Source organism: Diceros bicornis, chromosome 1 (genome assembly GCF_020826845.1).
Source record: "Diceros bicornis minor isolate mBicDic1 chromosome 1, mDicBic1.mat.cur, whole genome shotgun sequence".
Lineage (NCBI taxonomy): Eukaryota > Metazoa > Chordata > Mammalia > Perissodactyla > Rhinocerotidae > Diceros > Diceros bicornis.
In genome coordinates, this window is record NC_080740.1 from 8,123,128 (window position 1) to 8,384,261 (window position 261,134).

At 37.1% G+C, this 261,134-nt stretch overlaps 2 protein-coding genes across 5 annotated transcripts; one reads left to right on the plus strand and one right to left on the minus strand.

The window, feature by feature from the left end:
• Positions 1-19,897: 19,897 nt before the first annotated feature.
• On the minus strand, positions 19,898-132,130 carry HOMER1 (homer scaffold protein 1). Its single transcript, XM_058568387.1, has 9 exons — positions 131,333-132,130; positions 87,501-87,657; positions 82,449-82,580; positions 78,810-78,902; positions 69,192-69,331; positions 35,883-36,039; positions 31,977-32,087; positions 31,266-31,346; positions 19,898-22,978 (listed from the first exon to the last, which is right to left on the minus strand). Exons 1-9 carry the CDS (start codon positions 131,335-131,337, stop codon positions 22,790-22,792), a joined length of 1,065 nt encoding a protein of 354 aa, XP_058424370.1. The 5' UTR covers positions 131,338-132,130; the 3' UTR covers positions 19,898-22,789.
• Positions 132,131-193,380: 61,250 nt separating this feature from the next.
• On the plus strand, positions 193,381-258,498 carry TENT2 (terminal nucleotidyltransferase 2). Of its 4 annotated transcripts, none has more exons than XM_058568584.1 (16): positions 193,383-193,666; positions 193,891-193,959; positions 199,627-199,800; positions 200,011-200,100; positions 202,300-202,537; positions 222,657-222,771; positions 222,863-222,954; positions 224,390-224,468; positions 226,981-227,050; positions 230,602-230,678; positions 231,067-231,195; positions 236,647-236,690; positions 243,281-243,417; positions 252,734-252,825; positions 255,386-255,465; positions 257,033-258,498. In XM_058568584.1, the coding sequence occupies exons 3-16, from the start codon at positions 199,664-199,666 to the stop codon at positions 257,105-257,107; spliced, it is 1,455 nt and encodes a 484-aa protein (XP_058424567.1). In that variant the 5' UTR covers positions 193,383-193,666; positions 193,891-193,959; positions 199,627-199,663; the 3' UTR covers positions 257,108-258,498. The 4 variants fall into 4 exon arrangements, 3 of the variants coding, with proteins under 3 accessions (XP_058424567.1, XP_058424733.1, XP_058424652.1); XM_058568750.1 differs by having other exon boundaries at positions 224,402-224,468; XR_009223978.1 differs by lacking the exons at positions 255,386-255,465; positions 257,033-258,498 and adding an exon at positions 246,397-246,529 and having other exon boundaries at positions 193,381-193,666; positions 252,734-252,817.
• The last annotated feature ends 2,636 nt before the right edge of the window (positions 258,499-261,134 follow it).

Here is a 261,134-nt window from a genome sequence, read left to right on the forward strand (position 1 = left end):
GTCCATCAACTGATGAACAGACAGATGTGTGGTATGTTCCTAAAATGTGGGCTAGTGCTATAGAACAATAAAAATGAACACAGCTACACACGGCAATTGGGATGAATCTCACTGACATGAAGTTGAGTGAAAGAAGCCAAAAAGAATAGCTACTGTATGAGTCCAGTCATATAAAATTAAACAGACAAAACGAAACTACAGTCATACGTCACTTAACGATGGGGCTACGTGCTGAGAAATGTGTTGTTAGGCGATCTCGTCAATGTGCGAACATCGTAGTCTGTACTTCCACAAACCTAGATGGTACAGCCTACTACACACCTATGCTGTATGGTACTAGTTTTATGGGACTACTGTCGTATATGCGGTCTGTCGTTGACCAAAATGTCATTATTCGGCACATGACCCTATAGTGTTTAGGATATTATTTAGGTAGTAAAACTGGAAAAAAAAAAAAAAAAAAGCAAAGAGACGATTCCCGTAAAAATCATGATCATGGTCACGTTTCGGGGAGAGGAGAGCTTTATGACTAGAAAGGACCATGCGGAGAGCTTCTGTGGGGCTGTCAAGTTTCTGTTTCTTGACCAGGGTGGTGGTTAGGTGGGGGTTCACTTTACAATAATTCAGTAAGCTCTACATTTACGTTATTGTATTTTTCTGAATAAGTATTACATTTCACAATAAAAGTTTTTAAAAAACTCTAATGTAGAGTTCTTTCATTAGAATTCTAGAAATTGCTTCTAGAGTTCAGTTGCCAAAAACTTTTTTCTCTGCAAAATAAGTTGCATGCTTGCTCTACAAAACAATGAGAACCATATAATCTAACATGTTTCACTTTCTTGCATTAGTTGGCAGGAAATCAGAGCCAAATTTAGTGCTCTAATGGAAAAACCAACTCATCTGAGACTTCTGCACTTCACAGTTCTCTGCTCCTTTTAATTGGCTCTGTGTGTATGTATGTGTGTGTGTATGTGTTTTAAACTCTCCTCTAGGTGTTTTAATAATGTAAGTTTCCTTTGGAGAAGTAGGTGGGAAAATCTTTAAAAATTTCATCAAATAAAAAGAATTAGCATGGCAAAGTAATTAAAATCGAGGACTCTTGAGACTACTAACTGTGAATTTGGACAAATGACTTCTGTGCGCTTCAGTTTGTTCATCTGTGAAATGGACACGATGATAAACTACTTCGTATGACTGTGTTATGGATTGAGTGCGTGCATGGAAGAGAGCCCGGCACATATATAAATGTTAGCTATTATTCTCCAGAAGATGTGATACCACAATTCTTCACAAAGAACCACAAAGATTTGAGTAATTTAGAAGAACATCTGAGACTAGAATAGATGCTCCTGGACAATCTGAAAATACATTTCCTTCTTTAATAGGACATAATTTTATTCACATGTCACAAAATGAGTATTAGCAATAGGCAACATTTTAAATTAACCAAAAAAAACTTTACGTTCATGTTACTCTTTGTAGAAAGAATTGGGTGCAGTTGAAAAGTGCAGAATTTCTATTTTCTGATTGACTTTCTGTGGAAATGCAATCCTAAAGAATCAAAATATAATCCAAAAATGTACAGAATGCCAACGAACTTTCAACTAAATATGATGGCTTGAAACATGTTTTTATTGCTACTCCCTCCTAAAGCCCTAACGTGGCAGTGACGGAATAAAGAACAAAAGAGAAAATGACGGAAGAGAGATGTTAAGTGTTTGGCAGATGTGTGGGAGCCCGGTGACTTCACTGAGTGGAGGAGCTGGGTGGAGAGCACAGTGAGATGCCGAGAAGCTTGCCAAATCCTGACGGGCCCGGCACTTGGAGGCACCGTTTTCTTTGGAAGGTGGGCATGAGGTATAAGGGTGAAAAGGAGAGTGGTGCAGAGTGTCGAACAGCAGCAAGAGACCCCAACTCCCAGGCCCTCCTTTCCCCCTGCCGGACACTAGAGGTTCATTCTCTGGATGAAATGAGCCAGAGAAGATCTGGACTCAAAGAGCAGGTACAAGAAGGGGACAAACATAATGCTGAGCAGTGGAGCATTAAGTTACAGTCCCCTCAGAACCACGAGGCCCTCAGCTAGGCCTCCACACCCCTCACAGGAGTCTGGAAGATGCCTCTCTGGAGAAACCAAATGGCCCCAGAGAAAAGACCATCACGTGTTAATATTTGTGTGTGGGCATGGAGATTTACCAAATGACAAAGCTGGCCTCCCACCCAATTAACCTACCCCCAATGCCATGAGTCAGCCAGCTCCACACTCCCTGCCCCCAGAGCTCTCAGGGTCTCACTGTAGAATATGAACAGACTGCTTAGAATCACAGAGACATTTTCAGAAAGTCTCCACACAATGGACAGAGGCCAAAACAAACTAAAGAAAGAAGTTCTGAGAAAACAAGACTAGGAGAAAAAAAAAAAAATTATTTTTGTCAGAAAAATAAGGCAAAATACTGCATCCATGAAACAAGAACGTGTTGCAATAAAAAGGAATATTCTGAGAACAAGAAACAACACTTAGAAATGAAAACTCTGATAGCTGACATTACAAATTAAATACAAGGTTTGAAAGATAGAGGCGAGGAACTCTTAGAGCCGAATAAACAGCTAAGGAGATGAAGGATACACCAGATTGTTAGAGAATTAATTCAGCTAATCCAATGTCTGATGCCAGGAAGAAGAGAGAAGTGGAGGGGAGGAAATCAGTAAAGAAATACTGCAAGAAACTTACTGTTTTCTTTGCCACAATTTAAGTTGGGTTTTCTCTCGTGTGCAATTGAAGGATTCTCACATGGTCCTTGGAGGAGCGTTCCAGTAAGATGAGGACTCAGAAATGCTCCCTGGAGTGGGGACGTGAGATCACCAGTTACCTTGGGGAGGGTACATTTGGTGGAGCGGTGGGGACAGACACCAGAGGGAAGAAGTCTGAAGGGAAAATGGAAAGTCAGGAAGTGGAGATAATTGGTGAGGACATAATTCTTTCACAGGTTTTTCAGTGAAAAAGGGGAGAGAAATCAACTGATAGCTCTAAGGATTAAGGGCAGATTTTTTTTAAAGGTAAGAGACGCCAGAGCATGTTTGTGTGCTGATAAAAAATAGTAAATAAAAAGTAAAAGTGATTTGAAATAGCAATTGTATTCCTGTTTCTTAGGTAAAGACTATAATTAATAAATAAAAAGAAAATGGAGAAGAAAATGAATTATCCAGTTCAGGTGCCCCAAACACCTTTGACCTCAATGATGGGAGTGATTTAAATTCAAAGGATTAGAGGAGATGGGTAGGATGTGATTTTTTCTGGTACTCAGCTTAATTCTCCATAGTTACATAATACAAACGAAAATGGCCATAGATTAATTCTGGTCGTTAATGAATTTTCTAGAAAAAGTTTCAGTTCTTCTCCCATAGTATTTTCAGTAATTTCTTGTATCATCAGTACTCTGATTTGCTTAGTCCACATTAAGGTCAGTACTTGTATTATGCACTTGCTCAACGAGTAATTTAGTCATTTAACAGGATTTACTACACATCGACAATACGCCCTTGTGGACACACAGGTGTCTGCAACTCGAGGAGGTGGCACTAGGTTGTGAAGAAGACCAAGGCCCTGCCCTCACAGTGCTCAGTCCCGGGAAGTGCTGGAGACCATGCTGGACCCATCCACGGTGCCCGCCGGGCTGACAACAAAAGGCGTTTGCTGCAGCTGCAACACAGCGTGACCGCCAGGACAGACAGAGCGGCACAGAAAACGATACCACTGGGAAGGGTTGGGCCTCACCACTGCCGACACCTCGGGGCAGTGCTGTCGCCTGGTCACCCAGGAGCCCCTCGTGGAAGCAGGGAGTGCTGAGGCTGCTGCTTCAGCTGGGCACGATTCTCTCTGACACGCTCGAGTCCTCTTCCCAAAGCGACCGTCCTAGTCATCCTGCCAAAGGCTGCAGCTGACATGCTGAGGAATCTGTGTGAAGAGCCAAACGTTACCAGCCCAGCAGGCCATCCAGAGGGCCAAGACCCCCTCTCAGTTACACAGCTGCCATCTTTGTCGCCCCCAAACCAGCACCAGCGCCGGCGTGGCGGGCGCTGTATCGCGGGCCGCTGTCCTGACACCACCGGGAATGGACATCACGGCCCCCGAGGGGACATCGGCCCCGTGTGACCCTGCTCCTGCCCAGGCACTGAAGGGCCAGATGTGGGAGGAGGAGATGGGGACGCTGCTGAGACCTGGGCCTGCCAAACTGTAGTTTGAAAATGAGAGCCGTGTTGGACCGAGTGTTAGCGGAGCTTCCACAAAGGCCTAATTTACTCCCTGGCAGCGGCTGCTTTATTGGAAGAATCTGATTCAACTTCAGTCAAGAATGTGCTGGGATGAATGTTCTCTCTGTGTAAAATATCTGCTATTTCAATAGCCATCAAGGGGAAATATATGAGGAGTGAAAGGAACAGTAATGACCAAGAAGCTTTTCGCAGTCACAGGGAACGTTCCTACCCAAGAAGTAATTTTATCCTATTTTCTCAAATGCAAATAAGAATGGAAATTTAACATGGGCGTTTGCACCATGGAACAGGCTTTTGTAATTGCTGCCAAGTTCTGCAATAATCATAAATGCCTCTCATTCATTCCCATGCTGAGGTTTGATACTTACATTTCCTCACAGTAGGTCAGAACGGAGAATTTCCTGCCTTTCTGTCAGCTGGAATCCAACCCTTTTACAGCTTTCATTTTAAAAAAGTGCCGCAGGCTAAGAGCTTGGATTTAGGAGCTGGCTTTAGACAGCTGGAGAACCTGGGTTGCCCTTTTTTAGTGAGTCATGAGCGAGTGTAATGAAGTGGAGAGACCCCAGGAGGGCACTGATTTTTAGTCCTGCTCTGGCTGTGTGAGCTTAGGCCAGCCGCTTACCTTCTCTGGGCCCCCGTTTCCTCCTCTGGGGAGTTGGACAGGAGAATCTCTGAGGTTCCTTCCAAAGCTCACATCCTGTGATTCTATAAGTGGTGCCAACTAAAATAGGTTGCTCCAGATGGCCTAAAAAGGAAGAATGTGCCCTACAGTTTTCTAGTTTCTGAATAGAACATTCAAAAAGCAGAATGGAATCTACCCTTGGGGAGACACACACCACCTGAGGCAGAGTGAAGGAAGAAATTGGTACTGTGGGAGATCAAAATTTGGCCACCCTGAAATATATCTCTTTACCTTGATTGTTTTCTCTGAAGGACATTTGACCTCCCCCACTAACTGCCTAAAGAATTTGACATGGTGGCTCCTTCCTGGAACAGATCTTCCATCTGATGGCTGTAATATAATGTAAAATAGATGTTAGAATAGAAAAAGCACCAACAAGCCCTTCTTATCAGAAGTTCTGTCTCTGGCCACATTCTCTGGATGGCCCTGCAAGGAGTTGCCAGACAGACATTTACATTTATAAGGGAAATCTCCATTTGTAAAGGTATCTCCCTCTCTGTCTTGGGAAGAGGGGGGATGACCTCATTTCTAGAAACTTATCAATGTGGAAGGTGAGGTCTTAAATCTGCATAATAACCTTACCCTTGTTTACAGTGCTTTAGTGGTAATCTCCTGTAACTGACTCCCCCACCCCCAAAATCCTCCTTTGTCATTGGCTGAACATGGTATTTAAGACGAGAATTTCTGCTATTGTGTTGAGAAACGCAGTGTCCCTGCTTTCTCCCATGTATACATGTTATTAAACTTGGTATTATTTTCTCCTGCTAACCTGTCTTGTTGATTATTTGGCCAGCCAGAAGAACCTTAAGGGAAAGGGCAGAGGGAGATTCTCCCTCTCCCCCGACAGTACTAAGGAGCCTGACGTGCTGAAAAGACAGGATGCTGCGTGCCGCGTGCCCTTGCCGAGCCAGCTGGCTCTCGGGATCCAGAGGACTGGACAGAGTGAATGAGGCCCAACCAGCCTCAGAGCCTACCTAGTCCCCAAGGGAGTTCTCTGTTCTGGGTTTACCCAAAACCAGAAGATAAGTTCTTTTTCTGTAAATTCACATGTGCTGCCCAGAAACTAAAGGGCTTTCCAGAATGTTTAAGATTACTCTCTTTGGTTCATCAACCCTTTTTTGATATCATGCCCTCACAAAACTGCTGCCTGTTATGTATTTTCTTCAAGCCTCGGATTTAACAGTCAAGAGTTTACAAAAAAATTTTCCTTAGTAACTTTGAGAAACAAGTTACATATAAGTTGTATCCATTTAAAGGGTGTTGACACGAGGCATACACCTGTGAAACTACCATCACAATCAAGACACAGAACATTTCCATCACCACCAAAAGATCCCTGTACTCGTCTGCAGTCCGCAGGCAAACACGGACCCGCTTTTTGTCCCTCTGCTAAATGAGTTTGCATTCTCTAGAATTTTACATAAGCGGAATCATACAGCATGTACTCTTGGGTCGGGCATCTTCCATTGGGCATAATGAGATTCATTCATGTTGCTGCATGAATCAGTAGTGTGTTCCTTTGTATTGCTCAATAGTCATCCATTGTATTGATGTACTATATTTTGTCTATTCATTCACCTGTTAATGGGCATTTGGGTTACTTTCAGTTTGGGGCTATTGGGAATAAAGATTCATGTGCAAGTCTTTGTGTGGACATGTTTTTATTTCTCTTGTGTAAACAGCTAGGAGTAGACCGGCTGGATCATATGCTAGGCGTATGTTTAGAGAAAGTTCACAAAATTTTGAGACAACAATAAATGATTGCCAGGCACACCTTTGCCCTCAGAGGAGAGAAACCTTTGAGTTTCTTTAGAGGCATTGATTCTTAACCCTCTCCTCTCAATGTATTGAATATTCTAGAGTTGGAAGAAGAGGTTGGAGCAAGTTTAGACCATTTCCCTCATTTGTAGAGGAGGAAATTGGGGCCTGGGGAGATGAAGGGACCTGCCAAAAACAGAGTGGCAGGGCCTGTTAAAGATGTTGGCAGGTCACACGCGTGTGAAGAACACTGCATGGCAAAGAAGTATGTGGAGTTCTTCATGGAGGGAAACGTCAGGAAGAGCTGCCCAGCTCTGGGTCTGGCTCACAATGCCACACTTGCGGACTGCCACAGTTAGAGGTGACCTAGTCATCATTTATCCTGGATGACATCTCTACCCTAGAATCTGATGGGAATTAACAGTTTTTAGCATGAGCTTCTGACAAAACCCCAGAAGCCCCCGAGCCTTAACAGACACGTGCAGCGACCTCCCTTTCCCCAAGCCCAGCACTGCCGACTCAGGGGCCGGGGGCCTTATGAGGTGGGGCAAGTCAACACCTCCATGGGCAACGTCACACCGTTGCCGATGAAAACCACTGGTAATGAACTCTGCTTGAATTCATTCACCATGAGTCCGGTGTGAAAATATTTGTTCCGTTTTTCATTCTTGTTCGCAATAAAAATGGAATAAAATCATCAACTGACCACGTCCAAAACATATGCCTAACAAAATTCTAATTAAAAAAATCAATTCATGTTTGCTCTCTACTGTCAACAATATGTGTGATTCTTGGAGGGATATCTGTGAAGTCATCTTTAGCAATAACAGCAAATCTTATCTTAGATGGGACGCCACTGGAGGCATGACATTGTAAGTGTTGCTATCAGGTAGATCAGAAAATGCATATTTAAAGGAAAAAACAGGTCACTTGAAAGCACTTGACCATCACCCAACAACAAATAAAAGTACTTTCATTCCTCTCAGAAAAAACAACTTTGAGAAGAGAATTTGTGATATGAAAAGAATATATTGGTCAAGTCTTTCTTGGTATGACTCTGTTTTTCTTGATACAAAGTGAAAGGTTTGAATGAAATTCAAAAATTCTTTGAACCAAATTAATAAAGAGGAAGAAATACCAGCTTACTGAAAAGTGTTATCTTTATCACATTTACAAATTTGTCAGTTTTCTCAAAGGAAGCCCCGGCCCTGCAGAGAAAACAAAGCCCACCTATCACTGCAGTTGGTTTTATAGCCTGAAGGTTAAGTTGAATCTCAAAAGCGTTTCTGTGGTTTTCATGCTGCTCTGTGCTGCATGTTTTTAAGGAACCCTTACGTATTCTGGCTGAAGATACATTGCCAGCTCCCAGTCTGCAGCAAAAACCGTCTCAGCATTCAGACAAGGTGGAACCAAAATCTTCAATTTGAAATCGGGGATCCCAATGAGGCTGGAGTGGAAGGGGGTTCTTTACTAGAAAACATGTAGGGGAAAGGCTAAGAAGGCTCTCTAGGTGCAGGAATGGGGATGTCGTCATCTTTATCACTACCGATCCCCCTCTTTACGTGATCCCGACTCCAGAGACCCTGGGACTCTTTCCAGAGGGACGGGGAGACAGGAATGGGAGTACTCCGTGGTAGGAGTACTAAGAGCTATCAGCATTATTGCCAGCATTTTTAGCTTCCAGTGTCCCGGGGTCTGGTTTTCCAAAAACCTGTCCCTGAGGTTCCTCTGAGTCCACATGAATTAGCCCACCCTGGCACAGCGGGAAATCATATTTAGAGTGTAGTTCAATCATTGCATGCAGCTTTCTTGCATGTATTTCGCTCGTTATGTATGAAGTAGGCATCTCGGGAATCAAGGCATTAGGCGGGAGGTATGAGTACTCCATAGACTCTTCCCTCTGTTCTTTCACCCCAAAAGTTATAGCACAGTCTTGGGATCAGATAACAAACCAGGCAACAGGAAGGTTTGGATGAATCATGGTCAGCAACTCAGGCATCTTCCCAAGGACCCTGCCCTAGAGACTCCAGCCACAGCCACCTAGCTCCAACCTTGTTAGAGCCTCTTCAGTGAGCAGTCAGCTCCATTTTGTTCATTATCTGTCTCTCTTTCTCTCATTGCTGAGGTTGGCAAAGAAAAATATGCCTCTTACAGAAAAATAAGAATTAAGCCCATCTGAGTTCAAACTGGATTCCATCCTTTGCTAGTTGTGTGGCATTGGGTGACCGCTAGTTTCCTGGAGTCTCTGGGTGTTTATCCATGAAGTAGAGCCACTGCTTCCTGGGGCTGTTGTAAGGACCAAAGGACAAACATGCAGAGTGCCTGACACAGGCTCTGTGGTAATAAAAGTTCTTATTCTCCTCTTTTGTAGCTATTGCTCTTTCAAATAGAATGCAATCGATGGAGAAATCAATTAAAACTAGAATTATAGGTTTGAGACATCTTGGTTTGATGAGCAAATCATTAGCCAAAAGGAGAGTTCAGACCTCTTCTCTTTGTTGGGACCCAAGCTAATACTTAGCAGGTGGTGGCTGAGGACCTAGGCTACGGTAAGCTCTGCGATGAGCGTTATTCAAAGGAGAATTTCATCCAACTTTCAGTTCAGGTGGCTCAGGGCCATCTAAGTTGGGAGAATTAAAGCAATGGTAATCGGTAACTGCATTCTAACCTGGCACAGGCGGCTTAATGCTTCAGTTAGTAGCCACTGGAGAGGATCATATGGTGTGTTCTTCACCTTCTGAAGGAGGCTGCACCCTGCCCAGGGGGCTTTGGCAGGGCTCTTGGGCAAATACTGGGTCTCCACCTTAGAGGGAAGCCTTGTATCTTCCTGGCTGGTGACGGTAAAAGCAGATCCTGTTACCTAAAAAAGATCTGATAGTCCAAAATGATGAAAGAAAGCATGTCTAAAGTTATGAACCAAGCACAGCCCAGGGGAATGTACGTTATTTATTTTTGATGAGTTCTTGCTCATAATAATTCAACAAAACAAGAAGCTTGTTATTAGCTCTGACATGGGATTTGGGGAAGGAAAAATTTATACTAATGACTTACAAGATTAGTGGCCACACTTTTAACCCACTTGGCCGTGATCGACAAGCAGAGCTAACAGACCAAAGAGGAAAGCTTTCTGATATCACTGCACTGCGGTTACCTTGTGTCCTTAAATGCTCTATTTCACCAAGCAAGCAAATGTGTAATTTTTATCGTCATTGATATACAGATTGACTACTGGGAAAAAACTTCTCTAAATCATTTATCAGAATGAACTTTGTAACTAATAAACGAAGACAACAGTTACTACCATAGACCAATGGTCAACCTTAGAGATACAGTTAAAAAAACTGCAAAATTATGACAACATATCCTTTATTTTTTAATTAGCTATTCTGTTTCCTGCCAAACTCAAAACATATTTGAAGTAGTTTATTATAAAAATCTACTATCAGACCAGTATAACAAGACCAAACTATTGATCAAAAAATAGGAGCAGAAATAAATAAATAAGGGCCAAGAGGAAAGCAAAAACTAGAATTATAAGAACTCCTATCCGAGGAACAAGCTATTAAGCCCCAAACCTGGTATTAGCTTCCTAGCAGCCAGGGTGAGGAGGGAATGATGGATTTATGTAGTTTTCATTGCCTACAAATAAGAAGCATAGACCCAAAAGAACAAATTTGTTTAGTCTTAATCTCTGAAAATAATTTGTGATGGAGATCTTTTCTTAAAAGGGGAATTGGGTAACATAGTGGGAAAAAATCCTGATAGCACCTTCACGTAAACACACAGAAGCGTTCCCCGTGTACGTGAACTAGGATGTCCTTTGTGGGAACACTATGGAGGGAAGTAGGGCTGCACCACATTAGCATCAATTAGGCTCTGGCACTCAGAATCCCGCATCCACAGGCAACCAGGATGCGGCCTCAAGTTTGGACGTGGGGCAGATATTTTCCTGGTCAATAAGGAAAATTATTAGGATATAAGGACAAGGAATTTTAGTTTGTAACCCTGAACTATCCTTGAAGCTGGATCCTACTGATTTAGTATAAAATTAAATGATAGTTACCAATTTGATTATCTGGTGTCACCTGCTAGTTCTTCTCTAGGTCATTTTGGACCTTTCTTCACAGGCTATTTTTTATCTCCATGTTCTCTGCTCACCCGTGTAAAAGTCAGGACCTTCCAGGGCTCCGTCCTGTCCTCTTCACCCTCTATTTGATTTCATCCACTCATGGCCTCACCAACTTCTGTAACTTCTGGTAACTTCCAAATTCATTTCTCCAGCCTACACTTCTCTCCCAACCTTCAGATCCATAAGACTTCTGGAGAAGTACCTCAAACGCAACACGTCCAAGACAGAACTTATCTTTCTTCAGACCAAATCTGGAAACCTAGAAGTCCTCCAGACAGTTACCAAGTCCCACAAAGTCTATCGGTGGTGGGTACATTTTTGCAGGTCACAACTAGGATGTGCAAAGAATGTAATTTTGTTCTTCTCAATTTTGTTCTAAAATGTATTCTGCCTGGCAGTAGAAACTCTGTTTTGGTCAATTCAAGGTAAACTCAGCCTATTAGGGTTTCCTCCCGCCACCTCCTCCCTGGGTTACAGCTAAGTTCCATGTAGTGTCAGTACCGGGGGGGCGGGCGGAGTGGCAGTTTCTGGTTCTTGATCCACCTCTATCAGTGCTGGCATTTGCCTGGACAGCTGGCTTCCCTCTGGCCCTGGTCACTGGCGCCTTTCTGCACCAACACCCACTGAAATGTCCATCTGGTCTTTGGTCTCAGATCCGTGCAGGTGACCCTCTGTCCCCATTCACTGGCTCCTCTGTCAATTACTTCTGCACCTGCTGGAGAGGGTATGGCCAGGAAACTTTTCAGATGCTTCCCTATGCCACTCTGGGGACCCAAGAAACTTGCTGGCGACCCAAGAAACTTGTTGGGGACTATCTTAGCTTAGACACGCCATGTCACCATTTCTTTTCGGTGGCTGCTACATCATCCCGGCCCAGAGGAATTCTTCTGTAGGTAAACCTGGAAGCCGAGGCATGGGTGTCTTCTGCCATTCCATGCTCCATCTTGTTTGGGGGTTCATTTATTTGGCCCCCAAATCTGACCTAAGGCTGGTGTGTTGGAGGGAAGGGGCAGTGCTCAGGGCTCCTTAGTGATACTTGCCACCCTCCCATATCTGGTTTCCCTTCAATTCCTCTTTCTAGGGGAGTCATTTGTTTGTTTTTGTTTTTAGCTCATTTGAGGGGAGAAATTCAAAAGTAGAGAATTGACTCCCTCATTACTGCAGTAACAACCCAATCCTGAGGGCCAGGGAATAGAACACTTTTGCTGTTGTTTGAATTGGGGGAGGGGGAAGGGAAAGGAGCAATAAATGCTGGGAAAGAAGCAGAAATTAAAAATTTCAAAATATCATCCCATCACATACCTCCTGAACATCTCTCATATTTAGTTCAGCTGTTTTTGCATCATTTCCAGTTTGGGGTTTTTTTTTATTTTGGTCTCTTACCTAGACTGCTACAATTAAAAAAAAAAAAAAAAAGGTCATCCTGAATCTGGTCTTGCAGAACTTTTCTTTAATCCATTTTTCCCCCTAGCTTTATCGAGACATAATTGACATATAACATCGTGTAAGTTTAAGGTGTACAATGTGTTGATTTGATACACGTATATATTGCAAATTGATTACCACAATAAGGTTAGTTAACCCCTCTATCAGCTCACATAGTCCTGAATTCATTCTTGATATTGTGGCCAGAATGATTTCTTTCTCTAAAATCTAAATCCAATCACGTTACTTCCCTCCTTAACGTTTCAGTGGCTTTCCACCACCTTTAGGAAGTCAGAGCTGCTGAGGACAAGAGACAAGGTTCCAGTCTGGAATCTGTCTGCCCTGTCTGCTCTGGCGCCCCAAGCTGTCACTGATGGGTCCGCCAGGGTGTTAGACTGAATTTGAGTGGACGGCTTTGTTCTTGTGATGAGCCCTTTCTCATAGGCTCTCCGCCCATCACCTGAATCTTCAAAGTGGACATCTACTCATCTTTTACGTCTCGCTCAAATGCCACCTCCTCACTGCCACTGACTAAATCCCTCCTCTGTACATTCAGTGGAAGCTCTGACTCCTTTTACAATAACATTAATGTCTTATTGCACCTCTTGATTAACACCTAGGCTTTCTTCACTAGACTATAAGCTTCTTGAGGGTGGCGACTGTGTCTCAGCATCTTTGCATTCCCAGTCAATGAAATGTTTGATCGAATGAACAGCAATCTGGCAGGGGATGACACCAGAAGCAAAGCCACCAATCAGGTGCCAAAGCCTCCTGGCGTGAGAGGAAGACGCAGCCTGGACACACCGCAGTCCAAGCATCTCTCCGCTTCTCCTTTCCTTTTCAATCCTGTCCCCTTCTCCCCGACTTTGAAGGCTATAAGGCACAGTACTTCTGTTTTTAAACTGTTCTTCACACGCCTGGTGGTCCCCCAGTCATCCCCACAGGGTGGCACTGTGCAACAGTCGGTGGATCAAGTCACTAAACAAAGGTTCAAGGTTACATTGGGCGTCTTCTCTTCTCTAAAGCAGTAAAGCATGTTCAGTCATTCATCACGTTTATCGAGCAACTACCCCATCCAAAGCTGTGGCTAGGTGTTGCTTGTGGTATAATTTAGAAAGGTTTTCAAGAAGATCACTTAAACCTTTTTTTTTTTTGAGTTTCAGTTTTCAGGAAAATTTATTCATCCATCGTTCATTCTGACTGGGGATATAAGAGGCACTGTGGGGCATTTGGTAACTGGGTATTCATCAATCCTGAATGCCCCTGACCCTTAACAAAGGAGCCTAAGGTCAGGAAGAAGCGGGTAGAGCAAAAAAGGAAAGAAAAAACATGGAAATGCTTAAATAAACTGCAATATAGCCATAAAATGGAATACTCCTGAAGGATTAAAAAGGATGAGGTAGGTCTATATGTACAAACTTGAACAGAACTTCCAAAAAGAGTAAGTAAAAAAACAGCAGGGACCAGCTTGGTGGCGTAGCGGTTAAGTGTGCGTGCTCCGCTTCGGCGGCCCAGGGTTCGCAGGTTCAGATCCTGGGTGTGGACCTACGAACCACTTGTCGAGCCATGCTGAGGCGGCGTCCCACATATGAAGTAGAGGAAGATGGGCACAGATGTTAGCCCAGGGCCAGTCTTCCTCAGCAAAAAGAGGAGGATTGGCAACAAATGTTAGCTCAGGGCTAAATCTTCCTCACAAAAAACAAACAGCAAATTGTAGAATAAGACATAGCATATGATAAAATTTGTGTACTCCCTCCCCCCAAACAGCTAGACATTTCTATCAGCACATATATGTTGTATGTAAATGCATATAAAATTCCTGAAAGGACATACATTAAATAGATTATAGCAGCAATTTATAGAGATGGAACTGAGAAGTCAAGGGTGACTGTACTATTAAAAACGTTTGGAAAAAGAAAGCACATATGAACCACAGCATAATTTAAAAAAAGTTTTTTTCTAAAAAAGGAGAGAAGGGAGATACGTATTCAAAGACATAATACCATTGTGAAATAGAAACAATTTTCCTCCTTGAGAGGTGGTTAAATATGGTGAAGTGATCCACTGTTGTACCTGCCTTCTCAGCAAAGGTCTGCAGCTCCTAGCTCGGGCCCGGAGGAGTGGGAAGGGCACAGGGCCGCAGGCAGAGCACCTGTGTCCTACTCCTCGCTCTGCCTCTCACCTGGCCAGTCACTTAACCTTGCTGAATCTCAGACTCTATAAAATCTACAAAATGGGGATAACAATAACACTTAGGTCACGACATTGTTGTGAAAATTTGTTGTGAACTGTGGTATGCACCATAGACTGTGAAGTTCTGTTTTATACTATTATGTGTAACACAGGATTTTAATGCATAGACTGTACCCTAATCAAGGCTCTGGTAAAGGTGACCAGGATTAATCACTAGATACAAAAATATGAACAAAAGCGGTTTAAAAGGTATAGTTTATTTGACAATTCACAAGTGATTTGCAAATTTTATGGATTATTTGGAGCCAACTTTGAGAACCAGTAGCTCCTGTCTTTCTGGAATGTCTAACATGCTCTAATTTGTTGCCCAAGTAGCGCAAGTCATGTCTACTCAAGGAATTCAAGCTAATTTTAACTTAAACTAGAAAAAAAAAATCAAATACCATACAGCAGTCTAAAACCAAATACAGAGTATTTTGTTGTTGTTGTTGTCATCCTTTGAGATAATTTCTACCAGAGATATTTTGCATACAGTTATCTGTTTATGAATCAATATGAAAAAAAAGAGTAAGGATCATTTAAGACAACAGAAATGTTAACTCTAAACTTTCCATAGCAAGGAGAACACAAAATCACTTGGTGCTAGTGGTGAATTCAGTATCAAAATAACACATTTAAAAAGACACATGTAACACACTTAAGCCTCTGGAACCTGACTTTGAGAGTCAGGTGAGCTGCAGAAAGATTAATAAGCCAAGTTCTACCAGGAAAGTGTTAGTCAACTTCTTTTTGGCTGTAGCTTCCCACCCTCGCAACCTTTCAGAAATGACAGCTACACGGAAGTCCAATATATTAACAGAAAGAATTGTAGCTAACATGTAATTTAAGCAACAGATCAATAAGAAAGGTGAAGTTATTCTCATAAACAAATATTTGAGACTGGGTTTACAGAAGACAGAGGTTATCTTCTGCAGACCCCACCTCTGCATTTTGTTCCGGCTGCACAGTATTGAGGAAGCTGAGATTCACACTAAGCAATGGCGGCAGTTCTGTCACAGCTCACCTTGAACCACCAAGATGCTCCTCCATTCACCAGAGATGGCCTTATTCTGGCATCTGCACGAAAACAGCTAACCTAGTACTCACGTGTGCTGGATCTCAATGTTTTAATATATCAAAAACAGCATATTTGAGTTTGTTGGTTTTTAATTTTTTAAGTTAAAATATTTCTAAAATCAAATATTAAGGGTCTAACAGAAAGCAGTTTGAATATCGTTGCCTCAAGACATGAGTTGATTTATTTTCGTGTAAAATTTGGCTTTCTGAACCTCCACTCTAGGCTTCCCTGAGTCCCCACCTTTGGCTGTCCACTCATCCCTCAGGCCATCGCTTCGGTCTCTTTCATAAGCTCTTGTCCTGCACCTGGCCCAGACTGACATTTTCCTCTTATATTCTCTCCATTTCTCATGCCCTCAGCTACCATTACATATGCTGACACCTTCCAAATATCTATCTCCAGCTCATATTTCTCTCCTAAGCTCCATCTAGACTCACATCTGCACTTGGATATTCTATAGGCATCTTAAACTCAAAATGAAACTAACTCATCATTCTTCTTGCTTTGTCTCACCCCCTTGCTGCCACCCAAACTAAGCCCCTCTCCCTCTTGAATTCATTATCTCAATAAATGGGATTGTTCACCTGGTTGTCCAACTCAAGAGACCTAGGAGTCATCCGGCATTCTTCTCTTTTCCTTGCCATCCACATTAGCCAAGAAGTCCTAATGGTTTTACCTCCTAAATACTCCCTGAATCCATTCCGTCTTCCCCGTTCCCACTGCCACTGCCAAAAAGCAGACTCTCAACAGGGATTGTGATTTGCATAACTACCTAGACTTGCAAAACAGTCTTTTTATTACATCACTTCTTTACAAAAAATCCTTCAATATCTTTGCGTTACCTTCTGAATAAAACCCAAATCTTTCATATGACTTAGAGTCCTTCCTTATCTACCCTTTGCATACTTCTGCATCCCCATCTTTTGCCATATCCTTCCCTAACATCCTGTGTTTCAGTGTACTAAATTCTCAATTTCTAAACATCTCAATGCTTTCACCCCTCTGAGCCTTTGCACATGACATACTGTCTACAATTCTCTTTCACTCCTTCTTCAACTAGCCAGCTCCTACTTCTCCATCAAGAATCAGGTGAGTATCATCTCTTCTGAAAAAGACTTCTTGACTCTTCTTCCCTTCGGGCTCCCTCATGCTAGTACTCTCCTTTATCATTGCACTACAAAGTAACTGTCTTGTCCTGCACTCAATTGTGAGCTTCTCTCTCTAGTCTCTATTTCAAAATGGGGCCTGGGAGATAGCAGGTGCTCAATAAATGTTTTAGGTAAGAGAGTAAAGGGCATGACTTAGAGGCCAATGGATCACTTATAGGTCTATTAACAAAACACTAACCCCATGACTGTGATTTCCCAGTGAGAAGGCACCCTGCTCTATGAACCTTTTAAATTAACTCAATTCAAACCCAATCCTTTGGCAGTTCTTCAAAAAAGTAAACACAGAATTACCATAAGATCTAGCAATTCCACTTCTAGGAATATACCCAAAGAAATGAAAGCAGGGACTCAAACGAATACTTATACAGGAATGTTCATTGCAGAATTATTCACAATAGCCAAAAGGTGGAAATGACCCAAATGTCCATCAACAGATGAAAGGATAAGCAAAATGTGGTATACAATGGAATATTATTCAGCATCGGAAAGCAATGAAATTCTGATATATGTATACCACAACATGGATAAACTCTGAAAACATGCTAAATGAAATAAGCCAGACACAAAAAGACAAATATTGTATGCTTCCACTTATATGAGGGGTATTACCCACCTAAAGATCCTAGGGCCATGAGTTACTTCTGGGGCTGATCTAATGGCTTGATCAACCTGGAGAGGCCTTAACTTCTGTGGAACCAGCATTGACCACAAAGTCACCCAGTACTGAACTACTGTATAGCGTTGGAGGATGAGTTTTACAGCTTTACAACTTGTTTCACTAGGAAACTTAAGAGATGAATTACCTTCCCAAGGGCTTTATAAATATTTTGCTACTTAAGTTTTATAGACTGAAATTCTGCATATAAAACATAATTTCCTTGGATTATCTGAAGCCTGTAAGTTAAAAAAAAATTTAAGACTAAAACATATTGCATAAATATGACACCTGCAAACAAAGTGTGATTTACAACTGAACAATAACAAGCCTTGTGAATACCAAATGAGGCTGAAGGAAGAAATTCAAGAAGAGCGAATATAACATATACAGTTAAGAAGTGCCCTAACAGAGATATTCTAGAGGCAAAGCAGACAAGCTAGAGGGAAAAACCAGAAACACAAGCAAGGTCTCCCCCTTTTGACTGGGGTACTGGATGACCAGACTGATCACTGGGAACACAGCAGGTGCAATCATCTGAGCCTCTTCCCTTCCTGCCTCCCAACCCCCTTGCAAAGGACACCCCTGGAAGGGCCCCTACACGTGGAAATGAAATGTCAGTTAGTACAGTGCCTGTCATACAGCAGATCTTCAACAAACACTCCTTTCTGTTCCATTTCATACTGAAATTGTCAGGAAAGCATTCACTTCAAGTCTATCTGCTTTCTAGCCATGTTTTCTGAAATAGTCATTCTACCTATGGTATCACAATCAAATAACTCATATATGCAAGTCACATAGATATGACTTGCCATATATATGCATATATAGTAACATAGTTGAAAAACACAGATAAGATAAAATCATGAATGTTGATAGAAAAAATATCCACAAAAGACACTTCTACACTACAGCAATGGGCTTAATTTTCCATTTATTAGGCACCCATTATCACCTTAATTTGGTGTTATCAGGAGAAAGCAGAGTAATATTTCTGTCCCTGGGTAGATCTGATGTTAAAATAATTGACAAAAGTAGGTCAGAATCCCACAGAATGGTGAGTTCTGAATGTTAGGTGTCTCATATTAGGTTATAAATCCCGACAAGACAAATGACAGGCTCTTCTGAAAGCCTTTGAAATTCATTAGGGCAATTCCAATTCGTTTAGTTAAAAGCAGCAGCAAGGTAAGAAAGTAGCACTTATGTGTCTCTGGCTGTCCTGATGTACTTTAGATAAAAACTGAAGTCTCTGTGCTCCTGCGTTTTGCTGGCTCTTTTCACAAAAAATATCCTTTCCCCACCCAGATGTGCTCCTGGAATCCTCTGGAATGTGTCCTTTAATCTAAAGGATAGAAGGGTCCTTAAAGAGATCAGAGAATTGACTGGATGTAATTTCTCTCCCTGGGTCACCTGGTTTTGGTAAAAATGACTCACAATGTTTCTTTTCTATTCAGTGCACCAGCAGAAATCACTAGGCAGTGTAGTGCTGATTGAGTTTTTGAGTTTTTTCTTGGATAAAATTGTGAACTATTTTACTAGGTAATATATAAACAAAAAATGAAAAACATTCATTTCTTTAATTCAATAACTATGCTTCTATTTGTGTGACATCTATAGATCAGTTTCCCATAGAGAAAAACTATCATAAAAATTTAAGGTCCAATTTAACATGAATATTAGGAAAAAATACACTTTCACAATTTTGAGTAAGGTGAATGAGACATCTTTTTCCATTCTAAAATGATCCTTTTCTAGTAATTTTAAAAATATTCTCTCACATAAAAATTATCTTTTCAACAAATACTTATTATAGCATAACATCCTACGTGAGAAATTTTTAAAAATGTCATTCTCAACTACTTCTTACCTGAAAGTTTTCTTCAAGATTTTATATAAATTAATTTACTTCATGAATGATAAAGGAACAATGCTAAATATCCAGAAGACAAAAATGTAAAGACTATTTCATGACTTCAAGCACAGAATTTCAGGATGTTAAAATTATTTGATATCAAATAAACAGAAGGATTTCTTACAAAAAAAACCACTGCCCCAAAGAAATTTTCCCTCTGACCTGCCTCCCATTCCAGAACTGACAGTAAATCAGGTCTGCAAGGAGAGAGCAGATGAGCTGCATACTCCAGAGTTAAATAAAAACATGGAAGACTGTAGCACACACGTTAAAAATAAATTTAACAGGGCAAAGAAATGAGTTTTAAAAGGTGACAGTGGTTTAATTTTGAGTGTCTCTTTTAGTTCCACTTGAAAAAAAGGTGTCATTTTTTCCTCTAACTGCTTCCCAACAATTCAATGACAGCAAAACATTAAATCTATGATGGTGCTGGCGTTCTTTTATAGGGACAAGAAGGGATGCAATGCAACTTCATGAACTTTTTTTAATCTGCAGAAAGAAAGGAGGAGAAAAAAAGGGAGAGAAAAAGAGGGGGAGAGAGAGAGAAGAAGAGAAGAGAAACAAAAACTAATTTTCCAGGCAGGGAAATATTTATAAAACCTTTTATGTCAAAGTTAGGATTTCACAACATAACACACTAATGCAAAATCCAGTAGCACCTGTAAGATTTAAGTAAATGCTGCCATCACTTAAACGCTTTTAAATATCTGTAAAAGACTGAAGGAAAAAAAGATAAAGTACATTCTCCAGAGAACAACAAATGTATTTCAAATTAAAAACTGTATTTTTGTTTTTCTTTTGTTTTCAGTTGCTTTTTGTACAAGAATTCATAGTTATCATATAATCACTTATATACCACGGGACCAATCTCTGCTCTCCTTATCTGCGTCACTTCAAGTCCACATGTTCAGGCTATAGACCCCCATGTTATCTTCTGATAAATATATTACCACAGTCTGATCTAAATATAGATACATTATACAATACCTGTCTCTGGGAAAAAACCAATTTTAATATGCAAACTTTTTATTTATATGATACAGAAATGGAGAAAACTACAGTAGGTACGCAACCTAATTATGACTTGTAGATGACGATTCTAGATACTCTCCTACTGTAAATGAATGTTTAAAATAGTCTTAGTAAGAAGATTTTATTTATATGTGCAGTTGTGTCCACCTTATCCCATATACTGTCCACGTCTAATGACAATCTGGGAATTTAAAGGTGCAGCCCTCAAGAAATTGTTAAGTCATTAAAAAAAGAAAAAATTAGGCTCTATTGCACAGGGAAAAAACTCACAAAATTTCCAATTTTAAATTTCATATCAGTAGCAAAATATTAAAAATAATTTTCTGTATATACATATGGGTATATGTATATATTGAATTACACACGTCTCACATATCAACACAATTCAGGTGGAGACATTTTGGCGAGTTATTTTCCCATTAAATGACAACTATGTCAAAATTTAAAAATATCTTATTACATCATTAAAATAATTCACTTACCATTTCAACAGCTTATACTATTTTTTTATTTTTAACTCTTCATAACTAAATTCCCTGATCCCTAGTGTTAAACCCCCTACTTAAATTAAAATCTGGTGCTGTTACTCAGAAACTGATGGATAAAATCACATCTACTTCAAAATTCCATCAATCCAAAAAATTGTATTACCTGATTTATCAGAGAATCTCTCAGCTCTGAGCTTGTGTACCTAAATTATCCTCCCTATAATAAACAGGGGAGGAAAATATCCTAAACTAGATGGAGGTAACTCACATGATGTTATAGCACAAATAATACACGATAATCAAGTATCTGACGTAAACTTTTCAGAGAGACCTGAAAACTCACTTTAGAAACTAACTTTAGAAGCAAAACCATTTATTTTTCACTCTAATATAAACTAATATGTATGTATTTACATACATACACATACATATATAAAACAAAACTACTTAGTGTTGAGTAGCTGTTTGTGAGTGAAAAAATGGTTACAAATTGATTAATTACCTTAATTTTGTATTTAACAATTCAATCTTTTTGGGGTACAAACAAAAAGTCAGGGCATTTGCAGACTTCATCGAGTCAGACACTCAAGCAAATACTTTGAAAAAGAACCCTTCTCAATGTCACAGGCACTGTACAGCAAGAATATAGGGACTCTGATGCAGTTCCTACCCCGTAAGCAGGATAGACAGCACTTGGCTTACTTTTAAAATAGCTTCTTAAAAGAAATGTATTATATAAAGAAATGCATGTTTGCTAAAAGTCTTTTAAAATTACATCAAAACAACATTAAAACCTGTTTACTGAGAAGAGCCTATTGAATTGAATTCCTGTTTTGAAATGCCTACTTGACAGTTCAGAATATTGCCTTGTGAGGTTTGGCTAGAGATGTGGCTGATGTGAAGACCCAGACAGAGTACACAGCTCCAATCCCAATAGTCCTCTGATCGGCTGTTTGATGGAAATGGATCCCCTTTAAAATAGCTATACACCTTAAAATGATCTATAATAAACAATTCCCCAATAGCCATTATTATTTGTAAATTGAAATGCATTGATCATTCAGAAAAGATTTCTTGCAAAATATATAAATAAATGTAACTGCATATTCTGTAAATAGCCTTAACATTGCTAGGCCAGACCGTCAGTGACGGCCGCTGTATTTCAGTACTGTGTGTCAAATGTATTAGAAATTTAAAAAGAAAAATTTCTGAGGGACTCAGCTGCCTTCGTTAGTTGGCTTTAAAATGTGTAATAAAATGGGAGACAATATCTTCTCATAAATACATGGAATTGATATGGAAAAGTAAACCATACAGCAGACAAGGTTAGGGAATATCAGAGTGTACCAGAGTGAACTCTCTTCCAGTATAAAAAAGGGAAGAACTCTATACACCCAGTTATAGTAAGTATGTTTCAATTAAAGATGCAGCTCTCTCTCACTCCTGGCAAGAATTAATTGGTAACGGCACTGCTTCTCAGCAGTGCAAAAATATCCTGAGAAATTATTCAGATTACAACAAAAGACAGGGCTTTCAGCACTAAGTTTTTGCACAAAACACAGCTTTAGATATCATAAATAAATTAATTTAAAAAGCAGATAACCTTCACTGTGTTGAACACAAAAAGGGGATGTGACCCAGACATTGTTAATTCTCCCGTTGGTGAATATCAGAAAAAAAGATTGCATTAAGTGTCTATTTATAACTTTCTAGTTAACTATGGCCAATAATATACATGGAGGTAATTTGTAGTTCAAGTTTTTCATCTCTTTTTTCCCCAACTAGCTACAAGCTGAATTCTAAAATTTACACTGAAATATACAATTCCAATTTTCAAAAGATCCTCCTCCTGGAGGAGTGATATTCAAATTTTTTGTGCAATCGTGATGCAGAGCCCAAACAGTCCTATGAAGAGAGACAGTGTACTTTTTAATCAATTGGCACTGAAATTTCACTTTCCTTAGCTGCATTCTAGTAGCTTGGCCAAGTTATCTCGTAATTCTGTTAGTTCAAATATTTTTCCATCAAGAATTTCTAAGAGTGTCTTCAGGTTATTGCGAAAAGCTTCTTGTTCATTCTGACTTTTCTCCAGACGTTGCTCTAAGTCAGACAGCTGTCCCTCCAGGTCTTTGTTCCGAATTTCTACTTCCTTTAGAAACAAAAGTGTGATATATATATACGTCAGTTCATGACTTAGAAAATAATATAACTTTTGTTATTACTAATATTGTGGCAGTTAATGCATGTCTGACAATGAGGAAGAGCTTCTGAATCTCAAGTTGACACAACTGAAGGAGATTTCAGATTTCACCATCTGAGAAATCCATGTGGTTTTACTGACTGGCTTGTTCACGAATCCATCTATCCATCCAACAAAAATTTCCTGACTGCTTACTCCACGTCAGGCAACACTCTAGGCACTTCAAATCAAACACTGGGATACAAGTGAAGACTCATTTTGCAGATTATCTACATCTTATTTCTATTTCTGCCCATGTAATTTTCCTAATGCACAACTGTTTGCAATCTTAGGTGAAAGCAGGCAGAGAAAAAGAGAGAAATTAATTTTTTTCTCCTTATTGGCAATTCTGGAGAAAGATTTAGAGAAGAAGATGACTCTCCAAAATGAGGTTTTAGGATCCTCTGGGTATGTTAACTATACTTTGTTTTGCCTCGATATCAAATGAACGCATGTGGTAGAGACTATGGCTCAACTGCTAAAAACTGCAGTGAAGACAGATAATAACTGCACATATAAGAGAACTATAGAGCTAACGATTCCAATACACTGCAAATCAAGGAAAGAAAAAAGTGACAAAAGGGAAATAAAAGTTCACCACAACATTTAAAAAAATTTTTTTTAACACAGAATAAATTCTGGCATACTTAAAAGTTATTTCGAAGTTTTTATTGCTCTAAAAATGTTCCTAAGCATGAAAAATAAATGATTCTAAAAAATAAAATACATAACATGAGCTAAAGATTTAATTTTGGTTAAAAAGTCAAACTGAGAAAATTAGCAGAAAACAATCTACTACACTTTAAATAAACTATTCAGAAAAGCAACTAATTGAAAGTTATATATCCCTTCTGGAAAGCTCACTTTTACATCTGAGAGGAATTAAATGACTGACACGAATTCCATTCACATCTGTAAATTATATGGGACAATGAAAACATTTTGGTGTTAGGACCACAATATGAATCAGTCTCAGAAAACATGTTTCAAATGTCAGTATACCATTTAATATAAATCTCTAAAAAATTCTATCCAGTCTAAAGAATAGTGGAAACAAATATTTTAAAAATTTTTGAAAGACAATCTGATAAATGTTAAATGAAAATAACAGAAAACGAAGTGGCACCCTGCAACTGGGCAAAAATGTGTATGCATGAGGACAAACAGTGGGAATTAATGCACAAATAGGAAACAGGAAATAGTGCTCGTCGTTGGGATTATGGGCATTTTTCCCCAAAATTTATTTGTCTTACAATACCTGTAAAACTTCAACTTTCGAGAAAAATAATTAGAGAATTAGCTTGAATACATATAAGAAAGTAACAATTGACTTAGGATTCTGAACATCAAGAAATGCTCACATGCTTTAACAGAAATAACTACCGGCAAGGCTCAAGCACGATGTCACAGATGAGTCCCAAGAGCCGGGAAAATAAAAGAAAAGAATAAGGCAGCTACAATGATTTATAAATGAAGAACTTAAGGAATCCCGATCTAATCTTAAAGTGTTTTCTGTTAGATGTTTACCAGGTATGTTTCTAATCTTTTTACTTTGAATAATCTACCAGGTGAAGATAAGTAAAGTGAGAGAGAATCTGAAACCAATAAATATTTATAAATCCAGAAGCCAAGTTCATGGCGGCTCTCAACTCTGAGGGAGAAAACAGACCCTGGGGTCAAATGTAAAAATTCCACTCATGATTGCACGGCATGCTCTCTTGCCAGCCGAAACAATAAGCTTAAGAGTACAATGTCTCCAACTATAAAAATAGACCAAATGTCATTCACTAGAAAACACCCACTTCACCAGGCACCACCTAGTTTGCCCTCTAAGCCTTCCTTAAAAATGAAAGGCTTCCTTGTTCTCCTTGCCAATCAGTGGAACATCCTAACACATCAATGGAAGCCAGCAAGACGCCAAATTCTCTCAGCTACTAAAATTTTTGCGTTGTTCTCTCTAGAAGGAGTCTTGAACTCTAAGCCGTTCCTCTGACAGGAGGAATTTTACTAGGCAGAACAAGAGATCCAATACAATGCCGACGGTGCTGGTCTATTTTGAGGCAGAGAATATGATCCTAGTGCAAGAATAGACAACCCAGTACATGGCAGCCAACACCAGGCACCCGGAGCCCTGGCTGGTGCCTCTTCCCAGTTTACCACCTTCTGTCTGTATTTTCCAATCTCTCCTTCTTGACTTTTATTCTCCATCCTAACTCATTCTTCTGCTTAATATCATTTTTGTCCTACTACCTTCCCCTTCTCCTTTACTGAGATGGAAGCATGTGCCAAGGGCATCCAGGGGCCTGGTGCAGCCCCGATAAAGCACTGAAGGCCAGAATTTGCTAACTCCCTTCCGAGCGCTCTAAAGGGCAATAGCTGAAAGTATAAAATCCTAGTGGGCAGAAGGCCATGCTCCATATTTGTTAGCTATGGAGCCTACAACAGTAGAGTGATTAAAAAAATTAAACAATTATTATCAACATCAGTGGGACAAGATCAGGTTCATTTTCTGTAAATTTAAATCTGCATTATTTAATCTAAATAAAAGCTACAGAAAGACTGCCTTTGTTAACATCTGATATGCATCTTAAGCTCTTACAAGTAAGATATATTATTGCCCTATTAGATTATTAACCTTCACATATAACAGGAGATACAAATCATCAAAACAAGTTTTAATAATTCAACAGAAAAATGGGTAAAAAACACAAATTTTGAAGAAGAGTTATTCAACAATTATTTACTGAGCATCCTTTACATACTAGGCTTTGAGGATGCGGCAGTAAATAAAGATGGTCCCTGTTTTAATGGAACATGCGTCCTAGAAGGAAGATACTGGCAATGAAGAAGTAAACAGAACAGATACCCGGGTGGCTGAGGTAATGGTGATGGTGCACAATGGAATCTCCCAGCCATCCTCCCGAACTATATAAACCAATAATAAGAAAGAAAAAACCATGCAAATTCCACGACTTCAACGTAATTAGAAGAAAGAGAGCAATCCAAACTTCAAATTAACTATAATTAGGTAATATAAGCACCAATTTCCGACAGAGAGAGTTCTCAAGCTCTCACTCTAACTCTTTGCAGAGGGCGGGCGGGCTGTGGGGGCAATGCACAGAAGAGGGAGGGGGAGAACCAAGTCCTAAGACTGAACTCTAATAACCCTAAGAAAGAGGAAGACCCCTGAAAGCGCCAAAATTCCAGAGGAAAAAAAACATCTTGGTAGACCGGAGCAGACTGCAAGAAGGGACTTGGTGTCCACTAGACATGAGGAGGCAGCCTTGGAAAGGCAACCCTTTGGAGGAGAAGAGTAAAAAGAAGAGAAAGGAACCTGATGGAAGGGTGTGGTAAAGGGAAAAAGAAGCAACGCAGGGAAATTTAGAATCTTCCAAGACAAAACAAAACTAAAATATTGAAGGACATACCACCTCTCGCCCAATGTCTCCTCAAAAGAGGATGTTTTTGAACTAAGAATTTGTAAACCACTCAAAACTGCCACTCTAACCACTAAATTCAAAGGTGCAAGCAATCTTCACCGAATTGTTATAAGATGAAAAGAGAAGATGATATTCCAAACACTTCAGTGGATGAAAATAAAAATCCCCCGAAAAAACCAACTACGAAGCATAAGAGGACTCTGAACCCTCCGCTCTGAATTAAATATTCTCAAACAAGCATTTGAAAAAGAGCTTGAATCAGATAGTCAAACACTAAAAACTTTCTATTTTCCCTACTTTCTTTATCTCACTTTCATTCCCTTGGATTTTTTTAAGAATTGATTACAAAATAATTTTTACTCAAATCTGTTTTTCCTTGGGCATCTTATAATGCAGCCTTCATTTCTGATATGAGTTTGCCTTTTTCTTCTGTTTCTATCATGCGTTTAATCAACTTTCCTGTTTTTCAGTTTTTTTGCCCATTTCTTGTTATTATTGAATATGTGTTGTTCAAAGTCAAAGGATATCTTAAAAGCCAACAAACCAGATAATGAAAATTTAAATATGAACACAGGTGACTAGGAGCATTTCAAAAAGGTCTAAGTTCAAAGGTAACCACTATAACAAAGTTAAGACCATCTTAAATATCAAAAGATGTTAAAAAAAAAAAAAAAAAGAGCAAAGAACACATCATATAGAGAAAGAAAAACAATCAAATTAATATAACATACAGAAATTATAACACAAAATAATGGTAAGATGAGACCAAACATAAAAATCATATCAATAAACATTAATGAATTATCTAGTAAAAAAGAAAATTTTCAGTTTGGCTCACAAAACATTATCCAACTATATGTACATGACACACAAAGAGCATTCACAAAATCTGATCTTATAGTAGGTCAGAAAAAAAAGCAGCAGTAAGTTAAATTAAGTAAAAATACTACAAAAAATACTCTGTTATCACAATGCAATAAGACTAGGAATTGAAAACAGAATCATAAAATAAAAAGGTCCTTCCACCTAGGAATTCATTTAGAAAGACCAAAAATAATGAGATGGGCTCAAAATAATGAGAGGTTGTGATACTGGTAGAAAAAGGGGCAAAAGAAGACAATCTTTAATGCTAAAAGTCACAACTCACAAGGAAGATATAACAATGATGTTTGTGTACCAAGAAACACAGCAGCCACCTTTATAGTAGAAACTACAGGAGATGTAAGGAGACAGAGATAAAAATACACTGATGAGAGACTTTAATATGCCACTCTTGTATAGGACAGATGAAGTAGAACCAAAAAAAGGTAATGATACAAAAGATCTAAATCACAAAATCAATAAAGAGCATTCACAAAAATAGATCACATATTAAATCACACACAAAAAAAACCAGCAGTAAATTATGTAAAGTAGAAATTACACAAACCCTTTTGTTTACAATGCAATTAAATTAGAAATTAATAACTAAATAAAAAAAAAATTTAAAGGCCCGTCCACCAGAAAATTAAAACACCTTCTTTTAAACATCTCTTGCATGAAAAGAAAGTAAAACCAAAATCACAGAATTTCAAGAAATAATGATAATTAAAACATTATCAGAATCTATGGGTACACTTAAGGCAATGATCAGAGGAAAATCTATGGCTTTAAACACATATATATAAAAGTGAAAGAATAAAAATAAAGGAATTAAATTCCCCTCTCAAAATGCCAGAAAAAGAATAAAAAAGTAAACCAAAACAAAGCACAAGGCAGGAATCATAAAGATAAAAGTAGAAATTCATAAGGTAGAGGATTAAAAAACAGTGATACTGATTAATAAAATCTTGTTTTTTTAAAAACAACAACAAAATATACATACCATTGCTTAACTTGACTTAAGAAAGAAAAGGATAAAGAACAAGTATATAAAATAAGAAATTATAAGAGTTCCCAATGAATATTTGAAAACCTAGATGGAAAGCTTAAATAGACCAGTATCTGCAGAAGAAACCGAGAGTGATCAAAGAATTACTCCACAGCAAAGCACCAGGCCCAGATGGTTTCCAGGGGGAATTCTACTAAACCTTCAAAGACCAGATAGTTCCAATATGACATAAATTATTCCACAGCACAGAAAATGAAGATCAGTCCTACCAGTAATCAAAAAATGAAAATAATAATAAAAATAGTGAGCAACCTTTTGTTCCCCATAGACAGCAAAGATGAAGGGAGACCAATATCCAGTGGCTATCCTGCCTATCCAGATATCAATTTCTCAGCATAAGAAATCTTAAAACATGGACACCAAGTAATTCTCTTTTAAAAGCTCATCTTAAATAATCAGAAAGGCAAAGATTTATGTCAAAAGATTCATTCTGACATTATTTATTATAGCTAACATTGGAAACAACATAAATCACTATCCCTGGAGGAATGTTGGAAGAAGACTTTGGTACATCTATATAGGAGAATACTATGCAGCCAAATGACATACGCAGCTTATGACATAATGTTAAGTTAGGAAAGCCAGATGAAGAAATGGTATCTATGTGTCTCCTGTAAAGAAAAAGTTATCCAAATAAACACGGGGGGAAGGAAATGACAATTGCTTTGCCTTAGGATGATGGGATTATAGTTCCTTTTTTTAACTTGCTAAATTATATTTTTCCAAATTTTTTATAATGAGCATGGTATATTGATATTTGGGGAAAAAACAACTTGGAAATTAGAAAAATTATATCATACTATTCTTAATTTACCCATAACTATAAATCTTCTATCCATATTCATACCTACAGTCCAATTCCATGCACTGCAATATCAGAAGTTCCTCTACCAGTCAAGGAATTTAATGATCCCAATTTTCTAGAGTGAACTTATGGAGGTTCAGGGTGTTGGGATTTCTGATAAACAGATGTTTAGGTGGGAGGGACCAGGCTCCAGAGGAAAACTGGAAAAAAATACAAGTTATTTCTCTGGGTTGGCCTTTTAGAATTCATCCTTAGGTTTTCTGAAAGGTTCCCTGTCCTGTTCCAGGTAGGCTGTTTTGATAAGTATTTTTGATATTCAGTTAAAGAATAGGTAAGAATTGATATTCACAATTCCAAGTGCGAGCTGTAAAATTCAACTACTGCTCAATCAATGATGAAATACATTTAGAAGTTTAATATGAATAAATTATCTCTTGGTTTCTCTGGGACACTGTAAACATATGTACAACAAAATTTTTAAAAGCATTGTTAGGGATGGCATGGATGTAGTGTGGTAACGCAGAAAGAACAGAGACTTTGGAATCAAAATAAATCTAGGCTTCACTACTTTCTAGCTAAATGCCTTGATGAAACTTGTTAACACCTCTGAACTGCTGCTTTCTCTTTGAAAATAGGGATAATACACCTGTTACTGTGAGAATTAGAGCTAATCTATGTAAGCGCTTAGCATATGCCTGAATCATAGCAAGTACTCAAAAAATGTAACCAAAACCAAATAAACAAGACAAAACTAGACTGAGTTTCCCCCATTTCCTCCAGTCCTGATTTTCCACACCTGATTTTCTCAACCTTGGCACTAGTGACCTTTTGGGCTGGATAATTCAATATTTAGCAGCATGCTTGGCTTCGACCTACTAGATATCAGCAGCACCGTCCTAGTTACAAAAATCAAAAATGTCTCCACACGTTGTTAAATGTCCCCTGGGGCACAAAACTGCCTCCAGTTGAGAACCACTATTTTACACAGATGATTAAAATGTAGAAACAACATCTAAGAGGGCAAATCAAAACAAGCAACCTCATTTTTCCCAGGCTGCTGAAAGTCAGTGACGGGCAAGGGAAATATTTCATTTCATATAAAGAAACTTTTCTTTATGAAGGGCCTCTGTTGTCATAGAATTTGATTGTCTCCATTTAAATATAGGTCAGACAAGCCAACCTGTCCAAGCCTCAGTTTCCTCATTTGACTGTTACACAGATTAAATGCATAATATAAGTAAAGTGTTCAGCACAGGGCCTGGTACGTGGTAGTCACTCAATAAATAATCTGGATACTCCTTCCAATCCTGGGCTTTCAGGTCCTACTTATCACCCCTTATCCCAAATTCCTCACTCTATACATGCACTTGTTTCTACTCCAACTATTACTACTACTACTTTAGTAGTCCTCACCGTCCCTGAGGCAGCTAGTCACGGAGGTGTAAGAAAAGTGCCTGGCTGGTGGGAGGAGACTTGGGTAATAAATTTTGAAAAATCTTCCCTAACTCTGGTGACTACCACTGACACAGGATATACGTATGTAGATTAGAATCAGGAAGCACACTACGCATAAAAAAAGTGAGTACAATTAACTAAATTGTAGAAATAAAAAGAGCACTAACTTGATTTCATTAGGGCACAACCACTGCTGTAATTCATACTTTAGTTCAGTGTAAAAAAAAAAAAATGAGCAGAATTCCTAAACTGAATAAAATCCATTTGAGAAATTCTCTTTAAAGTCAGGGTATTCTTTAAAGTCAGGTATGTTAAAGAGTAGAAATTTCTAAAATAATTTACTAAGGACAATTTATAAATGACCACCTATGATGATCATAAGCTACCTAGAAGAAGTTACCAAGTAATTTTTGAAAAATCAAAGATTAGGCATGAATCGGAAGTTCTGGAAAAGAAAAATGACCAGGAACCTACATAATGGAGTTCCAGAATAAAAGTGATCACCATGTGAAAGAATGATTGATGCCTCTCTATGCAGAAATGAATAAAAGTTGTATTATAGCTCACCTGTAGTTTCTGAGTCAGAGAGTCCCTCTGTTCTTGTAGTTCTCTGGCATTATCAATTTCTTGTTTTAATCTTTCTATTTCCTAGAAAAAGTAGATTGTCTTTAATAATAACATTTAAACTATATCAAGGAAAGAGAAGGTCTCATTTTTCCCTGAAATTATTGTCCTAGTCCTTTGAAAAAGAAAAAAAAAAGATTTAAAAAATATTCCTTTATACTGACTTTTAGAGAGGTGAATTCATCTTTACAGATATGCTGTCTAGTACAGACTAATCTTAAGAAATGACAAGTCTAACTTGGTGGCTTTGGTACAGCACTGCTTAGATACAACAATGTGAACATTTCAAGGTTGCTTCAAGCTTTGTGGATATAATTCTTTCCTGGTATATTAAATCTTTTGACTGGAAACCAGAGAAAGCAACAGCTTGTAAAATTCATTTAACCTCTAATGGTTTTCTGTTGATCATATTAATGCAACTCTCATACAGAAGGCAACAGGCAGTATACCAGTCTGATGGCGTCACCACAACTCACAACAATGGAAACAAGGAGGGGAAATATGAACCAGCTTAATATTATGCAAGAAAAATTTCACCCTAAAAAAAAATGCCACCACCTTACTTTATTCCATAAAGGACCTTTAAATCTGACACTGACTCTAATATTCTATGCATGTTAGCTAGATCACAGATGAGTGAAAAGCAGGAAATACCTCTTCCTTCACTTTCAGCGTCTCTTCCAGTTCTTGTATCGTCTGATTTAATTCTGTCTTATGGGTATGCACTGCATTTGCTTGGCTACTAACACATTCAAGCTCGGTGACCTAAAATTAAATGAGAACACAAATTATATGACAATTTCAAAGGATCTCTTGCTGAAGATATAATAAGCCCGTGATAGGTGAATAATGAACTTTGAATCAGTATATGAAAATTAATTTTGAGAAATATTAAGACACTCAGGGTAGAATGAATAGATTCTTTAAAGATATGAATTTGGGACAAAGAAAAAAGAAAAAGGAAATAATTATTTACAAGGCTTGGTCATGAAAAGTTTATGAAAACTTAAATTAAGTGGTTAATGACAATAGAGAACCCCTATAATGAAAGTCTTCTTTAAAAATTTCTTCTGAAAACATATTCAAAATCAGATATAGCCATCTGCCCTCCATCTGTAGCCTTCAAATTAAATATGAGTTCTGAAAACTGGCCTTGCAGAAGTGAGAAATTTTTCAAATACATTTCCAAAATATAAGAATCTGGAAGAAAAGATATGCTTAAAATACAACTTAAATCATTACCTACTAGAATGACTTCACACCAATCGTGTCTCTTATGGCACAAGATAACAGTCCTTGAGTCAGGAAGAATTTATTGAGGGCCCAAAGAGCAACATAACTTTTTTTAATAAGCACTTCATGTTTTTTGAGAGAAGAGAGAAGGGTATTGTCCCTAAAAGTTTATACCTTCCCCAAACAGTCAAATAGACAGAAGTCAACATAAACGCACACAAATACCCTATCACAGCTCTTTACACACATCACGATCTCATAGATTTTAGGTGACTAAAATAGAGTAAATTCTAGACTATTAAAGAAACAGAGCAAATCCTTCTCCCTCACATTTTCCAAATACCTAATTACCTTCCACCCTCTGCCACTCTACCTCTCATATCACTTCCTTCCTTTCTATTCACGTACTATTAGCCTTGTGCAGACCCTTATCATCCTGGCCTAAACAACGAGCAATGGCCTGCCAATTGACTTAATTATAATCTTTGCTTATTTTTATCTCTTCTGCAAACTGCTAACATTCATCTCTCATTTTGTGACTCCCCCATTCAAAGCCTCTCAACGGCTCATCTTTTCTACAACGTCAAATCGAAATTCTCAGCTCCTCCATACACTAGTCCCAAACTACTTAACCATCCTCCCTGCCCAAGATACCCAGTGTGTACTTCCAATTAAAAGCACGCAAGTCTCCTTGTCCTAAGAACAAACCATGTTCATACCCATCTTGTTGACTTAACCAGAATGTCCTCTTTTACCTCTGAAAACCATTCAGACTTTACCAAACCCTCAACTCTCAGCTCAGCACGTACTTTCTCCAGAAAGCCATTCCTATTCACCAAAGCCCTCAAGGCTCCCCGGTCCTCTGGTCCACAAAACTGAACAGCTGTTCAAAAATCTCGGGAATTATTTCCTTATTATTTAATATATATTAGTTTTCTTTGTCCAATTAAATAATAAATTACTTATAGGAGTTCCACTTCTGATAAGGATGGAGCAGTTTTTACTGGATTAATTTTCCACATAGATAATTCAAATCATGGGCAAAATGTATAAATCAACTGTTTGAAGGCCCTGGCGAGTGACCAAATTGGGCAAAAGACAAAGAATGCAATCACACTGGCTGAGACACATTTACACATCTCTTTACCTGAAGGCACTCTGAGTCTGTCTGCATCGCTTGACTACAATTCAAGCAAAAATCTGTGGTCTGGGCCGGCCCCGTGGCTTAGCAGTTAAATGCGCACGCTCTGCTGCTGGCGGCCCAGGTTCGGATCCCGGGCGCGCACCAACGCACTGCTTCTCCGGCCTTGCTGAGGCCACGTCCCAAATACAGCAACTAGAAGGAAGTGCAGCTATGACATACAACTATCGACTGGGGCTTTGGGGAAAAAAAATAAATAAAATTAAAAAAAAAAAAAAAAAACCTGTGGTCTTATTTCCCTGAGAAGCCTGAGGATTTGAGGACTCCTCAGAACAGCTGGAACAGCTAGAAATTGAGGGAACTGCATGAAAGAAAGCCTTCAAATTAGCATACAGACTTCCCTCAAATCTTTGGCTGAACCCTGAACTGAACAAGCACAGGTAAGAATCCAAGGAGTCCAAGCAGGTGGGAAAAAAGCTGGAAGGCTGCAAGAGCTAAGCTGCGGTAGTGCTCGCCACAGAAAAGACAGTTTGAAGTTCAAGCCCCACCAAAATAGAATGCCTTGTTAAACACTTTAAGCTTTCCACTGAAACCCCAGAAGGGTTATGCCTTAGAAATAAAGATTTCCCAGGACTAAGGGATTAATCCTAAAATTCAGGGCAAAATTAAAATAAACTGACTAATAAAGCATAAGTCCATGCCTCCACAAACTCTAAGTAATCTACAAGTAATTTAACTGCTTGCTGAAACAAAAATCAACACTATTCAGAGGAAGATAACAGAATCTAGGGGCTCTACATCATCTCATCTACAATGCCCAATAGACAGCTGAAAATGACTAGACTTGTGAAGAAATAGGAAAATGCGACCTACAGAGAAGACAAAAATCTATATATACACACATATAAAAGCTGAGAGAATTTGTTGCCAGTATGCAACTAAATACTAAAGAAAGTTATTCAGGCTGAAAGGAAAGGATATATGATGAAAATTCAGATCTACAGGAAGGAAAGAAGACCACTGGAAATTATAAATACTTGAGTAAATAAAAAGATTCATTTCTTAAATTCTTTAAAATTCAACTGACTATTCAAAGAAAAAATTCCTTGAGGGCAGGGATTACACAAAAAGGAGATACGACTGCTCTTCCATGAATATTTATTGACTTATGAGTTAATTATCAAATTAAGTTTATTTTTTGTGGTAAAAAACACATAATATAAAATTTATCATCTTTATCATCTTAACCATTTTTAAGTGCACAGTTAAGCAGTGTTAAGTATATTCACACTGTTGTGAAACAGATCTCCAGAACTTTTTCATCTTACAAAATGGAAACTCTGTACTCATTAAACAACAACTTTCCTCTTTCCCCTCATAAGTTAACTTTTATACTTAGGATAGAATAATATTTACTCAGGTTTCTTACTTTCCCCCCTGTCTCTATTCCATCTCTGTCTTACTTCCCCTGTCATTCTGGCCCTATTGCACTCCTCAAATTGTGCTCTCGTACTAAGCCCACTTCCTGTTGTCTATGGAGTTCACTTCTTTGGCATTCGTTTTTAAAAGGGAAACTAGTGGCATCTGCTTCTTGTTGGGTGAATGCATATGCTTTGAATAAAAAAAATTCTTTATAAGTAATTGTTTGGGCTTCTGCTATTAATGATACTGAGATTTCTGATTTCTCTTTTTGTGCCCCATATTTCTCATAATAGCACCTTTTATAAAGAATTTTCTACCTGTATTTTTCAAACTGTTCTTTATTTAAAAAACAATAAAATAAAATAATAAAAGTATTATCATGAACTCAGTGCAATTACATGTCAATTCAGTGTCTCAATTTTTAATAGGAATTGTGCAGAGTTTATATTAGTATTCCTATGTAGATAAGAACAGTGAGCAGAAAGAGGGGAATAACTTACCAAAGGTCATACAGCTAATAAGTGGCAGAAAAGGAATCTGAAATCAGGTCTTTTGACTCCAAAAGCTGTATATTCTTCATTCTCATTAAACTGTGGAAAACATTCTTCTTAACCAACAAACCCGCATATAATACAACCCGTATGTATGTTCTGACAACCAACAAGAATCCCCAGCAGACGTCCCTGTGCTGAATCTACATGTCAATTTCCTGTGATCAAGGAAATGGGTTAGCCATAACCTCACAGGCAGCAGCCTGAGCTTACCCGCTTGTGCAGACGCTCCGCTTCCTCTTGATATGCAGCAAGCTGCTGTTTCCATTGTTTCACATTGGCAGTAGACTCCAACAGGGCTGCAGTGAGTTTGGCATTGTTTCCTTTGAGGGTAGCCAGTTCAGCCTCCCAGTGTTTGCTGATTGCTGAACTAAAAGAAAAGAAAATTCTATCCATTACACTGAATACTGTTACTTTAAAAGGACAGCAGTACTCAGTTCTATTATTTGTTTTATAGTCCATGAATGTTTCAAAGACAACCTAAAAAGAACAAAAACACAAATATTTCAATGAAATGTACCTAGTGAAGAAAACCTAGCAAGTGAAGAAATATAAAAAGTACCAAAGTAGTAGGCTTAATGTGAAGAAAAAATTGCCTCCTTTGAAAGTCTCATTATTGAACAGTTTATTCCTATTAGTGAAATTCTACTAACTTCATCCCATTAACTAACTAGTGACGATAATAGCTTTCTTTACTCAGCATTTTAATTTTTAATAAGTCATTTGCATCACAGAGCAAATGTTTTGATGGATGGATATTTTATAGTAATTTTAATATACATTATATAAAAGAATTATAGTTTCTATCACCAAGATTTCTAAAGCTGATAACCAGTAACCAGTAGTAAGACACATAAGCATCACAAGATCATTTCTGTGGTATTCTTGCCAAAAATGCATGACTCTCATTCCACTTGTGAGAAAACATTATATAAACCCAACTTAGGGACCTTCTACAAAATAACTGATTGGTACTCTTCACAAGTGTCAAGAAAATGTAAGACTGAGAAACAGAATGGAGGAGACTAGAAATAATTAAATGAAATATGGGATCCTGGGTAGGTTCCTAGAACAGAAAATGCACACTGGTGAAAACTAAGATCTGTAGTTTAGTTAGTAGTATTGCATCAACGTTAATTTCCTGTTTCTGATCATTATACTATGGTTATGTAAGATGTTAACATTAAGGGAAGTTAGGTGAGGGGTATACAGGGATTCTCTGTACAGTTTTTGTAACTTTTCTATAAGTTTAAAGTTAGTTTAAAATGAAAAGTTAAAAAATTTTCTAAAGTTTACTGAGAATAATTCATCAAAACGTGAAAGGACAGAATCAAACAATAAGTTAAGGTATTAACTTAACAACCCATTTCTATCCTTAAAAAGAAAGGTCTTTCTATTTCTTCTGTTGTGGAATGATTTTCCAGATTCAGATTTTCTGAGAAAGCATGCACCAATTCACCTGCTCTAATAGAATTAGATTTTGTTTTTAAACCACCTACAAATTTTTCTGATACAGAGATGAGTTTTATTTAAATGGACCCTTTGATCTGACAGCAAAAATCTTACTGAGCAAATTTAAACACTTGATATATGCAAATATCAAACCCCTTAAAAATTAAAAAGAAAAAATGATTTTGAATATTTCTAAAATCAATTTGTTGAAAGTTTTACAATTATAAAGTAAGATTACCACATGCCTTTATAGCAGGAAAAAGAACAAAAATGAGGGTGTTTTATATTTTATTTATCTAGGTTTTATTTTATAGGCTATAGGTAGCAAAGTCCATTAAAAATTTGAGAACTCAGCCTATATCACAATTATTTCAATAATTATTAGTGTGATCTTGGACTAGCTTCTCAAACACTTTGATCCTCGGTTCTTCATATGTCAAATAAAGAGATTAGCACTGTCCAAATGTTAGCCACTAGCTGCATATGGTCATTTAAATTTAAATTGCTCAAAATTAAATAAAGTTAAAAATTCAGCTTCTCAGTTCCGTTAGGCACATTTCAGGTACTCAACAGCCTCACGTGGCTAGTGGCTACCATACTGGACATTTCTGACTGGTTTTTCAATTCTGTATTATGGGCTGAATTGTGTCCCCCCTCACCCCTGCCCCTGCCCATTAATATGTTGAGGTCCTAACCCCTAGTACGTCAGAATACGACTATATTTCGAGATAGGGTCTTAAAAGAGGTAATTCAGGTTAAATGGGGTCATTAGGGTGGGCCCTAATCCAATATAAATGGTGTCCTTATAAGAAGAGATTAGGACACAGATATGTACAAAGGAGGATCATGTGAAGATGTGAAAATATCTGGAAATGATTAAAATGAAGATAATTATAAAAGGTCCAAGGCAATTCAAAGGAGAAAGAATAGTCTTTTAAACAAATGTGCTGAAACAACTGGATAACCACACACACACCCACAAAAGAATCTTGACTTACATCTCACATCCTATATAAAAATTAACTCAAAAAATAAAACTTTGGAAGAAACCATAGGAGGAAATTTTGTGACCTTTGGTTAGGCAAATATTTCTTAGATACAACACCAAACGCATGACACATTAAAACAAACTGATAAAAGGGATTTCATAAAAATTAAAAACTTCTCTTTGAAAGACACTATTAAAAAAATGAAAACAGATTCTGGAATGCAAGGATGGATCGACATACAAAAATCAATCAACGTAATACACACCACATTAACAGAATGAAAGAAAAAACACACGATCATCTCAAATGATATACAAAAAGCAACTGACAAAATTCAACAGTCTTTCATGACAAAAAAACACTCAAACTAGAAACAGAAGGAAACTATCTCAACATAATAAAGGCCATATATGAAAAGCACACAGCTAACATTAGACTCAATGGTGAAAGACTGAAGCCTTTTCCTCTAAGATCAGAAACAAGACAAAGATGCCTGCTTTTGCCACTCTGAATTCAATTTAGTACTGGAAATCTTAGCCAGAGTAATCAGGCAAGAAAAAGAAATAAAAGGGGTCCAAATCTGAAAGGAAAAAGTAAAATTATTTCTCTGGAGATGACACGATCTTATATGTAGAAAACTCTCAAGATTCCACCAAAAAAGCTGCCAGAACTAACAAATGAGTTCAGCAAAGTTGTAGGATACAAAAATCAGCACATAAAAATCAGTTGCGATTCTATACACATTAAACAATCCAAAAAGGAAATTAAGAAAACAATTCCATTTAAAACAGCATCGAATAGAATAAAACACTTAGGAAATAAAGTTAACTAAGCAGGTGAAAGACTTGTACACTGAAAACTATAAAATGTTGCTGAATGAAATTAAGGACGACACAAATGAACAGAAAGACATACCACGTACATGGACTGACTTAATATTGTGAAGATCTGAATACAACCCAAAGTGATTGACAGATTCAATGTAATCCCTATCAAAATTCCAACAGTGTTTTTTTTTTGAGAAATGGAAAAATACATCCTAAAATTCATATGGCATCTCAAGGGACTCCAAACAGACAAAACAATCTTGAAAAAGAACAAAGTTAGAGGTCTCACATTTCTTGATTTCAAAACTTATCACAAAGCTATAGTAATCAAAGCAGTGTAGTACTGGCATAAAGACAGATTTATAGGCCAATGGAATAGAGAGTCCAGAAATAAACCCTCACATATATGGTTAAATGATTTTCATATATATGATCACCATGACCATTCAATGAGAAAAAGACAGTCTTTTCAACCAATGGTGCTGGTAAAATTGGATATCTGCAGGCAAAAGAATGAAGTTGGGCCTGTGTCTCACACCATATACAAAAATTAACTAAAAATGAATTAAAGACTAAACATAAGAGCTAAAACTACAAAACTCCTAAGAAGAAAACATAGGGGAAAAGCTTCATGACACTGGACTTGCAGTGATTTCTTAAATACAACACAAAAAGCATAGGCAATAAAAGAAAAAATAGATAAATTTGGACTACAGCAAAGTAAAAAACTTCTGTGCATCAAAGGATACAATCAAAAGAGTGAAAAGGCAACCCACATAATGGAAGAATATATTTACAAATCATATATCTGATAAGGGGTTAATATGCAGAATATATAAAGAACTCCTGCAACTCAACAACAACAAAAAACAATCTGATTAAAACATAGGCAAAAGACTTGAATAGACATTTCCCCAAAGACCTACAAATGGCCAGTAAGCACTTGAAAAGATGCTCAACCTCACTGATCATTAAGGAAATGCAAATCAAACCCACAGTGAGATACCACCTCACACCCATTAGGATAGCTACCATCAGAAAACCAAAAAATAAATGTTGGTGTGGATGTGGAGAAATTAGAACCCTTGCGCATTGTTGGTGGGAATGTAACATGGTGCAGCTGCTGTGGAAAGCAGTATGGCAGTTCCTAAAAAAATTAAGAATAGAATTACCATATGATCTAGTAATTCTACTTCTCAGTATATATCTAAAAGATATTTGTACAACAATGTTCACAGCAGTATTATTTACAATAGTCAAAAGGTAGAAGCAACTCAAGTGTCCACTGATGAATGGATAAACAAAATGTGGTACATACATACAATGGAATATTATTGAGCCTTAAAATGGAAAGAAATTCTGGCACATGCACAAAATACGGATGAACCTTGAGGAAGAAATAAACTAGTCACAAAAAGACAAATATTATACAATTCTACTTATATAAGTTACCTAGAGTAGTCAAATTTATAAAGATAGAAAGTAGAAGGGTGGTTGCCACGTGCTGGGGTAAGAGAAGAATGGAGAGTTGCTGTTTAATGGGTATAGAATTTCAGTTCTGCAAGATGCAAAGAATTCTATAGATTGGTTCCATAACAGTGTGAATATACTTAACACTATTGAACTATGTACCTAAAAATAGTTAAGATGATAAATTTTATGTTATATATATTTTACCACAATTTTTTTAAAAAGGAAAAAAAATAGGCTACATACTGATGATTCTATTTATATGACATTAGGGAAAAGGCAAAACTATAGGGGCAGAAAACAGATCACTGGTTACCAGGGGCTGGGGTCAAGGAGAGAGGCTGACTACAAAAGAGCAGGAGAGAATTCTGGGGGTGATAGAACCCTTCTTTACCTTGATTGTGTTGGTGACTACACAATCGTACAAATTTGTCAAAACTCATAAAACTGTACAGTAGAAAGGGTGAATTTTACTATACATGAATTACATTTCAATCAAAAAAATATCACACTACCAAAAAAAAAAAAGGCTTTCTAAGCACCTTTAGATACTCTTTCTGTGACTGCAAGATTACAAATAATAAGAGCTGCAAAGTCAGGCCTTCTTAGACTGGGTAGAATGATCTCTAAGCTGCTCCATTCATGTCTGCATTTGTTGGCATGGGAAGAGACTGGGTGGGTAGGAAACAGAATAGCTGTGACACATAATAAGAGAGTCAAAAATCAAAAGGAAGGAGGTGAGGGCATCTGGAGATAGTGATAAGAAGCAGATAGGAGAGGTAGGGTTACAGAGGCAGGGATACAAAAAAGAAAGGAATGGGACGTAGACAAGGCGTAACTAAAACTGGTTTTGAACAGGAAAAAATTGAAATGACACCTCTGGAATAGGATAGAAAAAGATGAATGCACGAAGTTTTGATATACTATAACTTGTTTACTTCATATCCATGAACATCTCCTGAGCCTCTAATACATTAAATAGTGAGATCTGGCCACAGATAAGCTGTTCAATGGATTCCCATTAACCTTTTTCTTCTTTACTCTGCAGAGCCCCAAAGTACTGCTGATTGCACTTAAAGAAGAAAATAAATGTTGAAGAAAATTGTCATATCAAATACTTTTATGCATATTACAAAGAGTACGATAAACCATAACGATTGGAAACTGAGTCCTGAAATGAGCACTACAGGACAGCAGTTCAATGCTAAGTTTTTGTGTTTCTGCACTTTCTTATCCCTGATTCCAAGGTAAATAAATATGTATTTTTAAGGCCATTTTGCAATATCAACCAAAATTTTATCTTTGTTGGTAAATTTGACTCTTGCTTCCTCTACTTTATGAGCTGCTTCTTTAATAATCCTTCGTTCTAGAGCACAGTGTGAAATACAACTTAGGAAATAAAATGTTTTTGTTTTTGTAAATCTGCCATTTTCTCTTTACAGCTTCTTATATTCCTTTCACCACCTAGTATATTAGAACACCCTAGACAATTCCAACTTACAATGAATTTCAAAGAGTATCCTGAAGGATGGTCCACACGTGAGCTACCTCAGTTATCTCAGACGTGTTCAGCCCTTGTAAATAAATTTTAAATACTTCGCACACTTTTGCAATTTTGAAAAAACAATGTTCCTTTCTTTAATCTACAACTCTAAGATATCACATTCCTCCCCCATTAGACTGATTTTTAGCCGTAATTAATACCTTGGGATTAATTCTGATACTAAAATTTTAAGTTAGCATCCTACATTCCAGAAATACTTTTAAAAAAATGGCTGGGGTTCTCTGGCTGCTAATTTGGTCCTTTTTTACAGGTACAGTTTTGATAGCTTCACATTAAATAAACTGTTCACAAAGAAACCACTAAATTGTTTAGGTGGAGACACCAGTGAGTCAGAAGAGATATTGAAATACCACTATGATCTCATGTCTAAATGCTGGAATGAGGGCAAAATAATTCTTTATTCTTGTGACTGTTTGGTCAAGTTTCCCTTCAAAAAAGGACCAGCTGGTTTCCTGTTGGCTTCAGATCTAGAAGTCAGATGAAGGAGTTCAAAACGCTCCAAAAACATCATTTGAAAGTTTCCTTAAACTGGAATTTTACAGTTTTCCTTTATCTAAAGTCAAAGTTCTGGGAGAAAGTAGTAAACTTCGCTACACTAGTTATGTAAAATCTAGAAGAAAAAGTACTAACAAATAGTTAGACTATACAACAAAATAGGAGTCTAATGTACGAGCAATGCACTTATTTAACCCATGGAGTGACACTACCTGCGAATGGTCAGTTACAGAATGTAAGAAAGCTGCCTCTCTCTCTTGCATATACTTCCGAAGCACGTTAATTATGCAAGACTGTGAAAAATATCCAGATAAGCTTTTAAAAGAGGATTTAAAAACAGGTTGCAATAAGGCTTACTTCTCAACATTATTCTCAATATTGGTGGTGAGGTCACTCCCTAACTATGAAAATAAGAGAGCTGACTTGCGTACCCCACAATACTGCTTTGTCTCAGGATCTGCTTGTCGGTTTCTCTCCTCACTCCCCCTCCATACCTGTGACCGTAGAAGCAACCAACATGGACTTCAACCTACTTGTGTGCCAGTTTCTGGGCTAGGTGCTCTCATGCCGGCCTGTTGGCCCCGAGCTAACTCCACTTAGAAACTAACGCTTTCTTGAACAGTTTAGGATCCAAATTCGTGTTTGTTAATGCAATTTAAAGTCAACCTTTTATAATTTTTATTTATTTATTTATTTATTTTTTTCCCCCAAAGCCCCAGTAGATAGTTGTATGTCACAGTCGCACATCCCTCGAGTTGCTGTATGTGGGACGCGGTCTCAGCATGGCCGGAGAGGCGGTGCGTTGGTGCGCGCCCGGGATCCGAACCTGGGCCGCCAGCAGCAGAGCGCGCGCACTTAACCGCTAAGCCGTGGGGCCGGCCCTAAAGTTAACCTTTTAAAGGAAAGAACTATTTCTTAAATGAAAATAAATTAACTTTGCATTGTTTATAAACAGTATTTATTGTCAAAAGGACTTCAAAGAGTAGGAATTTCAGGTCCTGCCAAGCAAATAGCCTCGTATAAAGGATTTTTCTATGGGAGACAGCTGAAACCTCAATTTGACTAAATGCATAACAAGGTGTCTCTCAAAGTTTACTGTAATTTTGGCAACTTGTTAACTTCCTCATCCTCTGTCCTCTTACCAGATGTTCCATTGTTCTGTTCCTTATCCTCCTGTTGGCACCTGCTTCTGAACACTGCTGCCTTTGACCCCTGCTTTCAATGTCTGTCTTGATAATCCCCCAAGCTTTACTTGCTAGCTCAGATTCCTTCCCTGCCTCACAATCCATTGTCATTGCACATGGCCTGGGGTGTCTGGGTTAACATACAGGACAGAGACTGATGGCTACTGGTAAACAGACTGAATATATATTTGCTGATAAAGTTTTAAAGACAGTCCCTGCAGTGAACTGGAAATCACTTGGTCATTCTCTGGGAAACATGGTGTTTAGAACTGAAATGAAATTTATGTATTAAAGCTTTTAATAAACACTGGTTTGGAAGGAAATCTGAGACAAGAGTGAAATAGTTTTTAAAGAAACACTGTATCACCAAGGTTATTGATAGCCTCCAAAGATGATATTGGGTTGAAAAATGTGGATATATGTACACCTGAAATTTATACAATGTTATAAACCAATGTTACTGCAATAAACAAAAAATTAAAAAAAAATGTGGATATAAATGATAGAGTCAAAAAGTGACTCAGAAGAGTTGGACTCTGAATATGATGAAATTATAGGAACATTTTAAACCATTTATTTTACATATATTACATATGTATAAAAGTGATGTACACAAACATTAATATCTATGTCTAAATAAGTCTGAAAGAGCTGTTACAGTCAGTTGAATTGACAATGTTTTCTCTTGGTAATACATAAAACAATGGTATGTCATCATCAAAGGCATCTGAAATCAGATAGAATACAGAGTTTTACTTAGCTCTGGTAAAGAAAATAAAACACCACTGACTTTTCTGAGGACGTTATAAAATTAATCTGAAACAAATTACTTCAAAATGTATAATACATGCCTTTACCAGACTATAAGTATAAATTTCTGAGTTGTGAAGAATTTTGTTAAATGTATACATTAAGCAAGAATCATTGTGAAACAGTGGTTACAAGTCTAGGTTCAGGTACACGTAAAACGAATACAATGTTAGACTGTCAATTACATCTCAATAAAAAACACAGGCTTAGGACTCTGTTGACTTAGTCCAAATTGTGGCTCCAGCCATTTGCTAGTTATAGGACCTTGCACATGTTACCTAACCTTAGTAGGTCTCAGTTTCCTCATCTGTAAAATTAGGATTAATACTAACTATACTCATTGGGTGACTGTGAGGAATAATAGTCCATACAAAAGTACCCTTGAAGAAAGCACATAATAGACACTCAAATGTTAGTACCTTCCGTATATGCACAAGCAATAAAGAATCTTGAAAGAATCTTCAGGGAGCTATGAAAAAGCTAAAAAGATTCAACATTAAATATTTTAAGGGAGATATTTTTGGTTAACGAGGTAAATAACTTAAATAGATGTGATTTAAATCAAACCACATCAGGTGTGCACTCAATGATTTCTGTCGTCATCCTTAGGTATTACAGATATATTATTTATAGTTAAGTTTAAACCTTTGGTGTAGATCTCAGAATAAATTTAGCAAGTTAATGAAGCAGTGAGAAAATAAGTAAACAGAAATGATTCTCATAAAGATGTAAATTGATTTCTCATCGTGAGAGGAAAGAAGGGAAGGTGAAATCTGAATCTGATGTATGTTATGTCTACCTCATAAAAACATCCTGCACTTCAGGGCAGAGTTTCCATTTGATTCTAGAGGGCACAAAAAGTCTGGCTCTACCTCCATTTTTATTCACTAAAAGGGTGGGACCCATAAACCCACTAAAAAGAGGCCCTTAGAAATCCCCTGGCTCCCACGTCTGCGATGCTGGCAGTAACAGAAGCGTGTATGCACGTGCTAGAGTAGCTCTCACTGGAGACAGCTCTGTACTGTAACATCTGCTAACACTGCACACTGCCTGCCTGGCAGGGCGCTTTCTGTGGTCTTGGCCATGTGCCTCAAGGTAGCCGTGGCCAAGGAATGGAGATACAAGGTGAAGGGGCCACAGGAGGTCCCAATTCCACTTCTGCTTTTTACTCTCGCTGCAAGTCCCTACCCATGATGATCTAAAACCTCTAAAGAGACTACCTTTGAAAATTTAAAGCAGCCTATGCTCTTTAAGGTAGGAGATGTGGATACCAGCTTCTTGCTCAAAGATATTTGTGAAAGGCTCAAACTACTTTACAGGCATTCTAAATACTTTAATGTAAATCAGTTTCCCTACATCATTGAATTTGGAGGGTTGGGTGCTGGATGTAAGGGGAGGGAGTAAAACCGGTTCAGTGGGCCTACTGCTAGTTGATAAGTGAGAAAAGAATTCACTCATGGTGATACTGTGAAGTATGCACCTACTACCTTCATACAAGTCAATGTTTGTGTTGGTTTCCATAAAACTCATCAGTGACTAAAAACTTTCTTTGGAAATTTATTCAGAGCTCAATGCTAGATTATCCTATTGGGGAGATGTCTTCAGGGGAAAAGCCTTACATACTAAGTGAAGAATTGTTTCTCTCCTCTCTTATGAATACACATCTATCTTTTGCCAAGAGTGAGATCAATTAATGTTAAGCCTGCCTTTTTATTTATAGGGTAATAGCATTATAATCATCATACTTTATTCATGACAGAAATGAATATTTTTATCTGTCCATTCATAATTTCATTTAGTTCTAGAAGCTAAGATGTCTCTTTCCTTGCAAAGTAGGTCATTTAGGAAAATCCATCTTAAAAATTGTTTAGCACATTATTTAGTATTGTTGGAGAAAAACATTATAAATAAAATAACAGAAACCACTCTCAGTACTGGCAGAATGAAAAAGATGCTTATTAATAGAGATTTTGCCAAAGCAAAAATTGGGTACAAATATATGGATAATTCTACAGTAAAATCTGTTTCCAATTTCTTGTCATGAAAACTTTTCATTCTTTTAGAAATCAGTTGTAATCAATAACTTAACTGACCACTATTTGATATTCAGAGAATTTTTGGATTTCAGTTTAAATTTGTTTTTAAAGAAAGCCTGAGTCAAAAGACATAACTTCAAATTACTTAAATGTTCGACTAATAGCATGAACAAATTTTACTTGTAACTATTATTGCCTGTTAGTTGAGGCAGATCATCATTACCAACTTCATTTATTTAATGCATATATAAGCTATGTAAATAATATGCGAAAGTAAGCACCCTGATCAAAGTATTATGCAAATGAACCTTAAGGAGGAGGAGATGGTAATAAGTGAAAATAGCTCAGAATTAATAATAGCTTAGTCTACTACTGATTGATTGGCTATTATCAAGAGAGGCTTTTTGGTTTTCCCTCTAAAGCCTGCCTAATCAGCCTGGATGGGAAGCAAAAGTCTGTTATAACTCCGAGAACCAACTTTACTGGCCAGGGTGATGAAGGCTGGCTGTAATCCAGCTCCAGATTAGTTCAGCAAGAGTCACACTTTAGCTGTAGGAAGATGATACAACTGAAATCTGCCAGCAGGATATTTGCTAATTATACTAATCAGTATGCTAATTATACTAATCAAATTATACTAATCAGACATGGAAATGTGGAAGTTGGGATCAAATCCTTGGATAGTCTGGTAAAGTATCGATTAAACAGATTTAAGTTATTGTTCCAAAGGCCTTTCACATCACAGCAAAATTTGCAAAACATATTTCAAAATGGAGAATGGTTACAAATATGGATAGACAAATAAAGTAGGATCTCTGTATTTCTTTTTGAGGATATGAAAATAACAGACATCCATGTCACTAAATACTCAAAATCAAAAGACTATATTATGGAGATGAATGACTTCATGTTTTGCTTATGCTGACATGAAAAGTAAATAATTCTATAACATATAAATGTGAGTATCTGTGCAACTACTTCATGCCCTTCTATTAATATTTGCTAGGCTGTTTTCTACGAATGAATGCAGATTCTACTAAAACTAGGCTCTTAGTACTAAATATGCTTCTAGAAGTTTACATGGTTTATTAACAGCTTTCAGAAAACCACCCCAAATAACCACATATCCCAAGCTTGCGAGGAGCTGTTACCATACACAGTGTTCACCCATATTAGTGAACTCCTTATGAAAATGTCGTATTTTATGAGCTTGTGATGACTGATGATTTTTTTTTCTCACCTTTCGACCAGTTGAATTGTATATCTACGATTATTACTGATTTATAGAAACCAAATTAAAGACTTAGGATGCCATGTTCATTGCAGCATTATTCACAATAGCTACATGGAAACAACCTAAGTCTCTGTCAAGGGATGAACAGATAAAGATGTGGCATATATACATGATGGAGTATTATTCAGCCACAAAAAAGAAGGACAGCTTCCCATTTGTGACAAACTAGATGGACCCTGAGGGCATTATGCTAAGTGAAGTAAGTCAGACAGAGAAAGACAAATACTATATGATATCACTTATATGTGAAATCTAAAAAAGCTGAACGCATAGAAATAGAGACTAGAATGGTGGTTACCAGGGGCTGAGGGTGGGGGAAAGGAGATCAAGATGTTGGTCAAAGAGTACAAAGTTCCAGCTATTAGATGAATAAGTTCTGGAGATATAACCTATAGCATAATGATTATAATTAATAATACTGTATTATATACTTGAAAGTTGCTAAGAGAGACCTTAAATGTTCTCACCACAAAAAAGAAATGGTAATTATGTGACCTGAAACAGTTGTTAGTTAATGCTATGGTGGTAATCATTCTGCAATATATGTGTATCCAATCAACACACTGTACACCTTAAACTTACATTATGCTATATGTCAATTATATCTCAATAAAGCTAGGGAAAAAAATAAAGACCTTGGAGAAACTCTATGTAAATATAGAAATGGAAAGCTAGCTTCCGCGCTGAGTTTTTTCAAGAATTATACTAAAAATGACATGACGTGTAGCAACTAACTTCATATACAACTTAAAAATGTTAATCTTTTGAGAGTACAGTTAAATTACTCTTTCAGATGCATTTTGTAAAAGTGAATAAAGAAATTCAAGAAGGAAGAAACACATTTTAGATTCCATTTACTGATACCACTTAACAATACATTCACAGAAGATCTTAACAGGCAGTGCTAAATGATATTCTAGATTTATTACACAGTCAGAAGTACCTCTTCATTAAAACTTTTAGCAATTGAGAACCATATGAAAAATTCTATAAATTTAGGCATTTATATACTTTGGCTCTTGTGTTCTATGTGGAGAAGAAAGATAAAATAATCAAAGAAGTCTTAGTTCATTTTTTAATAGTGCATTAAGATTTGCATTACTAATTTACTTAGTCATGTGATGCTAGCATTTTAGTGGTTACTGGATAACTAAGCAGGCTATCAGTGTGTGTAATTTCTGAATTTAATTCAAGCAATCAGTGATAAATCAACAGTATTTATTGCCTTTTATGTGTCTAATATTTTGGGGGACATAGATGTATATGACATTTTACCCATCCTCAAAGACAATTCTATCCTAATATTGGAAAAAATCCAATATATAAGGAACAATTAACCAGTCACCTGATTCAACAAATGTTTATTGCACACCTACTATGTGTCAAGCACTCTACCAGATGATGTGAGTTCAAGGATGAATAAGCATGGCTATTGCTCTCAAAAGGCTTACAAGCTAGTGGACTAGAAATATCTTTATGTCTTCCTATTCCTTTGCTCTCTAAGCTACATAGTGAATAATCATCTCATTTCTTCCATCCCAGTCTTTCTCTATAGATTCCTTCCATTGTCACTACCATGACCTCACACAAGGACACTAAATCCCTAAGTGCTTCAAGGTCAAAGCAGATGCCCCTCCCTCTGCTCCTTCTCCTCTCTCCGAGGCCCACTCCTATTCTCTGGAAGGATGAGCGATGTGTGCTCCTCAAGGAGGCCTCCTCTTCTGATCCAGCTACACCACCACCTCCCTACTCCCTCTCACTGTGATCTCTTCTTTCGTGATACTTTTTTTAACAGTAATTATACAGTTATTTATGAAACTATTTTTGTTATTCGCCCACTTAAGTTTAAACACCATGAGAACAGAGATTTTTTCCTGTTTACTGATGTATTCACAGTGCCTGGCACTCAAATATGTCGAAAAAGTGTAAAGGGAAGATCAGAGAGTGCTGAAGTAGCCATGGAGATAGCTGGGGCTCCCAAAGAACCCCATGGATCACTACCATACTGCTTATATATTCTACTGCCTCACAGAGCTCCTTGAGGGCAATCTTACTCACTTTGTCCTGGCACACAGACATGCACAATAAAAGATTTTGAACAAATGAGCATTAAAGTGGACCTATACATGGATACCTGCCAGAAACAGCTGGTCATGCTTAGTTTGACCACTGACTGCTTTTGTGTGTGACTCACAGTGATTTTATATAAATAACTTGTTAGTTAAATGATTTCTAATCCATGTGATTATATAATGTATATACACACATGTAAAAACACTCCACAAAGATAATTGTGCCTTCCAGGTGCTCCTAGCCTCTGACATGTTTTTAGAATCACTGGTTTACAGCAGAGCTACTTCTAATCTCTTTACCTTCAGATAAAATTTAGAACCTACTTTTGAACTATTCAGGGCCTAGAACATATTTTGCAGAAAATACCTTTGAAGCTATTCGAAAGTTTCAACTTGCTGCTCCCAAGAAATGACTTTTGTTATGAGGCCCCCTCTAGATACTAAGTTGCTGTACCCTTACATGCAAATCTGAGAACTCTTAGACAAGTGTTCCAAATGTTTGCTCATGCCATGATGGTTTTGGAAATATAAAGGTTAGCTCTAAGCAGAATTAAAATCATTAGCCAGCTACTTGGTAAACACACGGATTGTATTCTTAACTATATTACTAGATCAATAGACTAAAGAGCAAAGAAAGTATATAATGTATAAGTTCATTGTGTCCTATACTCATACAAATTACCCAAATCTAAGATTCTCTAATAATTTTCCTTTGCTCGCAGCTATGTAATCAAGAAAACTATGACTACACACATACACACAGAAGTATACACACTAAACGCTGTTAAGATATTTGTCAATGTTAATAGTCATAAAATCAACATGACCGTGTTGACCTAACCTAAATACATAACACATTCTCAAATGAATTAAATGCCTACAGACCTACTATTATTGGTGAATTTCAACCACACATTTAAAGATTCATAACCTACTTTTGTGCCAAATAATGAATGAATTTTGTCAATTATCATCTTTTTCAAGTTTGGTCTCCATATGGAGACTTAAAATTTCTTCAAGATAGATTAGAGAAAGACTGGGGCAGAGAAGCAAAGGATTAGAGTCAAATTCTAATTCTAGTATCCATAGATTTTAGAAAAATTCCCTAACCTCCTTACACCTCAGATTTTTTTTTTCCTGAAAAATGGGGAAATTGTATCTGTTCTGCTTCTCATGAGACAATTCTAAAACAAAATGAGTCGAGATAAAACTATAAAAAAATTAAAAATTATAAAGACAGAGGTTTAAATATAAACCCATCTGGGCCCTTTAATGAATAGACTTCCATATACCCCATACCACCAAATCTTTAGAAGTACTAAGGATGGTGCACATAGCCTAGCATTCAGAGCTCTGAACTGAAATATACTATTACAAGATGATTTCTTGAGGAAGAAAAACAAAGGAAGAACAAAGATGATCTTCTCAACTGGTATCACTGAACTTTAGTGAATTAAAAGTAAGGAGTATTCTTCCCTGGCCTTTTAGGGCATAAAGCTTTCTTTCTATAAATTAGTCTAGAACTTTGTATTAGACTGTGAGGTGTGACTCACAGGTGAGACACCAAACAACACTATTTGAGGTGCTAAATGCCTATAGTATTTATAATTTCTAGGTATAGCAATCTATCATTTACTAAATTCTGACATCTTACTTTCCCAAAGGACAGCATACCAGACACTTCACCAGTTTCCACTGGTTGATACCATGTTTCAAAGTGAGCCACTACATACAACAAGTTTCTTTCAGTTTGCCGTTTATGATTTAATACTGCTAAAATCCATTCCCAAGTACAGAAGATTTAATTTTCATTATGGGTTTCAATCTATGAGTCTAGTTATTAGATAGGATTATAGTTCAGAAATTTATCCCATTGTAATAATCCATTCCAGGACACACGGTGTTCTGCTCTGGCCTGTGCTGGTGCTCTCATTTTAAATGAACCTATTGTTGAAAAGTAATAGCTTATGAATCACGTATTTTGAATCCATAGTGCCATCAGGAAGGAATTTGAATAATTTTAATTATGTGTGCACATAATACAAAGCATAGGACACTATACTTCTTCCTCATGTTCTATTTAAAGACAGAGATGGATAATTTGACTTACGTAATAGGTTCTTTTATGCAGCACAGTAACATTATCAATGTTTTTAATGATTATAAACTCAGTACTAAATCTCATGCCCAGCCACAGAAGACCACACAGGACATCTTACTCATTTCCTGGACTAAAGGTAGGCTCACTTGAAGATAATTAAGAGACAGGGCCTTAGAAATTATTACTCACTCCTCTCTTTTAGTCAATAGATGAGGAAGCCAGTTCAGAGAGATGAAGTAACTTGCCTAAGTGACTACCACAGGTGGCACAGCCAGAAGAACCCAAGTTAATCCCTTTATTTTTGAGAGGGATACGATGGTAAGAATGTTTTTTATTTTTAGAGACCAACAAAATGATCACAAAACCATTATATTATTCACATTTCCTCCCAGGAAATTATTCTCTCTAGAATTAAATCAGGCTCAGGGTGTATTCTATAAACTGTTCCCATAATAAAATCGGCACTGATACAAGAGAGTCCTTCTAAGTTTCCAAGATCAGAAAAGTAATACTGTCAAGGTAATGACTAATACTGTTATATTTCATTATTTCTGAAGCACACGTTCACAAACTGTAATATTTACTTTCTGTGATAGATTGGCTAGAAGGGCACACATATTATATTAGATGCTATCATATTTTGGGGAAAAAGAACACACTCTTTCTCTAAATTTTTTTTTTTTTGTGAGGAGATCAGCCCTGTGCTAACATCCGCCAATCCTCCTCTTTTTTTTTTTGCTGAGGAAGACGGCCCTGGGCTAACATCTGTGCCCATCTTCCTCCACTTTATATGGGACGCCGCCACAGCATGGCTTGCCAAGCAGTGCGTCGGTGCGTGCCCGGGATCCGAACCAGCGAACCCCGGGCCGCCGCAGCGGAGCGCGCGCACTTAACCACTTGTGCCACCGGGCCGGCCCCCTCCCTAAATTTTTTAATAAAAAAATAACAGTATTAGCGGCCGGCCCCAAGGCTTAGCAGTTAAGTGTGCGCGCTCCGCTATTGGAAGCCCGGGTTCGGATCCCGGGCACGCACCGACCCACCACTTGTCAGGCCATGCTGTGGCGGCATCCCACATACAGCAACTAGCAGGATGTGCTACTATAACATACAACTATCTACTGGGGCTTTAGGGAGAAAAAGGGAAAAAAAATAAAATAAAATTAAAAAACAGTATTAGATTCCATTTTCGGTGTAAAAAAAAATCAGTAGGGCCAATAGAAACCAGGTTCAGAATTATTTTTAAAGGAGCTTTATTTTTATTAATGCTTATATTTAAAATTTTATCAATAATTTCATAATTATCCTCAAACTAGCTCACTGTTTACATAGTGTTTTTCTCATTATTAAGAGGTTAGAATTGCCAAAATATTATTCTTGTTGTAGTAACCAAACATATGAGCATTAAACTGGATAAAGAATAATACACTATGGACCAATCTATATCATTCCTATCAATAGTACATATAAATATGTGCATAAAATGCTTAAATGAGGGCAGACTATGAAAGTTATAAGGGGGAGCAATAACAGGGACAAACTGAGTTGGCCAAAGAAAGCCTTCTTCTATAGTTCCCACCCCTACACCAGTTAAATGCGTTAACAAGTTAGCATAAGCGAGTGAATTGTGTGGTGTATATGGTAGGAGGGAGCAACAGGACCTCTGCAGAATGAAAGTGCGCAAGGCTCATTAAATTAAAGCTATTAAATTTTTATGGGGCCGGCCCCGTGGCTTAGCGGTTGGGTGTGCGTGCTCCGCTGCTGGCGGCCCGGGTTCGGATCCCGGGACCGCACCGACGCGCTGCTTCTCCGGCCACGCTGAGGCCGCGTCCCACATACAGCAACTAGAAGGATGTGCAGCTATGACAGACAACTATCTACTGGGGCGTTGGGGGAAAAATAAATAAATAAAATCTTAAAAAAAAAAAAATAAATAAAGCTATTAAATTTTTTAAAAAGTGAAGCATACACAAATATTTAATCAAAATGATTAAGTGCCTTCTTAATCCCAATGCACTTAACCTAGGACTATGTCCATTCCCTTATTTAGAGCATATAGAATAAGTTATAAAACAAACAATTAAATAATATAGTAATTCAGAAAAGATTTTCTAAATTATTTGTTTACGAATACCAGATCATAAGCTTGAATCCCTAAATTCACTTTGAATTGATTTGTCTTTTGATACTATGATGTAGTGAGAACAAAGCAGGATAAAGCAGACATTTGATAGCAATTCTAAAGCCTCACTCTGGGAGCAATTATCTGATAAGTCACGTGCTATATCTAATCCTTGACTTGCAAAAATCAGGTTGGTTGATTTATGTGAAACAGAAAATTCTATAGAATTACTTCCCAAAATATGTTATGAAAATGAAATCATACAAATGAAATCAAATTCTTCAGGCTATCAAGAATTGTCTATGCATGAATTTTAACTCATACTTAAACATTTTCCTTTATGCAGATTTTCTTTTCTTTTTTTTTAAATATTTATTTATTTATCCCCCCAAAGCCCCAGTAGACAGTTGTATGTCATAGCTGCACATCCTTCTAGTTGCTGTATGTGGGACGCGGCCTCAGCATGGCCGGAGAGGCGGTGCATCGGTGTGTGCCCGGGATCCGAACCCGGGCCGCCAGCAGTGGAGTGCCCGCACTTAACCGCTAAGCCACGGGGCCAGCCCAGTAGTCCTATTTTTAATGAAACTATTACTAAGATTTCACCTCTATCTAATAACAGAGTTTTACTCAGTTTTTATCAAAGTCTAAACTCTGGGCCTCTCTATATGCTTGAACTTTGTTTCAAGATTTTCATTTTTTTTTCTTTAAATTGTATCTATTTCATTGTATTTTTCATTTTCTATTCATTAGAATTTGATGAGATGGGTTACCTTTTATCTCTCTAAGAAGTATGAATAATTAGATCTCAACTAAACAAAAGGGGAAACCAGACACTTGTACTTTAGCTTTTCTTTAATTATTATTGTATAAAAGCTCTCGGTTGAAAAAAAAAATCAATGCAACATTTCATGCATTTAAATTATTTATACAAGGATACTCAGTGATAAATCAAATACAACTTCATTATCTTCCATTTTAATACACCTAATATCCATTCATAACTACAGGAAAGCACTTGTAAATTTTAAAATAAACAAAATCTTATGATTATAGAAACTATCAACAAAGAGAGAGTCAAGAGTTGTTAATTCTACACTTCTCTCAGGAACATTTAAAATTTCCCTCACAACATCTCTGTGAGGTGGGGAGTTAAGTGTTCTCATATGACAACAAAAGAAATGGACCAAGATATGAGTATCAGATTACATGGAGGAAAACGGCTACACTAAGTCCTAAAAGAAACAGCATCTATGACCCAGTTCTACTTTGAAGTCCAGGAAAATTAGGTTGCTTATTTTTCACTGTTTTTTTCAGGAATAAGAGCTATTTTGATTCTCAAGAAACAGAAATTTTTCTTCATCAAGGACTTTTAAGTCTTCTGAAAATTAAGTGGAGGAAGTATAATAGCATTTTGCCAAAGGAACAAAACACCAGATGCTAGAGCAAGTCATTTTTTTCTTCCTCTCACGGAAATACCTGAAATGCTGTCTAGGCTTACACAGGAATTAAACGGCTAAGGATCTTCTTTAAAGGTACTACTTCTTTTGACTCTTCAAACTTAAAACTGTGATGATTGGGTCTTTTAAAATTGTCATGTTGCTTCCATGTTAGTTACTCTCTCTCAGTCAGGGACTATTTGCATCTTTTCAATTAAGATAAACTGCAGATCCTCTTCTTTCATGGGAAATGGTGACTCTGATAAGTTCCAAAACTAAAGGTGGTCACAGAAGTCATCTACCAAGGAAAACTGGCTGTCTCCACAGAAGGAAAAAAATCCAATTTGGAGAACTGATCTTGTCTGACTTTCCAAAAAAACTATCCAGTAGGTATCAGGATGTAGGGAAGTATGGAATCCAGCTTTTCCACAAAAAGAAAAAAAAGTCCAAGCAGAAACTTTTTAACAAGTGGGACATGGAAGAAAGGGAAGGGAGTCTACTTAGGTACGTCATTTTTCTTCTTTAATATTTCTGCCTAAGATACCTCTCTTTCTCCAAAAAACCCAAAATGTGAGAATATGTCTAGTACCAGTTCAGGGCTTGACACTGGTAGGTCCTGTGGGCTGCGAAACCTCTAAGATAAGGTGCATCTCCCATCCTTGCTATGGAAACTAAGACTTTCTGACCATATGTAATTACGACAGAATGGCTCAGCTACACTTTTTAAAAGAAGCTGAAAAGGTATGACTACTATACAACAGCAGTGTCCTTGGACTCTGCACCCAATGATATGGTTCTTCACATAATTTAACAAATTTCTATATCCATTCTCTATATATCTAGAGAAAAAAAATCTATTATTTCGTAGAGCCACAGATGCCTTAGGTGTTCTCTTTAATAGTAACCTAGCTTGTAAGTAAAGCATACCCTAGAATAACCCAATTACACAAAACCATTAAGTCATAGGATTGAATATACTTTCTAAAGACACTTTTATTAACATGCTTTTCCATTAACCTCATGTTATAGACTCCAAAGTAGCTATGAAGGAAATCTCTCTCTCTATGTCTAAGGTTTCATATTAAGTATCAGGGAGAACTTTTATTGTTGAAAATTAAAATTAAAAAAAAAAAAACCTTTGGTGCCCCAGGTAAATGAGACTAAAAAAATTGGGCTTAATTTAGTGAGTGATGTAGTTTTCTACTTTGTATGCAGAGGCAGCCTTTAAAATGTCCTACAACATGATTGTTAACAGCCCTATACTGCTCAAAGGTTGATGTACAAGTATGCTGAAAACTCTTTTAGACTACACAGATCCCAAACACAACCCCTCTATGTTACACCGGGTAGAACCCTGTTGACATAAAACAAGTATTGACCACATAATTGATCATTTAAGATAACCATCAGCTAACATTTCTATAATCTTTTAAGAAAAAATACAAGTCTTTTTCTAGAGCAATAATTACACTAGAAATCAGTTATATGAAATGAATAACTTTTCATGTGTATACTTTATTCATATTTAATAAGAACATGCTTTACAGTCAATGAAATAATGCCATAATTTATCTAGTATCATTTTTTAAAGAATATTTACATTCTTTCTCTTTTTAAAAAGCACATATTTTCTTTTAATGAAAAAAAACCACTGATAAAAGTTAACTATATCACTTACAAAATCAGATAAAGAAGTAAATGTACCCCTACTCCCACAGTCTATAAAAGCTGCTTCACATATTTCGGAGAGACAAAAAGCTAGAAAAAAGGAACGTTTCATACTTTTAGAAAGGAAAACTGAGGCCTACTGGTGAGCTTTTAAAAAACAGTGATAGTTCTATAAGAATTCTTCCTCTCAGTTGAGTTCTTTTTTCCTTTAAAATAAACTATCAATTACCTTTTAAGAAGTAAACATAAGGAAAGCATATTGCCACATTTGTCAGAGCACAGATTCCTAAAGCTACCAATTGAGGGGAGGCAATCACTAATCAATCAGAATAAACATTAATAGGAAAAACACTAAAAAACTAGCAATATAGGGGAAATTTCTCAACCTGATAAAGAGCATCTACAAAAAACCCACAGCTAATATCATACTTAATGGTGAAAGACTGAAAGCTTTCCCCACTACGATCAGGAACAAGATAATGATGTCCACTCTTGTCACTTCTATCCAGCATTGTACTGGACATTCTAGACAGGGCAATTAGTCAAGAAGATGAAACAAAAGGCATCCAGATTGGAAAGGAAGAAGTAAAATTATCTCTATTTGCAAATGACATGATTTTGTATACAGAAAATCCTAAGGAAGCTACTAAAAAATTATTAAAACTAATAAATGAGTTTAGTAAGTTTACAGGTTATAAGATCACTATACAAAAATCTATTGTATTTCTATATACTAGCAAAAAACAATTAGAAAATGAAATTAAGAAAAGAATTCCACTAACAACAGCATCAAAAAGAATAAAATACTTAGGAATAAATTTAATCAAAGAAGTACAAAACGTACTCTGAAAACTAAACAACACTGTTGAAAGAAATTAAAGAAGGGCTAAATAAGTGGGAAAACATCCCATTTTCATGGATTGATAGATTTAACATTGTTAAATCGCTATCCAAATTGTTCTACAGATTCAATGCAACTCCTATCAGAATTCCCCCTGGCTTCTTTGCAGAAATTCACAAGGTGAGCCTAAAATTCATGTGGAAATTCTAGGGAGTCAGAATAGTCGAAACAATCTTGAAAAGGAAGAATCAAGTTGGAGGACTCACATTCCCAATTTCAAAACTTACTACAAAGCCGTAATAATAAAGACAGTGTGCTACCGGCACAAGAATAGATAGATCAGTGGGATAGAATTAAGAGTTCAGAAATAAACCCTCCCCTTTATGGTCAACTGATTTTTGACAAGCATGCCAAGACAATGTACAGGGAAAGAACAGTCTTTTCAACAAATGGTGCTGGGGGGCTGGCCTGGTGGCGCAAGCGGTTAAGTGCGCACGCTCTGCTGCGGCGGCCTGGGGTTCGCCGGTTTGGATCCCAAGCACACACCAAGGCACTGCTTGGCAAGCCATGCTGTGACGGAATCCCATATAGAGTGGAGGAAGATGGGCACGCATGTTAGCCCAGGGCCAGTCTTCCTCAGCAAAAAAAGAGGAGGACTGGTGGATGTTAGCACCGGGCTGATCTCCTCAAAAAAAACAAAAACAAAAACAAATGGTGCTGGGACAACCAGATATCCACATGCAAAAGAATGAATTTGGGTCCCCATCTCAGGTCATATACAAAAATTAACTCAAAATGGATCAGACCTAAATGTAAGACTTAAAACTATAAAACTCTCAGAAGAAAACATAGGTGTACACCTTCGTGATCTTCAACCAGGCAACGGTTTCTTAGATATGACACTAAAAGCACAAGAAATAAAGGGAAAAAAATAGATAAATTGGACTTAATTAAAATTAAAAACTTTTGTGTTGCAAAGGACACCATCAAGAAGGTGAAAAGACAACTCACAGAATTGGAGAAAATATCTACAAATCATTTATCTGATAAGGGGTTTATATCCAGAATATACACTCATACATTCTTAACGACGGGGATATATTTTGAGAAATGTGTTGTCAGGAGATTTTGTCGATGTGTGAACGTCACAAAGAGCACTTACACAAACCTAGACAGTATAGCCTACTACACACCTAGGCTATCTGGTACTAATCTTCTGGGACTACTGTTGTATACGCGGTTTGTTGTTGACTGAAACATTATTATGCGGCACATGACTGTATAAAGAATTACAGCTCAACAACGAAGAGATAAACAATCCATTTAAAAATGGGCAAAGGATCTGAGTAGCCATTTCTCCAAAGAAGATATACAGGTGGCCAATAAGCATATGAAAAGATGCCCAAGAACATTAGCCATCAGAGAAATACAAATCAAAACCACAATGAGATACCACTTCACACTGAATAGGATGGCTATAATCAAAAAGACAGATAGCTATAAGTGTTGATGATGATGTGGACAAACTGGAACACTTATACACTGCCGGTGGGAATGTAAAACGCTACAACTGCTTTGCAAAAATAGCCTGGCAGTTCCTCCAAAAGTTAAATATAACGTTACTATAAGACCCTGCAATTCCACTCCTAGGTATATCTCCAGAGAATTGGAAATGTATGTCCACACAAAAATTTGTACACAAATGTTCATAGTAGCATTATTCATAACAACAGTGGAACTTTCAAAAAATGGGAACAACCCAAATGTCTATCAACTGATGAGTGCATTAATAAATGCTGTGTATCCAAACAATGGAATATTATTTGGCAATAAAAGGAAATGAAGTATTGATACATTCTACAACATGGGTGAACCTTGAAAACACATGCTGAGCGCAAGATTCACAAAAGACCATATATTGTTATGATTCCATTGATATAGAATGTCCAGAACAGGCAAATCTACAGAGATAGAAAGACTGCCTAGGATTGGGGGAGGTGGAGAGTGTGTGAAGGGGAAAAGGCGATTGACTGCTAAAGAGTACAGGGTTTTGGGGGAGGCGATGAAAATGTTCTAAAACTGATTGTGGTGATGGTTGCACAACTCTGTGAACACACTAAAAACCACTGAATTGTACACTTTAAATAGGTGAATTGTTTAGCAGGTGAATTATTTCTCAATAAAGTTGTTATTAAAAATATTAATGGGGGGCCAGCCCCGTGGCTTAGGGTTAAGTGCTCGCATTCCGATGCTGGCGGCCCGGGGTTCAGATCCCGGGCGTGCACTGACGTACTGCTTCTCTGGCCATGCTGAGGCCGCGTCCCACATACAGCAACTAGAAGGATGTGCAGCTGTGACATACAACTATCTACTGGGGCTTTGGGGGGAAAAAAATAAATAAATAAAATTATTAAAAAAAAATATTAATGGGAATATTAATAGCTAAGTGGATCCCGTTAAAATTAAAAAGGTAAACTAATTATTCTCCATATTGGTATCTTTGTTAGCCCTGTCTCGTATATGGTATATTTTTGATGTTAATGATCAAGTTGCACCAACTTATTTACCCCTTTCTGTCATCTCAGTAACAGTAAAAGCATATGTACTTACTGGTTCAAAAAATTTATTCATTCTCTATTATATATCTAAATGGCTAGAAACTATACAGGATACCAAGAAATTCAAGTCAACGAGGCTTAGTCCAGAAGCTAAGCATTTAGGAGGAGAGTTTAGCAAGTAATGGTAAATATGTGTTGAACAATGATAAAAATCGAGATGATAAGTATCTGAAATATACAGAAAACAAACCCCCTGGAATTTAGAAGGAGAGCTGCCTTAACCAGGATGGACCCTAATGATCAATGCCTCTGGAGACCTCTCTGATCTAAGCTAGCCATTAGCAAGTGGTAATGCTGAATACCTCTTCCCTGGACTTGCTTCCACTTCTGTAAGATGAAGTGGCAGGACTACGTAATAGTGAAAGTTCCTTCTATGTTCAAAATTATAAGATCAATGTCTAGACTTCAGTTTAGGCCAGAGTCATCAAAATGAACTGTTTTGTCTACACTGGATATATGGCCAAGCTAAACTGTCACAATGGAAAATGACAAACTGATAGAAAACAAATAAAAGTAAAATGTATATTCATTTCAACTATTTAGTCATATCTTCATTTTACACACCCTACAAGGAAGGTAGGCTCTCAAGCATGACTATTTTCAATACTTTTCAGTGAATTAATTGTCAGCTTATTTCCAAGTGCAGTGTGAGGCTAATGTGTTATCCCATGAAGCAAGAGTTGGCCCCAATCTTTACTTCAGCCAATTGTACACAGTACAATTCTCAATTTTAAAAAATCTCTAGTCCTTAAATTCACTTCTTTGAGTCAAACTTGGGCTGACCTTTATAAGAAATGAAATTTTCAAAAATATATTTTGGTTATAATTGGTTTTTAAAACAAAAAGTATAAATATCATCTAATTTTACAGAAAATACATTATCGAATCACTCTGCACTGCTGTTTAAGTAAGGAAAAAATTTTCCTCAAGAAAAGGATGAAAAATTATTCTATTACAATGAAAATGCACTTTGTAGCATCTTTCACATTATTTAGGTAGTTGAGAACATTGTTTAATAACATACTATCTTTAAAATTTCTTCACACAAACTAAAAAATTCTGAAGAAAATCAGAATAAATCAGTTAAACTCAAGACTTAAGTTTGATAAGAGTGACTGATTTTCAAAGACTATAACTAGTTTTATATTTTAGCTTGAAGGTCTTATGAACTTGTAGGTGTAACTTTAGCTGACTGAAGCACCTTACCCGAAGGCATTCAGAGCATGAACTCTATTTCTGTGAGGGAAACTGGGTCATTCATATGCTTACTGAATGTCTATCGTGGTAAGCACCAGGGATACAAATGAATAAAACACAATCCCTGCTCCAGGAGACAGTGAGACGTTCATGTTAGCCTCCATATATCACTATGGAGGCAATAGGGATTTAACAGAGGAGGACACCTAATTCAGTCTGAGGGCATGAGAGAGCTTACTGGAGGAGGTGATGCTGGAGATTACAGGATATAGAGGGGATGACCCAACAAGGGGTTGAAAAGTTAGAGGTAGAGGTGGGGTGGGAGGAAGTATGGAGTGAGTGAGTGAGTGTATGTATGCAGCCATTGCAAACAGAAGGAAAAACACTCCAAAAACAAGGGACCAAAGACTTGCAGATGAGCAATAGCACAATTGCTTGGTTATATGTGGAGGACTACAAGCAATTTGGAGTAACCTTAGAGAAGCACAAGGTGATGAGGCTGGGGAGGCCTCATCTGACAACCATGGACTGGTCTACATACACCACGCCACTGAAATATTTTAAGGAGGAAAGTGACATGGTCAGATTTTGTGTTTGAGAGAACTAGTAACACTTATCAGAGTAATACGTCACCAAAGAGGAAATATCCAGGATTCCAAATCTGCAAATCATATTTGCAAAAAAATTGCAAAAAAAAAAAAAAAAAATTCCCAAATACCTCCACCAAGAGGTATTGGGTATTATATATGGGTATTACAACAACAGATATCACTAGCTGGGAATTTGCTTAAAATCCTTACCTTGGGCTAAACCATATGTTAATCACAAAGATTCCTTTTGAACGTCTAGACTAGAAACCAGATGGGTCATCTAGTCTCCATCTCTCTCTTTGACCTTATTTTTTAAAAACTTTAATATCGTCAGATGAACCTTGCACATCCACTTTACCACAGACCTCACAATTCCTTACTGTCATATACACGACAGATTTCACACATTTATGTGGTTTGCTTGGCCTCTGCCTTGTGTTCACACCTTGATCTTGTCCCTTACTACTCTAACAAGAAGATAAAAAGCCAAATCCAAAGGAAAAACACTTCTCCCTTAGACCAACAACAGAACTGTCCATATCACACACCTCTCTTCCAAAGCAATCCCCACTTTGGTCTTCTAAGAACAGAAATGGAGGGAAAAAAGTAATTTTTTAAAAGCCCTCTACAGGAAAGAGATCATAATTAATCTAGGGTCAATGTGGTCCATTGTGAATGACCACACCTCTAACTCCAGCTTAAAAATAGACTAACAATCACTAGGGATGGACTGTGAACATTCTTTTCCGGTAATCACAATGGTAAGGCAGAGGGGGAGAAGGGGAAGCGACTAATCCCTGCTGGAGGTAGGTTAGTAGTGTCTTTATCTCATACAAACAGTATGTTTCTTCTGCAAATAACCTATATTAAGTGATAATGCCTGAAAAAACGCTTCAGCAAATTTTTACATTTTCTTGAACATCTTTTAGAAGACATTAGAAGGGAATAAAGTTTAGCTCTAAAAAAATTCAAGATAGGAAATTTAAGTATAGTTATTTAGAAAGCTAATAGACACCGTTGGTCACGAAACTGTATTTTTTATTGCATCTTATTTAAAAATATATAAATTGCTTCTCACTTCCCAGAGAATGCAGAATTGTATATATTATCAAATTACTGTAGCACTTCTCATAAAATGCTATCTGTTCACAATTACGGTACCAGAAATTCTGACATCTCTAAATTGTTGTCTTACGATTTCTCACAAACTGTCTTGGCCTTCGAATTAATTTTTAAGAAGCTAATCTAATTTTTGAGGTTCAATGGTGGAAGAATAATATTATTCAAGTCAATTTTAACTGTAACAATAAAGTGAATCTTACAACTTAAATTTTTCCTCTGCAAATACATCAATGATAAAGCACTTCCCGTGAAATCAAGTCCCAGCTTTACAACACACGGTTTTATCCAAACAAAAGTTATCTGCAGAAGTTATTTCTATTTTGGTTCATAACTATAATCTTACAAGTTTTGCTTACTATCCATAAAAAAGGGAGACAGATGGCACAGATGTGGAGAGTGTAGCACCCAGAGCTCTTAACAGTCATTCACTTTTTTCCTCTGTATCATCTTTGAAGTACAAACTGTATTCGATTGAAGAAAAAGCATTTTTTTTGTATTTTAACATGTAACTAAAATGGTGTGTAAAATTGCCAAGGAAATTTAGCTTTTGAGATTGCACAGAAATCATTACTCAGTTTTTTTTTTTTTTTTAATTTTTATTTATTTTCCCCCAAAGCACCAGTAGATAGTTGTATGTCCTAGTTGCACAGCCCTCTAGTTGCTGTATGTGGGACGCGGCCTCAGCATGGCCGGAGAAGCGGTGCGTCAGTGCGTGCCCGGGATCCGAACCCGGGCCGCCAGCAGCGGAGCGCGTGCACTTAACCGCTAAGCCATGGGGCCGGCCCTATTACTCAGTTTTAAAGTAGTCGCTTTCTGAAACTCTGCTAATGAATGAAGTTAGCCTACTAAACACAAATGGAATGAGCCCACCCAGATTTCATAAATTTTGGTAAAATTATAGTTATAGTGATTAAAGCAAAATCAATATACTAAAGGATAACATTTCTGCATACATCCTTTAATGAATATCTGTTGGAAACACACGAAGTGGCAGAAAAATCTCTTTAACAGAACATATATGCAGCACCCCCAAAAGGCATAAATTCTAGCAGCACCATGAGAATACATCATCTAATGTTAGAAGAATTTAAATATAACCAGTGCTAGGGCCAGCCCCGTGGCTTAGTGGTTAAGTGCGTGCGCTCCACTGCTGGCGGCCCGGGTTCAGATCCTGGGCGCGCACCGACGCACCGCTTCTCCGGCCATGCTGAGGCCATGTCCCACATACAGCAACTAAAAGGCTGTGCAACTATGACATACAACTATCTACTGGAGCTTTGGGGAAAAGAAAAGGAGGAGGATTGGCAATAGATGTTAGCTCAGAGCCGGTCTTCCTCAGCAAAAAGAGGAGGATTAGCATGGATGTTAGCTCAGGGCTGACCTTCCTCACAAAAAAATAAAAAATAAATAAATAAAGAAAGAAATAAATAAATATAACCAGTGCTTAAAAGAGCCTATATTCCATTAAGATAATCAAATTGTTATTAAAACTTATCAGTATAAAAATAGCTTCACGAACCACTAATGTATATATATGTTCTGAACTCTCAAAAATATAACAGCAGCTATTTATCAATATATTACTGTTATCCGAGGATCATAAATTTACAATGAACACAAAAAGTTTTAGTTTTCAGTATTATATTTCAGTATTACATTCTAACAGCACTGGGATACTATAAAATTAACTATTTCCGACAGAATTTTAGATAGCTTTAAATCTTAAAAAAAAAAAAAAAAACCTAGGATTTATTATTATTAAGAAATAACAAGTAAATCCCAGAATTCCACACAGCTGATGCTATGAAGCAAACAACAACTCCTTGGAAGGAGAGAACAAAACCTTCCCCCATATGTATATACTAGCGCGTTAGTATGTAGCTACTTTATTTTGTATGTAGCTAATCTAAGACTCTGGTCTCAAAGGATAACTTGAACACTTCAGTGGGTCAGAGTGTACACCTGCTCAGTCCCAAAAGGATATTATTATTTAGGTTAAAAAATAATTTTTTAAGAAAAAATAGCAATTTCGATAAAATTTAATACCATTTCCCCAAAGAAATTAGTAAATATTTTCTCCCTATTTTACACATCCCTAAACTTGTAAAGGCATTTAAATAAATACACTAAAAAAGTATTAATTTATTGAAACCCATTCAATGAGAATGTTTTTGCATAGTTTATGACAAGGACATAAAACAGTACTATAGCACTTGATTAAGGAGTATTGAACAGTCGATATATTTTATAGCACTTGATTAAGGAGTATTGAGCAGTCCATATATTTTAAAACTTAGTTCAGCACTATAATTAAAAATCAAAGAGTAAATAATTCAAGGTAACCCTATAATGCCACCAAATTAAATAGAATATAAAAAGTTGTACTAGCTTAGTAAACAAGGTTTTAAAAAGTTCAAAAGTAACTTAAAAAAACTATCTGTGAATGAAATTATGATGTCTGGGATTTGCTTTAAAAATTATACAAAAGTGAAAGAGTGAGTAAAAATGAAACAAGACTGGCCATTGTTTTGTACTGTTGAAGCTGGGTGATGTGTTCACGGGAGTTCATAATAGTATTCTCTCATATATATTTGAAAATTTGCATAAGTTTAAAGAGCAACAAAAAATCTTGCTTATCTCTTTAAGTAATATTTTTTAGAAATAAACAAAGCTTACAGAGAGTAAAGAACAAACATATAACCACATTACGAAAATTTTCAGGACCAAAGGACAATCAGGGCCTTCTTTTGGTATGTTAATTAATGAATTCATGAGATTCAGGCATAAAGTTTGAATTTTAAGAAGAGCACAAATTGGCTAAGTAGCTATTACTACAATCAACTCTGAATTAACTTGACTGATTGGTCACTGTTCCCTGTATCCTTCCATCTTTTTTTTTTTTTTTAAACATATAGACATTCTAGTGATTTTGCTCCTATTTAGCAGTAAAATGGTATCAACCAGAACAGAGAAACATTGGCAAAATATTTTTTTTTGCTATTTATTCTTTTCTTTGAAATAAGTACTAAGGAAGAAAGGCAAAATAGTCTAAATAAGCCTTTAAAAATACAGATTTTAATTCTCCTCCTTTGCCTTGAAAAAAAAAAGAATAGTGTATCAAGTTTAAATACTTGTGAGGTCCAGATTTATTTATCTATCTATCTATCTATCTATCTATCTATCTATCTATCTATCTTGTGAGGAGATCAGCCCCGTGCTAACATCTGCTAATCCTCCTCATTTTTTGCTGAGGAAGACTGGCCCTGGGCTAACATCCGTGCCCATCTTCCTCCACTTGATATGGGATGCTGCCACAACATGGCTTGCCAAGTAGTGCGTCAGTGCACACCCGGGATCCGAACCGGCTAACCCCGGGCTGCCGCAGCAGAGCGCACACACTTAACTGCTTGTGCCACAGGGCCAGCCCCGAGGTCCAGATTTAAATAAAAATTATTTTAATATTCTTTGTTTATATGTATGAAACACTGATCTTATTCCTACGTAGGTCTCCTAGGATAGGAACAGGATAGGATATTAACTTCCTAACACAACAATGTACTTGTATCGGGGATCTGACTAAAATGCACAGTTACCTAAATGGCAGAACATAGTAGAGTCAAAGAGCTGAGCTCTAGTCCTAAAGTTGTTAGTAATGAACTACATATATGAGCCAAGACAACTCACCTAATCTCTGGGATTTAGTCTTCTCAAGTGCCAAAGGGACATGCTTTCAAACTTTGCCATTTTACACTATAATATGGATACACACACAAAATATGGATATTACTGAAACAAAGTTTCTACTCTTAATGTGAGTTTTACTTTCATGTTTCCTATTTGGTTTTATTATATTTCATTTTTCAGAATGCCGTGAATAACCTAAGTTGATTTCAAACTACCACAGTTTGGGAAACTCTGGATTACACCATCTTTGAGTTCTCTTATAACTCGGATACTTTGGGATTCTAACATTAGCTGTAAAATACTTAATCTTCTATCTCAGGTAGGAATCTTGATTTCAGTCAAGTAACCAGGTGAATATTAATTAATAGTGATTAATGTAAAATCAAAACAAGATCAGAGAATAAGTCTTCTAAAATCCCATAGCTAAGGTATTTTTAAAATAAGAAAGCTATACAATTATGTAATGTCTTTAACATAATTAAAAGCTTGAACAGATCTATTCAGTTTTATTTTCAGAATTCAAATATCTCTATGGCTAACCTATAGATTTAGATTATCTTTATATTTAGGTTTTGACCAGTAGTCAAAGAAGCTATATCTTCAAGCCAAACTAAGTATCTCCTATTAGACTCCCAAGAACAGAGAAAATCAATAGCGATGACCAATCCCAGTTAGTAACTCCAGATACTAAGGTTTAGCAAAACAATAAACATTTAGAAAATTTTAGGTGCATAAACTAGAAATAGCTTCTAAAAATGTTAAATACAAAAGTTCTTATTTCTAAATGCTACAGGACTCAACAACACGGCTTGTTTAAGTGTTAGCCAAAGAAATCAAGTTTATAATTATGTTAGGTGCAGTTAAGACTATTTATTAAATGAATATGTTAAATATAATTTAATAGAAAGGAAATTTTTTCTTTCCTTAACATAAATAACATATTTTTAAAAACTGCACACTAACTACACTGCTCTTTTTTAACTGTATACCTGAAAAACTTGTATGTTTTACCAATCAATGTGAACATACAGTCTTTCAGATCAGAGGAACTAAAAATTTTCATGTGCCAGTCATTTTTATAGCTGTAGAAAAGAGAATATGTTTCTACTGCAATAGTTAAAGCATGATCTCCATGATAATTCCAAATATGTCTACTACTTTATGAAAATTTATTAGCATTTTTAGGAACAAATTAGAATAGCCTCACAGTCAAATAGTTTTCCCTCATGCATTCCCAATAAAAGCTCGACTAACTTCTTTTTCCTCAGCCTGACCATGAAGTCCCTCAATGTTAGTCTCTAATACGTTTAATCCTAGGCCCCAAACATTCAAGCAACATAAACAAAATTAAAATTCTCTTGAAAAAGAACGTTTAGAATCTCACTTCACAATTCTTCTGAATATGCTAAAGAATTTGATTTTTAAAAAATTGGTCCCAAAAAAGAGAAGCAAAACAAAGGGAAACTGTTTTCTTGATTTTAACTAAAGCTACCTAGTCAAAAGTTTCCAAAGAAAGATAAAAATTAAGATACAGACTGACAGGTACTTGCTTACATTTTCAATACTGCAGTTTCACGGACCTCCTTACATCCTAAAAATATCACAGCCGATAATTAATGCAACTGGTTGGAACACATTTAAGGATAAATTATATCTTTTTAAAGTATAAAATTCTTAGAGTTTCACTGAAAAATGATTTGTCCTTGAATTAGCTCAGTAGCCCTTTTTTTACACAGATAAAGGAAATGTTCACTCCTGTCCATCTAGCCAACTATCAACTATAGATTACTAAAACCTTTCTGAGGATAACAGAAACAGTTAAAAAAAAGAAAAAAAGTGTGAGCTAGAATTTTCAATCAGGTTGTAACTTGACAAGATTTATCTGAAACCAAATAAATAAGTTTCCACATTTAGATATTTTACTTGGTCATGATGGTTGAAGTGAAGCTGTACCTATGTGAAAATGGCAATGCATTCTGAGCTGGCTCAGCCCTTGGCTCTGAGTTCTGCGTCACGTCGGGTGTTCTTTCCTCGTCTGTCCCATTGATACTTTCTGGTGTTAAAGGAGACTGAAGATCCCCACCTGCTGATTCCTAAAAAAAAAGAATGATGTGCAGATAAAAAAGAGTTATACTCCTGTTAAAATACACAAGATTGTCTTAAAGTTAAAATTGACTCTGATATATGTTGACTTGTGAAATACGGTTATATTTCAATTGAAATTTGAGTCAAAGACTTAAAAAATGAAATTTGAAGGAGAAAAATTTTTAAAGCAAAGCAACTCATAAGAAAACTAATTGAAACAATACAATTTACACATGTAAACAACACAATTTAGAAACGTCGTTTCAAATAACTGAAAAACTTTTGGGTTTATATAAGCAACTAATTGGTTAGAATAGAAGATATTCAAAGAATTACTGAAGAAGAAAAAGATGGCAGAAAAATGCAGGAAGATGTGATTTCGTTTGGGAGGGTGGGAAGGCAAAGGTAAGAATGAAATCTTCAACAAGTCTTAGCTTTTTTAATCTGCTCTACTTTTCAATTCCTGGAGTTATTTAGAAAAGCAGCCAGAAATACCTCTATAACATGTTATACATAATGATATTAGTATATTTCAGCTTTTCTTGCCTGTTACTCATAATCAAATTATTTTTCTTCACAAAATTTCTGGTCTTATTTCTATCAAGGTAAATTTAATTTATCCTCCTGGAAAATAAATGAAATTTAAAATGAAGCTCAAGCTGACACTTATTCTTGCTACTGTCATCATCAGATTATCTAAATTTGATATTAGAAACCAAAATGAGGAGTCATTTGATAAACTTGTTAGCCAGGGGAGGTCCTAGCACCAGACAGTTAAAGAGCAGCTCGGTGGGCCCCTTGTAATCTCTGGGCAATAAAACTTCACAACCGAAATATTAGGCTATGTTAGGGAAGAAAACGAAAACATCAGCATGCAACAGGGGAGTGGTTAGGTATGGTCATAATTTGTCAACTTAAAAGAATACAAGATTTCCCCAAATAAAAACAAGAAGAATACGTGTAACACAGAAAAATGCTTACAGTTAGAAAAAAAAATGAGAATATAAGGAGATACCTACATTATCTAATTTATATACTTTACATAAAAAATACTGCACATGAAGAAGTACTATGAAGAAATGTGGAAAATAATGTGGTGAGACTAACTTTCTTTTTTGGGGCTTCTGGTTTTATATTGCTGCATGTGTTTTATTTCACATTTAAATATTTTAACTAATAGACCATAATGCCATAAATTATACAAGCTATCAAAGATCAAAAGGCTACTTTCTTGATTGCTCATTATCACTTAACTATTTTTCAACTATTAATGGAACCTCTATTTGACCTTTAATTTCATTCTTTTTTTTTTTTTTTTTTTGTGAGGACGATCAGCCCTGAGCTAACATCCGATGCCAATCCTCCTCTTTTTGCTGAGTAAGATGGGTCCTAGGCTGTTTGGGTCCTAGGCTAACATCCGTGGCCATCTTCCTCTACTTTATATGGGACGCTGCCACAGCATGGCTTGACAAGAGGTGCGTCAGTGCGCACCTGGGATCTGAACCTGCGAACCCTGGGCTGCGGAGGCAGAGGGTGGACACTTAACCGCTGTGCCACCGGGCCGGCCCCTATTTTCATTCTTTTTAAATCTTTCTCCTAAATCCTCATTGGTTCTGTTAACTGATAGTCAATGCATGAATAAAGTTTATAGTATAATGTGACAACATAAAATTGTTTTATAACAAAGTCAAACTCTAAGTGAATAATGGGAACAGTATTCAAAGTGACTACTTCTAGGTCAATTAACGGACCATATCAATCAGCCAGAAAAAGTTTAAGCAGCCAGTAAGAAACCATGAAGTTATCACTTATGGTTTTAATAAACCAGCATTATTTTTCTCCTAGAAAGACCAAAACAAACTAAGATTTGATAAAATTGTGAGGGACAATAGTAGATTAGGATTAAAAGAGAGAGGAAGAGGAGCGGTACTTTGATTTCTGGTTCTTGGGGGGGGGGAAATGAGGAGGGTTTTGAAGAGGCTAGGAACGCTGATGCTACTGAAGCAGAAAGACTGTTCTCAGAGGCGAGCTGAGGGGGAGAGAAGGAAGGGGAGGGAGAAAGGGATGGAGCTTGTCCAACAGGGGAGTCATATTCCAGTATTTCAATGCAGCAAGCTTTTCTTCAGAAAACTTGGATATTTGCTATATTTAACGAAAGGCATATTTAGTTACACTAGACTTTATAACTAAAATGAAAACGAAGAGCCTAGAGCATGGTTTTTTAAAGTAGGTTTAAAAAAAAATTAGTATTTGTCATGAGAACAAGGAAGAGTTCCAAAAGTACACAACAGCATAAAAGGAAAATGGAACTCCTCTGCTCTCCAACTACCCCACAGGTAGCCAAAAGAAAGCTGTGAAACTTTCCAGAAGTTTTGTATATTCTAAAAATAGCACTGTGAAACTTGTTTTATTTAACATATTCCAAGCATCTAGTTGTTTTTTAATCTAAATTTTGTGTTATTTCCTAAACATTCAACTTTAGTTATTCTTAAAAGAAAAAAAAACTACCTCATATAAAACTAACAATTTATATCTTTAAATCAAACAGTAAAATAAAAAACATACGGGTATATTTATTATACTATAAACTTTTGAAAAAGAAGGATAATTTCTCTTTAGAAAGAGATTCCTAAGCTAATATGGCTAGCCATTTCTACAGTAAATGTTTAAAGGAAAAAAAACAAATAATATCTTCTTTGATATATATATGTGTGTGTATATGTATATATGTATAACAGTGTTGATAAGAAAAGTAAAAAACATAAAATATAAGTAAAAACTGGGATTTAATGAACTTCTATCACCTTTACATCATTATTTTGAGAAAATAAAACCATTCACATCTCATTTTGTTTCCGGAAAACTTGCCCCACACCCCACACCAAAAAATAATTTGAAAAAGAAAAATGATAGTCAAATTGAAAATAAAAACTTTTGCATATTAAAATCTGAGAACGTATAAAGGAAACCAAAATTAACAGGTGTGACATATTATAAAAAAGGAGACTGAGCACAGATGTAAGATTCATGAAGTGCTTCTTAAGAATTCTCTTTCTCTCCTCATTTAGGAAGTGGCAAGAAAGCAAAAAATAACAAAACCCCAGAAATATTCTGAAATCACATGAAAAAGAAATGACCTTGGCCCTCACTCCAGGCCAGGCCTTCAGGGTGGGATCACCAGCTCACTCTCAGGTGTTATGTGCTACAGAAGGAGGGTGAGATGCCAAAAGTTAGCTCTACTTAAAGAAAAAACCCCAGCACATTGCAGACAATTAATTATTGGCATGATTCATGTAAGAAAGATAACATGGAATTCCAATCAACAGATTCAATTCAAAGAAAAGGCGTCAGCTTTAAACCAAAATATTGGTGAATAAATGAAACACAATATCATTGACTTTTAATGTATCAATTGAAAAGAATCTTTTAAAAAAAATTCTTCACATTAACTGACTTTTTGGATTTACTCAACTATTGGTTTTGATTCCAACAGATAAGAGGGCTTGTACTGTACAACTTCCTATCCTCCCAACCTACTCCTACCACTTTCCACCTGCTCTTCAACCTCATCAAGACTTATAGTCTCTTGGCCCTCTGCTATTACGCTACTTTGTCAGGCTCAGCCTGGCTTTATTTCTCTCCAGGCTCAGCCTATACCAGAAGGCCAAACACCTTAATTATATTCTTACTAGCAAATTTGGGGGCTTCCTGACCTTCCACAACACCTATCTTACCAACTTCCAATTTCATATCAACTAAACCATCATTCTCTATTCTCATGTGCTCAAGCTACCAAGCACTACGGGAGAAAATACCATTAAACATGCTGATTAGTGTCATGAAAATAATTTTGGGCTCTGACTTCAATTATGCTCTTGAGGTGCCCAGTAATCTTTAATTTTACTTACTCCCACTTGACTTTTTTTCTTTACCTCACAGCTGTTCCAAATCTTTCTTCAAGGCTTCTCTCTTTTCAGTTGTCCCTCCTCCCAGTGAATGATCTAACTCTTCCTTTACAGAGAAAATAGAGATAAACTGGCATAGACTTCCTCAAGCTCCCTCCTATCTGTATCTGAATCCACTTTTTTCCTTCCCTCCTGTCTCAGATTAAGAAGTAGCTAATTTGTCTTCATCTTTCCCCCTCACAACATTATCTTCCGCACAATGCTCCATCAACGATCCCTTCCTTCTAGTCTTCTCTTTCTCCTTCACTGACTCCTTCTTTACATTTAGAAACATACTCAAGTCACCCCCACACATACATTCTAGAAAAAAAATGTCTTAGCTCCACATCATCCTGAGATTATCATGCTAACTCTTTTTCTCTTCATACAGGAGAAAAAAAATATTACCTTATTCTCACTACCAAACATTTTGGTCTCAAGGTAGCCCAAAGTCACCAACTCTACCTCCTTTTATTCTAGAAACTCTTCACATTGCCCTTCCTTCACCAAGAATCCACCTATAATTACCAGTGAACTCCACTTTGTTAGGCTGAAAGTCCTCCTAAGTCCCATCCCTTTGGAACTCTGCCTCTGACACTGCCAAATCATTGCCTCCAGCTTAAAATGCTCTTCTCTTGACTTCTGTGCTAACATTCTCTGCTCATTCATTTCCTACCTCTTCTCAGTGTCTTTCCCTATATCTCTTCTCAAATTTCTTAAGTGACAATCTTTAACTGCAAATTTTTGACCCTTGTCTCTCCTCTCTTTCCATTCTATTTTCTTTCTGGATGATATAATTCTCACCTACAGCCTTAACTACTACTCATTTGTTGATGGCTCTTGAGACTTAGCTCCAATTCCAAACTCCTAACCACCCACAGGACATGTCAACCTGGATGTACCATTAGGATACAAATTCAACATCTAAAGTAGAAATCCTCTTCTGGAGTTCACGCTACAAACCAAGAACAGAAGTTTCAAAAACATCTAACTCCTCCTTTACTACCCTCCCTCACCCTCACCATTCCCTCAATTTCTGATTTCCTCCAAGTTCAGTCAATTTCACCACTGTTACGTCTATTCCCTTCTCTCTATTCTCAGTGCCAATACCTAGTAGGTAAACCCAATACACAAATGGATAAATACTCCATTGAGACAAGTAACAGGGTAAGAAACACTTATGTCCACTGTCCTTACTTTGGACAGCAAACAATAATATCCAGAGAATTCTAGCAAACCTTTCCAGAGGTCATAAAAGTTGTTCTTGTGGTATCTGGTTCAGTAAAACCATATTTGCTATATGACACTAAGAAAGTGTCATATTAATTTACAGACATTCACTAATTCTAATGGTATGTTTGTATGCTAGATATATAAATAATATAGTTCAGGATAGCAAAACCTGGCTAATGCAGGTGACCTTTCAAAGAAATCTATTTATAGCAAGTGATACCCTTGTTAAAGAAAATCTAAAACATCTGAGATTTATTGCACTTGAAAGGTCCTAAGGGATCATATAGTTCAAACCTCTGACCTTATGGATACAAGAACTATCACCCAGACAGGTCAATTGACTTTCACAGGATCAAACAGCTAGTCACAGAGATCCTATAATAATCAGTTATAATAAGCTAGTGCCTCATTTGATTAAATACAATTTAGCATTAAAATAAACATTAAAAAAGCTCAGAAAGCTAAAGAAACTTTGTTCTTTCTTTGCATACGCACACTCACACACATACATATTTTACTTTTTCTATAATGTGAATTCTAAAAAATCTTTAGGAAAAAGCTAGACATAATAAATATAAATCAAGAGAGCTACTGCAATATATTCAATGCTATACAACTGGACAATTTAAATGGAAAAATTACCCCACAACTTTTGTTTGGCTACTAACAATTGATAGAGTAAATATTTTACTCAATTTAAAAGTCTTAGTTAACTAACAGCTAAAAATCATTTTTTCCTTAATGAAGAAAAATTTGGTACTATTTGATTATATAAGCCCCTTTTTCTTCAGTGCATATACCGAGGAAAGTGCCTAACAAGTTAACTGAAATACAGTATTTTTTATTGTGAACTATATAAGAAATTTCAGGTTTAAGGCCAATCATCACTCTTGATTTTTATATCAAACTGACTGTTTAAAAGATTCCCAAGGAAACACAAGGACCTAAGATCTCCAACAGAGAAAAAGTTCTAAATTAACATCTATTATTTAAAGAGGGACACGAAAGAAACTAATAACTAATATGTGATTCGACTTATTCCTAAAGATGTTACCTTGATCAAGACAACACTAGGATGATCTGACATGACCACACATTTGTATCAAGTGTACGACCTAAGCTCAAGAGTCTAAGAATGGGGAAGTGGCTCACTTTGCTCTAAATCTTTTCATCACAAGCCTTAAGGGAGGTGGAGTAGTTGGTCTACAGCATTGCTTCTCAAAGTGTGGTCCTCAAATCAACAGCATCAGCACCTCCTGGAAACTTGTTAGAAATGCAAATTCTTGGGCCCCATCTCAGCCCTACTAAGTCAGAAATGCTGGGAGAGGGACTTGTTAAATTTGTTTTAACAAGTTTTCCAAGGGATTCTGATGCAGGCTTTATTCAATTAAGGCATCTGTGTTTTTCTAAATAACTGTTATGTGCTAGATATCATGTCAAGGCTTTCCACCATCATCTTCACCATTACAACCTTAACACCAACACCAGCTGTTAACATTTATTAAGCATTTACTATATGCTAAACACTTTGTAATCCTCATTTAATTCTCACAATATCACTATAAGGAGATAATGTTCTTATTCTCATTTTGTAGATTAAAAAAAAAAATAGTACCTGGCGTAAGTTCAGAAAACTAGTAAGTGTTAGAGCCAAGATTCAAAGCCAGGCTCTGGAACCTACATTTTAGGCATTATTGTATGACACTGTCATAATGTCATGGTAATAATGATATTGCCATTATCGTACTTATTCCTCCCAACAATCCTATATTATAAGTAATGTAATACTCATGTTACAAATGTATAAACACACTTGGGTTAAGTAATTTTCCTAGATCACATAGTGACAGAAAAAGGATTTATGTCTAAGTTTGTCTGACTTGAAAACCATACTCTTAACAATCTGTTATACTTCCTCAGATAAAAACAACAGCTATGACCAACTGAATTTCTACTGTTATCGATTATCCCATTTAACCTCTTGATCCTCTTTGCTGAATTCCTGAACAATATTCTGTTCTTCAGGCAGAGCGTTAATTTAGCAGATTGAGTTAAACCAGTGAGAATCCAGCTCTGCTCTCTAGCTGCATAGGATCGGAATGTCCAGAAGTCATATATTTCAAACTAAAACAAAAGTATTATGACACCTGTAAGGGACTCTCACAAAAATAGGAAGGGGAGGAAAGAAAAATGAAAAGAAATACTTTTTTTGGTACTATTTCTCTGGTTTCTGTACATTAACAGTCAAATGTTTTGAAAAGATAAATTAAGGTCAGTATATTTTGGCTCTCAAATACTGATGAAGTTAAGACATTTCTTTAGTATAATCTTACATTTCACAGCATTTTCCAAATAGAAACGTCTTAGATATATTCCTTTGATGAAAGTAAAGGTTAAAGACATTCCTTCCACCAAAGAGGAGCATGTATTTCAGCAGCATTGTAATAGTTTATGGCCAATTAAACAGAAAACAAGCCATGATTAGAGAAACAGCAACTAAGTACAATGGCAAAGTGTAACCCATTATAATTTTATTGGAGTCCTTTGAGTATTTGCTTACTGAATGTGCTGTAGCATCCTCTGGTAACACTACAATCATTCACCTGAGGAACTGGAGCTCCCAACATGTATTGGTACTAAATTTTAAATCGGGTTTTATGTTTAAGAGTATCAGCACACTATCATAGCACTTATGGAAGACAGATTCAAGGGAAATTTCAAAATGGTTATTCATGTTATTCCAGGTCACTACAAGTTACAGAGGAGGTATAATGGAGCTTTGGCTTCAATCCAGAGTACACCTCTAGTCTATGAGGACATAGGTACCTTAAGCATACTCAACAGAACTCTCCTTTCCTGTAAAAAAGAAAACAAAACAAAACAAAACTCTTTATACCAGTAGAGTTTACCAAATAGAGTCAGGTGTCGGGGTGGGGAGTAAGGTAAAAAGCAAAAAATTTTCTAAAATGATCCAATCATTTGGCTAGTCACTAAATTCAAGGCAATTCCTATTTATTTCCTCAAGAAAAGTTTTATGCAAACCTGCTACTACTGACATTATTCCAAAGAAACATTTGTAATATCTGATCCTTCGTTTTCATAAAAGCTCCTGAGTAAACTTCAAAAACAATTACTATAGAGAAGAACCCAGCACAAAGTTGAACCCTATTCTTAAGATGACAATAGAAATAAAAGTTAATTTCAGAAGAGCTTGTTATTAAAAAGCTGAAAATAATTGGCACTCTATATGAATCACACTATGTACATTAAAACCTTCGCAAAAGTACTGAAATGTAACTATACAGTGAACTTTACTTTAAGATATAATTCATTTCCAACAGAAGAAAGATTATGATGGACAAGTAACAGGTATTAACTCATTTGTTAAAGGAAAAAGTGACACTTGTATAAAACCTATAACCTTTGGGTCTCAGTGCTGAGCATAAAGTAAGATATCCCACCTGTCAGATTTAAGTACACTTTAAAATCAAGTAGAACAAACAGTATTGTTAAATTTTTTATTTTTTGTATATTACGATGTTCTGACATCTTCAATAACCTTTCTGGCTAGCCAATTCTTAGAGATGGCAAGGGTTGAGATGGGAGCATCCCTTCAATATGACACTAACCAATCCAGAGCCAGATCTCCTCTATTTGGCCCGAGCATGGAGGCAATAATCCTATGCCTTCATCATCCCAGGGCCAGGTACCAGGCAACTAGGAACCACTCCTATAGTTTAAAGCCCACCAAAATTATTTAAACTAGCCAGTCCTAAACTGTTCATCCTGCCCTGCCATTCCAGAGGAAACCCCCTTCCAGGCTCTAGCCTCAGTTTTCCCTGCACTCCTGCCTTCTGCTCCCTGAGTGCCCCAAGGCTTTCCTGTGTGCCCCCCAGAGGTGTGCCGTGCCTCCTGTTTTTAGGTCCTATGAATATAATAAACTTTTGTTTTCCTGAGCCTCTCCTGTGTCTCTTCTTGTGGCTGTACCCGACTGACCATCACAGAACACAGAACACAAACAGTAGGCGAATCTATGCTCTTTGTGTATGTTTGTTTTCAAGTTGCATGTACATTAAAGAATCTGAGTTTTCATTACTAAACTGATATTTCCTCCCCTGAGATTCTTGTAGACATTGATATATAGGAAAAAAAACCTTCTTCCACTAGTACAGATTACCTGAAGGGTTCATTTCTATGTCCAATTTGGAAATCATCTTAATTTTGCCACTATTTTCCCCAATTTAACTCTGGCATAAAGGACACCATTTGAAATGAACAAGGCTCATAAGAATAGAAATTAAATACCCACCTGTGAAGGGGTACTGGTAAGTTCCATCTTTTCTTGTGATTTCTCTTTTGCTAGTCGAGCAGCTTCTTTAAATTCCTGAAACTTTTCTGCAAACTGAATGTATAAAGACTATATACATTAGCCAAATAAAAATAGGTCTCAATGACCACTTTTACCTTAGTTTTCTTCTATCTTCTGGATAACTGACTCTTACACAAGCATCCTAGCCCTCAAATCAATTACAGTTGTAATATGAAAATGATGTAAAAAGAAATCTAATACCACACATTTTTTTGTACACAACAAAGTACTCTGACAAATCTCATTAAAAAACGTCATGATATAACTAAGTTAGAATTTCGTGTCAGCTAGCTTACCTATGTCCTTCCTTGGTTGTTCAGATATACTTTACTAAGACCAAGGTGGGGTGTACAGGTTGGCAGAGGTATCAGTAAAAGATAGGCACACTATGTTTGTTTACCACGGAGAAAACCGAATCTCTTAAGTATCCACTCCTAAACATCTCAGTATTTGGAGCATGTTTTTAACTTTTACTAGTATATAAACTCTTGTATTATGTAAGGCATTTTATTTTCAACAATACAAATAGTAACATTTACTATTATCACTAACTTACATTACTAAAACTTCATTTCCAAAGATTCCTAAACAGCTAATGTACAGCAGCAGAAAGAAATAACACGACTCCACAAAGGTCTTTAAGATTGGTAACAATTTAAAAAAATTATTGTACATGAAATGCTAATTCTTAGGACCCCATAGGAATCTATAAACGTCATGGCCACAGACAGTATCTATTTATGTTTTGAAAGTGGAAGCTAGTTTACCAGTATTCTCAGAGAGAGTAAGTTAGGGCTACAAAATAACCAAATTAAAAAATCTAAAATCTCTAAGCAACTTATAAACACCTGTTAGAGTTGGCAATAAAAATGTGAAATTAAAGTTCCCTCTTCGAACCCCATAAGCCAACCCAGATTTCATTTCCATCTAGGGAAGGAAAGATTTGGAATGAAAGGCTTGTGATACTCTGACATGCCTTGGAGAGATGGAGGAGGGTCAAAACCAAAGCTGTCGTTATTACAACTTTCCTTCTTACCTTTAACCTTGTCATCCCCACCTACAACTTGTAGATCAAGGAATTTGTATTACTATACTTCTCTAATTGAACAGAATCTCTCCTTACGGTAAAAAAAATCTGAATACAAAGCTAAAAAGGTCTCATTCACATCGGTGGAAATGAAATAAAACCAAAACCATAATTAATTTCTCTTTATGTAATTTGAAGCAGTGCACAAAGTTTTTCTAACACTAATTGAACATTCCAAAGTAGTTAATGTTTAAAACCCTTCTCAACTTCATCAAGACCTACGTTACTGCTAATTTTTATAGGCTTAGGTTTCCATGATAACAAAATACAACTTAGTAAGCCCTCTAACAATCCAAGCATAGCTGGAATTTTCCTCATACATCAACCTTAGGAGACCACACATTTCTTTCAAGGCTGCTACTCTCCCTTATTTTGAGAGGCCCTTGTCTAGAATTTTCTTTAAAGCCTTCTCCAAACCGTTATAATGCTTTGGTTCACTTACAGTTTTTAATGATAAAACAAGCCAGAATATTTATATGCTTGCTTCATTTATGTAAAAGATGGTAAACTCCTCTAGGTCTCCTACAGTCCACAAAACACCAACATTAGTCTTCAAGGAAGCTTGGAAAATAAATCATGATTTTGTCATCTTTGGACCAAAACATTCTGAAGAGACTGGTCGTAAGCTCTTGGAGCCAAGTCTAGTGAATAAATAAACTACACTTGGCTCCAAGAGCTAACAGGTTGTTTCCTAATGGTCAATCCACCCTCAAAATACTAGATTTCACTACCAGGAAGGTTGGTCAAAAGCATATGCTAACTTTAAAGAGTAAAAATTAAATTCTTGAAATATAAAAGCCATTTCCAGAAAAAAGATCAAATGAGAGGAGACAGTATGATTGGCAGAATTTAACAGACTATTCCTTTACCATGTTAGCTAGCTTCTCAGTAACATGAAAGATGTAACAAAAAACTTATAGTCAAAATTACTTAAGCTCAAAAGTCATTTCATGCAAGTTTCTTTGAGAAATTAATCCACAATTTAGTTCCTGTGTTGTCAAGAAATTTAGCAAGTATAATATAATTATAGTTTTAATTTTTTTTCCTATAGGCTTTAATAGACAATTCCAAAAGAAAAGTTCCTAAAAGGTTCCGAGTAATGGCAAAAGTATTAGAATAAACGTATAATTTCTTCAGGGGATTGTTTATGGAGGGACAACGCTCAATTGGAGGCGTGTGTCTCTGTTATGCTGAAATACTTTGAATCTAAAACTCATACCTTTACCACAGTTCAAGAAATGTATTTAGAGACTAAGATGGGTTTAAGAGAAACCAAACCAAACAATACTTTCTTAATCTTCCTACAGAGAATGACTTATAATCAAAGCAAAAGTTAAAATAGTCTTAAAATTGAGCTTTGAACTATAATTTATATCAAAAACATAACAAAAATACTTGAAAACAACAATATTAAGGAACGATTACAACTAAAACAAAAGGAAACAAAGATTATTTCAATTACTGAACTATCTACTTAACTGTCAATAAATATTCACAAAAGTGCAAGGTTTTTTAAAAGAACTCATCCTTAAGAATCTGAATAATTTCTGTAATAGCTGATGGTTTAACGTGAATATGAACAGTATGCATCTACAAAAGCCTGTAAACCCTGCACTGAAACAATTTCAACTCTCAAGCCGTCAGATCCTATGTATACCAAATCACACGCATAGTGTTTCAAATGTAGCATTATCCTCTTAAACGAATGCTTCAGAGAAGCTTTAAGAATAAATCTTTGGGTCTGGTGAGCATAAAATTTAAAGAGCAAAAGTGAGCAATCCTCATCTCCTTGATCATCTTATTTTCCTGAGACTATTTCCTTTTCCTTAGATACTCGTTCTGCGTGACATCCACAGAATTCAAGGTGCTGGCATGAACACTGCAGTGCTTTTGCTTAGGGACAGGAATACTGTTTTATTTCCAATATTTAGCCTAGTAATTCTCTGTAATTCACTAGGTCAGTATCTTCCAAGAATTCCTCATGGTGTCTATCAGATCTCACTCTACTGCATCAGCGAGCTCAGAGTAACTCTCACCAAGATAAAGCACCACTTTCCCTAAACACAGTAATTTATATGTGCCTGCTATCATGTCAAAAAGCTGAAATCTTTATCACTATTCACTTGAGTTTTCACAATTCAGAAGAGCTTGGTGTCTACCTATCTTGCTGACCATCTCCAACTAAAGGTGCTAATCCCTGAGCAAAGTCCATTCTGGAGTGATAATCTCCACCTTTTATCTCCTATCAGATAGACAGTTAACCACACAAATCCTTCTCAATTGATGGTGACTGTTTTTAATGTGCACAATAAATTTTCCAATTGACAGTGGAATCCAAAGATCTCTCACTTCTTGCTCTAAAGTCACTACAGTTCCTCTAAGAATATTAAACAAACATCTCCTATATTTCATACTCTCCATTTGCTATTATATATTTAAGACATCTGACTTGAAGATGAAGATTTCCACTTAGATGTCACGATTTAACTCACTTTCGAAAGATGATGCTCAGAGGAGAATCCCAGTCCATAAACAGTGTTTGCACGGCTATCAGCCCACTGGCCAAACTTCTGAGATGTTTTAGTAAATGTCATGTTTGGGGTGATGGTGCTATTAATTATTGCCTGAAAAATAAAACAAGTACAAGTAACAAGCCAAAAATTAGCAAACAAGCATTTAAACACAGGACTATGTAGTTACATAAAAACTTTAGGATTCCTAATGAGTCACAATGTTAAACAAACAAAGATAGCTACAGAAATAGTTTTTAACATTATAAGTGATGGTGTGGAAATATGGTAACTAATAGAACTATAAATATATTTATATATATAAACTCTATCAAAACTTTCAACACCTTACAATCAAAGTAAGTTTCTCTATGATGCAAAAAAATTTCAAGAGTTTTTAGTGTGGTCAGTTTCTTTCCTTTGCACATTTAGGATCAATATCTATTAATTTTTGATGATATTCACTGGAAGCAAGTAGGTTTTAATAGTTGTTTATTTAAAAGTAAGGTCCCACCCTCCAAAGAATCTTTCAAAAATGAATGTATCAGTAGAATAGATTTTCTATTTGTACACTAATTTTCCAAAACCCATAATCAAGAATTTTCTTAAAGCTGACTTACCTAAAATATATTATGATACAGAAAAGAGTTTCAATCATTTAGTACTTTTCCTTTACTCAAGAAAAAATCAAACTCCTAAATATATACTTTACTTCTTTTTTCATAAAGTGAATAAATTCATGATACTGAGAATCACTATCATTTCTGTTTAACACAGTTTCTTAGAAAACTAGCACTTTAGTACGTTATTAAATATTACCTTTGGTGATCACTATGATAAGTTTCAACTATTATAATATAACATGTTAACTTGAGTTCATTCTCTCTGCCAGTACTGCAAAAGTGTAGAATCAGTTTTAGTTAAGTAGTCTAATGTCCTCCAAAATTGAGATTACAAAGTGATTCCAATAATAATAAAAATAAACATGGTATCAAATCTATAAGCAATTATTTGGTGAACTATTAAATGCAGAATGAAAATTAAGCATTTTGAGAACAAAGCTAAATCTGATTACCACGTGAACAGTCTAAATGTAAATATTTATGAGCTATGCAGGTGTTGATGAAGTTATAACAACGAATGTATGACACTGGTCCTACTAAAGAAGACAATAAAAGAGAGTGGTCCCTTGCTTACTCTCAAAGACAGTAGATGTATCTGTTGTAATACAAGAGCCCTTATCCTCTACTAAGCATTTTTACCTCTGACAAAATTTATATACTCATATATCTCCTTACCCTTCAGTTCAAAAGCTGCTTTTCCCAGTATGTCATTTTAGATCCTGTAAAATGTGGCTAACAATTGCTCTAACTTGCAGGGTTGTCATTAAATGAAAGACTAAATGGAAAATAATATATTACCAAGTAGTAAAGAATCATTTGGTTATTCAACTTTTTTTACTGAATACCTATTAAATACCAAGCACAATTCTAGAAACTTGAAATCCAACAATGAGAGGCAATGTAATTGTGGATTACATTCTAGAGCAAGAAGAGTTGGTCAATGACAAATAAATAAATAGCTGACCAATGGAATTTCAGAGCACAGTTAAGTGCTGTGAAGACCATGAGACCAGCATGAGAGAGAGACTGAAAGGCTAGAAGGCAAGGACCAGCAGGCACTACTTTAGATTGGGTGGTCCTTGAGTGTCCCTGAGGAGGGTACATTTGAGCTGGGACCTGAATGTTTTCAAGGAGAGAAGGGCATTTTACATGTGATCCTAAGTACTCTCAAAAAGTGAGGCAGCACCAGGTTTTACGCGGCATCTAAGAAAATTGACCCACGTGCTGTTGGTCACTGACCTTCCATTTTAGCTATTTCAAATTAACTTCTTTCTGCTTTTAAGTATAGGAGTTCCATTTTAATCCCCATTATGAACTTCCTTTGCCTCTGTTATTACTTGCTTTGGGATTCTTTAATTACTGAAGAAAAACTGTAAAATGATAGATGATCCTACACTTAAAAAATTATTTATTAGAATTCTTTGAATAGATTGCTACTATGAATCCATTTAAAAGAAAAATTTTAGTTCTTTAAAATAAATATGTCTCTCAATCCTGGAGTCCTTGTCCTTTCAAGGAAAAGAGGTAGAAATGCTGTGTCATTACAGATCATATAGTGCCCTGATCCTGGCACCCGGCCACGCTGATGTCTCTGCAGCAGGACTAGAAAACCTTCAAGCAAACTTTATGCACACAGTAAAGGCATTAAGTGAGAACAAACGGACATTTTCTAGTCAGGGGCACCTAAGGGTTTTGCAGCTCATCATGTACTCCAGAAACAGAAGTGGGGATGGGGAGGAGAAAAACACTCATTTAGCCACACCAAATAAACTTCTACTGCTTACCAAAACCCAACTACTCCTGCAGGGAACTGCAGTAGTTAACAGCATCAGTTTAGAAAAGTAACTAGAAAAAGGAAAATTTGATAGAAAATATAACTGTTACAGAAGGTAGATTTTGTTAAAAGAAACAAAACAAAAATTTTTTCACAAGCGTTATTTAAGAAAGCCTAATAATTACAAGCTGCACAGTATGTTCAAAAATGGAAATGCCAGATTATTAATCATCAGAGAAACACAAATCAAAACTACACTAAGATATAACCTTACACCCGTGAGAATGGCTATAATCACCAAGAGAAAAAAATAACAAATGTTGGAGAGGATCTAGAGAAAAGGGAACCGTAACTCACAGCTGGTGGGAATGCAAACTAGTGCAGTCTCTATGGAAAACAGTATGGAGATTCCTCAAAAAATTAAAAATAGAAATACCTTATGATCCAGCTATCCCACTTCTGGGTATTTATCCAAAGAACTTGAAATCAATAACCCAAAGAGGCTTATGTACCCCTACGTTCATTGCAGCATTATTCACTATAGCTAAGATGTGGAAGCAACTCAAGTGTCCATTGACAGATGATTGGATAAAGAAGATGTGGTGTATATATACAATGGAATACAATTTGGCCATAAAAAAAAGGCAAAATCATCCCATTTGCAACAACATGGATGGACCTGGAGGGTATTATGTTAAGTGAAATAAGCCAGACCGAGAAAGACAAACACTGTATGACTTCACTCATATGTGGAAGATAAGCTAACACATGGACAGAGAGAACAGTTTGGTGGTTACCAGGGGGTGGGCACAAGGGGTGAAGGGGAGCATTTATACAGTGACTGACAAATAATAATGTACAACTGGAACCTCACAATGTTATAAACTATTATGACATCAATAAAAAAAAAAAAAAGAAAAAAAAAAGGAAATGCCAGAAGCAATAGTTCATATTGCTTCAGAAGGAAGAACACATGAGGATTATTTAATCACATGGGACATGGGACTTCTTCATCTGAACTTCACTTTTATACACCACTTAACTCTCCTGTCTAACAAAATTACATCTTATCTGTGGTTTGGGCCAAGAGAGAAGTACAGATTACAGAGAATTAAAGGTTCAAGTCAGGGAAAAGAAATAAATTAACACTCTAGAGTCTGCGATTATAATAATATCTGCTAATTTCGCTAAACAGTTACAAAATATGACAAAAATTATTCTTCATTAAATAAATTCACAGAAATTAACTATTACTATTTCCTAAGTCTTTTAAATCCTCCAAGTGAAAATGAAGAGGATCAATTATTCAAATGAATACATGTTAGTCACTTATGCACAACACAAAGTGCAAATAGCCCCTGGCGTCCTATCATCTAGTTAAGGAGGTAAGGAATGAGCACACAGAAAAAACAGACTGAAGGTTGAGCATTAAATTAAATTATCTTTTATTCTCCCAAACCACTAGCCAACACATAATTAATAGCCTAATTATATTAATAATAACAATAGCATAAGTGTTTGTATGGTGATTACTATACACACTTCAAGTGCTTTTGTCTAAATTAATTTATTTAATCTTCACAACAATCCCATGGTGTAATGATGTAGGTATTTTTATTAGTTCCTTTTTTACAGATGAGAAAACTGAGGCACGAGGACTTTAAATATCTTGCTCTAGGTCACATGGCTGGTAAGTAGCAGAGCAAAAATCAAACCTGACCGTCCAGCTCTAGAGTCTGTGCTTTAACCCCTACGTGGAACTGCTAAACTTCTGGGAGTGGAAAGGCCTCGTGGCATCAAGAAAGCTTGAAGGAGGAGAATGGAGCCCTCATCTTTCTACACGCTTTATGTCCACAATCTGATGTTTGGTATTTCTTTACCTACATGTGTTATTCAAAACGCATTGATTAAAAAAAAGGAATTTCCCCTGTTTGAAGGAGATACTATCCAACAAGTACTGATCTAAGTGCTTTGCAGATACTAACTACTTCAATTCTTATAGCTACCAGTACTGAAGGGAGAACAAGGAGGCTCAGAAAACTTAGTCAAAAACAAAGTCAAAAACTTAGTAGATGGTAGAGCTGAGATGTGAACCCAGGCACTCCACGCTCTTAAACATGATACTACCTGCCTCTCCTAAAAAATAAAACCTTAGGTCTTATCCATATGCTTCTCTCTTCAGAACAAGGGATGTCAGCTTTAATACTGAGTTGGCAGACTTCAAATGATTTAGGGATTTTGAACTGCCTACTGGTCTACAGAAGTGTATCTGAAAAGAATTCTAGTCCCTCACTAGGTTGTATGCTCCAAAAGAGAAGAAACGGTGTCCATTCTGTTGACCACTACATTCCTAGCACCTAGCATAGTGCCTGACATATAACACATACACAATGAATATTTATCACATAAACTGACCTTAAATTTGTAGAATATTTTGGTATGTAACTCAATATAAATACGGTGGTTAATCCAAGTAATTTAGTGGACAAAAAGTGTTGCTACCCTAAGAAGGATCAATTTTGTTTTTTAAAAGTTAAGCTTTAAAAACCCAAAAGAAAATATTTTAATGAAGATAATCTGCTGAATAAAACTGAAATGCTATACTGTTTAAAGATTATTTGAAGAAATATAACTTACCTTTGAGCCATCTAAACTGATTATCCTGTACACATTTCTTGTGCTGTCATAAAAATAAGACACAGTAACTGCATGCTTGCTGGTGGGTACCCAGTTCTTCTTTGTATTTGGGTCAATCTGGAAGACATGAGCTCGAGTGCTGAAGATGGGCTGTTCCCTGTAGGGGAGAAAATAAAATGACCGACTGAAAGCAGCCAATTTTATTCCACTGGACAACAGAACATGAAAACTGTGAGATGACTCCACTTAACCAGCAACTCCCACATCCCTGAAAATAAGAGAAACTTTCTTTTAAATTTGAATATTCTAAGTATCCAATCATAAGCTTCTTTAAAACAAGTGCAGTCAATCCTCATTATTCAAAGATTCTGTATTTGTGAATTCGCCTACTTAATAAAATGTATTTGTAACCCCAAAATCAATACTTGAGGTACTTTTTCTGTCTTTTGCAGTGGAAAAATGTGAGTCACCTACATGAATGTTTCCATCTGATGTTGATCAAGGCAACAATCTGTCTTCTTGTTTCAGTGCTCATACTATAAACAAGTGTCCTTTATGCAATCTATTTAGCGCCGTATATTTCACATTTTTGTGTTTTTTGTTGGTGCTTTCACTGTTTAAAATGGCCCTCAAGCACAGTGTTGAAGTGCTGTCTGTTCCTAAGCACAAGAAGGCTGTGATGCGCCTTACGGAGGAAATGTATGTCATATAAGCTTTGTTCAGGCATGATGTATAGTGCTGCTGGCCTGAGTTCAACGGTAATGAATCAACTATATATATATTAAATGTCTTTAAAAAGAAACACACATAAAACAAGGTTATGTATCGATCGGTTGATGAAAAAGTTGTGACCAGAGGCTCACAGGAACCTAACCCCATATGCCCCCCTGGGAGCAATGGTTCAATATTCGCTAATTTAGTGTTCATGGAGCCTTCAAAGAACATAACCACTGTGAATAATGAGAATCGACTACACTCTGTTAAAATACAAATATCTTATATTTGACCCTAAGTTGAAAGTTTTTACCCACTTAAAACTATATTATTTTGATAACAGGTAAATAATTTACTGGGAAACTTTACGTTCAATATAATCTTTACTATATTGAAAGTATACGGAAAACAAAGTAGCTCAACACCACAGTATCTTTTTTTTAATTTATTTTTTATTTTAATTAATTAATTTATTTTTTTTTGTGAGGAAGACCAGCCCTGAGCTAACATCTGCCAACCCCTCTTTCTGCTGAGGAAGAGTGGCCCTGGGCTAACATCCGTGCCCATCTTCCTCCACTTTATATGGGATGCCGCCACAGCATGGCTCGACCAGCGGTGCGTTGGTGCGCGCCCGGGATCCAAACCGGCGAACCCTGGGCCGCCACGCTCACACTTAACCGCTTGCGCCACTGGGCCGGCCCAACACCACAGTATCTTTTACTTAGATCAAGTAGGGCCTTAAAGATATACAACAGAGACTTTAAAATGATAATTTCAAGAACCAAAACTGTTTGAAAATATATATTCAAAATAAGATCATTATAGACTTTTTACAGTCTGAAAAAAACAAGCATGAGATGATCCGTATATAATAGAAGCATTATAACACAAAATTTTCTAAGTTCTCAGTGAAAATTCTTTTGGAAACAGCATTTACCAGGCTTTTTTTTTTTTGAGCTCAAATAAAGCTCATCTCTTTCATTTACACAACATCTTTCTTTCCTAAAGCAGTTTAAGGTCCTAATGAGAATTTTGACTGTTATTTAATGTTAAAATGAAATAAATTTAAATTTTTTCATTTTCAAGAATTTATATTTTTTAAAAATTTTAAATTTAAAGAAAGGAAAGAAGAGTATGGAAAAGAGAGAAAATAGAAAACAGACAAGGCAAATCTCGGTCTTCGGCAAAATGGCTCTCTGGGTTAATAATAATGGACTGGGTGTCACACATGTCTCCTATGATCTACTTCAGCCCTTAGAGAGCTGGTGTGAAAGGGAATTACCTTCTCTGTAGGTAATCTGGCTCTTTGCAATTTTATTTCTGGAAACCTCCATAACAGCTTTTCTTATAAAGAATCTCTTTTGAAAAGAAATGATACATTTTGTGCCACTCCCTAAAAAGTGAGGCAGAAAGTCATCACTTCTGGCTTAACTGCCATTATATATGGATTCATTCAATAAATAATTATTAACAATCTGGCAAGGCATTGCGCCAGGAAGGAGAATTCTTCTGAATTGGGAGTAGGTCTTATTCATTCCCTCTTTCCCCATCCTCAATCCTTGACTTTCAGTGAGGCTGGTGTTACATCTGAGTTATCTTCCAAAAGCCCTGTAATCTCTACTTTCCTTTTTTTCACCTTTTAATTAAAGTTCTAGCTATAAGTGTGGTTGGTCAGACTGACTGTGACTAGTTCCAGTTCACAGGGAAATCCATTCACACAATATTCTATTCATTAAGGTACGTAAGGAAGGGAAGTGAGATGCTCTAGTCTTCACTGACTTTTTTTTTTCATGTGATGGGGGGTAAATTTCTAAATAGTGTAGGCTGGTAATTATAGGAATGTGCTCTAATAAATGCATTCTCCAAAAAACTAATATAGTTAAGACAATGATATTCATTTTGCAAGCCTTATATGACCAATCATCAAATCTTTATTCAATGGAAATGCAACGTTTTGCATCCAGTACTTTCTGCATCATATTAACTCATACAATTTAATTAATCTGCACAATTAATCCATACAATTCTCTTTTGAATAAAAATCTTTAGGGTAAGCTAGCTATTTTACAAGCGAATGACATCTGATATCAACTAAATATACAGCTTTCTTCAATTCTCTTCTGAATAGCTGATTTCTTAAAGCAAGTTACAGTTCAAGATTTCTGTGGTCAAAAGCCTACTTGTTTAAGTCTGGATGATAAAGAACAGGAAATGATTCCACTGCTTATACAGGGAACAGAATTCCTAGAAGCAATGAGGATGTTACTATATCTATCAGGGCATGCAAATAAATGATTCAAACTTTTATCGAATACCTACTACTTGCCAAAAACTGAGAGAGAGATGGTTCCTGGCCTTGAAAAGTTCAATTTGGTGAGGGAAGACACATGTGATAAAATAAAATGCTCTTCACCATGATAGATTCTCTGAAAGTAAGTGGCTAAAGGCTACCATGGAGAAATTGATGCCTAAGCCGAGTTTGAAATAAAGTATGCATAGCGGGAAGAGGGCACAGTACATAGGCCTGTGTAGCAAAAACCTTAGTGAGTATGAGCGCCTTTGAAAATGAGGCTAGAGATAAAGAGAGAAGCCAGTTCATGAGGGTACCTGCTGGAAGCTACTGAGAGATGTTAATAGGGAAGGCTTTGCATTTTACAAAGATAAATTTGGCAGCAGTGAAGGGGGTGAATTGGAGGGAAAACAACATTGGACATAAGGAGGCTAGTCAGAACCTTACGAAAGAATCCCAAGTATTAAAAAATAAAGAGGATAGGAGGTTAGGGAGTGGGATGAAGACATAAGGAAGGATTAAAGGCAAATTCAGAAAGAGAATCAATAACATTAAGTAACAGATTGGATATAAGGCAGTGGTTCTCAAACAGGGGAGATTTGTCTCCCAGGGGACATTTCACAATGTCTGGAGACATTTTTGGTTGTCACAACTGAGGGAGACTGCTATTGGCATCCAGTGGGTAGAAGCCAGGGATGTTGCTCCATATCTACAACGCACGGGACAGTCTCCCACAACAAAGAATTATCCAGCCAAAAATGTCAAGGATGCCAAGGCTGAGAAACCCTGATGTAGGAGATGCAGGAGGAATCTAGCTCTCCTAGGTTTCTGGTTTGTGTGACTGAAAAGAAGGCAGTGCCATTAGCCAGGGTGGTAAACAAATGTAAAGTCTGGGATTGGGGGGCGGACGGGGAGAGGATGAGTTCAGTTTTGATCAAGTTCAGATGCCTACAACGGTTTGCATGTAAAACTGTCAGAAGAGGAACTTAAAAATATTAGTTTGATGCTCAGGAGAGAAAACCATACTGGAGTGAAAAGTTTTGGGGATCATCAAGAGATCTTATCAATAGTCTGTTTAAGATACATTTCAACACTAAGCATGTGGATAAACTTCATTTTAGAGAAAAGCTGTAGAAGAAGCAGTAGAGAAGCTATACCTGCAATCTTAAAGCTCTTATCTCTTAAAAGGATCTGTAAAGCATCTGAAACTGATTGCTCCAAGTGCTAAAGTTAACACTTTTTCAAATAAACTGGATGGTACTCATAAATAAAGGTTAGATACACTGCTTCCTTTACAACAACTCACATAAATACTAACTGCATCAAATACCAGCATTTCCCAAAGTATGTTCTATGGAACAACAGTCCTAGAAATGAGTGTTCCATGTTTAAATAAGTTCTGCAAACACTATGTAACGTCCCATTCTGAAATATTTATAATGCACATTAGTATATTAAAGGTTCTGAGAAGTCCTGCAGTTAAATGGGTTTACCTGACATTACTTTAATTGACATCACTAATTGCCACTAGACAGTAGATATAAAAAGACATAAAACTGAGTAATGACTACAGTATTATTTCTTATATAGATATTTGTTAATAACACACAAAGTAACTCTTCTAAAAAATTAAACATTAATCTAAAAATCAACTTTAAAAGCAAATAGATATTGACATGAAATACTTTAAACTAGCTTTGAGAAATAAAACTAAACACACAGATACACACACATACACACATTTTAATCCCAGAAAATCTACTTCGTAATTTCTTACATCGATATCAGGACAATGAGTAGTTTAAATGAACTTACTGTTATAAGAACAGCTTACTGGAGTATTTTCCAGTTGGTTCATAAAATAATTCTAGGAAGCTGGTATAAGAATAATTCTGACGTTCTTCATCTTGGGCTAAAACTCTGTAAAAGTGCTACATACAGTGATGGACTCTAAAGCTTAATATGAATGTGGAAAATTGGAAGAATGTAAGTATAAGATGATCCCGAGAAAAATGTAGTAAGATCAAAATTTTGTTTTAAAAATCAGGTTTATTCAAACTCATTAGAGTTGACAAAGAATTACTATATTTAACTCTCAGGTATCTGTGTAATAAGAAAGAAATGAGGATCATGAAAAACTGAAGCAAAACAAAAAGACTATTTGCCAAGAGATATGTAAGTTCTAGATACAGAAAAAAAGCAAAAAGTTAACATTTGTCATTTGGATAGCTTTGATTAAAAAAAAAAATCAATGATAATGCTTTTTAAAAATTACTACTGAAGTCTATATTTTTGCAAATATTATGTGATTACTCAATAAATTTTTGTTCCAAAGAAGTGCAAAAGTATGGATCCAAAAAATATAACCAAGCTCAAGGGAAGAAAGAGAAATTATATATTTCCTAGTGTCCTTTCAATGCCTTGTTTACAAACATCCTTTTCAGATATATAAGTAGAATTAGATACTGCAGCAAAGCGGATATAAAGAAGGCTATGGTTTCAAATAATTCCCTGACTTTCTACCTAATTTCTCAAATGAAAGTAGCCTGGCAGAACTGTAGGAAACAAGGTAGATGACACTTTCCCCTGAGAGTCTGGCACTGTTACAGACATCACTGGCTGACTATCCACCAACTATGCCTCCTCGCTCCTTCCTAACACACCTCAGATATTGTTCTGGCACTCTACCCTCCTCCACACGACTAGGAGCTTCACTAAGATAATCATGGCAATTTCATTCTCCTTGCCAGAAGTCAGTTTTGGAACAGACCTCTGAAGCAATTCTGGTCCATGAGATAACCAGGGAAAATTTGCTGGAAGCTTCTGGGTATACTCATAAAGAGATACACACATAAGAGGAGATGTTCTCTTAAGTACTGTGTTTGCAGTGACACCCAGACCTGAAGAAGTCATCTTAGGACTGTGTGGGCAGCTAACCTGAGAACAAAGCCAACATTGTTTGCTAAGAATAGCAGATGGAAAGACAAAGAACCTGGTTCCTTGATTACATCATTGAATCAATGAATCAGCCTCCAGGCTTCTTATGTGATAAAACAAGTTTCCTAATTGTTCCAGGCAGTTGTCATTTTAAAAATTACATATTAGAGTTTACATATTAAAAAACTCTGCAGTAACATGCCCCCCAATAAAATGTGATTGGTGGTCTTCCAGAACTCCTGACTGGCTAGCTATACACCGGTTATTCATTAACTTCATAATGCAACCCCACAGTATTGTGGGAGATCAGAATTGGCCACCTCAAAATATGTCTCTTTCCCTTGATTATTTTCTGAAAGACATTTTTACCTCTCCCCCCACTAACTGATCGATAGACTGGGAGGGTCCTTGCTAAGCCCATTCTTATCAAAGTTCTGTTTACTAAACATTTACATTTATAAGAGAAATCTCCATTTGTAAAGGTATCTCCCTCTCTGCACTGGGGAGAGGGGTGGATGACCTCATCTCTAGAAACTTATCAATGTGGAAGGTGAGGCTGCATAATAACTTTACTGTGCTTCTCTGGAAATCGCCCATAACTGACTCTCCCACCCCCTAAAACCCTCCTTTGTCTTTATCTAAACCTATTTAAGGACAGAACCTCTGCCATTTTGTCCAGATACTCAGTTTCCCTGGTCTCTCCCATGTATACACGTCATAAAGCTTTGTTTGATTTTCTCCTGGTATTCAGTCTCATGTCAATTTAATTTGTAGCCCAGCCAGAAAGGACCCAGAGTGGATAGAGGATAGTATTCCTCCCCTTCAGTATACACAATTAGATTTTGGGGGCCCCATTTAAAATTGTAGAAGTAATCAATAGAAAAATTTATAAGACTAACTGCACTGAGACGGGTGGGAGGAAGAAATGTGGAAATGGAGAAAGTTCACTATCAATTGACTTTCTGCTATAAAGATTTAATATCAAAAGCTTTTAATCGAGAAATAGCAGTATAATAGCATATTAGATATGGAGGCAACCACCAAGAAAAATAAAAATTGGAATTTTAAAATCAGTTGCCTCTGGGGGTGGGGCTAGATGAAGGAAGAGATGAGATAGGGAACTAGTAGTTGTCTTAATAAAACTTTAAATACTATTTAATTTTTTAACCTTGTACAGGTACTAAAAGATTTTTCTAAATGGCATGGTGGAGGAAACTACATTTACATCACAATTAACGTAGAGAAAAGAATGCTTTAGGGGCCACTTTTGACGACTGCCAAAGAACTACAGAATAAGTGACAATTTTTAATAGCTTGGAACTCAACTGACTTAACAGTCCGTGTTATGAAAGTGTTCCTATTCTTCATACAGAGGAATAAAGGGGAAGTAGGAGAGGAGCAGAAATTGGAACATGCCTAACTGCAGGACAGGAAGGGCCGAAGTTCTGTCCACTTCCAGTGAAAATACCCTCTGGCATTAGAAGTAAATACACAGGAAGTAAGACAAAAACATGCCACCTCCAGCTTAGTTTTTGGAGTTCGAAGTGGCAAGGGAAGCTGGACAATACTTGTTAAGGCCAAAGGCCATGGGCAAGGATAAGACAAGTAGTGGATAGACATGACCATTTAACTTCAGATGTAATGCCTAAGAATTCAGTTTCAATGCCATCGAGGTGGCACAGCGTGTCTTCAGACAAGCTGGAGCTCAAGCATTGGAATTTCCTCAAAAGAACTGTCCTGTACAAGTTAATAAAACAAATTGAAATTCCACTGGATTCTCAGGGCCCCAGTTTAACACCCGCCCCGCTCCCCTGCCAGGCACGTGCATGTAATAAAAATCTTATTGACTGTAAGAGCTGTTTTGATGCTGCTCCAAGAGTATGACTGCATATTACCAACTACGTATTCCTATTACCATGTTATGTGTTTAGCAGCTGATGGCCGATACATTTAGAATGTTCTTTTTTTAAAACACATGCTTACTTGGAGGAAAGCAGATGATTCTACTAATGGCTCCCCAACACAGAGTCATACTGTGAGACCTCCCTCTAGTGATGAACCAAAAACATAGCAGGCGTATGTTTTTTAAAACTTCCAAGTTACTATACAGCAAATACAAAATTGTAAAGTGGCATTGCTATAACAGAGGTATACAGACTTAAAATATGACACCAACAGCTACGAGATGTCTTTTCTGTAAGATTTTTAAAAAACTGTATGATCTGAATTCCTTGGTCTTTCAATTGGTTAATCATACATTCAAATTAAAGGTTTTTTTTTTTAGAAAATTCTTGTTTCCCTCACAGCAATAGAGCATCAGAAATACTTTGATGACATCAAGTATTCAATTTAATTGGCCTATCTGAAGAAAACATAATCAAATAAATTAAAATTTTCCATTTGGAATTTAAGATTATTAAATTATAAAACTATCCTTACACAGTAACAAAACTGTTTATATTCCATACCATCACTCATTTTAAGAGTAGTTTTTATCCATCTCAGTCCTTTCATTAGGCCACAGCATTAGTTATTAAACGAGATTATAGCACTTATTTCCCTTGGGCACTTTAATCAGTAGCTATTTTTAAAGATCAAGGGATATGCCAAAATTCATAGTAAAGAGCAAGCAGATGCACTAAATGTATATATTTAAGCAACATCTTCAATGCTCAAAGAACCTGGCTTTTTATTTATTAAATAACTGCCAAGGGACATCATCTCTGCCCCTCCTCCCCATTTAAAACCCTATGCATTTTGGATAAAATACTGGGTGTTTTAAAATATATCAAGAGGTATGTCTGACAGCGTGATTACAAAATTAGTATTGTATTTTCAATTATATTAGATATTAAACATTCTTCTCTTCCCAGATGATTTCCACTAAATAAAGTTAAATTCTGAGAACTGAAAATATACACTAGGGAAATCTAAGGAAAATAGCCTCTTGTTAATGAGAACTTAATTCTTGTTAATATAAGTGGTGCTATCTTAAAAATCTAAAATAAGTAATTTTATAGTAGACGTCCAATTCCTAAAAACTTTTAAAATAAATTAAATGTTAAAAGATTATTTAAGGGGCCGGCCCGGTGGCGCAAGCGGTTAAGTGTGCGCACTCCACTGCGGCAGCCCAGGGTTCGCCGGTTTGGATCCTGGCACACACCAACACACCACTTGTCACGCCATGCTGTGGCGGCGTCCCATATAAAGTGGAGGAAGATGGGCACTGATGTTAGCCCAGGGCCAGTCTTCCTCAGCAAAAAAGAGGAGGATTGGCAGATGTTAGCACAGGGCTGATCTCCTCACACACACACAAAAATAATAATAAATTAAATAAATAAATAAATAAAAGATTATTTAAGTTCTAATATCAATAATACTTCAAGGAACAATAATACTCTTAGGTAGTCTTTTCCTTTTCACCTAGTACAAACTAACCAAGTGGATACTCAATCCATGTCATATCTGAACAAGTAAATATTTTAAAAAATAAACCAAGAATTGAAGAGAAATATCTGAAGGTAGTTTGGCAAAATCTTAACAGTAGTGGTTGCATGGATGTTGTATTATTCCTTACGTTATTCTGAATATTGTAAGCTGCTCAAAACAGACAATAAAAACCCAACATCATTTGTCTAGAATTCTTATAGACACTGTGAAATTTGAATAATCAGCCACATTTTATTTTATACATATTTAATCATTTATTTTAACTGCTGTGCAAAAATGCATGCTATGATTAGAACTGCACTATCCAATATGGTAGTTACTAGCCACATGACTACTGATCATTTGAAATATGGGTAGTGCAACTGAGAAAGTGAACTAGTTTAAATTTTATTTGACACTCAAGTCAGTTACTGAAATACTTTTAAGCATGTATGGAACAACTTGGGTACGTGAGTCTACGGTTTCAACTGTAAATTTTATGGAGTTTAAATTCAGATCAAGTATTTCCAATAAAAATTTTAGCATCCAAACTGAGATGTGCTCAAAGTGCAAAATATGTAACGAATTTCAAAGACTTAGTATGAAAAAAGAATATAAAATATCTCAATGATTTTTATATTGATCACAGGTTAAAAAGACAATATTTTAGATATGTTATGTCAAAATATATTAAAACTGATTTCACCTTTTTAAAACTTTAAAAGTAAATTTAAAATTACATATGTTGTTCACATTGTATTTCAAATGGAAAATACTGGACTATTTTATGTAGCCATTTCCTTACTGATGGACACATAGGTTCCAATTTTTGCACTATGACAAACAATGCCCCTGTATGTTTACTTGTGCACACATGCAAGAGATGTACTAGAAGCAGAATTCTTGGTCATAGGGTATGCACCATAGCATATTTCCAAATGGCTCTTCACAGCACACGCACCAATTTCTACTCTTAATAGTCTTATATTATTTCCTCCCAATACCTGGTGATGTCCAACTAACATCTTTAATTTGTGCCAACTTGATGGGCATGGAATAGTATTTCATTGTTGCTTTAACTTGCATATCCCTGATTACTAGGGAAGCTGAGAAGCTCTTCACGTATTTCTGGGCCATTTGAGCCCAACCGATTTCTACACTTATTCCTGAGCTTGCTTAACACCTTATTTTAGCTCCAGAGAGTGAAAAGACCAGAATCTAAAACTCAGCACTCAAACCATATGTATGGGAACATCTCATATATACAATTCTAACCACACATTTAAACTTAACTAAGGTCAACACACACTTAAGCAGTGAAAAGCAGAGTTGCTTATTTTTCTAAATCTGATGACATTTAATTTTTAAAATCAATATAGTAAAGATACAGCATACAAATTCTGCTCTTTTTCAAAGGTAAATTATGGTTCTTTGGTATAAAATTTAGTTTTTATTTTTATATACCAAATTGTTTCTGACATTCCTCAAAATTTTTCCTCTGTGGAGGAGTGAGTGAAGAAGTGGTAAATGCTTATTAGTCCAACTTTTAACTTAGAGTCATTTAAAATTTTCCTGGTTTAGCTCAAAAAATAACTCAAATAAAACATCTGATGTTAAACTAGAGATCAAAAGTAATACAGTTCTATTGTCAAATAGGTTAACCTCCTGGGTGTTTTTCAAATAGTAAACACCACCACTCCATCCCCACTCTGTTTTTCTATGCAGTTTTCATTCCAGCATCCCTCAGACTTGGAAGTGATTCTCAGTTTCATCTGATTAAATTTTCTCTAGTCACAGCTAATAATTACATATGGCTAACTCCTTTCTGCGTGGTCCTCAAGTAGTTTAGCTATAAATCTACCAATGAACAGCATCTGGTATTTTATGCATGGTAGCCACAGATTCTCAGTTTCTCCGGATTATCCAGCTCTCATATTATCTTATTTTTTCTATGGAAAAGGGCCGTATTAAATGTAACTAAATGTGATTTATGTCTTCCATTTTTGCCAACTTTTCAGGTAACAAAAACTATAGACAAAACTCTTTGTCAGATGCTGTGTCCCAGTTTGGAGTTTTGCAAATATAATCCCTGTAATGATGTGGTGTTTTTGTTCAAATGCGTTAGATCTACTTCACAACACTATTTCACAATAGTGGTGTTAATAATTCAGTCATTATTGTATCATAGAATCCCAAACAAAAACATTTTATGACTGTGAAGGTATTTTTCACTGACCAAAAAATTTGATACAGGAATACAATAAGCTAAGTTTGGGGGCTTTCTCTTATTTAGCTTTTCTAAAAGTTGAATTTTAGTAGAGGTAAAGGGAGGCTGACTTCTGAGGTGCCTGAAAGAGGGAATCACTATAGATAAAAGAGCACCTAACAAGATACAGTACTCCACAGCTCAGCAGTGTTTTTCAGACACTGGATCACAACCCAGAGGGTCATGATCAATTTAACGGCTAACGACAGACATTTAAAAAAATGAATGAGAACGTAAAATATCAGAGTATAACACACTTGGTAAAGGTATATGCACTGTTCCATGAAACTTTTGGTTACATATTTATAAATGCTTGCACGACGTAAGATGCATTTTTTACTGTGGATCATGGTCAAAAAATTTAAAAAGCTGGGTATACAAAATGCTTTTATTTAATGTTCATGGAAACCCTATGAAGCAGGTATACAACACCCACTTCATAGTACAAAAACATAGGTTTTTTTGGATAAGTCTAAGTGACTTATCCAAAGTCACAAAGCTAGCAAATGATATGAATAAACATATTTTCTATGTTTATTATTTAAATGCAAATGGAAACGGAATTTAGCCTCACTAGAAATCAAAGAACTGCAAATTAAAACTATGAGTTATCATTTTTTCACCTGTCAAAATAGGAAATTTTTTTTTTAATGAAAAAATTCAGTGTTAGTGAGAGTTTAATAAAATCTTACACTTTCAGAAGCAGCTGGTGGGAGTATAAATTTGTCAAGTCTTTCTGGAAAACACTTTAACAATGCATATCAAAAGCCTTTACATCTTTGTGCATACCTTTGGACACAGCAACTCCATTCTAGGAACTTACCTTAAGGAAATAATCATGGATATATGCAGAGATTTAGCTATAGGGATTTATCACTACATTGTTTATGATAACGAAAGGTTCTAAATTAAAATGTCCAATAATGCAACAGCAGATAAATTATGGTACATCCATACAGTGGAATCCTGTGCAGCCATTAAAACACAAAGATGTAGAATATTCAGTGACATATGATGTCCAATAAACGAAAACAGTTTATAAAACAGTGAATACAGTATAATTTTTTGTTTAAAAAACTTTACCTATACGCATAGAAAAAAATACATGGAGGATATACTTATATTCAGCCCTTGTTCTGCCTCCCCTTCTCTCAACACAGAAACCAGAGTGATCCTTCTAAAAACCCAACCTAGCATTAAAATATTCCAGGACAAAAAGGGGGGAGGGGTCAAGACAAAGCAAGTAAAGCCAACGTAGATGGCACTGAGGTAGGTGGGCTGGTGGTGGTACAGAAAAGTATATTTTCTACTTTTGTGTATGTCTGAAAAATTCCACTATATACAGTTTTCAAGTAATAAAAACTAAATCAGGTGGGTCATTCCTTGAGACCCTCCGACGACTTCCCATCTCATTCACAGTAAAAGCTCAAGTCCTTAAAATAGTCTAAAGGCTTTCTACGAGTGTTCTCAGCCCTGGCTGCATTAGAAACACCCAACCTCCAATCCTAGAATCAGTGGCCTGCGTGGGCAGCCCAGCTTCCAATGTGATTGTCACGTGCAGCCAGGAGGAAGAACCACTACAGGACACGGGCCCTGCTCCCTCTCCAACCCCAAGTGCCATTTACCCTCTTTTGCTCCAGCCCTCTGGGGTTTCTCAAATATGCCAGGCACCCCCACCTCAGGGCCTCTGCCTGACATATTTCCCCCTCAGAGCTGTCTAGCATCTTCCTTTGCCTCCTCCAGGTGTTTGCTCAAATGTTCCCTTCTCAGTGAGGCTGCTCCTGGTTGCTCTCTGTAAACTGCAGCCCCTTCCTCTCCTCTCCCAGGACTCCTTAATCCCCTCTTTCACATCTCCCCATGGCGCTTATCATCATCTGACATACAATGTATTTTCTTATTTACTGTCCCTCTCCCTCAGCTAAAGTGTTATCTCCTTAAGGGGAAGGATTTTGCCTTTTTTAATCATTGCTGTGTCCCCAGCAACTCAAATACCTGGCACATATTAGGTACTCAGAAAATACTTAATAAATAAATGAATGAATGACTGATTATATACCAAGACATTCAGAGTTCTTGGTGGTGGGATTATAAGTGACTTATTTTTTCTTATCTCCATTTTTCAATCTGTGAACATGTATTGTATTTATAATAAGGAAAAATTTTTTAAGTAAACAATGCAATGTATTTGCTTGCTTTAAAAAACACAGCTAGGGGCTGGCCGGGTGGCACAAGTGGTTAAGTGTGTGCGCTCCGCTGCGGTAGCTCGGGGTTCGCCGGTTCAGATCCCAGGCACCCACCGAAGCACTGCTTGGCAAGCCATGCTGTGGCAGCGCCCCATTTAAAGTGGAGGAAGATGGGCACGGATGTTAGCCCAGGGCCAGTCTTCCTCAGCAAAAAAAAAAAAAAAAAAAAGGAGGATTGGCAGATGTTAGCACAGGGCTGATCTCCTCACACACACACAAAAAAAACAAACCCACAGCTAGTGGGATGTTACCTTGGTGGTTACACAAATAAATCCACATGTAAACATTCACTGAGCTGTAGATTTGTGCACTTTATTAAACATATGCCTTAAATTAAAAAAAAAGCGAATGACAGTTTAAAATATTACAGCCCTAGTGATAATGGATTCATCCAGCAAATATAGATTTGGGGACACACTTGCCCATAGAATACTTCCTACAAACCAGCCACAAATCTCCACTGATGCAAGTTTTTCCATCAACTAGGTCTGCTCAGAATTCTCTTTATGGTGTGTAACAATACCTAGAGTTGTCCTACACAAGTAACCTATAACTACCTGTGTGGCTTTAATTATTAACCAGCCAGCTTGTCCTAAGGGATCCCATAAATTATCAACTCTAAGAAAGCCAATCATCTAAAGCTGGAGAAAGTTCCCTAACTGGTTCTCCAGCTCACACTGCATAGAAGATGACGATGGTTTAATTAACTAAACTAGTACAAATATTAGCTGAACCAACTGATAAATAGAAAAAGTTATCAATTCTACTAAAGCCTTTGTGTTTGGCAGACATTCCACAATATTTAACTAGATAATATCAGAACTCCAGTTATGGCTGCCTCATCCAACTATTTGGCGACCATGTAGGAAGCACTTCTCTTCAGTTCTTCTATAAAAGCCCTACCCTGGAGTCCAAAGTGGGAATACCTACTCTTAAATCTTTCCTAGTCAAAAACAACCTCTCATTATGTGAAAAAGAGCTCTAGAGTCTCAATCAAATGCTCTTTTGAGACATATGAGAAAAACAAGTTAGCCTTATGTCTCATGTCTCAAGAGAGCGGGTGGTATTAACAACAAGGGTACTACAAACAGGAGCATGAGCACAGCATGTCATGCTACAACAATTTCATATCATGGTAATAAGAAAATCATGTCAAAATAAATACAGCTAAACTATGGAGAAGAATGCAAAGTTTATATGAATTTATAAGCTAAGCCATAACACTTTAAAAAAAATTGACACCTTCCTATTCCCAGTATCCTAAATGCATTCACTCTTTTCTATCATTAAGGTACTTCGGCAGGGCCGGCCCCGTGGCTTAGCGGTTAAGTGCGCGCGCTCCGCTGCTGGCAGCCCGGGTTCGGATCCCGGGCACGCACTGACGCACTGCTTCTCTGGCCATGCTGGGGCCGCGTCCCACATACAGCAACTAGAAGGAAGTGCAGCTATGACATACAACTATCTACTGGGGCTTTGGGGGGAAAAATAAATAAAATTATAAAAAAAAAAAAAGGTACTTCGGCAAAATACCAAAAGTATTTAAGGAAACTGTTAACTATTCTAAATTCTCTAAGACTAAATCTTCCCCTGTTTATTAGTAATATAGTCAGAAGACAAATTTCTGCTTATTTCAGTTCCCTAGACGAAAGCCTTCACTGAATTAAGATTTAAAGTTCTCCCTTGAATCTTTTAACAGATTGATAAAAGACACTCCCATTGGATCCCCATATCACTCAGTATCTCACATGACAGAGCTGGGAAAACACTTGTCTGCCTGCTGTTCCCCCCAAACAAGACTACAGCTCCACACACTTCTTGCTCCTCTGCCAGAAACTCAGGCGTGTTCTGTTCTCCACTCAGGTAACGATCTCATCTCAGGTGTCTGGTGTATCTATTCATCTGCTTTTTTTCAACACTATAGTTTTAACTGTTCTGTTTAATCTTTTTCCTGATTTCACAAATTACTGGAAATTCTCTGTAAAAACTGAAAAATTACAGATCCAATGTAATAAAAACTGAAGAGTTTAAACACTAGCTATTGAATTTAAAAAAGTAATAAGGACAGAAAAAAGTCGACAATTGGAATGATGTGATATCTCAACAGTTTCCCTTTTATAAACTAATGAGCACACAAATTAACAACAACTTCCATCATTTGTGCCAAGGGAAGAAAGCCATACATTAGATCATTCAAACTGAGAAATTCAAATATGCCACTTTTAAGGGTGAAAACAAAGCCTAAACTTATAAAATGAATGTGTGATAAATTCTTTGGTTATAATTAATTAACTATAATTAATTATAATAGTTTTTGAGAGCTTACCGTATGGTCAGATGCTGTCCTAAGTGAGCACTATGCCCATGTTATTTAATCCTCTCAATCTCTGTGAGGTAGTTACTATTATCCCTCTTTGGAAGAGGAGTAACCTGAGGCATAGACAAGGCACATAATTTGCTCAAGAGGGCACACAGCAGAACCAGCATACAAGCAGTCTGGCTCTAGAGCCCACAGCTTTATCCTATACTGACTCCTTGGACGGGAAACGAATTCTTCTGTTATGTAAACCTGAGTTCACTGTTGTAACCAAACTTGCCTGGGCCCTGCCTGGAATGTTGTTGACAGAAGTGGGACAGCACAGCTATACAACTATGGTTACTATGCATGATAAGCACTGTTAAGGGTACTTCAGTGTTTTCATGGGATGTATATATGTGCACTGGTACCACTTACCTTACTGTATTTTGAAAACAATTTGTACTATACCACTTCATTCGAATAATAGTGTGGTTTGGACAAATCCAAAAACTTATTTTTAGTCATTTTTAGCCAATTATCACAGCTGTAGACCTTTCCTTCTGCAAGAAAAGATAACTCTCTGATCTGTATTTTGATAGAATGAATCCACTTCTGTAACAGAATACAATAATAATAATAATAGTGTGAGTCTGTGTAAGATGAAAGCATTGGTCTGTGAGACTAGAAATTCATTATTAATTCCAAAGTATCTCAAATCTGCTTCAGACATTGGCTAGATTTTATCACATACGGCATTTCTGAGAAGGATTACACGATAGGAATATGCATATTTTTATAAAAGTAGGAGCTTTACATGTACAAAAATACTTTCTACTTGCTCTCTGCTGTTTCTCCTATCTTAAATTGGTTTCTTTTTGGCAGAAACACCTAAGAATTTACTTCTTTCAGCATTTTATTTAAAACTTCACCTCTGATAAAGGAATTTTTCCAGGAAATTGTTTCCCTTCAGTTTTAAAAATGTAATTCCCTAACTAGTTCTACTTGTGGGGAAGTTGTGCATACTTTCTGTAAAAGCTTTCTGAACCATTACAGGACTCCTACACACATACATGCGCACAGTCAGAAGGGCTAGATTCCATAAAAACAAGTTTTATAAAATGGGCTATATGAACTATTTTAGAAAGTACTTATTAATTCTTTGAAAATGATGTAGCTTTTAAGACAGTCTTTTTATTGTGAATCATCAGAACTCAATATTTATGTGGACACAGTGACATGGACAGAGGAGGAAAACCTACTTTACCAGGTGAAACTGTAAATAGTCGATGGAAAAGGGGAGATCAACAGAACACTTCAGTAAATTGACAGACTTTTTAATGTAGGACTGCATAAAAAACATTCTAACATTTGTTATTCCCTTTAAATGATTGTAGAAGGCTGAATAATGTCCCCCCAAAATATCTAGGTCCTAATACCTAGAACCGGTGAATGTTATCTTTTTTGGCAAAACGGATTTTGCGGATGTGATTAAGTTAAGGCTCTTGAGATGGAGAGATTCTTCTGGATTATCTGGGTGGCCCCTAAATGTAATCGCAAGTGTTCTACCAAGAGGGCAGCAGAAATTTAACTGCAGAAGAAGGTGATGTGATGAAGGAAGAAGAGGGATGGAGAGAGACTGGAAGATGCCGTGCTGCTGGCTTTGGAGATGGAGGAAAAGGCCATGAACCCTGAATGCAAGAAATGCAGCTCCCGAAGCTGGAAAAGGCGAGGGAACTGTTCTAGAGCCTCCTGAGGCACTGCCTTACTGACACCTTGATTTCGCCCCAGTGAAACTGATTTTGGACTTATGACCTCTAGAACCGTAAGAGAGTAAATGTGTGTTGTTTTAAGTCACCAGTTCTGTGGTAATTTGTTACAGCAGACATAGGACATTAATACAATAATGGATGATACAAATCTTCATCCAGTTAAAATCTATTAACCCTCCAGCATTTATAGAATTAGTTTATTCTAATCTCCATTAAAAAGAAATTTCTAATCATGTATCTCAAATAATATGTTTACTTAATAGGAACAGCATTACTGAAAAACAGCATAAAAATTAATAGAAGCTTTGAATATTTTAAAGCAATTTTAGGCAATGTTTGCCAATTGAGTATCTTCAACTGCAGTGTAATTTGATAAAAATTAAAGTTTAAGAATAACAAATTATTGCCATGGGAAGAGTTACAGTAACTGTTCAAGAGTAGTTGAGTCATGATTCTGTTTTTCTCCCCATTTCACTAAGTTTCAAACCAACATGTGATCCAGAAGTAGCACTGTTGCAAAAATGAAACAGCTAAAGGGTAGGGGAAAGGACAGAGGAAGAAACTAACATTTTGTTGAATTCCTAGTGCATGTAAATATCTTATACATATTCTCATTTCTATTCTCAAAACAACTGTTAAGACACAAACGGAGGTAGATTTAAAAAAAAAAAAAACAAAAAACACGACTTGTTGGAGGAGGAGGGAGTTTAAATAATTGGCCAGAGATCACAGCTAGTACTGGTATTTCTGGGATTCAAATCCAAGACTAACTCCAAAGCCCATGACTTTTGACTATTCCCGAAGAAGAGAATGGTGTCTGGTAACGAAAACTAGACTCAAATTTCTTTTTTCTTCTGAGTAACTCAGTGACCAATTCAAAATTTCCTAAGCTATAACTCTTTGTTACTGTCATGCTAACAAAATACATTCTATTTCCTCACTCTCTCTGAGATGAGCATCATAACTATACTAGTTAGTATTACCTCCATATAAATATTAGAAAATATCCTACTTCTTTAATTAGGTCCTGTATAAGAATATTTAAAAGAATACAAATATATTCAGAACTCAATAAACTAAAATTCTAAATAACATTCAGAGAAGTAAAATACAACCCAAAATGAGCAGGAAAATCAATCAACAGAAACAGATCCAGAAATGACATAGATGACAGAACTAATAGAAAAGGATGTTAAGATAGTTATTATAACTACAGTCCACAGGTTCAAGAAGGCAGAGGAAAACATAAGCATGTTAAGAAGAAACTTGAAGAAATATAAAAGCCCCAAATCAATGCCGTAGAGATGAAAAAATATACTGGATGAAAGTAACAGCAAATTAGACACTGCAGATGGAAAGAAAACTAAAGATACAGAAATAGAAACTACCCAAAATGAAGCACAGAGAAAAAACACTGAAAAAAAATAGAGTATCAACATGATTATTAGGGAACAACTTGAAGTAGCCTAATATACATGAAATTGAAGTCCTCAAAGATGAGAGGGATGAAAAAAATATTTGAAGAAATTATGGTTGAAACATTTCCAAATCTGATAATATCGTAAAACCACAGACCTAAGAAGCTCAACAAATCCAAAGCACAGAGAAACAAAGAAAACTATATCAAGGGACAGCATAATTAAATTCCAATGACAAAGAGAAAATCCTAAACACAGACTCAGGGTGACAGAGCACATTACATACAGAGGAACAGAGATAACAAAGACAGCCGACTTATTAAAAACAATGCAAGCCAGAAGACAGTGGAACAACACCTTAAAAGAACAGAAAGGAGAGAAACGCATCAAAAAGTCTCTACTCACCAAAAACATCTTTCAAAAACGAAAGTGAATTTAGGGTGATGAAAATGTCTTGGAACTAGATAGTTGTCATGTTTACATAACATTGTGAATGTACTAAAAGCTATACACTTTACAATGATTAATGTGAATAATGGTTACTTTCACATTATATGAATTTTACTTGAAAAAAAACCTTTAAAAAAAAGAGAGTAAAATGATTTTCTCAGATACACAAAAGCTGAAAGAATTCATCATCAGTGCACCTGTGAGACAGTGTTAAAGGGAAGTTTTAGGTAGAAGAAAATGATACCATATGGATATGGTACGGATATGATACCATATGGATCTACTCAAAGGAATGAAGAGCAACAAGAATGGCAAAAATATGGGTAAATATACTATTGTTTTCTCATTTTTAAAATCTCTTTCAAAAACAATTGACTGTTTAAGTAAAAAAATTATAACAACGTATTGTGGGGTTTATAATATCAGTAGAAGTAAAATGTATAACAATAGCACAAAGGTGGGGGATAACATTAAATTACTGTAAGGTTCTTAATATTTGTGAAGTGATATAATATCACCTGAAGGTAGACTGATAAGTTAAAGATACATACTATAACACTAAAGAATGATTAAAAAAAAAAAAAGATTTAGAGGTATATGTAGTAAGCCAATAAAGCAAATAAAATTAATTATAAAAAATACTCAAATAAGTATGCCAACATAAGGCAAAAAAGAGAGGGAAGGGACCAAAGAATAGATGGGACAAACAGAAAACAAGTAAGATAGTAGACTTAAACTCAAGGACCAAAGAATAGATGGGACAAACAGAAAACAAGTAAGATAGTAGACTTAAACTCAATCATATCAATAATCATATTAAACATATATGGTCTAAACACTCCAATTAAAAGGCAGAGGTTGTCAGACTGGATATAAAGCAACACCCAACTATATTATGCTTACTAGAAAATAATTTTAAAAATCATTTAAAATATAAAGACACATGTAGGTTAAAAGTAAGAGGATGGAAAAGATATTCCTTGCAAACACTAATCATAAGGTCTGCTCCCATTCCCAGGTTGCAAGCTCCATGAGGGCAGGGGCTATGTGCATTGTGTTCACCCTTGTGTCTCCAATACCCAGCAAGGTGGCATGTAGTATTTATTAAGTAATGAAAGGCCTTTAGAATTTGTAGAAACTTCTACCCCCCATTACTATTCCCAGGCTACAATATATGAAGTATCAATAGCTGTTCTGGCTGTTATCTGTACCCTACTTCCAAAAGCCTATTCTCTTTTCCCTATCCAGTCCCCTGGGGGCTGAGAAACCTGATAACCAGTGTTGTTAGATCTGTGCCAGGGCCAGCCCCAGTGGCCTAGTGGTTAAGTTCGGCATGCTCCACTTTGGTGGCCGGGGTTGGGTTCCCGGGTACAGACCTACACCACTCGTCTGTCAGTGGCCATGCTGTGGCAGTGGCTCACATACAAAAAGTGGAAGATTGGCAGTGGAAGTTAGCTCAGGGCTAACATCTGGTTCCTCAGCAAAAAAAAAAAAAAAAAAAAAAGGATCTGTGCCGAAAGTAAAAGAACATTGGTTCTGAGTGAGGGTCTGGTTAGCTTTCCTTGAGTAAAGTATACCTACTTGGCTACTCCCTGAGAGTTCTGAATATTTCTTAGGCTATTATGCTTCTTTGTCAGACCAGCTAGAAGCCCCCTGCCATGAACTGGATACTAGAGGAATAGGGGAACAGAAAAATGGATTTGTGGGTTTGGGGTTTTAAAAGTATATGGAGAATAAGCAAGCATTCAGCTATTCGAATTGCCTACCTCTCCTCCTCCTCTCCCCCACAAAATTTACACATACATGTTTCTCCTTTCTACTGCATCTTCACCCTAAGCTAAGCAGTAGGACATGACGTATGAGTAGTTAAAGGACTGACTCCTGGTGTTTCTATATCTCTTTACAAAGTTGGAATAGGCTTTCCCTAGTGAAACTGTGATACGTGGTGTTTAGATTTGTAAGTTAGAAATAATACATTTCAACAGGTTCTATGCAAGGTCCTGGGTATATCACCCTAGTCCTCATGGACTTTAAGGGATAACAAACTGTGATCAGTGTTGCCAAGGAAAATAAAGAACTATAAGAAAGAGAGCATACAATGGGAATGGAGGAAGACGGACCTAATTTAGATTGGATAGTCGGCTAAACACTGGGAACTGGAGCGATAATAGTGTTTCACACTCAGACAACAGTGTGTGGCAAAATGTGTTTTCCAAACATGGCTGCCAACAATATCTCCTGTCCCTCTTCTACAACTTTGCCATCCCCCTATGAGGAGATGGAATCTACATTCATTCCCCTTAAACTTGAAGGACCTTTGTGATTGCCTAGAACAAGATAATGAGCAAAAGTGACACTGTGTGACTTTTCAGTCTAGGTTCTAATAGACCATTCAGCTTCAGCCTGGTTCCTTAGGGCACTTACTCTTTGAACCTGGCCACCACGCTGTGAGGAAAGACAAGCAGCCTGTGGAGAGGAACCAAGACCCCCAGCCCTGGCTGAGTTCTCAGTCAAGAGCCAGCACTATCTTGCCAATCATATGAATGAGTCATTTAAAAGTAGATCCAATGCCATGCAGAGCAGAGATGAGCCAGCCCCGCCAAGCACTGTCCAAGCAGCAAACTCATGAGCTAAATAAGTGATTACTGTTGTTTTAAGACACTAAATTTTGGGTGGTTTGCTATATAGCAAGAGATAATCAGAACAATGTGCAAAGATCTTGAGGCTGCAAGAGCTTGGCAGTTCCACAAACTGAAAAGTACAGGGCGGCTGGAGCACAGAGACAGACAACGACAACACCAACACTAGCAGCAACCGACAGCTAACATCTAGTATTTATAGGTTATGCAGGCATTGTTCTAAGTGATTTACATGTATTATTTAATCACTATAATCCTGTTCCCCATGATTTTATACACGGGGAAACTGAGGCACAGATCAGTTAAATGACTTGCCTAAGAGCACACACTCAGGCAGTCTAGTACAAGAGCCTATGCTATGAATAACGCCGTACTGCTCCTCAAAGGACAGAATGGCACAAAATGAGGTTTAGAAAGGCAGATCAAGCCCAGGTTACGCAGATCCTTTTAGATCATGGTAGGAAGTTCAGGTGTCAGTTTATACGTAACGCAACACTACTGAAGTTTCAAGCAGGGTAGTATGTGATCCAATTTATATTTAAAAGATCATTCTGGCTGCATGTGAAGAACAGATTAGAAGAAAGGCAATAACGTTTGACAGCAAGGTACTCGAGAATAAAATTAGGAAGAACTAAAATATAATGGTTTCATTGAAAGAATATACTTTATAATGGATGGATCAAGCGGATAACACTGAGCCCCATGGAACTTTAACATACAAAAAGAGAAATGCCAAGGAATTGTTACGTCCCTTCTGGTGTAATGCAACACACAGGAAGTATACCACAACACCTATGACATATTCTTGGGGGGGAAAAAGTTTCAAATCTGAATCTGATCAAGGCTAGATCTAGGTACAAGTTCACCAGAGACAGGAGAACACAGGGACATATTAAATGACACCACGAGGACGCAGCCTGCCAAATCCAGAATGTGGAAAATTCTAAAGGACAAATTTGATAAACAGCAAGAAAGGGGTGGGGGAGGCTGTTATAGATTAAGAGAGACTCCAGAAACGTTTCGACCAAATGCAACGTGTGGACCACGTTTAGAAGCTGATTTGAACAATCCAATTATAAAAAAGACATTGATGAGGCAACTGGGGAGCTCTGATCATTGATTAGATGTTAACCAACTATTAGGGGTTTTTTCGTCTTTAGTATAATAACGGTATTGTAGGTTTTTTTTTTAAAAGAGAGTCCTTATTTCTTAATGATACACATTTGGTATTTACAGGTAAATTATATGATGTCTAGAATTTGCTTTAAAATAATCTGGAGGGGCCGGCCTGGTGGCGCAGCGGTTAAGTGCGTGCGCTCCGCTGTGGCGGCCCAGGGTTTGCAGGTTTGGATCCCAGGCGCGCACCTACGCACCGCTTGTCAAGCCATGCTGTGGTGGCATCCCATATAAAGTAGAGGAAGATGGGCACAGACGTTAGCCCAGGGCCAATCTTCCTCAGCAAAAAGAGGAGGATTGGCAACAGATGTTAGCTCAGGGCCAATCTTCCTCACACACACACAAAAAATAATAATAATCTGGAGAGGAACAGGCAGTACAGATGAAACAATATGTGCCATATATTAATAATTGCTGAAGCCAGGTGATGGATGCATAGGGATGAATTATACAATTCTCTTTAGGTTTTTGTACACTTAAAACTTTTCATAATACAAAGTTTAAATTTAAAAAATTTAGGAGCTTGCCTAAGATCCCCAAATCCAATCAAGATGAGGCTGTAAACAGGCAAGAATGATAGTATAATGACTAAGTATAAAACCTCCCCAAGTGTTTTGCTTTCTCCTTCAAGAACATGCAGCACCAAAGCAGATAACTATGTAATCTGATGACCACACCAAAATACTGTCAACTTTTCACCATGGACCTTTCTCTGTTATTGTACATCCTTCACATAGTAATAGAGCTGTCTAATGTTACTAAAATATGCACATTTATAATAAATAGAGAATAAATTTCAAATGTAACAATAGTTACCATTCACTGAGTGGCTATTAGTACATCAGGCACTAGACCCTTTGCATACACTTCACCTAAATCTTAAAACTGGATGGGGCACATATCATTTCCATTTTACAGATGAGGAAAAGGATGTGAAGTGACCTATTCAAGATCACACAGTCAAGTTGAGGATGGAGCCAGAATTCAAACCTAGATCTGAGGCTAAGCCAAAGACCCTCATAGACTGCTGTAGACCAAACAGATTCTTGTGGGTTTGCATGGCTACCATGTCCAAAATACAATATCTGTGAGTACATATTTAATAATTTCAGTCCCTAATGAATGCCAGGTATTCTGTTAAGAGCTGTGGGGAATATACAAAGAGGAATGATACACACATCCTATTCTCAAAAAGGTTTCCGCTAGAAAAATATTTCTTGAATAGAAGATACATACATAAGAATGGAAAGTGATAAGTTCCATAAGAGAGATAATATGAAGTGCCATAAGGATTCAGAAAACAGAGAGATTTCAAAATACAAGAAAAATATAAACTCATCAAAACGCCCATTTTTAGGTTGGCTTGTACAACGGACTGGCGTACTAAGTGGTGGTCATTTCTCTTTCTAGAGGAAAGAACACAAGGCCCAGCAGTGGAAGGCTAGGCTCCACTACAACTGGCACGGGGACTTGGGGCAAAGCCCTCAGCTGCCTCATTTAACAATAACACAGGCACTGATTTACAAGAGGTCATTTCTGTACCTGAAAGCAGAGGGAAATAAAACATTAACTAAAAAAAGACCAAGCAGAATAAATTATCTCTAAGGTTCTTTCTTCCATCTACGTGAAAAATCTACTTGTAAAAGTCAATATAGTACTATAATTCTTAACTTACATTCAAGTTAGACCAAACATTCAAAATTAGTCAAGAGAAAAACAGCCCCTCTGGGGTCAAACTAGTATTTCTGCCGCATAAATGCAACATTTTCAGGTGGATTGAAATTTTACTCTGCTGCTTAAAATCCTCCAGCAACGCCCATGACCTATACAATCTGGCCCATAGAGGGGACCTGTGAAGCCCCCTTGCAGTAACTGGCTAGGCAGGTAGTCTAGTCACATCTCTATACTCAGCCTCTGAGGCACCTAAAGTGTGTGTAGGAAAATATTCTTGAACACCTGTCACGTGTCAAGCAGTGCAGACATGATTTACATGAAAATGAAATCTCATGAGGACAAGGATTTTTGTCCATTATGTCACTGCCGTATTCCTAGCACCTGGAAGAGAGCTGGACACACAGTGGGTGCTCAATTAACATCCGTGAAATGAATTAATAGACAAGGTGGTCCCTGCCCTCATAACACTTAGCCTAAACTAATGCTGTCATAAGAATTTAGAAACAGATTTTTAGGTAATGAATACGAGTGTGTTTTACTTTTGTTGGTTTTTTATTTAACTTTTCATATATTAAACCCCGACCTGAGTAATTTAACAATATCTGACCTTAAAGATTCCCATAATTGGTGAACATGCTTAATAAATAAGACCAAATCAGATATTGAAATACTTTTCTGTAGACTTCATAAGATGATCAATAAGACAGCTTAACTATACAAAAGTTTTCATAAAAACAGTATTATTTAAGTGTATCATAAAATTTATTACAGTATAGTTAGTGATTATTCTTATCATACATAATATTTAAACCTCAACTTTCTTACTGAGAAGTAATATTTTCATGGATCCATCAAGGCCCCCCAAATCAGCATATTTCAAGAGAATCAATGAAATTAGAACATTAAACAGATAAGTTCTTTGGACATAAAATGTGGGTGGGAGGAGTTTAATAGGTATTTGATTAGAAGGGAACAGATAAAATCCACAAATTTATTTTTGGCCTTCAGTAGTATCAAAGCTTAAATTTTTTTTTTCATATTCTTTACTTAGAAGTTAAAAAAATAAAATTCAATTGAGTACCAGAAATATAACTGTATAAAAACCATAATAATAATAGCTGTGATTTATTGAGCAGTTACTATGTGCCACAAACACTATTTTAACAACCTTTTCTGTATTTTATCCTTTAATCTTTACAACTCTATTCCCATTTTACAGATGAGGAAACTGAGACATACAAAACTTAAATAACCTTCCCAAGATCACAGAGCTAACAGGACCAATAATTTAAATGCAGCCACTAACCGGCTCAAAAGACCTCACTTGATTGCTAATTCACTCTGCTTGTACTGTACTATCCACGCTATGCTATACCACAGCTATAGTTTCTGTGGCCTAAATCCAACTCTCAAGGTTAAAAAAAACACCTTTAAAAAAACGGTACAAGTCCCATCAATTTAGAACTTGATGATGAAATTACATTGTATAGAACAAAGGATTAAAATTTATTGCATTTTGAAGCCTTTTTCTCTTAACTGATTTTTGCTACTATAAAAAAGAAAAATACTGCTCAATTAACTAGTTAATTATTCCTTTGTATCCCTTCAGCATGAAAGTCCACATAAAAATAAAATTCTATCCAACCTGCCACAATAAGATCAGAATTAGCAAAGAGGTACAGGTACTTTGAGTGACCAGAAAAAAAACAAAAGCCCATCCTTTTAGAAAGACTAAAAATATTTATATTTATCAAGAGTAAGAAAGACAGGATAAGTTAAAGTTGCAAAACTGCTCCCAAAATAGTAATATACTGAATTCTCAGTAAGAATCAGAGCAACGTTCAAGTGCTTACACCAATCAATTAACTTCTGTGACTTTCCTGGGTATGAATGAAGAAAACGCTTACTGAAGAATGCCTGTACACGCTGGTTCCCCATGAGTGTACGTATGTTTAGTGTGGTAGGCACACAGGGCACCATCGGGAGATGAAAAGTTAAAACGGAGTCCCAGACCTCAGAAGGACTCCACGACTTTCCACAGGACTAGGTTTCAGGATGTTTCCCACAGAAAAAACATCAAATGTTAAGAAATTGGTGGTATTCTGGAAAACTTAATACTTACTAGGTTGGTTTCCCAAGATAACAGAATGTTCTCTATAGAAGAAACAGGGCAATTAAGGGGGGAAAAGTAGCATATTAAAATAACACTGAATAGAACACTACAAAAATTGGCCATATCTCTTTCGTGCTTCATGTTTAGCAGAATGGAGACCATGAAAACCCTTCTAGCACGCAGCCCTCTGCTCCTCAGGTGCAGCAGCAACCTAGACTTAGACCATCTCAATACTAAGGTACTACAACTTGTGGCTCAACCTCGGCTGGGCTCCTCTAATTGTTCATGGTCGGTATCTCTCTCCTTCTTCACCTCTCTCCCAAGGCTCCCACCAACCTTCTTCTCCACACTCGCAGCAGATGGCCTTGCCTGTGATCATTTTCTAGAATATACGCCCATGAAGGCAGGGCTCTTTGTTCATAGATGTGTCTCATACACTCAGAACAGTGCCTGACACACAGCACGTACTTGATAAATATCTGTTTGTTAAATGAAATAATGAATGAATTGAGGAAATGGAGTCTCCCAGCTAAGGAACTCCCTCCCAGTCTCCTGCCCTTTAACGCACAAACTTAATCTAACCATTTCCTTCCTTATATTCTTACCTCCAGTCTGTGTGGAGGACAAGCCCGCTGCTTAAGGTTAACTACTCTACCTGTCCTCCAGATCACATTCTTTCCCATCTCTTTCCTCAGTAATTATCCCTCTCCACTGTAATTTTTTAAATACCCCTAACTATGGACTCCTTTCCCAAGGCCTAAAACGAATGCTTAATCCCATTTTGAAATAAAACCAAAAGAACTTCCTGAACTCGAGAGCTTGCTGAAGCTACATTCTATTTCAAAGAAGATTGGTCTTAAAGGAGATGTCTACACTTCTGGTCTCTGCTTCCTCAGCCTTCATTAGCACCATCACCCCATGGCAATTTGGCTTCCATCCCAGGCTGCTCAAACTTCTCAAGGTAAGGTCGTTAAAGGACCACTACCGACCAAATTTCATAGATACTTTTTGCCTCATTTGATGTTTCTGCTACATTTGATCCAGGCTATTTAATTCTTGAAACTCCCTTTCTTGGCTTTTTGACACGGTTCTCTCACTGTTTTAGCCTGACAGCTCTCTCAGCAACTTTGCCTGCCCCTTAAATGACTATTCCCCCCAGAGGCCTGATCTGCTCTTTTCTATAAATACCTTGAATGAGCTCATCCACATTCACAGTTTCAGCCAATACTTATATATTCTAATGATTCCCAAAACTCTATCCTCAACTCAGTTCTCTTTTCCTGAATACCAGACCTGGATATCCAACTATAAGACATTCCCCCATACATGGCCATAAATACATCAACTTTTACTCAATTTGTCATCTCACCTCACTGTAAACTTGCTTCTCTTCTCTGGTTCCCTACCTCAATTAATGGTGACCAAGTCAATCCCTCTACCCTCTCCATCTATATAGTTCACTGTCAATGGCCCCAGATACTACTACTTAAATCTCTTTGAATCCAGCCCCTGTTCTATTTTATCTTAATCCAAGCCATTATTCTCGACGAAACTGCGGCAATTAACCTATTACACAATTAAATTTGAGGGCCTCCAAGATCCCCACCCATTTCTCACACACACACATCCCTCCCCCAAGTCCAAAACTTCCTCCATATTGAGGCCTGAGTAGTTGATTGAAAACACAAGCATGGTAATAACTCCATCAGATTAAAATTGTTCCTTTGCTCACCTTTACTTAAAGCAATGGCCTCTAAACTAGGGTATAGGAAGAAGTTAGCGTTCTCCTCTTTCATTTCTATTTTTACATAGGTTTTATATTATATACGTATACACACACACACACAAATAGGACATGTCATTTACAAATATAAACATATGAAGGAATATGCTCAAAATCTTTCACTGATATGAGTACCACATCAAAAATATGTGGAGACCACTAATCTAGAGGAAAAGTACAGTCCTCTAATTTGACACACAGTCATCATCTGGTCCTGGACTAACTTTCTAGCCAAATATACTTTTGAACTATACCCAAGTTATGCCAAACTACCTTAACTTTCTAACTAGCATATGTCACCTCTGAAGCTTACCTATGCTACCCCTCTCCAACAACCCCCTCACCCATTTTCCCTCTCCCCACTCCACTCCACCACCCATCAATTCTTGTTTGTTCTTTAAGGCTCAAAACAAACATAACTGCCTCTGTGAAGCTCTCTCTGACCTTCCCAGGTGGGGGTGGGCACTTCCTTCTCTGTGCTTTCCAACACAACGTGCATCTCTACTACAGCACTCAAATCACAGTAATGTAATTTCTTGTTTACATGGCTGTCTACTCATTTTTGTATTGCCAGTGCCTAGCATGACTCATGACACAAATTAAGTGCTTAACGTTTGTTACAAGTGCTCAAGAGGCACAGTGTTGGGGGATAAACTAGCAATACCATGGCTACCCAACACAGTTGAGAGACTCAGTGCTCTGCTTTGCTGAGGTTTGTTTTGGCCTGATGATCAATTTTAACTTTTTAATTTTAAGATGTGCTTACATCATGCATTGAGTTCTCAGGTGTTGGTAACAGGGAGAGATTTTTAGAAAGCCAACACTTTATCATCCACCAAATTCTTATCAGTTAACCATCAACAGTGTCAACACATTCTAAAAGATGCCTTACATAAATTCAGAAGCTACAGCTCAGTGATTCTGGTCAAACATGGCAAATTAATTGCACACATTGATCTTCCTTTTCTGAATTTCCACTAAAATGAAAGTGAAGAGAAAAAGAAGGTATAAACCCATAATACCAAAGAATAGAAGTGACATCAGTGTGTAAGTAATTTTAATAGTTTCGAAAGATCTAGTTTTGAAAGAAGGAATAGCACCTGACTTGACAAAGCCAAGGAAACTATAATGTGTCTGCAAAGAGGGAACAAATAAGTGAACAACTTGCTGGCGAGAATTTAGAGGAAGGGACTGCAGAAGAGGGTGTGAGGTCTGGGGCTGAAATTGGGGAGTTGACTGAAAGTTTAAAGGACAGAGCAACAAGAGCCTCCTTCCCTGGCCCCACCCTACACAGTCAAGCAACTACATTTCCCACGAGTAGAAGATAAGAGGGGGCCTAAAACAGGAGCATTAAAAGAAAGGCTGCAAACTGAACCATGTCCCCTCAAAAACCCTCCCCTTCATGGGTTCAGATTACAGCAGGTAATATGCACCCAGGTATATAATGGAAGAATATACTTACCTTGCTCTCAGAATGCCAAGAGGTATATACACTGGAAGATCATTCTCTAGGGAAACTGAACAGTCTCAGAGAAAAGACCTACAATCTTAGAGAATAGATTTCTACTTAGTGACACCTGGGGACCGCCCAGGAAAAAGGCCAGTTCACCACCTAAATGCCTACCATGAAGCCCACGGGGGACAGGCCTCACCGAGTCACAGCGAGCTCCTAGTCAGCTTATCAGTATCTCACTCTTACACATGGCTGAGGATCACCAGATATTCCAGGAAAGTTTCCAACATGAAAGAAGAAACTAAACAAACAAAAAAGGAACACAAAAGAAAGAACAAAACTTCAAAACACTATAAATGTCCTCAAATAAGATATTATGAAAGAGGACCTGGAAATTTAAAAATATGTGGACATTAAAAATCCAATAGAAGTGTTAGAAGATAAAGTCAAGGAAATTTCCTTAGAAGGCAAAATAAAAAGAGAAAAATAGTGCATAACACAAAAAGGAGGTTATTAGTTGACAAAAAATCCTAATAGTTCATAAAGAGGAGAGAAAATGTTTAAGATATTTTTTAAAAATAGAAGAAAATCTCCCAAACTTAAGAGAATTGACAGATTGAACGGGCCCAGCAGTTACCAAAAGAACAAATGTTAAAAACATAAAAAACAAAACATATAACAAAAAAATCTCACACCATGTCATCGTGAAATTTTTGAATAGCAGAGAAGGAAAAAAAAAAAGAAAATCCTAAAACTTTCCCCAGTGGGGGAAAAGTCACACATGAAGGAACAAGAATCAGAAACAAGCAAGCTTCAACAGGAAGACTAGAAAGGAGAAGACAACAGATCAGTGCCTTCACAATAATGAGAGGGAATTATTTCCTGTCTAGAGATCTAGACTCGATTACAGAGGAGCAGGGAGACACATATACTATGTCTCAAAAAAGTTATCTCCTACCTAGCCATTTTCAGTAACTACAGGTAAATGAGCTTCAGTAAAACAAAGGGGTAAGCCAAGAAAGAAAGCTTAGTGTCCGGGAAACAGGAGATACAATGCCAAATATATATTTATTTAAGAGAAGGTCTAGTATGAGAACTACATCCGTGCCTAAAGACTAACCAGTCCATACTGGAGTAGGAGTGTAGAGGGCTACATAATTTTAAAAGTTAAAAAAAGATGGAATGGATACATTGATATTTGAGCATTTGGAAAATATCTATAGGTATGTGATGTGGTATAGTAGGCAGAATTCTAAGATGGTCCCAAGATTACTGCCCCCTGGTGGACACCTTTTGCGTAAAACTCTCCTTTGAGTGTTGGTAGAAGGGTTGAATAGGATGGGGTATGACACAGGTGATTAGGTCACTAATCAGTTGATTTCAGTTAATCAAAAGAGAGCTTATCCTGGGTGGCCCTGATTTATTAGATGAGTCCTTTGAAAGCAGATGAAGCACCAGGGAGGGGCTCCTCCTGCTGGTCTTGAAGACACAGCCTCTTTGAGTTCTATAGCTGCAAGGAAATGAATTCAGCCAACAACCACACGAGCTTCGAAGAAGACAGTGATCCACAGATGAGACTCTAGTCCCAGCTGCCACCTTGACTGCTTCTGAGACTCTGAGCAGAAGACCCAGTTAAGGTGCCCAGACTTCTGACTCAGAAACTGTGAGATTAATGGGTGTTGTTTTAAGCCACTAGAATTGTAGTAATTTGTCACACAACAATAGAAAACTAATACTATGGTATAGGGACAAACTTAAGGATATTTAGGCAGAATAAACAACTTAGAAGGAAATCATACTTCCTCCAAAAGCATAAAACTTCAGGAGTCAAAGCAATGTCAGGTAGTTTTAAAAATAATACATTTAGAAATGCCAGAAAGCAGAAGTAACTCTCAATAAGAAATGGGCATAACTGGTAGGTACTGCTGAAAGTAATCAGGTTTAAAGAGATAGAGATCAGTTTCAAGTTGTCCTGGACCTTTTAGCTCATAAAAAAAACAGATAAGAGACTCAATCAGGGTTTTCCTCTCAGTTCAAAACTATAATTTTTATAAATTACAAGCAGGGCAAAAAAAAAAAAAGCTTCAAGAATCAATGAAGCTTTTGAATGGACAGAAGTTGCTCGCATGTGTAAGCCTCATTTCTCAAATGCAATGACTCAAAGTAAGGTCCTTGCACCAGCCGCATCAGCATCACCTGGGGACCGGTTAGAACAGCAAATTCATGGGCCCCACTCCCAGACCCACTGAATCAAAAACTTGCGGTGAAGCCCAGCAATCTGTGTTTTTAACAAGCCTTCTAGGGGAACTGATGCAGGTTCAAAATTGAGAACCATTAATCTAATGTTAATTTCCGCCACTACTCTGCTATGCTTTGGTCTACCTTCTTTAGTCAAGAGTTTAAGCACTTCCAAATTTCCTGTGTCTAACCCATTAGTACCATAGTCACTAGCACATGGTAGGAGCTCAAAAAATGTTTGCTAAATAAGGGATTAGACCTCAGATGTATTTCTTTCACCAGATGGTCTTTAGGACACATTAGATATGAATGCCTTTAGGCAGGACACGTTCTTTTCACTTTCCCACAGGCCCCACCAATCCCTACTGCCTTCTTCCTCTATACATTCATACATTTTTCTGCCTAGCTAAAGACAGCATTAGAATTTGGGACTTCTGGGAAAAATAATTTAGAAAGAATAACAATTTTAAATCTGGATATGATATGGTCCAACCTTCTCTTACAAATTCTAGGGAATCAAGTAACTTACAGCTATCTCATGATGATTCAGAAATTGTGCAATATGCTACAAGTCATCCTTCCACTTGTGGGTCTCTTGGTCCAGCACTAAGCCCTACAAAAAGTGTTTCAAGATAACATCTCAAGCTTTCTTTTTCTGGTCTGAAATCTTCAGAGAAGTAGACCCTGCCTACTTAAGTATTCCAGAGGATCATGTGCCAATAACTACAAGGGCAGTTAACAAGGCTTTGACTGATGGAATTTAGAATTTAATATCAACTTTGGAAACTCTATACCAAATACGTGCAGTAACATCAAATCACTTAGGAGAAAGACTTCAGTACATTCAGAATATAACGTACTGAGCAGAGGTTTAATTACACTAAAATTAGAATGCAGTTTCTTTCAGTACCATCTAAAAGGAAAACAAGACACATTTAACGAACTCACCACTAAGATACTAAACTTGCCCTAAATTAGAATTTTTTTTAACTATTAGGGGTTAGAAACCCCTCTCTAAGTGAGTCTCTCTATATGTGAGCATCCACTTAGGATCCCCTAAACTAATCCCCTAAGGAGCTCAAGCATCTAGACCTAGCACACGTCTGCCACATCACAGATGCATAACCTCCCATAAGTCACATTTTCCCTTTGAGTCTGTCTCCTCATCCATAAAAAGTGGGGATTAGTATGAACACTCTGATAACTGACAGCAGAACCACTCCTCACACTTAAACAAGAAACCATTTTTGCTATCATTAGAGTAACTACTTCTCTAGCCAATTTTGAAAAGAAAAATGAAATAAAATTTAAGATAAGCAAACTGATACAAACACATCAGCATCTATAACAGTGACTGAGCCTGATAACTTTGTACTGCAGATATTAGCATTTTCTAAATCCCCTCACCCTTAAAACCCAAGAGAAGGTCTAAAACTTAATATATTCATCACAGAGAAACTAAAAGATTCAGAAAGATTCAAAAAACAAAATTTCACAATTATACCTACCAGAAATATACATGGTAGCACTTCAAAGAATTTCCTTCATACCTCTTTATGCATATACAGAATGTATTTTATATAGTTGAGGTCACAGAGAATATACAATTTTGCATCCTGGTTTCTAACTGACCCCTGCACCATCTTTGAAAACATTCTTCAGGCTAGCTTCCTACCATATAATAGCCTATAGTTTAACTACCCATAGATCACATATTAATTACTCAGAATACACTAATATGCCACCAAATAAAACTAAGTAGAAATATTGTTATTAATGTCTTATTACTTTCCCCATACTAATATAGGCAGAATAATAAATATCAACTTAGCAATAAAATACTAACTGAAAATAGACAACTAAAATTCTATACATTATCAGCTGAGGAAGGAAAAAGGCAGCCCACAAGATCTAGAACTTTTTTTTTTACATACCTATTTTATTTATTTACTTACTTACTTATTTATTTATTTATTTATGAGGAAGATCAGCCCTGAGCTAATATCCACGCCAATCCTCCTCTTTTTTCTGAGAAAGACTGGCCCTGGGCTAACATCCGCCCCCATCTTCCTCTACTTTATATTGGACCCGCCACAGCATGGCTTGATGAGCCATGTGTCGGTGCGCCCGGGCCTCCGGCAGCGAGTGCAGGTGCTTAACCGCTAAGCCACGGGAGCCGGCCCAGAACAACTACTTTTTTTTTAATCAACAGAACCTCAAGAAAGATGAGTTCAAGGGTGACTTGGGAGTCTTCCCATTCAGCTGAACGTCTACAGATCCCTGGCAATATGAGTGAACAAGAGTAGGTGGAATCCTCATTCGGTAAACATCTTGGGAGCTGGCAGGGTGCTTAAGCAAAGCATATGAATTTTCAAGTTAAAAGCCATGTGACAGAGATTCGTAACAACACAGGACAGAAAACTGCAGTTTTACAAAAGAATAAGCAAAAATGAAGCGCCGAAAGCTAAAGGGCTAGGCCTAGGTCAGTTACTGGAGTAGGTTCACAACAATGGTCCTGTGTAAGTGTAATGGACAGACTTCCCTGCCAGGAAGGAGGACTGACTGCCAGAAGTGTTCTGATATGAATCCTCTGAGCTCCTTGATAGTCAAATCCACTGGAGATAATTTCCTAGAGACCATTATTAAGAGCCTAATGGGATGAACAAAAAGTAAGTAGGGCAGCAAATCCCAGCTCACAAAAAAAAGCCTTCTTCAGAATAACACTCTTAAATTTCTTACTTAAAAATACCTAAATGAAACAGAAAGAAGACAATAACTACTTAAGAAAGATTGAGGCATGCTTAAACGTAAAGTGAAAGGATCCAACAATTTACCTGGAAAAATGATCAGACAAGAACTTGGTACATCCAACTGTGTACCCAATTGCTAGGAATCAGGATTTTCTGTATACCAAAAACAGGGTCTAACTCCCCATATCCTTTCAACTTACAGTGCACACATGTGCTATACTATGAACCAGGGGTTTAGGAAACCCATAGAGAGACGCAGCAGAGCTGTGGCTCTCAGCACATTTCTATTACAGCTCTCCTACTAAAGACAGGGACAAATTAGAAGCACGTCCTCCTATGGGGGTGAAGTCAAGGACACTCTCTTGTACAGCCCTCTGGACTTCGAGGCACGTGAACATGTGGATTCAGATGTATCAACAGACATGACATAATAAACATGACTTAAGATGACCTTATAAAGTAATGAAAGCTGCTTTGGCATCGGTGGTCCCTCAGCATAGTTTTCTGTTTATGTTTAATTTCTGTCTCTTCTTTGGTAATTTTACAAAAGCCCTCAATTCTTACAACTGCTCTGCCTTGAGGAAATGGTGTCAACCCTTTTCAAAGATTACATGGAAACGCTTCATGTTTTATGGAAGAATATTAAAAGGAAATGTCCATAAAGTAAAGCTATTTTTTTAAAGCTAATATTAGGTATTAAGGAATTAAGGTGATTTTTCAAAAGCTTGAGAAAGTGCAAAGATAACTGTGCTATGCAGAGAAAATATTGACTAGATTGCTTATTTTATAAATTTATAAATAATTTTATTTTCTGATACAAGAAAGAAAACAATGACTTTTTGCCTACCTTAGAAGAGAAAAGATAGTTACGTGCAAATGAAATTCAGTTCTTAACTAAGTCAAATGTTAGTTCTATATATTTAAAATTCTTTTAGCTACACAAGAGCCATATTGGGTTCACAATCCATTATTGGGAAAAAACCTCATGAAAAAGAATAGTTTGGTTTTTTTTTTTTTCCTTTGCAAGGTCACTAAAAAGATGCCCCTGTAAAAGTAGTTCTACCTGCCCCTGTAAAATTAATTCTAAATTATACTTACTAGAGAAGTGAGCAGATTTTTAAAAACTTTTAAAACGAGAAATAAATAAAATGTGGAGGGAAAAGGCAAAACGTAAAAATTTTAATATAATCATGTCAATAATTTCAACCTCTTCCCTCAAAAATGTTGCTTAAAGCAAGAAGCATTGATTCTTATCACTTTCATCTTTTTTCTCAGATATTTTATTAGGGAGCACAGAAATGACCAATGTGTTAGACTTAACGATGGATGGGGGAGAGAGAATCAAGCTACAATTAAGAGCAGAAGTTCACTGATAAATCTCTCTCTTAACAGAAAGTGATAATGGATCCTAATTTTACAGTATATGGAGAGGTATGCTGTAAAAATTAAGATTTTTTTTGCCTAAAATTAAGATTCTAAGATTTTATTCACATGTTGGAGATCACTGAATGATTGGCTTTTAAAAAACTGTACCTACTCTTGTAATGCCCATTCAGTAAGATTTGAAATTTTATCTCAATTCTTGTAGATGGGCTAAAATCTATATAAATACTGCTTATCACATGGAGATTCTTTTGAAATGAAGATACTTAACGAGACTGAAACCTTACAATGCCTCATAAGCACTTAGTGTTTCAAAATTTAAGAGAAGTCTTTCTGATCTCTAGGAAAATGTCACCTATTCCAGGAACATAATGAATCTCACAAACTACAGGGTCACTTTTCTGTACTATAAGCATTACAAATGGGGAGCACAAACAAGAAACTGCACCTTTCATTCAACTAAACAGATCCTAACTGAGAAATAAAGCTATTTAAAATGTCTTATATTCAGTCATTTAAAAATTACATCAGTAAATATTAACTATTTGTAACTCATTTTCCCTACTCTTTTGTCCAGTGAGTTGGATTAATCCCAAATAACAAAACAAAACAATCCAGTAACTAAAAACAAATATTTCAACTAAATACCAGAGGTCTGAAAAAAAAAAAAAATCACAAGGCAGGAAGGAGGCTGGACCTTGTGAGATTAAATGACCTTTTCATCTGGGACATTCAATCACTTAAAACTGAACTGAGTTTACAAACTGTATGTAAAGGCAGTTTCTTCTGTTCAATCCCTTAACTGCCATGAACATTTCAGGTAATTAGCCTAAACCAACTTTTATGATTCTCTAATCCCCAAAAAGAAAAGTCACAATAGTCAGATTTATATTGTGACTTCATTTCAAAATTATTATTAATAAATTACTGTACTGAACCAAAATTAAGAGATTACTCTAAACACATCCTTTCTATATTTATATTTTCAAAAGGATTTTTTTGTGTGCTTGTTTGTTCATGGTAGTCTGCAAGTTTGTTGTGGAAGTTTAGTAATTCTATTCTAGAGCCAGGAAATCAAAATAAAGAAAATAAAATTACAAGTAAAAGAAATAAAAATAGTATCAATAAGGATGTTTTTAAAAAGGATTAATGTCTATATAATGTGACCAGTCAAAACGACATAATATATCTTGGTTTTAAGAATTACATAATCACCTTCTAACTTGCTACTCACAATCACTATTTCATTCTTATAAAAACCTCAGGCCAGAGCGAAAAACATCATATACCACGTCCATTCTGTCTCCCAAATGATCCTAGCTCTAATATTTGCCCCTCTCCAAAGTTAATTTACATAGATACTTAAAGTAACCAACCTTGACCAGTTTATACAGTCTTACTCAGAACTTTGCACAAATACTCAACTACCATAACCTTGATTTTCCCCCATCACTCAACTTGTGCCCTGCTGAAAGTGTAACTATTCAAAAAGTTTTTATTTTCACTTTTAAAACTCTAGAATAGGATCTAGTTTTTTAAAAAGACATTATAAAATATCTTATTTATAAATTTTAATAATATTCTTACATCTTGGCATGATAACACAACTTGCTAGCCCATATAGAGGTTGTGTTCCCTCTAAGTTGAGAGTGGATGGCCCACCCATCCATCACCACCAGATCTGGAAAAGAAAAATTCTCCTCCTCTGTCAATTTTTTTTGTGTGTGTGTGTGGGGGTGGCGGGTCTCAGGTGAGCACTGCCAACCCCAACATGCAAGCGAAAAGAAGCTGGGAGGTAGGAGGAAACTGCAGAAGCAAAGTTAGGAAGATGGCAGGTTTGGGGCTGGGAGTGGGCTTGAATTTTTTCTACCAGCTTTACGTGGGTAAACGCACTGTAGCCAGGAGAAAAGCCCTGAGAGTCCACTGCTCTTATCCCTGCCTATGCTACTAGGACAAGGGAAAAGGGGATGATGAGTCACAAGGATAAAAGGAGAGAAGAGCAAAAAGGAACCGGTTAAAAGTCCTCGCTATACGGAACGATAGGTTGTAGACTGGCGGGAAAGGACATTTGGAAAGAGCAAGGGTGATCTTGCCCGTGTATAATGTTACCTCAAAAAAGCACTAAAAACAAAAAATTAGTTACTTCAAATTTCAATAAGAGCGGGGTGGGCTCATTTATTCCATTAATATATTCAAAAATATACCTATTCTCATGAAAGCTCTCGCCACAAGAAAAAAAATTTGGAACCATGTGAGGTGATGGATGTTAACTAGACTTATTATGATCGTTTGATGATCGTTTCGAGACATAAACATGTGTCAAATCAACAGGTTGTACACCTTAAACTAACACAATGTTGTATGTCAATTACATTTCAATAAACTTCAGCTTACCATTGATATCCTCCTAATATGTTGACAGATAACAGAATTACAATTCTATGTTAGTCACAGATGAAATAACTTTTCAGCTTACACAGTAAGTCTTACTGGCAACTCCAAGTACCTTTATTTACCTGCTTGGGGGAATTTCAAAAGTGTTCTCACTCTTACTTTTCATGCAGTTTGTAGGCCAGCCAGAAAGTCCTTTTTAAACTTCCAAATTCACTATTTCATGGCCCACCTGAGTGAGTGACTGCTAGGAACATACCATGCCATGTCCTACACTGTCACCTCTGCACATGAAATGCCCTAATCCTGAAAAAGTCCCACTCAGACAACCACACACAACTCGTCGCCATCCCTCCCCTCCCCACATCTGGAATATTCCAGGGCCTGCCCAGCCATCCATTTCCTCTACCTAGCCAGGCTTCACTGCTCCGGCTTGGTGTTGGCTTGGTGTTTCCACAGGATACAACATACAAAACCAAATTTTAAACGATTTTTAAAACTGCTTTCTCACCCTGCTTCCCTTATCCTTCATGTAACTACTCTGTTTAAAACCCTTCAGTGGTTCCCACAACCAAGAACAGTGTTTCTCAAATTGCCAGTTGCTACTACTAGGTTGTTAAATCAATTTATTGGGTCCCAAACATCATTCTTTCTTAAAAATAGAACAAAACAGAATAGAAAATACCAGAGTGGATCACACAAAGGGTATTATTTTGTGACATTTTATCATTTACATGTGTGTGCACTAGGTTGTGAGGTAAAAATGTGTATCTTACTACAATGGGCCATTGCCAAAAAAAAGCTTGAAATACACCAGCTTTTCCTTGGTCCACAAGGCCCTCTAATCCGGCCCCTGTATAAGGCTCTACAGCTCTCTCTTGCTACACCCCTTAGAGACAAGTCCGTCATGCCAAACTTTTTTGCAGTTCCTTGTCTTAGTGCTGTCAATCACACCGTTCCCTGGGTCTTGAATCCCTGCTCACTTGTCTACAAGGCCCACCTGTACTCATCTTCCATTATTTAATACCTATCACCTCCTCCACAAAAGCGTTTTTATCCTTCCCTCAGCAGCTAATGCTACACACACACATACACACTTTGTACCTCTAGGCTGCGCTACATTACAGCCCTTAGACATTTCACTGTACTTTTTAATTTCAGGCTTGACTGTCTTCCCAACTTCTAAACTATCAACTCCCTGAGGGAAGGAGCACATCTTACTAGTCCCTGTATCAGCAGCATTAAGCTGCTGTACTTGCCACATGATAGGGGTTCAAAATTGGTAAAATGAACAAAGAATTAAGGACTTGCATCTAACTTCTCTAATGTTGGAAATGATTAGGTGGTTGCCTTCACAACAAAGCCTGTTCATATTGTAGTGCTGGATCAAGATTTCCACATTTCTGCTACAGCCCCAGGTAGCCTGATGCAGAAAGAGGTGTCAATTTTCTCTTTCAGCAACAAAGGGACTCAATACAGGGTGCAATGCAGCAGCACCCACTTCCACGCTTCAGGAAGTTATCTGGGGAAAGGCAAAGTGGGTTTCCAGAGGTCCCCACAGGCAGGTGAGATAAATCAGAAACAGCATTATCAAACCTCATTTGCAGGGAGAATCACATTTTAGAACTAACTTTTAATGAGGGGGGGAAGATTATCTATTCCCCTGTTGATGGCACTAAGTTGCCAATATGAGCTAAGCAAAACAAAAGGTAGCATGAGATAACAGTGGAAGTTACTTGCTTTCTGTTGCCTGCTCTCATAGTTCTGAAATAGCTACTGACTCACTGCTCTCATTACGAGATACTACGTGGAGGACTGGGCGTCATACCTAACGGGCTCCTTGCTGTGGCTTTGAAGCTTCTTTATCTTACTTTACCTTACAAACATGAATGCTCTGATTTGTACGGGGTCTGATACACCTATTTCACAAACCAATACTTCAACTGCCTTCACTGATTTAAACAGTTCAGGCAGCATCCAAGATCCTAACAGACTCTGCCAACTGTCAGTTTCAGCTGTTCTTTTCCGTTTCCACAATACTTCATAAACTAGTATTACAGGAGCCATAAATTTGTCTTCTGCCTAATCACTCATTTTCTTTAGAAATAATTCCTTTTGCTTAAATGTTCTCCCTAGACTTGCAATTACATCCATAATTAAGGCAAAGATAAGTTCTTATTATAACCTAACAGTCAAAAATATATTAATGACATGTGAAACACTTCACCCACAATATTAAATTTTAGATACTCGTCAGAATAAGGTAATTTAGGACTGCCTGGGTAAAACTGGGTGCAGGAGGCTATGCTTATTCTGCAAACATTTATTAGGCATAAACACCCACCCAGTGTGGAAACTTCCACAAATGCCTTCTCTGCATGCCCTTCTCTTCTAGTTCCACCTACCCATCCTCTCTTGACAACTCAGATGAAACAAGTCACTATCAATGAGAAAGTCATAGCCCCAAATATAGACTTTCAGAAAAATAATGTTTTTAACACTCCGTTTCCTCTCCAGTCCACCTTTATGGCTTTATTAAGGGCAAATATACTAGTTTATAAACAAATTTAATTACCCTAAAGTATCTAAAATGTGCTGCTACGTGTGGCAGCTTATTTTCATATTTTAAACACCAGTCTCCCTGTTATTAAGTTCATCCCAAGCTTCCCTTGGTAAAATGATGGGCATTCATGCAGCTTAAAGGTTGTGGAAAACCAATCTTCTTCCACGATGCTACTATTCCACAGTCTAGAGAGAATGCAGCCTTCGACAGGAAAAACTGCCACCTCATTTTTTTTTTTGCTCTGACATGTTTTAAACAGAAGAGCTGCAGATTCTTAAAGGAAGCCATATTTCAAAGATTCTGAATAGTAGTATTTTTCAGTATCCTGTCTCATTAAAATTGGTGCAACTCATCCAAAACATTTTTCAAATGCCATTATTTTCCAGCTTACGTGCTTAAAAACTGCTTAGAGAAAACAATCTCTCCATCTGAAAGATTTACCTCAAACCAACTAGTAATCATTAAAATAGAAAGGAGGAGAAAAAGAAAAGAATTCACTTTTACAGATTACAAAATTTTGTTAAACTCACCTAACTCCTTCATTTTACAGATAAGAAAACAGAGTCCACAGAGGTTAAGTAATTGCCTCAGATCACCAAGCTACTAATAGCAGCACTAGAAATAGAATGAGGTATTTTAACTGCTCTCAGCAGCATCCCAAATTATGCAAGTTATATATATTCTCATCACTTGTCATTTAAGTTTAAAAAACAATTATCGCTCTTTCTCCTTAATTCCTGACCAAGGGCTCCTACAATATCTACATTTTCAAATTTGTTCAAGTTAATAAACTTCAAATTTTAACTCCAACACAAAAGGTAATACTATCTAAGAACTTTCCTCTGAAAGTTTCCAGAAAGAAAGTTTAGGTGTGCACACCCCTTATACTGTCACAGTGAATTTCAGAGTCTATCCTTTCAATTCCTGTCCCTTTAGATGTGTTTGTTCAACTACAAAAAAAAAAAGAGAGAAAAGAAAATTCTGGAAGTTCCTCTTCGACAAAAAGCATTGACAATCGGTCAATGAAATGACCAGATCATTACTCCATTAATATATTATGGGTTTCTGGTTTAAACTAGGAAGACTAAGTTATTGTGTGAAGAGTTAATAAAAGGTTGGAAAATGCACTCTTGGCTGACTTTGGATTTGAAAGAAGGTGTAGATCTGACATTGTTAACACAAATTGAAGACTTGAGCTTAAAAGCAAAAAACAGAAAAAGTGACCAAGTTCCTTCAACAAAAAGCTGTTTCCTATTCAAGCTCTGATCTCCTATCAAGTGCATCGGCCATGTGCAGACCACATCAGTAAGACTTTCAGATTTTCGTTTTAATGCTCCAATAAATCACTTCTACACATTTTAGCTTTGGGTATTCAAGGGCAAAATAGAGGGCACCGTAAGGGCAACAATTTACATTGGATCATTTTCAAGGGCTGTAGTCTAACCACCCATTACTGTACAATTGTTCCTCTGTGCAACTGATTCTTCTCAAAGTACTGAGAGAACGCAGTACTTCTCTTTGAAAGATATCAGCAACAAAACCTAAAACACGATTTCGAGTACAAACTAATGCGGCAGTGTAACCAGTAAAGTGCAGACTGTGTTGTCTTCTTACACATTACTAATAAAACTATATTCTGGTTACAAACGATATACGTATGTTCCTTCATTATGACTTCCGGCGTCACTCTACAAAAATAACTTGTTAAAATGCTAACACACCTATATTTTTCAAGTACGACCAGCTTAGCAAGGTGGAATTTGCTTGAAAACACAAAACCCAGACAATCGCCACCACCGCTCAATAACACACATACATAAGCAGATTCGAAGCTGTGTTAAACACAAAAATCCTTACCCCATTTTGCCCAGTGAAAACTTGCTCTGAAGTTTCTGCTCTTATGCTCGGAATAACTTCCAAAGGAATTTCTCCGTCTGCTATTTCGCAGTCGCTTTTCCACCCCCCGAGATCCTTTTCTGGAGGTATTTCAGTGATGCTGACAATTCAATTAGTTCCCTTAGGTAAAATGATTTCTCCCTCGTAAATACCAAAACGTTCAAACAGAGGGGGCATTTGCTTATTGGAGTTAAAATGCTGCGCGGAGGAGACAGCGGTCAACTCTATTCCACAAAATGAGTCTGTGTCGTAAAGCGCAGAATCCAGCTTCACCGAGTCCTATAAAAAATGAGTTCGGTGGTCATTTCGCTCATGTCCTCCTCGACACTCAGAGAGAAGCAGGTAACTCGGCCTTTTCGGTGCTACTAAGGCTGCGGGTTCAGATTTCTCTCCCACCCCAGGTCCCTGGGGGTGGAGCGTGCAACCCAATGCGACGTGCACTTTAGAGAGCCCTAGGAGAAAATAAAAATCCTAAAAGCAGTAATGCCACTGCTTCCCTGCGCTCACATTAGAAAAAGCGATGTAGAAAAATCTCCTCGAAGTGCAAACCCTGCAGCTCGCGACGTGCACGGCACTCCACATTGGAGTCTGTCTGTGAAACGTCTCCCCTTCTAAGACTCGGAGCAGAGAGGCGGTGGGGAGGAGGAAGAGCAGGCTGGGCAGGATCGCTTCATTCTCCCGAGGAGAATAGACGGAGCCATTTCCAGGCTGGCAGCAGGCTGGGGGCGCCGCGCACGCCGGGGAGCGGGGGGCGGGGGCGCGATCCCCCTCCCTCAGCCCCTGCCCGCCCCCCGCCGCCCAGCACAATGGAGCCTGGCTCGCGCCCGGCCCTTCATTCGCCGCGGCCCCTCTCCCCTCCTCTCTTCGGAGCACCGCAGGTCCGAGGCTCCCGTCGGCGGGGAATGAATGAGTCACAGAGCCGAGCCGCGCGCCGCCGCCGGCCCCCAGCTCCGGGGCGGGCCGAGCCGCGGCGGAGGACGGGGCGGGAAGGTCGACGGGCGCCCGCCCGAGCTGAGGCGGGCGGCTACTCTCGCGTCGAAGGCAGGGGCGCGGGGCTCGAAGCCGCGGGAGAGCCGCTACTCCAGCGCCCCCACCCTGCTCCTCGCCTCTCCCGCTCCGCGCCGCCGCCACAGTCCCCGGGCCCCGCCGCCGCCTCACACTTCCCTCACCGCCCGCCTCCCCCGGCCTCCGGCTCCCGCTCGGCAGAGCAGCGCCGGCCCAGGCGGCCTGGAGCCGCCGCTGCCTCCGCCTCCACCGGCCGCTCGCGGAGCGGAGCGCGCCACTTCCCAGTCAGCGCCGCCCGCGGGAGGCGAGCGCGGCCGCCGGGCGGGCAGGGGGCGGGGAGAGCGGGGGGCGGGCCCTCCCCCTGCTCGCGGGAGGGGGCGGGAGACGGCCGGCCCCGCGGAGCCGCGGCCGGGCGCCGGGGGCTGGCGCGCCGACCCGTCCCGAATGCCCGGCGGGGCTCTGCGGGCAGCGGGAGGGAGCGGCAGCCGCGCGGGCGGCGGGAAGGCTGGTGGTCAGCGGCCCAGCCGGCCCTCGAGGGGAGCAAGTCCGGCCGGCAGGTCCGTCAGTCCGTCCGTCCTTCTTTCCTTCCTTCCCCCCTCCCCTAGCGGCCGGCGGCGGGCGGCCCGCGCGCTCTGCTCTTCCGCTGGCTTCTGGCCCCGCTCCCGGCCGCCACTGCCTCCTCCACACCCCACACCAGGTGCTCGCGCTGTGTCTCCATCCTCCCCGCAGGAGGACCTTTAAATAGCAACGTCAGCGCGCTTCTCTCCGCACACACGTCACCCGCCGCTCACGTCACCGGGGTGCGGGGGATGATGTCACGCGGCCGGAAGTACTGCTAAATTAGGGAAGGAGCAGGGGGAGGAGGAGTCCGCGAGCTGCTCTGTGCCCACCTGCTCTCGCTTCAGCTTAAAGGCCAAAGCACAGGAGACAGCCCGAGAGGAGCTCGGCGAAGGAAGCGGCGGGAGGAGGAGATTTCCTTGCAACAAATGTGCCAAACACAAGTGAATCATTCATAGCAACACTGCTGAAGTGTCAAGCGGGTGACATCGAATCTTCCACTCCCACCTCTGTTGCAGCAGCATCCGCGGGCTTCTCAAGTCCCAACTCGCACGGAAATGTGGGAGGAGAGCCTGCTCACTAGTGGTAGATAGGTTTCCAACAAGACTTGGGGAAAATCACCTTAATTTTCGAAAGACATTAAATGCCATTCCGGACGCAGTCGATTTTAAAACTTTTTTTTTTTTTCTGCTTAGTGGTTACCTAAATCACGGAAGGATAAAGAGCGGAGCCATGAACAAATGTTGTAATGTTATAAAGAATAGTAATTAAGGGGGGCATCAAATCATCTAAATGTTTTCATTTGCAAAACAGCAATGTTTTGGCATAGGATAAGTCAATCTTAGAAAGTTCACTCGTGGTTATTGTTACACGCATAGCAAATGCCAGTATATATCCTCTCAGTTCAGGTTTATAGAGAATATGAGTTCCAGTCTATGGAAATTAAAAATAAGAAAGACCACCAAATCCTTTTTATAATATTAACACAAGCACATTTAGATTGTTTTTGTCTTCCTTGGCTTTGACCATGTAATATGTAATTACTGTATCTCTGAAGTATGTTGTTTTTCATTTCCTATATGGCAAGGGTGAGTAGCCTTTTATAGGTTTATTAGCCGTGTGTGTGTGTTTGTGTCTATAATAAATCATATTATGAATGCTTTTCAAATTGCAAATTTCTACAAAGTTTTAAAATGTCATTATTTTGATAGTTTATTATTAGGTAGACTCAAATAATGAGCTTTGATTTGATTTAATTTGATAATCATGACCCAGAAATACGATTATTACATAATGCCAAAGGCCATCGCTGTTTCACAGTTAGTCTATAAATTCAGGGACCACGTTTTCCAAACCAAAATCCGGACACATCATTTGACAAGAAACCAAATACATGAAATCTGAAGTGACCTGGAAAATCCAGGACATAGGATTACCAATCTATAAAATGATTGTTAGGAGAGCTATAAATGGATATCAGAACAGTTTAAATAAAAGAAGCTAGAACTCCACCGAATTTATACCATTTGTGGTTAAAAAAAAATTTGGTTTTTCAACTTTCTGCATCTACATTTTCTTGATTGAGTTAGGAGTCCAAGATTAAAGGACACTAGCCAAAAGAGTTAGGACCGATTTGCAACTAAATCAGGCTTTTTGGTTATCTTCACATTATAAAATCATGATCTTGCTTGTAATTTGAAATATTGAAAGTAGTTTTTTTAAAGGTTATAACAAAAGTTAATCAAAAGCAAACCCCTGCTTGCTAATTTGTTTAACATATACTATCGTATTAATAGTACTGATTTATATTTCAGATGAATGGAGCTTCTTACTTATGTATAAAATATTAAAACAATAAAACTGTCATTTTTCAAATAATGTCATCCCTTTGGCCCTTGCAAATTAAAATACAAATTATTACTCTATTAAAATTTCTCTACAAACTATTTCCTATCTGAACTAAATCACTTTTCTCTCTTTCCTGCTCTTTCCATCCACGTTAATTAAAGCTTTCACTTTACCATTTTCAAACACTTCATTCTACCCTTTCATCAAGACTTCCTCTGGTTTACAGTCTTATTCCCCCTCATCTTTACCCAACTGTCAAAACAGCACATCAGCTGCTTTTAGAATGGTGACCCTTCATTAGAGTTTCTACTTTTCAAAGCTACATGATTTCTTCTCAACTGCTCTTTTGTTGACTGAAAATTGAGAGCAACTTTTTTTCTATATAAATTGAATTGTGCATTGTGATATAATTACTCAAGGTTTATGTGATTATTTAACTTCAGCCTCCACTCTTAATCTAGAAAATTCTACCAATAATTGGTCAATTTTTCTTTCTAGCTTGTGTGGGATTAGTATATCAGGGAATACATATGTCTATGTACCCAAAGGAATAAATAAAACATGTATCATGGAATATCTGCTCAGAAAAAAAATAATAAAGTAAGTGCCTTTTCTCTTCTCTTGAAACAATTCCAATACAATTTTGAGAGGAGTCAGAGAACCATTCTATGACTTTCCATCTAAAAGTAAATATCTTTTCTTCTAAAATTGAGCTCATGTAACCCAAATGCAAGCCATGAATTTCCAACCCTGATTGCTTTGTATGTTTTTTCAAGTAGTGAGCTTCCTAGAAAGTAATATATTTTCTTTTACCGGAAGAGGCAGAAAGTACTTTAGTAGAGTTTCAAATTTTTAACAGTTCCTATTTCCCACTACACTGTGAAAATTTGTGGAGAGGTTTATGAATATCCTCTGATTTTAGAACCTGTGGGCGAAGGCATCTGTTTTAGTTACAGAGTTTACTTCCGTGCCCTTAATAGGAGATGGCAATGGGGTGTTCATAGACTGGTCATGAGATATCTCTTTTTCAATGAAAAGACATCCAGGAGATAGAAAAACTTTGCGGGAAAGAGGGTTAAAGCCAGATTTTGTTTTTAATTGCTTAACATTAGATAATAGCAACTCCCTTTCAAATTCCCTCTTTTTAATTACCAAAATACCACTATTGCTTCAAATAAAGTCATAGGTAGAAATAATAAGTTAAAAGATATCTCTGCATACATAGAAATATCAAGATTCCTAGTTTATGCCACACAGTTAGGAAGAAACTAAATAAGCAGTCAAGACTAAAAGTAGTGATAAGAAAAGAATGAAGGATTTGTAGGGAAACAGAATTTATCCGGTTGATTCTCCAAAGGCATCCCACTTGCTCCAGAACACAGCAGATACTGAATGTCAGTAAAATGTGTTTGGCTTGTTTACAACCGTCTTTTGTTATCACCAATAATGTTCTGAACAGAAACAGGCTAGTTAATGGTCTCAAGGATGAGAGTAGAAGTGTTTGGCACCTCCAACACGATGGCTTGAGGACAGTTTTACTCTTCTGAGTGTCTGCACTATTTTATCAGAGGGTTTGGGAGTGGTGGAGGGAAGAAAGTTAGGTAATTATCCTCAGAAAAGGTATGATATAGAGCGCCTGGGAAACAATCTCATAGAACTCTCTCTTGCTCTGATTTTTACGGTAAATTCATTACATATATTCTAAATATCTCTAAAGAGATAGAGATCCCAGACTTGTGAAAGAACATATCCCAGACTTGTGAAAGAACATATCGGAAAGTTTTCAGTTGGTGCTACGAGAAAATCATTGTACAACTATGCATGTAATTTTTTTAAATATTCCAAAGAGATGGGGATATAAAGCCTTTGAAAAAATTATCTAGCATAACTTCAGATTGTTTGTTCTTTTATTTGGTTGTTTCATTGGTTGGCTGATTGTTCCACACAGGAGTTACAGAGAACAGGCTGCAAAAATATGCAGATCTGCAGAGAGCTACAGTAAAGAACGTGGAGTAAAGCTTGTGCTATACCTGTGCAGTTACCTAGAATGGAATGCTGCGGAAGCCGATTCCCATGGTAACCAGTAATCTTTTTCCTGAATGGGGGAACAGGACAACCATGAGGAAAATGTTTTAAATGAATTACCTTATTTTGTGGTTCTTTTGGTGCCAGCTCGGAGAAAAATAACACCCAAAGTATTTAGGACAGCCCTGCTTGTGAAAGGAAGTTGCCTTCTTTTGAAAGAGACGAAGCTGAGGCAAAAATTTGGGGCTATTTCAAAGAGAGATAGGGCTTTAAGATGGCAATTGGAAACTCTTTGAAGCAGAACGTAATTGGTAAAGACTCCAGCGTTGCTCAAGTGGGCAGAATCAATACCTAGCAATTGTGTTAAATGTTCCCCCAATCATAAGAGGTCAGACAATAAATAAAGACTCTTACCATATGGGAGTTTCAGCCAAGATATTTCTCGAATTATTTGTGAGGCTTTTTATTTCTTTTAATCTGGTTCTAAATAGTAATTTCTCTAAAAATTAAAATGAAAATGGTAACTATATCTTTAGTCAATGTCTATTCTATTATTTTAATAATGAATTATATTTGATCATATACATGATAAATATGTATATAGATATAAATAGATAGATCACTATAAAATGCCTGGATTCACTGGGTCATCTGCTAGAATGAAATCCACACTGCATGTTTTGGCATAAGAGGCATTCACTCATGATCGGTCCCCCGCCCACCTTTCTTACCTTGGTTACCACCCTCCCCTTCCCCCATTGCTAATGTGTGAGTTTATATCAACTGCAAGGAACAGAAACCCCACCTAATGGTGCATTAAGCTATAAGATTGTTTTTTTGTTGCTTATTTCCGTAATAAGAAGTCTGAAGGCAGGTGGTCCTACAGTTGACTGGGAAGATCCGAGGTGTCCTTAGATTGCAGGCTCTTTCCAGCCTTTCACCTTGCCATCTTCATGTGTTGTCTTTTAAGCCTGGCTTGTTGTCTCATGATTGTTGGAAGACTATTGCATTTCCAGGCATCAGATTCTCACAAAGAACATCCAAAGCAGAAAGGGAGGGAAAGAGACTGAGGAATTTTCTCCTTTAAGCCTGTTTCTTAGCAGGGAGAAAAATCCTCAAGAGGCCCCCAGAAAATTCCCTCTCACGTCTCATTGGCCAGAACTAGGTACATGCCCATCCCTAAATCAATCACTGACAGTTTGGCATAAGATTTTCATGAGTCACTTAGAAAAAGGGTAGTTTATCCCTTGAGTCTGCATATTGTGTCTGAACAAAATTAGAGCTCTCTCAGCAAGGAAGAAGAGGTGATGGCTATTGGGCAAGCAAACCACGCATTTGCCACACGGCCCAAAGCCACGCTGGTATTCCTGCTGCTCTTCAAATGTGACAGGATTGTTCCAAATGCAGGGCCTTTGCCACCTGGTCACATATGCCTGAGATCTTCACACTACTCCTCATTCAAATCTATGCTCAATTGCATCTGTTGAGAGAGACCTCTGGAACATTCTTTATAAAATATCTAGATATTCATAGCCACCTACCCTCCACTTAATTTGCTTAATTTTCTTCATAGTATATTCAACACTGTCTAAAATAATATATATTTATTAATTTGCTTATAGAATATAAGCCCCATGAAGAGAAATTTTGACTATCTTGTTCACTTTCCCATCTACAATAGCAAGACAATGTCTAACATATAGCAGGTACTCAATAAATATTTATTGAATGAATGAATTGCTGGACATTTGGTTATCCTTAAGTAGAAATTACCTGATTAGTCAGGGTTCTTGACCAGTTAGCTGGCATGAACCACAGAATCTTCTGTAACTAGAACAAAGGGAGTTAGTTGAGTGGAATACATAACTCACAGACTCACTGGGAGGGCTGAGGAGTCTCTCCAGGCTGAGCTCCCAGGAATAAGAACTGGCAGGAAGCAGGCAAAACATTCAAATTAGATGCTTCTTGGAGTGCTTAATAACGATACTCCTCTTTACAAAGGTGAGGCAGGGTATAGGAAAACCACAAGAGAGAGGGCAATATCTGGCTTAGCAGGGAAGACTACCCCTCTATGCCTGAAAGGAGGGAGCAGTGGCTGGAACCTGGAGACAGAGAAGATTGTGTGGAGAGGAGCTGTGTCCTTTGCTTAATGGTCACAGCCAGCCCACAGAGACCCCACAAAGAGGGAGCTCAGGAAATAAATACCTCAACTTCACTCTCCTCCCTACCCCTCCCTCCATATCCTCTTGGTGTTCTCCTAAACCTGACATACAGGAAGCTAGATGGCACAGGAGCCCAGTGATGTAATCCATACAGATTGTCTTCCTGGGGCAAAGAGCAGAGAAAAGAAGGGTGCAGGGGGAATCTGGAGGGGCAAACAGAAGATCAAATCATATCCCAAATCATATTCCATTTATCAGCTATTAGATTAGCAATTATTTTAAAGTTTGGCATATGGAAAAACAAAGAAACACATACACAGATTTTTTTTGTACTCTTATAAAATGAAAAAAGGAGAGGAAACAACCTTCATGTCCATCAATAGGGGACTGGTAAATAAATGATGGTATAACCATATAATAAAATACTATGCAGCTATTAAAAAGAATGAGGTAGATCCATAGTGCTGATACGGAAGGATGCCTAATATAGAAAAAATTCTGGATGACTACAGTAAATTAAATTGTGGTTACCTTTAAGGAGTGGGATTGTAAATTTGAGAGTTAGAGAGGGAGATTTTTTTTAACTTTTCCCTTGTACCATTTGTATTGTTTGATTTTTTTTTTTTTTACCATAAACATGTATTATTTTCATAATACAAAACAAAACCAAATTATTTTAAAATATTATTTAAGACACACAAATATGTTTAAAATTCAATTTCGGGAGGACAGAATCAGACATTAATATGAATTTCATTTTCCTATCTCTCTCACATCATTTTTTAAAGACTACGTAAGTTTAAAAATACATTTATAAAAAGAGAAGAAATTGAAGTAAAGTATTTTATTGAAAATAGTAATTCCATTGTACTCTCCACTGATGCAACCATATCTGGATATTCTATTTTAAGAAAGATTCTGATGAGATAAAATAACCCAAATGATGAGAACCAAGACGAGGCCATGTGAGGTGTGGGTGAAGGTAGGTGTTTAATTTGCTGAAGACAAAACCAAGGGGAGCCCTGATGGCTGACTTCATAGCATGCCTATCACAAAAAATCGGTAATAGCTATGTGAATATGTGCTCTACGAGGTGTTACAGGATCAATGGTAAAAATTATTAAAAGATAAGTTTTAGCTCAATGTGGGAAAGAATGCAAAAACAGTCAGATCTATATCAATAGAATTGGTTGTCCTGACAACCATTGGCCCAGCTCTTCCTCACTATATCTACTGAAGCAGAACCTAGCTGCATGACCAATTGTTGGGATGATGCAGAAAAGATGCTATGTCAGGTAAGAGTTTGGATATAAGACCCCTACAGTAATTTTTAATTCAAAGATTCTATGACTGTTCACCTCTGAGCTCGCATCAAATAGTCCTTCAGCATTAGCTTCTCTACATTGTCTTCCTCAGGGAACACATCCTCTTCTCTGATATCAGTTATTGCCACCGCACAACTTACTTTCTCCTCTTTCCTCCATGCTGCAGTCTCACATCTAGCCTACTGAATAGCTCCATTTGAGTGTTCGTATAAATCAAAATGGCTAAAACAAATTATATACCTTAATCCTCCATAATTGTCCCATAAAGGTCAAGCAAGGCTAACAGATTTGGCTGGTAAAAATTCAACAGGCTTTTAAAAAATTCAGACAGCTTATTACTTACATAGATAGGAAAAGCAAGAACAGCAAAGATGCCAGCTCCTATGTCCCTTGTCCCACAAGACAACACAGAAACAAAAGGGCCTGGATGACAATGCAACATGAGTGGTGGGATACCCTGTTGCTGACAAGCAGATTCCATGCTGCAGCTAAGTAGTTTTATAGCCTCCAGTTGTATGCTAAGTTGTATAGTCAAGAGTGTGGCTGGCTTTTGTTCCTGGTTCCTGGGAGTTAACCTCTAAATTTGAAATTGAAATTTCCCAAGAGAAAAGAGTGTCTTAGTTATTCGTGATGGGCACCTTGGATCATACCTGAGTTTATGCTGATAAGACAACCCAGGATGGGGGCTGGCCATGCCAGAAAGGCCAGCCACGTGATGATAGGGTTGGGGTTTTGAGCCAGGTGATATCAGCTCAACCTCTGCAGGGGAGAGGGGGCCTAGAGATTGAGTTCAGTAGTTTGGCCAATGATTCAATCAGTCATGCCTACAGAAGAAAACCCCGATAAAAACTCTGGACACAGAGGCTCAGGTGAGCTTACCTGGTTGGTAATCACACATTGATGTGTGGGAGGGTTACGCATCCTGAGGACATGGAAGCTTCACATTTGGGACTTTGCTAGAACTTGCTCTATGTGTCTCTTCAGTTGGCTGGTCCTGATTTATATCCTTTATGATAAAACTCTAATCATAAGTATAGTGCTCTCCTGAGTTCTGTGTGTTTTTCCAGTGAATTATTAAACTTGAGAGGATAGTGGGAACTCCTGAATTTGTAGCTGGTTGATCAGCAGTGTGAGTAGCCTGGGAAATCCTGAGCTAGTAGCTGGGGTCTGAAATGAGGGCAGTCATTTCAGGGACTATGTAAAATTTGACCTCACTCTGGGTAGTTAGCATCATGATTGCGTTGCAGAGGGGAAGGCAGAAAACCTCATACCTCCTCAGAACCTAGGAGATGATGAAAAACTGTCTCATGATACCTTCCTGGAAAGATATGGAGACAAGTGACAAATGGCCTTGAAGTAGTTCCTGCCATGGTCTCATGTTCCAACAGGATCACAGACATTCTGCCTAGACTTAGATCAGCTACAGTTAAGCTTTGCATCAAAAAGTTCTGGAAATATGGTTACCAAGATGGTGGCAGTTGATGTCCCTGAGTCAGGGAATCAGAGGACTTTTGGCTTTCTTCCTGTTGCCTGTCTTGTTTATAGAGGCAATTTAGGGAGGGTTAAGTGGGGGCTCTAGGGACACTCTGCTTGGGTTTGGATTCCAACTCTGTCATTTAGTAGCTACATGTCCTTGATAGTGATCCGCTAACCTGTCCTCCAAATTCAAGGGCTCAGCCAGCTGCAGATTCTTGTAGGTGTGCATTCACTACCCCTCCCCCCGCCCTTTACCTTCTTCATCTAAAAGAACATTATGTGGAACTATCATTTTCTTTCCTGAAATGAAGATATAATATGTTCATGGCAGGGCCCTAATTCATCATCTTTGTCTTCTCATTAAAACAAATAACAAACAAATAAAAACCATGCTAGTTTGGCATGTCTGTTTTCTTGGTAAACCAAGACTTTAAGCCAACTACTTAGCCTCTTGATGTCTACGTATTCTCATTTGTAAAATGAAAACAATAAGTAATATTCCCTACTTCATAGAGTTTTTGTGAGAATTAAATGAGTTAATATAAACAAAATCCTTAGAACAGTGCCTAGCACACAGAAAGCACTCAACAAATGTTAGCTATTTTTAATACTTATATGTGTTATTTGATTTGTATACAGTGACCACATATTATCTTTGTAAACCAAAAAAAATAAAATTAAAAAGTGCAAAAATTCAAATTTTATATTATATATAAATCACATTAATTTTTTTCAATTCTCAACTGGACAAATTGGCCAAATTTTTCCTTATAATCATTACTTCTCATAGTCACCATGTAGAGAAATGGGATAACTTGAGAGAAAGTATTAGAAAACTTCAGTGAATATCTTAGATGAATATATACATATATTAAATAGATGTATATTAAAAATGTATATATATAATTTTAAACTACTATTTGAAATTCTTCAACCACCCTCCAAAATAAACCACAATTAATATTTGGATCTCATGTATATTTAAAGGAAGCACATTAGAATGTTCATCATGTTTTATCCGTGGATGATGGAATTATGGAACTTTTTTTTCTTTATACTCTTATTCATATTCTAAATTCTTTCAAGTCATCATATATTACTTTTTGTAATTAGAAAAAATGTTATATTTAAAGGTAAAATTATTTTTATCAGAATCTTTTTTGCACTGTACAAAGAAGAAAGTAGAAACAGAAAACATTTGAGACTTCAGTGACATGAGAGATTGCTTTTGAAACATTCTGAAATTATATTTTTATTGGCTTTAACAAGATTTACAACCTACTCAAGAATGCAATAGAGTGGGCACCACAAAACAAATTTGTTTGAAAGCACTAGAACCAGCCCATGAATAGTCATGACATTCAGCAACATGTTCCTGTTGAAAAATAGTTTTTATAATCTGTAATAGTAGACGTTCTACTGACAGGGTAAGCTGCATGTAGAATAAAATGAAGAGATTTTAAAAGTAGAGATTAAAGATGATTAAAGATTAAAAAGAGAAAGTATTTTAATGAAACTTCTTTTTGTTACATTAATACAAATTACTATCAAATCTGAACATGAAATTTAAGAACATCAGTAAGTTCTTACATATACAGAGATGTTAAGAATATGGACTTTGGAATCAGATAGACTTGGAGTTTGAGTCCTCTTGGCCCAGCCAAGTAGCACTGAATAAGTTATTTAATATCTCTGAGCTTTAGTTTTCCAGTCTCTAAAATGTGAATAATAATAGTACCTGAAGGGCTTACTGTAATATTTGAATGAAGAATAAAATACCGGTACATTGCAAATGCTTAGAAAATGTGCTCTTTATATATGAAAGTCAACTGTCAGGTTTTTGTTTCTTTTACTGACATGAAAATTAATTGCATTCTTCCTACTCCTTTTATATTCGGCTGTTTAAGAGGAACTATATAAATGGAAAAGAAACATTAGACTATGTAAGAATTAGAGAAACTGACTTCCAAGTTGTTTTTAAAATGCCTTCTTTTCCTTTAAAGCAACCAAAACCTTTGCGAGTTTTATGCAGAGGCATACCAAACCAACTCCGTGATCTTATCAAGGGTAAAAGGAAAGCAGAAACTGAGACCCTAGCATACAAATGCAAAATCTTTTCTACTTCATGCCCAGTGATCTCTGAATCCCTCTGAACTACTACGTCTTAGTCTCGTCCCTCTGTGAACTGGACTGCAGATTTTCACTGACTCTGGATTTATCACAGAGGTGCTAAGGTGAACTCCTGGCCCTTTAAGAATGTCTTTCCTTGGATAAAGGCTCTTGTCACCCTTCAAAGGCCTGTGGAGATCTCAGTCAAAGTTGGCCTCAAACCTTGCCCATGAGTTAACTGAGCCCTTAAGAGTGCATTAGGGTACCCAACTACAATTTTTAGCTAAACCTCCACAAAACATTTTTCCTTCAGGGAAAGCTGCTCTTCACAGTTGTTCTGCCCTTCCCACTCCTACAGGAAGACTTATCTGGAATGACAGAACATCCCACAGTTTGTACCCAGAGAGAAAGTGGGCCATCTCTATCCTTCACCCAGAACCTACTTTATAGCGAACACCGAGGTTTCAGCTACATGGAGCCTTCCTCTGGTCCATGGCACTCCCTTAACCAACAGCATCTCTCTGTGACCCCCTCATCTAAAAAGAGGGTCAACACTTCTGGGCATTAAATGTAGAAGAATAAGAGCTGCTACATTTCTGCCTACTTACCCAAACTCAGATTTTTCCTACCATTTCCCTCATTGCTATTATTGGCATTTTCTACTTGGAAGAATTCTCTATCATCTATGAACCTGGTATTCTGTCTTCCAGATTACTCACACAAATTTTAAATATATTTGTCTCAGCACAGAGGGATATCTGAAACCCTGCTGTTTATGCTTCTCCAATTAAGACACGTTTATTGATTCATATACTCTGTTTCTTCATTTTAAGCCAGCTCTCTACCCTTAATTTTATTTTAAAAAGTAGTGCCAATCCAATGATGACCCAATCACAATTTCTTATTAAATAGTAAGAAATGTCTTTGCATATAGCCATTTTTAGGAAGTCTTATATTTATAAATTTCATCCACTAGTGTTTCCTTTGGCACAATAGTCTTCATTTCTCTAAAGACCTCCTGATATTTCTACATGAATTTCCCTTAGAAGCTGTAGTGCCTTTTCCCCAGTAGGTTGTTATATTTTTCAGTGGTTCTACCCTTTAGTTACAGATTCAACTAGTTTATCCAGTATAGTGTGACACTCACTATCTGTAAGTTTCCACAGCTATGTCTGCAATTCTTCATTTAGATAGAGTTTAGAGAGGCAATCCATCAGTCCCCTGGAAAGTTTGCTGTAACAGGTTACACAACTTTGCCAGCAGTTGCACAATTTTACCCTTGATGTTCTTTAAAAACTTAGGTAGATCAAGTTTTGTTGATTCATCTTTTTCTGGTGTGTTAGCTAGGTCCTGGGCACTTCTCACTATTTATTCATAAGAATAATACTGCCTTCTATCTGTATAGAGCTTTATGCTTTTCAAGTATTTCAACTTTTCAACCATAAGATAATTTTTTTCTATAAACCTAAAACTACTCTAGAAAATAAAGTCTGTTAATTAAAAAAAATAATTAACAGTGGGACTCTTAGAAATGTTTCCTTAGTAAAGATGGAGGAAAAAAAATAAAACCAATTCATTTACTCTGTTCAGAGTGTTGCATTCCTTTCCACCCCAATTAAGTAGTTTCTCTTATTTTCTACATCTTCTGATTTATTTGAAGGTTCTTTTCTTGGTTTAGAGCTCCCTGCATAATGCTTCTCAAATTCTTTTTGACCATCATCTATAATTAAATTATCAGTTGATTTTTTCAAAGAAAACCAGAAAATGTAAATAAGAAAAGGCTGAATTATTATGCATTGAATAAGAGAAACCTAGAAACTCAAAAATTGCTATATAATAGTTTTTATTTATTGGACATTTACTGCATGCCAAGCATTGTGCTAAACATTTTATGTATATTTTTTTAGTTAACCCATAGCGACTCTAGTGGGGTGGATATTCTGTCTTAACCCCAGTTTTATAGAGGAGGAAATGGAAGTTCAGCAGGAATTTGTCATATGCCTGAGGTCCAGCTGGATTTGAACCCGGATCTGCCTAAGTCTAAACCTTTACCCTTAACCCCTATGCTCTTTTCCCATTTAACTAGAGTGAAATCAAGCATTTCTGGAACTATAGGTGACTAGATTAGGATGTTGACTATCTGCATTCCGGGCTGGCTTTGCCACAACCAGCTATTCGATCAAGGGCAGGTGACTGAACTTGTGGGATCCTGTTTCTTTATCTGTTAAATGCAATGGTAGATGACAAGACTACCATTTTATCTTTAATATCCTCCAGTTCTACGATTCTATCTATGTAAATGTTCACTAACCCCTATGTGGTCATGGATAGGTACCAAACAAAGCAAAAAATGCTACAATATGCCTCTCTTTTAAATTTAAAGAGAAAAGTTTGAAATTATTCATAACACTTTCTCTACACAGGAGGAACATGTTTGTTCTATTACTTTACTTTCCAGCTAAAAAAAACCTGAGATGCCCATTAAGCAAGACAGCCCCGCTTTTGAGTGTGATGGCAGTTTTGTCTGTAGATGAGTTTTATTCATTGCCATGGGTGATGGATATACATGTTCATTTCTTGGCTTGAAACTGCAATAATTGAAAGTTTGAATGTAACAGAGCGTTTATTCTCGTTACTCAGATTGTATGCAGAGTGATCTAGTGAAGACGAGTAACAGTGTCAGGGCCTAAATTTGGCTAAGTCATGCTTAGTTTTTCCCAGACAATTTTTGAGTTTCTAGGTTTCTCTTATTATATACATAATAATTCAGCATTTTTTCTTATTTCCATTTGTAATGGAAACCTTCTGGGCTGGTTATTTTGCATGCCTCTCCCCTCAGTCCTGCTCAAGTCCTCTCCACTTTTCTCTGCCCCGCTCTGTGCCTCAGAAGACTGAAATTTGCTGACTGCATCTCCGTGACTCCTTGTGAGCTGGAACACATAGGAGATTTAGCTTGGAAAGTGGCGTATTTCTTCCCTGTCCCTCCTCTGGCACCCCAGCTCTCCAGTAGTGGCATCACTCCCCAGCCACATTTTTTCTTTCATCAGTCTTCTTCCCCAAATCCAGCTCTCACTGGGTTCTGCTAACTCTATTTCCTTTCTTCGTTTCTTTGGCCCCAGGAAAAATGGCTCTACTTCTGTAGCTGGTCACTGGGTGCCTTACTATACTTTGTCTCTTTTCTTAACCTTGCCTATATATCTTTGAGTAGTCTTTTCATTAAAATCTCTTCATTTGAACCATCTAGGGTGAATTTTGTTTCTTCCCTAGAACCCCAACTGATTCACCATCTCTCACCTAAAACCCATTGACTTCGAGTTTAAGCACCTCATTCTAAAGATGACATTGACTTCAATCAATGAATATATATTAAGGATCTTGATATGCTCAGGATTATACTAAGTGCCATGAGAGGTGCAAGAGTCATCTGTGGCATGATTCTTGCCCTTAAGAAGTTTACAACCTAGTTAGAAAGTCTATGATTGATATATTAATCAATTAACATGTAATACAGGACTTTAAATCTTAAATTAGGTAGCTCATAGGACTGGTCAGGTGACATGAGATAAAATTATCATAGGAAATGCTTACCCTCCAGATATGCCACATTTCTTGTATATTTAATTTCCTGAATTAGAAACATTTTTATTTGTTAGACTTACAAAATGTATTATTCTGAACTAGAAAGTATTAGTGAAATTTTAACTAGCCATGAATACTCATGCTTGAAATATCCTAAGTGAAATGTGTCCAAAGGTACCTGCTGTATACACATCATGAGGGCCAACAGGTCATTCTTGTGTATGTAAAGGGAATTTGTTAGTCAAACAAGAAGAATAGTAGGGCATTTGCCATTGATCATTCTGGAACTACCCACCGTTCCCATACACTACGAGAGTCAAAAACTGATCACCTGCTGCTGACTCTTAACTTCAGTGGGAAACTTCTGATGGGCCCAGAGATATGCACTAAACCCCAACCTTGCTCATGAGTATATCTTCCTACTTTGTTCAGAGAAGGTCCCTGGGATGGGAGAATGGGAAAGGCATACACTACACTCTGGTGCCTAATATGATTATTGAAATCCAATAAGCAGGTTACTGTTTTAAGAGCTTGGATATCAAGAGTACAAATGTGATATTTCAATCACAGGTTGGGAAAAGAAAGAATGTTCAGAAAGGTGTTAAATTTCTCTGCCTTTGTACAGACATCAGTGGGGTTCTCTGTCAAAGCAAGAAAGGCTTTATGCAGGACTTGGGGGCTTGCTTTCAAATTTGATTGGAATTCAGATAGGCAAGAGAGGAGGAGGACTTACAGGAGAAGCAATGTAAGGGTAGGCAGAAAGGTGGAAATGAGCTGGGTATTACACACAGGACAATGAAGAAATCTGCTTGATTTGATGGCCAAGTACACTTTGAGCGGTACAAGGTAACATTGGACAGATGGGATGGGGCACATCAACTTCCTGTAATTGTGCTGATGAAAGAGAACAGAGGGCCAGAATTTCTAAGTATTATCAGCAATGTGATTTCTCTTTAAGTAATGTAATTCGCTTTCAAGTATTGATGTAGCCACTCTGTAGAATCATGGTTGGTTAAAATTGCTATCATATTCAACAAGCAGGGCTTGAATTGGACAGAACCTCATAAGATTTTAGATCTGGAAACTGATTTTGAGATGCTGTGCATGTTACAGTAGATGTAGGAAGAGAGGAAGTTCAGAAGCACATTCTCAGCTAAATTGAGGGTGGGGATAGATTTACTAATGGGGCAACATAAGTTTGTAGCTATGGCAACAATAGTGTCATTCAAGATTGCTTCCTTTCCCAAAGCAGGAAGCAACATAATAATTTCCTCTCCCTGCATAGGAGCCTGCTTCCTACCAGGAGTGTTGGAAATGAGAGAAGCTTTACCATTTATTTCCAGCCCTACCATGTACACACTGGGTAAAGGAAGAATTATAGTAGTATAGAACTAATAATGGCTGGGGATAGGAATTTCCTAGGTCTTGTTGGTGCTACATTCTATGGGCTTTTCTTTTCTGCCTTTACCTTCTGTCCTCCCAATTCCAGATGAGGAAAAGTGGCACTGAAACTCACCCACCATTAACAACTACTGCAGAAATGTCTTTTAAACACTCAATTCTGGAGTAGCAATTATTGGAGCACTTAGCTACTAAATGCTTGGTGAGTCTAAACTCTGGATATCATAGAATTAAATAAAAATGCCTGAAAACTAGATAGTAAATTAGCAACACCAGTTACTGAAGTGACACATAAGCGTTTTTTTCACATTAAGGTACTGGTATGATATAACATTCCAATCATGACAGTGGCCTTGACTCTTTGAGTTAGCAGAACAAGGGACTTACATTCTATATGACTATTTTAGGCAGTAAAAATTTCCAGGTCAGCACCATTTTTCCCTATAAACCTGTCTTGCATACATCACATTGATGTGAAGTCAGATGAGATAATTATGTGCAGGTGCTTTGTAAACTCAAGAGCTATATAACAGTCAAGGAATCATTATCGTTCAATGAATCATAAAAGAACGTGTTGGAAGGTCTCTTGTATGTCAATGTTTTCAAATTCTGAAGAAATGCATTTATTCTTAAGAACTAAAGGTGTTAAATTAAATTTTTGAAATATTATTTATTATGAGTTTGGTATGCTGGTAACAATAATCTGAAGTGCTAACAAGAATGAAATATATTAAAGCAGTATTATTCCATTGCTTCTTTTTAAAATGCTTTAAAGTACTGTGTTCCGAGTGAATACAGATATGTTTACAAGGATTTTCACTGCAACATTGGTATGGCAAAACAAAACAAACAAAAAACCAACCTGGAAGCAACTCATGTGTCCATCATTATGGATCTATTTAAGTAAATTATGGTGCATTTATATCATGGAATGCTATAGAGCCAAAGAAAAGGATGAAGTAGACTTTACAAGTACTAACATGGAAAGATATCCAAGAGACATCAAATGATAAACACAATGTGCAAAACAGTATATATTGTATAATTAGAATGTTTCTAAGAACTATATAATTGTCAAGGAATCATTGAAAAAGAGTCTCTCTATATAGTAATATGCACTAGTAAACAGGAAAACTCTTCATTCACAAGAGTTTAACTTTCTACACTAATTTCGTAATGTTTGAATTTTTAAATAATGAGCTTATACTCCTTTCATGAACATAAAAAGTCAAGGCTTTTACAAATGAATAAAACATTTGTGCTTGAAACAAAACCTAAACACATTAATGAGCAGATATGTTGACTTTCAATCACATATTGAAAGAAATATTGAAAGTTTGAATGCTAAAGCCAAATAGAGTTTAATTCAACTTGTTGAGGCTGATGTGGAATTGTGGGACTCGAAACAATGCTTCAAAATATTGATCCTACTGCTCTAAAGCACCAAGCAATAAGTTTAAAATAAGGTTCAGAGTCTCCACGGGGCTAAAACAACTCTTCCTGCTAACATATGCTGAAACAAAGATGAGTGTTATCCTCTTGTAAGAATTTTAGCTTTTGATTGTGACCAATAAATCAAAGGTCCACATGTTTGTTGAATGCACTCTAAGGCCCAGAGAGAAATCAACTAAAGTGGCTTGAACGTAGGGTTGAACCGGGTCGACTTGGGCTTGCTCAAAAGGAAGTGCTGGCAATGACCAAAGTTAGCTCTGCTATTTGCCTTCAGGAGCAAAGTACGAAGAGTGTGGACTGTTTGCGAAAGGAGATATTTAAAAGATTCAGCCATTTCAGAGATGAATGATTACTTTTCCTTTACTGATTTTCCTTCATTTGTCCAACTCCATATCTGTTAAAATACCTAGTTGATGGCTGAATCTAGAGAAAACTATGATGTTATTAAAATTATAATGCTAGACTATTTAGCATTATGCAGAAACAAATCTTATGCAGACACATAAAATAATAAAATCTCAGTTTGTGAGGATGGTGAGGTTGTAGGTGATTTTTAAACTATCCCATTATTATTAGTTTAAAATTGGGCATTTTTAAATATATTTTAAAAAGACAAGATGATTTCACAAAAATTCCAGCTTCCTTTTACATCTCAAAGGATGCACATGAAGGAAAAAATCATTCAGTACTACATTTGCAAAAATAGTTTTGTTCTAGATTGACTCAGAAATCCTCAAAATGAGTTGTAAATGTAGCATAAGGAAGGAAATGCTTCTTTTGGTATCCCGTGACTGTCTAATTGTTTCAGCTTGTTCAACAGACTCCCATTATAAGCAAACATTCAGAATATAAAAAGCCTTTTGGAATTTGGAAGTTAGGTTCTATAAGTTCCCTCTGTCCCCTGTGGCATCATCTTATGAGAATATAGAGTGAATATGGATGAATTAAATAATATCCCCTCTGGAAGAATAAAGATTAAAATAAGAAAAGAAAGCTCATATCCTCTATTAAATATTTACCACAAGTTCCTCAAAGCCCCTTAGGGAATTTAAGGTCCAGGATGCATAATGCTTATAATAAAAATATTGTAAACACCAATATGTTTATAACTTGAACATATGAAACCATATTTAATCATCTTAGAATGGTATAAATAAACTGTAAACTTTGATTCAAAAGTATTTTAAGTGGAAAGAGCTCTTATAATAAACTTAAGAGAACAGTCAGAAGGTAGCATAAGCTTAAGTTTTGTTTTAATTCAAGCTGAATAAATATTATGTATAACAGCAGAAAATACATAATTTGGGAGTTTAAAAAACTGATAAATATTGACTTCTAGGTGAGTTACGACATAACATGTTAGAGCTATATTGGTTTCCAACTAATTTTAATCAAAGATTATGCAACATAATTACTTTGCTTTTATTCTTGTAAAAACAAGTGAAAATTTAAGCTGTTGCATAAATGTATTTGTTTCTATATGTATAATTGAGCTGCAGCACTGTGCTCTTTGTTTCTTCACCTAAAATCTGGTGTTTGTATATTTGCAAACATTTTTATACTATGTACAATGACACTCTCTTTATAGAATCATGAGAAATGACAGCATGTAGGAAACAAAATAAAAAAGCAAGGATACATTTTCTAATTATAATCCTTAAGATACAATAGTGAAATAGTAAGAATAAAATCAAATCACAATGATCTCATATAACTCTTAAAAACTTCAACCCAAAAAGATTACCTTCTATCATTTTTCTCATTCTTCATCCACAAAATATAATGTATTATAATTCTATAATCATTTTTGCAAGGAATTAATAATATCTTGAAAGTTCTGAAAAGGTGGAAATTGCCTTAGTATCAAAATCAATTATTGTAAATCATTTTGATTAAACAAAATAGACTTTTCAATCTGTATATTTGCAATTCTTTGAAGAAATTGGTCAAATATAAAAAAACACCTCTTAACTTGTAGACAGGTGGAACAGGGAAATAAAGGCAGAGACTCTGGTGCCAGACTGCCTAGGTTTCATCTCAGGCTCTGCTTCTTACTTGCTGTGTGACCATGGGCAAGTTACTCAATGTCACTGTTCTTCAGTTTCCCTATCTGTAAAATGGGGATGATAATAGTAGCAATACTTGCTTTGTAGAGTTGTTGTTGAGATTAAATGAGTTAATAAAAGTAAAACATTCAGAATTGTGGCACGTACTAAGTGCTGCATAACTATTAGATGTTTTTATTATAGTACATTTCTTTTAAATACTCTAAATTACAAAGTAAATGGTAGTTTCCCAGTTCAACTGTAGCTGTTGGTTGGTCAAAACCAGTCTCTGTTTTATCTAAGGGGCTGAGTTTTTCTTGAGAAATGTCCCCGGAAAGATCCCCCAGGGCTATCACCTTGGTCTCTGGCCAATGATTCTGAATGTACTGAATTGAATTCATTCTGCAGGAAATGTGATGAATGAGTCAGCTGGGAGGGACGCCACCTCTGCTCTGCTGGCTGAACAAATGCTGAAGAATTGTTTTATAAAGTCACTTGGTACTAGAGAGCAGGTTTTCCAACACAGGATGTAAACTTGAAGCCACTTAAACTCTCATATCATTTTTTCCAGAAAGATGGAAGATTAACAAAACCATTCTGAAGTTGGTTAGCAACGCACAAGCTTATCAAATTGAAAGGCTGCCATAAAGAAGCAAAACTCAGTTTTAGAATTCTGAAGAATCTACTTATCAAGTAATAAAAGCAAAACATCCGGCGGGATTCCTTGGAGGACTCCTCACCATGATGTCCAGCTGCCCAGTCACTGATCTGGAGGCATTAATAAGGGAGGATTTGGTGGCACAGTCAGATTCCCTGTGCTGCACTGATTTACATGTGCACAGTTTAATGTAGACTATAGATATTGCCATCAGCATGGTGGACCAGGTGTGAGTCACCCACAGCCAGCTGTGGGTAGAGCACCCTGGTAGTTCCTTTCCTGCTTCTTGAATCCTATTTTCAGAATAAGAATAATAGTCAAGAATTATTTAGAACTTAACATGTGATACTTACTGTGCTAAAAACTTTTCATATGTTGCCTCATCGAATCTTCAGTCCCTTGTGGTGAGCACTCTTGTTATGCACATTTTATAGAAGAGGAAACTCCGGTACAAACCGTTCTGAGACCATCTAACCTTTCAAAGGAGGATCTGGGGCTCACACCAACATCTGGCTGACTCCAAAGCCCATACTTTCGCCCCAGACTGCAATCTTCCCCAGTTCCTGGAAGGAAAGAAATGTTTCCCTGTTGTAAGGGAGGGGCAAGACGCGAATGAGTTTGAAGGCAACACAATTGGTCTTCGGCAAACTTTTTAAAAAAACGCCATCAGTCTTTGGTGCCTGCCTGCTTCCATTTCAGTACCTTTCTGCTACATTGTTATGTTTCTTCTGTGATTTGGAGTACAAATTTAATAAAGCTATTGATTCTATTATAAAATTTGCTATTTCAAAATAAAATTTCACTATCTGATCATGGTCACAGTTCCCTATCCCCTGAATTCCCGAAGGTCTTATGCCAGCTCCATTTCCTCTCACTGCTCTCTGCTCTTGTCACCCGTTACAGACCCTGCTGCTGGTTAGCAGAGAGAGGAGACCATTCTGTTGCCCCAATGGGTCTGAACACAAGTCCCTTCTTTGCTCTTTCACTGCTCAGCAATGGCCTTCTCAGACCATCTCCAAAATCTCTTGAGAACGTAACATCGATGGTCTGAAAGTTTCTGTGCCAAACGTGTCAGGCTTTAGACTTGGTCCTGATTATTAAAATATAGATTTGAGTGAATGAACTGTCTGAAATTCTGGCCTCTAAAAGCTTTTTTTAAGTTATGATGACAACCAACATGGTCTTGAATTCATGTTTACACACAGCTTCTTAGGAACAGAATTCTTGGACAAAATGACAGCAGTTTATTCTGGTTTGTAAACCAACATGTTTGGTTGTCATATAACACTAGAGCTTAAAGATCATCCAATCCAATGCTTTTACTCCAGAGATGAGGAAATGGAAATCCCGAGAAGCTCAGGAATATCCCAAAGTCACACAATTAATTAATGCTTGTACTGAATTAGACACCAGGTCTTCTTATAATATCTCTTCCAGGGAACAAGCAACAAGCCAAAGGCAGTACAATGTGATGGACAGAGAGCTTGGCTAGGAATAAAGAAGCTGGGTTTAGTGCCTGATTCCTCCACTAACTATGTGACTTTAGATTAAACTCTTAACCTCTCTGGACCAATTTCTTCAACTATAAGCTGATGGATTTGACCTAGAATCATCCAGTAAGATAGCCAGTAGCCACACATGTGGCTACTGAGCACTTGAAATGGGACTAGCCCAAATTAAGATGTTCCGTAAGTGTAAAACACCTATACGATTTCAAAGACTTAGTACTACAAAAAGAATGTGAAATATCTCGTTACATGACCATTTTTGTATTAATTACATGTTGAAATGATAACATTTTGGATATATTGGGTTAAATAAAACATCACTAAAATTATTTTTATCTATTTTCTTTTTCATTTTTTAAAAAAATGTGGCTACTAGCAAATTTATACTTACCTACATGGTTTGCATTATTTTTCTACTGGACACACTACAATGGATCTCTCAGGTTTCTTTTAGGGTCAAAGCAAACTTTTTTCTACAAAAGGCCAGATAGTAAATATTTCAGGCTTTGAGGACCACGTAGTCTCTGTTCCAACTACTCAAGTCTGCCCTTGCAGCACTAAAGCAGCCACAGACAAAACATATGAGAGTGGCTGTGTTTCAATATAACTTTATACATACATACAGTTGGGTGTATTTATACAATATAAACAAATGGATGTGGCTGGTTTCAATAAAACTGTAGTTACAGAAACAGGCAGTGTGCCAGATATGGTCCACAAGCTAGCTGTAGTCTGCCATCCACATTCTATGGATCTATTCATTCTTTTTTCCGCTCAACGTTTACCAAGAAGCTATCGTCTATCCTAAAATATGTAAAATAAAGACTCAGCCTCTGCCTTGAGTCAACAGGGGGAGCTGGGAGCATGAACACATAAGCCATCATGATGAAGTGTGAACAACACTGTAATCAAGGGGGTTAGAGAAGGCTTCCTAGGGGAGCAACAATCGAGTTGGGGGCCTGAAGAATGAGTAAGGAAGTTTCTAGATTTAAAAAAGGTATATCTAGGGAAATATGATAACACACATAAGGGGATGTGTGTGTATGTGGGGTGAGGGGGAGAAGTGTGGTAGTGATAGTGGGATGTGAGGTTGGAACGAAGACGGGGCCCGATGGTGAAATGCCTTATATGCCATACTGATAGCATACTCGGATGCTACGATAGTACACATCCTTAGGAATTCTGAGGGCTGAAGCATGCCACCATGGGGGCCAGCCCGAGTGTAGCACCAGCCGTGGAGGGCAGCCAGGCTGGCAGGGTGTGGAGAGGCCCCGGAGAACCACAGAAGCAGCTGCAGAATTGATGAGCGGGCAACCTCCAGGTAACCAGATCCGGGTGTTTTGCATCAGAGAGCTGAAAACCTAGCCCAATGCTGGCCACCAATAGGGCCAAACAACCTCAGCAGGTACTGTTGGCAGGCCTCAGGCAGAAGCAGACAAGAAGGAGACAAGAAGTAAAGGAAAAGGAGGAAGGTAGTCGAAAGAAAAAGAGAGTGAAGTGAAAGCTGAGGTCTCTATAGAGGTCAGAAGTCGCTAGTCACCTTAGGAGACCCTCAGACGTGCGGAGTGGGAGGCTGCCAGGGGCTGAGAGGCTAAGACCAGAGGTTCTGGGCCCAGGCGGTGCATTAGAATCCATTCTGTAACTGGAATTTTAAAAAATGCTGATGCCTGGGGCCCACCCCCCAGAGATTCTGATTTAATGGAATCAGGGGCCTGTGTGTTAGTAATTTTAGAAGATGATTCCAGTGCACAGCCAGGGTTAAGAACCCCTGGTTTGGCTGGCTGGCAGCTGAAGTGCTGCCCTGTGACTGTTTGGCTGGTAAGAAGATGCTCAAGAGAAGCCAGGCAAAGCAAAACAGAGAATCTAAACCTGTTTTCATATATGGGAAAACAATGGAAATTATGTGCTATATTAATACAGAAACATGTACAGTTGGTTAGTACTATTATTGGATGTATATGAAATGCAGCAGCATGCAAGGTTTGTCTGCGTTGGTCTGAAATAACTAAAATCAGATGGCTTTACCAGAGGCTTGCGGTCCCAGATGTTCTAGAGAACTCTCTTTTTGTGGGATCATCAGCTCTTAGGGACATGTTTGGTGTTGCCCAAGATTGCCAGTGTGGACAGGTTTTTGAGACCCCTCTCTCTGGTCTCACAGGAGAATCTAGCAAGCAAACTGCATAGGCTTTAAGTCAGTACAATAAAATCCACGCTGTACTGTGAAGAAGCCACGCAGGCCATCTTCAGCCTGTGTTAGAATGACTTTGCAACCCCGCATCTCATGACTGAAGACGCCAGCTGGAGAAACCAACAGCAGGAAAAGATAAAGAGAACCTAGCTTCAACACCCACAGCTGCATTTCTTGGAGATTAAGGAAATAAATAACGACCCTGGGCCTTGCCTCCCTCCACACACGGATAACAGCATCTCTGAACTTGTTTGATGGATAGCCAAGGAATTCTTATTTATGTTACTTTTAATGTATAATATAGAGACAAACCAGATATACCCTATCCCTTCTTTGACATATGTGAAATCAAGTGGTAAGGTTTTTCCCTCTTCCTCGCATGTACCCTGTTTTGTGAGAGAGAAATAAGCTACACTTAACCCCATACACCTTGGAGCAGTTCCTCAGAATACTCTGTTGGCCTGTTTCCTGGGATTTGAATTCCTCACCTTGATTATCAAATAGAGTCCTTTAATTAACCTTTACCAAGACTCTTTATTTCCGTAGACGCCAGTCACTTCAGAAAGTAACACGTTGCTGTCAAGGGATCAAGTGAAGCAGCTGCAGACAACCAGCAAACTGTAAGCTCTGGTTCAGGGATTTTTTTTTTTTTCTGGTAGACGGTAGAGCCACACAAAAATCCTTAATCAAGGGTATATAAGCTCAAAAGCAATTAGAAATAGTGTTTCACCTTTTTATAGTGGGAGGATTATAAATCGTAGCCTCTGCTTTTTTAAATCAAGAATAAGAAATATGAAACTGTCTCCAAAGACTCAGGCTACCTGACTGCCTTATTTGATACTGCAATCCCGGCTCCCTGTCTGCCAGCCTCCCTTCATTGTTTTCCCAGCGCGGTTCACCTTTTGCTGTACTACGTAATTGTTAGTTACTTTGTTTATTGTGTCCCCCACCCCCACTGCAATGTAAACTCCATGGGGCCAAGGATTGTTGTCTGTTTTATTCAGCTGTATTCCCAGTACCTAGCCTTAGTGGGGCTCAATAAATGTTGAAAAAATAAATGAATTGTAAAAAAAAACTCTTGTTATTTTAACATGTTGCAAAAATATTTGAGAACAAGAAAGGGAATGTCTGATATCACTTTAAGAGTGAGTTTCTTTAAGAAGCAATTTTAAAAGAAGATGGAATTCTACTCTAGCTGTTTGAGATGAGTCAATCATGCATAGATGGCAAGTGTAGGTACAAAATCAGTTATGGGGCTGGGAGAAATCAGATGAAGTTTGTCAACAGATGCAGAACTGCCTGTTGACTGAAAGAGGATCATCTTAGGATTTCCATTCAGACGTAGGTCATGCTGAAACATTGTCTTTTTTTTTTTTCTTCTCTCTTTTGCAACGAGGCCAGAAAGATGAGGTCAGAAATAGGGAGAGTTAGAGGTAGTAACTGAAATGCTTTCTTTCTATAAGTTGTAAGCAAACAGTTATAGACCCACTTGGGGTTTGTAAGTAGAGTGGAAACTGCCCATAAGAATTTCTTTATGAAAAATTGCTCTAAAGTCCCGTAGTTCTGGAGCCAGGGCATCCCTGCAGATTTCCGATTCTAAGAGAAGATTTATGGCAAATTGAATCTGCATGGGCCAAAGCAAACCTGGTTAGTTTAAGCAGAGGGCTATTGAGTAGAGTCCTTAACTATAGTTATGTTCAAGAATAATGGGCAAGTTCTTGACTGTAGAAGGATGTTAGATTTTCTTGCATTGTTATACATTGCGATCACTTTCTAATAAAAAATACAAATCCGTCATCACTATAAATTTTGCATAATGCATTATACATTTCAGTGACTGTTTTAAGTGAAAAAGCAGTTATTCACTCCTGTAAGAAGCCCTCCAATCTGGGCCATGGTTGAGTCATTACTTTTCAACAGTTGACAGCTAACTAAATTTTAGGCCTGCTACCAAATGGTCATTCAGTCCTAGGGTACTCATCTCCAATTCCAGCCCAACAAAGTGGTGGCACCAGCAATGAAACATTGACATCAGTTCTGTATCCTAGATAGTTAAGAGAGACAAACACTCAGGGCTGCGGGAAGAGGAGGGAGAACAAGATGGAAAGGCAGGAGAGAGAAAGATGAACAGCAAGGAAATAGAGATGGAGCTATCAAGGGACAGCAGGAACGATCTGCCACTAGACTTCTGTGCACACACATACACACCTGTGCACACACGCCCGGGGATCCCAGAAAGACAGGCAGAATGCACAGAAAGGTAGACTTCAATGGAGCGTAGGGCTTGTTACTAACGGCTTCTAAAGCATTTCTTTTTTTCCCAACTATAGATATCCACGGGAATAACAACATTTGCTATTTGCAAAGTGAGCTGATACACTTAAATCAAGAGTAAAAGGTTATCCATCTTGCCTTGGGATATACTCTTTAGGCATTAAAAAAACACTACAAACCCTAGATTTTCTTTAAGGTAAAATCTTTCCAAATTGCTTTCAAGATTACACATATGTAGAAGCTTTAAGAATATGTTCAAATATCATGGTGGCCTTGAATGGACCAAAGAAGATAACATTAAAAGAATGTTTTTAAACCATATCTGAGATATGAAGGAAGTGAAGGAGAATAAAGTAAGGAATGTGAGTAATAAAGAGAAGACGAAAACTGAAGTTGCACTGAAGTCCCTCCATGCCTGCCGACACTTCCTGTTGGGGAAGCTGCCCTGCTCACTTGTGCTGACCAGATGGCCACATTTTGCAACACATGACCCTGCCTCTCCTCCCCCAACCACAGGTGGTGGTCCTGAAATGTGGTATCTAGTCTAGGGTGTGCCAGTTCAGTGACTTGTCTGTGGTTAATAAAAAGTAAGCTCCGTGATGGTAGACATTTTTATCTGTCTCCTCCACTGCTTTTGCCCCAGCATCCAGAAGAGTGGCATATATTAGGTGTTCCATGAATATCTGATGAACGAATGAGTGAATGTGGCTTGGCCCAAGTAGATGAGCCGTGTCAATTAGAATCCTCGCCTGTGGATCTGAAATTAGAGAAAAGAGAGGAAGAAGTGGGGGCAAAGGGTGAAAGGATGTCGGGGATTTGAATTGTAGCCAAAATTCCTGGACAAGTTATCAGGAAATTGAAAACAGTTGGACCTGGGAGAGAAGGACTAGAGCACGTATATAGAAAGATGCCAAGACCTGACAAGAGACCAAGAAGCTGCTCTGTACCAGCCTCATTTCCCATGAGGTTTCCTGTGCTCGGATCCCCACAACATCACCTCAGTGAATTAAAACAGCCCTCGCTCCCACCCCTTCCCTTGAGTTAGCGTGAGGAATTCTCTGTTCCTTCTCATTACAAAAGCCCTAACTTAAGCAATAACGTTGAATTTGATATAGTAATGATGTCCCAAGATAAGGTTGTTATAACTACTTATACGACACTATAAGAAGGATGACAAACTGGTATACAGAAATGATTAAAACTTGTAAAAATAGAAAAATAAGATTTATAAAATGAAATCAGTCCAGGGGCTAAGAAAACTAGAAAATATTCATCCAAGCAACAAAAATTGTGAAGTGTTTACTAGGTGCAGGCATTGTGCTGCCCACGCTGGAGACAGCAGCATGAAAAGACACAACCAGCCCTCTTTAGGAATCCACAGGCTGAAAGATGCAGCAAAGACAATGAAGTGGAAAGGGGGCATGTGAAAAGGAGATATTTTGAACTAATATGTGAAAAGTAAGTAGAATTTTGCCAGCAATAAATGGGAAGATTCTGCCGAAAAGTTGTACTAGAGTTGCTAAGTGAGAGGAGGAGGACATTTTGGGCAGAAGGAATAAATGTGCTAATGCATGGAGGCAGGAAAAAACACAATCATGAAATTACGAGTCTGTGAAGTGCAAGAAAGGACCAGCAGAAGACAAAGCTGAATAGATGGGTAGGGTTAGATGCTGAAGAAATTGAGTTTTTATTCTATAGGGGATTAGGAGCCATAAAGAACACCAAGCACTAGAAAGACATGACTACATTTGCACAGGAGAAATCTCCTTCTGGGGGTGGAGTGGTTTGATTGGAGCTGGACCACAGTCAGGGGTGGGGTTTAGGGGGGTGGGGGGGTGGTGAATGGAAATGGTCCTTGTGTAATCCAGGGCAGAAGAGGTGGGAATATAGAGGAAGAGCTGGATATGGGAGTTTTGGGGTAAAATCGTCAAGACTTGATAATTGATAAAGACAAGATTGATAGGTTTGTATAGACAAAAAGAATACAGATGAGAAAAACAATTATTAACGTTTGGAAATAACTTTGCAGTCTCTAAAGAGAATTTACACACTCTTACTTAATCGTCAGAACATCACTGTGTGAGAGCTACTGCTGTTATCAAAACCCTCATTTTATACAAAAGAATAAGGCTCAGAGAACTGAAGAGGCTTGCCCAAGGTCGCTTGCCCTTTAAGAGGCAGAGCCAGAGCTAAAATGCAGTTTCTCTGACTTGAAGCCCATTCTTTCCCCCTCAATCGGGCTGTCTCTCTGAAAATCAGGTGAGCAGATAAGAGAGCATAGAAAAAGATTCCTCAAGGTAGCTGTCCCGTTGAAAAGGCAGCAGCAACAAAAACAAAAAGACAAGTGAAACTTCTGTCAAAGTATTTTTATACAATTAACCTTATTTTTCATTTGTTCATTAAAAAGCTGAAAGAACAAAAACATTCAGGACTCTGAACTTGATTCTTTTCCTTTGTGTATTGATTTTGTGTTTCAGTTCAAAGGTAGGAGACTTCATTTTTCTTATTTTCTTCTCTTTGAAGAAAAATGACGTTTTATAGTTTTGTGAACAAGGTTATTTTTCTTGTTGCAATTTTATACTCTATTTCAAAAATGGCATGCAATGCATTTCCTGGCGCCCTTGCAGCTAGTTTCTGAGGATACTGACCTGAGTCTTTACATAACGCTGCTCTTCTAAGGAATACAATATTCTTTACCAGCATTCAACTCACTGATCTTTTTGATGTCCCTGTCATTTCAACAGGCATCAGGAATTTTATTCCCTCCTTGCAGAGAGACTCAGTCTTAAAGTGGTTAAGTCTGTCCCTGAGAGTTTTGCAAAGCAGACAAATGCTGTTCTCTTTTGCTTTCAATCCACTAGACAACTCAGCCTCCTGAAAAAAATGTTTTGTTTTGTTTTTTTCAGATTCACATTCACACTCATTTAACCTGTATTGAATGCCCACTATGGGCTGGGTACTATGTAAGTTATTTTGTTTAATCCTCAGGAATTCTCCAGTCTTTTCTCTACTTAGGTAATGATTAATGGCATTAATTTACTAGAAGAGAGATGCATTAATTAATTTTTTTTCCATCATGGGGGAAGGAAACAGAAGCGTTTTTATTCTCACTTTGTATTTAAAGTAAGTTGCACTTACAGAAAATAAATGCAAATATTTTGTGTACATACAGCTCAAGGACATGATTGTTAAAACCAAATATTAATTCTTGTCAACAAGAAAAATAACTTTTTATTTAAATATGTGTTTTCAAAAATTTTAGTAACTTCACAAAAAGCTTCTTTTAATTTTCATGTCTTTTAATTATAATACCTCAAATACATTGTGCAGGGGAGTTTTTTGAGGGACAATAACCACCATTTTAAGCTGGTTTCTCTAGTTGCAAGGCCAGAGGAAACCACTGGGGGGCGAGCAATGCTGTCATTTCCAAAAGTATTTTGAAATCACGGAATAGGAATTTTTGAGTTGGAAGTGACCTGAAGGTCATTGAATGCAAACTTCATATTTTATAGACATGAAGAGTGACACCCAGTGAGACCACCTGATTTTCCCAAGATCACACAACCAATAGAGGCAGTGCAGAAGTCAAGCTTTCTTGCCCTTGTCCGGCCTGTGCTCCTCCTGATGGTAGGCAGACTTCAGGTCTTCTTTCCCTATCACTTGGCAAACATTAACCATCACTTGGTAGACCACTTCATTGAATTTTCCATCCTCTTAGCTCTTGTGTCCTGTCTGGAAAAACCTGGAGACTTGTGTTACGTTTCTTGGAATTTCTTCTTGTGAGACTGGTGATATTAAGTAATGTTTTGAAGCCAGAACTGGAGATCAAAGCATGAATTCTCCTTGTTGTATCATTATTCAGCAAGGAAATCATCATTGTCATGGTCATCACCATCATCAAATACGTGTTCTGTGAAGACTGTGGTTTGGCATTGCTTTGATTTCTTAATCTATTTTGATGAATACTAAAACTCTCCACTTCTAGGTTTGTATTCTTTATGTTCTAGAGAAACTTGTGCACATGTACACCAGGACATGTGAATAAAAATATTCACAGCAGCATTGTTCATAAAGAGACAAAAAATGGGAAACAGCACAAATATCCACCGGTAGTAAAATGGCTAACTACATTGTAGTCTACTCAGACAGTGGACTACTACAGAGTAGCAAAACTGAAAGAATTACAGGTTTGTGTATCAGTGGAAGATAAATCTCAAAAATATGTTGAACAAAAACATAAATAAAACAAGCCTATATAAGTATGGTTCCATTTACGTAAATTGCAAAGCAGGCAAAATTAGACAACATATTGCTTAGGGATACACATGATAAGTGATTAACAGAAGCAAGGAATGATTAACAAAGTTTCAACATATGGTTATCTACGGGAGGACAGCGAGGGGGATATCATCAAGGAGAGGTACAAAGGAAACTTCTAAGGTACTCGCAATGTTCTAGTTCTTAAGATGGATGGTAGGCATGTAGCTATACTTTCATTATTCTTCTCTAAACAACATACATATATGCTCTTGTGGAGGTATGACACATTTCACAATAAGAAAGTTTAAACAATAAAAAGCTAATATTTTCTGAATTAACTTGGAAATTCTATATTGTAGTTACAAAGATACATCTTAAAAACTTTCTTTTTCATTTGGAATTAAAGCTTGGTTTAACTTATGTCTCAGAACGTATTGAGAATTAAACATAGTACAAAATATTGCAATAAGGACCATGTTTTAAGAAATACACTTACACTAAGGATGGGTAGGCTAAATATGGCTAGGTCTGATGTTGATGGATATACAGCATAGCTATGTTTATATTGGGCCAACACATTTAAAAAACTAAACATCCTCTTTTCATGGATGTTTCAGGAAATATAACGTCATGTCTGGTGAGCTTTACATTGAAAACCAAATCAATGTGGTAATTTTTTCCTTTTGTTTTAGGCGTGATTTTATAAAAGCTGAAGTTGTCAAAAAGAACAGCAGATATATTCTATTATCCATTTAGTACATCTTCAGCCATATGAGTGACTGAAATTTGTTTTTGCTGAAATTAACATGGCCTTATAATAAGCAACAACTGTATGTGTGTGTATTTTAGAAACTTTATAAAGAAATTATTCCCTATTACTGTGTGTGTATTTATTGTTGTATTATGTGAATATCTAGTTATATTGTTAAACTCCGCACAAGTAAAGTCAAGACCTCTTGGCAGAAGCATGGAGCAATTGTCTGTGTCAATTCCTAGAAGAAGAGGTAGCACCTTAGACAGCAGATGGGAACTGAGAGGGCGGGCTTTAGGTATGGAGTAATAGGCGAGGGGGCTGCATCTCTCTTCCTCTTGATCTAGACTTGGAATATTCTAGATGTCTAGTCAGGGCTCCACGGCCCATATGGTCCACATGTACAAAGTGGGAAAAGGCACCACCTCCCCAAGTCTTCTTCAAGACATGCTACTTTCAATGATTGTAAAATTATCATAGTGTACTGAATATGTAACAAGGCACTTAGCTGCCATTTGCTGGAAAATTATTTTAATAAATATAGAAATCTATGATTGTACACCTGTGTGGCGGGTACTTGTCTGTGGTGTTCACCATGACGAGGAAGATTGGAAGCTAGAAGGAATCCAAGAAAAATTTCTTTTCCTAAGGCTTGTGTGGAATGGGGAGATATCTGTGAGAAAGAAGACTCTATTTTGGATAACTGTTTTGATCTATTCTTTTTTTAAACTATCCCCTGGATTTTAGTCAGTTCTTTTTTCACAGTCCAGTCTAGTTTCAGTGTGTTCAAAGAGGAGCAACTCCTTCTCAGCCAGCCAGGATGGTGGCAAGATGATCCACTGGGAGGGGACCTCAGGTGGGAGAGTAGGGGTCCAGCTGGCCTTTCTCACCAGGAAATTCTCCACGATTCCAGTCTTGAAGGTTCTGGATTTTATTTCCTTACAGATGCTCCCTGGAATTTTATGTTGTGAGGAACCAAGGATCCGTGAGTTTTGAAAAGGCACATATGGGGGCACCATTCAGATACTTCAGATTTTAATAATAGTAATAATAGCTAACACTTATTAGGCACTAATTTATGAGCTGTGATAAAATGCTTATGTATTTCAATCCTTGCTACTGTCATATAAAGTGGGTCTACTAACATAGGAAATTGAGGCTTAGAGAATTTAAGTACCTTTTCCCAAAATATACAGGAGGTATCTGGTAGAGGGTAAATCAAGTATACGTCTGTCTGTCTGATTGTAGAGCCCAAGTTTACCATTTTACAATCTAGAGCAGTCCTTAACGACCTAATACTTTCATAAGTGGACTGAGTCTTGAGACGGATTTACATGAGGCCAATGGAACTTCTGTTTCAGAACCCCTCACATGCACGGGCCCTTCCAAGGCCCCCGGAAGGGCCCTGGCAGTGTGCTCACATGCTCTCATGATCTTGTAAAATGTACAGGCATAATTTTTGTACTCATTTTCTTGAAGTAGGCTCCCAAATTGTGCAAGCTCATGGCCTCACAAAACCTGACGAATCCTTGGCTGTCCCAGTCTCACGGGAATAAGCAGTCTTAGAAGCAAGTCCTAGCTGATCCAACTGTTACTTGTTCAGGCATTTTTGCAGTGTAACCCTGGTCAATTAGAACTTATGTTCACGGGCTGGCCCCGTGTCTTAGCGGTTAAGTGCACGCGCTCCGCTGCTGGTGGCCCGGGTTCGGATCCCGGACACGCACCGACGCACTGCTTCTCCGGCCACGCTGAGGCCGCGTCCCACATACAGCAACTAGAAGGATGTGCAGCAATGACATACAACTATCTACTGGGGCTTTGGGGGGGGAAAAAATAAATAAAATTATAAAAAACAAAAACCTTATGTTCATACCCCATAGAACATTTGTAATACAATCATCTGTGTAACCCACCAGGATATGACTCCTCGAAGCCAGACAGCATGGTTTTTTAACCTGTGTTTTCCCAGCATTGAACATATTAAGCTTAATAAATATTGGTTGAATGAATGAATGAACATGAGATTCATAAAGAACAAAAGTCCATTTCCTTCCCATAGTACTGGTAACTAAGAATTCACATATGGAGAGTCAGATTTTATTTAGAGCATTAGGATTTTGGAGCTGCTTTCATTCTAGTCAGATCAATGAGTTCAGATTTGAACTTAAGGGGGTCAGTTCCTGATGGCAGGACTTGGGGTGGGGAGGAGAGTAGGAGAGGTTCTGGGGGAACCCTGGGTCACACCCGGATCCAAAGACATTGAAGAGACTGGGCTGACTACAGGCCCTTTTAGGCATTCTGGCTACTCTACCATGGTTATGAGGTTTCACATCAGTCTGGGGCTAAACTGGGTTCCCCATGGAGTCTTATACCTGCCCCCTGTCAGGAGGGAGAGTGGCGGGGGGTGTTTTGTGTAGGGTTTTGTGCATTTCACATCCACATCTCACGGTAGATGAGGAAGGCTCCAGAGAACCACTTGGAGAACTTGGCATGTGATAGGCAGGAATCAGGAATTAGTACCGGTCCCACATCTGAAAACATCTAAGCAGGAAGAGGCTTGGCAAAGGGAACCATGGTGGCAGGGTGAATAGAATTGGTATGATGGTTAATTTTATGTGTCAACTTGACTGGGCCCTGGGATGCCCAGACATTTGGTCAAACATTATTCTGGGTGTGTCTGTGAGCGTGTTTCTGGATGAGATTAACATTTGTATTAGGCCCTCCCTAACGTGGGTGGGCCCCATCCAGTCAGTTGAAGGCCTGAAAAGAGCAAAAAGGCTGACTTTCCCACACGTAAGGTGGAATTTCTCCTGCCTGACTGCCTTGGAGCTGGAACATTGGTTTTTTCCTGCCTTCGAACTCTGAATTGAAACATCTGGTCTTCCTGACTCTTGAGCCTACTGGCCTTTAGACTAGAACTACACCATCAGCTCTCCTGGATCTCCACTTTGTTGGCTGCAAATCTTGGGATTTGTCAGCCTCCATAATCATGTGAGCCAATTCCTTACAATAAATTTCTTTAAATATCTACCTCTATATCTATATCTACATCTACATTTACGTCTATATCTCTATCTCTATATAAATATATACATCATATATTTATATCTATATCTCTATATACTATTGGTTCTGTTTCTCTGGAGAACCTTTATTAATACAGTTGGAAATAAGGGTCTGAAGGGGCAAACATACAGGTTTCCTGTGTGCTGCATGTGGATTACATAAAAAAGAGCTGGATTTTGGTCATCTTAAAAGGGACTCCATCAAAACAGTCTTTCTAAAGGTTGGTGGTGGGCCATCTAAAGCTTCGAACTGCAATGGGTGGTTGGAGTGGGAAGTGGTGGAGAAATCAGGAGTTGGCCTGAGATAATTGTCTATGGCAGGAAACTGGAGGTGGGAGGTCCTCACTGGTGGGAACTCAGAAAGTCGGCTGCACCAGCCAGAGGTCTTTGTCCTCTAATCCACCTCCTCCATTGATCGGACATAGAATAGCCAGAAAGAGCTGCTAGAAAGCGTAGAAGGAGGTGGATTGAGGAAGAAAGAGCACCCCTTCCTTGCCCCCCCGTGCCATAAACCCACCCTGGCCTTTCCCACTTGGGGCTTGTAAGCTTGATTCAGGCCTGAGGACGGAAGGAGGAGGGATGGGGGCACGAGGAGAAACTTTGAATCAAATGAGAGCATGACATTTTAATATTAGATGATACTGAGCTTTTTAATACCCAAACTCTGCCTAAGATTTCATCCAAGGATAGAGAAGAATAATTTGACAGAGGAGGTTTGAAACAACAGTGGAGAAAAAGAGTAAAGTTGCTTTTTTTGCCCCTGATTGAGTCCAGATCATTCAATCAACCAGTTGCATGCAGTTAGCCAAGAAAGAAATTTTTGGTGCGGCAATTTGTAAAACTTCCTTATGACTACCATTAATATTTTATTTCTAAAAGTCTAGTGGGGAGCTGAGTTCCCTTGAGATTTAAGCCCCAGGGGATTTGCTCTCTTTCTCTTTTTCTTTCCTCCAATGACTCTGCAATAGGCCAGCAAACTCATTTCCTGAATCAATTGGATGAGTCAAAGTTTCTCATCTCCAAAGTCTAGCCTTAAAATCCTTTAGGCAGAAATTGAATACTGTAGCTCTGCATGTATCATTGTAATAATATATGCGTCAAAATGACACCAAGACTTAATGAGCCTACAAAATATGTGATTAATTCAGGGTGGTAGGAGTCTGTTGAAGAAGAGGGGGTAGTTCCCAGCAGGAATCTAAATGCTTTTTATCAAGGAAAGACACCTCCTCATGAAACGTAGATCATGAAAGTTGTAGGGCTATAGTTTTCAAACACTGCCCATATTTCAGGGAAACAATACCTTTGCCCTTAAGTATTCATAACAATCCCTCAGAGTTTAGCAACTCACTGCTTTTTGCCAGTCAGCAAAGTCCTCTGCTAAAATGTTGTCAGATCATCAGCCCACAAGCTATAAACCACCTACCCACTAGCTCTGCTCTTCAACACTAATTTTCTTTTAATGCTTGTTTGTTTGTCCGGGAGGTGGGGGAATGGGGAACTATTTTGATGATTTATAGCATCTGCTTGATCTCCAAGATTTGGTTTGTTTAAATATGGAGTCTGGTATTCAGAAAGCACTTGAAAAGTTTTGCAAATAAATGAATACCTCTTTCTTGAAATTGAACCAAAGGAATGATTTATCCCCTGGGTGTCTTCTCATCTCCCTTAAAGTGGAGAATCAGAAAGCATCAAAATGGAGGGCACCCATTGTGCCAGCCTTGATTTAAACCCTCAGAGTATAAAATCTCCTGGATTAGTAATCTAGTTTTGGTTTTCCAAAGCAGCCTCTGCATTCTCAGGTCCTAATGAATGGGCAGAATTTTAGGACCACCAGTCTCATCTTGCATTTTCCACATGGTGCTACTTTCAGAGTTCCACAACCTAATGTCTCTGTCCATTAAAGGAAAACTTCTTTCTTCTGCTTCCATTTTTACTTTCCAAGTCTCAGGAAAACTTTCCTCTGCAACTTCTCACGTGCTGATAAAATGCTAACGACTTCTAGTTACAGGTTCTTTTTTTCAAAATGGAAACATGAGAACCTCAGTATCATTGTTACCGGATGCAGGTTCCTTACCCACCGCACAAGAGGGGCCAAATAAAACTGGAATGCCAGGCTTATGGCAAGGAAAGTGTTTTTATTTCAGGTGACATCAGCTAGGAGACGAGAGCTCTCAAATTTGTCCTGTCTCCCCAAAAGATGGGAGGCAAGGGGTTTTAAAGGTTGTGAGGAATGCAGCTGCTGGTAGGGAGAAGGAGCCTGTGGCCTTGCTGGTCGGTGCTTTCCCACCAGCCCGCCTTTGGCCTTGTGAGGCTGCTGGCAGGGAGGAGGATGGCGAGATAAGGGAATTGCGGGTGAGTGTCCTTCAACTGTCTCTGTCTCAACTGTCTCTGTTGTCTCTGTCTCCGTGGTGAATAGTAATTTCTGGTGCCAGGAAGCCAAGGAGTTGAGGTCTGAGAAGCTTTAGCTTCTTGATATCAGTTTCCCTGTAACAAACCTCAAGAACTGATAATTAGCTAAGGCATCGTTGTGAGCCCAGCCTGAGGCCACCTGGGCTTTTAACAATTTGTAACCTCTATCTGCCTTGTGAAGTTCAGGGATACAAAGGTTTTAAAAAACCCAACATTTACATATGAATATAATTTAGAGAAACAGGGATAGAGGATGAGTGCTTTTGGTTTTAACTCCATATATTCTAGGTTTAATGTCAGGGAACTGATATCAGGGTGGGTATCATCATCAGCAACGTTGAGAACTTCACAAAGAGCTCAGTGGGCGACTGGCCCCTGCATATTAGAAGCTGAAAGCCTGGCTGGAGTATGTGACTTTCTCTCTTTGGGTCACATATTGTACGGTAGATCATCATCCCTTGTTGCAGTTCTAGCCCAGGAATTAAAAGAAGCCTTTCTTTCTGTTTGCTTTCACTTCAGCTTAGACAAGTGGTCAGTAAATTTTTGGTCTAAAAGACAACAAGGAAGCTGTTGGTGGGCTTCAGGCAGGCAGAGAGAAAAATGAAAAAACACAAAGTAATGGAATTAAGTGAGAGCAAGAGAAAGAGGAGCCAGCAAGAGGGAGAGAGAAACAGAGAGGGAAGTTTATGTGGAAGACGGCACATCAAGATTATCACACATGCCAGAGGTGGCCCGTGACCTCATATCAACTAATGAAAAGCTTATGTATTGCACAGGCTTTTGCACTTTCTTGTAACGTGGAAATCACCAGAACATTTCATTTTCCCTGGTGTATTTAATATTTTTGGCCTCTGTCATTTTATTTTTGAAAGGGGAGATGGTAAATACTCTAGGTTTTGAAAAGAATTACATAAAATAGGGCAAAGTAAATAAAGCGTTTAGTCCAATGCACGGCGTATTGTAAGTGCTCAGTGAAATGTTAGATTCCCTTCCCTTTGAGACAAGAGGTAAAAGTTTTCTCATGAAGGAAAAAGAGCATGAGGAAAACACAAAAACAATAACAAAAGGATGAAATCTAAAAATAATTACATAACTTCCTTTACCTGTGGGTTCTAAACTCTTCTCCACGGCTTCTTTTACCAGGGCCGTCAGCTAACAATAGTGTTAGCTGATCTGAGTTTTTCCTCTGCTGCTCCTTTGCTAGAAGAGGTGGTCTTTGTTTTGCTTTGGGGGGAGGGGAGAGTTGTTTTCACAGAACCATTTTCTGCTGTGCTAAGGAGACTGGACTTTACTCCCCAGCTGAGGCGCCAACAGCATTTTTCAAGCTGGGGAGGGATGTGACAGGCTTTTCATTTCAAAATATCTATCTGGTGCAGGAGTGGAGAGTAAAGGAGGCTGTAGGCTGGAAATCATTTATTGACTCAACAAATGTGCAGTGAGTGAGCGCCTATTCTATCTTAGGTGCTAGGGAGGCAAGGTCCCTGAACTCTTGGAGCTGACTGCAAAGTAGGGGAGGCAGACCTACAGGTGAGTATATATATATATACACATACACATACACACACATACACTCACTTTGTTAAATGCCATGAAGGGAAAGGATAGGTGCTATGGATGAAAGGAAGTGCTTCTCTGAGGAATGATGTTTGCGTCTGAGGATAAATAAGAGTTAAGTCAGAGAGAGAGGAACAGGACTCAAGGGAAGACATTGAGGAAGGGGAGACTTGAGCACACTTATGTGCTGAAGGGAAGGATGAGGTGCGGGGAGGAGTTAAAGAGAGAGGCAAAAGAGGGGATTGTTTATGAAGCAAGGGCCCTCAGAGGATGGGAGGGGAGAGAGCTCAGAGCTGGGGGGAAGAAGAATTAGCCTTGGGCAGGAAGGTTTCCACTTACTCTGGGATAGGATGGAAGGAGAGGGAACGATAGCAGATATTGGTAAGTTTATAGATGAAGGATAGGATATAGCAGAGTTTTCCTGTGATGGTCTCATGTTGTCCGTGCAGAAGGAGAAGAAGTGGTCGCTGAGTACCAGGGAGAGCCTGTAGAGTAGAGGGCTTGGGAAAAGCGGTGGGCGGATTGGAGTGGCTTCTCCTTGGAAAACCAGAGGGAGCTATGGCAGATGGGTCTCGCTCATTCCAGAGGCTCCTGTGATTCCTGAGGGACTCCCCGTAGTGCTCCCTTTCTCCTTTTAATTATTACATTTTCTAAAGGACTCAGTGACACACAGCAGCCATGAGGACAAGCACAGGAGAATTCTCCCATTACACCTGTGCCCCCCAAGCAAAAGAAATAATATGTTTATGCAGGCCTGTTTTCATCCACCCCTTAAATGAGTCCCAATAATGAGACTGGCAGAAATGAAAACTCGGACAATATTCAGTGTGGGCATCGGTGTGGGCAAAAGGGACTCTCACACGCTGCAAGGGGGGTGTAAATTGGTACAACTACTATGAAGAGCAAATTTGCAATGTCTTCTGAAGTTTAAACTGCCCTAAACTGTGTATGTTGTAACAGTTTCATACAGACCTAGAAGATTGTTTTTCAAACTGCAGAGGGAGACGCAAAGGGGGGTCCAGAAATCAATTTAGTGTCTCTCAGCCAGCAATTTAAAAGAACATCGACTAAAACTAGGTAATATCAGAGGTCATTATTCATAGAAAGGGTAAGTATTGTTTCTCAGGAAACTTTGGTTTTGGTTATATATAACTGGTCACGACGAGACATAGGCTGGTCACAGTTAGAAATTCCTCATTGTGGGATGGGGTCAAAATACGTGAGAAACACTGCTCTTGGGAGACTCTTGCACGTATGCACGAGGAAACACGAATATAGCTATTTCTTGTAGCATTGATTATAATAGTGATCTATACTTCAGGAATAATCTCCATCAATAGATGAATCGAAAGCAGTTTTTTTATACAATGCAATATTGAACTAGGTCTAAATATATCAGCATGCATATTTTTCTTCGGTTGAGGAAGATTCGCCCTAAGCTAACATCTGTGCCAATCTTCCTCTACTTTTTGGTATGTGGGCTGCCACCACAGCATGGCTGCTAACAGAGCGGTGTAGGTCCACACCTGGGAACGGAACCTGGGCTGCCAAAGCAGAGTGCACTGGACTTAACCACTAAAGCCACGGGGGGCTGGCCCTCAGTGTGCATAAATCTCAAAAACAACGTCAAATGAAAAAAGCAAGTTGCTGAATATGTAAGTGTGATACCATTTACAAAAAACTTAAAAACCCACAAAACAATGCTACATGTTTTCACTATACTTATATGTATATAAGAGAATAAAAAGGACCGGAAAGGTATGCCATCCAATCTGAGAGTTGCTGCCTCTGGAGAGTAGGAAAGAGATTGAGACTGGGTGTGGGAACAAAGAAGATTTTATTTCTAATGTTTTTTTTAATTGAAAATGTTCTTGAGAAAAATATGATAAGATAATAATTGCCAATTTGGGGCAGTGAGTACACCACTGTCTGTCACATTTTTCTTTGTACTCGTTGTGGATCATACATATGATATTCCCCCCTCAAGAGATGGCGCTTAATTTCCCTACCCTTGAGTCTGGGCTGGACTTGGTGACTTGCTTCTAGCAAATAGAATGTGGCAGAAGTGATGGAATGTCACTTCTAAGATTAGGAGAGTGGCTAGGACAGAGGGCTTCAGCTCGATCGTAGGTCCTCTCTCTGATTTCTCACCCTGGGGGACCAGCTGCCAAGTTGCATGAGCAGCCTCAGGGAGAGGCCCACGTGGCGAAGAACTGTAATCTTCCAACAGCCTTATGAGCGAGCTCAGAAGCAGCTTCTCAGCCCCTTCAGATGGCGGCAGCCCAGGCCAACAGCCTGACCACAAGCTCGTGAGAGACCCTGACCCGGAACCATGTAGCTAAGCCACTCTCCGATTTTTGACCCTCAGAAATTATGTGAGATGATAAATGTTTATTTTTTAACGCTGCTAAGTTTTGGGGTAATTTGTTATGTAGCAGTAGATAATTAACAGAAGTTTTTCTCTGTATTTAAATTTTTTCTCAAAAAATAAACAATAAATTAATGTCAATAAAGCTTTAAAATAGAACAAAGCAGAAAGAAACTATTAGAAAAGAAATTTCCTCTTTTTGGGGACCTCAGGGAGTCACAGAATGAAGGTCAAGAGTGTGAGCTCTGGGGCCGGCCCCGTGGCTTAGTGGTTGAGTGCGCGCGCTCCGCTGCTGGTGGCCTGGGTTCGGATCCTGGGCATGCACGGACTCACCGCTTGTCTGGCCACGCTGAGGCCGCGTCCCACATACAGCAACTAGAAGGATGTGCAGCTATGACATACAACTATCTACTGGGGCTTTGGGGAAAAAAAAATAAACAAATAAAATTATTAAAAAAAAAAAAGAGCTTGAGCTCTGTGGCGGGGCAACCACGGCCCACAGCCTGCTCTGTCCCTCACTAGCTCTGTGACCTCGGGCAAGTCACCTAACCCGCCTGACCCCCTGCCTTGTTTCCTCATCTGTAAAGTGGGAGTGATACCATTCTCGCCTCAGAGGTCTGCTGTGAAGATTAAATGAATTAACAACTACAAGGCCATTAGAACAGCGCCTGACATATAGTAGGCGCTTTATACATGCAACTGTTATAATTTTCACTATTGTTTGAAGGAAAGGGACCTTAAAGATGATCTAATTCAGTCCCTTCATTTTGCAGGTGAGGAAAACAGAGGTTCTTGGTTCAAGGGCTCAGAGCTACTTCTTCCTTGAAATGTCATTTCCGCGAGAATTTTCTTCTTCCTCACGTTATGTCAATTGCATTTGCTGAATGTCCCAATTTGCGAGGATTTCTGCTGGGCTTCTTTACATACAGCACTTCATATAATCCTTAAAATACTCTAGCTATTCTTGCCATCTCCATTTTGCAAAAAAACAAAACCAACTCAACCAAACTCTGGGAGCTTATCACTTGCTCACAGACCAGGGGGTGGTAAAGCCAGAACTCAAGCTCAGGTCTTTTGATAACAAGATTAGTGGCACAATGCCTTTCTTAACCAGTTAAAAGTATTTTATAATTGACTATTTTGATTATAAAGATCTTGTAGACTTCTCTGCCTATGACCTGATAGGATTCTAGAGCAGATGTTTTCTTTGTAGTCTTTTTTAGAGGTTATTGTGGGTCACTTTCACATTTTTCTGAGGGTGATCAAGTCTGGGATCCTGAATTCATCCTTCCAAAGAACAAGACCTATTTCCTCAGAATGCATTGGTTGGTCTATTTGATTTCAATAATATTCTTCTGCTTGGTTCCCTATTCTATATTCAAAAGAGGAACATTTCAGCTGACTACTAAAAATTGGTGAGTCATCTAATGAGATTTAGCAGATTATGAAGAGGCTCAGGAAATACTCCTATTCTACTAAAACTAAACTGAAACCTAATGCAGTCAACTGTGATGTTGTAGTTTTGTCATTTGATTTTCACAACAACCATATGGAACATAGTAAGGTTTTTCCTTCTCTTACAGAGGAACCAGAATCTCAGGGAGTTGAAACGAGTTGCTCAGAGCAACACAGATTAGAAGGAGCAAAGTCAAGCCTAGAATTCAGGGCTCCCTGAGTGTCCTTTTCAAAACATCACTATAACTTTCTCCAATAATTCCACATCTGGGTCTGTAGCCTACAAAATTCTCCCAAAGTGTGCAAGAAGATATGTACAACAGTGCTCATTGTAGCATTATTCATTGGAAACCTGGAGACTACCTGAATATTCAACTATAGAAGGGTATTTTAAGAAATTATGGGGACCAGCCTGGTGGTGTAGTAGTTTGCTCAGCATGCTCTGCTTTGGTGTCCCAGGTTCGGGGGTTTGGATCCTGGGTGCAGACCTGCACCATTTGTCAGCCACGCTGTGGTGGCGACCCACATACAAAATAGAGGAAGATTGGTACAGTTGTTAGCTCAGAGCTAATATTCCCCAAGCAAAAAAAAAGAGGAAGATTGGCAACGGATGTGAGCTCAGAGCAAATCTTCCGCAGCAAAAAAAAAAAAAAAAAAAATATGACACATCTATACTACGGAAGGGACTACACTAAGCAGCCATCTAAAACAATGAGACACACACACACACACACACACACACACACACACAGTGACATGAAGAACGGACAAACATAATTGTTTAATTAAAAAAAGCAAGTTGCAGAACAATGTGTGATTCCATTTTCATGTAAGGGAAAAAATCTTACAATTAATATGTCTGTGCATATAAAAAGGTGTGGAAAAACATACAATAAACTGCTAACAATGATAACCCTTGGGTAGAGAAAGCTGAGAGTAGGGGAGAAAAAAAGCACATGAACTCCACCTTATATTGTTTACATTTTTGTAACGGTTGTATGTTACTTTATACCTAAATGTTTTAGGTTGAATTATTACCAACTTTTTAAAAAGTTATTCAGCATCTCAAATATTCATTGAATTCTTGTTACATGTGTGCTCAGCACTCTGCCAGGGGTTAAAGAATTTACAAGGAAGTTCTCCTGAGGAAGTTAGCATCTGGCTGGAGGGAAAAGCAGAACTTGGAAAACGATACAAGACAGTTTATACTTAACTGCAGGAGAAGTGACCCATTAGTGTTCCAGAGAGGTACCTTTAAGGTACAGATGTCATTCTCTGGAGGTTGGAGGTTTTGTACAAGGGAAGTTGCCTCAGGTCCCAGATTTCCCTTACCTTGGGACCTAGTGTAACTTCGAGTATCACTAAAAGTCATAAATTGTGGGCCGACCCATGGCTTAGTGGTTAAGTGCGCACTCTCCGCTACTGGCAGCCTGGGTTGGGATCCCGGGAGCGCACCGACGCAGGCTTCTCCAGCCATGCTGAGGCCGCGTCCCACATACAGCAACTAGAAGGATGTGCAACTATGACATACAACTATCTACTGGGGCTTTGGGGAGAAAAAGGAGGAGGATTGGCAATAGATGTTAGCTCAGAGCCGGTCTTCCTCAGCAAAAAGAGGAGGATTAGCATGAATGTTAGCTCACGTCTGATCTTCCTCCAAAAAAAAAAAATCATAAATTCTATCACTTGGGCTAATTAAACTGGAGTCATCTGTCCTTTATTCATCTATCATTTATAGTTCTCAAAGAGACAATTTGGTTGGCTTGTCTGGTGTTACTTGGCATCAACAGAAATTGGGCTACTGGACAGAAATTGGGTGATGCCACCTCAGAGGCAGCCGCTGTCTCCTATGCCTGGCCCAGAGAAGGTCATTTCTGGCTCCTGCACAGTTCTCCATCCCAGCTAAGGGAAACTGTGATGGCTAGGATGTCTGGGTTCGTTTTACTGACAAAGCAAGCTCTTTGAGCCACAGCACTTATACTTACAAGAACTGATTGATGCCGCTTTTCTTCATGGCAAATATTGTGGACTCCTCCTACAGCCTCTTTAGTCCAACAGGTCAAGGTGAGAATAGCAGAGGTAAAGGAAGAGCATCTTGGAGTAGAGCCAGGTTTGAGGAACATTAAGGAGAGGTTCGCCTCTACTAGCTGCCTCTCTCAGGCAGCTGCTCTGTACAGTGGAACAGGTTGTACCTGCATAAGAGAGTCCGCGGAGGGAGTGAGGGCCCACATTCAAGAGAGCTCTGCTCTCCACACATCGTGCAGTGCCGGCTGGTGTGGCCCTGGCGTGTGACTGGGGACTGTGGGAGGACTACGCCTTTTTCCAGCTAGCATAAAAGCTCCTCGGGGACTAGCAATGGCCTTATTCTTGGGATCACACCGGCTTGTAAACCCGCAAACTGCAGAATCGGAACTGAGAGCCACGCTGGAGGATATGGAGGGAGGGTCTTCAGAGGAAAACTCGAGTAAATATTTCCAACTTGAGCCTGGTACATAGTATATATTGAATAAATATTTGTTACTTGAATTAATAGTGCTGGAGATAGAGTAGTGAGAAAAACAAAGTCTTTGAGCTTATATAATAAATTAAAGTAAGATACAGAACAGTATGTACTATATATCATTTATACAAAGGGTATAATAAAACTGAGATGCGAAAACTCTATTACCCAGCAATTCCATTCCTAGGTATGCACCCTAGAGAAATTTGCGCAATTTGTACACCAGAAGACTTGTACAACACTATTAACAGCACATGTTTTTAATAGCAAAAACAGAAAATATAAACAAATCAAAACAAAACAAAACCCCCTAAACTGGAAATAACCCAAGTATCCACTAACAGGAGAATGTATACATTGTAGTATATTCATACAATGGAATTCCACACAGTGGTGAAAATTAATTATCTATAGCTACACACTAATTTGTGAATGATAGATACCATGCCTGGAGCTATGTCAGCCATCTTGACATTATGAGGGAAAGTCTTTACATCGCTGAATCACTGAACCAAATGCTAGCAGCTGCCTGGCAAGTAAACTCCAATTAGTTTGGGGTTATTGATAGATTTTCTTGTTATTTGTATGTGTAAATATGCCTTATACATAATAGTTAACTGACAGGAAGTTTCAAAAATTATTGAGGAAGATAAATCAGGGGGACTTTTCAGTTCGTACTGTTGAAACTTTTTACATAAAGAGAATGTTCATGTATTATTCAGGTAATTTAAATTTGAGAAAATCTAACTGCAAGAAAGCCAAGAAATGGAGTGGTATACAGTAGATCACATGGGCCAGCTTCTTAATCTTTCTCAACCAAACTTTTATAATGTTTACTTAACTTGCCTTCCCCCAGATTTCCCCCAACAATCCACCCTTTCTTACTTAGGATAAAGGTCGAGCTCCTTAACGTGACCCAAAATGCTCTGCTTTCTCTGATTCCCAGCTCTATCTCACAACCGTCCTGTCGCTTGCTAACAAAGCTCCCGTGGCACTGGTCTTATTTTAGTTCCCCAAATGTTTCAGTTTCCCAGCTTTTGGGCCTTTATGCTGTTTCCGTTTCTGAAATGCTCTCTTTCTTTTTCTTCTCCTCCCTGGACATGACTCGCATCTCCAGCTACTATTCCATTCTTTCCTCATCTTCCCTGCCCTCCCAGCACTCCACCTCTCTCCCCGCATTCTTTCCCTTTCTCACACAGGGTGGAAGAAGATCTTTTAGCAAAATAATGTACCCAAGTTGTACTGTGAGAGGAGAGCAATATTTGCAGGAAAAAAGTCATGTTTTTAAGATTTGTTTGTGTGTTTGTTTTTTAGGTCCTTCACACTAAAGACTCCGACAGGCCTAAGTCAAATAAATTGAAAGAGTGGGAGGTCTCACAGCTGCCCTCCTAGGACTGTGCTAGGACAGGAGTCTCCATGGAGTTGACCACAGAGGACACTGACTGGATGGAGAGGATCCTGGGGATAGAGGGGAGGGGAAGAAAAGGAAAGAGAGAAGCAGATGAAAGGGAAAAAGGACCCTGGCACCCATCTGATGCTGTCTCTGTGTGGAGATAACCTCATGGAAAAAGTACAGAAATGCTTTGCACCATTCTCTGGACACTGTGTTCACGACTGGTTAGTTGGAAGACTGTTCTTTCCGGGGATAGATTGTATGTGATTACTCTTCCAGACACTCGGGGAACAAAAGCAGGGTAACAGGGTCAGAATTTTTGACAGGCTGATGGCCTGAAGAAGTGAGGGGAGGGGCCGGCCCCGTGGTGTAGTGGTTAAGTTAGGTGCACTCTGCTTTGGCGGCCTGGCTTCACAGGTCCGATTCCGGGTGCGGACCTACACCACTCATCAGCCACACTGTGGCAGCGACCCACATACAGAATAGAGGAAGACTGGCACAGATGATAGCTCAGGGCTCATCTTCCTCAGGAAAAAAAAAGTGAAGGGACAGAGCAATTACTGGAACCCAGAGACAGAGAGGTCTGTGTGAAAAAGGCTATCTGAGATCTCCAGTCACGGACACAGCCAGCCTACAGTGACACCACAGGGAGAAGGCTGAGGAATAAATCTCCCAACCACTCTTTTCTCCCTTCCTCTGATCTTCCCCTGAGGCTCTGTTTTGGCCCAACTCAATGGCAGCCCAACAGGCAAGGGAACCACGTGAGAAAGTCCATACAGGTCAGCCTTTCGGGCAGAAAGCAGGGTGGGATGGGTGGAATGGATATGCAGGGCACGTGGGAAACATCCAGCACAGCGCTGGTAGGTCTGTCCATCCCCTCCTCGGAGGGAAGAATCCAGGAAGTTGAATTATAACCACGAGGTTGCTCAGGGAGAATGGAATCACAGCAAGGAAAATGAGTTGGCTAATATCATTAAATCTGACATTCTAATAAATACATTCCTGAAATAGGGATCTTGCAGAGGCACTGGAAGGTTGAGTTGATATGTCAAGAGAATCACTGCTTCTTAGCACAGTCATGCAATAATCGCCTTTCTATAATTAATGGACTGTTCATTCTTGGGGTACATATCCTGGCACCTTTAGAAATTTCCAAATTACAAATTTCGTGACAGCATTTTCTTTTCTTGGATAACATTTCGAGTTAGGAACCAGTTCTTAATCAGGCTGTTTCTCTTTTTCTAGAGCTCCAACACCAGCACTGCAAGTTGGCTTTCTTGTGGACACCATTTCCACAAAGAAATAATAATTTTAAAAAATCAATTCACAAGTGTCCCCATGTACATAAAGATAAGAAGAGAGCAATAAAGTCAAATTTTGGGGTGTATTCCAAGTAGTCAGATAGGCTCATTCAGTAGCCAGAAACTCTGTAAAAGTAGAATTTATATACACAGAATTCAAGTTCTTACCACAGAAGAATTACAAATCATTCCAAGACCAAGGGTCTACTGAACAATTGATTGTATTCATAATATTTCCATCCAATAAGCCCTCTCTAAGGTTATGTTCAGATTACTTTGACTGGGTTTGGATATTCGTAAAACTTTTAAATCTCGTATTAATTGAAAATCTCTTATGATGTATAATTTCTGACTTTTAAAAATTTTATCGTTATGTATAACATACATCAAGTATAAACAACAACAACAATAATAATAAGTGAACACCCAGGTACCTACCATCCAGCTTAAGAAAGAATATTACCACTCTGTAGCCCACGGTCTGTCCCCCCACTATCTTATCCCTCTCCTTTCCTCTCTTTCCCCATGGGTATCTGCCACTCTGAATTTTGTATTTATCGTTCCCTTGCTTTTCTTTATGGTTTTATCACATGATTGTAACCCTAAATAACAAATTGTTCAGGTTTACATGTTTTTTTTTTTTTTGTGAGGAAGATCAGCCCTCAGCTAACATCCATGCTGATCCTCCTCTTTTTGCTGAGGAAGACTGGCCCTGAGCTAACATCTGTGCCAATCTTCCTCCACTTTATATGGGACGCTGCCACAGCATGGCCTGACAAGTGGTGCTTCGGTGCGTGCCTGGGATCTGAACCCGGGCTGCCAGCAGTGGAGCGTGAGCACTTAACCGCTACGCCATGGGCCCAGCCCCTCAGGTTTACATGTTTTTGAACTTTATATAAATGGAATCATATAGTTCTTTTCTCCTGCAACTTGCTGTTTTTATTTTTCTCAACATACAGGTTTATGAAGTTCATCCCTGTTGATGTATGTGGCTGTAACTTATTTTCACTGCTGTATTATATTCCATTTTATGAACAAACTACAATTTATTCAGTTGCTTGTCAATGGATATTTGAGTTACCATTTTTTTGCTATTTGAAATAATGCTGGCATTAACATAATTGTACATGTCTCCTGGGTACGAATTTCTTTAGAGTATAGACTTAGGAGAGGAATTGCTGGATTGCAGGATATATACATATTCAACTTTATTTGAAATGCCATAATATTTTCCATAGTGATTTTAAACAAAGTGGTTTTAAATACTAGAAGTATTTCAGATTTCTCATTGTTTCACATTCTTATCAATATTTGGTATTGGCATATTTTTAAATTTTTGCCAGGGATGTCATTCTGCAGATGGCTGAACATATCTTTGTAGTATTTTTATCTTTATATTTTTCATTTTTGAGTTCCACTTTAACCTCAATTTGAGGGTATCTTCTCATCACCTCCTCCCCTCACTTATACTTCTTAGCTATCGTTTTGAATTAATCTACTTTCCAGATGCTGACTACAGAGCTGGATGATATTCAGACTGGTCTGAGGAATAATATTGATTATTTAGCAGAGGGGCACTGTCTGGGAAGTGCACAGGCACAGTCTGATGTACTCGGGACCTCTTCTATCCTCTTTCTCTCAGTTCCACCCGTCCACTTCCCCAAACACCACCTTCTTGCCTGGGGGATCAAGCCCGTGTGACTTCCACGCCGCAGTCCCTAAAAGAAGCTGGCCTAACGTTCACAGTGTCATTTTAATACCAAGATATATGCCTCTGGGGTGTGTTTAGAATTTGGAGCTACCTGTTGAATTCTGTGACTGCTAAAACTAAAATCTAAAAATTCCCTTCAGGACATGTTTCTTTTTTTTAAAAATTTTTTGTTTATTGCAGTAACATTGGTTTATGACATTGTAAAAATTTCAGGTGTACATCATTGTACTTCTATTTCTGCATAGATTACATCATGTTCACCACCAAAATACTAATTACAACCCATCACCACACACATGTACCAAATTATCCCTTTCACCCTCCTCCCTCCCCGCTTCCCCTCTGGTAACCACCAATCCAATCTCTGTCCCTATGTGTTTGTTTATTGTTATTATCTACTACTTAATGAAGGAAATCATACGGTATTTGACCTTCTCCCTCTGACTTATTTCACTTTGCATTATACCCTCAAAGGACATGTTTCTTATTGACCTACTTTATTATTACTAATGCTGAAGTTCAACTTGGAGTTCCCTCCTTACGGTAGCAACCACGGTGGTCAAGTGCACATTGCAGGGTGAGTCAGAGGATACTTCTTACTCAGTGATCCCATGCATATTCTCAGTTTTGCCTAAAAACAAAGGTTCTAGTAACTGGGGGCAGGTGGTGGTGGGAGGGAAGGAATCCTGGCTATTAGTAGTGATTAAGGCTAAACATGATAATACTCAGGAAAAGATGAAATGGACAGTATCTGAATTGAAGTTTAACCAATCTTAATAAATACTAAGAATTTAATCCTCACATCAAAGAAATAGATGTTATTATAATATCCCCATGAAGGTAAGGGAACTGAGATGCGGAGATGTTCAAGTAACCTGGCCAAGGATCTCATCTGACTGTATTAGCTACACAGACAAAATACATAGGCAAATAGACTTTTTGTTTTTGAAGGATGCCAAGACTTTGAAGTTATTTTTCTTTTCTTATTTTATTCTATTCATATTTCTATTTTCTGTAAACCAGAAGCCCCACTCCAAATGCTTATTCTTAGATTTCTGGCAGCTTGGACATCTATCCAGAGGATTGGAATTTCAGTCACTTTTTTTCTTCAAAGTACTTGCTTGTAGGTGGCAGAGTTACTTTCAAACCCTACTTTGCATTTTTTTCTGGGGAATATTAGAAAAAGCCATCTGGTTACCATTACCCTGAAAAATTCTTCTCTGAGTGGAGCTTCCTAGGAAGATATTGTAAGAGAAGAGGGTGTGGTATAAAGCTAGGCAGAATACAAACAGAAAAATTTAGCAACTGAAGTATCGCATTCTGATACTTATGAGAATTACCTTTCTGCACAATAAGTTCACTTTTCTTCCAACCATTTTCTTCCCTGTTCCTTTTTTTTTTTTTTTTTAAAGATTTTATTTATTCATTTTTTTCCCCCCAAAGCCCCAGTAGATAGTTGCATGTCATAGGTTCACATCCTTCTAGTTGCTGTACGTGGGACTCGGCCTCGGGTTGGACGGAGAAGTGGTGGCTCGGGGCGCGCCCGGGATCCGAACCCGGGCCGCCAGCATCAGAGCACACGCACTTAACCACCAAGCCACGGAGCCGGCCCTCTTCCCTGTTCCTTTTGAAGAAAGTTTCTTTTGAATGAAACCCTGTTTCTCGATAACAATTTTCCAGCTCTTGCTGAGGTTTAATCTTGTTCACATACTGCTTGTTTGGTTTTGAACTTTGGGCTCCTTTTCTAATTAGCTGTCTCATCTTTTCAGATTTTCATTAAGACCACCCTCCACCTCTCAAATAGTGACATTCTTGTTGTAACTATTTGCCTCGAAGAGAATCTGGCAAATAATGACCGCTCAGCAAATATTTGTTGATTGGCTGAACGACTGATTAAATGAATGAACACATGAACTGGTGAGTGAAAACCTTCCCAGGAAGGAAAGAAAAGATCCAGGAGAGTAAATGTGAAACAAATCCTTACTGATGAACTTTGAAAAGAAGTGTTTGTGATATTGATTTCATTCTTTTACATTTTCCTAGAATTTGTTAACTTTTATATAGCCTTGAAAAGTCTACATGTCTATATAATTTCAGGACTCAGCTTAGAAAAATCAAATGCTATTCTAAAAATGACTATTGGGTCAATGAAAAAAATTAGTTTTTTTTTTTTGTCTAATTGACTCATTTAATTGCAGTTATTCTATCCAGCTATTTGGAACCTGCCACTAAGAAAGATTTTTAGATCCTTATCCCCTAGTAAATTACTTTTCCATTCACAGAATTTACCTTTTACTTTGAATCTCCTAGAATATTATCTTACATTGTATGATTCTTTAGTTTTCAAAGTAATAAAAGTTAAAGACTGTGATATTAAGCTGGGCCATATTTAATCACACTTGTTAAACAAACATTCATGATGACAAAAATTGAGATATTGATTGGCATTTATTTTAATTCTTATTTTTGTCTTCATAAAATTAACCTTTTAAAAGGCAACTTTCCTTTCAGGCTCACAGACTTTAATTATATTGCATCCTGTGAATTTTAATTTTTTACTTCCTTAATACATTTCTATATTTTCCAAAATTCCTCCAATAAGACTTCATTACTCTTGTAATCATAGAAAGTGATAAATTCCATTAACCCCTTTCCTCACCAAATCAGTCATTTATCACTCTGAGCAAATTGGTACTCAAATTTGTATTTTATGATAGTAATTTCTGAAGTTCAGCATGAGAACCTATGGCAGTATTTCAACCTGAAATTTCTAAGGGCTCTATCCAGGTGAATGCGTAGAGAACGACACTCACAGTGTAATTGCTAGAATTTGCAATTGCCTTCTTTACTGTGCTGTCTCTTCTCAGGCAATATTTAAGTTGAAATTACATGCCAATATACTAAAATTACTTAGCACATATTAATTTTTTCCATCTTTATTTTAATACATGCATTTTTTTCTTACATGTAAAATGAGGGGCAGGGATAACTGCTGAACTTCGTTTTAGTTCTAATACTCTGTAATCGTTCGCTGAGATTGTTCTACAATAAGTTCATTAGAGACAGAATTATGGAGTAGTGTATTTTGATTTCCCAAGAACACTGTTAACTCAATAGTTCTCAAATTGCGTACTGATGAGAGCACTTTGAAAGTACCCGTGACACGTGAAGGATCACACTGGATAGTGAGAATCTGGTAAGTCTGAAGAGTTTTAATACTGTAACAGTCATCTAACTCTATCCTATACCTCTGGTTTCAGTCACTCCTTCCTGATTAGAAAGACATCTGTGTATCTCCATGTGGCATTACTTAAAGAAGAGGAACGTCCTAGAATTTCTTTCAACCTTCTGTTTCTCTAACTGTAGAACCCAGTTTATAATATAGACTCCATTAATGAAATCTTATCCAGTTACTTCAGGACTTGCATACACATTACCAGGGTAATCAGGATGTCTGCGTGCTGTTCTTCTTTTTTTTTTGTGAGGAAGATTGGCCCTGAGCTAACATGTGTGCCAATCTCCCTGTATTTTGTATGTGGGACGCCACCACAGCATGGCTTGGTGAGCAGTGTGTAGGTCTGTGCCCAGGATCTGAACCCTCGAACCTAGGGGCCGCTGAAGCAGAGTGTGCGAACTTAACCACTAGGCCACCATAGCAGCCCCTGTGCCCTGTTTTTTAGAAGGGGCGGTTGCCTTTGGATGCATTATGAATTAAAAAAAAATTATATTACAGACATTTTCTTTTCAAGCCTATTTTCAATTCCTCTGAAGGGAGCCAGTATAACCCGGTAGTTAAGCAGCTAAAACCAGCAAGCTTGGAAACAAACAAACCTAAGTTTGTATCCTAGCTGTACTTTCCAACTACTTCCTGACCTTGGACAAGTTACTTTACAGCTCTGATCCTCAGTTTTGTCATTTGTAAAACAGGGATAATAATAGAACTCCTTTTGTAAACTTGTTTATGAGGAATAATTACATGCCATACAGAAAGCACTTTGCGTTCCATTTAGTCAAGCGATATTTATTGAGCACTGACCATGTGCCGGGCGCTGTGCCAAGCTCCTGTCTAACTCAGGGCTGTTCTTTTTCTTCCCTCAAATTTTCATCTGACTTCTACTCCTTTAGGTCTCAGCTTAAACGGCACTTTCTCAGGGAAATCCTCTGTATCAGTTCAGATTCTCCAAGAAGTGAATGCCAAGATAGAATTAGACATGCAAGAGATTTATGAGAGGAGATCCCTGTGGAAGATAAAGGGGAGGAAGCAAGAGTAAGCAGGAAAGCCTCAGACTCCAATGCAAGTCTGACATCTATTGAAGGAGAGGAGGAAGGAAGGAGAATTGAGTAGAAAAAGACTGGAGCACTGTTCTGAGGAAGTTTTGACTAGGCCAATGGGGAGTTCCAAGCCAGAATTGCCCATCAGAGGAGTCCTGTGTCCTGCAGGAATGGGATGGCGCTAGTACCTCAGCTGTGTTCAGTCATTGGCTGGTTGCAGCTCAGGAGAGGCATAGCTTCAGCTCCAAACGGTAGATCCGGAGGGGCTGCAGCTGGGGTGTCAGTCAACTGTGCTCCTTACACAGGAGATCTGAGCTGCGCATGTCCGTAGGCATCACACCCTCCATAATAGGTTAGCTCCCCTGCTTATTTGCTCTTACGGAAACATGCATTTTCCTTTTCTCAGTTACCACTGTTAAAATTAAATTTTTGTTTTCCAAATTTGTAAAGATTATTCTCTCTGAACTTTAAGCTACGTGAGGGTAGGGACTGGGTCAGTCTTATTTACTGCTGCATCCCCAAGATGCACCAGATGACATGGCAGATAATAGGTACAAAATATAACAGTAGTCATTATTTTTATCCACTCTCTCTATTCTATTCCACACCTTACCACATCCAAACCAAACTACTGCAGTCTCACACTGCAGCATAAATTGCAGGTTTCAGCTTAATGCTATTTTCTCTGGAGCATCTTTATTTCATTTTATTTGTCTTAGGGAGAGGTTGCATCTTTATTTTTAATATATATCAAAGCTTTATCAAAAGTGGTGAAGCTTTGAAGATGGACTTTTGAATGTACTAAAGTACGTTCATGCACAAGGAAAGCAGAGCTCCCAGCACCTCACTGTAAATGCTTTCATTTCTTCAGTGGTAGATTCTGAAGAGTCTCTCTTCTGGGCCAAGATAGCCATGTAGACTGGTGCACTGTCAGCTTCTCTCTAAATAACCTGTGTCTTTGCCCCCATTTCCTTTCCAAAAAGCAAAAATTTCAACAGATATAGCAGAAAGTATTAGGGAGATGAGGAGGATGCAAATTAATAAAGCAAGGAAGAAGGAACCTAGAAGTTGTAGATGACTCCACATCACAGAAGAGCTCAAGACGCCAATCACATGCCAGATATAAAATTGACAACCACAAAAACCACATCATCAAAAGCCCCCAAGTCCCTTACTGCTGCCCTTCTTCCCTGACTCTGCCCCAAAGCTGGGGGTCGAGTGTGGGAGGGGCATATACTTTGCTAGCGGAGCAGGCATAGATTGCTGGAGTCAGAATATCTAGATTCAAAGCTTGTCTTTGGCATTATTTGTGGGACACTAAGCAAGTTACTTTACCTCACGGAGACTCAGTTTTCTCACATGTACAGTGAGGATAATGAAAGCAGCAATCTGTAGTAAACTCCCAATAAATCTCTCTATTGTCAACTCTTGTTAGGACTTGTGAAATACCCTGCTCCAGCCATTTTCAAAATCCACAGACATTTTCAGGAGTCATGAGATCAAAATTATTCTCATGATAATACTAAGAATTTATTTACCTTTTTCATCATTGCAACATTTGCTTTGATGGTTCAAAAGCAAATTATTGCACACCAATTCACACCCACTAAGATGGCTATAATCAAAGACAATAAAAAGTATTGGCAAGTATGTGGAGAGACTGGAACCCTCATACACTGCTGATGGGAATGTAAAGGTGCAACCACTTTGGAAAAGAGTTGGCAATTCCTCAAAAAATTAAACACAGAATTACTATTTGACCTAGCAATTTCCTCCTAGGTATACACCCAAGATAATTGAAGACATACGTTTAAACAGAAACTTACACATAAATGTTCATAGCAGCATTATTCATAACAGCCAAAAAAGTGGAAAAAACCCGTGTACCTCACCTGATGAATGGATAAATAAAATGTGGTATATCCATACAGTGGAATATTGGGCTGATTAACACTTTTGTAGGAGTTGTCCTGTGCATTGTTAGGATGTTTAGCAGCATCCCTGGCTTCTACTCCTTAGATACCAATAGCAACTACGCCCACTCCCAAACTGTGACAACCCAGAATGTCTCCAGACATTGCTAAATGTCCTCTGGGGGCAAAGTTGCCTTCAGTTGAACACCACTGGCACAAATCAACAGTCCCTATGTTCCTCACTGCCATTCCCTTGCAGTTTAAAAAATAATTACAATTTTACTTCAGAATGTTTTTAATGAAGCAGTAAAAATTATTAATTCAATTAAATATTCACTCTTTTTTTTGGGGGGGGAAGATTAGCCCTGAGCTAACACCTGTTGCCAATCCTCCTCTTTTTTGCTGAGGAAGATTGGCTCTGGGCTAACATCCATGCCCATCTTCCTCTACTTTATGTGAGTTGCCTGCCATAGTGTGGCTTGATGAGTGGTGCGTAGGTCAGCACCCGGCATCCAAACCTGTGAACGCCTGGCCGCCAGAAGCGGAGCGCGCGTGGACTTAACCACTATGCCACTGGGCTGGCCCTAAATATTCACTCTCGAATTCACATCTTTTTAAATACTCTGTATGAGAACATAGAAAGTATTTGTAAGGCCCTTTTCCGCATACCAAAGAACTATGATTGTCTCAAGGAAAAGCACTCGTGGGATTGTTTGAGTTGCAAGCTGAACTAGCTGCTTTTATTATAGAACATCATTTTTTATTAAAATATCTATTGACAGACAAATTGGTTATTTAGAGTTGGGTATCTGGCAAATATTTTCTCAAAAATAAATGAAGTAAAACTATCAGTTCAGGGAAAACAATTGATAGTATTTGTCACTGATATAATTTATCTTTCAACAAAAATAAGATTTTTTTAAGAGTTACATCATCACTATGATCTTGACAGCTTCCAAATACTTAAAGATTCTTCTGATGAGATTGGACGTGATATTAACAAACATGATTTTTTGATAGCGTAGGATGAAATAGGTCAACATTTGGAAGATCTGCATAACTCACTGAATCAATATTTCCAACTGACCCCTGTAGGTAGGATGTTAAAATCAGACATAGTTTAAATGATTCATTCAATGTGCAAAGTGGAACAATAGATTTTTCTTTTCTCTTCTTTTTTTAATTTACCAGCTTTTTTCAGGTATAATTGACACAAAATAAGTTGTACATGATTTTACATATGAAAACACACATGAAATTATCACAACAATCGAGATAATGAACATGAATATCAGTCCCAAAATTTCCTTGTACTTCTCTGCAATCTTTCCAGTTTGCCCCTCTCAGCTCTCCACCTCCACCCTCCCATTTTCCAGGCTACCAATGACTTCCTTTTTCTCACTAAAGATTAGTTTGCATTTTCTGGCATTTTATATAAATGGGATCAACTAGTATGTACTATTTTTTGGCTGGTTTCTTTCACCGATCATAATTATTTTGAGAGTCATCCATGTTGCGTGTATATCAATAGTCAATTTCCTTTTATTCTGAGTAGTATTCCATTGTATGGCTATATCATGAATTGTTTGTCCATTCACTTGTTGATGGACATCTGTGTTGTTTCCCGTTTTTGCCTATTATGAACACAGTTGCTATGAACATTTGTGTACAAGTCTTTATGTGAACACATGCTTTCATTTCTTTTAGACAAATACCTAAGAGTGGAATGCCTGGGTCACATGTAAGTGCATGTTTAACTTTTTAAGAAGCTGCCAAAGCATTTTCCAAAGAGCTTGTACCATTTTACATTCCCATTAGTGGTGTATGAAAGTTTCAGTCACTCCACATTCTCACTAACACTTGGTATGGATAGTCTTTTTATTTTACCATTAAATAGGTAGGTAGTGGTATTTCATTGCATTTTTAATTTGTATTTCCCTAATAACTCACAATGTTGGATATCTTTGTATGTGCTTATTTGCCATTTATATGGCTTCTTTGGTGACGTGTCTATTCAAACTTTATGTCCATTTGTTTACTGGATTACTTATTCTCTTATTATTGAGGTATGAGAGTTTTTAAAAATATACATTCTGGACATAAATTCTTTATCAGATATGTGATTTGCAAATATCTTCTTCAGTTTTGGGCTAGTCTTTTCATTCTATTAACAGTGTCTATGGAAAAGAAGTACTTAATTTTGAAGAAGTTCAATTTATCACTTTTTTTCTTTTAAGGATAGTGCTTTAGGTATCATATCCAAGAAATCTTTGCCTAGCCTAAGGTCACAAATATTTTTTCCTGTTTTCTGCCACAAGTTTTAAGTTTTATATTTAGATCTATGATCCATTTTGTGTTTTCACATATAGTATGAGATTTTATTTATTTACTAATTTTTGCCTATGAATATCCAAATGTTCCAGCATTATTAGCTGAAAAGTCTTTCTTTTCTCCACTGTATTGCCTTTGTCCCTTGTTGAAGGTCAATTGACCATATAGACATGTGGGACTTTTTTTGAACTCTATTCAGTTTCACCCATCTGTTTCTTTCTCTTTATACCAATTCTATACTATCTGGATTAATGTAGCTTTATAATAAATATTAAAATCAGGTAGTGTAGTATAAATTCTCCAACTTTTTTCTTCTCTTTCAAAGTTGTTTTGGTTATTCTAGGTCCTTTGCATATCCATGTAAATTTTAGAGTTATCTTTTCAATTACTAAAGAAAGCTTGCTGGGATTTTGATTGAGATTGTGTTGAATCTATAGATCGATTTGGGGGAGAACTGACATTTTTACAGTACTGAGTTTTCTGACCCATGAACATAGTATATCTTTCTGTTTGACTCTTCTTAAATTTCTTTCAGTGTATTTTGTATTTTCAGTGTACAACCTATCTAGCTTTTATAAAACTTATCCCTAAGTATTTCATATTTTTGATGTTATTTTAAATGGTATTTTTAATTTCAATTTCAGATTATTCATTGTTTGTATAATACAAATACGAGTGACTTTTGTATATTGATTTTTTATATCCTGTAGTCTTACTGATTTCATTCAAAAGTCCCAGTAGCTTTTTCTAGATTACATAGGATTTTTCACCCTAGATCATGTCATCTGCAAGTAAAGCCAGTTTTACTTCTTCCTTTCCAATTTGGATGCCTTTTATTTCTTTTTCTTGCCTTATTGCACAGGCTAGGCCCCCCAGTACAATGCTGAAGAATTTCAGAGTGCATAAATCCTTGCCTTGTTCCTGATCTTAGAGTGAAAGCATTCTGTTCTTTACCACTAAGTGTGTTGTTTTTTATAGATGCTTTCTATCAAGTTGAGTAATTTTCCTTGTATTCCTAGGGATGGATATTGGATTTTGTCCAACGCTTTTGTTTCATCTATTGAAACAATCATATAGTTTTCCTTTCTTAGTCTTAGTTAATATGGTGAATTATATTGTTTGATTTTCCAATGTTAATTCAACCTAGCATTTCTGGGATAAGCCTCCATTTGGTCATGATGTATTATCTTTTTTATACATTGTGGAACAAAAATAGCCAGAATTTTGTTAAGAATTTCTACATCTATGTTTATAGGGATATTGGTCTGTAGTTTCCTTTTCTTGTACCATCTTGGGTTTGGGTATCAGAGTAATGCTGGCCTTGTATTTCCTCTTCTTCAACTTTCTGGAGGACTTTTGTAGAATTGGAATTACTTTTTCCTTTAAAAATATACCATGTTAACACCATAAAAAAGAAAGCTGGAGTGGATGTATTACCATCAGACAAATTACACTTTAGATCAAAGAATATTACCAGGCAAAAAGAGGATCATTTATAAAGTGGATCATTTCATGACAAAATAATTTTCATAATCAATTTCATTAAGGATAAATTAATCTAAATAATAGAACAATTCTAAATGTCTATGCATCTAATAGCACAGCTTCAAAAATACATGAAGCAAACACTAATAGAACAGCAAGAACTAGAAAAATCCATAATAACAGTCAGAGATTTCAATACTCCTTTCTTAATAATTAATGGAATGAGTAGACAAAAAATCCATATGTGCTAAATCCTCCAGTATTTAGAAGATTTGAACAATAATATCAACCAACTTGATGTGATTGACATTTGTAGAACATTTCACCCAACAACTGCAGAATACACATTTATTTTAAATGCACACTGAACATTTGCCAATACAGATCATATTGTGGGACACAGAACAAGTCTCAATAAATTTAAAATGATTCAAATTATACAAAGTATGTTATCTGATCATAATGGAATTAAATGAGAAATCAATAACAGAAAGATATCTAGAAAATCCCTCAATATTTCGAGACTATATGACACATTTACAAATAACCCATGGGTCAAAGAAAAAGTCTTTAGGGAAATTAGAAGGTATTCTGAAATGAAGGAAAATAAAAACACAATATATCAAAATGTGTGGGATGCAGCCAAAGCAGTACTTTGAGGGACACTTAGCCCACCAAATGCCTGTATTACAAAAGAAGAAACATCTCAAATAAATGACGTCAGTTTCCAAGTTAAGAAAACTAGAAAAATCAATTAAAAAAAACTTTAAAAATTAAAAAAAAACAAAGAAAAGGAAATAAATCTAAGAGCAGAAATCAATGAAATAAAAAACAAAAACAATAGAGAAAATCCATGAAAGCAAAAGCTGGCTTTGAGATTTGAGATCAGTAAAGTTGATAAGCCTCTCCCCAGATTGATCAGGAAAAAAGAAAGATGACATAAATTACCAATTTCAGGAATGAGAGCGGCGAGATTCTATAGATACTAAAAGGACAATAAAGGAATATTGTTAACAGATTTACAGCAATAAAGTCAACAACTTAGATATTTTCACAACTATTAAAGTTCACTCAAGGAGAAATATTAAATATTTGTGGAATTGGGGAATGTTAGCTATTACTATGGGCAGGGCGCTGAGTCCAGGCTTTAGAGATAAATAAGGCATTTTCATCCTCAAGCAGATCTCAATTCACTGCAGGGGAAAAACATCAAATAAAGCTTAATACCGATCGGCGCAGAAGAGTTAGGAATAACTGGGTCAGGAAAAGCTTCTCTGGGGAGGAGTCACGCGGCTGAGACACGAAGGATCAGTAAAAAAATGTTTATCAGAACAAGAGCTGCTGTGCGTGAGCTTGGGCAGGGGCCCAGAGCAGCCCTCAGCGGCCAGCCCTCTGCCCACTGCCCAATCCCCCTTGTCTCAGCGCAGCCCCAGCCCTCTGGCCACCAGCTCGCGCTCGCTGCGAGCCGAGCGGGCACCTCCGCCCAAGCCGGGACTCGCAGCAGTCGTGCGCCTGCGCATTAGAGCAAAGAGCTCCTAGGCGGGGGCGAGGCGGCTGCCGGAAGTGTGATCTCTTGCTCCCTGCTCGCTGTTCCCATCCGGGGTCACGTCGGTCTTCCGGGTGTTTCTGACAGCGCTTTCGACGCCGCTCTCTGGGCGACTTTTTGGTCTTCCGCTTCTTGCTACTGCCCCCACCTCCCACACCCATCCTGGCCCTGCCTCTTCTTGTGTCGTTCCTCCCCGGCCGCCGATCCCGGAGTTCAGATCGCAGTTAGGGTCCGGAGCCGGGCCCGACCATTCCGCGAGCCACTGCCTCCTCTGGCTCGGGCGAAAGCCACGACCGTGCTGCCCCCGCTTTGGAGCTCCCGGGCGGGCAGTGCCGGGGGGCCCTGTGCAGCCCTTCCGCAAGGACGCCGTGAGTTAGGGGGCTTCGGAGAGGGGCGCCGCCGTGTGGGCCCAGGCCGGGGGCGGGGCACGGGGAACTTTTGCTGAAACTGTGCAGTTTTGCTTCGCGTGGGAGGTTCCGGCCGTTTCTCTGAGATCCCAGACTGTTAGGCGGCCCCCGGCTGCGGGACTTGCTGAGGAATCTCAGGACCGCTTCCTTGTCCCACTCCTTTCTCTTCCCCGCCGCGTCCTCAGTCTAGGACCGGAAAGGAAGATTGCCTTGGGACCCCTCCATGGTGTTTCAGAGGGTGGTGAAGAACTAAGGTAAATATCTGGATTAGTAATTCAAAACTTGGGGCTTTTCATTAAATGGGCGCCGCTGCACAGGAAAGTGCGCGGGTTAGGACTCGTCAGATTGTTGCACACCCGCCCTTCCCCTCGGCCCTTGTGGGTGGCTCTTCGTCTCTCTCTGGGCCAGAACGCGAGGGGTTTATGTGCCTCTCAACTTCTGGATTAGCCGCGTAACCCGTCTTGTTTTGTCTCTCTCCGCTCTTTGTGTAAAATTGCGGTCGTTTGTTTAGTGTGCGTGTACCAACAGGGGGAACAAAACAGAAACTGTAAAACTCAAGCTAAATTGGCAACGGGTAACGCATGTGTGGTATATGGTTTTGTGAGGAAAGATCATGACTGAACGCTGTCTGTGTGTTTGTATTACACGTAACATACTGTTTTTGTAAATACCATCGTATCGTGTGGTTTATTACCGCAAGGCTGTGAACGTGTGTTGATGAACAGCCAAAAGGCTCTTAATGGGTGCTGATTAATAATAGTAACATTACTTTGTCGGTGTGATAGCCCCAATTATGTCTGATCTGGAAATGTCTAACAGGCTCCACGTGAAACAGTCCATTTATCATTCGTTTTAGAAATGTCCGTTTGGAACCCTGTGACTAGATTATTTGTTAACACTTGGATGGAGTCTAATTCTTAATAAACAGGAACGTTCTTTTCAAAACGTAGAGGTGGTTTTGACAGGGAGCGAGCAGGATTTAGGAACTAGACTTAGTGCTGGTGGAGAAAAGAAGTGAGTTTAGGAGATCAAATGCGTTTGGACAAAGTGGACAGATAACTTGGTTTAGCCACTGCAGTTCTGGTTTTTATACTAGCTAGATTCTGCTTTCCAGGGAATCATGATGAAGGAATTATGTAACCTTGAGTGTTCTCTAATTCATTGGAGGAGAGATCAAGTTTAGGACAGAAATTCCAGGTTGTAAGTTACAGGACCAGATATTATATCGCTAAGAATTACTTTATAAATTACTCCATTACAGCCTTGTCTCATGTTCAGTTATTTACAAATAAACCTGTATAATTTCCCGTTGGGTCAACGTTAGTCAAGAGCAGTCCTTAAGATTCTCTCCTTAAGGCAAGAACCAATGCAACAGTTGTAAAACAGTTCAAAATTTACCTCGATTATTCTGTTATAAAGTACAGATTGAGACACTGGTAACTATCCAGCTAAGAAAAATAGGATACCGCCAGTATCTCAATTTTATTTATTTATCGTAAAATTTCATATACCTGTTACCACGGTTGATGTGGAGTAGTGTTTTATATAGATCATTCTCTACTTAGTGAAGAAGTCTTTCATTCAGAAAATAAAGAAAAAGATTCAAAATTTTGTGGAGGTCCCATTAATTTCGGTACAGTAATAGTTTTGCTGGATTTTATACTCTTAAACTCTATTCTGTTTTAAAAATGTTCCCTTATATTGTTTATGATAGATTATTATTTTGGCGTCATTTTTATCTTCATCAAAATCAGTGTTGAAGGGGCTGGCCCAGCAGAGTAGTGGTTAGATTCTCCTGCTCTGCGCCTTGGAGCCAGAGGTTCCCCTGGTTTGGATCCTGGGCGTGGACCTACGCACTGCTCATCAAGCCCATGCTGAGGCAGTGTCCCACATAGAGCAACTAGAAGGATGTACAGCTATGATGTACAACTATCTAATGGGGCTTTGGGGAGAAAATAAAAAAGGAAAAAAGGAGGAAGATTGGCAACAGATATTAGCTCAGGGCCAGTCTCCCTCAAAAAAAAAAAAATCAGTGTTGAAATGTGTTAGAAAAAATATTAGAAAGAGGAATTGAAATTCATGGGCTTTTGGTTTACTTCCCTATCTCTAGATGGTTGTATGGGATACCTATGTTGGGGAGCATTGAATGCCATTGGTTACATTCCCTAGGAATGATCCTCTCCACTTCGAGGGCTAGCCTGGTTAAGAGCCAGACTTGAGGGCTAAGATTCATATTGAGGAGTACCCAACAGATACGTTGTTTTGGAGGGACTCTAAAAGCTTTGATGCTTATCTGGAAATTTAGGATATGCTGAACTCGATAACTGCCCTAAAGTAAACTTTTGGTTATAGAATCATTCCAAGCTTTTAAGCCTTGGATAATTTGGTTATTAGCTTTCTAGAGTACTTCTGGGCCACAAGACATCTTTTGACTTATTTTGGATCTTACCATGTAATGATATAGAAATAAGGTGAGGTCTGGGTTATTATGTCATTTTGGTTCTTCAAGTCTGAATGCTTGTGTTTAAGACTTTATTTGGTTCCAGAAGAAAAACACAAGCATAGTATTTATAAGTATAAACAAAGTGTGTAGAATTTTAACTATGAACTGAATTAAATAAATATGAAAATAGAATATTTTAATTCTAGTTTTTCTGAACACAAATTCCTTCCCTTGTTTGATCAGATCTGTAGTATCTATATTCCAGCAAAATGAAATATCAAGCAAAATTCATTATAATGATTTGTATTTAATGTCATTTTATCATGAATCCTATGAAATAGGAATTATGTTTTATGGGGATTTGAGTCAGGGAACCAGGGTAAAGAAGACCAGAAAAGAGTGTGAACCCAGGCAAAGGGAAGAACAAGGCATTATAATGCTGCCAGTTTTGAAACTGGCATTCTAAAAAAAGTGTACTTTTTTTTTTTGTGGGGAAGATCAGCCCTGAGCTAACATCCGATGCCAATCCTCCTCTTTTTGCTGAGGAAGACTGGCCCTGTGCTAACATCTGTGCCCATCTTCCTCTACCTTATATGGGATGCCGCCACAGCATGGCTTCACAAGCCGTGAGTTGGTGTGCGCCCAGGATCTGAACCCCAGGCCACTGCAGCGGAGTGCATGTGCTTAACCGCTACGCCACCGGGCCGGCCCCTGAGTGTACTTCTAATAAAAGATTCTCTGGAGTCCTGCTTTGTGCAAAATATTTTCCATTTCCTCTGGGCAGTGGCAATCAGGGAGTACAGTTTAGCAGATATGATAGGATTGATTTTTTAAAAAATCTCCTACAACAAGAGATAAAGCCTGCTGAAGAAAGTTGACAAACTCCTGTTTTCTGGAGGTAACACCTTGTCTCTGGTCCAAATTAGAGAGTCAGGCACTTGGGATGAGATCTCCTGGTGGCCTGAGACTCTTGTCCACAATCTGTTATGAACCTTGAACTGGTGAATCTTACTGTGTCCAGCCTAGGGAGTTTTAGTCTTATAGAATGGAAAGAATAAGGAACAAAGTTTGTATGAGGGATTTGTTTCTTCCCAAATCTTCCTCTTTTTCTCTACTATTGTCTCCTGCTCCAGTTTTTCCAACCATCTGGTCTCAACCCCCAAGGCAGCTACAATTTCTTTTAACTGCTTACATGTTATTTTCCTCTGTTGTCCTAAAAAAAAACAAAATGAAACTTTTATAGCTCATTCACATCTACTGAAAATGTGGATTTAGCACCTTTTTGTACCCTTTCTCATCATAAATTGTGATGTATATAAACATGTAAATATATAACATATAATATATTAATATATTTAATCTTTAAATAAATACAATATGTAGTAAATTATATAAAATAAATATATTACAATTTCTGTTTAAATCAGTATTTTCAATGTTTGTGTTAGTGTAAGAACCAAGTCGGTAACTGAATATATGTTCTTTTTTATATGAACTTTTGAGTGTGTTTTTTTTCTGTAGTTGAGTCATTTGTTTTTAACCTGCTGCTTTTCTGTTCCTATAATTTTTTCTGCTCTGTTAGCAGCACTCCTCTCTAGGGTCAAATATATCAGGTAATCTACCAGTTAAGTTTTTTTCCTTGTTGGGTATCTTCTTGAAGCCCTTTATCCTCTTGCTCTAATTTAAGCTATTAGCTTCCCTTCATCATCATCCTGGGGAATTTATTTTGTCTGTGCCCTGTGTTGGGTCTCCCTTTTCCTAGATTCCAGGTTTTCTTTTTCTTTTTTGGTACCTTACATGACTAAAAATGTTTTTATTCTCTTTTGCAGTGATAATATAGCTGGGTATAGAATTATAACTTGAGAGCATTTCCTTCGGGGACTTGAAGGCATTGACTTCATTGTCTTGTGGTTTCCACTGTTGCTATTGAGAAGTTCAAAGCCATTTTGATGACTAGCCCTTTGTTGATAACATTTTCCTCCTCTGTAATATTTCATAAGGTTCTTTTTCCTGATACTCTGAGATTTCACCATAATATGCCTTAATACGTATCTTTTTTTTTTTTTTTTTTTTTTTACTGTGCTTTGTACTCATTGGGTCCTTTAAATCTAAGGCTTGGTGTTCTTCAGTCCTGGAATTGTCTTGTTTTGTTTATTTGGTAATTTTCATCTCTATATTTTCTCTGTTCTTCCTGGAACTTCTGTTATATTAGATGCTGGACCACCACATAGTTTGATTCTCATATGTTTTCTCTCCTGTTGTCCTGCCTCCCTTCTGCCCTCACCAATTTTTCCTTTTTGTTCTAAGAGATTTCCTCATTGTTATCTTTTAACTTCTGCTTTCTATTTTTTAATTTCCAAGAGCCCTTTCCGCTTTTTAAATGGCAAATTCTTGTTTTATGTATGCAGTGTTTTTTCATTAATTATGGAGGTTTTTTTTGAGTTTTTATTTGTTCTTGGCATTGTTTTTGTTTATTTCTAGATTTTTTTTTTCTGCTGGTGATCCAAAAGTGGGAGATACTAAGAAATCTAACTGGAAGCTCTGTGTGCCTGGGTGGGCAGTTCAATACTAGGCTTCGTTGTAGGTTGCTAGCAGGGTTAACTTTTCCTTGGTGGACAACTGTTACTATGTTATAGGTTCTCTGGTTACTGGTGTTATATGGTTTCTTTCTCAGTTGTTCCATAGATAAGTTTTCTAATTGCCTGCTTTGGGAAGGTGGGCTGGGAATCCTATTTTCACTTTGTAAACTTTACTTAATACTTCTTTTCAGTTTGTTACCCTACCCTGCTTTTTGTAAGTTTACAGCCTTTTGGGATCATTCATTGCAAAGAATAAATATCTAGTCCCCTGCCTGGGTCAGTGAATGGTTCTGATTGCTTTGTATACAGGTTTTCCCCATTCCTATGGAGCAAGCCCTCTTTTATTGGAAGTCCTTTATATGAGTTATTTAGACTTTGAGGGGAATCTCAGAATTTTATAGATGGTTATTAGGCGATACAAATTCCTTCCCTTCTTTGATCAGATCTGTAAGATCTAAATCCTAGGAATCAGATTGTCATGTGATGGCATCGACTTTTGCATAAATTAGGTTGGGAATAAATGTAAGAATCTGTAGGATTTTTATTATATGTCTCTCTTAGGTAGTTGCTTTTTTATTATCAAAGTATGTGGTAATAACTTGATTTCTAAAAGATTTATTGATTATAGGGTAAATTTATTAGGGTAAATTCATCAGAAAATTAGAAACTTGCATATATTTTGCTATCATTTGAATAATAATATGGTTAATTTAGATTTAAAATTCATTATTGGTTTTTTTGTTATCAATAGTGTAACTTAGATCTATTTAAATTTTTAAAAATAGCTTTGCAGATGAAATTCATAACTTGGTAACTAATTGTTTTAAATAGCAGATACTAGTTACCAAAGAGTTCAGTCTGTTTAAGCTATAATAATTTGTCTTTTAAAACTATTCCAGGTAGAGGAATACATGTTCACTTTTAGTGAACAGGAGCATGTTCCCAAACTCAATTTTGGGTCGCCCGCCTTTCACTCCAAACCATCAACAACATAATAACTTCTTCGCCCTGTCACCAACTCTTTATTCACACCAGCAGCTTATAGATGCACAGTTCAACTTTCAGAATGCAGAGTAAGTATGGTGATATTTTGGCCCATATCTTTTGTAAATTTTATTTTCTACTTGACACAAACCTTTTTTATTTGAAACATTTGAAGTTATGGAAACTGTCATGTCTTGTTTTCTTTTGATAAGTGGAATATTTAGTTTGTCTGAAATTAGGTTTTTTGTTTTTAAGGAAAAAAATGTTTATTACTACTGTTCTTTTTTTGTTTTTGGTAGCTTGTCTAGGGCTGTGTCATTACAGCAGTTGACATATGGGAGTGTTAGTCCAATACAGACCTCAACTTCTCCATTATTTCGAGGAAGGAAGTAAGTACTTCTTACTTATTTTAAAAGAAAATTTTGCATTTCTGAGAACTGTATGACAGCGTATGTTGTATTAAAATTATATGGACACTGTGCCCTAAATTTTGTTTTCTGGGACCTGTGTGGTCAGTCCTGTCACAGAATTTTAAAACTTCTATGTATTAAAAAATTTTTAAGGATACTTTTGTTGATTTATTCCTGCCATTATAAGTTTTAGATGGAATGAAGCTGTTTTTTTCAGAAAACTACTTTTAATGAGATTTTTAACTAAATCAGATGGCTTTCTGTATTTGTATTTTCTGTGTTTAGGGCTTAGCCGTATGAATTTTGAGGGGACACAATTCAGCCCATAACACCTTCTTTCTAGTAAAGTTTAATATTTGATTTATCTAAATCTTATACAGGTAAGGTTCTATAATAAATATTATTGTAGTGAAAATTTCTACATGACATAAAGCTTTCCACAGAGAATTCAGGAGCCAACTAATTTTAACCAATTTGATTAAAAGAAATTGATGTATCAAGAAGTAATTATAATAGAACTTTAAAGGTGATTATTAAAATAAGATTTGGCAATATTTGTAAGATGTTGCTATTTATAGCCTATATAAAGATTCCATAACTTTTATGTCCAATTAAAAATAACACTAGCTAAAAATTGTTGATCACTTACTATGTAGTAGGCATTGTTCTGTGCACTTTACAAATAATGATTTGATTAAGTTTCACAGCACTTTGTGAGGTGGGTACTGTTGAGGAGAACTGACAGCTGAAAGGAGGAAAGCTGAAGCACACAGAGGTTAAGCAGTTAGTTGTTCAGGTAGAAGTGGCATAGCTGGGATTTGAACCCACGTGGCCTGGCTCCACATCCCATGCTTAGAAGCACTGTGTGTTGTTCTTCAAAGTTGTCATTGTAGAAAGCCCTATAATTATGCTAAAAGTATTGACTTTATTCCGATTTTTATTTTTTGGAAGTTGCCTTGATAGCCAATTTGTGAATCATGAATGAAAATAAATTCCATTAGCTCATAGTTACACATATTTTTAAAACAAAAATTGGCATTCTCAATAGAAGATATTCAGCATATAAAGCTCTAAATTACTTTTATGTTTAAAAAATATTAAATGTACTCTTGTGTTTTTAGTACTATACATTTTTACCTGTGAGTAGAAGTTCCAGTTATTTTGTAGATCTGTCAAGGAGAGAGGAATTGGCATAATCTGAAAAGAGTGTTGTAATAAAAACCTTCAGGTGGCTATGACCCATAGAATTTTAAAGCTTAAAAGGAACCAGACCATTTCTGATGGCGTAAAGAATTACCTACTTGACCAACTTTTTTATATCAATGAAATAAATCCTTTTTTCCAGCAAATAATTACTTTTTAATTGTTTTCCCCTTGCATTTTTATTTTGAAAATTTTTAAGCCTCCAGAAAAATTTAAATAATGCAAAGAACACCTATATCCTGTTTACTAGCTTCATCAATTAAAGTTTTGCTACATTTGTTTTTTCTCTGCCTCTTTTTCTCCCTACCCCCACATTTTTTTTTCTGAACCATGTGAAAGAAAGTTGTTGACATCATTTCACTTTACCACAAAGCACATGAGTACATTCCTCTTAAGAACAAGGATAGTCTCCTATATAGCCAAATTACATCAATCATGCCCAAGAAATTTAACATTAATGCAATACTGTTATCTGAAATGCAGTTTATTTTCAAATTTCCTTAGTCATTCAATGTCTTTATAGCTTTTTTAAAAAGTGAATATCTCTTAATTTGGTCTTTCCTAGAGCCAGGACATAGGTGGACTCAAAGAGCCTTTTTAAATTTATAGCACTCAGTTCACTTAGTCTTATCCTCCTTATGTTAGAGTTTGGATCTTTTATTGTTAGTGGTTCTATAAAATAGGAAGTTTTCACTGCTGAGATGAAACATTGGGGTAGTTCAAATGCAAGAGACTAACCCTAATGTATATATGTAGATTGTTTTTTTTTATATGCATTTATTACTACTCGTTTTTCCTGAAGTATTTTTCTAAGGCATCCCTTATGCTGAAAATGAATATTTTAAAGATTCATAAAGAGCTAGTAATGTGGCCTTGCTGAAAGGGTCAATATTGTTATTTATATATTTTTAATTGTTTTCTATTTGTATCAGAAAGTTATATCTTTAATCACTAAGGTATATTACTTGTTTTCAGGAGATTAAGCGATGAAAAAAACCTTCCTCTTGATGGTAAACGGCAGCGTTTTCATTCACCCCACCAAGAGCCAACTATAGTTAACCACATAGTGCCTTTATCAGGTGAAAGAGGATGCTCAATGCCGCCATTGTTTCATACACACTATGTACCGGATGTAGTCAGATGTGTTCCACCTTTTCGAGAAATACCATTTTTAGAACCTAGAGAAATCACACTGCCTGAGGCCAAAGATAAGGTAATAATAATGTAGATTTTAGTTTTACCTTTTGGGAAGTTAATATAAATAATGTATTAAAAGTATCAGAAATATCTAATGTTTTGGATTAAGTACAACATGCCTTTTTTGCACTGTTTAAAGTACTATTCAACACAGTTTTCTGTCTAAATTTGATTTTTTGATTTTTGTTCTTTTATGGAAATGCAGCTTTCATATCAGGAAATCAGATTTTCTCTGATCCATAAAAATCTGGGATTAGAGCCCAAAACATTTGGTTTCTTAGTTTAGAACTCTGTTGTTACTTATTCTTGTTACAGAAAAACAAGTTTTCATATGGATATTCTAATAAAGTGTTAAAAGGCATTTTCTTTCAGGATATTTGTGTTTCTCATGAGGTTTTTGAATGTCAGAAATAGAGAATCCAGGAGTCACTGAGAAAGAAATACATTTGAAGTGATATGATTAAGAAAGATTTATTAAAAACATTATTTATAAAAATCATTTCAAATGAAATGAAGCTATTAAATAATAATTCTTGGAAAGTGACAGTATCAGCATTGAGGACATTAGTTATTTAACACCAATATTAGAAGCATATCTCTTCTTCCTCCCCCGTATTTAGTGAAACCCCCCCAAAAAAATTCTAGGTAATGTTAGAGGAGTTTATAATGTAAGTATCTGCATTCTTTTGGATTGTCTATGGCTTATATTTGCTGTTTTTGCGTTTTCAAAGCTGTTCCACTTTTGAGAAGTAAGACGTTTGTAGGCTAAGGCAAATGAGCCTGAAGAGAGTATAAGGACTTTGTTTTACTCTTCTTCGGGTTCCTAGTAACTAGAATAGGTCTGGAACATAGTAAGTGTGCTGAAAATGCTAGGTTGTGAAAGGAACACTTGCTTCATTCCTGAGTTGTGCTGCTTTTCATTCCTCTATCATTCTTTTTTTTTTCAATTGAGATAGAATTGTATCATAAAATTCACTCTTAAAGTGTACAATTAAGTGATTTTTAGTATATTCACAAAGTTGTGCAACCATCATCACTATCTAATTCCAGTACATTTTCATCACTCTTAAAAGAAACCGTGTACCCAGTAGCGATCACTTCCCCAGCCCTTCCCCTTCTCCTTACCCTGCCCTGAGCCCTGCTCCTGGCAACCACTAATCGATTTTTTTTTTCTTTTTTTTTTTTTTGTGAGGAGATCAACCCTGTGCTAACATCCGCCAATCCTCCTCTTTTTTTTTTTTTGCTGAGGAAGATGGCCCTGGGCTAACATCTGTGCCCATCTTCCTCCACTTTATATGGGACGCCGCCACAGCATGGCTTGCCAAGCAGTGCGTCGGTGCGCGCCCGGGATCCGAACCAGCGAACCCTGGGCCGCTGCAGCGGAGCGCACGCACTTAACCGCTTGCGCCACCGGGCCGGCCCCATTAATCGATTTTTTTTTTTCCCTGAGGAAGATTCGCTCTGAGCTAATGTGTGTGCCAGTCTTCCTCTATTTTGTATGTGGGTCGCTGCCACAGCATGGCTGACTAGTGGTATATGTCTACGCCCGGGATCCGAACCCATGAACCTGGGCCCCTGAAGTGGAGCACACCAAAATTAACCACTATGCTGTGGGGCCGACCCTACTAATCAATTTTTTATGTCTGTGGATTTGCCTATTCTGGACATTTCATGTAAATTGGAGTCATATAATATGTGGTCTTGCTTCTTGCACTTAGCATGTTTTCAAGGTTCATCCATGTCATAGCGTGTATGAGTTCTTTATTCCTTTTTGTAGCTGAATAATGTTCCATTGTATAGATATACCATATTGTTTATGCATTCCTCAGTTGATGGACTTTTGGGCTGTTTCCACTTTTTGGCTATTTTGAATAATGCTGCTTTGAAAATCTGCGTAAAAGTTTTTGTGTGGATGTAGTTTCATTTCTCTTGGGTGTATATACCTAAGAGTTATGTGGTAACTCTGTGTATAACTTTTTGAGGAACTGCCAAAGTGTTTTCTAAAGTGGCTGCACCATTTTATGTTTCCACCAGCAGGGTATGAGTGTTCTAATTTCTCCACATCCTTGCCAGCACTCGTTATTGTCTGTCTTTTTGATGATAGTCATCCTAGTGAGTGTGAAGTGGTATCGCACTGTGTTTTTGATTTGCGTTTCCCTAATGACTAATGATGTTGATCATCTTTTCATTTGCGTGTTGGCCATTTGTGTATCTTCTTTGGACAACTGTTTATTCAGATAATTTGCCTGTTTTTAAATCTTATTTTTTTTATTGTTGAGTTGTGAGAGCTCTTTATATATTCTGAAAACTAGACATTTATCAGATATATGATTTACAGACATATTCCCGCATTCTGTGGTCTGTCTTTTTACTTTCTTGATGATATCCTTTGAAGCACAAAAGCTTTTCATTTGATGAAGTCCAATTTATCTGTTTTTCTTTGGTTGCCTGAGCTGTTGGTGTTTATGTAAGAAACTGTTGCCTAATCCAAGGTCACAAAGATTAATGCCTGTGTGTTATTCTAAGTTTTATAGTTTTAGCTCTTAGATTTAGGTCTTTGATCCATTTTGAATTAATTTTTATATATGATGTGAAGTAGGGGTCCAACTTTATTCTTTTACTGTTAGTCCAGTTGTCCCAGCACTGTTTATTAAAAAGACTCTGTCATTCTTTTCTTACTGTAAAGTAGGAAAAACAGTTAGGCAAAACAAGTGGGAGGGAGGAAAAAGCAAAGTAAAATGGGAAAAGACTAACTTGGGATGTTTTGGTACCATCGTTCCCCTCCCTCTTATTCTTTCTTCCTTCTTTGCTTTCTAATTTTAAAGAAACTCTTATAATGCTATAATGTGAAAGCCTGTGGTATAAATCAAATCAGATGAATTCTTTGAATGAATATATAAGAACTTTTTGCTATATTTGGGTTTTTAAAATATGTATGTAGGTGGGCCCATTTTTTATGGAATTTATTATGCATAAGTATTGAAGCTCTCTCTATTTTTGCATGTGTTTATATGTTTGTAGTAGTTAATTGTTAGAACTAACTAAATAACTACTAGTTCTGCATAGGGACTAGGTATATGTTGAGTCTCAGTAAATTTAATAAAATAATTCACATTAGTCAGTATATATCATCTAGTAAAGTATAGTTCCATAGCAATAACTTTTTTTTTGCTTAGTAGCATAGAAAAAGATTCTCTTAAATCTTATGTTTTTGGAATAAGCATTTATCTCAGAGGAATAAAGATATATTTTGTTGTTAAACCAATTTCTTTGAGTGCTACTCTCAACCTGCCTAGTTGTGAGAGAAAGCAAGCAAGCAGTTAGTTCTGTGTTCATTCTGTAAGCGAACACTTTTTATGAAAACTAACATTTATTGATGTCTCTTTTCTTCTAGGCATTCTACATATGCTATGTCATTTAGTCTTTTCAACAACCCCATGACATGGATATTATCCTAATTTTACTGAGCCTCAGAAGGCTAAATAACTTGCTCAAGGTTACAGCTAGTAAGTGACACAACCAAGATTTGACCCTTGTCTCTAATAATACAAAGAGGAGGAACTTAAGATGCTTAAAATTAAGGGTAGGGAGATGACATTCTTAGAACTGACTGTAATACTGGGTAATCTGTGACAGTAATAGCTAATATTTATTGAGTGTCTTTGCCAGCAGTGTGCTCAACGGTTTGTATGGTTTACCTCTGCTACAGTGTAAAGTGAATGGGGTATTCAGTGTGAAATAAAATTGGAGCAGTGGTTTGGGGCCTTGAATGCAAAGTAGAATGCCATTGAAGGTTTTTGAGAAGAGGAATAGCACAATCAGATTTGCATTTTTGGGAAGATAGTTCTTTGAGTATAGTGAAGTTTGGTTTGGAATGAGGAGGGCCTGGAAGGTGGATGATTACCTTGAAGGCTATTAAATTCATTCAGATGAGAGGTGCTGAAGCTTTCAGTTATGGCAGATGGTAGTGGAAGAGATGTGAGAGACCATGCATAAGGAAAATTGATAGAGTGTGTGGAGCGATTGAATATAGGGGAGAGAGGGAGGGAGAGAGACATCAATAACTCTAATAATTTGATTTCGGACTACTAACAGAGATAAGGAACTTAGATTTTGGGTGTATAAGCTAATTGAGGAGCTAGTCAGGAGCTATTTGGAACTATGGGAAAATCTGTGATAGCATTTTTGCTCTTGAAAAACCACATGTTCTGCAAATTGCGCACTAAGACTATAGGGCTATGGGAAAATAGGGCTGGAGCAGACTACTCAAAACCTAAGCAATTTTATAACCAGAACACTACCAAGAATAATAATTGATGCCTTGGGAGACAACTTGGACAGACTTGGTAGGCGGCTTAGCATGGTTGGATGCTGCTGCAGGGGATATTAAAAATATACAGAATAGAGCTGAGATGCTGGCTTATGGTGGGCACTGAGATGAGGCAGTTAAAAGTGGAGCTCAGAGTCAGTGAGGCTGCTGTTAAGGTAGACAGAAGGAAATACACTAGCAGAGAGCTGTGTGAGGCTGGGGGTATGCTGTATTGAGTGGGAACCCTGGATGCAGTTGCTTATTTTTAGTTATCTTAGATCTGTAAGGACTCCTGCTGTGCAGCAGCCAAGCTGAGGGCTTTTTTCCTTTCTTTTGAAGCTTATAGTTCCACAATTTCAGCTCCACATACAAATCAACTATCACATTAAATTGATACCGTTCTCCTATTTACCAATTGTCTATAAGCTAATTGGTATTGTAGAGAAACATTGTAGCTGAACTGGCAGTATATATTTCAGAAGCAAGGCCAGGGCAAGAGATATGAATCCTGAAGTCACCTGCAATAATAATATGACAGTTGAAACTCCTAGGGCAGGTTAGATTCTGTATTTATTTAGTATTTAACAAATATTTGTGAGTGCTTGCTGTGTGCTACAACATTGTGCTAAATATACATGGTCTCTTTATCATGTGCATACCAGTATAGTGAGAGGGAGAGCCATTAAAAAAATCATGCATTTTAAAATTTTATTTATTTTTATATATTTTATAAATGTATATATTTATTTATATATATTTTATTTATTTAATTTAATTTTATTTATATAAGTCCTATGAAGAAAAATTGCAGTGCTGAGAGAATGTGTTTGAGGTCTCGGGGATGGTCTAGAGGAGGTAATGTTTGAGCTGAAATTTGAAGGATGAGTAGGAGTTAACTAGTGAGAGTGGTGGGAGTGGGGAGAATGCTTTAGAGGGAAGGAACAGCATGTTTGAAGGTCTTAACGTAGAAAGGAGCATGGAGTATGCAAAGGACTGAAAGGAGCCCAGGGTGGCTAGAGTTTGGTTGATTAGGGGGAGAATAGCCAAAGTATGGTAGGAGAAGTAGGGAGAGGGGCAGATCATGCAAGGACTTGTATGTCGTTTTGGTCTTCAGCCTAAGAACCGTGGTAAGCTACTCAGGGTTTTTTTAAGGAGAGAAGAAAGATGAGTTAAAATTATTCTGATTTCATTGTATGAAGTTGAACAGTGTGGATGTAGTGAAATTATTATAGTATTCTAGGTGAAAGATAATGGTGCTTTGAATTAGGAAGTGCTGGTAGTTAAGATGAAGAGAAATTGATGGATTTAGGCTATATTTGGGAAGTGGAATTGATAGAATTTGATGATGGATTAGATTAGGTCTTCTAAGCCTCTGCACTATTGACGTTTTGGACCAACTTTCTTCAGCGTAGAGGGGCTGTCCTGCACATCCTAGGATGTCCAGCTGCATTCCTGGCTTCAACGCACTAGATGCCACTAATTCGCAGTTATGACAACCAAAAATGTCTATAGACATTGCTAGATGACCCCTGGGGGGCAGAATTGCCCCTGGTTTAGAACCACCAAATTAGATAGAGAAGATATTCAAGATTACTCCCAAGTTTCTGGCTTCGACAGCTGGTTGCATGGTGGTATCATTCACTAAGACAGAACAAAATGGAAGAGGAGAAAGATTTATATGTGTGTATTTAATAGGAATTGGAGGGTGAGCAGGGGCCTCATGAGTTCTGTGGACTTGTAGCCTTTGATGTGCATTTGAAACATCAAATAGACATTTAGAGATGATAGTTTAATATATCTAGATCTGGAATTCAGAGGAAAGGCATTGACTGAAAGTGTGCATTTGGTAATCGTCGGCGTATAGATGGTAATTGAAGCCAAGGGTATGGATCTGATTGTTCAGGGAGAGAAGAAAGTCTGGATCCAGGACTGACTGAAATTGATTGAGGAATGAATGGGAAAACAAAAATGGAAACTAAGAGTATATACAACTATTTTGGGAAATTTGTCTGTGAAGGGGAGGAGTTAAAGGTGGGAAGTTGGAACAAAGGAGTTTTTTTTTTTAAGGTAGGAAAAACTTTAGCAACATGTAAATGTTTATGGGAAAGATTCGGTAAGGAGGAGATTGACTGCTCTGGAAAGAAAAGAACAATCATGAATAAGTTTCTTTAGAAGGTGGAAAGGGCATGGGTCCTGGCTATAGGTGAATGATTGGCTTTAGGTAAGAGAAAAGGTTTTTGGAACTGGAGGATAGGTGGAGAGGATAGGTGTAGGTAGGAGGAAGTTTGCAGATATGGTATGGAGAAGTTCATAGAGTTTCCACGGTTGAGTGGCTTCTTCCTTTTTCTTTCTGAATTACTATGCAAGGTCATCTATTGGGAGTAAGGAAGATGAAGTAGGGTGTCCGAACTTTGAGACTAGTGGAGAAGGTTTGAAATAGCGTTTAATGGGTGCAGGAAATCGAGCTGACTAGAGAAACGGAGTGGAGAAGGTTTGAAACAGTATTTGCTGGTTAGTTTAGAGGGCTCACTTAAGATTGGTAATAATGAATTTATTATTAGTAATAATAAATCAGTCAGCTGATTCAGTCAGCTCCAGGGAAAGATTTTGTTTGTAGAAGTTTTAACTACTTTGAAAATTCATATTCTCTGTTTTGGAACCTAAAGAATTAAATTTTCGAAAATGAGTACCCCTGAGTTTAAATTTTTTTCTCTGTTTTAAAATCTTTTGTCTGTTTTTCAAGTTGCTATATTAACAAACAGAACTCATTTAGTAAAAAAATCTGAGTTACTTTTCTTTTTTTGTGTGTGTGTGAGGAAGGTTAGCCCTGGGCTAACATCCAATGCCAATCCTCCGCTTTTTGCTTAGGAAGACTGGCCCTGGGCTAACATCCGTGCCTATCTTCCTCTACTTTATATGGGGCGCCGCCACAGCAGGGCTTGACAAGTGGTGCGTCACTGTGCACCTGGGATCTGAACCTGCGAACCCCAGACCGCCGAAGCAGAGCGCGCGCGTGCTTAACCACTTGTGCCACCAGGCCAGCCCCACTTTTCTCAATTTCAACTTTTCTTTCACTCTAACTTTTAGGTGAATATGTGGTTGCCTGGACAAAAAAGAGGCTGTAGAGGAATCAGTTAATCGAGCTCCTGAATTCCATCTATTATAACTTTCTTTGGAAATTCTGGTTAGTTTGAAGATATTATGTAAATTAAAGTAATTGATTTTGAATTTTGAGTTGAGATGAGGTTAGGCTGAAGTTTTCTTGGTTCTGATTGTAAAGTAAAAAGATGATTGTGAATGAATTATTCAAGATTTCTTGTGTAATGTTTAATTTTGGAAAAGAGCAAATTTTATGGAGCCTCTTGGCACCCTTGGAGGGACAGTTTGGGGACAATTATCTTACAGATCTCTCAGAGACTCTGTCTTTAAAAAAATTTAATTTCAATATTCTACTTTATTTAGAAACAAAGAACAAATTGAAAAAGGGGATAAAATAGTTGTAAAGCATTAGCTCACTGAATTTCAAATAGTTAAAATATGTGTATGACCACATCTCCTACTGTCTTTTTTTCTAGCTCTATTGAGATATGAGTGACAAATAAAAATTGTATGTATTTTAAGGTGTACAGCGTGATGTTTTGATATATGTATGCATTATGAAATGATTACCATAATCAAGCTAAATAACATATCCATCACCTCACGTAGTTACCATATTTTTTTGTGGTGAGAACACTTGAGATCTACTCTCTTAGGAAATTTCAAGTATACATTATTATTAACTGTAGTTACCGTACTGTTCATTATGTCTCCAGAACTTATTCATCTTATAACAAAGTTGTACCCTTTGACCAACATCTCCCCATCACTCCCCCCAGCCCCTGATAACCACCATTCTACTCTCTGCTACTATGAATTTGACTTTTTTGGATTTCACATTTAAGTGAGATCATACAGTATTTGTCTTTCTGTGTTTAGCTTATTTCATTTAGCATAATGTCTTCTAGGTTCATCCATGTCGCAAATGGCAGAATTTCCTTCTTTTTTATGGCCAGATAATATTCCATTGTATATATAAACCACATTTGCTTTATCCATTCATCCTGTGATGGACATTTAGGTTGTTTCCATATCCTGGCTCCTGTGAATGATGCTGCAGTGAACATGGAAGTCAGATATCTCTTTGAGATAGTAATTTTATTTCCTTTGGATATATACCCAGAAGTAGGATTGCTGGATCATACGGTAGTTCTATTTTTAATTTTTTGAGGAAACTCCATACTGTTTTCCAATATGGTTGTACCAATTCACATTCCCATAATTTATAAGGGTTCCCTTTTTCTCTACATCCTTGCCAACACTTATTATCTTTTGACTTTTTGATAATAGTCTTTTAAAAAATGTGAGGTGATATCTTATTGTGGTTTTGATTTGCATTTCCCGGGTAATTAGTAACGTGAACATCTTTTCATGTACCTGTTGACCATTTGTACATCTTTTTTGGAAAAATGTTTGTTCAGGTCCTTTGCCCATTTTTAAATCAAGTTGTTGTTTTGCTATTGAGTGGTATGAGTTTCTTTTATTTATTTATTTATTTTTATTTATTTATTTATTTATTTCCCCCAAGCCCCACTAGATAGTTGTATGTCATAGCTGCACGTCCTTCTAGTTGCTGTATGTGGGACGCAGCCTCAGCATGGCTGGAGAAGCGGTGAGTCGGTGCTTGCCCGGGATCCGAACCCGGGCCTCCAGCAGCGGAGCACGCGCACTTAACCGCAAAGCCACGGGGCCGGCCCCAAGTGGTATGAGTTTCTTAAACATTTTGGATATTAACCCCTTATTGGATATTTATGGTTTGCACATGTTTTCTCCCATTCTGTAGGTTGCTTTTTCATTTTGTTGATTGTTTCTTTTGCTGTGCAGAAACTTTAGTTTGATGTAGTCCCACTTGTAGATTTTTGCTCTTGTTGCCTGTGCTTTTGGTGTCAAATCCAAAAAATCATTGCAAGACCAATGTCAAGGAGCTTTTCCCTGATGTTTTCTAATAGCAGTTTTACAGTTTCAGCCATACATTTAAGTCTTTACTCCATTATGTGTTGATTTTTGTGTATAGTGTAAGATAAGGGTTCAATTTCATTCTTTTGCATGTGGACATCCAGTTTTCCTAACACCATTGAAGACTATCCTTTCCCCATTGTGTTGTCTTGGCGCTTTTGTCAAAGATTAGTTAACCGTATATATGTGGGTTTATTTCTGAGCTCTCTATTATGTTCATTGGTCTGTATATCTGTTTTCATGCCAGTACCATACTGTTTTGATTATTATAGCTTTGTAATATAATTTGAAATCAGGAAATGTGATGCCTCCAGCTTTGTTCTTCTTGCTCAAAGTTGCTGTAGCTATTCTGGGTCGTTTGTGGTTTCATATGAATTTCAGGATTGCTTTTTCCATTTCTGTGAAAAATGCGATTGGAAGTTTGATAGAGATTGCATTGAATCTGTAGATTGCTTTGGGTACTATGGACATTTTAATAATTTTAATTCTTCCAGTCTGTGACCACAGGATATCTTTCCATTTATTCATTGTCTTCAATGTCTTTCATCAATGTTTTATAGTTTTCATTGTACACATCTTTCACCTCCTTGGTTAAATTTATTCCTAGGGCTCTATCTTTATAGTGTATAATGTATGTGTCTGTCAAACGAGTTTGAAAGCCACTGAGATGTAAATTTATGTAGAAAATCTAGACCAGGACTCAGCACAGGAGATCCTCAGGTGAAAGCTTGTTTTGTTTGTTTGTTTTTTTCCATCTTCCTTTTATTAGGCAATTCTTTCTTGGCCAAGTTCAGGTAATAGTATGTGCCTAAAAGCAATCAAACTCAGGGAAAGAAATCAATAATTCAGACTGCCTAATCAACGTGACAATTTATAAATTAAGAAATCTTTACATTGTGTCCACACAAAAACATAATAATTTAACATGCTAACAGGGAATGGGTTGTTTTCAGCGTGACATTTTCCTGATTCTATTTAAGAGAAAGGAAATTCAGCATCAAAAATGTATTTGAACTTTTATTACATATCTAGCTTTATTTTACTCAGTATTTAGTACCAGCTTTTTCTACAGTTACATGTGTAACAAAGATTATGGCAATAAGAGAACCTGAGGAATTGCCAGTTTTTGTTGAGATGTTTATGAACTAATGACCTGTTTTCTGTACTGTATTTATTTCTCCTGTCTTGAAAGCTCATTGCTAATTTGTGTTTGTTGTTTGTAAAAAGTGCTTATATTTAGCCAAAAGCCTGTTACCATTTCTCATATTTTGTAGTATATGATCAGATCTTGGTGTTCCCAGCTGAAAGGTTTTTTCACTTTCTTTTACACGGGGACCCAGCTAACAGGGACAGATAGAGAAACTGCTGAGAATACCATGTGAAAATTATACCTTAAGCTTTATTTATTGACACATTTGAAAACTTTTCTGAATCCACAACCGTATTTTACTTGTCCTTAATGGCTTGTATTAATCTCTGACAATGATAACTTTATTAGTAATTTGATTTGAGCCTGACTTTGAGGATAGGTTATAATATTTTTTAGGAAAAATGAATATTTATATTTGGAAGAAATATTAATATTTTAAATTATATGTAGGTAAATCTTACTTTTTGTACAATTTTGAGCAGATATAACTTTCACTTATAGAGAGAAGTGGATATCTTCTACAATTCTTTTTTATTGAGGTCATAATAATTTATAACATTGTGAAATTTCAGTTGATACATTATTGTTTGTCAGTCACCATATAAATGCGCCCCTTCACCCCTTGTGCCCACCCCTACCCCCTTTTCCCTGGTAACTACTAAACTGTTCTCTGTGTCGGTTAGTTTATCTTCCACATATGAGTGAAATCATACGATGTTTGTCTTTCTCTGTCTGGCTTATTTTGCTTCACATAATACCCTCCAGGTCCATCCATGTTGCGAATGGGATGGTTTTGTCTTTTTTTATGGCTGAGTGTATTCCATTGTATATGGACACTTGGGTTGCTTCCACTTCTTGGCTATAGTGAATACTGCTGCAATGAACATAGGGGTGCATAAGTCTGTCTGGGTTGTTGATTTCAAGTTCTTTGGATAAATACCTAGTAGTGGGATAGCTGGGTCATATGGTATTTCTATTTTTAACTTTTTGAGAAATCTACGTACTGTTTTCCATAGAGGCTGCACCAGTTTGCATTCCCACCGGCAGTGTACAAGGGTTCCCTTTTCTCCACAACCTCTCCAATATTTGTTATTTTTTGCCTTGGGGATTATAGCCATTTTAACCAGTGTAAGGTGATATCTTAGTGTAGTTTTGGTTTGCATTTCCCTGATGATTAGTGATGTTGAGCATCTATTCATGTGCCTGTTGGCCATCTGTATATCTTCTTTGGAAAAATGTTCATATCCTCTGCCCATTTTTTGATCTGATTGTTTGTTTTTTTGTTGTTCAGTTGTGTGAGTTCTTTATATATTATGGACATTAACCCCTTGTCAGATATATGATTTGCAAATATTTTCTCCCAGCTGGTGGCTTGTCTTTTCATTTTGATCCTGGTTTCCTTTGCCTTGCAGAAGCTCTGTAGTCTGATGAAGTCCCACTTATTTATTTTTTCGTTTGTTTCCCTCCTTTGAGTAGACATGGAATTTGCAAAGATCCCTCTAAGACCAATGTCAAAGAGTGTACTACCTATATTTTCTTCTAGGAGTTTTATGGTTTCAGGTCTTACCTTCAAGTCTTTGATCCATTTTGAGTTAATTTTTGTGTATGGTGAAAGATAATGGTCTACTTTCATTCTTTTGAATATGGCTGTCCAGTTTTCCCAGCATCATTTATTGAAGAGACTTTCCTTTCTCTACTGTATGTTCTTAGCTCCTTTGTCGAAGATTAGCTGTCTGTAGATGTGTGGTTTTATTTCTGGGCTTTCAGTTCTGTTCCATTGATCTGTGTGTCTGTTTTTGTACGAGTACCATGCTGTTTTGATTATTATAGCTTTGTAGGATATTTTTTCTTTTGTAGTATATTTATGGGCAGGGATTGTGATGCCTCCAGCTTTGTTCTTTTTTCTTAGGATTGCTTTAGCTATTTGGGGTCTTTTGTTGTTTCACGTAAATTTTAGGGTTCTTTGTTCTGTTTCTGTGAAGAACATCATTGGGATTCAGATTGGGATTGCTTTGAATCTGTAGATGGCTTTAGGTAGTATGGACATTTTAGCTATGTTTATTCTTCTAATCCTTCTGCATGGGATATCTTTCCATTTCTTTATGTCATCATAGATTTCTTTCAATAATGTCCTATAGTTTTCTTTGTATAGGTCTGTCACCTCCTTGATTAAATTTATTCCTAGATATTTTATTCTTTTTGTTGCACTTGTAAATGGGATTGTATTCTTGACTTCTCTTTCTGTTAGTTCATTATTAGAGTATAGAAATGCAACTGATTTTTGTAAGTTGATTTTGTACACTGCAACTTTGCTGTAGTTATTGATTAATTGTAATAGTTTTCCGATAGATTCTTTAGGGTTTTCTATATATAAAATCATGTCGTCTGCAAACAGTGAGAGTTTCACTTCTTCACTGCCTGTTTGGATTCCTTTTATTCCTTTTGCTTGCCTGATTGCTCTGGCCAAAACCTCCTATGTTGAATAAGAGTGTTGAGAGTGGGCACCCTTGTCATGTTCCTGTTCTCAGAGGGATGGCTTTCAGTTTTTCCCCGTTGAGTATGATGTTGGCCGTGGGTTTGTCATATATGGCCTTTATTATGATGAGGTACTTTCCTTCTATACCCATTTTATTGAGAGTTTTTATCATCAATGGATGTTGGATCTTGTCAAATGCCTTCTTTGCATCTATTGAGATGATCATGTGGTTTTTATTACTCATTTTGTTAATGTGGTGTATCACATTGATTGATTTGCCGATATTGAACCATCCCTGCATCCCTCGTGTAAATCCCACTTGATCATGGTGTATGATCTTTTTAATGTGTTGCTGTATTCAGTTTGCCAATATTTTGTTGAGGATTTTTGCATCTATGTTCATCAGCGATATTGGCCTGTAATTTTCCTTCTTTGTATTGTCCTTGTCTGGCTTTGGTATCAGGGTGATATGGGCCTTGTAGAATGTGTTAGGAAGTGTTCCATCTTCCTCTATTTTTTGGAATAGTTTGAGAAGGATAGGTATTAAATCTTCTTTGAATGTTTGGTAGAATTCTCGAGAGAAGCCATCAGTCCTGGACTTTTATTTTTTGGGAGGTTTTTGATTACTGTTTCACTCTTTTTACTTGTGATTGGTCTGTTCAGGTTCTCTGTTTCTTCTTGATTCAGTTTTGGGAGGTTGTATAAGTCTAAGAATTTGTCCATTTCTTCTGGATTGTCCAGTTTGTTGGTGTATAGTTTTTCATAGTATTCTTTTATAATCCTTGGTATTTTTGTGGTATCCATTGTAATTTCTCCTCTTTCATTTCTAATTTTATTTATTTGAGCCTTCTGCCTTTTTTTCTGGCTAAAGGTTTGTCAGTTTTGTTTATCTTCTCAAAGAATCAGCTCTTTGTTTGGTTTATCCTTTCTACTGTTTTTGTTTCTTTCAATTTCATTTATTTCTGCTCTAATTGTTATTATTTCTCTCCTTCTGCTGACTTTGGGCTTTGTTCCTCTTTTTCTAATTCTGTTAGGTGTAGTTTAAGATTGTTTATTTGAGATTTTTTGTGTTTGTTAAGCTGGGCCTGTATTGCTATGAATTTCCCTCTTAGGACCGCTTTTGCTGCATCCCATATGAGTTGGTATGGTGTATTTTCATTTTCATTTGTCTCCAGATGTTTTTTGATTTCTCCTTTAATTTCTTCAATGATCCATTGGTTGTTCAGTAGCATGTTGTTTAATCTCCACATGTTTGTCACTTTCCCAGTTTTCCTTGTAGTTGATTTCTAGTTTCATAGTCTTATGGTCATAAAAGATGCTTGTTATGATTTCAGTCTTCTTAAATTTACTGAGGCTTGCCTTGTTTCCCAACATATGGTCTATCCTCGAGAATGTTCCATGTGCACTTGAGAAGAATGTATATTCTGCTGTATTTGGATGGAATGCTCTATATGTATCTGGTTAGTCCATCTGGTCTAGTTTTTTGTTTAAGTCCACTGTTTTCTTGTTTACTTTCTGTCTGGTTGATCTATCCATTGATGTAATTGGGGCATTAAGGTCCCCTACTATTATTGTGTTGTTAATAATGTCTCCTTTTAGGTTTGTTAATAGTTGCTATATGTACTTTGGTGCTCCTGTGTTGGGTGCATATATGTTTATAAGTGTTATGTCTTCTTGGTGGAGTGTCCCTTTTATCATCATATACTGCCCCTCTTTGTCTCTCATTACCTGTTTTATCTTGAAGTCTACTTTGTCTGATGTAAATATGGCAACACCTGCTTTCTTTTGTTTGCCATTAGCTTGGAGTATCATCTTCCATCCCTTCACCGTGAGCCTGTATTTGTCTTAGAGCTGAGATGTGTTTCCTGGAGGCTGCGTGTTACTGGGTCTTGTTTTTTAAGCCGTCTTGCCACTCTGTGTCTTTTGATTGGAGAATTCAATCCATTTACATTTAGAGTGATTATTGATATATGAGGGCTTATTGCTGCCATTTTATCCCTCGTTTTCCAGTTCTTTTGCATTTCCTTTGTTTCTCATCCCATGTGTTTTGGACTATCAATTCAGTTTGGTAGCTCTCTATGATGGTTGTCTTAGTTTTCTCTTTATTTATCATTTGCTTCTCTGTTCTAATTATTTGTTTAGTGGTTACCATGAGATTTGTATAAAAAATCTCGTAGATGAGATAGTCCATTTTCTGATAACCTCTTATTTCCTTAGACTAAATTGATTCCATCCCTTTCCTCTTCCCCTTCTAAGTCTTGTCACAACTTAGTCCTTCTTGTGAGTTTGTGGTTAAAATGACGAGGTTATGTTTATTTTTGGTGTTTTCCTTCCCTTTATCTTTGATGTTCCAATTGTTTGCTAATCTGTTCTGATAGCTGCAATTATTCTGATTTTGTCTACTTATTTTTCTCCTTGCTCAAGGCATTGTATCCCCTGCCCCCCCCCTTTTTTTTTTCCAGGTATGAGGACCTTCTTAAGCATTTCTTTTATTGGTGGTCTTGTGGTGATGAACTCCCTTAGCTTTTGTTTATCTGGGAAAGTTTTTATTTCTCCATCATATCTGAAGGATATTTTCACTGGATAGAGTATTCTTGGGTGAAAGTTTTTGTCTTTCATAATTTTGAATATATCATTCCACTCTCTCCTAGCCTGTAAGATTTCTGCTGGGAAATCCACTGAAAGCCTGATAGAGATTCCTTTGTAAGTTATTTTCTTCTGCCTTGCTGCCCTTAATATTTTTTGTCATTGACTTTTGCTGGCTTTACTAGTATAGGCCTTGGAGAGGCTCTTTTTATGTTGATATAGTTAGGAGATCTATTGGCTTCAGCCAAGGAGATTTTATATCATACATTCCTTTTTTCTTTTTTTTTTAGTATTGTAAGACCATTGAGCCATCTCCTGAAATATTTCTCTAAATTTAAGTAATAGAAATCTTTTTTCAGCATATATGTGCATTTCTTTTGAGCTTTTGTTTCATCTCGACTCCATATTCTATATGTCTGTATGTTCTAGGATATAGTAACATAATTTGATAATGTGAATCCCTAAATAAATGGCTAGTGAGGAAAATTCTTTTGTATAAAAACCTATTAGATGTCCATTATAATAGTCCTTGAGAGAGAAGAAATGTTTCCATGAATGTAAAAAAGAGAGAGGAGCAATTATGTGGAATTTTGTATTTTCCACAAAATCTAAATGTTTTCACATGTTAACGTTTCTATGTGAATATGGTCATTCAGATGAAAGACCTTTATAAATATAAAATTTCACTTGAGCCTTGTTGGAAAGGCATTTATTTCTCTTTGTTACTTAACAGATGTTGAGTACCTACTAGGACTTCCAGGATTGGATTGATCTGCCTAACTGATTCTCTAGATTGGGGAGCTGGCAAAACTTTTCTATAAAGGGCCAAATAGTAAATATTTTAGATCTGTGGGCTACATGGGGCCTCTGTCACATGTTCTTTTTTAAACAATGCTTTAAAAACGTAAAAGTCATTTTAGCTTGCTGGCCCTACAAAATGGGCTAGAGTCATTATTTGGCCTACAGGTTGTAGTTTGCCAACCCTGCTTTAGGTGAATAAAACTTAATCATTCAAGTGTCATTTAAAATTTTATATTAATCACTTTTACTGGAAACCTTTTTCAAATTTTTTGTAAACTTCGTTGCCTTTTATTTTTAGCCTTTTATTATGGAAAATATCAAATATATATACAAATAGGGAGAATTTAGTATCATAAATCCTCACCAAGCTTTAACCTTACCAACATACGACCAATCTTATTTCATTTATACCTCCCTCCCTCATTAGTTTGAAGCAAATTGTAGGTATCATATCATTTCAGTCATAAATATTTCAGTATTCTGTTTTGTTACTTTCTCTTTCCTTTAGGCAATGCCATACTATCTTGAGTACTCTAGCTGTATAGTAAGTTTTTAAGTCAGGTAGGGTAAATCTTCCAACTTTTTACTTCTCTGTCTCGGCTATTCTTGGTCTTTTGCCTTTCCAAATAAAATTTAAAATTATTTTCTTAATTTCTAGAAACAAGCATGCTGGCTTTTGTTTTTATTTTAAAAGTTTTTGATTACATTTACTCTATAGATCAATTTCAGAAGAATTGACAACAGTACTCTTCTGATCCGTGAACATGGTATACTGCTCCATTTATTTAGGTCTTCAATTTCTCTCATCAGTATTTAGTAATTTGCAGTTTGCAGGCCTTGTATGTCTTTTGGGAAATATAATTCTAAATATTTCATGTTTTTTGCTGCTATTGATAATTTTTTAAAATGTAAATTTCTAATTGTTTTTTGCTAGTACTAGTCTTTATACTTTATAGTCAATTATCTTTTTAGAAAATTAAAACATGAGAGAAAAAGCCTTGGTTTGATATGTTAGAATTTTCATTAGTTTTGTGGACATATTTTTATCATTTTTTTAAATAAAAACTTCGTATGAGAATTGACTAGAATCCTATTTTCTTCTGTGCTTCTCCCCATTCTCACCTCTCTTTCTGAGATTCCAGTTCTTTTCTGTTATTTGTGTTTAAGTAGGATGGATTTTCCTGTACCGCTTTTAGATGAGGCGGGTTGGGCAGGCCAACTTTCCTAGGTTTGTGGCTCTAGGAATCTTCTTCTGTTGTTATGTATTATTCAGAAATATACTTTGTCAGACCTTTTCTCTTCTCCTTCCCTACTTTTCTCTAGACCAGGGTTTTTCACCCTCTGTAGTTTTGGTATTTGGCGTCAGATAATCTTTGCTGTGGGGAGTTGTCCTGTGCATTGTAGGATGTTTAGTGACATCCTGGCCTCTACCTACTAGATGCCAACGATCACCCTGTGGTGCCCCCCCCTTTGCCCCCAATTATGATAACCAAAAATATTTCCAGATATTGTCAAGTGTCTCCTGGGAGTTAGAATCATTCTAGTTCTAGACCTTGTTTCTTTTACCGCTAATGACTCTGTACTGCTTATTTAGATTTCTCCTCCTGGCAGTTTCTGCTTGGTGTGTTGCTTTGTCTTAGAAGGGAGCTTCACTTAGTTTTGAGATTTCTGGTTTTGAGATTTCTGGTCTTTCTGTGGTCCTGTTATATTTACCTGTGAGTTGTAGCCTGTGAAACTTCTTCGCAGTTTTAATTGCTGTTCCACACTGAATTTGACCCCTCAATTTGAGGAATGGGGTGGGAAGGTAGTACCTAGAGGCAATTTGATTTCTGGATGTTCTGGCTTCAGGGCTGTCCAATATCCCTTTCCTCTTCTTCCTCTTAATGTTGCTGATACCATGTGGTTCTTGCTGCTGTTGGTGTTTGGTCCCAACTGCTCAAATTTTGGGGTTCATAAATGATACATAGTCAATTAATTGTGTTGTATTTGTTGGCCATGTTTTGTTTTGATCTATTTGTTTTATTCTCCTTATTGTTCTTTTGGGGGGGAGGGTTATTCAGGGATATTAAAAAATTATGTTTCTTTCATTGCCAAGTTGCCTGGATTGCTTCTGCCTTCTTAAAATCAATTCTAAACATGATAAAAGAAAATGTTTTAAATGATGGGTGAGACTTGTGGCTGGTCATGGACTCTGGGGAAGGCCTAGAGAGGGAGAGGGTGAAAATGCAAGAGAGAGACTGAAAAACTGGTAGATGTATTTGTGCCCTGGAGGTGACCAGAAGGCTTGGATACAAAAGTACGGGTGGAGGGATTAGCTTTGAACAGAGGAAGAGGACAGTTTGTCTGACCGGAGAGGTAAAGAGATGAGAGTTCATTCAGATATGTTAGTTTGCAAGTTTGCAGTTAGGAAGCTGAGGAGTGTCACATCTGGTATCCTCCATTTTCTTAGTAAACTTTAATGTGAAGTTATCTGCTAAATAAAGTGAGATAAGTATAGGGGGCTTGAGGAAAATAGTAAAGATTTTGGAATGGTGATGGTGAAAAATGGGAGCAGTATCTAACCGGAGACATGAAAGGGCCAACCTTAGACTAGTCCCTAAACTATAAATTTGAAAGATGCCAATTTTGTGATTTTTGATTTTTTTCGGTTTCATCTCTTAGAAACTCAGATATAAGAGCAGGGAAGGTGGTTGTTTGTATTGACCTAAGAGTAGGACTTTGCAGGACACGTGTTAGAGCATGACAAGGGGATAATGTTGTTAAGGCATGATAAAAGAGAGTGGTTCAAGGGATGCATCGTGGGGTATAGACTGGATAGGGAAGAAAATCATGCCATTCAGGTACTGATGTGTTGGGAGAAAGGGGAGGACTCAAGGGAATCAGGTCTGTGTGGTTCTAGAGCAGGTATGAGGGGAGTAAGAAAGTAAGAATTGCACGGATTAAAGCCAAGATAGTATATTGGAATTTAAAATTGCAGAACTAGAGAAATTTTATTTTATTATAAAGAGCATGTTATGGCTGTGGGAGTGTAACACTGATGAAAAATATTGGAGTAAAAGAAGTTTAGAAATGATGGGAGTATGTTGTGGTATGTAGCCCATTATAGATAAGGAAGTCACCTATGGGGATGGCAAGAGTTAGGTTGGAGGGGAAAGTGTGAACCAGATATGTCCATAGATGGCAACAAGAAGACACAGGGTTCAGGACAGTGTTGTAAGAATGGGGAAAAGGGTGGTTTGCATGAGCATAGAAGACCAGGGGCCTTCCTTCTAAAGTCTGTTATATTTGTTATTCATGTTATGAATATCAGGGATTGGGCAAACTTCTTTAAAGGAAGAGATGGTAAATATTTTAGACTTTGCCACTCACATATGGTTTCTGTTGCATATTTTTATTTGTTTGTCTTTATAACCCTTTAAAAATGTGAAAACCATTCTTAGCTTGTGTGCCATCCAAAAACAGGCAGCAACTGAAGGTTGTAGTTTGCTGCCCCATGGCTTTTACTCATTATGAATTATCTGTGACTATACTTTTCTGTGACTAGTCAGTGATACTTAACTTTGTAAAAGTTAGTAACTGTTTTAGTTACTAAGTAACTTGTTACTTGAGTAACAGTAGTTTTGTGTTGGAAGGTGTTAAGGAGATGATATATATTTATTTTTTAAATACGGTGGGTAATATTGTTTTACACTTCTCAGTATGATAATTACTTTTACATTTCTAAACAAAATTTTTACTTTTTTTGCGGTGGATTCAAGTTGAGTCAGCAGATACTGGAGTTATTTGAAGCATGTCAGCAGCAAGTAAGTGATTTAAAGAAGAAAGAACTCTGTCGAACACAGCTGCAGAGAGAAATTCAACTGTTATTTCCACGTATGTTTCCCTATTTTGCATGCCCTTTATGTATATGCATTCTGATTTTAAATTTTAAATAATACCTTATAATTCTCTTCTGTTTCTTTAGAAAGCAGACTTTTTTTGGTTGGGTCCTCTTTAAATGGATTTGGTACCCGGAGCAGTGATGGTGATTTATGCCTGGTTGTTAAAGAGGAACCAGTAAGTAATGAAATATTTATTATTCTAAGTGCATTTTACATGTTAAGTCCTTTAAGAAATTTCATATAAGAGTCATTGAAAAAAAGAATTTATTTTGTTTTAATTACTTCTTTGAATTCTCTGTTTATAGTAATTGAAGGAAAGCCAAGAAGTGCTTCTTTTTCTTTTAAGGCATGTGCGCAATAAGCGTAACAGGAATTTTAGTATTTATTTCTAAGGTGTTAGACTGAGGTGGCTTCACTATGTTTTAAAGAGCTCTGCCTCTATTTTGAAACATTATTGGGTTGGATATGTTACCAGCATGCAGTAAAGAAGGAGAGCATGTGTCAGTATTATCTTCTTGATATATTTCCTTTCCATTTGAATTCTCAGTGATTCTATTTTTAATCTTTGTTTTGTTTCCCCTTGAAAATACTATGGGATTTGGAGTTCTTATTTTGGGAATATGAAAAGAGAGATTTCACTGAAATTTAAAATGAGACTATTGTGATTTAATATATTTTTCTCTGGTATTTTGGCTTTGTTTATTTTTATTTAGCAACTAAATTTTGCTATTTAGTGTTATGTTTATTTGAATTTCCTGTTAACCAATACTCTTGTATATCCTTAATACCACAATAATTGGTGTTCATTAAGCTGACCTGAAGCAGCCTCTTTAGTAGATTAAGATCTCTTCTGAATTACCAAGGGTTAAATTAATTTCTGTATAATTTAATGTGCCTTATTATATTCCACCTCTTTATAAATACAAAAACTCTATTGAGTGGTAATAGATTTTTACTATTCCTATTATTCCACTAAGAAAATTGGCTTCTAGTTACTGCAAATCAGAAAGAGATTTATTCTAGGAAAGAACCTCTGATATTTTCTAGGCTTTGAAATCATATAAAGGAAAAATAAAAAAAACCCTCAGAAATAATCAACACAGTGGAAAGTACTAGAGTTTTAATTAAAACTTTCTCTCATGCAAGTAGGCTGCACTCAGGGACCACCCACTAATTCTGCAGTCTTCTTCATGTTTGAAGCATGTTGTCACAACTCATACTCATCCTGAGACACCACAAATGGGAACCTTATCCCCAAGCAGCTCACAGCCTGGATAGGAAATACAACACATTACAGAAAATGAAAATTCTGTTTATTTTTTTGGAGCAGATTGCTTTCTGTACATTTATACTAAAGGAAAAAATGACATATATGGCTGTGTCAATATTTCTTTTAAAGTTGTGCTTTAAGTTTAAGGAATTGATTTAGAAATGTTAATGCGAAAGAGCATAAAGCTTGACTTTTTCTATAGTGTAATTTAGTGAATAGTGAAAAAGAACTCCAAAGAAAAGTATACTTTGTATGTTTTCTCTTTGTTGAAACACATTAAGAAAATAAAGCACTAAGTTTAGAAAGATAATGAAAAAACACTTTATTTTTAACTTTTCAGTGTTTTTTTCAGGTAAATCAGAAGACTGAAGCACGGCATATACTCACCTTAGTCCATAAACACTTCTGTACTAGACTTTGTAAGTCTGATATGCCTCAAGTTCATATGCCATCTGACATAACTATTTATTTCAAATGTCTCTCACTTTGTAAATTTTCTGGTAAGAATTGTTTGTTTTCTGGTCTGGATATGTATAATGTGGTTCCTTTTTTCCAAATGAATTCCTTTTACCTTTTAATTAAAAAGAAGAGTAATCATTTATTCAACAATTCTTTATTGAGTTTACTTGCAAGATATCCTACTGAATGCAGTGGAGAATTCAAAGATATATAAGCTTCAGTTCTTTTTCTCTATAGATTGTTAGGGGAGCTAAGGCATGGATATAAATAACTGCAGGGTAGAGTTTCTGTGAAAACCCAAAAGAGTGATACAGATAAAGTCTTATAGGTATTCATGTGAAGGAGAGAGAATTTCATTTGTTTTGCAATGATGTGCAGTTTATGACATGAAATTTTAAAAATATGATCACTGAACATGAAGCCCAAATGAATTACTCCAACAGAAAGCAGAGTTGTTGACTTGGGCCATTTTATTGTAAGATTTTGTTCTTTGAATAAGCTAACTAAGCAGATTTTAATCCACATGTTAAGCCATCTCAAATAATTTATTTTAAACTTCCAGAAAATATTGTGGACAGGTGAAGTCACACTAACTGTGTGATGTTGGAAAGACATTTGTCCGCTTGTTTAACAGATATTCCTATGTGTCAGGCTTTGAGCTGGAAAATACCAAGTCAAGTAACAAGTTACTGCCCTTCAACAATTTATATCTGTTGTAGGAGAGAAAGAAATCAAGTGATTTATTTCAGTGGACTTAAGTTTTCACATCTGTAAAGTAAAGGAGTAATTCATACCTTAAGTGAATTTTTAATAGCTATTAGAATCATAAAATATTTAAAGTGGAGGGGACTTTAGAGATCATCGAATTCAAATGAAAGGTTTTTTTTTTTTCCTCCCTCTTTTGTTGTTGTTTTTAATAGTTAAGGAGACTGGTGATGAATGGGTTTAATAACTTGCCTGAGGAGTATAGTTTGTTCATTGGTGTCAGAACCTGTATTTAGAACTTGAAACTTTTAACTCCTAATCTTACTTTTCATTAAACCTCACTGAATTCCTGCTCATAAATTCTATGAAGCTTGACGTATTTTATGATTTTGGTGCTAAAAGCCTTATAACAGAAAATTCTTAGTTTTTAAATCTGATATGTTTTTCTTTAGTTAAAACATTAGGAAATTGGTCATTTGGGAGAAGTTTGCAGTTTCTTTTTTATACATTGCTGTATTTTCCTAATTTACAATGAACATTATTACTTTCAACTTTGAAAAACATTTTTTTAAAGTTTGATGGAATGAAAAATATGTATATATGTGTTCTTCCTCTTAGAGATCATACTTATTTGAATGTATCACTGCCCCTTGTATCATGTTGCAAGCATTTCTACATTTAAGACTCTCTGTAAATATGATTTCTGTGGCTGTCATAATGCCTTGCCTTGTACCAGAATTTAGCTATCCCCCTGCTGCTAGCCTAGATATTTTTTTATTGATGTCATAATAGTTTATAACATTATGGGATTCCAGTTGTACATTATTATTTGTCAGTCACCATATAAATGTGCCCCTTCACCCCTTGTGCCCACCCCTCAACTCCCATCCCCCTGGTAATCACCAAACTGTTCTCTCTGTCCATGTGTTAGTTTATCTTCCACATATGAGAGAGGTCATACAGTGTTTGTCTTTCTCTGGCTGGCTTATTTCACTTAACATAATACCCTCCAGGTCCATCCATGTTGTTGCAAGTGGGACTATTTTGTCTTTTTTTTTTATGGCTGAGTAGTATTCCATTGTATATTTATACCACATCTTCTTTATCCAATCATCTGTTGATGGACATTTGGGTCACTTCCACGTCTTGGCTATAGTGAATAATGCTGCAGTGAACATAGGGATGCATAAGCCTCTTTGGATTGTTGATTTCAAGTTCTTTGGATAAATACCCAGAAGTGGGATAGCTGGATCATAAGGTATTTCTATTTTTAATTTTTTGAGGTATCTCCATACTGTTTTTCACAGAGGCTGCACCAGTTTGCATTCCCACCAGCAGTGAATGAGAGTTCCCTTTTCTCCACATCCTCTCCAACATGTGTTATTTTTTGTCTTGGTGATTATAGCCATTCTCACGGGTGTAAGGTGATATCTTAGTGTAGTTTTGATTTGCATTTCCCTGATGATTAGTGATGTTGAACATAGCCTAGATATTTTTCATCCTTATAATGCTCTGATGAACTTCTTTATAAATTTTATTAGATACTAGACCACATTTCTGAAAATAACTTTAATAGCCCTCTAAATGGTATTGAAAGTTCCAATCTTAAGAGAATTCGATAATGTCCTTTCTTTGCTTTCTTTCTCAAAGACTATATTTTCTTAAATTGTTTTAGCTTAGTAAAATACTATTTTTTTAAAATGTGCATTGAAATAGTATGAGTTTGAGAAACATTTACAGATATTCACATTATCTTTTACCCTTCAGCTGGCTACATTGAGAGACCTCAGCTGATTCGAGCAAAAGTGCCAATTGTGAAGTTCAGGGATAAAGTCAGGTAAGTAATTATTGAATTCCCTTTTTTCAGTTGCTTTAGATCATTTTTAGTTATTCTTTTGTTGTAGATAATTAAGAAATGTATGCTATAGCATAATAGTTTATCTTCATCGGTTTTTAGAAATCACTTGATTTGGTCTTTGAAATGAGTTTTTAAAATAGTCTGATCAATTCTTCATGTTTAACTGTGCTTAGTTATTCTGCTTGACATTTTGAGTATTTGAGACTATCCAATTTAAAGAAGATGTGCATATTTATATTTCAGATTTTTAAGTCATCTCATTCCTTTTGGAAGTGTAATAACACTCGTAAGAACATATCTTAATTGATGAAATTTGATGTATATTTATATTAAGGGGATTGTTGTAATTATATCTATCTATATATTCTACCATCCTGAGTTCTGACATTTCTTATGAGCATTGGAATTAGAATCTTTTATATAATATCTGAATATAAAATGTAAATAGTGAAGTGTAACTATTTCATTGGTTAAAAAAGATGTTGTTTTCTAAAAAATAGATAGTATTGTGATAAATCAGGTTTTTCTAGCCCAGTTTTATAAAAGTAATACTGAAATTGTTTGTATAAATATAAGTGTAAATATATACACAGTTGATCCTCATTATTCATGGATTCTATATTTACAAATTCTCCTACTTGATGAAATTTATTTTGTAACCCCCAAGCCCCCCCAAATTAGTACTTGCACCACTTTCGTGGTCATTTGTAGATATGTGCAGAGTGGGGAAAATTTTGAGTCACCCAATGCGCACATTCCCAGCTGAGATTAAATAATGTGACACTCCGCCTTCTTGTTTCAGCTCTTATACTGTAAACAGTTGTCCTTTTCACAATCTGGTTAGTGCTATGATTTTTACAGTTTTGTGCTTTTTGTGGGTGATTTTGCTGTTTAAAATGGCCCCTAATCATAGGGCTGAGATAACTGTCTAGTGTTTCTGTGTACAAAGCTGTGATGTGCCTTATGGAGAAAATACTTCTGTTAGATATGCTTCGTTCAGGCATGAGTTACAGTGTCCTTTGCCATAAGTTCACTGTTAATGGATCAACAATATATTAAATAAGGTGTCTTTAAACAGAAACACACAAAACAAAGTTACATATGGATCGATTGATGAAAATGTTGTGTCTGGAGACTCATGGAAACCTAACCCTTTGTTATCCTAGGAGTAATGGTTTAGTATTCACTAATTCAGCGTTTGCAGCAACTTTATAGAACATAACTACTGTGAATAATCAGAATTGACTGAATATATATATATATATTTTAAACAAATGTTTAGATATATGCCTGGCTCAGACCTTCTGCTCCATTCATCCAAATATCCATCCAATCTATAAATATTTATTGAATTTGTATCAAGTAAATAACAGAGTTTTCTAAAGCATAAAGATATTAGGAGATAAAACATTAAACATAAATAAAACTATTAGCTAATTATAATTGTTTTTTAAAATTTTTGGTTGTAGTTATACAAACAATTTTATGCTTTTTCAATTTAGGATTATTCTACAAGTGTTTTTCATTGTTACGTTTTCTTTAAAATACCATTTTATAATTCTTCTCTATACAAACCATTAAACACTCCCCTTCTAACATCCAAAGATAACTGATGTTAACGTTTTGGTGTAAACTTTTCAGTCTCTTTTCTATGCATATGAATGCATAAGAATTTTTAAAATTAAAATTGAGATCAGACTTTTTTACTTAACCATGTATCATGAGCACTTGCTTATATCATTAAATATTTTCTGGCTTCATTTTTAATGGCTTTACAGTATTTCATTGAGTGAATATAGCATCATTAACCTACCTATTCCTCTGTTAGAATAAGCTTTTTGTGCATAAAATTTTTTCCATATTAAGGATTACTTTAGTATTGCCAGAAGTAGAATTTAAAACAAGTACTGTGGATAGTTTTAAATCTCTGAATTCATATTTTTGAAAAAGTTTTTAATTGCAGACTTGTTTTCATCTAAGTTTTTTCCTCTCTATTGATATAGAGGAAGTACAAACTAGTTTCAGTGATAAGACTTGCACAAACACGAATAAAGAATATAATTCCATTGTTACCATAAGTTTCCCAAAGCCAAATTCATATGGTGTCTGAAGTGTTAATGCCACTATCTATTTTGTCCATGTGAATGGATAGTTGAAAGATTATGGGATTTCTTTCCCCAAAATAAGAAAATCTGAATAGTAAATTTCAAATTTTATAATTAAAAGATGTAGAAAGGAATTTTGTTAGGTTTTTATTTTAGGCAGTCTTTTCCTAGAAAAACTCATTGTTTAAAAGAAGTTGGACCTGATAGTATATATGGGTCCATTACTTATACAGTAAGTAATCTTTCCTTTTATTTTGAGAGTTTAGCCATTCTTTGTAGATCCCATTATTATTGCTCTATTTTTTAAGTTATGAATTGCATGATATCTTTGTCTTTGAAGAAGTATGCCTTCTGTTATGTGTTGGACTGTTATGGTTCTTCCCAGATATCAGTAGCTAAATTTGGCATGATATTATAATTTACCAACCTTTTTGGAGGGAATATAATGTATAGACAGAGCTTGTATTTTTTTCACCTGTACTGTATTTGGCTTTTTATTCCTATTGTTTTAAAGCAAATGATGCTGTAATTCCAAATTAGGTGAGAATATATAATTTAGTGGGTTAACTTGCCCAGAAATGTTTTTGGTCACATGATTTTGTTTATCTGGAAAGGATTGCAAAATTTGAAAATTTCTTTTGGTAAAGATAATTGGAGTCTTAGCAGTACATTACAGATCTTTTAACAATAATCCTATTTTATATATATATGTTTTTTTGTTTTGTTTTGTTTTTGAGGAAGATTGGCTCTGAGCTAACATCTGTTGCCAATCTTCCTCCTTTTTTCCTTTTTCTCCCCAAAGCCCCAGTAGATAGTTGTATGTCATAGTTGTACATCCTTCTAGTTGCTCTATGTGGGATGCTGCCTCAGCATGGCTTTTTGAGCAGTGAGTAGGTCCACGCCCGGGATCTGAACCAGCAAACCCCAGGCCACTGAAGCAGAGCATGCGAACTTAACCGCTCTGCCACCGGGCTGGTCCCTATTTTATATTTTTAGTACACTGTATCATATTAAAATGCTGTACTGGGCCGGCCCCGTGGCTTAGCGGTTAAGTGCACGCGCTCCGCTGCTGGCGGCCCGGGTTCGGATCCTGGGCGCGCACCGACGCACCGCTTCTCTGGCCATGCTGAGGCTGCGTCCCACATACAGCAACCAGAAGGATGTGCAGCTATGACATACAACTATCTGCTGGGGTTTTGGGGGGAAAAATAAATAGATAAATAAAATTAAAAAAATAAAAAATAAAATAAAATGCTGTACTGAGTACGTCTTCATTCTTATTTCTTTAGGGCCTCATTGTGAAGTCCTTGGCCTTTGGGACCATGCTATTTTTGCATCATTGGATGGATGGATATTAATTTAGTTACTAGGGAATTAGTTTAATTTGTACTTGAGCTAAAATTTTTTCTTTTTTTTTTTTAATAGTTGTGTGGAGTTCGACTTGAATGTAAACAATATTGTTGGAATAAGAAACACATTCCTTCTCAGAACTTATGCATACCGTAAGTTTTTTGTTTGTTTCTAAATAATTATCAGTTTCCCTGTTTATCCTTCCTTCTTTATTTCTTTTTAAGATGTTTGTAGTAAATGCTGACATTTCTTTGCTTGTGGTTGTGTATAATTTCTCATTTTATTATATGCATAATATACTGCTACACTACAATTGTATACTACCAGAGTTATAGGTCAATAAAATGAATTTTAATAATACATAATTTTAAAAGGTAACTAAGTTACATTTTAGAAGTAAGATACATTTATGGTGAACTCAGTATTTAATACACAGGGAGGCAATGTTCTTTTTATTGGCATGGAATTGGGAAGTGATGTAAACTTTCAAAGAAACTGTAATATCTTCTTACCATTTTTAAGTTTTAATTTTACTTTCAGTTGAAAATCGAGTTCGTCCGTTAGTACTGGTGATTAAGAAGTGGGCGAGTCACCATGAGATAAATGATGCCAGTCGTGGTACTTTAAGCAGCTATAGTCTTGTATTGATGGTTTTGCACTATTTACAAAGTAAGTATTACAGGTATTTCCTAATTTTTTAAATGGAAATGCAGTTAAACTTCATTATGGTGTCTTCTCTGTTGACCCTATCTTCAAATAGCATTGTTTTAAAAAGTTCTTTGTAAGGCCCATAAAACCATATTTCCTATTTTGTACAAATGTTTTAGAAATGTTATTCCCTGGAAAACATTATAAAGAAGTTTCACTGTGTTTTTATTTTTTTGATGGTTTTCTGTATTTGCTTTTGTATTCAAAGAACTTTTACCACTGTATTGTGGACCCATTATCTTGAGGCAGATGAATGTTTAGAAGGCCTGTAAAAATAAACTCAAGTAGTATTCATTATGTTTTTTATTTTTTGCTTGAGACAGAAGTTAAATGGTTTTTTTTGTTGGTCAAGAGCAGCTTTTATTCTCTGTGAGCTGACATGGAGATTGAGTGAAAGACTTGATGTTAATGTGATAGAAGACCATTTACCAGGATGTCGAGGGTCTGATCTATTCGGAGTTGATATTTTCACAGTTTAGAAAGCAGTGTTGTAATATTTATATTCATACCCTTTGATTCCAAGATTCCATTTCTAAGAATTTATCCTGAGGTAATTATCAGGGATGCATATATGGATTTATATGTAAGGCTATTTTTCGTGGTGTTTGTTGAAATAATAAAAAATTAAAAATAATCAAAGTTTTTAAGAATGGGAGAATGATTAAATTAATTATAATAAATCCTAATGTGGAATTTACAAAGCCACTACAAATCATGTTTTTAGGATATTTAATGATTTAAGAAAATATTCATGATACCAATTTTATTTAAAAAATGGTAACTATATTTGAGTTTGTGTATATATTAATTTGTATACAAATATTGAAAAGGTATGTGCCAAAAATTTATCAAGGGTTATATATGGACAGTGGTATTTGTTTTCTTCATATATTACTGTACTTGTAGATGTTTTATAATATATATTAAATGAGAGTGTATTTTTATTTGAATGATAGATAAATTTTTTTGAGTTAGTAGGAGAAACTTAAAATAGTTAAATGGGCCAAAGTTTTATGAATCAGTCATCATAAAGGTTAGAGAATCTTCATCTTTGTTGTTAAAAAATTTCAAGCTAATTATAATATATGTATTTTTATTGCTTACTAGTCTTGCATGTACACTAGTTTGATGATTGATTTGCCCCTCTGAAAAGCCTTTGAAGCATACGATGTTGGCTGTTTTAAATACTACTTTATATATCACTAATCATTTTTTGTCCAATTTTGCAGATCAGTCTGAAACATATTACTTTTCATGCTTTTTTAGTGAACTCTGTCCTCTTGTGGATTGCAGTTCACTTTTATTAAAAATTGAATAGATTAGAAATATTTATCAAATATAAAGAATAATATGACAAATACTTATGTACCACCACCTAGTGTCTATTCATTTTTTAGTTTGTTGTGATTTAAAAATTAGATTTGAGTAAAGCATTTAACGTGTATGAGCATCCATAATATGTGCCTTATCCTTCCATTCTTATGGTTTACATCAGAAATTTTTTTTTGCTGAAGAAGATTTGCCCTGAGCTAACATCTGTTGCCAATCTTCCTCTTGTTGCTTGAGGAAGATTTGCCCTGAGCTAACATCTGTGCCAGTCTTCCTCTATTTTGTACGTGTGTCACCACCACAGCATGGCTGCCAACAAGTGGTGTAGGTCTGCGCCTGGGAACTGAACCTGGGCTGCCAAAGCGGAGCATGTGGAACTTAACCGCTAGGCCACAGGACCAGCCCCTAGAAATTTTAATTTGGTTGTCTTCTTTAGAAAAATGTACTTTAATCACAGGTGCCCCAAGGTGGTTTTGTAAGCAAGTTGAAAATGCAAACATTAGTATTTTGCCAGTGTAATGAAATCATGTTAAAATTTGGTTTAGATTTTGTTAAACATATTTTACTCTTGACAAAGTGGTCCCATTTACTGAGGTGGTTTGTAGTTAAAGTACTATCATCAGCCATTTCTAGGTCTTTGTTAAAGGACATCAGCTACCCAGAGCTCGTGTAACTCTATACTTTGGCAAATTTAAGCTACTTCTCCCTAGAAGAAATTAGAGAGATTGAAATAAGTAGTTGCTTTTTCTGTCACGAAAGCCTCTGCAAGGTGTATTGAACAGTTCCGGATCTGCCATAGTGAACTTGTGTTTTGTGATTTGGCCAAGTTATTCTACCTCTCGGGCTTTAATATTCTCATCTGTAGCAGGAATAGTTGGATTAGATGACCTTTAAGTTTTGTTTAACTTTTTAAATGCTTTAATATCTTTTCTGCCATTAACAGAGAAAGGAAACAGGTCCTCTGTTTGTAGAAAGCTTGAAAAGATTAACTAAAGCATTTTCTAGAATGGATTTCAACAGTCAGTAATAGACTACATATGCTTGAAAAGGTGACTGATGAAAGCATGAGGGGAAAAACCCATTGACAAGATTTTAATGGCAATCTAAGATTAAGAGTTAATAATAAAGGCAAAAGTATCAGTTGGTTAGAAATAATAATATGAATGAATATTCATGGATTATTTGCTGTGTTACCAGGTACAGAACTGTCTTACGCATTTTTAAATTGTTTTTGCATTTTCAAAATTAATGGTTGCTTAGTGTTGTTGAAGATCTATTTTTAAGTTGAATTTTTTTTTTTTTTTTGTGAAGAGATCAGCCCTGTGCTAACATCTGCCAATCCTCCTCTTTTTTTGCTGAGGAAGACTGGTCCTGGGCTAACATCCGTGCCCATCTTCCTCCACTTTATATGGGACGCTGCGACAGCATGGCCTGCCCAGCAGTGTGTCGGTGCATGCCCGGGATCCGAACTGGCGAACCCCAGGCCACCACAGCGGAGCGTGCACTTAACTGCCTGCGCCACCGGGCTGGCCCCCCCTAGTTGAATTTTTGATGAATCAGTATGGAATGTTTACGTGTATAAATTTGTGAGGCCTGACCAGAAAGCTCTCATCTGAACTGCAGGCAAAGTAAAATCTTATAGATTAGCTATATTATCTTTTGATCAGATATTGCAGTAATAAGTTTTTGTTTTGTCTTATTTTGCTTTTGAGAGAGAAATTTAAAAAATTGAAGTCCAAAATTTTGAAGTCAAAATAGATGTTACAGGGCCAGCCTGGTGGTGTAGTGGTTAAGTTTGTACGCTCTGATTTGGTGGGTGACCCGGGATTTGTAGGTTCGGATCCCGAGCGTAGACCTGCACACTGCTTGTCAAGCCATGCTGTGATGTGTCCCACATACAAAATAGAGGAAGATTGACACAGATGTTAGCTCAGGCCCAGTCTTCCTCACCAAAAAAAAAAAAAAAAAATGTTTCAGCCACATTCTTCCAGAATGTTTGTTGCTTTAGAGTAAAGTAAATATTTGAAGAACTACTAAATGCTTTGAGGTTACTATCAGGAGAGTGTTAATAACTGCCACAATACACTAATTGCTTCTGTAATGACTAGTGTTTTTAAATCATTAAGGTTGTCAGATAAGGGATTTACTGAATGATATCCCTGCCCCCAAAGCTTCCAAATTGCTTAGTTTAAAGGCTCTTTGTCTATTGAAAAACTCTAAACCAGTGGTTAGTATTTGTTTTTTCTCTTCTAGCATTCTAGTTATGATTCTAGAATGAATAAATTTTTTTTCTAATTCTCTATAACCTTTTCTTCATCTTTTTTTAAATTATAATTTTAATTTATTAGGAGTATTTAGTGGGAAAGAAATTCAGGTTTTTAATTAAATAAACTAATTTCTAGTAAGATTTTCCAATTCTGTATTGTAACAAAATTTATTAGAAAGCCATTTTAAAATGTTATACAAATATCGAGACTTTTAGAGTTCAAGTGTCTGGGGCTTGAGTTTATTTGTAGGGTCTTCTAGAATTTTGAGCATTTTAATACCTCTGGGAAAAAAATATGTATCCTTACTTTCTAAGAGGGATTCTGGTAAGTAATAAGTGAGTTTTTCCCCCTAATATTTTCAGTCATACACTGTGAACATTCCAGACTGTCATGGAATTTTATTTTATTGTAGTTTTCAACTTGGGAATAAAGCATGATACAGAAGGGAAATTTAAATACTATGTGGTATAAATTTGTACATTTATAATCCTAATTGGAGACTATGTAAGTTGGTCATAATGGTTGATTATACGTACATTAATGTATTCCAGAAGTCATTTAAGAAAGTTTTTGTTAAATAGCAAATTAGAAGTGAATTAAAGATTGTTACTGAGTTTATTTAATTATATGTAGTATTTCTAATTCTTAAATACATAGTTCATCATATGGTACTATATTTGGTCTTTAAAGAAATCTTGAACATGCATTATTTGTATCTCACCATACTCAAGACATGTTTTAGTTATTTCTTATATTGTGAATATTAGGCACTTTGCCATCATGCCTTTCCATTTACATTATAGTTATGTGAAATTACTGTTAATGCATTAAAAGAGATTGGCTTTGGATAAAACTATTGAAGGGTGAAGAATGACAACTAAAAAATAGAGTAGTATATGAAGATAATGATTTCTTGGTATGAAATTTTATTTATTTTATGGCAGTTTGGTGCAGATCTGATTTAGATTTCTAACTTTGTTAAGGCCTTCTTTTAAAAAATTAATTAATGGGGGCCAGCCGAGTGGCGTTGTGGTTAAGTTCGCGTGCTCTGCTTCAGTGGCCTTGGGTTCGAGGGTTCGGATCCCAGGCATGGAACTACACACTGCTCATCAAGCCATGCTGTGACAGCGTCCCACAAACAAAATGGAGGAAGATTGGCACAGATGTTAGCTCAGGGACAATCTTCTTCAGGCAAAAAGGGGAAGATTGACAACAGATGTTAGTTCAGGGCCAATCTTCCTCACCAAAAAAATAAATAAATAACATAAAATTAATTAATGAAGTTGAAGGTTTTTTCAAGTAGATCAATTTCCTGAAACTATCTCAATTTTGGTATTATTGTTTGTTAGAAGAAATTAAGTAATAAAGACACAGTTGTGACAGAACTGTTGTTCTTTCATGATATAGTATCATTGGTCTGTACTTAAAAATTTTTTTGATAGCTACATCCATCTTAACAATGTCCGTTCAATATCTGTAGAACAATTGTTGTCTTGCTTATTTTGCGTGTGTCTAATGTTAGACCAAATGATGTGTGTCCATTTGTCGATGGCCTATTATTCTAAAACCATGTAAGGAACATTGGTTTACATAGAAATATATATATAGCTTATTAGCAAATCTTAAATTGTCAGCTTAGATATATTTTGAATTTAAATCTTTAGGTATCAGAATTAATTTCACAAAACATATATGGAAACTGTTGAATTTTACCAGAAACCCTTATAGTCTCATACCTGGAGTATAGCTGACAAATTATTGTTTTGTAAAATGAATTATGTGAATCACGGAAGCTTTAAACTTTTTCTTTTTATAGCCCTACCTGAACCCATCCTTCCATCCATCCAAAAAATTTACCCAGTAAGTGTTTCTTATAAATTATTATAATACGTATGATAATAAGTATATGTGGAACTATTATATGCAGTATTAATGTGAATATAAAAGTAGTAATAGTTACCTTCTAAGTATATGATAACATTTTCTATATAGGCTGAGTCATTGGCCACTAGAACATTAAAAATGTTTCATATACTTTTTCAGAAGACTCTGATATTTTATTTCGTTGTTGGCAGACAATTTGGTCATTTATATTAATGGTGGAATTTTTTGTATGATGCTTATGATTATTACTAATGGTAATTAAATATACTCAGCTGGTCAAGGCCCATTTGGACTCATTCCAGTTTTCTTCATGCTATTTGTAAATATAGTTTTACAGCATTTCTTTAGTTAGCAACTCAGAAGTTTTTCAGCCCAATGTATGTATACTTTGAAAGCAGGGAAAACAATTAAGAAGTTGAACAATTGGATGATCATTTTATCTTTCATTTGGTTTTGCCAAGTAATACACCAAAAGAGGAAACATTGGAAGTTAATTGGAAACATTCAAGAAATGAGGTGTGCCTACTAGAAAAAGTTTAGTATGTACTCAGTTTGAGTTGAGAGAAACCTAGGTAATGTACATATTCACAATCTACATGAATACTTTGTTTCTTTTCCAATTTTCCGTGTTCTTTTTTCCAGAATTCTCTGTTTCCTTGTTTTATTGTTTTACTATTTCTGTTTTTCTTCATAGTCATCTTTGTTTCTGGTTTTATTTGGAAATAATATTTAAGCTACTTGTTTAGAATGTTTGATCAACCTTCTGAAACCACCTAATTTTTACTCGTTAGTTTCATAAACTTATAAGAACATCTATGTTCTAAACTTACTGAATGGCTGTATTACGAAGGAAAACATAATATCTAGCTTGAGTGAACAACTTTCAAAGAACTTATTTATTTTATATGTATCACATAAAATATAATAAATATACTTGTCATAGAACCTAAGTTAAGTATAACTTAATCTTTGATAATTGAGAAGAACTGATGTTGTTTTTGAACATCACTTAGTATTATAATGCACACATGCCAGGTGCTGGATAATAAAGGGTTCACTGTCAGAGTTTTGCTGAGTGGGGGCCTCCCAGTTTGTGGTGGGTAACCTACTAAAAGACGCAATTTACTGGGGCTGGCCCCGTGGCTTAGCGGTTAAGTGCACGCGCTCTGCTGCTGGCGGCCCGGGTTTGGATCCCGGGCGCGCATCCACGCCTCGCTTCTCTGGCCATGATGAGGCCGCGTCCCACATACAGCAACTAGAAGGATGTACAGCTATGACATACAACTATCTACTGGGGCTTTGTGGGAAAAAATAAATAAATTAATTTAAATTAAAAAAAAAAGAATAAAATTCTCTTTAAAAAAAAAAAAAGATGCCATTTACAAGAACCTTCCTGCTGGTTATCTTACCTCCTGCTTCTAAAACTAATTACTGCTATTATATTGAGTTTCCAGTATAGCTAGGGATCAATGTTTATGCTTTCTTAAACATTATGAAAAATGAAAGCGTCAGAAAGTATAGAAATAAAAGTTAACTTGAACTTTTGGGCCTTATTCTTGAATACTTTCTTCTCTCCGTAAAGTATTGATTCTTTTGCTCATACTGAAAGGTCAAAGATAATGACTGGGTGTTTAATATTTTGTTTTGTTGCCCCAACTTTATTTTTCTTTAAGACCTAGGTTTCAGTGTAGAAAGAGCTGCATATATTTTTCAGCATACAAAGGATCTGATAGTTAAACTTATCCTTTAAAGAATCTATTATTGTATATTGGATAGATACTTCTACAGAAATCTGACTTAAAACCCTGTGCTATGTGAAACTCTTTTTACTAATATAAAATACTGATGAAATTTCAGTTTAATGCACTATGCTTGAGGACAGAGGTATTGCTTTTATGATAAGATACCCAGGTTCTTACTAGTACATTCTAGTTTGAAGAGTCTTATTTTTACTTCTTTGTTTCATTTTTGTAATCATCTGGCTTTCCCCCATAACGGAGTCCTCACTTCTCTTCACATACACTACATCTGACCCTATACACTCTCCACCTCTCTTTTGCTAATAATCTTATTTCTATATTTGTAGCAGGAAAATAGATTTATTACTAGCCCAGCCCCAAGGCCTTAAAAAATACCAATAGCAAGACCTGCTTGATTTAAGAATGTCTTAATTTGCTTTCAAGTAAGTTTACATTGTTGTAAATATTTAAAGCACTTTATCTTTACTGTAAGATTGGTGCTTACATGGATAAGGACTTACTACTTCCTCTTAGCAGGATTTTTTGTTTTATCTGAAACCTGTAGGCTAATCATCAGAGCGCTTTTCTCAGTGGTCCATCTGATGGAACAAGCAAGTCAGCTTGTTTCTTATTACTAATAACCATCATTTCTAGTATCTGTTTTATGTCAGCACACTGTAAATTTTATACACAATATCTTTAATCCTAAACAAACTTGTAAGGTATTCTCTTTGTTTCACAGGTGAGGAAACTAGAAAGGTTGCATGATTGATCCAAGCTAGTCACAGTCACAGACTAGTCTGGATAGTCACAAATTATATATCCAGAAACTGGTATTTCTTTCATTATATTATGCTGCCTGAGGAAAAGCAAAATGATAGTAATATTCACTAACATATCATTTCATCTTATTTCTGTTTATTACATTTTATTTGTGTATATCTGATTATATATCTGATTGTTCCTATACCTTTCTTAAGAAAAGCAGATACGACAAAATTTTACCTTATATAAGTAAGTTTGAGAATGACTTAAAACTTGACAGTAACAACAAAAAAAATTGTTACTTTACAAGGGAACAAGGTTCTTTTAGATTATTATTATTATTTTTTTTGTGAGGAAGATTAGCCCTGAGCTAACATCTGTCGCCAATCCTCCTCTTTTTTTGCTGAGGAAGACTAGCCCTGGGCTAACATTGGTGCCCATCTTCCTCTACTTTATATGGGACGCTGCCACAGCGTGGCTTGACAAGCGGTGTATCGGTGCGTGCCCGGGATACGAACCCTGGGCCGTCAAAGCAGAGTGCGTGCACTTAACCGCTACGCCAGTGGGTCGGCCCTAGGTTCTTTTAAATTTTGAGCTTTTCTAATATAAGTTGAAATAGAATAAAAATATAAGTACTTCTCCTTTATGTAAAATACTTATGTTGATTTCAAAACTTTAAAAATCTCACTAAAGTCAAATATACTTTAAAGGAAATTTAGTGATTAGTCTTTAACATACATCACCAGATTAGTGGTGATTGGCATACGATTAAGCAAGCGTGGTAGGACTTCAATTTAGTTCTTTCTCTTTCAGGCAGAACTCCATGTAAGTACTCCATATCAGTTATTCTTTTCTTTGAGACCTTCCTCGACATTTATTTCTAGGGTCTAATAATTCATATTGTTAGAAAATTATGCAACTTAAACTTGTTTGCCTAGAGATGGAAAACGGTCATCTTTCATTTAAGCCATACATCGTTTTAAAGAAACAAGTACCAAGTTACCAAGTGAAATGAGTTACCAAGTAAAAGTTTAGCCAATCTGATTTATTCTAGAAAGTGCTTAATTGTCCAAAGGAAAGTACTTAATTGTCCAAATCTCAAACTTTGAAGATAAAGTAAGATATTATGTCATAGCGTCAGAAAAATGATGGAATCTGACAAAAGATGCTTTTGTCATTTTTGGTAGGGAGTTGTATAGGCAAAAACAGTGAGACTTTTCAAAGGATTACCTCTTTAAATTTTTCTTACCCTGGCATTGATTACAGAGAAGTGGAAGATACGTATCTTCAAAAATACCAGCACTTAAATATCAATTGGAAAATGTTTTCAGGAATTAAGTCATTACACATTTGGTTATTAGAAGCCCAAAATAATATATAACCTTAAAGAGTAATAAAGATGTCTTCATCTTCAGACAGCAATAAATATAAAAAAAAAATTCTTTAAGAAATAGATGTTACATTATCTCAGTTATTGTTTTCCATGGATTTAGGTTGAAATTTTAAGGCTGCTGTTTCCCTTTGGCTTTTGGATGGCCCTTTATGAGCTTTCTAGTACATTAGCTTAAGTTCTGCCCACCCCCATCCTGTCCGGAGTAGTGTATGTTCTTAAATACATGAATGCAATGGGGGAGCTCCCTTTTAAAAAAAATTCTTTGATGAAATCTTTCTTAAAGCAGAGAATCTTTCTGTAATGTGAATGATTACCAAAAACGGGGATTTGTTAGGGTTGAATGGAATTCCTACTTAGTTGTAGCTTCTTTTGGACCCTATTTTTTTTTGAGTTTGGAGTTCTCCCTCAGTATGTATGACACGGTCGTTTTTTTATATGACCATGGAAAAGAACAGTGGAGCTAAGAAAAGAGTGGCCAAATTGTTGGTGTCCAAGGTCATTCATCATTTTAGTAGAGTAGGTCTCACAGCTCTTCAGTTATAATCTCACAGTTGCTGATCTTTTTCTTTAAATTATTGAACAAAATAAAGATTTTAAAGGAGGTTCAAACAATTTAAAATCTCAGGTAAGAAAATAACTCTGTTCTATTTCAGCATCTGTTTATAAGTTGAATGCTTATTGTGCTAGGTGCTAGAAATCAAAATTAGTAAGAAGCTTTCAGAGCAGAAGCTATTAAACAGTGACCCACTTTTCTTTTCCTTGTCATTTGAATTTACGTTATACCTTTTTGTTTAATTTGCCAGAAAATAATATTTATATTTTACAGTTTTAAATAATGTTGTCCTAAGTCCAGTTTTATGCTTAACAAGTAAGAGACAAAAGGTAGTAGAGGCGGTATATCTGCTATTCCTTCTGCTTTTACTCTTTATTATAAATTGAGCCGTCTCTCCTTTTCCCCCTAGTCTTAGAGACAATTACAATTTCTACTTGAGTCTTTTAATGTAATACTAAATCTGTTAGAAGTGTAAGGGGAAGACGTAAGTTTAGGAGTGTCAGCTTTGTGAATTGTGGTTGGAGTAGAGGTTTTCTTCTGAGAGAAAGGTAATTATTTCTTTGTAGTTAAAATTATTGATAGAATTATAGGTAATGGGGCAGGGGAGGGGACTTTTTATTTTCTTGCTTCTTTGTTTTTGCTGCTGATTTTTGAGGATTGCCGTTAAATAGATGCACTACCCTATTTCTCTGTATTGCGACTTAGTTATTTGGGGAGCCTCTATTTTTTAATGTTGGAGTTATTTAGACATTACTAATTGAATTGATGTCTATAAACCCAAAGTCGATCTGTTAGATAGTTGGGTATCTTAAGTTGTAGTTGTCATTCTGCTGCCTTAACCAATTGCTTTTTTTTTTAAAAAATGTATTTCTACTCTGACAGCAAAGGGGAGTATAGAGAAAATCCTTCTTGAGGACACTATGCAGATTACCTTAGATTATTTTCTAACATATGAATATGTATTGCTTGAGAATCTCTATAGTTCATTTAGGATATTTTAGAACCAAAACTTACTGCTAATACAGGAAAGATCGGGTATGAAAATGAATGACATAGCATAGGCAAAAAGAATAAGTACCCATTAGTATTTTTTCTAATAAGGGTGTTGTTTGGGCCTGGATTGCAAGCAAATATATCCTCCTTTATGAATATAAGTGGTGAAAGTTTGCTGAATACTACTTGCTGGTATGATTCCTATCTTCCTACTTTTCCCTGCCCTCTTTGTCTTTTCAAGTTTAATTCATGTTGAACGTCTGTCTTCCCTCTAAGATACAAAATACAAAAATGAAATGAAACAAAATTTTAAAAATAATAAAATGGGTATGTGTACTATTCATATGTGCAAGTTACTTTTATGGCCTTTGAGAGAGATTTTAAGTGGCAGTTAGAAAAAGCTCTTACCTTGTGCTTGATATAGCTTTCATAAAGTAGGTACCTTGTAGGTATAATTAAGAAGGAGATATATTTATAAAGAAATCTATATATTCTTGGATGGAATCTTGGTATGTACAGTAAGGATTTATTTAGGAATCAAAAAATTTTGCAGGGCCAGCCCCGTGGCTTAGCAGCTAAGTGCATGCGCTCTGCTCCTGGCGGCCTGGGTTCAGATCTTGGGTGCGCACCAATGCACCGCTTGTCTGGCCATGCTGAGGCAGCGTTCCACATACAGCAACTAGCAAGATGTGCAACTATGACATACAACTATCTAATGGGGCTTTGGGGAGGAAAAAAAGGGGAAAAAGAGGAGGACTGGCAATAGATGTTAGCTCAGGGCCAGTCTTCCTCAGCAAAAAGAGGAGGATTGGCATGGATGTTAGCTCAGCGCTGATCTTCCTCACAAAATTAAAAAAAAGAAAATTTTGCTGTCGTAGGGCTCCATTGGTTAACTGAGTGGTATACCTCAGCCAAGGATTAGAATGTCTTAGTTTTTCAGGTATTTTCTGGCCTACTACAGACACTGGTGAAATCATTAGTGGGAGAAAATCTTCAAATTTCTAAATTGACAACATAAAGAAAATTTCTTCTCACTTCTTCAGAGAGCCTTAGGTCAGGATTAATAAAGTTTTTAGTGTGTGTTTTAAATGGCCTTACGTTTTCTCCTTTTTCTTTTTGACAGGAATCTTTCAGTCCTGCTATACAGCTGCACCTTGTACATCAAGCTCCATGTAATGTTCCTCCTTACCTCTCAAAGAATGAATCAACTCTTGGGGACCTCTTACTGGGCTTTCTTAAATATTATGCTACAGAATTTGAGTAAGTGAAACTTCGAATTGTTTTTATTCATTTATGTATAAGTGAACGCTACAAATTTGGTCAGAAGCTTTATTTGTTAATTTCAGTGTTATAAACTTGTCCAGAAATGTGCAGTTTATAAAAATTAATATCTAATGATTAATTATTAGAAATAAAATAGATTTCACATTCCTAGCTAGTAAGAAAATTATAGTTCAGTAAGGCCAATTTTAGTTGATTTCAATAGTTGATCACATTTTATGTTTAGCTGCCTCTTTTCATAGTAGGGCCTGAACAAATGTTTGTGTTGGTCCTATCTATGTAGGTGCTGTATAGTTTGGAACATCTATTTTTTAGGAACTTAAAATTTATAGTAAAAAATACAGCTAAGGCAAACTTGGAAAATGATCTGCTTAATACTTGATATCCGAATAAATAGTTGTTTTAGTATGATATGCAAATCAAGGAGTACTCCTTTTCCCTTTTTTTTTTGAGAGTGATGTGTAAACATGAAAAATAAAGTGTATAATCAGACTAGACATAACTGAAGGTTCTTATGGGAGTTCTTCGTCCACATAGAGTGGGATTAGCGGTTGTTCATAGCTTTTCTGATCAATTTAGAAAAGCTTGAAGGAGGAAGAGAGAGAACTTAGGAGCTGTACAAAGTTAGAGGAGGAGGGTACAGTGACCATAGGGTACGACTTGGAAGAGATTTAGAGAGGGGAATAATAAGAGTAATAGTAATAAATTGCAATTACTAGGTGGGAAAAACTGTTCTAAACATATTATATGTATTATCTCATTCAGTTTACATAATAACCATATGAGATGGTGTTAGATTATGCCCATTTTGCCAGTGAGGCATAGAGAGAGGTGAAGAAACTTGCCCCAAGATCACACACCTAGGAGGGGGAGTATTTCAGATAGTTTTGACTACAAAATTCACACCATTACCTATGACACTTTACTGCAGTGTTAATACTGTTTTATCTGCTATAGTGCAGTAGCTCTAACAAACCTGACTCTTATAATTTGAAACATCAGGGATGAAAGAAGAAACATTATTTAAATTCCTCAAAGTAAAGCTTATACCCAACTGTTTGTGCCTTTGTTGTCTACAGTGGTGTCTCCAGTACCTGGCCCAGTGCTGGATAGTGGGTACTTGAAAAATACTTGTTATAAATAAATAATTTTGAAGCAGAAAGTAAGATCATGGACATGATTCAAAGATCCTTAAGATGACTTAAAAATTACTGAATTGGGTTAAGGAGTAGGAAAAGTGCTGGAGGAAAGTAGGTTAGTAAGAATGAAGTAATCATAATCCAGGTTAAAAATGATCAGGACCAGAATGTAAGTCCAGGCAACAAGGATAAAAAGGTAGGAGCTTTCATATATATAAAGATGAGGAAATATTTAAGACTATATGGGACATAAGACATAAGAGACTGTGAAGGTTATTCTAGAGTTAAGATTTGTAAGATGTTGCAAGAACAATAGCTAATGTTTAGTGAGGATTTGCCTCGTGTTTTACAGTATGCTGAGTGATTCCTTTGTATTATCTCATTTAATCCTCACAGTAACCCCGTGTCAAGCTGAGGAAATATGTGTACTTGAAATTTGCTCATGGCAGTACAGCTAGAGAGTGAGAGAACTAGGATTCGAATTCAGGTCCGACTCCAAAACCACATTCTTAATTGTTAGACTGTCGTGTCATGTAAATTAGGCATTGGGGGAAGTTTGTAGAGAGGGAAAAGGGTTCATAGAAGAAAGATATGTTTCTGCCATGTGTAGTTTAGGATTAGAGCATCTAGATACAAATACCTTGAAAATCACCTGCTTTGTTGGACTGAAACAAGATGGTAAATTTGCAGGTTTGTGTGTTAGTTTTAGTATTAACAGAAACTAGCTTGCTGTGCCAAATGGCACTAGGGTGCTGATACTTGGAAAGAGGTTTTGAACTTCTGGATGCGTTTGTTATCACTATGATACATGAATTAGGAGACATCTTCACCTATTCTTTCATCATATAGTGCATTTGTCAAGTGCATTGTTGTTTCATACCACATATTTTCAGAAGTTTGACTGAAGGGAGCACAGCCACGAATGTAGTCATGGTAATGAACTAGGTGCGCAAAAGAATTCTGGCAGCTGTTGGAAATGTTTGTAAGGATTTCTTCTGAACTTTGAGATATTCAACTTAAAAATTCTCTTTACTTGAAGGTGGAATTAAGTACCTATTAAGGGATGCTTGAATATACAGTATAAGTGTTGCAGAAATTTTATATGGCCGTTTAAAAATTATAAGACTTTCTTACCTACTTCACTCACAGCTTTCTCCTAAACTTTGGTGCTGAAAATTTTTAAAATGAAGCTAAGCTTCTAGAATTGTATCCGGGAACAGGGAATTGACAAAATAGGAAGGAAAAGGATCAGGTGACTCAGGGAATCTAGAAGAAAATACAGTCAGAATGTAATAATTTTGTATTTTAGCAAAACAAAAGAAATTTAAGTTCTAAATATCTTACAGACTCATAGATACTAGAGATTCTAGGAACCTTAAAAAGTACCTGTTTTATAATCCTCTTTATTGCCTGGATGCCCACATGTCATTACTGCTAGTCTATCTGCTGAATTAAAAATACATACCTGCATACTTAAACACATACATTTTTTAAAAAACTGAATTATAATGGCCCAATTTTTCTATCTCCTTTCTTATTCTGAGTTTTTTTCTCTCATTTTATTTAATCAATAAATCATTGAGTGCCTACTGTATACCAAGCTATTTTCTATGCATTGGGATTATAACAGTTAAAAAAATGGGCAAAAATCCTTGTCTTCTTGGAGCTTACATTATAGTATGGAGAGAGAGACAATAAATAAAATGTATAGTGTGTTAGATGATGATAAGTGGAGAAAAATAAAGCAAAAGCTAAAAAGGAGGTTCTGGTGTATGTAGTTGTTACAATTTTCATACCTGTATTGCATTTTAATACCTAGCATGGTGAGGGAAAGTCCCACTGAAAAGGTGACCTTTGGATAAAGACCTGACGGAGAGGAAGTTGTGAGCTTTGTGTCTGTCTGGGAGAAGAGCTTTCCAAACTGAAGGAAAAGCAAGTGCAAAGACCTTGAGGTGGGGGTTTGCCTGACATGTTCAGGTAACAGAAAAGAGGCCAGTGTGACTGGAAGAGAATAAAAGGAAATGATGTCAGAGAATTAAGGAAGTCCACATCATGTAGGGGCTTGTAGTTAAATTTGATGACTTTGGCTTTTCCTCTGGGTGTTATGGGAAACCACTGGAGGGGTTTGAGAAGGGAAATGACGTAATCTGATTTAGTTTATAACAGGTAAGAATAGACTGCCTGCTGGGTAAGAATAGAATGAAGGGAGCCAAGGGCAGAAGCAGGGAGACTACTTAAAGGATACTTTAATAATCTAACAGAAATGATGTGGCTTGGATAAAGGTAGTTGCAGTGAAAGTAGATGAGAAGTGGTCAGATTCTGCTTATATTTTGATTTGCAACAGATTAGATGGGGTGTAAGAGAAAGAGAATAGTCAAGAATGACTTCTAAGTTTTTGGCCTGAACAACTGAAAGGATGGAGTTGCCATTAGGTGTGATGGAGAAGACAAGGGAGGAGCGTTATTGGTTTTGAACATTTTAAGATTGAGATACTCACAAAATATTCAAGTGGAGTAGTTATTGAATAGAGAGTAGGATATACAAAACTAGAGTTCAGGAGAGAGGTCATGGTTAGAGCTATATATTTGGGAGTTGTATGCAGATAGATGGTATTTAAAGCTATGAAATTGTTTGAGAAAATCAAGGGAATATAGATAGAAAAGAGAAAACGCCCAAAGACTAAAACCCTTAGATACTTCAGTGTTAAGAGGCTCACAGGAAAAATGAAAGATATGAGAATATGTTAAATGACACAGTGAAGAGAGAGAGAGACAAATTCAGAATGTAGGTATTCTGTGAAACAACTGGCTTAGTCTCTTAAAAAGTCAGTGTCACTTAAAAAAAAAAAACAAAAAAACTAGGAGTGGTGGGGCCGGCCCCGTGGCGTAGCGGTTAAGTGCAGGCCCTCCGGGTTTGGATCCCCGGCACACACCAACACATTGCTTGTCAAGCCATGCTGTGGAGGCGTCCCATATAAAGTAGAGGAAGATGGGCACGGATGTTAGCCCAGGGCCAATCTTCCTCAGCAAAAAAAGAGGAGGATTGGCATCAGATGTTAGCTCAGGGCTGATCGTCTTCACACACCCAAAAAAAACATGGAGTCGTTTCCATATTAAAGAGATGGAACGATCAAATACAATGTATGAACCTTGATTGTAATCTGATGAGGGTGGAGGAATTATAAAAAGCATTTGAATTACTGTTAATTTCTAGATTGCTCTTGGTGTTATAAAAGAGAATGGCCTTATTCTTAGGAGGTGTATGCCAAAGGATAAAGAAAGTTTCATAATGTCTCCAGCTTAACAAAATGATTCAGTTCAAAACATACTCATATATATACACACACACAAGCAAATGTGGCAAAATGTTAATAATTGTTGAATTGTTTTTGAGTTTTATGTTTTTCAGTTTTTCTTTTTGAAAAAATTCATAATACAAAGATGAAATAAACATGAGATTAGGGATCAGAAGGAACTAATCTATAGTCTAAAAAGAAAGAATCATTGATAGGAGAAAAGCCAAGAGAATATGGTGTCTTAGAATCCAAGGGAAAAAATATTGTGAGGAGGAAGAGAGTGATTATTTGTGTCACATTTTTTGATAGATCAAGTACAAGTAGAAGATGAGAACTAAAAGCTGACCATTGGAGCATTGGTGTACGTGGATGCCACCTAGAGCCTTAACAGGAGCGGTTTCTCTGGAATAAGGGGATAAAAAGCATCACTGTTGTGGCCTCAAGAGAGAACAGGAGGGGAAGAATTAGATACAGTTAGTGTATCTAATCCTCTAGAGTTTACATACTTGTAAAGAGGAGCAGAAAAAATGGGGTAGAACTTGGAGGGTTAAGTGGGGTCCAGTTTTTGTTTTTAGAAAGGAGAAATAACCCATCTTGATGGCAAAATTGATGACGCCAGAAAACGACATAGTAAATTGTTGAACAGTATACTTGTTTGAGTCAAGAAGGGTTGGAATCTAGAGCACAAGTGGAATAGGAGCACAGATACTTCATTAATAATCGTGAGAAAAAGCAGAATGTGTGGATACGGATGAATGCGGGTAAATCGATGTGGTGGGACCTAGTGGAAATTATCTTTTGATTGGTTTAGTTTTTTTTTTTTTAGTAAAATGAAGCATGGACATCAGCTGGGAATGATTGTGAGGGAAGAAATTTGAGAAGTGAGGAGAAGGTATGAATTGTCATGTAGGAGAATACAGGAATGAATTAGTTTTGGGAATATAGGATGATTGGTAGGTAGTAGCGTTTAGGCTTCTTTCGAGCTAAGTCATCTTGAATTTAAAGTGAATTTAAAGTGATCATGAATTTAAAGGTCAGCGTGGTTGCATATTTTTCTCCAGCCATGTTTAGCTGCATGGGAAAAGATTGGAGTAGACAAAGATTTAATTATGGTTGTGTTTCAGCCAAGTTAGTTCAGTGCAGCAAGTAAGAGAAGTGAGGGGATATGTAAGGAAGTGATTTAATAATTGACCATGGACAGAATTATTAAATTCTTGAAAATGTGAGCACAGGGATGCATATAAGACATCCAGATGGCGGTTTCTAATAGTTGTAAATGTTGGCCTGGGGCTTAGTAGAAAGGTCAGAGCTGGAGAAAAGGATATGGGAAAGAAACATCAGAGTATTGAGGCCTGAGATGGGTGCTCTAGCATTAGAAGATTGAAAGAGGCAAGGAAGGCCCTGTTGGACACCAGCAGTTAAGAGTCAGGCAGAAGAAGAGCCAGACAAAACAAAACAAAACACTTAGAATTAGGGTAAAATTTTCTCTCTAGAGAGAGGTTTGAAATCCCTAACAAAGTTTGCTTTTTGTTTGCTTCCCAGCCCTTAATAATAAAACAAAACTATATACATCTGTTCACTTAATTTGACTAGTCTTAGTATGTATGCAGCCATATGGTATCAGACCCATAATTTTGGCTTTGTTAGACTTAAATTTTTCTTTGTAATATTGCTGAAGACCACATTTCCAATTTAATCAGTCATCTCAAAGTACTTTGTCACAAAAAGAATGGCTAGAAGAGAGTTACTAGATGAGTCTATTATCATTACTGGAGAAAAGAAGCAAGCATTTGACTAGTATAGAGTCAGTAATCTCAGTTTTATATTCAAAAGATTCATATATTATCAAATCTATTTTAAATTAATTATTAAGCCCCATGTCTGTTCTTCTATTCTTCTCTGAAAATCCCTCTTCTATAGACTATCTTATTTTACACTTTAATTATTGTGACAATAACAGATTTTCACATGGCAAGCAAATTATAGTAGAGAACTATAGTATGATGAAAGGCTTAGTTTAGCACCTGTTGTAAAGAATGAAATATTTAGGGAAAATATTTCTAAATTACCATTTGAATTCTACATTTAAATTCACCTCTGAGAGTAAAAATAGTATACAAGATATATATCATGTTTTATGATTTGAAATATTTAATAATTTAGAAGTATTCAAAAGTTCTTTGAAAATGCAGTTGATTAAATCAGTCTAAATGATAGTGATTAAAAATATTCTTTTTTTCCTCTAAAATACTTCAAATGATATGCATTATTTCAATAACTGCATTATTTGGGTTGATTATAGGTTGGAGCTTAAATGATATCTGCTTAGGGATGATAAAGTCAATATAGATGTGTTGCATATATTTCTGTAACCCAGTTTAGAACCAGGTACTGGCATGTAATAAAGTTCAGGACTGAATTTAATAGAGATATAGTGGTAAGGAGAGTTCCATTGATTTAAGGAAGTAAAAATTGTAATTTAACAGCAGGGTATAGTATTTTAATATCCTAAACTCGTCTGAAAGAAAAAATCAATCTACCCCTTTTTAACATCATGTTTCCAATTTTAATTCTATTGCAGATTCAGCTGTTCTATAAATTGACGTTAGAAACAAGTAGTCTGGGCCGGCCCCGTGGCTTAGCGGTTAAGTGCGCGCGCTCCGCTGCTGATGGCCCGGGTTCGGATCCCGGGCAAGCACCTACACACCGCTTCTCCGCCCGTGCTGAGGCTGTGTCCCACATACAGCGACTGGAAGGATGTGCAACTATGACATACAACTATCTACTGGGGCTTTGGGGGAAAAATAAATAAATAAATAAAATTAAAAAAAAAAAAAGAAACAAGTAGTCTCAGGAAAAAAGCTCATTTTATTAGTGAAATTTGTGTTCAGTGGTATAAAGTGAAGTAGCACAAAGTGTGATCCTACTGTAATCTTGTTTGGTTCAGGCATGTGGTCATATAACTCTCCCCTTTACATTGTTATTTTAAAGACAATTTTGAAAGCACAGTTGGATCAATAGAGCAGTGTACTTCTTCTCTGTTTGGAGTCCATACTAACGAAGCTGCTGTGCATGAAGGTTCTAAAACGTCTTACTGTAACCAATACTAAGTATATCTCTTTGACAACTCGTCTTTAAAAAGCATAAATTCTGATGTATATATATATATTTTTTTTTTTGTGAGGGAGATCAGCCCTGAGCTAACATCCGCGCTAATCCTCCTCTTTTTGCTGAGGAAGACCAGCTCTGAGCTACCATCTATTGCCAATCCTCCTCCTTTTTTTTTTTACTTCCCCAAAGCTCCAGTAGATAGTTGTATGTCATAGTTGCACATCCTTCTAGTTGCTGTATGTGGGACGCGGCCTCAGCATGGCCAGAGAAGCGGTGCGTGGGTGCGCGCCCGGGATCCGAACCTGGGCCGCCAGTAGTGGAGCGCGCGCACTTAACCGCTAAGCCACCGGGCCAGCCCGTGATGTATATTTTTAAAGAACTTAAAGCTGTCTTTGCAAAGTATTTTTAAGGTGTACTCTTTGTTTTTTTCCTGAGGAAGATTCGCCTTGAGCTAACATCTGTGCCAGTCTTCCTCTATGTTTTAGTATGTGGGCAGCCAGCACAGCGTGGCCACTAACAGAGCAGTGTAGGTCCACACCCAGGAACCGAACCCAGGCCGCTGAAGTGGAGTGTGCCTAACTTAACCACTAGGCCACCGGGTCTGGCCCTCACCTGTACTCTTGATAAGAAAAAACAGAAAATCATACTTCAAAGATCATTTTCACTTATCAAACTTCACAAGATGCAGTATTTTCTTGCATATTTAACATAGAAATTAATCAATTTTCCAGAAACAAATGCCATGTTGGACCACGATTATATTCTTATGGATTCTCTATCCGATAAGTAGAGGAAGAGTAGGATGAGTGTTGGAGTTGGAAGGTCCCAAACCATGGTCTTTGTCTTCTTACGATGAAGAAGGAGAAGGCTAATTAATGAAACGATGGAGAAGGCTAATAAATACGGCTGAAAAAAAAAATCAGCTATTCCCCAAACTCGTTTTTCTCTTGCATACAAGCTGAATGGTCATACGTTTTAGAATGTTCCTTGAAAAAAAGAAAATTGTATTTGTACAAAACTATTTTAAGTGTAAAGAAATTTTTGAAAAGCAGAATGTAAGGTTAGTACATACTAGAGACTGGATAATTTACCTTCAGTCATGCTGATAACATTGTTTTACATTTGAATAAAACTTCACTATTAACAGCTACATCTAATATACAACAGTAACACTGTTTTCATAGAGTGTTAATTTTGTTTTCCTAAAACAGCGTCTACTTGCTTCTATTGGAAAATTTTGGAATTTTTTCCCAAATCGTACAAATAGAGATGTACTTGAACAAAAATTATTTAATGATACCAAAAACAACACAAAAAGATTAGCTCTTTCTTAACAAATAAAAAATTCTTTCTGGGGTATTAACAATGAAGGTAGTTTTTATGTTTTTTGCCTTCCTACACTTTCCTATTTTTCATTACTTTATTCATTGAATATGTATTGAAAGCCTAGTTTGTACTAAGCAACTAGTTGAACAGTGAAAAAGATATATAAATAACTCAGCGTCTTGAAGCTTTCATTCTGCCTATGGGAGACACGCAATAAACAATGACATAATAAATAAGCAAATTACTAGAATATAAGTGCTGCGGAGAAAAAAGAAGTAGAGAAGGGGAAATGGGCATTGTGGTGCTGAGGATTGAGGCAAGTTTCAGTGTTCTATGAGAAAATCAGAGTAGGCCTTACTACTGATATAATTAAAAAAAACGGAAATTAAGAAAATAACATAATTAATGTTTTTCTTTTTATAGTTGGAACAGTCAAATGATTTCAGTTCGTGAAGCCAAAGCCATTCCCAGGCCTGATGGTATTGAATGGAGGAATAAATACATCTGTGTAGAAGGTAGCTTTCCCACAACTACTCTCTATTTACCATCCAGTTATCATGGTACTGAGAGAATTACTTGCATGATTTCAGCTTATATTTCAGTGAAAAGTAATACATTTATGTTCTGAAGTGGTTTACAAGTCTTTTAGTTATAAAATTTTAATTTAATTTTTAAAAATAATTTTAAATTCTTTAGTTGTAGGAAATACTAAATAAGAATTTAGGTGTTTAATCTTTCCAGTTGGTAAGATTTGAGCCTCTTTATGCATCCCTAATGTTTATAGTTGATTGAAACTTAATTTCATGACTTACAGGTGGAAGAAAATAGTATCTTCATGTGATGATTCTTACTGAAATAAAATGAGTCCCTTTATACTTAAAATATTGGTATCTAATACAAGCTAGATTTTTATAAATAGAAGTTGATTTTACTTTAAGAATTAAATGCTCTGGTTCTCTAAAATTAATTTACATGTAATTGAATGTTTCTTTGAGTCAGTGGGAAACTGACTTCAAGAGGCAAAATTGTTCTCACAGATGCCGAGTTGATGACTTTTGTAAATCTTGAGGTAAAAAAGAATAAAGGCTTGAGATTCAGCATTTGTAGGAAAACATCAAATTTAGAATATTTTAATCTTGGATTATATGCAACATCCTAAGAGTTTGTGAATATGAAATAAATCTCCTGCTTTTGTGTTCAGTTTGCTGAATTGCACAGTGGACGTATATTGTTTTAGTTACTTATGTTCTTTTGAATGTTAAACACTGACTGTTGTAAAGTGTGATATGTGATGTGATCCGATAGTTTGGCATATGGTATTATTCTATTTTAAAAAAAACAGTATTGTGACAGTAAACTCCTTTTTAAAATAGCCTTTCTAAGCAATAAAAAAAAAAAATGAAAGGAGTTTTTAAAATTTTGGACCTGTTTAGGTTATATGACAAATCTAAATCTAACCTCTCCATGAGATTTCCTATTCTTTCACACTTTTTCCAGATCTTTCCCCTCAGTTACGTTTCCTCTTTCTAGCAACTTCATTCTTTCTTTCTCTCTCTCTCTCTCTCTCATCCCTCCCTAGCAGCTTCAAGGCCTACATAGGTCTTCTCATCCTTGAAAAATACTCTTGGGCCGGCTTAGCGGTTAAGTGCGCACGCTCCGCTACTGGCGGCCCGGGTTCGGATCCTGGGTGCGCACCGACGCACCGCTTCTCCACCCATGCTGAGGCCGCGTCCCACATACAGCAACTAGAAGGATGTGCAACTATGACATACAACTATCTACTGGGGCTTTGGGGAAAAAAAAGGAGGAGGATTGGCAATAGATGTTAGCTCAGAGCCGGTCTTCCTCAGCAAAAAGAGAGGAGGATTAGCACGTTGTTAGCTCAGGGCTGATCTTCCTCACCAAAAAAAAAAAAAGGAGAAAAATACTCTTGATTTGATCCTACTAGGTCTTGTAAGTACTTTGTTTTTCTCTTTTTCAATGCCGAAATTCTTAAACTCTAGTTAATTTTTATTTACTGCTGGCATTATTTCAGCTGTCCCATCTCACTCTTAATGCCTTTAGTTATCCTCCCTTTCTCACTATTATCTTCAGTTTCTTTGTCCTCTTACATAGAGACAGTTTCCTTGTCTCTATGTATGGACTCTTCTCTCTTATCTTGTGGGTAAAGGTGAGTGGGGTGGGGGTGAAGACGTGGAAGGTAATGTTGGAGACACACACACATAAAAACTCTTCCTTTGTTTTCTTCCTGTCTTCTCTACTTGTTATCTTGCTTTTCTCTCTTCTTTCATTGCCAAATTTCTCATTCAAGTTACTGTTCTCACTGTATCTTTTTCTAAACCATCCATTCACGTCATAATCTCTACAGTGTCTTCCATCCTCGCCAGTATTAAATCTCTACTTTCAAAGGTATTGACTTTTCTCCTGCTTGAACAAATCAGTGGTCTTTTAAATTAAAATTAAATTTAAAATGACCTTTCTGTGATACTTGACATTGACTACCTCTGTTGGATATAGTGCTTTATTCTTTTTGATAACTATTTATTCTTTAACTTATTTTTATTCCCCTAAGGGTTGATCTTTGACCCTCTGTAATTCTTCAGAAATCTTACCCACTTTTATGATTTAGACTTAACATACCTATGCTGATGACTTCATTTTTATGTATTTATTTATTTTATTATTTTTTGTTGCTGTTGAGGAAGATTGTCCCTGAGCTAACATCCACTGCCAATCTCCCTCTCTTTTGTACATGAGCTGCGACCTCAGCATGACCACTGACAGACGAGTGGTGTAGGTCTATGCCTGGGAACCAAACCCAGGCCACCGAAGTGGAGCATGCTGAACTTAACCACTAGGCCTCTGGGGCTGGCCCGTGACTTCATTTTTAGTCATCCTCTCACTTGAATTCCGTCTACATTATTAGACATTTCATAGCTATATAAAAGCTATTTTGCAATTGCTGTTGTAGGTCAAAAACTGTCCAATATTGACAATTCATATAGTTCAACCAAATAAAAAAACTGAAGCTTTCATTTTAATAATTTCTTGTTTATATGTACATTAACATTGCAGAACCTTTTGATGGAACAAATACAGCCAGAGCTGTACATGAAAAGCAGAAGTTTGACATGATCAAGGATCAATTTTTAAAGGTAAACAATGCATCAGATGAACTCTAGACACATCAGTGGGCTAGTGTGCTTTGAAAATGAAAAAATGTATGTGTAATAGGACAGAATAACCCTGATTCCTATGTTGTGAAGCCATTAATGTGGCACAGTAGGGAATTTGTTAGTTGAATTTAGGTATACTTTTCCTTCAGGGAGATCTGGTTTTGTTTTCATTCATATGACTTTCACTTTGTGGAAATAAGCATTTCCATAGTGAGATTATAAGCTCTCAAAACAAGTGAATAAAACCTAATGGACTCCTTTCCTTCCTTAAAATCTTGGGGAACTTACTGTAGCCTTAGAAGAAAGCTGATGTTTGTTCCATGCTGTTTCTTCTGCATACACCACTGTAAGAAGGAAATTGAGCACCATTTTATCTTTATTTATATTTTGAGAAGTTAAAAAAAAGTATGTGTCTGTGCACACACACACATCTTATATATATAGACTATAAACTGTAGTTTGTTCCTTAGCTCTTTAGTCCACAGTGTGCATTTATTCATCAGTGATTTTGCCAGATGTGGTTCCTGTCTTCAAGGAATTCTCAGTACAGTGTAGAAAGACATGGATAGAAATGTGTACTATGAGACATATAGGAGAGAGTGCTTCATAGAAGAGAAAGATCAGCAAACGGTGAAGATCATTTTAAAGGCGTACTTTCACATTATCTAGACATACCAGTAGACTTTATTTTGATGATAATTAAAAATGCAAGTGTATCATATTACAAGCTGTCCTTCAAATTAGGCCCTCTCAGTCTGTCAACCAGAATAGAAAATTTAAAATGAATGGAATTCTGCAGGGCAAAACAAAACAGATTTTTGTCTATCAGATTGAGAACTCAAGACTAGCATTGCTACATTGCTGTTCTTATTGATGGGTGAGCTTTCATTTAGGATTGTTCAGCTTAAAAACCAATAGTTTTAGTCAGTTGAACAGCTGGAGTGAGAGTGATCTACGGAGATCCGCAGTTACCGGTAGTGAGCCAGAGTTTTAGCTTGTGAATAAGAATTTCAGTTTTTTTCTTTTTTTCCCTTACAAATTGTATTTACTCTTTTTCTCTAGAGGCTTTTATAAAGTGCTTTATTACAGGTTTACTCTCGCCTTCTTAAAGACTATTTTTAATTGGAAAAGCTTACTAGATGCAAAATAGTCAATCAAATAATTGAAGTAATCTTTCCTTACCCTCTCAAACCCAAAGATTTTGTCTTAATTACCTTGCTATTTTAGATGTAATTCTTTAAATCTGTGAATGAATGTTAATATTGTCAGTTGTATCTTTTTGTTCCACCTATGAGCCTATTTCTTTATTAATGTATTGGAATCACACTGGTATAGAGTTTTTAAATACCATTTTCTTTTCTGACGACAGAAATAGTACTTGTACTGTGTTAAAAACTTGAAAGATTCAAAAACACAAAGAAGAAAAAAATCACCCCGAATTTTACCACCTAGAGAGAACCACTGTTAACATTCTAGTAACTCTCCTTTCAGTCTTTTGTTCCGCATATATTTTAGATTTTAAGAATGATTTTTCTTTCTCTCCCAGTCGTGGCACAGATTGAAAAACAAAAGAGATTTGAACAGTATACTGCCTTTAAGAGCTGCTATCCTGAAAAGATAACTGGCGTCTATTTCTTAATAAATTCTTCTGAGAAAGAAAGAACAATAGTAACATCATAATGCATTTTGTTTACCTCCATCATGGTTTCTTTTTAGTTGTTTTTCTTGTTTTCATGTTTTGTTTTTAAGAGGACATACTTATATAAAGATTGCATATTTTATTATGACATTTCCTAATAAAAACTTTTGATTTAAAGATGTATTTTTGAAAATGTTTACATTGATGATTAGTAGTATTATGGCATGAATTTTCAGGTGATCAGATAAAGTATTTTTTGGGAAATTATCTGAACAAATAAAAGGTTTTTGATATAACTTCAATTAATTGTACCACATGCTAATACTGAGGAGATGTGTGGAATTTTGGACAGGGTCTGATTCAGACATACTTACAGGAAAACCTACAGTAGATAGTTTGTTGCCTGTCTGTTCTAGTATAGTGAAGAGTCAAGTCAGTTATTCAGTTACTTGAAGCAAAATGAAATCTTTTATTTCAGTGGAATCATGCAGAGACATGAAATACTGGACAATTGTCTTAAGTCTTCACTTGACTCACCAGGATAGACTGAGGCTTTGAGTGTGTCTTTGTTAGCGTTTCATTAGTACCTCACATGCTTTTGATGTACTTTTGAGATTGCTTTAAGTTTTTTGTTGAAACAGCAGTACATTTTGCACTGTAGTAATATGAGCTCTAACTCTGTGTTGTACAGCAGTTACTGAATTGTTTTAAAGAATCAGTTCAGTGTTGACATTTTGAAAAGATTAAATCCCCTGTGCTTTATGATAACTTAGTGCAATGTGCACTTTTGCTTTACTTCCCATTTTCCTGCTTTTATTTTCCCTGTGACATGAAGCAACAGAAACTGAAAGATCAACATCGAGATTATATCCTATTGCTAGTATCAGACTTTTTTCTGTGTACACTTACAGGATTGTGATCTAAACTGGAACTTTTAGGCAGTAAGCCACTATAAAATGTTTTAGGTAAGACATAACAAAATTATTATAAATAAAATCTTAATGTTTATAAAGATATCTTTTTTAGTATCTCCTTTCCACAAGAAGAAGTAGTGGTGGCTGCTAAGAGAGCTACAGTGTTTATTAAGGTTGTTTTTGGTTTATGTAAATATTTGTAAATTCATCAACTCCTGTACATTTAAGTATGAAAAGTAATCTTGAAAACAGTTTTAACTTTTTCAAAAGGACTGTATACAACTTCTTTTAGACCTGCTGTAGCACAGTTTGTACCTCTAATGTGTTTGGGTTTTTTGCAGACCAATTCAAATGCTAAGACTTTTGCTTTTCTTTGACTTGTAAAAGGTGCATATTTTCATTTTCTTCAAGTTTAAATTTTTGTATGACGTCAAATGGAATAAAGTTTATATATGTAAATTGTTGATATGTTTTTTTTTTCTTGTGACAGTCTTTACTTTTGTTTTGTTTTTTTTTGGTGAGGAAGATTGTCGCTGAGCTAACATCTGTGCCAGTCTTCCTCTGTTTTATATGTGGGATGCCACCACAGCATGGCTTGATGAGCGGTGTGTAGGTCTGCACCCAGGATCTGAACCTGCGAACCCTGGGCTGCTGAAGTGGAGCACGCAAACTTAACCACTATGCCACCAGGCTGGCCTGGAAAGTCGTTATTTTTGAGATGAGATTGTGGCTGTAGTTATCATCCAGAACTGAACTGAATCCCGTTATTGTGCTTGATTATTTAGATTACACAGAGAATCTTGGAATCAAGTTCATTCTTGGGTTAGCCAACTAACCACATCAACACCCTATTTCTGTGGCGTAGTTAGGGATGAAGCTTTTCACATAGGTGAATTTTTTTGTGTGTGAGGAAGATCAGCCCTGAGCTAACATCCATGCCAATCCTCCTCTTTTTGCTGAGGAAGACCGGCCCTGAGCTAACATCTATTGCCAATCCTCCTCCTTTTTTTTTTTTTTTTTTTCCCCTTTTTCTCCCCAAGTCCCCAGTAGATAGTTGTGTGTCATAATTGCACATCCCTCTAGTTGCTGTATGTGGGATGCCGCCTCAGCATGGCCGGACAAGCAGTGCGTCGGTGCGTGCCCGAGATCCGAACCCGGGCCGCCAGTAGCAGAGCGCGTGCACTCAACCACTAAGCCGTGTGGCCAGCCCCTTCACATAGGTGAATTTTTTAGATTACTGATGTTTAACACTTCTGAAGCAATTAAGCTTTGTATATTCTTTTTCTTGGCAATTTTCCTAAAATGTATTATATACTGTGAAACTCTTTATCAGAATATGTTGAGTATAATTAGTATTCTATTGATGACTCGGAGTGATCATTATGAGCAATAAACAATAGTCATAGTACTCTGTAGCAACGCTGTTCAGCTCTCAGGGATGGGTAAGTGTGTAGGGCTTCTGCCTCTACAGTATTACATTTCCTAATGAAGCCCCAGAATTTACGATGGTGTGGACTCCTTTACTGCCACTGTTTCCTTAGCTTTCAGTGACCACCCCCCCATCTTACTGCTGCTGCTTTTCAGCTATTTTGCTGTAACAAATAGATCAAGAAGTTAATAAACTTATACTCAATTCAAACTTATACTCAATTCTAAATCAATAGACTGAAGCCTAAGATTATGCACCTCGTGACAGCCAAATATGTCCGATAACTTAATATATGAGAACTTTTTAGACTTTTAAATTATTTTCAATATGAATTACTTAATTGTGAGGTGAATAATACATTCCTTTATTTTCTTTTTGTATTGATCTGACCATTTCTGTATATTTGCATGTGATGTTCCTGAAGAAAGTAGTGTTTGAAAGTTAAAAATGTGCAATCTGTACTGCAATTCTAAATTTTGGATTGGTTTGAATCTTTGCAAATAAATCTTGTTGACGTCACTTAGGGTTCCCAGGAGATTTTGAGTTGAATGGAAGGAATATACAGCGGCTGTAGTTTTGATTAGTATTTAACAGATTCCCACAGCTGTGGTTGAATTCTTTCTGTCCTAGGTGAGCAGTCATTTGGGTTACTAACAGAAAAGCCAAGAGAATGAATATTGTTGATGTTAAACCTGGTTCAGTGAACCCTGGAAGGCTGGACTCTGCTGTCTTCCCTTCTCATGCACACTACCTGTTGCTCCTGTACTGTGTCTGAACTATCTGCAGTTCTTTGTCCACAGACCTAATGCATGCACACAAGCTATTGTAACTGGTGAATACATATTTAACAACTTACAGTCATCATATTTAACAACTCTGTGAATAGAATTTGCTGTGATTGAAAATAAATGTTGGCTGTTCTAGCCATAAAATCATCCTCATGAAAAGAATATCTTTATGTTTTGTAAAGATATCTCTCCCTGTTGTGCATACTCAGCAGGTTTGGTCCTGTTCTCTTCAGTTCAGGGAACATTTGTTAAGCACTTACTCCGTGCTAAGTACTTTGCTAGCTTCTGGGTTGTAAGAGATGGGGATGGTGGGACAAAGATGAGTAACAAACTTACAAAGTCTACTGAGGGAAAGAGACACAAACATAATTTGAATATAGGATAATGTGGGAACCTGGAAGAAGGGTATTGAACTTAACCTGGAGATGTCAGAGAAAGGTGGTGATCTTGAATGATGAGTAACCAGGAAAATCAAGGTGGGAAAAACCTTTCAGGCAGAAGGAACTGTGTAAATAAAGGCACAGTGGTGTGACTTGATAGATGTTGGGAGCTCCTGATTTCTAAAGAAGGGACAGGGGTAAATTATGCAGTCTATACAGAAACTGATATATAATAATGTACACCTGAAATTTACATAATAAGCCAATATGACCCCAATAAAATAATTTAAAAAATAAAGAGACCAGACAGGTAAGATGTGGGCTGTTATGCCAGGTTTATCTTCCTAAGAAGCTTAGGTTCTAGCCTTTGAGCAAGGGGGAGTTATTGAGGGGTTTTAAGCATGGGCATGAGGGGGATTCAACCAAAAAGTCTAGGGCCTTGGGGTTGAGTTTCAGACAAAACTTAGCCTCTGGCCAATGCAGGGGAAATTATTCCTC

What these genes read in the sequence shown, in the direction of transcription:
- TENT2 (XM_058568584.1), top strand. Translation starts at nt 199,664, where the DNA reads ATGTTCCCAAACTCAATTTTGGGTCGCCCGCCTTTCACTCCAAACCAT. An exon ending in GGTTTTGCACTATTTACAAA is followed by an intron (nt 231,196 to 236,646) that starts GTAAGTATTACA and finishes TTCTTTTTATAG; the next exon opens with CCCTACCTGAACCCATCCTT. An exon ending in TCAAGGATCAATTTTTAAAG is followed by an intron (nt 255,466 to 257,032) that starts GTAAACAATGCA and finishes TTTCTCTCCCAG; the next exon opens with TCGTGGCACAGATTGAAAAA.
- HOMER1 (XM_058568387.1), bottom strand. An exon ending in CGGAGCGTCTGCACAAGCGG is followed by an intron (nt 32,088 to 35,882) that starts GTAAGCTCAGGC and finishes ATTTAATTTTAG; the next exon opens with GTCACCGAGCTTGAATGTGT. An exon ending in CGCTGAAAGTGAAGGAAGAG is followed by an intron (nt 31,347 to 31,976) that starts GTATTTCCTGCT and finishes TACTTTTTCTAG; the next exon opens with GAAATAGAAAGATTAAAACA.